Source organism: Antechinus flavipes, chromosome 2 (assembly GCF_016432865.1).
Source record: "Antechinus flavipes isolate AdamAnt ecotype Samford, QLD, Australia chromosome 2, AdamAnt_v2, whole genome shotgun sequence".
Classification (NCBI taxonomy): Eukaryota; Metazoa; Chordata; class Mammalia; order Dasyuromorphia; family Dasyuridae; genus Antechinus; species Antechinus flavipes.
In genome coordinates this window covers 614127589-614376333 of record NC_067399.1, presented here as the reverse complement: position 1 = coordinate 614376333, position 248745 = coordinate 614127589, and the positions used below count along the sequence as shown (strand labels likewise).

Here is a 248745-nt window from a genome sequence, read left to right as displayed (position 1 = left end):
TCCCGTCTATATCTGGGGTAAGGTCCTGGAGGCTGGCTCTTCTGAGGGCAATCTCTTGCCCTATGACCGGGCTGATTGCACCTGAAGCACAAGCTTTGGGGAACCTGGGAAATGGCGACAGCCAGAGACTGGGCGTGCTCTCTGTTCCTTGCTCTGACTTTCCGGTCCTCCTCCTGATCCCTGTTGTTAAATACCCCAAAGGCGATTTCCACTAATTGATTCATGGGAGTCTGGGGCCCTAGTTCCAATTTCTGCAGCTTCCGTCTGATATCTGAGGAAGACTGACTGATAAAATGCATGCCGAGGACAGCAGTCCCCTCTGGGGAAGTGGGATCTATGTTAGTATATTTCCTAATGGCTTCCACCAGGCGCCCCTGAAATAAAGCGGGATTCTCATCAGCTGCTTGGGTGACTTCTCTCAGCTTATCGTAATTAACCTGCTTTTTAATCCCCTTTTTCATACCCTCAACGAGGCAGGTTAGGAAATGGTCTCTTTTCTCTCTATCCCTGCTCCCCTCCTGATAGTTCCACCCGGGGTCTGCGACAGGCACTGCTGCAGCCCCTGCCTGATATCTACCGGGGGAGGTGAAGGCTAAGTCATCTCCATACTTCTGGGCCAGCTCCCAGATCCTCTTTTTCTCCTCTATGGTACAACAAGTAGAGAGAAGGATGTTAACATCTCCCCAGGACAGATCGTATTGGAGAGTAACAGCTCTAAACCCCTCAGTGAACTTAGTAGGATCCTCAGAATACCTGCCCAGTTTCTCCTTAATCTGGCAAAGATCCAACATGGAGAAGGGCACCTGCACTTTAAGCGTCCCCCCCGCCAGGGCTGGCCACTTCCCTTAAGGGGCAAAGCTTAGAAGAGGTCCCTGACCCAGAGTCTCGAGCCACAGCTGTGAGGTGATCAGGCTCTGGGGGAGGGGCAGGAGGGTGGAGGCTTGGGGCCAGAGCGGCCGGAGGAGAAGGAGGAGACCCAGACCCAGAATCCTGAGCCACAGCTGTAAGGCGATCAGGCTCTGGGGAAGGAGCAGGAGGATGGAGGCTTGGGGCCAGAGCGGCTGGAGGAGAAGGAGGAGGAGAAGGAGGAGATGGAGATGGAGGAGGTGGAGGAGGTGGGAGGGAGCTGGAAGAGAAGAGAGTGCCGCTTCTCGTCCGAGAAGGGCTGGGCAACGCAGGAGCCTTAGCCCCAGAGTCCGGCTCTGGGGAAGGGGAAGGAGGGAGAGGTTGGATAGCGTGGGATCTTGGGTCCTCCATCTGGTAAGGAGGTGGCTTTGGAGGCGAATTAGGGACGGCCTGCAGAGGGCCAGGAGGCGGGGCAGACGCTCCCTGTACCTCCAAAGGAGTAGAAAGGAGAGAGTCATTTAGAGGATCAGCTTCTTTCTCCATTTCCTCCACCATAGACTTAGCCAGCAACATCCTGCAAGTTATCCGTGATTTAGGGTTCTGGGAAAGGGCCATGAAGGCCTGGACATAAGGAATTTCCATCCATTTCTCTTGTTTCTTGCAAAATAAGTCCAATTCTCTAATGGTGGTGAAACTGATAGAGCCATTAACTGGCCATGCCTCGTGGTTGTCTAACTTATAGTGAGGCCAGACAGTATTACAAAGATGGACGAGCCTTTTCGATTTTAAGTCTTTTAAGCCAAATTTGTTCATATTTCTCAGGAGATAGCCCAATGGAGAATCTCTAGGGATGGAAGAGAAAAACTGACCCATTTTTGCCACAAGCCCGAACAACCTTACAGTTCTATAGCGTAACCTTTCTAGACGTCTCAAGAAAGGTGTCAACGAAAGGCCCTCTTGTAAGAAGACAATTCGTCCAAAAAAAAAACAGGATTTCGTCCCCACAGCGTCCTATGGGCGACTAATTTCCTCGACCAGACTCTGAGTCTGCCAGCAGCTTAGGTTATAACCCCGGGGAACCACAGCTGCCACCCCCGCTATAGAAGAAATTATAGTGGGCTTCTTACCTCAGTAACAAGATCTCCCCGTACCGGGCCACCAAATGATGAGGTATGGATCGTGGCAGGGAAATGGGTTGATCTCCTAGTTCTCCATAACACCAAGTTAGGGCGGGTTCGCAGCGAGAAACGCTACACAAAAGGCTGTGATAAGAAAAGGCTTTATTAAAGAGAGAGATACCAAGATGTTCTCTTGGTGGACAATGTCAAAGAATTGCCGAAAAACATTTTCTCAGGGCTTACTCTTATACAGAAACAAAACAATTCGGGTTTTACATTCGAAAGGAACATACTTGAGATTGGGTGTGGGAAAGGAGTCTTTCCCAGGGAATGTAGATTTTGCATCCAAAAGGTGCATAGTGTGGGAACAGAGTCTTTCCCAGGGAATGTAGGTTTTGCATCCAAAAGGTGCATAATGTGGGAACAGAGTCTTTCCCAGGGAATGCAAATGCTCTTCTGGGTGAGGCTGCATTATCCTCATCACTACTAGGATCAAATATAAAATGTTCTGTTTGGCTTAAAGCTCTTCGCAACCTGACTCCCTCCTACCTTTCCAGAGCTGATGCTGCTTTGAGATTATCTCTAAATTCTCATTCCTTGAGAGTAGGGTCCGTTTTTGCTTCTCTTTGTATCCTCAGTACTTAGCACCTGGCACATAGTAAGTGCTTAATTAATGCTTATACTGATTATTTGGTCCCCGTTTTTTAGAGATGAGTCTGTGCCGAGACTGAAACAGCCTTTTCATAAATGCTTGTTGAGTGATTGAACTCCTTAAGACATGAAGTTCCTCAAGGTCAAAAAGAAGAAAAAGGTAATACCCTCCTTTTCCTTTTTTAAAAGTCATCATAAATCGGTCACCTTACCTTTAATACAATGGAAAGAGCAATGGACCATGAGTCACAAATGCCAGGGTCCTCACTCTGGGTGATTATGAGTAATTTACTCGGCCTCATCAGCCTCAGCTTCAAGTCAGTTCAATAAATATGTATTAGTTACTATGGACACCCACAATGCTAACCAGTAGGAATACAAAAATAGATTTTCTGTTGACTCTCATCTTGAAACTCTAATTTCTACATTCTCGGGGGGTTTTAAGCTGCAAAATGGGAAGGCGGGATTGAGCGATCTCTAAGACCCAGCATAGCTCTATGACTTGGGACATGTATTTCTTAAGAACATTACCCTTCTTACCCCATCATCTCATGCTTCCTTTGTTCTTTATGACTTTGCTCTGCACCATACACTATTATCTTACCAAAACTTTTCCCAAGATGATTAAGTGAGTAAATGAGATAAAATAGAGGAGAAACAAATTTTATTTGAATTTAAGTATTTAACTGGAAAATTTTCAGAGAATATTATATTTTATGTAGATATTGTTGAGGTCTAGATTTGGGGTACTTAAATGAAATTAGGGTTAAGGTCTAGTGGCAGGTTTGGGGTACAGATTCGGCGCAAGGTAATCTAGTAGCGGTGCGAGTTCCCAATAAAAGCAGTTATTGGCCCGGAGAGCTAGATTGATAAAAGAGGTTTATTATTGGATAAGCAAAGTTAAAGTATAGGCGAAGGTAGAGATAAGGAGGGCACTGGACAGAGGATCCAGTGGACAGAGGGTCCTCACATGGCTACCATGTTTGGAATCTCTGCAAAGAGGGGTTCCCAGTGTGGCCTTTTTATAATAGGAGACTTAGCTCGAGGGGCTTTCGGGTGTAGCCCCAAAGTTGGCTCATATCCGGGTGGGGCTGGGAACAGGTCAGATCTTCTATTGGAATTCAAAGGGACCAGGATTTGTGAGTTAAAGGGCAATTTACATTATTAACTAGGAGAGGGTGGGAATCTAGAAAGGAATCTTTCCTGCATCAATATCACCAGGCAAATTCACTTGTGGCTTTACTAAGTGGACCTAAGTTTGAAAATCCTATTGAAAAACATAGGGGAAGAGAACAGGAAACACTTTAAAGATGTCTTCATTTTCTACTCCTCTTTGAGGGTGTGATTTTTGGTCACTTCATCTTGAAACTTTCTCCCCACCCCCCACCCAGTTGGTAGTGATCTTTCCTCTTAGGATAACAGAGAACTTTGTGTTTGGCCCTGGATGAAGTTGGAATTTATTGACTAGCGGGTGAAATGATCAGAAGTGAGCATTAGGAAAATCACTTTAGTGGCTGAATGGAGGATGAATTGTCATGGGGAGAGAGTCGAAACATTTATCCTCTAGCATTTATATAGAATTTAAAGTTTGCAAAATACTATATATAAATATATGTATGTATGTATGTATGCATATGCATAAATTTTATACATATTTCATTTGATCCTTTCAACAACCCTTTAAAGGTAGATTCTATTATTATCCATATTTTTTACAGATGAAAAAACTGAGATTGAGAAATGTTAAATGACTTGTCCAGCTCAAAAGTGTCTGAGGATGAGTTGAAAGCAGGCCTTCCTGATTCTCAGTCCAGTAAGCTCTCTCCTAAACCAACTCGTTGCCAGCCCCCTCACAGCTTTGTTTTGTACTGTCTTATTACACTTATCATCACCTATTTTGTTTTATGGCATGTGCCCAGGTGACAACCCCCCTGCTAGACAGAGAGCTCTGTGTAGACTGTCCCATTTATCTTTGTTTCACCCCCAGTGTGAGTAGCAGCACAGTGAATGCTTCAAACGTAAATGCCTCATAAATATTTGTCAGATTGAACATTTGCTGAATTTCATCTCTCCAACAGATGGCAATCTCATCCAGCTCTCTTATACTCTCTCTGAAATGTCAAGCCTTTCAGAGAAGTGAGGGATGTATTGTGTTCAGTCGTGTCCAACCCTTTATGATCCTACTTGGGGTTTTCTTGGCAAAGATATTGGAATGGTTTGTCAATTCCTTCTCCAGCTCATTTTACAGAGGTGGAAACTGAGGCAAGTGACTTGCTCAGAGGGTCACACAGCTAGTCAGTGTCTGAGGCTGAATTTGAATTCAGTTCTTTGTGACTCCAGTCCCACTGTGCCATCCAGCTACCTGTGGGATATATAGAAAGAACTAAAGATTTTCTGGGCCATGAATACATCATTTGGCTCCCAACATGAAGCACATCAATATAGTAAATATAATATTGTGCTATACTTTGAATTAAGAGACATAGGTGAGGAAGTTACTTAAACTCTCAGTCTCAGTTTCTTCCTCTGTAACATGGGATCATAATATTTCCATTACCTACCTTACAGAGATACTATAAGAAAAGTTTCATAAACCATTATTTTTTTTAATAACTTTTTATTGACAGAACCCATGCCAGGGTAATTGTTTACAGCATTATCCCTTGCATTCACTTCTGTTCCGATTTTTCTTCTCCCTCCCTCTACCCCCTCCCCAGATGGCAAGCAGTCCTTTACATGTTAAATAGGTTACAGTATATCCTAGATACAATATATGTGTGCAGAACCGAACAGTTTTCTTGTTGCACAGGGAGAATTGGATACAGAAGATATAAATAACCCGGGAAGAAAAACAAAAATGCAAGCAGTTTATATTCATTTCTCAGTGTTCTTTCTTTGGGTGTAGCTGCTTCTGTCCATCCTTGATCAATTAGAACTGAATTAGCTCTATTTAACAAAGAGATCCACTTCCATCAGAATACATCCTCAAACAGTATCATTGTTGAGGTATATAATGATCTCCTGGTTCTGCTCATTTCACTTAGCATCAGTTCATGTAAGTCTCGCCAGTCCTCTCTGTATTTATCGTGCTGGTCATTTCTTACGGAACAATAATATTCCATAACATTCATATACCACAATTTACCCAGCCATTCTCCAATTGATGGGCATCCATTCATTTTCCAGTTTCTAGCCACTACAAACAGGGCTGCCACAAACATTTTGGCACATACAGGTCCCTTTCCCTTCTTTAGTGTCTCTTTGGGGTATAAGCCCAGTAGAGACGCTGGATCGAAGGGTATGCACAGTGTGATAACTTTTTGAGCATAATTCCAGATTGCTCTCCAGAATGGCTGGATTAAACCATTATATCTTAAGAAAAGCACAAGGCTTAATTGTTGTCACCTAAAAATACTCATCCAAGATGTACATTTAGATCTTAGTTTTTGAATATTACTTGATTGTTTTTTCTTTTGTTCTGATTTTTTTTCACAACACGACTAATATGGAAATATGTTTAAATAACCTATATTAGATTGCTTGAAGTTTTGGGGGGGGGATGCAAGGGAAGGAAGGGGAAAAAATTTAGAACTCAAAAATCTTACAAAAATGGTAATTGTACAATACATATAATTGGAAAAATGAAATATTATTTGGGGAAAAAAAAGAATATTTGTTGATGACAATCAATGTGCTACATCTAAAGAATCACAGAATTCTATGATTCAAAGGGCCTGGGTTTGATTCCTGACTCTGACAAGACTCTTGTGTGACCTTTGTAGACATAGTTACCCTCTCTGGGGTTCAGTCTTCTCATCTTTAAAAGGGGAGGGAGCGTGAATTTTAAGTCAGAGGACCAGGTTTCAAGTCTTAGCTGCTATTCATTATCTGTAAGAATGAAGGCAAGTCACTCAACCGCTCTGGGCCTCAGTTTCCCCACCTATAAAAGAGAGTGGACTGAATAACCTCTAAGACCCTTTCCTTCTAGCTCTAAATCTATGATCCTAATAAATCACATTTACATTAGCACTTTACCTCCTATGATTTCTGCCACCCTATAAGGGTGTTCCATGCATGCTTTTGCCTTGGGGAAATAACTATACGTGCAAAAAGTGCCAGTTTAATGGATAGGCATCACAGATGTAAAGGCAGGAAATTAATATCCCCGGTTACATTTTTATGCCTCAGGTCTTGCTGCAGGGAAGCAACTATTCATCAATGTCATAGGAGTTAAATGGTTCTGAAAGCGAGGCAATGGAAATCCATGTAGTGAAAGGCATTTTCATCTCATCAACTAAGACCCAGATTTGTCTCTCAGGGAGGAGACTGAACAGCCAGTTTGTGGGGAGGGGGAGAATATCACACATGAACTAAGCATCTAAGAAGACTTCCTCAAAGCCTCTCCCTCCCCCAGCCCCAAGGCACATAACCAAAGGCTAGCCAATCTGGTCCTCAGAATGAAGTGTCTTTCTCCCAGAATGAAACTCTGAAGCAAGAATTCTTAGCCTTTTTCGTGTCAAAGGTCCTTTGGGGATCTATGGATGCCTTTTCAGAATAATTTTTCAAAATTCAAAATCAAAAGAAATGTTCATTTCAGCTACAGATTATTGAACATAAAGATGTAAAATTTTTTCTTGTCCAAGTTCATTAACCTCCAAAAATCCAACCAACGACCCCTTCTGAGGAGTCAGGTTGAGAACCCCTGCCTAGAATAACTCCTGCAGGAAATGACAGGTTGACATCTCTCTACAACTTGCTGTACAGAGAGCACAGATAGCTGTAAAGAAAAAGTGTATGCAAGATAGCATTTTCCCTCTTTTTGTTGTCGTTTACTTGAATTTAGTTTTCTTTCTCTTTTTTTTTCTTTTTGATATGATTTTTCTTGTGCAGCATGATAATTGTATAAATATGTATACAAATATAGGATTTAACATATATTTTTAACATGTTTAACATATATTGGACTACTTGCCATCTAGAGGAGGGGATGGTAGAGGGGGGGAAATTTGGAACACAAGATTTTGCAAGGGTCAATGTTGAAAAATTATCCATGCATATGTTTTAAAAGTAAAAAGCTTTAATGAAAAAAAAAAAAAGAAAAAGAAAGGATGTATATATCTGCTGGAGTGATCAGGTAGCAAGGATATGAGGAGGCTGATTATCAAGTCTTCCTTTTGCTCACCATTGTAAGAAAGGGAAACTGAAAGAGAAAAAAAAAAAAGAAAAAGTCCCTTTCTTCTCTTGCTCTCTCCTCTCTCTCTCTGAGGATGATGAGACCAAGAAGATTCCCTCCCAGGAATGTTTATTCAGGAAGCAGAAAAATAAAAGAAATGCAGAAGCCTGCCCTGGCCTGGATCTCTGTACAAAAATCTTAAACGTGTATATACACGTAAATGTGGATATGTAAGCTACCCAGACTCTATTTAAGCTTCCCTAATCGAGAAGGAATTCTCTCACATTTGTAAAAAGATAACAATGGAGGTATAATATGCTTCATGAGAAAAATTACACAAAAATTACTGAGTGATCAATAACAACAATTAGATTTACAAAATGATACAAACATTTCATTTGATCTCCGCAACAATCTTGGGAAATAAGTCCTGTTATTATCCCCATTTTACATATGAGGAAAAGGAGACCAACAGAGGTTAGATTACTTGCCTGGAATGACATGATTACTTAAGTGTCTGAGGCTAGAATTGAACTGTCTTCCTATCTCCAAGTCCATTGTTCTATCCACTGTACCACTTATCTGCCTCTAGATAGTTATCGGACATATTTTGATGAGGAAGGGGAGGCTGAAGATGACAGCAATAATAAACAACTGATCTTCCATGACTGAGTCATTTTCTACTAGGGAAACCGAATCCCATTAACTTTGACAGTCTCTCTATAAATGAAACCAGAAAATAAAAGGAAGTCACACCTAAATGGAAAGATAGTTCCCAAGTACCTTGAATAGGTAAATAACGCAAGTCAAAATAGTACCCTTGTGATGTCATAGTCCTAATTAAGAAAACAACAACATTCTTGGTAGGGTCAATTTTATCAAACAGACAAACATAACAAGAAATATTTCATGGGACATTTTGACATTGTGTTTTACATGAGTTATGATAAGCCTTTATAAAAAGACCACTCTGAAAATATTTGCAGGTCATACGCCAGCATCTCTTGCAAAGAATGAGAAGGCAGAAAATCTATGAAAACAAAAAATTCTCTGAATTAAATCAACACATACACAGAGAAATGGCATGGTGGATAGAGGGCTGACTTTGGCGTGAGGAAGATTTGCACTCAAGTTTTTTATCTCATATTTTGTTGTTGTAGAGACTAGATCTCTATCATATATTGGACTACTTGCCATCTAGGGAAGTGGGTGGGAGAAGAGGAGTGGGGAATTGGAATACAAGGTTTTGCAAGAGCTAATGTTGCAGAATTATCCATGCATGTGTTTTGAAAAATAAAAAGCTTTAGTAAATTTTTTTTTTAAAAGAGAGACTAGATCTCCCCATCTCACCCAGGCTAGAAATATAACAGCCATTGCCAAGCTTGATCACACTGAAAATCAACAGGGAAATTTTGATCCATTCAATTTCTGATCAGAACCAGTTTGCTTCTCTTCAGGCAGCTTGGTACCCCACCTCTCAAGGGCATACCATGTACTGGATTTAGTGTGGAAATCTAATTAACTTTAGCACTCCTACAATTTGAAACTCAAGAGCTCAAGAATCTATTGTCCCTCAGAACAGATCTATTCTCCCAAGGAACCAGGACTATAAACTACAGATAACATGCTAAATTCGCACACCTAGCATACCTGACATGTATTGACTATGTGAATCTAGGCAAGGCAGCTTTTTAGTGCCTCAGGCAATATTCTAAAGTTATATAAATTCCTGACCAGCCTCAGGGAAGGAAATTTCAGCCAGGAAAAAAGGCAAGGATGAAATCACAGGTATAAACCAAAATAATACTTTTATATTTAATTACTTTCGGGACACTTAGGTGGCTCAGTGAATGGAGTACCAGGCCTGGAATCAGTAAAACTCATCTTCCTAAATTCAAAATTGGTCTCAGATACTTACTAGATGTGTGATCCTGAGCAAATCATTTCACCCGTTTGTCATGGTTTCCTCACCAGTAAAATGAACTGGAGAAGGAAATGGCAAACCATTTCAATATCTTTGCCAAGAAAATCCCAAATGGAGTCATTGAGCACTGGACATGACTGAACAACAACAAAATTGCTTACTTTCATGCAAAGACAGACAGACAGACACACACAAATATATATGTTGGAAGATATGGTTTGATTTGGTGGAGTTGTGAAATGATCCAACCATTCTGGAGAACAGTTTGGAATTATACCCAAAGGGTATCAAACTGTGCATACTCTTTGACCCAACAATATTTCTACTGGGTCTGTTTCCCAAAGAAATTATTTTTTAAAAATGGGAAAGGGCCCACATATACAAAAATGTTTGTAGTGGCCTTTTTTGTAGTGGCAAAGAATTGGAAGTTGAGTGAATACCCATCAGTTGGGGAATGGCTGAATAAGTTATGGTATATGAGCATAATGGAATATTATTATTCTATAAGATTTGATGAGCAGACTGATTTTAGAAAAGCCTGAACTGATGCTAAGTGAAGTGAGCAGAACCAAGAGACCATTGTACATAGTATCAACAAGATTATGTGAGGATCAGCTGTGAAGAACTTGGCTCTTTCCAACAATGAGGAGTTTCAAGGCAGTTCTAATAAATTTGTGATGGAAAATGCTGTCCACATCCAGGGAGAGAGCTATGGAGAATGAATATGGATCAAAACATAGTATTTTCATCTTTTTTGGTTGTTTTTTTCCTCTTTCTCATGTTTTTCCCCTTTTGATTTGATTTTTCTTGCACAGCATGACAAATATGGAAATATGTTTAGAAGAATGGCATATATTTCATCTACATTGGATTGCTTTCTGTCTTGGAGAGGAAGGAGGGAGGGAGGGAGAAAGAGAGACAAAATTCAGACCCAAGGTTATACAAAGGTGACTGTTAAATACTATCTTTGCATGTATTTTGAAAAATAAAATACTATTAAAAAAGAAAAATATAGTTCAAGAGTAAGGAAAAAAGGCTATCAGCTATTCAGAAGCATTATACAGATAGACAAACATATACATCTACATATATATGTATATGTATACATATATATATGCTTTCTTTAATGAAATATTTATAAGGTTCTAGACATAATAAACAAGAAAAAAATTGATTATATTTTAATAGATTGGAAGCAACTCACCATAAATTTGAAAAATATTCCTGAATCAGTTTTCTGGGTACAGTCAGACCACCAATATGTTTCAGCAATCATAATAATAACTATAATAGCCAACATTTGTATAAATGATCCAAGGTTTGCAAAGTCCTTTATATATTATCTTATTTGATCCTCCCAACATCCTTGTGAAGTGTTATCATTCCTATGAATACCTATGAAGTTTGCAAAACCTTTAAATATATTATTTGATTCTCTAAGCCCAGCACTGTAACCATCAGAAATGAGAGAATGGTGAAAATGACGAAAATAAAATGAAAGAGAAATGGCATGCAATTAAACAACTCCAGCTTGATTTATTTAAACAAGCTACTGATGCCAAAAAAGAAAAGAAAAGAAAAGCAATAAAGAACAGATGGAGGAATGGGCATTAATACAGATTATAAACATTTCCTTCAAAAGTTTAAGCAAAGTAAATCAATTGCCATTATGGGGAATGCAAAAGAGCCTAGAAACTGTCATCTAAGAATCAATTGATCTCCCTGCCAAACAAGGTGATATTGCAGCCAAGGGCAACATCAGTTTAGAATATAAATTCATTTGTAAAATCTCATGGAGGAAGATGGTGGAAGATAACAAAACATATCACTTCATTTGAAGAAAAAAGAAAGTTTAAAAAAAACCTTGGCAAACTGGAAGGGCAACAAACAGATGAGAAACAGTAAGTTATTTATTTTTTTCTTTTTTTAAAGCTTTTTATTTTCTAAACATATGCATGGATATAAAAACTTTTATGATCAACTTTTCCTACACAAGAATAATGGAGCCACAACATAAAGACTTCAACATGCCTACCTACAATGTGCTGCTGAAGGAAATGAAAATGGCACTAAAGAAAGGAAAGATGGGAAAAATTAGCTGGACTAAACCAGAGGAGGGCCCCATCTGGAGATGACATAATGTTTGATTACCAAGAATACCAAAGGGGGTAGGGATTAAAATTTAATCATTACCAAAAAAAAAAAAAAAAAAAAGAAAAGAAAAATAAAGAAAAGAAAAAGAAAAGATGGCCAGGAGAATACCTGTATTGAAAATATCCTTGATGGAAACTTGAGAAGATAAGAGACAGACTATCATCAACAATATTTTATAGCACCTTTGCAATCACATAATTATCAGGAAAGTATAGAGAATGCAAGATACCACTGTACATATTGTTTTTATACTATTAAAAAACAATTTCACAAAGAAAAGTTCTCCTTCATCAAGGTATCTCCCGTATATATGTTATAATCCTTAAGAGAACAAATTTATCCAATGATTCTCTACTTATTTCTGTAAAGTGAGTCATGAAACAGGAAGACATAGGCTCACCTAAGTTGATAATCAATGTCATAAAAGACAATCAAGGTAGAATTCTAATGGAAGAAAGAGGAAATCCCTATGGATTGGTTCAGTTCTTCCTGTGTGTCTATTGGCATTGTGCTGATTGCATCAAACATGACAACATGGCAAAACATCAGAAATGGAGATCAATGATTAAACTAGAATTTGATATCTTTCAGTGACAGAACAGTAACAAGGAAAATCACAGGGAAGAGTGCTCCAATGGACTGAATCTTTAGTCTGTATTGGCTATGAGTAAAACAGTATTTGTCTACGAGTGCCCTATTGGAAGAACTGATGGGAGATCTGAATCTTAACCCCTGAATTGTGTTCCTTGAATTCATCAATTTTTAGGTATGAATATAAAATGATTTGAAGGCAGTTGGATGGCACAATGGCTAGAGTGATGATGGGCCTGGAGTCAGGAAAACATCTGTGAACCTGGGTGAGTCACTTAATTCTATTTCTCTCATTTTCCTCATCTATAAAATGAGCTGGAGAAGGAAATGGCAAACCATTACAATAACTTTGCCAACTCCAAAGGGAGTCATGAAAAATCAGATGTGACTGAACAACAGTGAAATAGAATAGTTTGGGACTACCTGGGTCTTTGAGGACTAAAGGCAAATTCAGAGAAGCTTTATTAACATTTTTTTCTGCTATGAGCTATGTTTGGGCGTGTTTTTTCATGCATGGGAAAACTATTTCCTTCAGACAAGCAAAACTCCATAGAAAAAAGCTTAAACAACAGCAATAACAAAATTATTGTCATATTCTCCTAGGAGATTAAGACAATTTAAGACTATCAAAACAGACAGCAATTTCTAAGGCAGTTTTTAATCCACATTTCACATTTCTTTTTTCTTATTTTCTTTAAATTATGAAGCAGAAAATCATCAAACAAACCAATATTTCCATATATAAATGACTCTCTGCCCATATAAAGATCAGAAATGGGGATTGTATGTGAAACCATAAATCCACTATATACTATATCATATTTTTTTGATTGACTCAAGCTGTGTGTGTCTGTAATTGGAATCTGGCAGCAAATAAAAGAGATCAGAGTGTCTTACTGGATGGAAATTCCAGAAGTCACAACAGACTATAAGTGCATAAAATCTACACACACACACACACACACACACACACACGCATGCATGCATGCATATACTCATACATACATATATACCATCCCTACACTAACTGGACAAGTAGTATAACTCACAGAAGTGACAGAGCTAGGAGATGGCAGTAGCCAGTTCTCAAAGATAACTTATATAATACTTTAAAGCTAATAAGGCGCTTTATGTAAATTGCCTAATTTGATAAAAAGAACTGGCATTTATATAGCATCACAGTGCCAACCACTGTAATAAACATTTTATTCCCTTTCTAATTCTTTTTATGTAATTTTAACATTTAAAAATTTTGAATTTTAAATTTTCTCTCTCTCCCATTGAAAAGGCAAGCAATATATCAATTATACAGATGAAGTGATGCAAAACATATTTCCATTAGCTTATTCCTTCTACAACATATTCTATTACCATGTTACCAAAAGAAGCATTAAAAATTATGAAAATTTGAAAAGTATGCTTCAATCTTGTTCTATGCATTTTACACATATTATCTCATTTGATCCTCACAAATAGGTACTATTATTATCCCCATTTTACAAATGAGAAAACTGGGATAAAATAACTTATCAGAGTCACATGGGTAATAAGCATCTCAGGCCAGATTTGAACTGAGTCTTCCTGATTAGGCATAGCTTTCTCCACTATATCATTTAGTTGTCATTTGATCTTTAAAACAAGCCTGTCAGATAGATAGTATAGTTACTATTATTCTGCTTTTAAAAGTGAGGAACCTGAAAATCAGGTGATTAAGTAATTTATCCAAGAAGAACCCGAAGGATGAGAAGTTTCTCTTGTTGTTTAGTCATTTCTGACTCTGAAGTTTTCTTGGCAAAAAAATGCTAGAGTGGCAAACCACTAGTGGTTTATAGCTTATCTGCTTTCATAAATACCTTGTCTACCTGCATAAATCTTATCCTCATCTCTTTTCTTTATATGGTCAACATGAGAGTTCAGTCCCTTATTAACTATTTCTTCATAGCTACAGCTTCCTAACTGGATTTCCAAGTATCTAACCTCTCTTTTCTTCAATCCATCTTAATCCAGAAACACTCAAACTCAAGAATTCAAAAAATTAAGAACAAGGTTAGGAATATTCATGTTTCAAAACTGTAATCCATATGTATTATGATTAAGTAAAGATAATTTCACTTTCCCTATACAATAAATAACAACACCCCCCTGATAATTCTACTTCTAGTCCCCCAGAACCTCCAAACACTTTCTAAAAAGGCAATGTATGAACCATCCCAGGAGAAAGATCTGCCAATGAGATGACTTGATTATGTAGAGCTTTTTGTGAAGACAGAAACTTTAAAAACAAGGTGACTCCACAAGAAAGGGCTGGAGAAGGTTGTCTGAGACTCTGTCCAAATGTAGTCTATCTTTACCAGATAAATCTTCCTGAAGGCCAAATATAAGAAATCACTAAACCAGAACATCCTCCTCCTTCTTAAGGTATTGATGATTTATTAGAGACAGTTTCCTGGAGGTAAAATGTCTAATATCTTAATCAAGGATATTATTTCAAAATCCATTCCAGTTTTCAATTATGTCAGCCACCTAAATATGGAAATGTTTTATGGCTATTTTTCTCTAAAATGATAATTATTTAAGCTTTTAACTAATTGTGATCTCTGGCTTACTATTAAAATCATTGATACAGGCTCATGAACTATGAGTTAATGAATGCAAAGAGCAAGATTACCTTAAAGGTAAAGTAACCTCATCTGGGAAACCTGTTCTTTGAGTTATTTAATGACCACAGGTATTACATTTGTATTTCAGTTTCAGTGTTTGTGAATACACTCTGTGACTTTGTCTGTATGATTTCGGCAAATCCCTTCATATCTGAAGGTCTTAGTTTCAGGGGTCCTCAAACTTTTTAAATAGGGGGCCAGTTCACTGTCCCTCAGACTGTTGGAGCGCCAGACTATAGTAAAAACAAAACCTTTGTTTTGTGGGCCTTTCAATAAAGAAACTTCATAGCCCTGGGTGAGGGGGATAATCGTCCTCAGCTGCCACATCTGGCCTTCGGGCCGTAGTTTGAGGACTCCTGCAGGCTATACAATGATGTAGGTGAACCAGATGTTTTCTAAGTTGACTTCCAACTCCAAGTCATCAGCTAATAAAGGAAAAGGTAAATTAGTGATTTTCAATCAAGTAAAACCAGAACAAGGAGGACCTCTTCAAATTTAAGGGATATTAAAGAGACATTCATTAAAGCAAAGAAAATACTAGGCAGGAGAAGGAGGAGACAAAGAGGGATAAGAAAAGGAAGAGTCAAATCATCAAAATAGGAATAAAGACAATCTTCTCAAGGCGAGTGATAAGACCATAAGCTAGCAACAAAATTGTAGGACAAAAGGAGGACATAGTTAGGGATGAAATAGCTGCTGCTAAACCAGGATGTTCAGTAGACTTTGGTTAAATGAAAGGTTGAACACTGAACACAAAAGAAAAAGGATCAACAAAAACCTGATGAGAATGTCAATTCCCAAGTAGGGAACCTCATCTAGGATTTAGAATAAGCCTTATGTTACAGCGTATGCTTCAGTTCATAGGGCACAAAAGGAGATAGTAAGAGTAAGGTTTCCTGTGTCCAGGAAGTAGCAAGCAGGCAGCTTTGATTCATTCAGCCGACATCTGTTAAGATCTGTCTGCAAGACTAGAGGAAAGGATTACACTGACTTCCAAACTGAAGGTCTACAGAGCCCTTGTGCTGATCTCATTGCTGTCTGCCCGGACAGCGTACCAGCGCCATGCCAGGAAACTGAATAGCTTCCATTTGAATTGTCTAAGTAGATTCTGAAGATCACCTGGCAGGATAAGAGACCAGACACTGAAGTCCTTCCTCAAACTAAACTGCCAAGCCTTCCAACTCTACTGCAGAGAGTGCAACAAACACCATTAGACTGGCCACGTTGTTCAAATGCCAAATGTATATTTATCAAAAAGATTATTTTATGAAGAACTCATACATGGCGAGTGCTCACAAGGTGGTCAGAAAAAGGGATACAAGGACACTCTCACAATATCGTTTAAGTTGTACGACATTGGCACAGGGCTGCCCAGCATGGCGTGCCCCCATCAGGAAGGGGGCTGTGCTCATAGAGCATAGCAGAACTGAATTACCCCAAAGGAAACGCGAGATGAGCGAAATTAGAGAGTCCCCCGCAAATGTTCATATGCACTATTTGTGTCCCACCTGTGACAGAGCATTTTGATCTCCTCGTGGTCTGATCAGACACAGTCGGATACACTGTAACTCAACTCTAACACAGTGATATCATTTTGTCCTCTTCAAGAACGAAGGGCAACAGCCAGCCAATTAAACAGCAGGTTGCCAGAATCACTGCCCTCATAGAGTTTTTAGTCTAAGTAAGTCTAGGTAAGAAAAGAACACAATTAGCTGCCATAGATACCACTATATGATGAATATTAAACAAAGGAGGTTACGGCAGAGTGAGCTGATTAAAGGAATAATTGTTTTGCTTCATGTAATCAGTTGGTAGATAAACTGCAATATTTTAGTTACTTAGAAACTTGTAATCTTTTCACATACTCTTACTTCTAGCAATAATAAATAAAGTTACAAAGTAAAAATTGCATCTGCCTCAATGTCTGGAAAAATTAAGGAAAACTAGTTGATCTTTGATCATTGAATGACCAATGAATGAACTTTGATGACTGATCACTGAATTGGTCCTTCATCCAAGGACTAATTCTTTCACAGCTGTGATCTGTCTAAAATATAAAGTCCTTGAGAGTAAATACAGGCATACCTCCTTTTATTCCATTTTGCTTTATTGTGCTTTAAAGATGTTAAACTTAAAAAAAAAACCAGAAGGTTTGTGACAAACTTGTATCAAGCAAATCTTTCTAACATCTTTCTAACAACATGTACTCACATCATGTCTTTATGTTACATTTTGGTAATTCTCACAGTATTCCAAACTTTTTCATTATCATTGTATCTTTATGGAAATCAGTAATCTTTGATTTTACTATTGTAATTGCTTAGGGCACCACAAACCACAACCATATAAGATTTCCAACTTAATAAATGTTTTGTGTATTCTGATTGTTCCACCAACCAGCCTTTGCCCCTTCTCTCTCCCTCTCCTTGAATTTTCCTATTTCCTAAGACACAACAGTATTGAAAACTATTAGATAAACTTGGTTAATAAAGCAATGGCAGGGTTTGGCAGGATTAACCACAATTTTTTTTATTATTAAGCTTTTTATTTACAAAACATATGCATGGGTAATTTTTCAACATTGACCTTTGCAAAACCTTCTGTTTCAACTTTTCCCCTCCTTCCTCTCACCCTCTCCCCTCGATGGTAGGTAGTCCAAAACATAATTAACCACAATTTTAAAAGAAGTTCTAGTACTGGTAAATGCTGTCAAACAACTTCAAATATTACAGAGAAATCTTTTGTGAAAAGAAGTCAATTGATGTGAAAAACTTCATTGTTGGTTTATTTTAAGAAATTGCCACAGCCACCCCATTCTTCTGCAACCACCACCCTATTCAGTCAGCAGCCATCAACATTAAAGTAAGACCTCCACCAGTAAAAGAATTATGGTTTACTGAAGATTCAGATGATGGTTAACAGTTTTTGTTAGTTTGGGTATTTTTAGTTTGTTTCTAGCAATGAAGTATTTTGAAATTATGGTACACACATTGGTTTAGTGTGCTGTGTTGGGTTTTTTTTAAAGACTTAATACTGTTGCACATTTAATAGACTACATCATAGGATAAACATAACTTTTGTATGTACTGGGAAATAAAAAAAATTGTAACTCAGTTTATTGCAATTTTCATTTTTATTGTGGTGGTCTGGAACCAAATTCTCAATATCTCTGAGATACATGCATACTCTTTCATTTTGTTCTTATATGCCTATTTTATAGCACAGTGTCTGGCATAAAGAATTTGCTTAATAAATACTTATTGGATTAGATCGGATGCCCAATTGTGATTTCAGAGAACTGAGGATGAAATGTGGTAGATGAGAGGTGTGTGATGAAGAATATATTTTCAGATCTGTGTTGGTTTATTACAAAAGGGGAATCCCTCTGGGGAACGGGGAAGAGAAGGAAGAAGAAGTCATTGGAAAATAACTGATAAAAAGAAAAAGAGAAAACACATCAATGAAACATTTAAAAAGAAAAAAAAAGGGTTTTATTGGATTGCCCTATAAGTGATTTACAAAAATAAAGGGAGGTCAGGGAACTAGGAAGGAAAAATTACTCATCACTTCTTCCTTTTATGAAAATTTCCACTGAAGCTGTTCTCAGTGAGTAATTTATCCAATTTAAGCAAATAAAAGTAAAAATTGAATGCCTGGTAGGCATAATCTTCCTCCTAATGCATTAAAAAAAAACCCATAAATAGATCTTCAGTTAGATTTTCAAGCAGGCAACCATCACCCACTCCTTGTGCTTCAGGTACCTTTTCCTCTCTCCCTTTATTTCTTTAAAAAAAAAAAAAAAACCTTTTCAGGGTATAAACTCAGACGTGCAAAATGACCCCCCCCTTCCCTGGGCTCAGTGAGGGATTTAATAGGCAAATCTACAGATGTAAAGAGTCTCTGGTAAACACATGTAGCGTGGGATAGAATGAGAGAGCCAGATAAAGATCTAGATCACTCATTACCCAGGGTCAGCATTGGGGAAAGTTTTGCTTGCCAATGAGTCTAAGAAATGACCCCTCCTTGTCTATTAGATAGAAATCAATTAAAACAGAGTTCTAGTGTCTTCCTATTGACCCCACCCATAGATCACAATTGTTTCCTCCATTTGAAGGCAAAATTTAGGATAATTTTGTTTGTTCTATCCCTTTCACCTGATCACACATCCCATGTGTATGAGTGTGAGTGCTGGAAAAAGTATCACCCCTTTCTGACTACTGACTACAAGTGAGAGCTTCCTCTTCTGTAAAATCTGAGAAAAGACTGAATAATGTGATTTCTAAAGATCTGACTTAAAAAAATAATAATAATCTAAATTGACTATGACCATTAAATTACCATCACCTCAAACAACCCCTAGGGATAGGGATAGGGAAATGGGCAGAGAGAGAAGCAGCATTGTTCATATTTTTGGATGAGGTCTCGAAGTCTTGCAGGGAACCAATGGTATGTATGTGTGTAGAGGGTGTCTCCTTCCAACCAGTCCCAGTTCTCCCTATCCTCAGGGACTTTGGAAAATCCAGATCATACATTCTACTTAGGATAATGTTTGCAAAAAGTTAGGAATATCATTGCCACTGTACTCACTAGTAAAATTCTTTATCCCTAGGCTATCATCTAGAGCATATGAAGTGAAGAGGGCCAGCTGGAAGAAATTTTTCTCTTCACTGAGAATTCTAGAGTGTTTGGATTGCTCAGTCCTCTCCCCAACACCTTGCTTTTCTCATTTACCTACTCTCAAGAAACTTACATTCTATTGGAGGAAACATGTCCAAATACTAATAGATACAAAACATAAATGTAGTACCCCTTGAGGACAGTTGCCATTCAATTTCTAAGGATGTATCTCTGTGAGGAAATCCTAATAGACACAATTAACTCTCTGCAAAGTTGTTTACTAAGATGACATAATGCAAATAGGAGCTGGTAATCACAATTTGGTATGTGGAGAAAAGACCCCGATAATCTAACCTGCCCAGCAGAAATGTTGCACATACCTAAATTAACTGTCAAACTGTCATCACGTCAAACAACCCCAGGGAATAGGGAAGTGAATCTGTAAAAGATCTGGAGAAAGGACGTCCAAGCCCTTAGGTAGCAGAAATTATATAAGTTACTTTTGCCATATTCTATAACTCTGCCTCACTATTATTTTACTCTAAGTTTGAGCCCACTCTTCCCATGGATTCTATGTATATTTTTAGAACAGTAAGCATCAGATTTATGAGAGGAATTAAAAATAATTGCTAACACTCATATAGAACTTTAAAGTTACAAGGCTCTTTATATAAATTATCTCATTTGATCCTTAAAACAACTTTGTGATGCAGATACTATTAACTATTATTATTTTTTAGATAAGAGAACTTATTTGGGAGAGATTAAATTACTTTCCCAGAATTATACAGCTAGGAAATATTAGAACTCAGGTCTTAACAGATTCCAAGTCTATACCTTATCTACTGTGACACCTAGCAAATTGCCTAGAAAATTAGCAACTGTGTAAATGACTGACTCGATGATTTTGTAACTACATATTTTAGTCCATAGAATCTAATCTATTTTTCCTCTGACTTTTTGAAATGTGCTCTCCCAAAATGTGGGAGATCATTAAAGGTTTTTGAGAAGGGGAACAATGAATAGAATAATGCTGTTTTGCAAAGATCACACTGACTGGGAGAAGTTAGGAGGCTATTCATTTCAACTCTGCAGCCCACTAGGCTCTGGGGGGTTGATTGCCCTGCTGGCTTACAAATAGAGAGCCAATTGAGAGCCCCAGGCAGGAGCTGGATCCTCCAAAATACCACAAAGTCCTTTCCTGACTGTATCAGACACATTTTCTTCTTTTTGGTTCCTGATCTCAGGAAACCCTGTCTCAGAGTGAGACTGTCCAACAGAATTATGAACTGAAGCAAGAGCCCCTGTCCCTCCCCATCCCATCCCCAAGGAATCAGGCTGCTGCCAGAGTCAGAGGAATATCGGGATCCTATACTGCCCCTTGGCAGCGGGAGATGCCTGTAGGCAACTGCAAAAGTAGGGGGATATTTCCCAGATCCTACATCTCACATTTATATCTTTCAAATTGCATCTTCACTGACATACACAAACATGCATGGCAGAGGCAGATAAAAACAAGGTTTCTTTTCTCCACAGCCTCAGGCTCTAAATTTCTCTGCTAGTTCTATTTCCTCTTCCCTAGGGGAATGCTCTAATATTTCTTCTTCTAGTGGAAGGCCAAGAAAAAAAAAAAAAAAAGCAACTAAGGTACAAAAGCAAAGCTCTACGAAATCAAAGACACCCTAGATGATAATTCACCCACCTCCCATATGAAATATGAACAAAATTTTATTCAGAAAAGCAGGTTAGTTTAAAAAAAAAATCCCTGCACAAAATGAATGTATTGAGAATGCACTGAGACAGATCTTCCCAAACTTCAAGACTGCCACAGTTGGCTGTTGTTTAGCTGCCTTCCTAAGTTGGTCCAGCTGGAGACTTAGTAGGTCATGTTCAGCAAGCAGCCATGGAAAGTCTGCACTAAGAGCCAATCATAGGGTCTTCAGGGAAATGGATAGTGAACTTGTCTTTGGCACAATTCCGACTGAGAAGATTTGAGTCCTGGCAACAAAGAGACTGATTCTAGCCTAGGAGGAGCCTCTAGGATTGGAATGTCTCTGAGACTAGATTCCCACTAACATTGAATGAGACTGGAGCTTGAAAATGTAGCTGAATGGGGAAGGAAAAGGGATTTTCATATCAATCCTAAAATCTTCTCCATTTTGGAAGGCAAGAAAGTTAGGTTGGCAAGGATTTTGGAGGGTTAAAGGCCAATGGTACATCTAGGAAATCAGATGGTCTTCTATTATTCACTGGAAAGCTAAGAAGCATAATTCATCTGTCGGACAAAGGCAAAAGGCTGATGATGACATTAAAAAGGCCACAAATGAGATCTAATGGTAAGTAATCTAAGTGATGTCAGCATCGGCAAGGCACCCATGAATAACAAAAGTGAGGGGAGATCCCGAGTGGCACTTGGAATAGGAACAATTAGGTCAAAGAGAAAGATGTAGCTTGGATGATAGTAAGAGGAGGAGGAGGAGAAAGTAGAAAAGGAGAAAAGGAAAAAGGAGAAAGTGGAGGAGGAAAAAATAGAGGAGGGGGAGGAAGATGAAAAGGAAGAGGAGGAGGAGGAAGAGGAAGAAGAGAAATTAGGGAATTAAATAAGTTCTGTTCATTGCTTGTCAGAAGTCTGGAATATGCAGCACTCAAACACTGGCAGAGAGAAATCAGATTTGTGTATATACATATATACATACACATGTGCACACCCACTTGGGAGGAGCCCAAACTTAGTTACACACTACCCTAAAGTCATGTGTTACAGGGTCTGGGAACCAGTTGCTGGCAGAGTTGCCTAGATAGTGCTGTTCCAGTATTGCTCAGGTAAACTTTGAAAATTTCTTGCTTCTTCTGTCCAGAGCTGTCTTCTCAGTCACCCCCCAATGACCATCCCAAACAAGATGAAGAGATGGCTAATGTGGCCAGTTGCTTGGATTCTTCTCTCAATTCTGCAAGCTAAAACATAAGAAAAAGTTATTCTCTCCTGTGTTCTCTGATAAATAGTTACTCTCTGTTATTCCCCTATATCATATCTACCCCCAGAAAGTCTGCTCCTACTAGTAAGCCTGAACAGAGGGACCAGCCTCCCACCCCGGGACAAGGCAACACTTTTCCCTAGGCTAACTGGTATCAGTACCCTCAGAGAACCCCCTAGAATCCTAGGTCTCCTTTCAGAAGAAAAGAGAACATGTTTTAGCCACCTCGGGGGGCACGGGAGAAGAAGGGCACTTACACAATCTAGACCAGACACTTTCTGTTTCCGTTGGAATAACAGTGAAAATACCACATGCCAAAGATTTGGGAGTTAGGGGTGAGGGTGAGGAAGATAAATTTAGAAGTGAATGAGAGTATATGCAAAATAATCACGTTTACTTAATAAGCAATAATTGCATAAAACATGCCTCTGAATCTCGAAGGAGGCTCTAAGGAGCCAAATCCTAAAGTTCCATCAGACAAGGTTGTCCCCACACAAAAAAAAGAGTTTCTGGTCAATAAATAAATTGTTTCCTATTTTATGGAGCAGGAAGTAGGGGTCTTATTCTATGAATGCCAAGCCCCACACCTTTAACATTATTTATCTCTAAGTCTGGTAAGAATTGAAACAGTGTATTTAAAAAAAAAAAAGATTCTAGTATTGTTTACCACATTACTATGTTTCTAATCAAAAGGTTGGACTTTAAAAAAAAAAGTTGGCACTACTAAATAAGGGCTTTGCTTCTCAAAGATTTAGCAACTTCAAAACTGTTTTTATCGAAGTTGGCATAAACCCTAGGCCACCAAAAATGAACGCATATGAAAATAAATGAGTTTTTCTGTTTTTACACCAGAAGTTTAGTGATTAACCACACCTAACTCCACCCCCAGGAGTGGGAGTGAGGAGGGGTGGGGAAAATAGGAAAATATTTGCCTACCTTTCAGGGACCTTCATAGCCAAACATCACTCCCAAAAGGTTCGTTGGTATAATCTCTGATTCTCCAACCTTCAGAAGACTTCTCTTTGCTGTTCAATAGATGAGTGCTAAATTGCAGAGACTCTAGATAAACCACAGGGATTCTCACCCGGTTTCAGAATCGTGAAGCTGCTTCTCACCACTGTAAAAGAGTCAGCTCTTTGGGGGGGGGGGGGGAAGGAGAAATATAGTCTAGATGGAGCTCAATTTATTTTCCAAAGAGATGTAAAGTAGATAAAATGACCAGTCCCAGAGAGAGCTAAAATTTTAACAAGTTCTCACTTATCAAAAACGAAAGAAGCCATAATTTCATAGAACTTTCCATAATATACCTTTCCCCACCAGTCCCACCCAAGTCTCCTAAAATAATTTCCCTGAGTGAAACTGCAAAGATCTCATTTCCCATATAGCTAACTCAAATTCAACTTTCATCTCCTAATCTGCAAACTAATCCTGCTCCGCTCTTGGGTACCACAAAGTTTATGAATGTTAGAATTTAGCCCTCAAACCTCTGGACAGACTGAGACAGCTAAATTGGATCTCATTCGTCAGGATTGGTAAAACTGATGGTAATCAAGTACTTCATATCTTGTTAGACACATTCTGACCCTCCACGGCTCTAGACTGAGAGGCAGCTTTAGTTTACTAGAAAAAGCACTAATCTGAATGTCAGGAGGCCAGAAAACTTTTAGTCCAGTCTTCAAAGTTTAAGGAAGGGATTCACTTTTAGGTGACCCGTTTCCGCATCTTTAAATCGATGAAATTGTACTAGAAGATGGTGGATAAGATTTTTTTCCTGCTCTAGTCTTTTATAAAGCTGTGGCCCCTAAGGCCCATAAGGCAACTAGGTCAAGTCACACATATGTGAACAGGTTTCTGTAAGTGGGTGAGGAGGGGCTGTGTGTCTTGGTGTGCAAGATGGCAGAGACTCTCTAGCACCTAAAAGTATTTTGGTATTTTGGCATATTCCCCGGTACGCAGTACTAAGTTGCTGGATGTACTGCCCAATCTGGAGCACCACGCCAGGTCACAATAACACAAAAAACTACTCAGCTGAGGATACTGGTCATCCGGGAGGATGCAAAAAGGCGTGGCCCTGCCGCGGGTTAAACTTGTTCTTGGAGCCTCAGCCCATAGCCTTCCTGGCTCCTCGTTTATTCTGCCTGGAAGCCAAGTAACTGGCTGGCTGGCTGACAGCCTGCCGCCTGGCCCGAAGGGAGTAGCGGCTGCAAGAGGGGCCAAAGGAAAGGGTGGTGAGCTCCTCCCGGAGAAGGAAAGGAGGGGTTAAGAAACCGCTACAGAACAGGCTTCATTTGAAGAGCTTTCCCCGGATCCACGCGGGCGTCTCTGTCCACGTTTAAATGTAGGGAGGGGAGAGGAGCCTAGCTGTGGGAGTGGCGAAGGGGCTTTCACGGACAAGCCAGCCCCGGGTGGATCCTCCAGTCTGTCTTTCTCTACCTCTTTCACAGTTTGCAGCCGGCCCGGGAAACTTGCAAAGTGTCACTGGCTTGCGTCCAAGCTTTCAATTCCCATCTATGCGTTTTGGAGACTGTCGGGGCATCCGCTCCCTGGTCCACTGTTTGAGTGTCTGTGCGTGCAACAGTTTGTCCAACTCTTTGTGCCTCGGTACAGGCTGGGTCTTGTGGGCAATGGGGGGGGGGCGGGAGGGAGGAAGTGGGGCGGCCGGGCAAAAGGAGCCCTCCGAAGGAGGCTGGAGGATCGGGAGGGCGGGTAGCTGGAGAATGGGGCTGTGCAGAAGGGAGAGGAAGGGACCTAGAGAGGGAGGCGGGGGGGGGGGGGGTGGTAAGAGGCTGGGCTGTTCCCCTTCCCCCCGGCGGCCCTGACCGGCCTCACGCAAAGTCCTGGTGGCCCCGGCAGCGGCGGCAGGAGGAGTAGAACGCCGAGAGCAGGTAGAGCGAGAGGCAGAAGCAGCCACAAACTGAGGCGGTCAGGAAAGCGTTGAAGGCGCAGGGCAGCAAGTAATGCTCAAGGTTGCAATAGGTGTGCTTCAGCGTCTGGTCGATCATGATGCCCGAGGCCGCCACGTACAGGCCGGCCGCCAGCAGGTCGTGGACCACGTTGGTGAGCAGCCAGCGGGAGCCCAGCAGCGGCACCAGCTCGTGCTTGCCCAGCAGGGTGGTGAAGTAGAGGCCGGCGGTCAGCAGCCAGAAGAACACGGAGACGAAGAGCGCGAAATGCACGGGGCCCTGGTACTTGCTCGACGCGATGGTGATCCAGAAGGCGGCTCCGGCCAGCAGCTGCAGCAGCCGCAGTATGCCCAGCGGACTCCGCAGGAAGGATCTCTGCAAGCTCACCGAGCTCCGCGCCCCGGCCGCCGGCGGCGGGGGCTGGCGCGGCGGAGGGGGGCGCATGGCCCTGGGGCGCGGCGGCGGCCGTGCGGACCTGGAATGCGCCTCGAGCCGAGCGCCCGGCTAGCGGCGAGCCAGGAGGCAAGGATTTCAGGGACTTCCTTCCTCCCCGCGGCCGCCGCGGCCCCCCACCCCGTTAGCTGCCAGCTAGTCCGCCCCTCCTTTCTCCGCAGATCCTCACTGCTTCCTACCCTAGTCTTCTCGCGGCCAGCTTCCTCCCTCCCAGCTCTCCTCTGTTTCTCCGCTCTCTCCACTCCTCCTACCCGCTCTTTTCTCTTTCCCTTCTGTCTCCTCCCCCGAACTTTGTACACTCCCTCTTCCTGCCATCTTCTTTACCACCCTCTCCCCCTAGTCTTCTCGCCTCTCCTCCACTTTCCCAATCTCTAAAGTCCTGGGCTGATCAGGGCGGAGCCTCAAACACCCTTCCGATCCTCGTTCCCTTCTGTTGTGGTCATTTCTGTTCCCCGTGGGACTGCGGAGGGCTACCCTGCCTTCTCTTTCCTGTACGTGCAGAAGGAAGGACTAAAAAGTCCCGTTACTTTCCTAACTTCAGTGTAGACTCTCTGCTGTTTCTGAAAGGTGGAGCAAAAGCCGTCTTTTTTGAGGTTGTTGTTCACACCCAAATGGCCATTTTTCTCGTCTAATTTAGCCCAGCCAAACTAAGCGTGCCCCACCTTTTCAGCCTGTTGCACACCGTGGTAAAGATTGGCCTTCTGCCACCCCTATCTAAAAGTAATCTTAGAATCGACCCTTCTAAATGAGAACAGCTGTGCTGGTAAGTGTTTAACAGCTCACTTTCCAGAAAGGGAAAACAACAACAGCAGCAGCAAAACTTGTGTTGATAACCCACTTTAAAAGTTTGATGTACATTATTTATATTTTAGCCATAACTTTCTTTTTCCCCCTAATAAACATATATTTACATTTAATCATGCTGCACAAGAGAAATTAGATCAGAAAGAAAAAATAAGCGAGCAAACAATAACGACAACAAAGTATTTTCATGCTACCTTTTGATTCACTCTGGATACAGATGGTGTTCTCCAACACAAGTCTATTGGAATTTAGCCATAAGGTTCTTAAATCTAGATAATCAACACAATTTGATGTGTTACCTTTGAAGATTTCTGTTATGTAAATGTTTACACAGAAAACTGTACTCAGGCTGACTCCAGCATATTTCGTACCTCGGAAGAGCTAACTATTATGAGAGAAAAAGTTGGTAGCATCCTGTGTTAGAGAAGCCAACCTTGGGCAAATAGCAGAACTGGAAGGAGGTAGGAGACCAAGTTTAGCTGCTCACTAATTAATCTTGGATTCAATTCTATTTCCCTCCTTGGTCTCACTAACAAATGTTTATTAATAACCTATACTGTGCAATGCACTGGGCTAGGCATTGAAGAAAATAATGATAAAATCAACTGCATAACAGAATCTATATGGGCCCTTATGAAGATTATGATCTGAAGGGAAAGAGATATAACACTGACAGGATTTACCTACTACCTCCATCATGCATTTGTTCAAAATCACACGGAATTCATGGAGTAATGTGCCTTAAAAGGCAGTGTGCTATAATGGTTAAAAGACCAGCCTTGGAGTCAGAAAGACTAGAGTATTAGTTGTATGATCATAGGCAAGACACTTAAGCTTTCAGTATCTTTTAAAATAACTTTTTAGTTACTTTCAGTACCTTTTAAAGTAAAATTTCAGTAACTTTTAAAGGAGTGCCCCTTTTAACTTTTGAAGATTATAAGTAGCAGATGAATTACCAGTCTGGATCAGTGGAGGGAATTTCCACAATGGAAATTATCTACACAAATTAAATCATAGACTCAGCCAGAAAAGGTAGAGGACCTTAAACCAATAATCAATTGACTTATCACATTCAGCTTGTCATTTGCCTTCCCCTACTACCCAACTTCTCCCAACTGACCAGCACTTCCAATACACAACAAGCTTGGATTAATGGAATCTGTCCTCACTGGGAGATATTAACCTTTCCTCATCTTTGAAGAGCCCATCCTAAGACATTGCTGCCTTTTTGGTGACCCAGATGAGACTTAATTCATTCATATACATACTCAATCCCTTTCCAACTCTTTTTTGCTGGACACCTCCCCTCTATATGTGTTGTCTTCTTGTATTAGAATGTAAGTTCTTTAGCAATTCGAAACTATGCCCAAAGGGCTATAAAACTGTGTATACCCTTTGATCCAGCAGTGCCTCTACTGGGTCTGTATCTCAAAGAAATCATAAAAAAAGGAAAAGGACCCACAGATATAAAAATGTTTCTAGCAGCCCTTTTTGTAGTGTTAAGGAATTGGAAAGTAAGTGGATGCTCATCAATTGAGGATTATAGTATATGAATGTGATGGAACATTATTCCAATGTTCTATATAATGAGCAGGCTGTTTTCAGAAAAGCCTGGAAAGATTTGTATGAACTGATGCTGAGTGAAGTGAGCAGAAGTGGGAGAACATTTTACAAAATAATAACAAGATTATGTGATGATCAACTATGATAGATTTTGTTCTTCTCAGCAATACAGTGACCTGACACAATTCCAATAATCTTGAAATAGAAAATGCCATTTGCATCTAGAGAGAACTGAATATGGATTGAAACATGATTTCCCCACCTTTTTTTGTTTTTTCTTTCTCGTGGTTTTTCCTTTTTGTTCTGATTTTTCTTTTACAACACCACTAATATGGAAATATGTTTAAAATGTGTTCATGTTTAATCTATATCAGATTGCTTGCTGTCTTGAGGAAAAAGGGAGATAAAAGGAGAAGGAAAAAATTGGCACTCTAAATCTTACAAAAATGAATATTGAAAACTATTTTTACATGTAAGTGGAAGAATAAAATACTCTTGGAGGGAGGGAGAAGAACATAAGCTCTTTCAGGGCAGGAATTATTTTCTCTTATTTGAAACCTCAATGCTTAGCTCAAAACACAAAATAAGTATTTAATCAAAATTTTTTTCATTTATTCATTCATTGGCCTGAAATACTCAAATGGTCAGAAAATAAGATGTCTTCTAAGGGAACTAAGGGAAAAAATTAGTCAGAAGATATGCATTTCTGAACTATGTAGGTCATCATAACTAAAAGAATTTGCCACCTAGTGGCCAATTTACTGGTGTGTCTCTCCATATGTAGCTAGACTGGTCCTTGGATAGCAGACTAAGACCAGGACAAACAATATGAAGACCTGGAGAGAGAAAGGGAAGTTAGAAGAAATTAAGAAAAGAAGGAGGGAATCTTTCTAGTTACCTAAAAAATATCTTAAGAACCCAAATTAACAGCAACTACTTATATACCTACATGTGCTAGTAAATGTTACAACCAATTTTCCAAAAAAATATGCACAATGTATAACCTATAACAGATTGCTTGCTATGTTAGGGGGGGAGGGAGAGAAGGAGAAAGTTTTGGAACTCAAAAATATTACAAATGGATGTTGAAAACTATTTTTACATATAATTGGGAAAAAATAAAATACCATTTAGAATATTTTTAAAAATATGTATAAATGTTTAACAATCAGCTTTCCCATAAATATATATGTATGCATTTCAAAGATATACTTTAAAATTTAATCTGCATTGTTAACATTTTCCCTATTACCTTCTTAAGTTCAATCTAACCTATCAACAAAACAGTAAATTAGGCCCTGACTTCAAATGTTTGCCAATTTCCAAGTCATAAAAATTCCACACCAAAAATTTAACAATCAGCTCAGTGAGTTCAAATTAGCTCCCTGTTGTTTCACCACCCAGTGAGCATAATTCTGAAAGGAATGAAGTTGATCTTATAAGGAAATATTCACGAGTTTGTTTTTCAGGGAAGCTATTTTTAGTTTGGTAGAACTTTGCAGTCATTCCAAGAGACTTTCAGCAAAACTCTCTAAGTAAGTGCAACTAAGCAAATACACATTCCTAGTTTCAACCCAAGGGTCATGCCTTTTTTTTTCAATTAAGTGTTTTATTGAAAATCTAATATTGAAACAATAATATAACCACTAAAATTTATTTAGCAAGATTTGACAGTTTAATAAATTTCAAAGGATAAAATATAATTTTTTTCTTATGAAAATCACTACCCATAACCCACCTTATCCTTCTTTCCCACATGATTTCCATTTTTCCCCAATAAATCTAATTTTTAAAATAGCCTCAAGAAAGTCCTTGATATAGACTATCTTACCTTCTGTTTCTTCTTACTACAACTAACACAAAACTACCTAATTCTAAACTTTATTTCTAAGTTCAGTTTCTCTTTTCTTTCTAAGCATAAGATATCACCAACTCAAATCGTGAAGCAGGTGAAATGAGAGCCAGTTGTCCTTCAGTTCTATATGCTGGTGTCTCATGTTCTAATAGGTATGGAGAATTAGTAATTGCTTGTTTTGTCTAGAAACCTCATCTCCATCTGGAATTTTTCCCAATCCCCTTAATCTGGAAATTGTTAAATGCATTGATTGTGTCCAATTCTTCATGATCTCATTTGGGGTTTTCTTGGCAAAGATATTGGAATAGTTTACAATTTCCTTCTCCAGCTCATATAGATGAAGAATTGAGGCAAATACTATTAAGCGACTTGTGCAAAATCACACAGCTAATAAGTATCTGGGGCTGGATTTGTACTCAGGTCCTCCTAACTCCAGGTCTGGCACTCTATCCACTTTGCCATCTATCTGCTTAACCTGGGGGAAGGGATCCCATATAATTTTATATTGTGTGAGGCATTTTCCTGGGTCCTCATTGCCATCCATTTAAAATATCTTCATACAAGATGTAAATATCCTGGTTAACAACATATTTCAGGAAGATTTATTGAATCATGGCTTAGCCACACCTTAGCCATGACCATGAACTTGCCTTTCAAAGGGAAGAGCAGATTCACAAAGAGAGAAAATAATCCGAGAGGAGATCTGAGTTCTCTGAAGGAAAACTCTGTAGCCTCATAGTTTCATAGGCAAGTAGGTAAGCAAGAAACACTTAGTAAGTGCTTACTATATGCTGGGCACCTTGCTAAGCTCTGAGAATAAAAAAAAAAAAAAAGCAAAAAAAATAAATGGTCCTTGCCCTCAAGGAGTTTACATTCTCCTAGACAAAGATGACAGATAAAAAGAATTGGAAAAGCAAGGGAGGAAGTAAGAGTATGGGTATGGTGGCAGAGAGCCAGAAGCACAGCCAGGAGAAGAATGCCTATTTTACTGTCCCTCCAAGAATCACATTCCTCCAGAAGAAGAAAAAATTAAATGGGCCCAGAAATGGATGGAAGCTAATGAAAAGAAGTTTTAGGGAGCTCCCATGCTGCATACTGTGCATGCAGCAGCAGCACAGTAACAGTGATTGAAGTAAGAAGCTCCTGGAAATGAGGAATGGTTCCTAGACAATGGGGAGTTCCTGGCAAGCCTCCTGGAGAGAAAAGGAAGAGCTCATGGGCAACACTGATTTCTTAGACCAAACAAGGCATAGAGCCTAGAACTAGCAAGGGACAGAACTACAACAAAGAGCAGCAAATCCAGGAGACCTCATCCTTCACTGATGCTGTTATTTATGTAAATTGTACAGGGGAAGGAGTCATTTATCAACCCCAAGGGATGTTTTCCTCTATTAGGAAAGAAGGCCTCCATTAGAAGAGAACTCAGTACCCTGGAAGTGTCAATAGGGGTTCACCTAAAAGGGGAGGAGAATTGATTATTTATGGATTCAGGTTTAAGTCCTTTTTGTTTTGTGTTTGTTTGGGATCGGGTTAAATAAAGCCTGCCTTATTTTTGTAGCACTGTTAGCCTCAATGCTTGCAGACGAGGGTCCCAGGGCCCTTTTTTTGTAAAGACACAAACATGAGCTATTGCAATTCATTCTATTTCCCTCAAAAAATCACAGATCTCAAAGCAATTCCAATAAATTTAAGATGAATTCACATTCAGAGAGACTGAATGTGAATCAAAGCATGGTTTTTTCACCTTTTTGTTGTTATTTTGCTTTTTTTTTCTTGTGTTTTTTTCCTTTTGATCTGATTTTTCTTACACAACATGCAGTAATGAACTTAAAAGAATTTCACATATTTAATCTGTGTATCAGATTGCTTACTGTCTGGGATAGGGGTAAAGTAAGGGAGGGAGGGAGAAAAATTTGGAAAAATACAAAAATGAATGTTGAAAACTATCTTTACATATATTTGGAAAAATAAAATACTATTAAAATAATTTTTAAAGTTACAAAATCTATGAGTAAGATTTTCATAGTCTCTTTGGAGACCACAGATTTGATCTACATCTAGACAGTGATTGTACATTTTTTCCTTGAAATTGAGCTATAATTTGACATTTTTGCTACCAGATAATCTTTGAAACAAAGCTGAAACAAGTAGGACTAAACACAATATCAAATATTTTTGTTTTGTTTTAATTTTACTAATTCAGTGTTGGGGGCAGAAAAAGAATCATTTTTAGTCCCTGTGGACAAAGACCCCTACAAGGTCACTGAAGAAAGAAGCTCATCTGGGATGCAACTTAAGAAGGGAAGAAGTCTGCCATCTGGTGGCTTCTTTTTCCTTTTTTTCAGGAATGCACAATCTGTCACTGATAATAAAACCCAGAGCAAAGCTGACTTGTGCTGAGGTAATCCATTTTACTTTTGAGTAGCTTTAATAATTGCTAGGAAATTTTTCTTAGATGATGTCTAAAATGGGGAAGAAGGAGAAGAGGATGGGAAAGAAAGATGGCAATTACAGAGACCCTAAGCCACTGAAGTCATTTTGGGGAAGTGAGGGGGTCACTATGCAGAGTAGGTGTGAGAGGAAGAGGATAAATCTTAACATTTTAACTAATTGTTTTTGCTAACAGCTAAAAAAAAAATCTGTTCTTGTCTTACTGATAAAGGATTTCAAGTGCTGTCATTGTCCTCTAAATTTGGGACCCTGTAGATTTGTCATCATTGAGTAAAGGCCTGGTCCCCCTACCCTAGTCATAGCTCTAGATCTGACTTACTCTGAAAGTCATATTCTTATATATTGAGGGGAAATGTCTGATGAGGGTTGGCAGTGGGAGAATAATTTATATTCTGATATTCTTGGGGAGAAACTGAGTGGAGACATAAGCCACAAATGGATGATTTGTGAGAAGTTCCTAAAATGGAACTTTATAAACACAGAGCCTTCTGTCCCAGATTACAGAAATGAATAAATGAAAAGGCATTTATTAAACACTTAACTATGTGCAAAACACTATGCTAAGTCTTGAGGACATAAATAGAAGAATAAGACAGTCCCTGGTCTCAAACTATGCACATTCTAATGCAGGAGATGACACAGAGGGAAGATTTCAGTTGCAAAGCCGAGAGAGGTCCCAAGATCCTTAGGGCACCGTGTCAAAGCAGATGGCCGCCTCTTCTTCAATGTTATTGCCATTGTTAAAATCATATCTTTTCCTGAATTGAAACATTTGACAATGCCAAGGACTTGGGGCCACAGCCTTCCTTTTCTGGGTCTTTAATAGCTGTAGCTGCAGCTCCTGAAAAAGCAGTTACTTGATTGAATCTTCAAAGAGTTAGCTATCCGAAACTGCAATCGCTAGGGCATCATCCATCACCAAAACACCTGAAGAAAACCAGAGCACCTGCAGTCCCATTGCCATTTGCCAAAGTAAATGCAGAAGAGGACCCAGAGAGAATGTAGCTGACCCCAGACTCAACAAGGTCACCACTGGCTAAAATTCCTATATCACTAATATTCCAAAATAAAAAGACAAAGAGAAAGCTTTATCATCCTTCTCTCTTCAATCTATATTTTTAATCATAAAATCATAGATTAAAATATAGAGAGAATTGACTCAAATTTATAAGAATACAAGCCATTCTCGAATGGATAAATGGTCAAAGGATATGAATAAATACATTTTCAGATGAAATTAAAATCATTTCTAATCATATAAAAATGTTTTAAATCATTATTGATCAGAGAAATGCAAATTAAGACAACTCTGAGGAACTATTACAATGTACAATTCCTCTCAAATTGACTAAGATGACAAGAAAAGATAATAATGAATGTTGGAGGGGATGTGGGAAAACGGGGCACTGATATATTGTTGGTGGAGTTGTGAACTGATCCAACCATTCTGGAGAGCAATTTGAAACTATGCTCAAAAAGTTACCAAACTGTGTATACTCTTTGATCCAGCATTTTCTCTACAGGCTTATATTCCAAAGAGATCGTAAAGAAGGTAAAGTGATCTGTATGTGCAAAACTGTGGCAGCCCTTTTTGTAGTGACAAGAAACTGGAAATTGAGTGGATGCCCATCAATTGGGGAATGGCAGAATAAGTCATGCTATATGAATGTTATAGAATATTATTGTTTTGTAAGAAACAACCAACAGGATGATTTCAGAAAGGCCTGGAAAGACTTACATGAACTGATGCTAAGTGAAGTGAGTAGAACCAAGAGATCATTGTACACAGCAACAAGATTAAGTGATGATCAACTCTGATGAATGTGGCTCTTTCCAACAATGAGATGATTCAGACCAGTTTCAATGGTCTTGTGATGAAGAGAGCCATCTGCACCCAGAGAGAGGACTCTGGGGACTGAATGTGGATCACAACATAGCATTTTCACCTTTTTTGTTGTTGTTTATTTGCTTTTTGTTTTCCTTTCTCATTTTTTTCCCTTTTTGATCTGCTTTTTCTTTTTTTTTTGTCCTTTTTTTTAAATTATAGCTTTTTATTGACAGAACATATGCATGGATAATTTTTCAACATTGTCTCTTGCAATCACTTCTGTTCCAACTTTTCCCTTCCCTCCTTCCACCCCCACCCCTAGATGGCAGGCAGTCTCATACATGTTAAACATGTTAAAGTATATCTTAAATACAATATATGTATATACATCTGTACAGTTCTCTTGTTGATCAAGAAAACTCGGATTCAGAAAGGTAAAAATAATCTGGGAAGAAAAACAAAAATTCAAGTAGTCCACAGTCATTTCCCAGCATTCTTTCTCTGAGTGGAGCTAGTTCTGTCCCTCATTGTTGATCTGATTTTTCTTGTGCAGCAAAATTGTGGAAATATGTATAGAAGAATTGCACATTTAACATATATTGGGTTACTTGCTGTCTAAGGGAAGGGGTGGGATGAAGGGAGGGAGAAAAATTTGGAACACAAGGTTTTGCAAGAGTAAATGTTGAAAACTATGAATATATTTTGAAAATAAAAAGCTAAAAAACTAAAATGAGACCATAGATTTAGAATCAGAAAGACCTCTTTTGACTTTGCGGGAAGCATTCTATCTACTCTGCTACAATACCTCTCACAATCAACAGGCATTAAGGTCTTACTTTGGTCCAGAGATTTTGCTGTTCCTACCTTCCTGCTCCCCTATCTCATGGCATTAATTTTCTGCTTAAAAGTTCTTTATCAGGCAACACAATGAGGTGAAGAGAACACTCAACTTAGAATGAGATGATCTGAGTTTGACCTGGATTCTCCCCTAAACCTCAATAGTAATCTAAAATAAATTCTCCAAGTTTCATTTTCTTCATCTATTAAAGAAAGGCAAGGAACCTGGCAGTCAAAGGTGAGAATCAAAAACATTCCAAGAATGGAGGATAACCAAAACAAATGTATGAGATGGAAGATGGAGAGCCACATGTAAAGAGTCAGATCAGATACATAGAGGGAAATCAAGCAAGAAAACTAAAATGATAGAAAGAACCTTCATTATGAAGGGCTTTAAATGCCAAAGAGATGATCTTATGATGTATCATGGAGGTGAAAGAGAGCCATTTACTTAATTGAGGGGGAGAGGAGTGATATGGTAAGATAAGAACTTTAGGAAATTCACTTTATTAGAGGAAGAGAGAATGGATTGGAACGGGGAGAGACTTGAGGCAGGGAAATCATTTAGAAGGCTATAGTCATGGTCTAGACAAGGGAACCTGTACAGTAGTGAGGACCATGTGAGTGGAAGGAAAAGGATGTACATGGGACATGTTGTAAAAACAAATAAACAAACAACCACAAGATTTGACAACAAAATGGATATGGGATGCGAGTAAAAAGTTACAAGGATAGCACTAAGGTTTGGATCCTAAGTGACTTAGAAGAGAAAAGGAACACATGTATTAAGTGTCTCTATGTGCCAGGCAGGGTAATTAAGTGGTTCAATGAATAAAGCATCAAATCTAGAGTCAGGGAGACTCATCTTCCTGAGTTCAAATCTGGCTTCAGATATTTTCTGGCTGTTTGATTATGGGGAAGTCACTTAATCCTCAGTTTCCTCATCTGTAAAATGAACCAGAGAGGGAAATGACAAACCACTTTGGTATTTTGGTCAAGAATATCCCAAATGGGGGTTACAGAGTCAGACATAATTGACAAAACAATAACAATGTGCCCAGCACTATGCTTTACAAAAATTATCTCATTTAATATTCTTACCAACCTTAGGGGGTAAGTAGTATCACTCAACTATTAAGTGTCTGCAATTGGAATTTGAACTCAGGTTTCTCTGACTCCAGGCTCAGTGCTCTATCATTTCACTACCTCATTGCCTCTATTTGAGAAGATGGTGGTACCCTCAGCAGTCATGGACAGAAGAATGTGTTTGAGGGGGAGGAAAAAGAATCCTCTTTGGCCATATTGAGTTTGAAACACTCTTGGAATGTACGGATTAAGACATCTAAAAAGTCAGTTGGTGATGGGGGCCTAAAGCTATGTGGTAATCAACTCTACATCTCTCATATTTATTCCCTCTTCTACCCAGAGTACTCCATCTGTCCCTGGCCTTCATTTCCATGCTTCCAATTAATTTTTTTTAGTTTATTTATGTAGGATTCAAGCCAGATGCAATAGGCAAACAGGAGTTAATGTAAAAATCACTTTTGACCAACTAGCAGGTGAAGATCATATGGAAAGAATTCAGAACAGGGAAATGAGAGGCAGGGCCCAGACCCAAGATATCATACAAAAGACAGGTGGGGCATGATGGCCCCTGAGTTTACATCCAGAGAGTCTGTAGAAAGTCAGGATTCTGATGTGATCAATGAGCCTAAAAGTAATCACATGGCAGAAAGGGATTACATGATCAACCAATAGAAAAGCAATCAGACAGCATCAAGGGATTACAGTTGGGGAGAATACAGGCCTTTTAAACCAACAAGGCAATGTCCAGTGCAAACAGCTCCAATGTAATTGCCAGATGATGAGGAAAGATTTAGAAAGTGGTAAATAGAAGGGAATTGGATAGGTTAATTGCCTGGAAGAGAGGGTTTGCTTGTATTTTTACAGACAGAGAAGGAAACAGATGAGTGGCAATGAGTACTCGGAGAGAGACAGAAAAGGAGAAAAACCTCAAAACAAAGGAAAAGATCTAAAAAAGCATCTGATACTGAAGGAACATGGCTGATAATGAGATTGTTAAAGAACTTTAAAACCAGCAGGAATCATTGGATTCCCTAACCCAAGATGAGACTGTTTCAGTTCTCGAAAACCAGCAGGAATCATTGGATTCCTTGAGATGAAAAATTGTTGATAGAGATTGTTTCAGGACTTGAAAACCAGCAGGAATTATTGGATTCCTGGCACACGAACAAATGGACAATAGATTTCTTTTGGACTATTTCTAAGACTTATGGACATGTATAAATTCTCGTGTTGATTTATGTTATTTGTTTCATCACTACTAGCCTATGTTATATTGCTATGTGCTTATGTAATTATGTGTAATACCTCCCATATTGATGGATTTATGTGTACTTGTTTCAAATGAGCTCCTTCAGAAACCTGCTAATCTGATTTGATTTCCCATTTCCTTTGGTGTTTTCATCTCCCTTCCTGAGATGTCAGGGAGGGCGTGACCACCTTCTTTTTACAGTGTTTTCACTCCTTTTTTGAGCAGTCAGGGAAGACGTGATCACCTTCTTTTTGGGAGTTTTCACCTTGAGAAGTCAGGGAGGTCATGACCACCTATGTTCTATAACAAAAGAAAGTGGGAGATGTTAGGATTCTTACAAGGTGCTAAGTCACTGGAATTGATAGGCACTTCGGGAGATTCACAAGTTCAGTGGAGGAGATTCACAAATCACAGCTCCCACAGTCCCACTCTCAGAGGAGGAGTCAACATTTGAGTTCACACCTTTAAGAGATCATATATAAGGAGCTCCCACAAGCCAACTAGAGACTTTGGGGAGATCAAGAAGCCAGGATTCATTTGGACAGAATGAAGGATTCAGAGAGAGCTGGAGGCTGAAGCTGGCAGAGGCAAAAGGACTAGCAATAGGAGCTCTTGGAACCAAGGAGAGAGATAGGCCTCTAAGAAAACTAACCGGGCTATTTTGGAAGAGACAATAAAGAACTGAACTTTTAGCCCCTGGCTGCATTTGAGGTGATTATTACACTGAACTGAAACTAAGGCTGCCTCCAGATGGCCCCCCAAGAAACCTTCTCACAGAGAACATTATACTTTAGAGAAGAGAACACTACATTTATCTACCCAGGTTTTAAAGCCCAAGCAAAGTTCTACTTCCTACATCAAAGCATCCTTGATTCAATCAGTGATAATATTCCTTCTTAAACCTCACTTAAACATTTTATTCTGTATTTCTCCAATGTATTTAACATGTCATATTGTGTATTAGTTACCTTGTTTACCTGTTATTATCCTTTAAGACTATAATTTTCATAAACAGAAGGTACAACATCTTATCTAATGTTCATTCATATTTTATCTAAACTTTGCATTTCTTCCAGCACTTAGCACAGTGTTCTGCTTATAATAGGCATTTAATAACTGTGAAATGAATAAAATCAGTGTTTTGTGACTGTAAAGGGATAATACACCATCTAAATATGAGCTATTCTTATCATCTCTGTATTTTTCCATGCTTCCTTTCCTTTCCCATTTGAGATCCAGTCATTCTACATTTACTCCCTCACAAATAATATCCTGATATGGAAGCTTTATTTCTCTCTCTTTGCTCTCTTTCCAGGGAAAAGACAAGTTTGGAGGCTGAGCAAGTGACAATGTCAACATGAACCTGAGGGAGTGTGGGAGCAATAAGGTCAAACAGGGCAGTAATTGATGATTAGAGCTAAGATCAGCCCTACCCAGTGTAATGTTCTTCTCTAAAATGTAATGTTCTTTGGGAGCAGCTTTCTTGGGGGGCTTCTGGAGGTAGCCTTAGTTTCAGTTCAATGTAATCACCCCAAATGCAATCAGGAGTTAAAGTCCCAGTCCTGTATTGTCTCCTTCCTTGGGCCCGGTTAGCTTTCTTAGAGTCCTATCTCTCTCCTTGGTTCCAAGAGCTCCTGCCCCTAGTCCTTTGCCTCTGCCAGATTCTGCCTCTAGCTCCCTCCGAATGTCTCTGAATCCAAAGGTTTGTACTTCAGTCTCCAGCCAGCACAAAGGTGGATGATGGAATGAATCTGTCTCTTCCTCCAATAGCTTCTAGTGGGTTTGTTCTTTCTGGCCCTGACAGCTCCTCCTTATATGTTCCACACTGAGTATATGCCAATTGTTATATCACTAGGAAACCATTATTTGCTGTAGGGTTAAATCAATGCTAAACTAGATTTAACCATTGTCTCCTCAGTTCCACTTACTTGGCACCTTCTAAGGATTCTAACATCTCCTGCTTTCTTTTGTTTTTAGAACATAGGTGGTCATGACCTTCCTGACTTCTCAAGGAGGTGAGAACCCCAAAAAGAAGGTGATCACACCTTCCCTGACTACTCAAAAAAGGGGTGAAAACACCATAAAAAAGAGGTGATCACACCCTCCCTGACATCTCAGGAAGGAGATAAAAACACCAAAGGAAATGGGGAATGAAACCAGATTTGCAGGTTTCTGAAGGGTCTCATTTGAAACAGGTATACATAAATCCATCAATATGGGAGGTATTACATATATTACATAAGTTACATAAGCACATAGTAACACAGGCTAGTAGTGATGTAACAAATAACATGAATCAACATGCAGAATTATACATGTCCATAAGTCCTAGAAATAGTCCAAAAGGAATCTATTGTCCATTAGTTCATGCGCCAGAAATCCAATAATTTCTATAAGTTTTGAAATTCTGCAATAGTCTCATCAACAATTTTTCATCTCAAGGAATCCAATGTTTCCTGCTGGTTTTCAATAGTCTTATCTTGTGTTAGGGAATCCAATGATTCCTACAGATTTTGTTCTTAGGTTTTCTCCTTTGTTTCCAGATTTTTCTCTTTTTCTGTCTCTCTCTGATGGACAAGGCGAATATGGCTCGTTGGCACCCATCTGATTCCTTCTCCATCTGATTGATTCCTTCCCCATCTGTAGAAATACAAGCAAACCCTCTCCCCCAGGCAGTTAACCTACCTGGTCCCTTCCATTCACCACTTTTGCGATTTCTCCTCATCACCTGGAGATTATATTGTTGCTGCTCGCACTGAACACTGCCCTTTTGTTGGGTTAAAAAGCCTGTATTCTCTCCAATTGTAATCCTTTTCTCCCATCTAATTGCTTTTCTGCTGACTGATCACATCAGAGTCCTGATCTTCTAAAGACTCTCTGGGTGTAAACTCAGCTGCCATCATGCCCCACCTGTCTTTTGTATAATATCTTGGGGCTGGGCCCTGCCTCTCATTTCCCTGGGTCAATCTACATTCTGAGGCCCAGTAGAAGCTCTTGTAGCATTTTGGACATAGGGTTTTAGGTCTTCTCTCAACCTGTCTTCTCAGTCTATCTCCATATCTACACTGAGTTCTCAGATGTCCAACTTTTCCACATTGAAAGCATCAATGAGTTTTTCTGGAAATCCCTTGCCAAGAGGGACTCTGTCTTTCCATGTTCATCATAGTCTGGGTATAATAAGAACTTGTGCCCACTGTGACACAGCACCTTATGGGCTCCTCTAAAGGAGTATCATTGTGTAGTCTCCATATAATTCTTCTGCAAACCTCATTGGCATTTTCCTTAGCCAGATGTCTGGTCATTATTTCTATAGCTGCATTTTCTCCAATGGTTCTTGTTACAGCTGTTTGCAAACGTCCCACAAAATCTGCAAAAGTTCATTGGGACCTTGCTCTATTTTTGTGAAGACTTCCCCTTGATCTTTTTGTCCGGGGAGGGAACCCCAAGTTTTTATTGAAGCCTTAGAAATTTGCTCATACACTGCTATGGGATAATTAATCTGTTCTGAATTCTCTCCATACTGACCTTCACCAGCTAGTTGGTCAAAAGTGATTTGTACATTAACTCCAGTTTGCTTATTGCATTGGGCTTGTATTTCAATGAAAGCCACAATAAGTTTTGTCCAGGTTCTAAACATGTGCTTGCTATGGATTTCCAATCACTGGAGGTTAGGATTTCATAAGCCAAATTATTTAGTAACATCTTGACATAACGCGATGTAGCTCCATAAAGAGTGCAACCCTTTTTCAAATCCTTAATTTTTTCCAGATCAAAAGGAGTGTATCTTCTCTTTTGTTGACCTGAAGAGTCAAGTTCTTCAATCACAGGGTATGCATTTATTTTTAAATCAGATATATCCTGCGCTTCATTTTTTGCCTTAACCAATGCCTTTTGTAATCTTGTCATAGGCTGCTTCATAGGTGGTGCTGAATGTGTTACTGCCTCTCCCCCTCCTCCTTCTCCCTCCACCTGTGAAGGGTTAATTGAGGGAGAGAGGTCAGGATATGGGGAATGACCTAATTTGTCTTGCTGTGAAGCACCACACTTAAAATTGTACTTAACTCCATTCTTATCTGATTCTTCATCCTTTTCATCTAGTTTATTTGAATTCTTCCCCTCCTGCTCTTGTTTCTTTTTCCTTATTCTATAACTTATATAATTTCCTAAAGCCAGTTGTATTAAATTGTATGTATTAAGTGTGTCTTTGAAAATTGAGTCAGTTCCATTTTCACTGTAGTATTGACATAGTTGCTCTACTAATTTCCACTCATTTGGATCCAATTCTTTTTCCTTAGAGAACCAGGGAGATGTACAGTTTTTAAAAGTTCAGTGATCTGTTCCCAAATTATAATCAAACCTTGGCTCTTCATAAGTCTGACAATGCTCTCTACACATTTTCCTTGAATTGGAAAAGAAGGCTGTTTTCTAAACATCTGTCTCATTTTAGCTGAAATTCTACTTTAGCTCTTTAACAAAGTGTCCTTGTTGTACTCACCCTAATTTCTGGGTCACAGATGAAGGTTCTTGGTCCCATTTTCAGGCACCAAAGTGTAACATTCTTCTCTAGAACATAATGTTCTCTGGGAGCAGGTTTCTTGGGGGGATTCTGGAGGCAGCCTTAGTTTCAGTTCAGTGTAATCATCCCAACTACAGCCAGGAGTTAAAGTCCCAATCCTTTATTTTCTCTTTCCAAGTCTTGTCTCTTTTCCTTGGGCCTGGTTAGCTTTCTTAGAGGCCTATCTCTCTCCTTGGTTCCGAGAGCTCTTGCTACTAGTCCTTTGCCTCTGCCAGCTTCTGCCTCTAGCTCCCTCTGAATGTCTCCAAATCCAAAGGTTTGTGCTTGAGCCTCCAGTCACAACAAAGGTGGACAATGAATGAATCTGTCTCAACCTCTGAGAGCTTCAAGTGTGCTTGTCCTTTTTGGCCCTGAGAGCTCCTCCTTCTGAGTATACTGACTATATACCAATCATTACATCACTAGGAAACCATTATTTGTTATAGGATTAAATCAATGCTAAACTAGATTTAACCATTGTCTCCTCAATTCCACTTACTTAGCACCTTGTAAGAACCCTAACAACCCAGCACTAACTGAGCTCCTGCAGCTCCCAGGGGTTATCCTGTTTGTCTGTAGCCTAGTGAGCCAGACAAACAAGAATGTGCCCCAATTTCCCATTTGATCTGGGACCCTAAAACAGGGGAAATGAATGTCTTTTTCCTGTCCCTTTTCCATAAGCAGTAAGTGTGTGCACTTGGGGTATCTCAGAGAGCCTGTGGGTAGAGAGAAAAGATAATAATAATTAAAATAATAATAACTAGCATTTATATAGTAGGTGCTATGTGTCAGACACTGTGCTAAATTTTATAAATATTATATCATTTGGGCCTGACAATAATTCTGTGATGCAGTTATTATTATTAACCCCATTTTTATAGATAAGGAAATTGAAGCTAAAGGTCACAAAGCTAATAAGCATCTGAAGCCTGATTTGACCTTGTCTTCCTGACTCCATATCCAACACCCTATATACCCTTCAACATTCATTCCTTCCCTCTGCCCTCTTCACTAGCCCTCCACTGAATATGTCCCAGATGCCTGCAGTCCTATTTATAACTTTGGTGGAACCTCTTAAGCAGATGAAGATAAACACAGGAATTGGTAGAATTCTTTTGGAGTCACTTGTTCCTTTGGCTATTCATTCATCACTCTGGCCAGCTTGAGGCACATCCAGCCTCCTTTCCCTGAAAGAGACCTGCTCTAACCACCCTCAGTATGTTTTTGTCTGACTTGCTTAGCACAGCAGTGCCGTATGTAGGTGGATGCTTAATAAATGCTTATGATTCATTGAACAGGAAGAGCACAGTTGACTCAGAAGTCAACACCCTGTTGCCTAGGGTTTCATGTGGAACTTCAAGAGAACAAGTACATGCTATGTGACCTGTTTACCAAGGACACTCAAAGAGGATTGTTCAGGTTCTCCAAACCCATTCACTTGGAACAAGTCCTAGCCCCCAGCTAGAACAATTACCCATCACCAGGAGTACCAGAGAATCTGAGACAAGAAAGGTCAAATTTCACCAACTGCCTGATGGACAAGAGGCCCATTCAGAGGCTCCTCTGAGCAGAAACAAAGATAGCACTGGGTTTGGGGTCAGAAGAGTTAGATTCTCTGATACGTGTCTGATGTCAGGAAAATCACCTACCCTTATATCTCAGTCCCAATGCTGTCTTCAGGTTATCTCAAAACTTGTTTGGACACAGGTACCTCTATATTCCTTCTGTATTCCGAGAGTTATATACTTAAAGGGTCAACAATACAAAAGGAATTTGCTTAAAATAGAAAGGCAAGATAAGGCACAAAAATATTTCAACAAATAGGAAAAAACATTCTCATCATTCATTTCCCAGTAAACCTGCTTCCAACCTTATGGTAAAAAAAAAAAAAAAAAAATTTGTGAGTAAGCTTCTCTCTAACCCAAGTTGCTAAATCACCAATCTAGGAGATCAGTAAGATGTAAATTGCCCATCAGATAGACACAAAAAGTATTGTGCCACGATACATGGGGTACAATTATCTTTCACAATGGTCCTTTGACCAGTGCTTCTGGATTCCGAACTAATTGCCAATGAGGAAGGTTCCATGACTATTTCTTCTCCTCCTGCTCTTGTGTCTCCTTTTTCTCCTTAGACCACTCCCAGCTAGCCTCCCATCAGAGTCCATGTTTCAATAGCATTATCACTAGCTATACTTAGCAGAGGCTCACAGAGAATGACACCTTATTCATGTATAAAATGGGGCTGTCCAAAGTACCTCACACATATGTTATGAGAATCAAATGCGATAATGAATGTGAAAGTATTTGCAATTCTAAAATATTTTATAAATATAAGTTCTCATTATAACACGGAATTGGCTTTGTCTGACTGTTTAGCAGCCACTATCTCGGGAGTTGGGCTTTGAAATTAGAAATTTCAAGGCTTTATTATCATCTTGCTAGGAGGATTGCCAGGAAAACTTTGTGTTTCCCATCTTATTATCAAAAACATTGACATTGCCACGTTAAATGCATTTTCACTGAATTTAAACACACTGTGAGTTTGGGGGGAAGAAGGTTTCCCCCCTCCCTCTCTGTCCTTAGAGCCAGCAGATTCTAAATCCCTGTTAAATTATGTCCCTGGTTTTGGAGAGTAAGAATTACAGAGGGTCTCAAAGCCATTTACAGACTAAGATCACAGACTTTAGGCTGGAGAGACCCATCCCTTTACAAAGGAGGAAACTGTGGCCCACAGACTTGCTCATAGGGATGAAGCTGCTTCTGAATCCCAGGTCCTATTTACTCTTCAATGAATCATGCCTTTTTCCTTCCCACAGTTTCCGAAGCTCTCTCTGGCTGGCCCACGACTCAGACATCCTCTTTTTTTAGACTTCCAACGGCGCAGACCCTCCTTATCAGAACATAGCTAGCTAAGAGGCTTAAGCATGAACACTTGCCTGACTGGAGTGAGAGCTTTGAGAACTATTTGGCCCCGACTTCAGCAGCTGATTTCCTTCTGATTTCTTTCTGAGAACACTCCAGGCAGATCAAAGGGAAGGCACATTTTTAGTGTTTGTCATTTTGGCAAAGATTTTTTTCTGTATGACCCTTGCCCTGAATGAGCTGATACCAAACGGTGGGGCAGGCTCAAACTAGTTAATGAGTCTGGGGAAAGGGCTCAACCGACCCAGGCCACAGGGAAGAGGCAGCCCAGGACTACTGGGGGTGGGCTAAATTACAGGCACCAAACCAGGACTCGTCCTTCACCCTTCATTCTAGAAGAGCACCAGTGACAGCAGGAGGGTGACCTGAAAGTGAATTGGACTTAAGTGAGACAGAGCTGCTCCAAGTCAGCAGCCTCCCTCCTCATCCAGTCCAGTGTCTACACACAGGTCAGGATCAGCGGTCCTGGAGGCAGTGGGAGACCTTGGCCTTTTTAAGCAAAGCTTTTCCCAGCTCTGCTTGCCCCAAGTCTGAGGGAGCACGTCGTGAGGGCGAGCGTCAGAGGCAACTTCAGGCTTTGACCTTGGAGATGGGACCTGCAGCACTTATGGACCGTGTGTACAGAAGGGGGGGGGGTGTATGTGACACCCTCAAAACCACGTGGGGCGCCCCCAACGTCGAAGTGGAGTTTAAGCAGTTGCCATTTTAATAGCTCAAAGCCACACTCGGCCTTCTGGGACACTTGTCTCTGGGCACAAGTGGGCTTCCGGTCACTGTGGACGGCTTCCGCGAATCTCGCGACCACCGAGGCTTGTCTCGCCCCCCCACCTCCCCGCCACGCAGGCAAACACACGCGCGCACACGCGCACGCGCAAGCGCCTCTGACTGGCCCGACTGCAGTCCCTAGGGACGGAGACCGGCTAATTACGGGACTGCCAGCCCCTTCCCAGACGGCCGGAGAGCAAGCCTGGGGGGTGGGGGCGGGGAGAGGGCGTGTGGGGGGGACCCTTCTCACGCAGGCCCGCTGGAGCTCCGGGGCTGCGCAGTCACGGCCTCAGAGAAGAGGAAGTCTTCGCCTGCGGTGGAGCCGGGTGGTGGCCGCCGCACCCCAGGGATAGGAATGCGGCTCCGCCCGGGTTCTCCGAGCCGGCCAAACCGAGCTCTGCTTAATGTATTGACGTCAATGGAGCCGGCGGCCCGGCTGGGGGATGGGGCTGGGGATGGGAAGGGGAGGAGGGACACGCCCCCTTCCCCATCGAGGCTCTGATTGGTCGCCGGGGTTCTTCGCGTTCGATTTTGGAACGTTTACCCTGGAGCTGAAGCCGAGGCTGGGGCTGGGGGCTGGCCTTATCCTCCGGCTCGGAGCCGTGTTTTTCAATGGAATCGTGCGAGTGAGCGGGGTCGCGGCGTTCCGACAGCCGAGCTTCCTGTCTGCCCCTTTCTGACCGCGTTCCCGCTGGCGGAGGTAAGAGACCCATGCACGGGGGTGGCTTGCGCCGTTGGGATCGGGGGGAAAGAGGAGCCGGCCTGGGCCAGACCCTCCGGAGACCCCCGAAAGGCAGGGCTCCCTCTGCGGCTTTCCGGCTCGGGCTCTCGCTCCAGAGTCCGCAGAGCTACTGGTCGGGCATAAGCGTCCTGGGCCGCCGGGCGTGCATTTAGACGTGGGCTGCGGAGGTTGTACTGTCATCGATGTCAGAAGAACCCCCCCCACACACCTTGTCCTTCCCTGAATCCTCGGCTCCGGAATCGGCGCGCAGGCGCTGCCCGGAACCCGCCAACTGCTGCGGGGTACAAACGGGGAGCAGACCCTGCTGAGGGAGAGCGTTTCGTCGGCCGCGCTTCTGAGGAAGCCGGCGGCGCGAGAGGGTGGAGGAGGGAGCCGCGGGGACTGTGCTGGGATGTCCGACCTTTACTCCGTGGTCCGATCTAAACAGACCGCTCCCGATTTCCTGAGAGAGTTCAAAGCTTTTCCTTGACTTGCTCCAGAGCCTTTTGAAGGGGAGGCTTATCTGGGCAGAAGCGAGAGGGCACTACCAGGAGATCTGAATCAGGTTCTCTGAAGAGTCTCATCTCCTCCACTTAAATCCCAAGCCCTGAGTGCTGGTGGAAACAATCTCGAGCCCCCCCGGGGACTTGTAGCCCAGGGCCCCGACCCCGAGCGCTCGAGGCTGTTCTCATGGCAGCAGTGAATGGCTGTCAAACCTCCTGGAGCCCATCAGGCGAGGCAAGATAGCCACCTTGCCCTCTCCCACACCTTCCTGTTCTTTGTCCTAGTTTCCCCAGTAACAAAGGAGTCTCCCCAAAGCCATTTATTTGAGTCCTGGTTTGCAGCCCGGCTGGCTAGGTTAACCTGAGGGGCCTAGCGGGCTCATCCCAGCATTTGGGAAACCAGGGACTTGGAGAACTAGCGAGGCTGCTGGGATCGTCTGCATTTTCCCACTGCATGCTGCTGCTCCTTAGTCTCAGAGGAGTGACAGCCTTCCCAGGAAATAAGAATTTTAACGAGTTCTAGATAAGAGAACCTAACAACCTGCTCCTCCCCCCATTCCCACCACAATCCACAATACCCCTAGAGACCCAGCAGTTATCCACACTTAGTACTGACCAAGATAAGATATCACACTAGATCAAAGCTGGACGGGATCTTAGGGGATTCTCCCCCTCCTCCTTTTTTAAAGGAGGTCACATACCTAAGGTCACACATGCACAACCTCCAAATTCAGGTACTCCAACTCCAAAACCAGCCTTCGCCTTGGGAGAAAGCTGAGGCATACTGTTTGATGTCTAAACATAATCTGCTTTTTCCTGGGGATGGGGAGTATATTGTTGGGAAGGGTGTGCCCCAAACCTGGGCAACGGAGCCTGTTCACACAGGCCGTTCCTAGGTAGCGACTCCCAAGCTGCCCATCCTTGATACTCAGGGTTTGGACCCAAGGAATATCACGCCTTCTGAGGCTCCCCCAAAGGAATCATCCATTCCCAATTTCATTTTAGCCAAACCTAGGGAAATTAAAGGACATGCCCAAGACCATGTAGCTAATTAAGGGTTGAACCTGGGCTCTCTCCCCAACATCACTCCGACCTTCCCAATTCAACTTATTGACATCAGTGTTTGTTCATGTTGTGAACACCCTAGGTTCAAAGTAAATGCGGCTTATTATGCAGTAAATGTCGCTGAATGAGCCCATCAAAGGCCTTCTGACTAATGGATGATCATCTGCCTTCTTTCCTACTGTTTTCCCATTTACATCTTGGGGAAAGCATATCTGTTTCATAACATGTTATATCCAAAAGCAAATTCTGAGGGTCAAAGAGATTGGGAAAAGAAAGGGAAAAAAAAAAAGATGTGAAAGATATTTTACTATTCAAACTATCTGCTATTTGCTCAGAGTAATATAGAGCGTGCACCTTGCAGACCCACAGAATGTAAACTTTTTTGTAAGTAAACTGAATGTTCATGATGCAAACTAAGACTACAGATGGTCAGTTAATGAGCATTTATTGGGTGCCTACTATGTGCCAAGCCCTGTGCTAAGTGCTAGGGATGCCAAAGAAAGGCATCTCCATGTTTCTCCATAAACACAATCAAATAGGAACAGGGATGGGGAGACAACATGTAAGTAACTATGTGCAAAGACAGATTAAATACCCACATTTTATAGCTAAACAAACTCAAACATCCTGATAGTATTCAATCTGGCCAAGGATTCTTGACAAAAAGAGGCTAATTTTGAAAGCCAGGCCTCCTACTTCTCATCCACTGTGCTAAAGAATCTGAAGTTAACTGCAGTAAGTTTTCATCTTGCACACAGGCACTCATTCAGAACAAATAACAATTTCTGGTCGGTGAGTATTCAGGAATGCTAGATCCCATTTAGTTTACTGCTTTTATCCTTCCTTGGAAGAAGGTGAGCTACTAAAAACCTTTGATGGGTCAATGATACTCCTGAATTTTTCCCCATCTCTGTTCCTTAGGATTTGAAAATTTCCTCAGTCTTCAACAGTCCCTAAAGCTTATCTGTAACTCCAACAACTAACACAGCACCCTGTACATAGCAGGTAATGAATGAATGCTTGTTGTTGATAATAATGGTATTTCTAAAAAGCAGAGATTCTAGACCTGATGCTTCTATTTTTTTTTTAATAGTAACAATTTTGCTTCTCAATCACCATGGGAGAGAAGCAAAGCTCTCAGAGACAGTACAGAGAAGTCACATGAGAGAAGTAAAGCTGGATGTGCATTTATTTTACCCCAGCAATGCTCAGATTTTACAAGAGGAACAAAGTGAATTTATGTGTACTTGTAATTGGACATTTGAAATGGGAGAGGAAAAATTGACATGTGAGAGGCAGTAGAGTGGAGAAGTAGGATTTAGGATAGGTTAAGAAAATTTACTTCACATTTAAATAGCATCCTTCACTAAAAATACAGCACCCTGTACATAGCAGGCAATGAACCAATGCTTCTTATTGATAATGGTATTTCTAAAGAGCAGAGATTCTATACCTGATGTGTTTTTTTTTTTAATAACAATTTTCTCAGCCACCATGGAAGAGAAGCAAAGCTCTCAGAGACAGCATAGAGAATAGTCATATGGGAGAAGTAAAACCGGATGTTCATTTATTTTACCCCCCACAATGCCCAGATTTTACAAGAGGAACAACAAAATGAATTATGTGTACTTGTAGTTAGACACTTGAAATAGGAGAGAAAGAACTGACATATAGAAGAAAGATGAGATGAAAAAGGGTTTAGGATAGGGTAAGAAAATGCATTTCACATTTAAATAGCATCTCTCATTAAAAGCAGAGCTTCCTAAACTTTTTCCACTCTTCACTCCTTTTCCCTTGAGAAATTATTACATGACGCCAGATATATAGTAGATAAAAGATATACAAATCAAACATTAATAAATCATAATTTTATGACTTCCATGTTGTTAGTCATGACCCACAGTTTAAGAATCTGGGATTAAAAGAATGAGGAAATTATGGCTCAAGGAAGTAATTTTTCACCCAAATATTAAATGTCTAAGGCAAGATCAGATCTTGGAACTTTTGAATCCAAGAATACATAATAACAACTCCGGGATTATAAAAATGGAGAAAATTCAGGATAGAATACAAAAAAAGACTGTGGCAATCAAATATCCTTCTTGTTAGGGTCATATCCTTATAGCCAGATATAGTATGTCTGACCCAAGAGAAAGAACCTAAAGGAGACTCTTACAATGTCCCTCCCCATCTCTCGGAACTCTAAAGACCCCAGACTCTATGATCACTTGTAAGCTTTCGTGAAGAACTAGGGCCTAGCCTGACAACTAGAAGATGAGAAAGTGACACAAGATTTTAGAAGAGTATTAAAACTCACCTCCATGGCAGAGATAGATATAGCTTCCATATTCCACCCCCTTACCACCCAGGCCAAGGTGATCTGTTGATGAAAAGTTTTATATGGCCCTCTAGTTCCAGACTGATAGAGCATTTCAAAATTTAGAAAGTTGAGATAGTGAGTAGGGGCAAAACTGGGACTTGAATCCAGCGGGGGCTCTTTCCACTCTGGATGTCCATTATCTCTATTTCATCTATGAGGAAACAAATTCAGAAACTAAATAACTAGCCATGGTCACAGGACTAGTATCCGAACTGAATTTTGACCGCAAGAGAGTGACCTCTCTCCTGCACATCCACCCCCCACTCTACATATTTGTAGGTCCCAAGGGGGCAGGGACTGTTTCATTTTTACTTTTGTCTGCCTCGTGCCTAGCCTAGTGCTTTCCAGCATCCTGCTATAATTAGGTATAGGATAGGTGTGTGCTAATTGATGGGTACAGAATTCTGATGGCCAAATCTTTCGATGCAAAACCCATGGCCAGCTTCTGGTGAAAACAGGCGGCTTTAGCCGTAGCTGGATCAGTCCAAATAGTCTCTCTGGAGAGCTTGCCCCTTACTGGGATAGCCCTTGAGAATTCAGAATTGCTTCCATGCCAGAATAAGACCTTTGTAAGAACAAAGTAAAACTGACCTGAAATCTATTTTAACAACTTTTCACTTTTGCTCCTTGAGATCCGAAATGCTGAATGCTCTGCAAGTTATTTCTGACCTCCAGTGATTATTATGGTTAATAATAATAGCTCGCATTTCTAAGGCACTTTTAAGGTTTGCAGCACACTTTTCCTCACAGTAAATGTGAGAAAAAAGAGGGCAGATTTATTCTACAGATAATTCTAAGTGATTCATCTATGTTAGGATTAAAAACAGAGAGTTAAGGTTAGAAATGGGAAACGAGAATTGGATTAGAGTGAGTTAAAGAGCCATAAAGATGGCCATATCTTGATCTTGTCTTCACTCACAAATGAACCACTTCCATAAACTCTTCAAGTGCCTTATCTTATCATAATCTACTTTCTGCCTCTGGTTTACAACTCCAGACCCTAGTCTTTGTCCCACATCTTCACCTCCTATATCACAGCTTCTTGGTTCTTTCCTAGGCCTTTCCCCATGCTCTCGTTACCCTCTCTATCTTTCCAAATCTTGATGAATCTTGGTGAATCAGTTCAATTCTATGCTGGCCTTTTCAGTCTCTTGTCTTATTGTGTAGATCTTGCCCTGGCTCGCCTAAGGCTTTGACCATACTCTGCCATCTCCTCATATATACTGGATAGAAAAAAATCACAAAACCATGTTTTCTTGGGTCCATTACAAATTTGTTAACATAACCTCACCTGGATTTTCACTGGGTAAAGGCAGTCCTTTTACATCTCCTTAACTCACTAGGGCACCTAGTGGATAGAATGCCAGCCCTCCCTACCCTATGCTGTTTCCTCTTCTTTTCATTTTATCTCCCCCTACATCCCAGCTTCCCAATTGTGGCTCAAGACTCCATGTGGAGCCTCCTAACTGAACGTGGGGGTTAGGAAATTGTGATTATCAGTAAATGTTCGATTTGTATGCCTATTGAATATACTTATATACCTGGGGTCACATAAAAACTTCTCAGGTGAAAAGGGATTCACATCTGGTGAAAAAGGCTTAAGCAACCCTGATCTGGATGACCTCTACCACTCTGTCCTCCTTTGTCCATCTCAAATGAGATGCCCCTCCTTGCCAAGGCAAATGGTCCACATGACTAGTGATACTACCCTGTATCCTCTCCAGCAGACTGGCCCCCTACTATATCGTCTCCCCCTTCTCCCAATCTCCCCTCACCACTGACTGCTTCCCTTCAGCCCAAGTCTCCCCAACCCCAAGAAATCATCAGGCCCATCTCTTCTGGCTAGTTCCTGCATTTGCCTGCAGTTGGTCTCATATTGCCCACCCCATCAGACTGTGAGCTCCCAATGCTCAGCATAGTGCTGGGCACACAGGTGGTGCTTAATGTTTGCTGACCGATCACACGGTTCTGGTCCAGCTCTGACACTTCCTAAGCGGGCAGGTGTCTTTGCCCCAAAGCTGACAGAGGCCTCGTGCATTTTCCTCTTAAAGAGCCAACGATGGGCACTCCGGCCTCTGTGGTGAGCGAGCCACCCCCTGGGCAGGCGCCCGCAGGAGTCCGAGGACGAAAGCAAGCCTCAGCCAACATCTTCCAGGATGCAGAACTACTGCAAATCCAGGGCCTGTTTCAGCGCAGCGGGGACAGGCAGGCCGAGGAACGGGCCCAGATCATCTGGGAGTGTGCCGGGGACCCCAAGGTGGCTGAAGCCTTGAGGCAGCTGCGCAGGAAGAGAAGGCGGCCACTGGGCCACTCGCCACAGCACTGCAGCCGACAGAGGTGGGTTTCTGAGGCTGGGCAGAGAGCGGTTGGGGGGCGGGGCTGGCGAGTAGAAACCTAGTCCTCCTAACAATGGGCAGCCTGGAGCCTCAGCCCGTGGTAGAGTGCCCTGGATCGCAGTGTGCTAATACGAATAAAAAAGGCTGCTTTCAGGGCTGGATAGCACATGTGCACAGAGTGTGTAGGTAAGTTCCCATGTAATGGATCACCACATATTCGTGTACATTTTTTCACGCTCTCCTTCTCACTGATGAAGAAGTGGAGACCAGGCTTTGAGAGGCGGTGCCCAAGTGCCTCTGCGAGGCACAATTTGAATCTGGCTCCTCCCGAAGCTCTCGGTGCTGCGCCACATCTGAGACACCAAGACTTGGGCCTAGACAACCACTGAGTGGGTCCATCATCAGACCCCAGCAGGGGGCATCCCTTGAGCCAGGAACAAGCCATCCCCTGCAGTCAGGTGCCAAAAGGCAGTAAGCCCAGGGGTGATGTGGGCAGCAAAGCCCTTCTGGGGCTCACATGGCCCTGGTGAGCTTTCCTACCATCCCTCTTCTCCACGAATGTAATGACTCAATCACTGTCTCTGCTTGTTCCTTACAGAGTACCAGAGGACGCTCCACCCGCTGACCCCTCAAGTGCTACCATGGAGTTGACCACCAATGGGCAGCACCTAAACCCAAGAACAAGCGCCAGGAACCGGCGGAGCTGGAGAAAGACAAGCCCCACGAGCTATCTCCATCAGATCAGACATTGACCTGTTGGGGGGGGCTGGGGTGACCCTCCCCAGGAATCCGGATGATTCCCCTGAATGGGTTCCTTTGAAGAGAGGGGAGGCAGGGAAAGAAGGGAGACCTGAGGCAGCCAGCCCCATCAGGGCAGACAAAGGTTCCAGCTGAGGGGACAGTTACTGCCTACCTACTCAGTTAGGAATGGGGGGGGGGGAGGGGCTGCTACTGATCTTTTCATTGTCTGGGAACTTGCTCTTCCCCAGAATGAGTGAGAGCATGAATCGCCCTTGGCATTAAACAAACCCCATCCTTCCAAACTAACACTAGAGACTAAACTACCCTCCTCAAGGTAGCTGATGGACCCAGGCTCAGGCCCAGGTTATTCCTAAGTCTTTAACCAGTAGTCTAACAGGCCCATCCCAAGGATATCGATAATAATTCATAGCACTTTAAGGTTTACAAAGCACTTTACTCACAACAACCCTTTGAGGTAGGTAGTGCAAGCATTATTATTCCCACTTTATAGATGAGGAAACAAAGTCAGCAAAGTTAAAAGACTTGCTCATGTTCATACAGCTAGTAATTGTCAGTACTGGAATTGAAACCCAGATCTCAGTTCTGGCTTCGGCACTCTTTCCACTACACCATGCTGCCTCTTTCTTTGCCTACCTGCCAAAAAGACAGAGGCAGAGAGTAAACTCTGGCTAGAGTTCCCTTGGATGGATAAGAATATTTAATAATAAAAATTTCTCAATGAAGAAGTATATTTGTCATGAAACTATTAAGGACTGATTGAGAGACTGGACTTTCAGGGATGTGGGACAAAGGGCCTGACAAACAAACTTCACATTTCAGGCAAGGTATCACTGCTAAGGATTCCAACTCAGTTATCTAGAAGACAGAAATGGAGGGCCCAAGTCACCTTTCTCACGTCACATAGATGAGGTCTTAAAAGAGAATTACAAAATCTTGGGGCCATAGTATGAGCTTTTAGAGTTAGACTTAGCATAATCAGTTAGATGAAATATCAAACTGGTGTAAACAATGAGAAGAGGGAGCTATTTCAGCCATGGACAAAGGGAGTCATCTTGCTGAAAGCAAATGTACACTAAAGAAATTGCAAAGAGCTTTAGGTGGCTGGGCACTGGAGGGCTAAGATCAGTAACTCCAAGTTCTGCACTCCCCTCAGATAAGATATGAGAGTTTTGTTATCATCTCTCTCTAACACAGATAACACATTTCCACTCAGGCCACCTCCATGGGAGGATACTTGGTTTACAAAGGATCTTCTCTCTAGTAATCTCCTTCACATCCACAGCCTATCAGGTACAGAGATACCCCGACCTGTGTAAGGTTACCCTCTAGTGGCCAGGAATGAAGCAAAAATAGGCTGCAGCACTTTGCTCTTTCAGCTTGGCTATTACTTTAAAAAATTAATCCTGACTACAAAACAGGTCTTGTTCAAGAACAATTTCCTCTTTGCTCTTTGCCCTAAAAAGCATCACTTTCCCCTCTACTAAGAAAGCCAGGCAAGGAAAGCTGGAACTGAATTCATGTTATTTGTACATCTGCATTGTTATAAATACATTACATACAGTTTCTACAGTGCATTAGAACAATACATGGGGGCAGCAGCAATCACAGTAACCAGGACTCCAATTCTTTTCTCTTCATTGCTGGGGGGAAGCCCCCTGCCAGCAAAAGAGAATCAGTTTGCACCATTCTATTCAGAAGACTCCTGCAGAATCTCTGGTTTCTTCCAGTCCATTCAGATTTAAATTTCTAGGAGCTGGGAAGAGATCCTACATTCTTATCACTTCCAGGGAATAGGAACTAATATCCTCCCCAGTCTCAATTTTCTTCTGATCCTCTTCTCATCTTAAACAGGAAAAACAATTTAAGGATTTAACCATCCCCATCTTAAATGTTCAAGGGTTCTCTCCATCCTCCTGGGGGAGTGAGTAAAGAGGGAACTTTACATATGCATGTGTATCTATAATAAAATATACACATCATAAGCAAAGATCATTTTCCTCCAAAAGGCCTTTTTAGCTTAGAGTTTGGAGCTCGATTCTAGTTTCCACAGAATTGGGCAAGTCAGCAATAGAAACCTCTAGTCTCTATGGGAATCACCCACCTTTGCAGTATAGGTCACTTATTTTCAAATGCATGTCACCCAGCCTGAGAATCAGGACAGGATTGCTGATTGGGATTGTCAGTGCTAGAGAGCTAGGTTGTCCCTGTCCTTGGGGCCATGCAGATGGACTTATGTACTCTTCCTAATAGAGAATAAAAATCCTATGGTTCTTCTTATCCTTGCCTCTGAGGAAGAAGAAAGTGGACAAGCTTTGAGGGCACTACCTTCTTTGGTTACTGGTCAAACCATCAAGATAATTTCTTTGCAAGGTTAATTCTGCTGTTTGTGATAGGGAGGACGCCAAAACCCACATAGTTGTAGTAGTATGATATGCCATCCTTAAAAAAAGAAGTCAATCACTGCAAGGAATATGCTGTATTCCACAGTACCATCAAAGAACCTTTGCATGGAAAGGAATCCAAGGTCTGGGCAAGGACAGCTGTTGGAGAAGTGGCCACTGAAGGCAGACCACTGGGGGAGGCAGTGAAGGACTCCTTCCTTTGGGGCTTGCTTTCTTTAAGAAAAAAAAAAAAAAAAAGACAAAAGTGTCTAACAGAAGGAAAGAGATGGAACAAAAAAATATTGCCATCACTTACTTCCTGCTGTTCTATTCTGAAAAGCATTGTTATACAATGAAAACAATGAAGGATTAAAATAAAATTCCTATTTTTTTTCTTGAACCTCCATACCTTCTTCCCCAGGAAAGGACAATAGGAACAGGATAGTGGAGTGGACGAGGCACTAATAGCCAGCAAAAGGAGGAACTTAAATCCTTACCCTAAGAGCCAAGGCCAGGCATGAAATGTAGGCAGGTTGAAGCAAATGGCAGAATAAGAAGCTTTCTCAAGGACGGGCTTACTCCTCTGAGAAAAGAGCTGGGAAAGAATTAAAAAGCCTAAGAACACATCAGGGGGCTGAGATTCAAGCTTGCTGAGGGAAAGGGAGTCTACTTTAGTTACTAGGGCCAAACACTCATGAAAGTTAGGGCTGATAGAAATATGGGGAAGGATGACAGATCAATTAAAGCAAGGTCCACTAAGTTTAAGCAGTTGTAAAGATAAGTCCACTAGGACTCCCAGTGAACACATCAGGCCATATGAGGAGCTAAATGCTGGGAAGGTGGCTCCATTTCATAATGACAAGTCTATCCACTCCTGCCTCTGCTTGAGATACAGCTGCCTAACAGGCCTGAGCTGGAGGGGTCAGGTCCACTGCAGGGCTAAGAGCCAGTAAGGTCCATGTGGCCTTAGACAAAGCTGCCTAAGGGCCTAAAGTTAAAATGGACTTCATAAAAATAAAAAGACAAACATGCCAGTAGATTCTGAAGCAGACTATCTGCCACTGGTAAGGTGAAAAAGGAAAAGAGGGAGCTTTCTAGTGGGCAGGAAAAGACAGCGTAAAAACTTTTCAGCTCACAGTCTCAGAAGTATTATCTAATTTGATGCACTGTGACACAATCTCTCACCTCCACAGTCTTTAGGACAAGAATACAAAGGGCACATAGGCTCTGAATCATCCAAAGTTATTTCTGAACTGATATAAAATGTTTTGTATGTTTTTGAGATAATGTTCTGTCAGGATATTGTGGCTAAAGTTTTGGAGTTATGTTTTTGTTTTTTTTTTTTCTGATGCAGAATATAATAAGTGATAGGGAACTGCAACAGAGAAGAGTATCTGGGATGATGCATTTCAAAACCCGCAGCTGGGTGAAGTTAGATGAGGTGCTCCTTCCCTAGTACCCCTACTGTTCCCCTGCAGAATTCTGACCTTACCCAGAATGTAAAAGGCAACACCTGGGACTAAGACTGCCCCAGTATGTCTGGTGGTGGTTCTCCCCATATTTTGCAAAGCTCTTTGGCTCTACTAGAGGGGGAGGGCTCTTAAGTATATGATTTCACCTGCTTCGCTGGCTTATCTCAAAAGCTGCTCCCCAGGCTCCCTCCCAGTCCCCAAGTCTGACACAGCATATCATTCGTCCGCAGGGCTACCACCAGGAGAAAAATGGCTTCCGGCTTTGAAAGCTCTGTGTGTAAGACTCGCTGGCGCTCCGTTGGTGGGACCGAGCTGTCTCCACAATCACAGGTGGCATCTGGACTAGATGAAGGGGGCTCTTATTGTCTTTCAGGGCCTGAGTTAGATTCAAGATCTGTAACAGAAGAAAAGAATTAGGTAAAAGGAAAGCCTGCGGGTTACTCTAGCCCTCATCTAAAGGGAGATATCTAAATCAACTAGTCCATCTAGTTTGTATAGAAGCCAACTGGAAAAGAGGGGAAAACCTTATTTTTCTATTGGGTTGCAACACCATCCCAACAATGATAAAGAAAGCATATTTCATTCTCCATGTATAATCTCACCTTTCATGAAGGAATGAATGAATGAAAATACATTTACTGAGCACTTAAAGTATACTAAGCACTGTGGCCACATAGAGATAAGCAAGGTTTGTGAATGCTCTAATCACAGACCTTTACCTTTTTACACTAGTACTCAATTTCTAGTTACAGAGGTGCAGATCTGAGCCAAGTATGTTGGCAAGCACACCTAGTAGGAGCAAGAGGGAGCGCAAAAAAGAATGTTCCCAAGCCTATTCAACCTACTGATAGTTTGGATTTAGTGTCACTCTTGTTCCACTTAGAACTACTACTGATTAGAAGGCAAAAAGGCTCCAGCCATTTCTTTAAACCAGCTAGAGGCTAAGATTTCCATAGGGAGGTATCTATCCTCTTAAGCCTAAGAACTGAGAAAGCCTAGGGATGAGATCTTTCAAATGCTTGTCTTGGAACATTTCTCCAATAGATGAACTTGAAGGACTAGGGAAAGGCCATATGCTATTTCCAAGACAGAGGCAGGTTCTACGCAGTGTTAACTTTTCTCCTGAAGCAATATTGAGTCTTAATAGGAACAAATTCATTTACCTAATTTGCTTGGTTCTTATGGTTTAAGAAATTATAAGGATTATATGTAATCTTAACCTCAATTGCAAAGTATTTCCTCTATCTTATTCCCAAAGAGAAACAGACACCAGTAAAACCAAGGCTTTATTTCTCCTGAGACACCTATGGCTTAGAAGTAAAGAAATATCTCAGTGCGGTTAGAAAATGCTTTTATGCCAGACAAAAGTTTGGGCATCTAATATTTCTAAACACGAAGGACCACTGCTTCTCAAAAACGTCAACACTGTTTTCTAGTCTCAAGTCTAACTGCTTTGCTGAGTTGAAAAACTCGTTGGTGTACAGTGATGTCCCTGTGTTTCTTCAGCTGCCTTTGCCCATTCTGACCAGGTGAAGGGGACTATAAGCAGAATAGAAAGGAAGGCAGGATGGCTGGTCCATGTGATACTGGGACTAATGAGGACAGATAGACAGATGGCCGGGCTCTGTGCTCATAAGGTGGTCTCCTATGTTGCTTGGTATATTAACAAATGGGTCATGAATCCAAAAAAGTGCTGGGAAATGCTAGCTAGTTGCACTATCATCATTGACACAGTGGCTAATCATCGCAGAGAGATCCTACGGAGAAGCCCTGAAGGGGCAGCCTGAGCCTACCTGTCCCCGCATGACAGCAATCTGCTTGTGAAACTGGCCCCTGTCAAAACCAGGATCTTTCTGTAAGAGAAACAAGAAGAAACATCCAAGTAGCCCAGCTCCTTCCACAGTTAGAAAGCTCTCACCAATTAAACACCCAAACTGGCCAAATGATAACCCACAATTTGTGCCCTGGTTCACAAATGGGAAGAAGGCAGATGGCCTATGCTGCCATTAACACAGACCCCGCGAGATCCCCGACACTCTCCCAGCAGAAGCACCGAGCGTACTCAGAGGTCCTTCCTTTCAGTGCCAGCCTGACTCCCCCTTTCTGGTTCTGCTCCTCTTGGGTTCTAATGCTGGAATCCAGGCAAGGAGATAGATTCAAGTAAGGTGTTAGTCGACTAAGAAATCCCATTTCGTAATGTCGGCTTCATCTTTTCACTTACACTGAAGCTGACTGGGACAGCCATATTTCTTTTCCACTAACAAATAAAGTTGAAATTCCTAAGGCTGACCTTGAAGAGCTCATACAGGTCCTCTTCCAGGTCCTTGATAAAGTTAGGATCAGATATCTTTGGAAGGATCAGTTCTTTGATTTCCTGGGAAAATGGAATTTTGGCTTGGGGTAGCCAAGCCCAATAAAAAGGATCTGAAAGAAGGGAAAAACAAAAGTAAAAATTCACCATTGGGAAAATTCTAGCTTGTCTGTATTTTCTTCCTACAAGAACACTCTAAGAAAGTACTGCATAAAAATATATATATTAAAAAAGAAAAAGAAAAAGAAAGTATTCCATTCAATAACACTTGGAGCATAAAAATAAAATTCACACTTCAAATGTAGAACTCCAAAGTAGAGAATTCCAACTAAAAGTATATTACTTGCCTATCAAACATGGATATGAATCTCCTGAAAAATCCAGGGTTTGTGCACCAACTTCATATTTCCCACTCCCTCTCAGAATATTGTCAATTATGGTTGGACAGTTATCACCTCTAGGAGGCTAAAGCAGGGGAAGAGAGCATAGCACTTCATCTATTCCAGAGAATCATAGGCCTTTCAGGGAATTAAAATTTTGGATTGAGAGATTACAATCAAAGAGGGTGTTTGGAGAGCTAGAGCAGGACAGTTTCTACAAAATGGGAAAGTCTTGCTGGTCTAGAAAAGGGAGAACATTTTAACTCTATGATTTCCAAGAAGAACCTGAACCACTATGGTCTTGGGACTTACACGCCCTCCAGGAGTCAGGATGCTTCAGAGGGAAAGCCAGCCCATTGTCTATGGCAGCCAGTTTGATAACAGGCTCCTTCACCACTACCCAGTCTGTGTCCTGGAGGGGAAGGGAAGGCTTATTACACAGGGATGCCCATTACCAATATCCGCCAGTCTCATCCCCTTTACATTGTAAAAATGGTTTTCTCACCTTATCAAGTCCATCCATCCTAGATATCACCCTTCCTCTTCAATTTATTTCTTCTTATTTATCATTTTATAATGGCTCCAAACTCTCACAACATTGTCTGACTATCTTAAAGTTCTAAGACTTTTTCCATCTTGTAAAAGCTTAGCAATCTAGGAACTACTTTTTCTCTAAGACAGGGCAATTAATGATCTAAACCCAATAGAATTCTAGCCTAAGAAGGAAAATTTAGAAATCATATAATTCAACCCACTCATTCTACAGATGAGAAAACTAGGGAACATAACAGGCAGGGGATCTGTCTGAGAGAGTCAGTCAGTAGTAGCACTGGGATAAGTGCTCAGGTCTCCAGTTCCCCAAACTAGTATTTTTTTCACAATATTATACCACGTCTCCAGAAAGAAATTAGGATTGATGCTTCTAAAAGGAAAAGGGCTCAAGTAAAGGAAATCAGAATCCTTAAAGTACATAGAGTAGAAACAAATTTTTAATTTACTTTCCAAGTTCCTGTTGTATAAGATTGACCCCAAATGTATTGCTGATTTCTATCATGGAAACACAATCATCGAGCAGAAACATCGAGCTCTTTCATGTGAAGTTCTACTTCATGAGCTCAATGGTACACAGAGCTAATTCACAGACAAAACTACACCTGCCTTCAGTGCCTAGCACTAATATTGACATCATAGTGTTCCAAACAGTTTGGTGGGAGTAGAATCTGGACACTTAAGTCCTGAGCCTCAATGGGGAGCCTTGCTGCTGACAGGAAAGAAGGATAGCAGGACAGTAAGTACAACAATCTCCTATATTTATTCAATGCAACTCAAGGCATGAGTTATTGGCTAATTGAGGTAAATAGGCAACCAGGATGGAGATCCAGAATGAGAGGAAGTGTGATTAGGAAAACAAGGCACTGATGATGAACTATGCCATTAAAGCTTTAAAGACTGCATTAGGCAACATATCTAACATATATAGCACTGCTTGCCATCTAGGGGAGGGGGTGAAGGGAGGGGAAAAATCGGAACAGAAGTGAGTGCAAGGGATAATGTTGTAAAAAAATTACCCTGGAATGGATTCTGTCAATATAAAGTTATTATAAAATAAAATAAAATTAAAAAAAAAAAAAAAGAATGCATTAGGACAGTTACCCTATCTGGCTCTCTTCCACCTAAACTGACCCAGATCCCTATCCATCTAATCTCCACTTGTAGATTTAAAGACCCCATGATTATCATGCTTTAAGAATTCTCTTCAAGGATCCTTTCTCTACCTGGGCTTCCTAGACTCTTACCCGGTAGCTGGAATTATCCATCGGACAATCATATTTGATCAGCCAATTGTCATTGCCTCTATCTGCAGAGAGAAAAATCAGGGGTCAGCAGGGAAAACTGCATGCCAGTTTAATAATGTGGTAGGAATAGGCAGGAGTTAAAGTCACTGCTTAGAATTCACCAGACTGACACCAATAATCTGGCGCCTAGGGAAAAGAGAAAAGTGTAATGTTCTGGTTTGCTTTCTGGAGGTCTCATAATCACCCTTGTTTTTAGCAGAATAATCACCACGAGAATAGTCAGGGATAAAGTCCAAAAGTCTTTATTGTCTCCTTCACGTGGGGCCTGGACTAGCTTTCTGGGGGACCTTCAGACAGGCCTTGGTCTTCATGGAGAAGTGAAGGAGGACAAGCCAGCCACTACGATAGTGGGAGATGGAATGTCTCTCTCCCAGTCCTTGTTGGCTCTTACATGCTCTATTATAATTACATCATCGGCGGTGTCAATCTTGTAGAATAGGTGTCAATCTCGTAAAACTATATTAAGTACTAAGTATATGTAAACTTGAGAATCATTATCTTAATTCCATAGTTAATACCTTGTTTCAAGTATGTTTCTCCAAAGTTCTAGCTCTCTACAGAAAAGAATCTTCTGTGTGGGGAGGGAAGTCGGCTGGGGGAAAGAGTTCTAGTACTTTTTATAGGCCTTTCCACCTCTATTAGCTGACACTGCATTCTGGTACAGTAATTTATGAGCTCCAGAAGAAGGCAGGGTACAAGTGTAATAAGTAAAGGCAGCTGCACTAACAGGCTACCTACCACCCATATTCAGAAGAGGCAGACATTCTCTTTCTTCTTCCATGTTATGATCTGTGCACCCAGATGCCTACTCATCTATCCCAACACCAGGGGTGAGAGCGTTCTGCTACAGGGTCTTTTATCAGTTTAGAAAATAACCTAAAAATGTCATATTGGAAAGATCCCTGGCTCATTTTAGTAAAGATTTTATTTCAAGACAGGGATCTCCCACTTAAGACACTCAGCAACCCCCAATCTTCTGAATAGATTAACCAGGTTATGGCATTTTCACCCCTTACAAATTTCTGTATCTGCATAATACAAAATGCTGGTATAGGGCACCCCACGGTAACTCACCAGTGTTTCGGATGATGTAATCTAGTACCACCAACCGCTCAAACTGAAGCAGCAGCTGCCGATTCGTGTTCTCAGGCAGTGAGTCTGCCTCAAATCGTCGCAGCCAATAGTCAGCATCCTTGTAGCCTTCAACAAAGAGCTGGAACGAACCAACCTGGCAGCAGAGAAGAAAGGCAGAGGTCAGAAGCTCTGAGAAGGCCAGGTGCCTATCACGGTCCTGAGAAATCGAGACACCAGAAGTTGCCAACCTTTCCAAAACAGTGTTGTCCTCTTCAGTATTTCATTTCCTTGAAAATGTGGAAGAAGGAAATTATAGGAGTGGCCACCTCAGAAACTATGCAAAGCCTACCCAGATGGCATGGCTGGGCTTGTTGGCAGAAGCACAGATATACCCCAAGGTGAACACTCCCCCCAACTTTCAAGCTTTCCAGCACTGAAATGAGGATAACAAATGGAATGAGCTCCCTATGTTCTTCCCAACTCCCCCTGCCCCACCCCCTACCCATAACACCTCCCCCCCCCTGCACTGCACTGAACACATCTCTCTGCAGAAAGAGAGCAGCTGGGCCAACAATCTGACACAAATGACAAAGGTCACTAAATCTGCTCTCTACCTTGGGTGGGAGCCCGATTCGGTTGAACCGCTGTCCAACTTTTGGCACTTTTTCTAGGGCGAGTCGCTTCCCCCTGGACTTCACTCGATCAATGGCACTGTAGTTGAAGGTCTCACTAGCCAGATATACTACCTAAAATAGAAAAACAAGAGATCAAATAAAAGGACAATCTGATCCCACAGATTCCTTGGATATTGGTAAGAGCTCAAATACACCTCTTGAGATTATGTATCGGAGAATAGCTCTTTCTATATAAGAATGTACAACAAATTCACATTTATAATAACATCATTGCAGGGCTTTCTAGCTCTTACAATATCAGTATGGTAGCTTTTCTAAGGAAAAAAAAACACAACAAATCATTTGATTCATATAAATTTCTGGGTGCAGATTAATGATTAAAAAAATTTCTCTAGGGGCAGCTAGATGGCACAGTGGATAGAGCACCAGCCCTGAAGTCAAGAGGACCTGAGTTCAAATATGATCTCAGACACTTAACACTTCCTAGCTGTGTGACCCTGGGCAAGTCACTTAACCCACCTGCCTCAGCAAAAAAAAAAAAAAAAAAAAAAAATTCTCTTAAAATCTCTTTAAAGTACATTAAAAATTTTCTGTTGCTTCTTCCTTGTAACAGTAGATATTTAAATATCAAAACAATTCTAATTCTCCTTGACTTGCAGATTGGAAAACTAAGGCAAATGACAAACAGCAGAAAGAATGATTTATCTAAGACAACAGCCAGTGACTTGGCAGTGATATGGTCTAATCTTCAAGACAAGATCCTGCCAATCCTCTTCCCCCAAATAGCTATATTTGTGGTCTCTCTTTGCAGTCCACTATTCTTTTTCCTTTGAGTAATTTAACTATCATAATTAAAAGTGAGGAGCAGCATGGTACAGGGCAACAACCACTGGATCTCAAATTGGGGGCCTCTGCCATGTGCACTGAGATCTTAGGTTTAATCTCTTGTTCTGTTTCCTCCCCTTGAAAATGAGGAGGTAAGACTAAATGAGTCAGTTTCTGTCCAACTCCAAATCCATGATCTTGTGAAGCCTAATTAGAATTCAGGAAGCTAAGGCCTAGATAATCCAAAGGTGGCCATTTCCATACTGACATGTTCACAAAGACTCCTATGCAAAGATTACTGTGACTGAGGGGTCTTCCAATCTTTGTTCTCAGCAGCTTTAGGAGATGGGGACTACTTTGTTTTAGCTAGAACATAAAAGTTTGAAAAAGAAAGTAATATGAAATAAGATTGGGAAAGTAGTTTGAGCCTGAGTAGGGAAGCTCTTGGATGCCTGAGTCAGGAAGACAATGAAAGTTTTTGAACAGAAGAGTAACATGATCAAAATGGTTCACTTGGAAGATTATCTAGAGAAAATTATGTGAAGGAAGATTGAAAAGGGAGATCAATTAGGGGCTAAAAGAGCAACCATTAGAATTTGTAGCTCAAAGGGAAAAAATGCAAGAATAAACCAAAGTTCTTAGAGTAGATACTAAAAGATGGAAACAGATGAGAGTAATACTATGGAGTAATCAAATATAATCAAATACGAAGATCAGGTTAGGAGTTTAAATAAGGACCTGGGAAATGATGATGATATAATTTAAAATGTTAAAAATGGTAACATGTTTAGGGGAAATAATAAATTCAATTTTAAGCATATTGAGTTTGAGATGTTAGTGGATCAAGTAAAGATATCTAACAGACAAATAGAAATGGAAAACAGAACATATCACATTTCCAAAAACCTACTGCCTTTCTTATTTATTGATTTTCTATTTCTGCTGAAAAATACTGGTATATTTCAAGTCATTCAGAATCATATTCATCTTCATTTCTATTCTTTTTCTTTGACCTCACATATCCTATCATTTGATAAGTCTATCTTTACAGTATTTCTCACATCCAATTCTTTCAATATCCATTGTAACCATGCTAATTCAGGCCTTTCCCTCTTCTGAGGAAAAGCTAAAGGACAGAGATAAAAATTTAGGAGTTATTTCCATAGAGGAAATAAAGAGTATGGCCTATAAAAATTAAGAGTAAAGAAAAGAAAACAAAGAAAGATCAGTTATAAAGGCAGACTTCCATGCCAGAAATACCAAGAGCCAGAAAAATATCTAGGGAGAAATGGTCAATAACTGTCAAGAGCTTCAGAGACAATAACTGAAAATAGGAACCTAGATTTAGTGAAAAGAAAGTCATTACTGAAAATGGAAAAAGCTGTTTCAAGTAAAAGGGATGGAATCTAGATTGAAAGGGACACAAGAATGGGTGGTGGAAGGTGAGCATATGGGAGGCAGTGAGAATGGACTATTCACTAGAATTTTGGTAAAGAATAGGGACAGATAGAAGAAGTAAGAAGGACTAGAAAGGTCATGAGAAGAAGTTTGTTTGATTTTTACAATTGAGAGGAAACCTGAGCATGTATGAAGATGGAGAAAAAGACTGAAGATGTATGAGAACAAGAGGATGATTATCAGACCAAAGGCACAAGAAGGCGTAGGAATAAAACTGAAGATATAAGTGGAAAAGCTAGCCTTGCTTGGCAAGGAGGATTAATTATTCTTATGAAACAAGAAGGAAGAAAAAGATAAGTACTGACATTGTAAATAACATGCTGGATACTAAAGGCTATCGATATACAAGTATTTGAAAATCAAATTTTAAAAATGTAAGCTCTCTGAGAGCAGATGTGTTGCTGTCTTTAAATTCTCAGTGCCTCACACACATCAGGGGCTTAATGGCTATTGAAATGAATATGAAAGCATTCTGTAAATCATAAAACATTAAACAAATGTAAGGCATAGAGATGGTGTTCAGACCTACATTAAACATATTCATCATGAAAACATTTTAGGATGTTTAATATTAATCTTTGTATCCCTGGTACCTAAAATGGGGCTTGGCACATTGTTATGACTTAGTATTTGTTTATAGAACGAAGTTTAGATGCCTATGAAACAAAGCTTGAAAACACTACAATGGATATCCTCATCTATGAAGAACTTTACACTATGGCAGGAGTTAATACTTTGTTGCTCTCTGCTTCATAATATTTCAAGGAAAATCTTAAAAATAAGTATCCCTGCCTTGAACTCCAAAGATAAATGAGGCAGTTTCTTGATTTGTATCGGTGAATCCCATAATTCATGAGAGTCTAGAGACAGTCATTGACTTATCTTAAGGCACTATAATAGTTTTTCCTTCCAAGAGCTATTGCACTTCCCTAGCAATCAGTGATCATAATCCAAATGAATTATAAATTGTTTTTGTCCTTCTCCACATAAAATGTCCTTATTAGGAGTCACACATTGGTCTTGAGATGCCATTCAGCCTTTAATCCTAGGAAGTTTAACAGGCTCAGGAAAACATTCTATAGTCTGAATTTGGATAAATATGAAAAACACAAAGAAATATGGAAAGATATTTACATATGTAGTAATTATAACTACACAGAACGAATTTCACAAGTAAAAAGACAGAGAAGTGACTACAAAGGGACATTCATAACAAATAAGATATTATTTTGCCAAATTTATAAAAACACACACATGTACATACAGATGCAATTACCTCTCTTTCTTTCTCTCTATATGTACATTTTCCTTTTAGGAAACAAAAGTTTGGAATTTTATGTTTTATTCTTTAATTCTTTTATGCATTTTTGCAGAATATTATATTAACATTTTATATTTATATTAAAAGTTTACATTAAAATTATGTCCAAAATTTTAAAAAACAGATGAGATTCAGAGAATTTGTTTTGAGCTACAACTGTCCTTGGAAATTCCTTGTATAGTACAGGCAATTTTACTCATCTCTTTAGCCAGTCTTCCAATCAATTCAGAAAGAACTTTAAGGGCTATATAAACTAAACCTTTCCTAAAGTTCCCTAAATCATAGTCTAACCTGAGCATAACACTAACAGCTCAATTAAATGGTACACTCTGGACTGTATCTGAATTTTTAAAATGGTTATAGGCATTCAACAAAACTTCTAGAATCTCCCAGGATCTAGGAGAATGTGCTACAGAAATTTCCAGAGTCACAGACAAATTAGGAAATGGGTAGTCCTCATAGTGACTACTCTCTGTAACACCATGAACCGATAAAGTTTGGATATTCCCAAGGAATCCCTAACTTACCTTAGTACGGGGTACAATATTGAGTTCCAGTTTTTGGTCCACCAAACTGGCCCCTGCTTCTGAGAGATAACCCTGATTGAGGACAAGACAATCACGGCCAAAGCAGCAGGGGCAGCACAGTTTCTGCAGCCATTTGGTCCACTTGGGGTTAAGGTGCCCATATGGCTCTTCATTCTTGGGTTTGAAGACACCAATGATTTTCTACATGAAAGAGAAAAACAAGTAATGAGGGAGAAGAAAGTAATAAAAATGGATGGGAAAACAAAGGAAAAGCTTCACACAGTCACCACATAGAAAATAACAACTTTGTCTCTACGGTAACTTTGGGAAAGAATTTTTTTTCCTTTCCATACGTTGGCCCTAACTCAATAACTTTTTATCCCAATCATTGCCTTTGCCTACAAGCTGTTCCAAATCACAGGACAAAGTTATATACCTCCACAGAAGACCTAGATAGTGTAGTAGCCAAGTATAGCTTCAGGCAACAGTCACTCTCTGTTAGCAATCTTTTATAGCTTCCTCACAGCAAAGGTAAGATAATCACATTAACATGATTCAACTTCTCAATCTTATAGCAGTTATTATCAATTGGATGTGCACTCAGTACATGTTAAACCAAAATAACAAAGGTATCTTTTAATAAAATAAATAAAATCTTTCTCCTACTTGCTAATTTCCCTTAACAATCTTACTACTCCCTCCAAAGGATATTAATTTCCCTTTAAAATGAAAAGCAAACAAAAAAATAAAACCTTTTGAAAGTAACAACAAAGGAAATACCCTAAGAAGGAATCACAATAGTGACTGAAATGACCTATTATTAGGCCCCAATGAAGACCAAATTCATTTCTTATAGACCCGTGGAACTATTTAGTGCACCACTGTGCTCCAGGGCTCCTGGCACCTAGTGTTTCTGCAACTAAATGGATACTTGCATTCCATGCCATCTTGAAGTTTCTCTCACTGCGGATGATCCAATAGGTCTATTAACATTTTGAAGCTCTTTTTTTCATTTACTTCAAAATCACTGTTCCCTAAGTTTCAGTTCAAAGGAGAGAAAAAGTAAATATGCTGACTTAGTTTTTTAACACAATGATTCACTGTCAAATCATATGATTCTTTTTCTTTCCCCTCACCCTCCCAACCAACTCAAGATAGTCTAAGTCATAGGATTTTTTTATGTCTATGTCATTTCCTGAGAAACAAAAACAAACAGACAATGCAATAACGACTCACATTAAGAGTTGGCAAGGTAACTAACTCCATCAATAGCTACCCAATCACAGAAGCAATTCTTGCAGAAAACCAAGCTGACTCCGAATTTAGGAAGGCAGGAAGGGCACAAACTTTTCCTATATCCTCCAAAAAACCCATCAGTTTAAAAAAAAATTACTGGAAGGAAATATATAACTTCTTATACAAATTCCTCTTTCATTTGTAGTCATTCCCAATCTGGCTGAGATCTATCTTTCCAAACTAATTTCACATTATTTCCTTTCATGCCAACTGGCCTACTTACTTTTCCCTACACATGACATTTTTACTGTTTCCATGACTTTGCACACTCTATTTCCCACGCCTGGAATGTTCTCCCTCCTCATCTCCACCTCCTAAATTCCCTAACTCCATTCAAGGCTCAGTTCAAGTTCAGCTTTTTAACTGAAGATCTTTTCTGATCTTCTTTAGTATTTCCTTTCTCTCTCTCTTCAAAATGTTATTTATTTTGCAAATAGTTTGCATTTATTCATCCATGAACTTATTGCTCCCCTTCAGGAGAATGTAAACCTACTTGAAGGCAAAGGATATTTTTATTTTTGTCTCTCAAACTCTAGCATGGTATAGTTAGTGGCACATAACAGGTGCCTGAATTAAACTAAATTTACAGTGAAACTCCTCCAAATTAATGGTGTATATAAAAAGGGTCACTAAGTTAAGGTACAAGAACAAAAGACTTATTAACATTCCATTGCTATACGTCTATCAAAGGAAAATGTCTTTCCTCACTTACCCTATTCTACCATCCCAACCACCTCCAAAGTTCTATGGGTCAGAAACCGGCCTAGATTTAACAGTGACACTCTGGTATGATTCCAAGAAGCCCTAGGAAAGCTGAAAGATCAAAACTTACTTGCTCAGGGAAGAAATAGCCTAATGACCTTTCTGCAATTTGTTTGAGATACAAGGAATCATTAAGCTAGTCCCCTAAGAAATGAGGACCAAGTAATTCATACCAATTGGGGCTAGAAGAAAACTGGTGCTACTAAGGATTAATTATTTCTACTTTTAAAAAGCAGATCATTGAAAGTCAACATCAACAAAGAAATAAGACCTCTCTACCATGCCAGGAATATTATTCTCCCACTGAAAAGAACAATCATCAACACACACACACACACACACACACACACACACACACACACACACACACAATTTCCAATATGGAAAAGTGAAAGCAAATCAAAAGATCAAAGAGTTAGTATTGAAAGGGACCTTGGAGACCATCTTGTCCAACTCTTTCATTTTATAGATAAGGGAAACTGAGGCCTACAGAGGCTAAGTGACTTGTAAAGGTCACAGAGACATCAGAGGTAGAATTCAAGCTCAGTTCCTCTGATTCCAAATGCAGGACTCTCTCCACTGCATTACAACGCTTCTTCAGATTTGTAGGCCATCAAGACTAACCAACAAGCAACTGAGATTTTGGCGAATGTTGTATTAATTTGTGAAGAAAGGCATGGTGTTATTAATTTGTTTACTAGACACACACACACACACACACACACACACACACACACATATATACATGTGCACAGAGAATATGCGTATATTTTGACATTCACTTCATTTGGACCTAGTTACTGCAGGTCATCATGACATCTTCCCAGGCAAAGCCTCTGGACCTTATAGCTCAGGTACAAAGGTAGCAGTCTATTTATCAATTAGGCCAAATAAACAGATCACATTACTGCTACCTCCTCTGTCAGAGCACCAGATCATTTTCTTAGCTGACCTGGTTCACTTCCATTAGAATAATAGTGTTTTAAAAAAAAATCTTTCTATTTCTTTCTCTACCATACAGAAGTATTTTCCAGTTCCCTCACACAAACAACAAAAAAAGAATAAAAAAAAAAAACTTAAAAAAAATTTTTAGTTCTTATCTACTTTCCAAATAACAAAAATAATAAAGGAAGATAGTATGGCATAGAGATCAGAGGACCAGCACTAGAAACAGGAATACATGGGTTGAATCCTATTTCTGATACATGCTACAAGCAAGTTATTTAACTTTCCGGGCCTCAGATTTCTCTTTAGAAAAACAAAAACTATGACCTACTTTAAATGACATGTGAGAGATCTTAATTCACTCTTGATTTATGATCCTAGGTCTCTAAGACTTTCCTGTGTAGGAGGTCCTACAAAGGAAGAGCTCACAGGTCTAGATAGAAATAAAAAATATAAAGATGATAGTAATTTACTGCCATCTAGGTTACTGGATATCTCCTTTAGAACTTAAGATCATTGAGAATAAGGACTGCTGCACTCTTTGTACGTATATTCTCAGCTATTATAGAAGCAGCTAGGTAGTGTAGTGGACAGAGCTCTGGGTCTAATATCAGAAGATCTGAGCTAAAAATGACTTCAAACCCTTACTAGCTATATGACTCTTGGCAAGTCACTTTTCTCAACTATAAAATAAGGATAAGAACTTCTACGTCTCAAGGTTGGGGTAATATGGATAAGGCATTTCCAACAGTGTCTGGAACATAATTGGCAATGTACAAATGCGTGTTTCCCTTTACCTTCATGACCAGCATAGAGCTGGCACAGAATTACGTTGTTGATTACTTCTCAAAGTAATAGACTACCCCTTTGGAGAGGTCAAACACTTTGACTAATTAATATCACTCAGAAATGGACACCATTCTTCACTATTCACCCAAGGGAGCAGGTATCAATGCTATCAATTCTGCTACCTCAAACTGATTCTAATATTCTTGTAATCACTCACACCCATAAATTACAAGGGAATACTTGGAATGCTTGGGCAGGGCCTCTATGAAATCTCCCTGGAAACAAGTGGGTCAGATAAATGACCAGAAGAATTAGGACAACCAAAGTAGGAATCATATATTTACATCACAGCCTAACCTAGTCATCCAAACCTCAGAACTCTTCTAAAGAACTAAATATCAATGGAGTACAGGAGTTTGAAATCTGCTACCCATGATTTTATTTAAAACAGAGAAGCTAGATTGTTTTTCAGTAAGTCATCTTGAATTAATTCTTAAGAGGCTGTTTTTACCAGTGACACCTCTGATAGGACTTAACTCGTGGCCTAAATTACTGTTTATTTTTTCATTAGTATAACAGCAAGAGTTGTGGGCAGATAGTCTTCTATACACATTCTGCAGACTTTACTTAAGTAAATCTGCATCTTGCCTAATGGGACAAAAAAAACCAGTTCCCCTCTGGCTCGGAGAGAGACACGGAGGAGGAAAGCACCTGACAGCCCCGTGTTCTCCAAGTCTCCATATTCTGAAATGAAGCAAGCTAAGAAAGCTTTGCATCACTTTCTCGGAGAATTGCGCAAAAAGCACTTCCAATGACGAGGCTACTGGCAAGGCCACGCACTCTGCCATCAGCACCTGCAAATGTCCTGGAGACAGACTCGGGAGACAGGCTTTTGGGAATCCCGAGAGGCACCCCGAGGGGACGCGGAATGCGCACCTGAGGGAGAGCCCGGCCGAGGTTCGGAGGCCCGGGGTCGGCGGGCTGAAACGGCAGGACGGCAGCATCTCCTGCCCCCGTCCTCGCCCCGCGGACCGGCTCCCCGCACCCTCCGTTTCCGCTTTCATTTCCTGGCCACCTCCAATCGGATTCCGATTTGCTTCTAAGTTCCCCGGCCCGCCCCAGGTTCGCGCACCTCCCTGCCCCCGCGCTCACCCCCTGGGGGTCCTTGACGAAGTAGCTGCCGCTGGATCCCTGGTAGATGCGCTCGGGGTAGATGCCTCGCTCGCTCGCCAGCTCCGCCAGCCGCACCACTTCGCCGAACTCGGGGTCGTCCGGGAACTCGTTCCGCTCCCGCTGGGCCTGCGCCGCCTGCGCCGCCGCGTGGGCCTGGGCCGCCAGGGCCTGCGCCTGGGCCGCCACAGCCTGGGCCTGCGCCTGGACCGCAGCGCCCCGCGCCCCGCCCGGGCCCCGCTCCAGCAGTGGCTGCCGCTCCCGGTCCCGGCACGGGGAACCCGGCGGCGACGGCCCCAGGCCGGACGCCGGCACTACCCGCACCACGGCCCCTGGCACCTGAGGGAAGTGAGCGCCCGGGCCCGGGCCCGATGGGAACGTGTAGTCCGGGGGGTGGGCCCGCTCCGGGGACACCAGGGGGCTAGTTTCGTCCATCCCTGAGGCGGCCGGCTCCCGGACGCGCTTGGCTCTGCGAAGCCCCGGCACCGGACCAATCCGCGTCACTCCCCGGCTAACCCTGCCCCGCCCCCCGGAAGCCCCGCCCCCTTAGAGCCCTGTTTACATGGTGACGAGAAGGGACGGCCTCTCACGCGAACGCTGACCAATCAAGATGCGCTCCGACGCAACTACCCTCCCCCCTCCCCGACCCCCACCCCCACCGCTCCTTTCGACCGTCATTCAGCCCCTCGTTGGGGCTGTACTTGTGCGCAGGTGCAGAGTCTCATTTTTATACTTTTTCCTAAGACCTGACAGAGACCCCGCTGCGGTTCTCGCGCCGAGTACTGCCTTCACGCTATTATTATTATTCACAATTGAGTGCGAGCTCTTTGAGGGCAGAGAGGTCTTTTTCATTTATTTTATATATTGTGTGTATATACATGCAAATATATATATGTATATACAAATATGTACACATACACACCCATATATATTTTATTCCCAAGTACATAACAGGCATTGCGTAAATGTTGACTGATCAATTATCCATTGATTACATACTTCTTGGTGACTGGTGCTTTTTGTCCCTCTTCAGTTTATCACCCATTTAGCCATCTGCTCTTTCTCAGAGCGCCCTTTCACTGTGTCATTCCCTTTCTCAATCAATAAGCTCACTAGGCACCCACAAACTCCTTTTTTATGCATTTAAATCTCTTCACCACCTGGTTCTAATTTACCTTTCTAGCTGTATCCTAAGTTTCCCCTTGAGACTCCTTGCTGTCCAGCCAAACTGGCTTGCCTGCTGTATCTTACATATTTCCGTTCCAGTTACTATACCTTTATACAAATCTCCTTTCCCCATGTCTGAAGTTCATTCCCTAATGGACTTCTGCCTCCTTCAAACTCAAATGCCACCTCCCCACACATCCACTTCCAAGCCTCCCTCCAAAATTATCTTGTGCCCACATTGATTATATTTTGTATTTATTTATATGTGTACATGTTGTTCCCCTATATAAAAAATAAATTTCCTGAAATCAAGAACTGTTTTTGTATCTTCAGTATTTAACACAGCATCAGGCATATGTGTCTCATTCTCCTGGTCTCATGGGGTTTTCTTGGAAAAGATACTAAAATGGTTTGCTATTTCCTTCTCCAGTGGATTAAGGCAAGAAGAAATTAAGTTTATTTGCCTAGGGTCATATAGCTAGTATCTGAGGCTGAATTTGCATCTTCCTGACTCTAGACCCAGTGCTCTATTCTGTGCCATCTAGCTGCTCCATCAGACATATAGTAGACATTAAATACTGTAAGTGCTTGTTGTTTGATTGATTAAATCCAACATCCAACTCTTCCCATAAATCCCTAGCTTGGAGGCCAAAGTAAATATTTATTGAATTGATTTGTTCTTTTGGACTTTTAAAATGCATTGTGGTGATCTCATTGATTCCTATGGATTCAATTATCATCTCTCAGCAAATGATTCTCAGATTTACTTATCCAAGCTTTCAATATTTGTTTCACATCTCCAGCTGCCCTTTGGACATCACAACTGAATATGCTATAGACACCCTAAATTCAACATTTCCTAAATTGGACATTGTCTTCACCTCCAAAGCTACTCTTCTTCCTTTCTTACGATTAAGGGTATCCTCCCAACAACTCAGGTTTACAACCTAGATCACTTCTTCAATTACTACTATCTCTCACTCATAATCCAATCAGTTGCCAAATCTGGTCTATTCTATCTTCATAATATCCCCTTCCTCTGCCACACCCAGTGCGTGCTTTTATTGACAAATACCTAAACTATTTCAACAGTGTTGGTTTGTCTCCTTTGCCTTAAATATACTTCCATACTCCAATCCATCTTCTTCTCAATTACTATAGTGATTTTTTTTTAACTCTAAAAAGCATTTATTTGTTGAATGTAAGGCTATATGTCTCTTCAAATATTTTTAAATAAATAAAATTTTTAAAAATAGACATTCAGTCCCATAGTCCTCTTTCTAGCCAATCCATCTTCCACTCAATTACTACAGTGATCTTTTTTTTAAACTCTAAAGAGCATTTATTTGTTGAATGTAAGGCTATGTGTCTCTTCAAATATTTTTAAATAAATAAAAATTTTAAAAATAGACATTCAGTCCCATAGTCCTCTTTCTAGATGCAGAGGCTTCTCTCCATCACAATCGATTGGAATTGGCCTGAATCATCTCATTATTGAAAAGAATCACATCACATCCATCAGAGTTGATCATCATATAATCTTGTTGTTGCTGTGCACAATGTTCTCTTGGTTCTACTCATAAAATGATCTTAAAGTACAGACCTAACCCCTTTTATTCAATAAATTCCAGTGGCTTCACGTTACCTCTATACTCAAATTATAAAATCATCTCTTTTTTTAAAACTTCTGTCTGAAGCTACATTTGAACTGAGATCTTCCTGATTCCAGGTCCGGCAGTCCTGTATCACTATGAGGCAGAAAGCTATCTTGTAACTCTTGGTACTGAGATTCCTTTTTTCATAGAATTTTGCCTTAGATGTAATTCTATGTTGCTCTCCAAGGTGTTTTTTTCAAGTCCAGAGGTGAGACAATTAGATGGAGCAATGGATAGAGCACTGGCCCTGGAATCGGGAGGACCTGAGTTCAAATGTGACCTCAGAAACTTTATCCATACTAGCCTTGTGACCTCTTAACCCCAGTTGCCTAGCTATAAAAAAAAAAAAAAAAGTTAAGAGTCCACAGACATTCTCCTCTTATCTGCCATGATGGGGTCATACTACCTGAAGCTTCAGGAGGATGTGCCTTCCACATCGATCTATAGCCTCTAGCATACCTGTGATGACCTATGTTGCCACCATTCACCTCTGGCTCTCCTGAACTAAAGTCATTGCCTAAATATATCCTTCTTACAATACTCACATTATAGCAAAAAAAGAAAAAAAATCAGAGACAGAGGCTGTATGCTAACAGACACACCATTGCATTTATATAACACTTAGATTTGCACAATTCTTTACATATATTAACTCATTTGATCCTGATTAACAACCTTATGAGGTAAGTGCTCTTTTACAGATAAGGGAATTAAAAATACTGGTAACTTAAGTGACTTGCACAGAGTCACAGAGTTAGTAAATATCTGAAGCAGGATTTGAATTCATTTTGTTAAGTCAAAGACCTGCATTCTCTCCACTGAACACTTAGGTTCTGTCCCCCTTTATTCAATATCAGTTCATACAAATCTTTTCAAGCTTTTCTGAAATCAGCCTGTTCATCATTTCTTATATAGTCTCTATATATTCCATTACATTCACATACTATAATTTATCCAGCCATTCCTCAACTGATGGACATCCACTCATTTTCCAATATCTTGCTACTAAAAAAAAGGAGGTGCTACAAATATTTTTTGCACCTGAGGGTTCTTTTCCATCTTTTATGATGTCTTTGGGATACAGAACTGAACAAGATGAGGTGAGATCTTTCAAAACAGTTGTGAAAATCGAGTAAGGCTTCATCTACTTCAGAGATTGAGTAGGCCTGGAGGACTTTAAGCATTGAGTCAAGGGCATACTTAAGTCCCCTTCCTGCTATCCTCCTATGACAACAGCGTCTCCCTATTTCAGGCAAATGTGGGCAACTATGTACTTATCGGTCAAGTTCAATATCTTGGATAGTTCCCACATTTAGAATGCAAGATCCTCAGCCAATAAGAATGAGGGTCAGTGGTGGGAGCGGGTATTTGGTTAGGCATTAAAAGTCTTGACCCTGCCCAGGAAGGTGCTTCCTCGCTTGGATTGTTTGCTTGATGGGTGGGCCGCCCTTCTCCAGAGATTATATAATAAACTTTGCTTTACTTCTAGAGATCTCTCCAGCTTTTTTTATTAAATGGTGACCCCTCACCATTTCTGAACCACACAGAACCATGAGTGATTGGATCAACAGTGGGCAACTTCCCAAGATTGTCAAGGTAGTCTTGCTTTCTCAAAGCTGCAAAGGAAAGAAAAAATGTGATCCTTGTGCTCATTCAGTCTCTGTACCTCTGGGCCAATAATGCCTTTTCACCATCATTCAAGCCTCTCAATCGTGTATGATAGACACGGTTTCCCCCAGGTTCCGCGTGGTTGCTTCGGCTGAAACTAAGGGGGAATATCTATGCATGCTCCAAAGATGGAAGCCCAGGTGCCAATCCACCCCTATTTCCGTATGAAACTACTGGACTGTGTACCTGTGGATTCTGATTTTTGTGACTGGATAACAGAACTCCGGTTCTAAAGTTTCATTTACCCCTTTTCTGCTGAAGGGGGGAGCGGGGGCAGAAATGATGGGGGAGAGCATTCTACACATCAGGATAGCCAGGGGCGGGGAAATGTCCTGAGTAGGGACATAGAAAGTCTCATCTGCGGATGCTAATAAAAGGAAGAGTCGCGACTCCCAATTCTTCCAATCCATTTGAGCAGCCAAGCTTTGCCTTGGGATGTTTGGCAGGAAGTAAAGGAACTGACAATATATGCAGTAAGTGAAGAAAGGAGGGAAGGCAAAGTATTTTAAATATGCCAGCCTATGGACTGTGCAAATTCACAGGTAGAAAAACTAAGGGCAGTGCTGCTTTACAATCGTGATACTGGAGAAGAGTGCAGAGAGGCTTATAAAAGTTGGAGTTGTAATGGCTATTGGAGTGGGAGTGCTTCTTGCTTAAGAGTCTCGCACGAGCTGTCCCTCGTGTGGTTGACACACGGGTTACTAATACCAGCAGAGGATGGGGGGATGGCGGACACAAAGCTGCCCGGAACTCCAGTACAAAGGATCTCGCCCACTAAGGACGCGTCCCTTCGTTACACTCTTCGCCCCGCACAAAGATGGCGAAAACGATCCCGGGAATGTCCAATGAGAAGAGGCGTTGCTGCCGGTTGCCCAGGTAACAACCAACGGGCTGCGGGGACTCTGCTCGGTGCCGCGCCGGGGTCCCGGAGGGGGCGGGGTTGCGAGAGGGTTCCAAGGGAGACTGTGGAGCGACCAGCGGCGGCGGCTGACCAGACGGAATCGGAGGCGTGGAAGCCGAGACTCGGGAGTCTTGAAGGGAACCCAGGTCAGCTGGCGTGAGGGGAGGGAACGAGATGCAGGTAGAGTGGGTGTGGCCGTGGGTGTGGTCAGGGATGGCGCCGACGCGAGGATGTTGAGCTTGTCCTTTGCCAGGGGAGCCCTCCGAGTCGGGCCTGGCCTCCCGGGCGTGGGTGGGAACCGATGGCCGGGATCACCGAGCTCTAACGAGCTGAGTGCCGGTAATAATAATAAAAGCCAATCCAGCATCGCTAGTCTGAGCGGCGCTCTAAGGTGTGCGGAGCGCCTCCCTGGCATTAGGTCATCGCAGCCTCTCGCCATCCCCGTGCAGGTAAATCTCCCCATTCTACAGATGAGGAGACGGAGTTTCAGAGAGGTGAGGGGACTGACTCCTCTTCTGGCTGCTTTGCCGCTAACCAACCTCTTCCTTTCCGATCCCTGGAGTTTCTTGCCCTCTTTAATGGAACCTGCCCCACAAACTTCCTAACTAGGACTCCTGGATGGTGATGAAAATTTTATTTCCATTTAATTTGTGGTTTTTGTATGTGAATATTTAAAATAAATTTCTTGGGTATGTTAAATTTAAAATATGGCACCAGAAAGGACCGTTGCTAAGAGTTAGAGGATTCCGTTTCAAATCTTATCTAGATCTGCCGTTAGGCTCCCATATGATTTGGGACAAACTTGAAGTCCCTCCAACTCTCTGAACTTCAATTTTCTCAAGCAAAATGAAGACCCTTCGAGCCCCTTCGGGATGATTGTTGTCAGATTGTATTAGTGTCAGAGTAGGTCCTTCTTGAATTCACATGTACCTGTTCCGTGGTTCAGTTGGAACTGGGAGGATGGTGATGATGGAGACTGGAAATATTGAGGATGTGTATGACCAAGTCCAAGTATTTGATCCTTGTTGGATCATCTTCTGTTCATGTAATAGAAGATGCAGTATCAAGAAAGAATTTATTAAAAACTTTTTTTTTACTCTCATTAACAGTGATAAAGCCTGCATATTTAGCCTTTGACATCTCAGTGCCTGCAAAAAGCTAAGATGTGAGGAGTGTCTGAAACAGAAGAAATATATACAGCGACCCTCTTGTGAAGGTGGCAGTCTTGAATTTATTCTCAAGGTATCTGAATGAGTCGAGGATACCAAAGACGTCATTTAAATCTTAGTCCTTAATATTAACACACACACATAATCCTTCACATTAAAAAATTGGGAGATTGTCAGTAAGTACTGGCATATAGGCCTATATTCCCCATATCTGCAATATTTTTATGGTAATAATTTATATGCAACAAGGGATTGCTAGCAAGAACTAGGGAGAAGTGATAGAGAGCCCACACAATCTTTGCGGTTTCCCCATACAATGTTAAGATCTAGAGATATCTGCTTCTCTGTTCCTTTCCCCCTCCCCCTCCCTGCCAGGTTGATTTGATTCTGCTATAGAGGATTTAGTTACAGGGGGATCCAGACAGGAGTTGTACAAAATACAATGGGAAGGGATGATTGGGCTTAGATATGCAATATTGGAGAAAAATGCCCATATCAATGGAATCAAATATCCATCAGAATATCCAAGTTGAATTTCAAGGCCTGTCTGATATTTATCAGTCTTTATTTCTTTCTCTTTAGGATTGTTAAAACCTAAGTACTAATATCTTTTTTAATCAAGGAGAAAGCTTTGTTGAAATCTGAATTATGACATTATCTGGGAGTGTAGTATTTTTGGAATATTATAGACTAGAACATAAGCAGGTAAAGTAGACAGTAAAATGTGCTTTAGCTTAGGAGATTCTGTCCCCATATAAAACAGCCTTCTTTATTTGGGGACAGGTTATTCCATGCTCATAAAATGATAATTCCATTGTAAGGACTGAGTAGCATGTTAGTTCATCCATTCTCTGAGACAGCAGAGTAATTTCCTTTTGAGCAAATGTTTGGCATTTGCTTTGTAGCTTTAGAACTCATTCATTTATCCAGAGTACAGAAAAAGATAGAAAAGGTAGGTGTCTGTTAAGAATCATGAATCATCTTGCCTTTGTGGCTGGATTCCATTTCTAAACCTGGATTCTAAGCCTAGAGTTTCTATATCCTCTTTAAAATGATGATTTTAATAACTTGCACAAATATTGATTTGAGTTCATTGTTAAAGTAATTTGTACTCTGGCAGCTTTTGTTACATGCTAATTAAGCTCCAGGCTTTGTTAGCAGGTGTTACCTTTTTTTTAAAAACTAGTAAATTTATCACTGACCAAGGTCAGTGATAAAATTCTATTTCTGAGCTATTGGCAGTACAGCTGTCCATTAATCAGTTTGAATCATTATGGAAGTGAAAGCAGTAAATTTCTCTATTGTCCCCAAACAGCTGAAATAAGATTTAGACAGTTGTTGCCGCTGCTTGGCTGTTGGCTGGGATTCTCAATTTTTTTTTTCAATAGCATTCCTACTTGTACTCTCTGGAGTATGTTAGTGGTACAAATTCTGTATCAAATAGACAGTTGCCAGGAGGATAGGCCACACTTCCCTGGGGACTTTGTAACTTATGCTTTAAAACCAAATGAAAAAGGGTGGCCAAGGCAGAGCCTCCTTAATTGAGTCCTGGTAACAAGAAAGTAATCCATAGCATTTCATCAGCTTTCTTATTTGGGGCTTATTCCCACAGGGCCAACAAACAACATATCAAAGGCATGCTTGGTTCCCTAGCTAAGGATCAATTCAGTGTCTTCTCGGTCGATAAAGCTAATGACTTATGTTTTCTCTTCCAATATCGAACAGGTTCCTCAGAAACAGAGATTTAGTTCCTCAGTGGGGTTGCTGATTTCATGCTAGTCCCTTCCACAAAACCTCTTGGAACAAACTGTGCAAACCTTTGAGGCATAGCAATGTTTATTTGTTTCAGCTGAACTTGTTAAGTAATTGCCCTAGCATAACCTTCTTAGGAAAATTGTCACTTGGAATTTGCTTTTGAAATTACTTTTTCAATGATAGAATATGTAGCACTGTATCTTGCCATCAATCCTGAATGATCTCAAATGAGTGGAATGGTGGTCATAGATTATACTGCCTCTGATAGTATGGAAGAACCATCCTTAGGCCTTATTTATCAAAACGACTGTCTGAACTGGAAAGAGTTATCCCCTGAGATGGAAAACCATTCCTCTTGCTCTCATTAATGTTGTATTTGCAATTGAGTCATGTTGACCTGCACCCAGACTTTGTCTGATGCTAACTTGTGAGATAAGGGCCTTGTGAGTCTGAAACTGGAGCTGAGGGCCTGGAATACTGATGGATGGGAAGGTGTGCTGGGAACTGAGCTCTGCATTTGTTTGGAGAAAATAGGTCATCAGGATATTAGGGGAAAGAAGGAATGCTTAGCCTAGAGGAAACTTCAAGGGAAGATGGTTATAGTGTTTCTATATTTCAAGTGCAGTCATGAGACAAAGGGATTAAAGTTGTTTTGTTTGCTCCAAAAGGCAGAACTGAAAGTCAGAGTGGAAGCTGCAGAGAAGCACATTTGGACTCCTTGTAAGGAGAACTTAATAATAATGAAAGCTCTCTAGGAGGGGAATAGGCTGCCTGCCGAGGAAGTCAGTGTCCCAGTGCTGGCGGTCGAGAGAAAGCTGAATGCCTGGCCAGGATATTCTAGAAGTGATTTCTACTCAGGTATGGATTGGATGAGATAACACCTGAGGTTCCTGCTGACTCTTTGATTCTGATGACTTGTCCTAGATCTAGCATTTATACACAAACACACATACACACACACACACATACATATTCTCTCTCTCACTCACTATCACACACTCACTTAAGATGGAAACACCAGCTTTATGAGGGTAAGAGCATCTGGTTCAGCATCTTCCCAGGCAGGTCCTCTTACGCTAGGCTCTCTCTCATCTTCATTGCCTAACATGAATTTTCCACATTGTGGGCAAAAATCATTGAATTTTGTTGAATTATCTCCTAATTTTAAGATGTCAGAATCTCAATAATGAACTGTCTTAGAAAATTTATGGCATTTAGTGCCTAAATATTTTATGATAGTAAATGTTCTTTCTTCTCCACCCTCACCCCCTTCTTTCATGAAGTTTTTCATACCCATTGTCATCTTAATTAGTTTCCCTCTCCTTTGCATATTGGCAGTACTTATGATTGGATTTAATTTTCAGTTTTAGATTTAATTGTATCTTAGACTGTTCATTTTTCTTCTTAAATCAACAAATAAATTGTAAAATCCTTGAACTCAGTTCTTTTGTACTTACTAAGCTCAAAGTAGGACTTCATTTTGATTATTCTTTCTTCACATGAAATCTTAGAAAATAAGACTTTGCTCACATTTCAAAAATTAGGTGAAGGAGTTGGCTAGAAGATGAGAATAATTAAAAGGGGGTAATGGTGGTTGGGAAAAGGATGTTTTTCATAGGATCTATTTGAACTCGTGAAAATTTGGGTGGGTTGAGAAGCTTTTACAAACATATTTGCAAAGCTGCTTTCCTTTTCTCTAGCTGTCCTATGACGATAGCAAGCTTCTGCCTGTTTCCTGCGGTTGTCACCCTGCTCTTCTGTAAACTGTCACCATGACTTTGACAAAAGGCTCCTTCACCTACTCCAGCGGGGAGGAATATCGTGGCGAGTGGAAGGAGGGTGAGAAGGGCATTGAAGGTCGCCAGAGATGAGAATTCTTCTCTGGTTAAAGGGAAAGTATAGTAGGGTATTTGAATCAATTTTGCTGGGTCATCTCTTCTCCCTAGCATCTTTCCTTTGTACTATGTATGAGTAAAAGAGTTAACATGCAATGTTAGTTTCCCTTCATCTCACACCCAGTGCTGTCCTCTGTAAAATTTGGAATGGTTCGACATCTTTCAGTGATGTTACTCAGGTATATGTTTATATAAGAAAAATATAACTAATCATTTTTAAAGTACAAGAATTAAGGATATCTTCAATTCAACCTTCATTATTCTGGTAGCAAACAACTAGAAGAATAAATAATACTTTTACCCTTGTTTGACCCCATTCCTTTTGTGGCAAATTTCATGTTCCTACAATGGAAGTATTCCATCATGGAAGCTTGACTGAGTATGTGACCTGGAGGAGTGATGTCACCTTCCAAACCTTTTTCCTTCTCTCCCAAGGTCCATCTTCATGCCCTCCAAGAACTGATGTGTAATTTCTGGGTAGTCCCAGGAAATGACAGTTTTTTCTTTCTAAAATAAACTCCATTCTCCATTGTCTCAAGAGATTATTGTTTACCCAGCATCTTGCTTTGTTTCCTGGCCAATTCACTGGGCAAGTAGAGCACTTAGCCATTGCCTTAAGAGTTAATTTTTTTTCCATCTTTCACGCTGCCGAGGGGCAGTGTTTTTGTTGAGATGTTCTCTGGTATTTTTCTTGTTGCTTTCACTTGTGAAGAGAAACTAAACCAGTTGGTTGTAAATTGAGGAGGGGAAGTCCCAGGAAGTCCCGTTGTCTTCAGTGGCAGCTTTGGTACTTTGTGTTCCTAGCTCTTTGAGCACCAGAATGCTAAGCACAGCTGATGCACTAACTTCTCCTCTTTTTTATCTTTTAGGGTAACTGTCCTCTTTGAGTCGGTGGTCTGTAAGGGAAGGGATGATAGGAAGGTACCCAGGAGCTGCCCCCTTCCAGTCTAACACTGTCTTTTTCTTTGCTTAGGCCGCAGGCATGGCATTGGTCAACTGATGTTTGCAGATGGTGGCACCTACCTGGGTCATTTTGAGAATGGACTCTTTAATGGCTTTGGGGTACTGACTTTCTCAGATGGTTCAAGGTGGGTACTTGGTCTTCTCTCCTTTCAGCCTTAGACCAGGGAGGCTCCAGTCAACAAATGGGATCATAATAAACAGTTTGCTCACTCTGAGCCAGCCCCAGTTCCTGCAGATCCTGCCAGCAAAGAGTCTGTGCGGCTCTCCTGATTGATCTTAAATATGTCAAGATTTTGAAGCTTTTCTGAAGTGGCCAGGAGGAAAGTGACCTTTTGACTCTTACTCTCCTTCACTTTCCATCCCACATTTTCCTCTTATGTTCCCTTCTTTCTTTCCTGGGCTATTTCAGTCACTAACTCTGATTGAGTGTGGTTAGAGATTGGAAATAGGTGAAATAATCTGTATGTTAGCTCAAACCCAGCTTGGAGTCTCTGCCCAAATGGCTGACATCTTGGTGTCTCTCTCTGCAGATATGAGGGGGAGTTTGCCCAAGGAAAGTTCAACGGTGTTGGAGTTTTTATTCGCCATGACAACATGACCTTTGAGGGAGAATTCAAGAGTGGCAGAGTAGATGGTTTTGGTCAGTAACAACCACATGGTGGATTCTTCTCTCAGTTCATCTAGTCAGGGCTGGGCCTTCCCTTTGTTCCAGGCAGTTGGATTGTTGAGCATGAATAAGTGGGATAGCCTCTGAGAGCAACTTCTCCCTTTTGACTCACTGATGCTTAAGAGCCCCATCTTTTCCCTCCATGATCCTCATCATGGGGGAGCTAGCAACTTCTCAGAGGCCTGTGAAGCATTTTATGACTCCTCTGAATTGGATTTGACTTGAGACATTTGAGTAGCTTCCTGTAATAATGTCTCTCTTTTTTTCCTTCTTTTATCTCATCTCACAGGCCTGCTGACTTTCCCTGATGGTTCTCATGGAGTTCCTCGAAATGAAGGTCTGTTTGAGAATAATAAGTTGCTACGGCGAGAAAAGTGTTCTGCAGTGATCCAGCGGGCCCAGAGGGCTTCCGAGTCGGCCCGGAACCTCCCAGTGTGACAGGGGATGCCATGGCCCTGCCAGCAGGAGGACTGAGCAGACGATCGCCTCTGTTCATTCACTGAGGGTGAAGCAATGAACCAGACCCAAGATTCTTTGAGTTACAAACACCAACCAGTTGCCTTCTAACACCTCCCTTTGTCTGCCAATCAAGAGTTAGGTTGTGAATTGGGGTCCCTGACAGGTCCTAGTGAACAGGGAGCAGCTGATTTCAGTTTTGCCTTGGCCCTCCCCCTTGTCTGCTGCTGCTCAGACCAGCTGCCTTTATCCACGCCCTGGAACTCTCCATCCCTAAATCCCTGCAGGGCCCCCAGCCCCGCTGCCTTCTCCATCCCGGGGCCATGGTTGCCGGCAGTGTCCTTAGTGCCCCACCTCCTTTGAGAGAGGTGAACCAACAGCCACCCCTCAGCAGTGGCTCATACCTGGGGCTTCCTTGGGGAGGGAAGATAATGGATCACCTAGGGGACTGGGGAGAAGGCATGCAACAGGTGTCTAAGAGTCCAGCCTGGAGATTTTTTCTTAGGTTACCTTCTTTCATTATTGTTTGGAATATCACGTGAACTGGGCAGTCCTCTTTCTCAGTCCTTGGATGATGTAATGGGTCTTCATGTGTCCTTGACTTAACAGTGTAACTACATTACACAAAAAGACTCCATTTTTACATCTCATTTTTATGTCCCTTCATTGCTGTTCTGATATGGATAAGAAAGTGAGTGAAAAAAACAACAACCCACTATCTTAAAAAGCAGAGAACAGGGATGTCCAGGCCCACTAACAGTGGGTGAAGACCAGAACCGACTTAGTCTTCCTTAAGACTGGAAAGGAACTGGGTCTGCTGGGCTCCTTCTTGTGGACCATCTGGCCAGACTACAGGCAGCTTTCTGCAATTGGACAAAGGTGGCCAGTCAGGAATACACTGAGCTAATTACTCTTTGATGGACTATATCCAGGTCACCATAACTTCTTTGTCACCAGCCCTGGACATTAGGCCTGGAGACGAAAACTACTCATTAGCATCATACCCAGCTCATTCAGAAACTTTGTTTCCCTCAGACTTGAACACACCATACTTCATGTTATTCTCACATTGAATGTTTCATCTGCAGCAGATTTTGGTGGAAATGTTAGCTGTGTGCCTCTTTCATCTCTGGATTATACCGTTGAAATAAAAGTGTTTATAAGGAATCGTGCCTCCCAAGCTGCCAATATTTCCTTATTGCTTTTGATCCTTACACTTTGTAGCTGTGACTAGATCAGTAGGCCACAGGTTGAGATTCCAGATGCCTCCCCTTTGTTCCCTCCACTTTATTTGTGCTTTGTATTGGTCCTCTCACCTGGCTTTGAAATATTATTTATGGCATTCTCCTTAGTGCTATCCATTAGGGTCTGCTTTAAGTGCTAAACCAGAGTGGACCTCAGAACAGGCCTTTGGGCTCTAGCTGGCAAAGGCCCTTTGGTGTCCAGGAAGGAAATTGCGTGGTGTGAGGAGAGGGCCAGATCAATTAGCATCTGTGTACTTTATTGCTCCTTATCACATGATTGAGGGACATTAATGAAGTTCCAGAACAATGGTTTTACCAATCGAAAGCAGCACTAGACTGGCTTCGTTAACACATGTCCACCAGGTGGCGCTGTGTGTTTGCGATTGACGAGGCTGATGGGCCCCAGGACTACAAACCTGAAATCACGCCATCATCCTATCCTCCAAGCATGGGGAGATGGCGCCACCATCTGCGGGGAGGTCACGCAGTCTTTCTATCCACCAATGTGGGGAAGGTCATGCCAAGTGGCCATCATCTTACCTTCTAAGTGCGGGGAGGGGGCGCCATCATCCACCCTCCAATTGCGGGGAGGTTGGGGAGGCTGCGCCATCACCCCAGGCACCATCATCCACCCTCCGATTGCGGGGAGGTTGGGGAGGCTGCGCCATCACACACCCTCCGAGCGCCAGGAGGGGGCGCCATCATCCACCCTCCGATTGCAGGGAGGTTGGGGAGGCTGCGCCATCACCCACCCTCCGAGCGCCAGGAGGGGGCGCCATCATCCACCCTCCGATTGCAGGGAGGTTGGGGAGGCTGCGCCATCACCCCAGGCACCATCATCCACCCTCCGAGCGCCAGGAGGTGGCGCCATCATCCACCCTCCGATTGCGGGGAGGTTGGGGAAGCTGCGCCATCACCCACCCTCCGAGCGCCAGGAGGGGGCGCCATCATCCACCCTCCGATTGCAGGGAGGTTGGGGAGGCTGCGCCATCACCCCAGGCGCCACCATCCACCCTCCGAGCGCCGGGAGGGGGCGCCATCATCCACCCTCCGATTGCGGGGAGGTTGGGGAAGCTGCGCCATCACCCACCCTCCGAGCGCCGGGAGGGGGCGCCATCATCCACCCTCCGATTGCAGGGAGGTTGGGGAGGCTGCGCCATCACCCCAGGCGCCATCATCCACCCTCCGAGCGCCGGGAGGGGGCGCCATCACCCACAGACCAAGCGTGGGGCTTTCGGGCCCCACCCTCCAATGCGGGGAATGGAGAGTCGATGGGCGGCCCGAGTTGTGGAGTACTGAGGGATTGGGAAGGGAAGAAGCGTTGTGAAGTGCCTACTGTGTGCCAGGCCCTCTCCGAAAGCTTGGGCGCTGTTGAGCGGGGCACGGGTGCAGCTCGGGGTTAAGGCCTTTGTCGGCTCTGAGACTGGGAGCTCTCGGTTTTGTTCCCGCGCGCTGCCACCAGCAGGCAGAAAGCCCGCTTACCAGCCTCACCATGCCTTTGTTCCGTACCAAACAGCCGCCTCAGGTTTGTCCTCCCAAGCCCGAGCAGCCCGCGTTTCATCCCCTCAGACATCCTCACTCCACTCAGCATGTAGCCCGCGCATCGCTCCCCACCCTCCCTTTTGGGTCCTGGGGTCAGAGGAAAAAGGCGGGGGCAGAGACCAAAGGAACCAAAAACATCTTCTCCTAACAGGGGACGCGGAAGAACATGAGTTGGTGAAACGGCTGAGAGGTTGGTGGTGCGGCGGCGTGAAGTAGCTCTGATGCTGCCACTTGCCCGGCCAGTAGTGTCTGGTGAGCGAGGAAGGGCCTGGAGACATCCTAACACCTCACATCTACACCGTGTTTCAAAATTTGTGAAGCTGCTTTTTGTAATATCTGACCCTCACAACACCCCTGTGAGGTAGGTGATTTCTGTCCCCATATTACAGCTGGGAAAACTGAGGTTGGATGGGAAAGAATGGGCACAGGGTAACAGTGCCGGATCTCCCCCTGACCTCCACCGGATCCTTAAAGCTATGGGTGTAGGAGGTAGAGGCCAGCTAGAGACCTGGCCATCACAGCCAGCCATTGGAGGTGAAATCCAAGCGCAGGTTCTCCTCCTCCTCAGGGCTCAGTTCCCGCAGTGGGGCACGACAAGGCCCTCCATAGTAGCCAAACCAGTCCATGGTTTTCTTCAGGCCCGGGATCCCAAAGCGTCGGGTGACCTGAGAGGAAATGTCAGAGGTAGTTTCTAACTTTATCCTGGGTCCCTCAAAGTTAGTGCTCCCTCCCACTTCTCCTGAGCCTAGAATAAAGAACTCCGAAGCTTGTACCACCAAGGGGGAAATCTGGAGCCAAAGTTCAGGTACTGAGGCACAAGGTAATTAGTGATGAGTGAGAATCGAGCATAGGACTACAGTTTTTGTCAAACAGGGAAAGATGGAGAGTTTTTTCACATATTTTTGGATCTGGAAGAAATACTTTAATCCAAACCCTTTTCATATTGACTCAAGGAAATGAAGGAAACAGACTGAAGGAAATGAAAGAGCAGACCATTAGTGATAAGTGGAAATGAGAACGAGGTTCCTCTCTTTCCTAACTTGTTTCCTTTCCTTTATCTGAATCTTATTTTCAATACCTTAGTTCTAGGATGAACAAAAACCTAGTTAGGAGAGAAGGGGGACAACCATCAGAGCATGGTCCCTAGGGGAAAGTGTCCAACTCTTGGACTGGTCCTATAGGTCCTTGTTTTGGGGTGTCCTATATCAGCTGGGGCCCAGAATACAGACAATATTTAAACCAGGAGGGCCAAAGCAAAGAAGGAGAGGGGCTTCTGAGATAGAGCCAGAAATATATCCTAGGAAGTGACTCACTGGCCTCAATAATCTCAAGCCACCCTTTAAGAACGGATTTCCCTTTTTCCTCCTCATGACCCTCAAACTTTCCTGCTTCTCCCCAATCCGCATCCTGCATTCTAAACTTTGGTGTTCTTCACTGCACAAAAGGGGCATTTTCTGTAAGAGGTTAAAAACAAAACCAAAACTGTCTTTGGTGTTATGAGTAACCATCCACCAGAGGACAGCATTTCTTAGCAATCATGGAGGGGCCATTCTAACCGATCTGAGGTCATCCTTTTACACTCTTTCTGGAATGGGATGACAGGGTTAGGGGGTGAGGAGGAGGGAACAAGGTCCAGTGGGTAGAAAACTTAATAGCCCTGTCCCTGAAGTGCATGAGTCATGGAGAACTCTTGAAGACCCCCCTACAGAGTTCTTAAGGCCCAAGGGAAGAGTGGAGGTTAGATGCTTGGGTAGTGAAGGCCATGGAAACTCCTAAATATAGCCATGGGGCAGAAGTCTGGCAGGGAGATGGGAAGGAGGGAGGACATTGTGTACAATGGGGCAGGGCAATCTGCTGACATCAAACTGCACTTAGGGGAGCTGAGACCACAGCCCAGGCTTCAGACAGGTGGCCCTGGAATTCCTGTGCCCAAGTTCAGGGCTGACGTAGGAGAGAAGGGAATCTCCTGGGGGGCAGGAGGTTGGCTGTTGGCAGTGCCAGCACAGCCAGACTTGGGGATGGCAGAGAGGCAGTTCTTTCCTTCATAATAATGACAGAGATCAAATCTGCTGCTTCTCCATCGTCATTCTCCCCCCTCTCCCTAGTATGTACCCTAGGAACTCTGAAAGAACAGTCTTGTTTTTAGCCTGGATACAGGCAGTTTCTGGGTGCAGTATTTCTATATTGTTTGCTTGCCTCTCCCTTCCTGTATTTATCTACCTCAGTGTCTGTCTCCCTGCCTGTCTCATATTCTGTCTACCTGTCTTTATCAATCATTCCCTCTGTGTCCTCTCTTTTTTCACAGAAGGGATGTTTGGCTGAGTGGGGGCTATAGGAACAAGTCGCCCAGTCTCACAGAACAATGTCTAATGTGCCAGGGCAGCGTGTACCCTGATGCAGCTTAGCTGGAGGGGCTTCATCTTACAAACTGTGACATCCTATTTATAGCCCCTAGGAAGTTCTGTATCCCAAGAGTCCCATACTTGTCTCCCCAGCTGTTCCTTCCTTGAATCTGGATTCATGTCCTTCTTTGTGTCCCATTGTAAGGGGCAAAAAAATAAGAGAAACTAGACCCATCCATCCCCTAGCAGTCCAAAGGAAGGAGGGTAAGCAGGGGGAAGGAATCCAAGGGAAAGAAGCCATCCCTTTGGCCCTCAGAGACTATCTTAATGCTGTTTCTAATCACACCTCAGCTCTGTATTTGAGACCTGGCTGGTTCCCCATAAACTTACCCAAAGACACCCCAATTTATTGTACATCTGAACTAAACATCTATGTCTTAGCTTATCACAAGATTATAATGAGGGGGTGCCTATTGGGAGGGGGAGGAGAATGAAAACGGAGAGGAATCAGATTGTTTCTTCGAGGGCCATTAATAGGAAGGGAACACTCCTGCCTCTCCACCATCCCAACTCTGGCTGTGCTGGCACTGCAAACTCCCAGCCTCCTGCCTTCCAGGAGATACCCTCGTCTTCCATGTCAGCCCTGAACACTGGCACAGGAACTTCAAGATCAGCCTGGGCCATGCTCTCAGCTACCCTCTACACTGTCTATCTCAGGGTCAGGATGTCATCCTTGTGGCAGTGTTCTCCACCACCTTTCTCCCCCCTCTCCCTAGTGGGTACCCCAAGAGCTTTGAAAGAATATCCTGCCTCTCAGAAAGCACCGGCTCTGAAAACAAAGAGATGAATCAGGGCGCTGTTCACATGCAGAGGCCCTGTAAATGGGCACGAAGGGAGGAGGACCCTTGGACCGGGAGCTCACCGCAGCGTTGGGTTCAATGAGGCGATGCTGCAAAATCTGGGCATCTTCCCATTGCCCAGTGAGGCAGAGCCGCTCCAGCTGACACACTTGCGCTCCCAAGACATTGGCCAAAGCACAAATACCCCCGACGGCTCCTGCCACCAGAGATAGAAATAAAACATAAAGCACAGCCACAGCCTGCATGCGCTCCCACCCCCAAACCTGCCCCAGGGAAGTCTCTGGGAGCCTCCTTTCTGCTAGGAGCCTTAGAATCTCTGCACTCAGATCTGGAAGGGACCCAGGGGCAATATTTAGTACAATCCCATTTTACAGAAGAGAATGCTGGGGTCTGGAGAGGCAGAGGGACCTTGCCAGAAGAGCACTGAGAAGAGCAGAGACTAGAACCCAGGTCTCTAAATTCCCACTGATCATCCCTAAACCACATTGTGTAGCCAAACAGTAAGTAGGACTCAAGGGACTCGGTTGTGGTCCTCAAGTCACCCCCAGGCCCAGTGCAGATAAGCATGGGGAGAAAGCAATTGTCATCTTGGCACTGACCAAAGTGACCACAGTATATAGACTACCACTGTCCTGCATGAGAGAAACGGATTCCCAAGAATCAAGAGCTATTTAGAGAGTTTGGTGGATGGCAAGAAATTGGAGCTGGGATGCTGACTGCACCCAGGGGAGCTGGGAGGGATGATTCAGAGCAATCGAGGTCCTATCTGCCCGCTAAGCTTCCTTGAGACCCAGATCATAAGCAAGGAAGAAGCCTTGCTCCTTGATCCCAAGAATAGCAACTATTTAGAGAAGAAACTGTAGAAACAGGTAGACAATGGTTCTCAACCTATGGAGAAAGAACAGTATAATAAACAGGAATGAGGGGTCTGGGAACGAGGCCCTTAGCTCCTTTCTAAGAACAAGGAGACTTATAGATTAAATAAATCCAATCTCCCACCACATTTCTCTTCTCTTTGAAGATAATTGCTAACTCACAATCCAGTAAAAGCCAGGGAGAAATAGGGTCCCTTAAGGCTAGTAACCAGATCATTCTTCTATAAGCTTTTGGAATCTAGAACCCCGTGCCATTGTGGTGAAAGGTTGATCCATTATCTTCCAGGTGCCTTTTAGGGGCACCTGATATACACCCTGAGGTATAGTTTATTAGAAATTTGTACTTAAAAGTAGGGAAATTAACTGTTTTCTCAATTAAAATGGGGAGAAGAGGGTCAAATGTGATGTCTTAAGTGCTTTGAAACTCTCAAGCCCATACAAAAGCAAGCTATTCCTATTATTTATCCCAAATGAATAATAGCCCTTTGTGTAGTATTTTTAAAGTCTGCACAGAATTTAAATACATAATCACATTTGAGCCTCGAGACAGCCCTAGGAGGTAACCAAGAGAAGGCTGATGGAAATAAGCATTTATACAGAGTCTATTATCTAGGCATTGTGCTAGTACTTAACAAATATTTCATTTAATGCTCACAACAATCCTTCCAGGAAGGTGGGGGTTTTTTATGTCTACTTTACAATTAAGGCAACTGAAGCAGACCAACATTAAGTAACTTGCCCAAGATCATCCAGCTAGCAAATAAAGACGGCTAGATCTGAATTTAGTTCTTCCTGACTCCAGACCCAGTGCTCTATCCATTGTACCCAAGGAAAGTAGGAAGGTATTATCATCTTCATTTAACAAATGAAGAAATGGCCTCTCAAAAAAGTCAGCTGATTTGCCCAAAGCCCTTAAGCTAAAGAGTGTTAAAAGAAGGAATCCAAGTATTTGAACTGAGATCTTCATTCCAAGTCCAATCAACAACATATTTGCCTATTTGAGGGACTCTGACCTCCAACAAGATAACATAGAGCAAGAAACCCCAAATCCCTTTCCATTCCATCAGAGGGCCAATCCAAAATCCTCTGCATTAAGTCATTCTACACTGAGAGATAGGAAGAAGATGGTGACCTGAAGGGGAGAGGCTCTGGGCCACTGTCCAATGTGAATGATTTACAAAGTGAGATTAGAGGAGCTAAATCTGTATCAAAACAGGGAGCCTGGGGCATTAGAACAGGCCCTAGGTGTTCCCACAACAAGCAAAGCATCTTTGCCCCAGAGTGCAAGGCAGCCAAACAAAATCAGGGGCCAAATATTCACAAGGGCCAACCTCCTGGCAGCAGGCCTGAGGCTTCAGAGTGACTAGGTTGGCTAGCCCAACTCCACCCTCTCTGCTCCATCCTGCTCACCCCCATTTAGTCACCTTCCACAGTCTCTTTTCTGAACTTCATTTCTATAGAAGTAGCTGGATACATAATGCATGCTGGGCCTGGAGTCAGGAAGACCGGAATTTAAATCCAGTCTCAGATGATAGCTGGGTGACCCTAGACAATTCACTCTGCCCCAGTTTCCTTAACTGTTAAGTTATGAGAATGAAATGAAAAAATAGGTATAAAGCATTTAGCACAGTGCCTTTCATATAGTAAGTGCTTAATAAATACTTGCCCCTTCTTGCCCACTTGTCTCTGTATGTAGATTCCAAATATACTCCAAAGTCTCAAAGTGAAAACATCTGAGTTTAAACTGGCTAACTCACCTATAGCATAACTGGCTAACAGGAAGCCAGCAGATCCTGCCAACACCTGAAAATCCTGCTTCTTGGTTTTGTGAATGATCAAGCCCATTCGCGTGACCTGCAAAATTAGATAAAGCATCAGAGGCTGAAAAAGCTCTGGACACAAACAGGGCTGGGGCTAGGAAAGCATTATTAACTAAAGACCAAAGAGAAAAAAAAAAAGCCTAAGAGCTTAGAAAAGGTAAGAGAGAAAAAACAGAGAAACCCAGGAGTTAGGATAAGGGGAATATGGGGCTAGGAGTTATAGGATCATAGACATGGAGAAAGGACCTTTGAAGTCATTTAATCCAGTTTTCTCTTTCCATTTTGCAAAATTTCAATGATTTGCCTAAGATTATGCAAACAACAGAACAAGTAACAGAAAAGATTAAAAAAAAATACAGTAACAGAAATATAGGATTTGAACATGGGTCCTCTGGCTAGAAAATTTAGTGGTTTTTCTATATTAAAATACAGCTTTATTAATTAGTAAAATTAGGATATGAATGGGTATGTCCCTGAGGACTCGATTCAACACATTAACTGAGTAGAAACCACAGTGCTAGGTGGGGAGGTAGAAAGATTAGCTCCTTCTAGAGTTTACAGGCTATGTGTACAGAAATAACTACTGTACAAAAGAATGTGTGATATGTTCAAGAAAAGTGTCAACCAAGTAGAATTTGAGATATTTGAGGAGAGAAAGGGCCTAAGTAACCTTGAGGGAATGAGGACAGTGGGGGAGCAGAGATGGCACATGGGTTGTACTTTAGAAAGATTCAACAGGTAAAGAGAAAAATATTTGAGCAAGGGACCCTGGGAACTGACATCTCCTCCGCTCTCCTTAATGCCCACGATGTTCGGGTGCTGAGATAAGGTGACCACAGCCTCCACAGGCAGATCTAGTCCTGTGTTGGCTGGGACATTATACAGCACTATCGGGATGGGGGACAGATCAGCCACCTGAAGGATACAAAGAGGAGACAGTGTAAGCACCTGCCCCGGTCCTGAGCAACATGGGGCCCTCCTGCTTCCAACCTTGGATTTCCCAAATCACCTGTACCTTAAACACATTTTACTCATTCCAATGGAGAGCACCCCTAGGACATACAGACTTTATCTTCCTCCAAAAAAACCCACCTAATGTTTAATTCTTTAAGCTTAATTCTTTTTCTCCTGCCCAAACCAGCCCTTGCCCCATTTTCTGAGCCCCTCATCTCTGACTGCCATACCCTGAGCCCTGAAATACCTTGGTGTAGTGGTGGATCAGGGCTGCACTGGTCATCCTGCCTCGGTAGTAGCACGGGGTTACCACCAGAGCAGCATCAGCTCCAACCTGGGCCATGCTGACAGTCATCTCTACGGTGGCTTGAGTGGCTATAGGATGAGAAAGCAATTTGGGGGTAGCAAAACATGGTGGGATCACAGATTTATACCTGAAGAGAAAAATCTGGTCAACTTCACATTTTACAGAAGAAGAAACTGAGATTCAGAGAAATTAAGGGATTTTTTCCAGATCATGCAACTGGTGAATAACTGATTTAAGATTAAAACTCGAATTTTTCCACTTTCCTGGCCCTGAAGGAGGAAGGACAGTTCTGAGACAAAGAAATCAGACACCTCAGAGTGAGCCAAGCAAAGTAATCCATATTCTAACCCCAAAGGACTGAGGAAGTGTGACTCACTGACCCACTACCCCACCCAAGGATCCCCTGTGGCTTCTTACACTCGCAGCCTGAGCCAGCTAGTAAGAGCTTGTCCTTGGGCATCACCTGTCGAATTCGGCTCACCACCTCCAGCCGCTCAATGCTTGTCAGGAAGGGGAACTCACCATTGGACCCCTGCACCACAAAGCCTGCAACAAAGAACCCATTACTGCCTGAGGGAGTCATCAAGGGGAAAGAGGAAGAACCATGGCCTTGGAGCTAGTGCACAGATTCTGGCCCCAACACTTACTAGTTACACAATTCTCAGCACATCACTTATCAATTTCTTCTATTAAAAAAAAAAAAAAAAAAAAAAAGGATCCTAGAATCAGCTGGAAGGGATCTCAGAGATCATTTAATCCAGCTCCTTCCTTTCAAAGACATGAAGACTGGCACTTGCCCATAGTCAAACAAGGATTAAATGGTTGATTTTTTTTTTCTGAGTTGTGAACTGATCCAATTATTCTTTTTTTATTAAAGTTTTTTATTTTCAAAAATATGCATGGATAATTCTTGAACATTAACCCTTGAAAAACCTTGTATTTCAATTTTCTCCCTCTTCCCCCATCCCCCTTCCCCTAGATGGCAAATATTACAATATATGTTAAACAAGGTAGAAATATATGTTAAATCCAATCTATGTATACACATTTATACAATTATCTTGCTGCACAAGAAAAATCAAATCAAATTGGAAAAGAAATAAAAAAATAAAATGCTAGCAAACAACAAAGAGTGAAGTTGCTGTGTTATGAACCACACTCAGTTCTCATAGTCCTCTCTCTGGGTGTGCATGGCTCAAACTGGCCTGGATCATGTTATTTTTGGAGAGAGCCACGTCCATCAGAATTGATCATCGAATAGTCTTGCTATGGTTATGTGCAATGATCTCCTGGTTTCACTCAGCATCAGTTCATGCCTCTTCAGGACTCTCTGAAATCATCCAGTTGGTCCTTTCTTGTAGAACAATAATATTCCATAACATTCATGTAAGTGGTTGAATTTGTATGTGAATTCAGGCTCCTGACTCAAAGTTGAGCACATTTTCCATTATATTTTGGCAACACATTCATTACTTATGTCACAGGGTGTGAGAAAAGTGTTCCTTAAAAGGCAAAATTAATGTTACTTAATTATTAAATCTGACCAGTATTTGAATAAGATAAAATTCTGGGAGTTTCTTCTCCTGAGTTTAATTCAATTCAGTTTAACAAATATTCATGAGGTACCTTATCTGTTAGGTACCTTCCAAGGCACAGATAAAAATGAAGTAAGTCCTGCCCTCAAGAAGCTGACTCTTTACATTTCATCCGAAAGAGAGAAAATCTAAACAGTTATTGTTACAACCATGGTCTTCTGATTCTGGTTACCTAATTCTAGGAACAGACATTGTTCTTATCATTGTTGGGTTGTTTCAGACATGAAACATTCATGACTCCATTTTAGGTTCTCTTGGGAGAGATACTGGAGTGGTTTGCCATTTCCTTCTCATTTTACAGATGAGGAAATGGGCAAAATCAAGTGACTTGCTCAGGATCACACAGTAAGTGTCTGAGGCCATATTTGAGCTCAGGAAGATGAGTCTTCCTGATTCCAAAGCTAATCACTACCCATCCTAGGGACTCAGACCCAGTTGGGCAACAACACGATATTTATTCTTATAGGGAGTGGAACCGTCAATCTTACAATGACAGTGGCTCATTTAAGCAACTAAAGGCACTGAAGGGAACCAGGCTAAGAAAGGCTGTGCATGTGTGGATGTGTTGGCAAGGAAAGGATGCATAACAAGTGTGAGGGTTTCCCATACACCAAGCGAGCAGAGGGGGCTGGAGAGGAACAGGGCAGGAACCTGGGATTCGGAATCTCTCCTGCACAAATAAAAGGTAGGAACATGGCCAATACAGGCCAAGCGGCCACAGGGCCAGAATTAATCTCAGGCAAAATTGTGAAATAGACATTATCTTGGTTGTTTTTCTTTCCTACCCTTTCTCTGGCTTGCCTACTCTCAGACAGTCCCCTGCTTGCCCAGGTTCCCCGTGATGTCGGTGTGTATCAGTGCATCCTCTTAAAACAGTCTCCTGTGTTAAATAACATCGAATATTGGAATGACGTATTAGCTCTTGGACAGAAACAATGAGAGTGTCTACCCAAAGTTATCAAGAATATATTTGCTGGAAATATGTATTGTATCTAGGATATACTGCAACATATTTAACATTTATAGGACTGCTTGCCATCTTGGGGGTGGGGGGGTAAGGGAGGGAGGGGAAAAAAATCGAAACATAAGCGAGTGCAAGGGATAATGTTGTAAAAAATTACCCTGGCATGGATTCTGTCAATACAAAGTTATTATTAAATAAAATAAAATTTAAATTAAAAAAAAAGAATATATTTGCTGGGATATTTGTGGAAATATGTATAGAAGAATCACACATGTTTAACATATATTGGATCACCTACTGTCTAGGGGAGAGGGTGGGGGAAAGAGAAAGAAAAAATGAGAGCACAAAGTTTTGTAGGGGTGAATGTTGAAAATTTTCCATGTATATGTATACATATATTGTATTTAACATATACTTTAACATGTTTAACATGTATGGGTCTGTCTGCCATTTCGGGGAGGGAGTGGGAAGAAGGAGGGGAAAAGTTGGAACAGAAGGTTTTGCAAGAATCAATGCTGAAAAATCACCCATGCATGTATCTTGTAAATAAAAAGCTATAATGATTAAAAAATAAATTAATAAATAAAGAAAAAAGAATTATCCATATAGTTTAACATATATTAGACTACTTGCCATCTAGGGGAAGGAGGAAGGAAAGAGGGGAAAACTGAAACACAAAGTTTTGCAAGGGTTAATGAATGAAAAATTATCCTTGCCAATGTTTTAAAAATAAATGTTAATTTAAAAAAAGAATATATTTGCAGTTCCCACAGATGGCTCTCTTCATCACTGAACAATTAGAACTGGCCTGAATCATCTCGTTGTTGAAGAGAGCCAAGTCCATCAGAATTGATTATCATATAGTTTTCTTGTTGCCATGTATAATGATCTCCTGGTTCTGCTCATTTCATTTAGCATCAGTTCATGTAAGTCTCTCCAAGCCTCTCTGTATTCATCCTGCTAATCATTTCTTATAGAACAATAATATTCCATAACATTCAAATACCATAACTTATCCAGCCATTTTCCAATTGATGGGCATCCCTTCAATTTCCAGTTTCTGGCCACTACAAACAGGGCTGCCATAAACATTCTTGCATATGTAGGCCCCTTTCCTTTCTTTAGCATTTCTTTGGGACATAAGCCCAGTACAAACACTGCTGGATCAAAGGGTATGCACAGTTTGATAACTTTTTGAGCATAGTTCCAAATTTTTCTCTAGAATGGTTGGATTCTTTTACAGTTCCACCAACAATACATCAGTGTCCCAGTTTTTCCACATCCCCTGAAACATTCCACATTATCTTTTCCTGTCATCTTAGCCAATCTGACAGGTATGTAGTAATATCTCAGAGTTGTCTTAATTTGCATTTCTCTGATCAAGAGTGATTTGGAACATCTTTTCATGTGACTAGAAAAAGCTTCAATTTCTTTGTCTGAAAATTGTCTGTTCATAGCCTTTGGCTATTCATCCATTGGGGAATGGCTTGAATTCTTATACTTTTGAGTTAATTCTCTATATATTTTAGAAATGAGGCCTTTATCAGAACCCTTAATCTCTTAAATGTAAAAATGTTTTCCCAGTTTATGCTAGCATTATTTGCAATGGAAAAATATCAGAAACTTTCCTAGTGAATGTAGTAGTAAAACAAAGGTATTACCTTTTCTCAGTGTTGCTAGCCAGAGTTTTAAAAACACTAGGGACAGAAATAAGATAAGAGCAAAAAAATTAAAGGTATAACTATGGGTATGGGACACAAAAATCATTCCCATTTGTTGAGAATATCATGATTTACTTTTAGAAAACTCCAGAAATTCATTAAAGAAACAAACCCAGATAAACAACTTCAGAAGAGGAGCAGGGTGCAACATACATTTACAAAAATAATAGTATTTCCAAATAGGAATGACAAAATCCACAAGAAAATAATAGTAAAGGAAATCTCATTCAAAATAAATACAAACAGCAAAAAAAAAAAAAAAAAAAAATCTGGAAGTCAATCTACCAAGGAACAAAGACATATAAAATCTTTTAAAGAATAAAGAATGACCAATAACTAAATGAATATTGGTTGCCTTTTTTGGGATGTGCCAACATAATAAACATTACAAGACTGCCTAAATTAACTTATAAATTTATCATGTTAATTTACTGCTAATAAACATTATTTTGTAGACCTAAATTAAATACTAATAAAAGTAATTTCAAGGAAAAAAAGGCCAAGAATCTTTGAGAAAATAACGAAGTAAAAATAAAGCAGAAATAACATTTCCATGGTCAAAGGACATGAACAGGTAGTTTTCAGATTAAGAGTTCAAAGCTGCTGTCATATTAAAAAATGCTTTAAATCACTATTAGTTAGAGAAATGCAAGTTAAAACAACTCTGAGATATCATCTCACTCCTATCAGATTGTCTAATATGACAGAAAAGGGAAAATGATAAATGTTAGAGAAAATGTGGAAAAATTGGAACACTAATACACTGTTAGTAGAGTTATAAACTGAACCAAAAATTCTGGAGACCATTTTGGACCCCTGCTCAAAGGGCAATTAAACTGTATATATGCTTTGATTCAGTAATAACACTACTGGGTCTGTATGCCAAAGAGATAATAAAAAAGGGAAAAGAACTACTTACATGAAAATAATTATAGCAGCTCTTTTTGTGGTAGCAAAGAATTAGAAATTGAAGGATTGCCCCTCAATTAGGGATTGCCTGAACATAAATTGGGGTACGTTAACATAATGGAATATTACTGTGCTATGAAAAATGAACTAGGTAAATTTAAGAAAAACCTGGAAAGACTTATATGAACTGATGTAAAGTGAACTGAGCAGAATTGAGCATTGTACCCAGTAACTACAACACTGTGATGTATAGCTCTTTTCAGCAATACAATGACCCAAGACAATTCTATAAGTCTCATGATGGAAAATATTATCCATATTCAGAGAAAGAACTGATGATGTCTGAATGCATATAGAAGCATACTATTTTTCACTTTATTTTTTCCATAGCTTTTTTTTTCCTTTTGCATGTTTCCTCTTTCACAATGTGACTAATATGAAAATATGTTTTACAATTGCACATATATCAAATTGCTTACCATCTTGGAGAGGAGAGAGGTAAAGAAAGAAGGAAGAAAAATTTGCAACTCAAAATTTTATTTAAAAAAAATGAATGTTGGGAAAGGGACCCACATGTGCAAAAATGTTTGTGGCAGTCCTTTTTGTAGTGGCAAGAAACTGGAAACTGAGTGGATGCCAGTTGGACTTGGAGTTGCCAAACACTTGGAGAATGGCTGAGTAAATTGTGTTTTATGAATGTTATGGAATATTATTGTTCTATAAGAAATGACCAGCAGGGTGATTTCAGAAAGGCCTGGAGAGACTTACATGAACTGATGCTGAGTGGAGTGAACAGAACCAGGAGATTACTGTACACAGCAACAAGATTATAAGATGATCAATTCTGATGACTGTAGAATTTTTGATTAGACAAAATTTCCTGAGAAAGAAAATTTAGCAATAAAATAGAATAAAATAAAATAAAAACATGCTCTTGGAAGTCTAGATACAAATGCAAAAAGAATATGTCCAAAAAGCAAAGTACACTAAAGATCTAAGGGCACATTTCATCTCAAACATGCCATTAAGATATGGTGAGAAAGGCCTATGATAGGAATATAGTTTTAATAAATCTCAAGAAAAAGGGATAAAGTGAAGTATAAAGTAAAAATGATAACATTATAAGGTATTCTCATATAAGGAAATCTTAGAACCAAAGTGAAGAAGCATGGTGAAGAGGAATAAACAGAAATAGAAGCAATATTGTCATTGGAGTATACATATATGATGTGGACAGGAGAAAATAGGGACATATGTAAGGAGGAAACATATAACAAAACCAACATATATATGTATATGTGTATATATAGTATATATGGACATATATTAAGGGAAAGTTGTAGCTATAGTTTGGTATACTACTGGTATAGTATATATGGGGATTTTTGTGGTGGAAAGTTGTGGCTATAGTCTGTCCAGCTTTCAGAACAGCATTTGAGGGGGCAGTGGATAGAGCACCAGCCCTGAAGTCGGGAGGACCTGAGTTCAAATCCACCATCAGACAATTAACATTTACTAGCTGCATGATCTTGGGCAAATAATTTAACCCTAATTGCCTAAGCAAAAAATAAAGAGCATTTGAAAACATATCTCATGCTATTTTTGTGGATATGGTTAAAAATGTGATACACAATCTAGTTAGGTAAATTGAAACCCAAAGAGTCAGTCATTAATAGATTTTTATTAATTTGGAAGGAGTATGATGTCTCAGGGATACAGGAATGGTACTTAATATGTCTATCAATGACTTAGATAAAAGCATAGCTGAACATGCATATCAAGTCTGTGGAAGATACAAAATTGAGAAGAATAACTAATATTAATGTAATTATATTATTAGATATGTTGTATTAATATGATATCAATATTATATATTATATTATATCAATTATAAATTATGATTTTATATAATATCAATATTATATATTGGATATAATAATATATTAACTAATGTTGTAGAGATATCCCAAAAGATTCTGGAAGGTAAAATGTTGGGCTAGATTGATTTTTAAAAATTAAATATAAGAATAATAAATGGCAAGTCACACACACACACACACACACACACACACACACAAAAGCAAATTCACAAAAACAAGATGAGAGAAGTGTAACTGGACAGAAAGTTATTTAAAAAGACCTGAGTGGCTTTGGTGAACTTAGTGACTTGGGGAGAGGTTTGAAATAGTGTGAGAAGTCAAACAGTGGGTCAGGATCAGGTCAATGCAATAACTATCTTTAATTATAGAGAATTGATAATTAACTTATGTTACTCACCTCCTGACAGAAAGGTAATGTACTCAGGATGCACAGTCATATTTTGGTATCATGGACAATGTGGGAATTCATTTTGTTTGACTAAGCATAATAGTGCTTTTTTAAAAAATTGTTTTTTTTTCTGGTTAAACATGTATACTAACTTTTTAAATACACATTTTTGTTATTTCAATTTTTATTGAAGTATGATCTTTAAAGGCATTTATTCTTTTTAAATTTATTGTTGAATTCTTTGTAATTTGGCTCATTGTCATGGCCATAATCATATTTATAAAGTCATGGTAAAATCAATAAAGATATATTTCTTAGGGATCTCATTCAATAATTCACAAGAGTCTACCATATCTTTTCCCCACAAAAATGTAAACATACATTTCTTTATGAATTATATTGGGAGAGAAAAATTAGAACAAAAGAGAAAAACCACAAGAGAAAAAAAATCAGAAAAAAGAAGTGAACATAGCATGTGTTGATTTTCTAAGCATATTAATTTTAAGCGATTTATTTTTCTTTGGGATAGGGTAAAGGGAAAGAAAATAAATATATTTTAATTTTAAAAAATCAAAGGGGGAAAAGAGGTCGAATAAAAGAACTGTTCAGGCACGTCTGACTCTTTGGACCTATTTTGGGCTTTTCTTGGCAGAAATATTTCAGTGGTTTGCCATTTTCTTTTCTAATTTGAGAAACAGAGGAAAAGGGAGTTAAGTGACTTGTCCAGGATCACACAGCTAGTAAATGTCTGGGGGCTTATTTGAATTCAGGGTTCTTCATGATTCAGATCTATTGACTGCATTGTCTAGCTGCCTCTAGAACTAGGTCTAGTTCTAAATATTACCATTTTAATCAAGGTCCTCTGGGAACTCATACTATTCCTGTTTCTTTTCCTTTTTGGACATTCCAGGCCCATCAGCATTTGAGGACAAAGTCAGAAAATATTACCCTCTGAAATTGTAGCTAAACCTTAAAGGAATATGGCTAATGAAATGGGGCTGGGCAAATAAGGGAATATATCATTTATCATGTGTTAGGGATCATGCTAAGTGCCTTTATAAATATCTCATTTAATCCTCATGACAATCTTGAGAGGTTTTACTGTTGAGAAAACTGAAGTAAAATTATTTTCCTGGAGTCACAAAGCTAGCAACACACATCTGAGGCTCAATTTGAATTCAAATCTCCTTGACTCCAACCCAGCTTCTGCCTTCTATACCACCTTAGCTGCCATCTTACCCTATAAGATGAGACTAAATATGTTATCTCCCCAACTACAAAAATCTAAAGAGAACCTGCTCAAAGAAAACTGCAGTTTTGGAAGTTAATTAGCAGAAAGATAAAGCAGACAGTTGTTGAACTATATGGAGCCCTATAGGGGCTAAAAAGGAGCTAAATTAAACTATCCAATACTAATCCAAAACTAAAAAATCCAATAATATATTGGATATATTTCAAACTGGATGTCTTAGAGATATCTCAAACTTAACATGTCCCAAACAGAACTCACTCTCTTTCCCCCTAAATGTGGCCCTTTACTAAACTTCTCTATTTCTGTCCCTGGTTCATAACCTCAGCATGATTTCCCATTCTTTTTTCCCCTTCATCTCACATATCCAATCAGTTAACCATCCTCTCGTTTCTACCTTTGTAACATCTCTTACATGTGGCCCCTTTTTGCCATTAACACAGCTGCTGCCTGAGATCAGAGGCGTCCCTCATTACCTCCTGGATGATTACAAAGGTGTCTCAACAAGCCCATCCTTCCTTCAGCGCTTCCAGTGATTGTCCTTAAGTGCAGATCCGACCCCCTTGCCTTGAGCTCCTCCACTTAAAGCCCTTCTCGACCTTGCCCCAACCCAGGGTTGGGCTGCAGCTAGCTCACACCTCGGAGCTGATTGTTACATTTTCAGTGTGAGCATTTACAGCTTGGGAATTGACAAACACCACAAATCAAGTCTTGATTGTCTTATTATCTAAGCTTAAAAAGTGATGGAGAAAAACTTTAATAGAATACACTTTAAAAGTATATCTTGTGAACCTTTTTTTCAGAGACTAGTTGGTAATATTTATCAACGTATCCCTACCCCAATTTGGCTTTTTTGCCTCATTGAACATTGTTTGTACATTCTCCAAACTGACCTCCTCTCTGTATCCATACACTTGATACTCCATCTTCTCATCTCTCTGCCTTTGCCTTCACTGTACCCATGCCTGGAAAATACTCCCTTTTCACTTCCCTCCTAAAATCCTTCGGTTTTTTCAAGAGTCGTCTCAGATCCTATCACCTATCAGAAACTTTTTTTGAATCTTTCCAACTGCTAAGAGTCCTTCCTTTCTTATGTGGATTTTGTATCCTTCAACTTTGCTAAAATTATTGTTTCTAGCAGTTTTTAAATTGATTCTCTAAGTATACCATCATATCTTTAAAAAGTGATAATTACCTATTAATTCATTTGATGTCTTTTTCTTCTCTTATTGCTAAAGCTAACACTTCTAATACAATATTGAATAGTAATAGTGATAGTGGGCAACCTTATTTCACCTTATTGGGAATGCTTCTAGTTTATCCCCATCACATATGATGCTTGCTGATGGTTTTAAATAGATCCTACTGATCATTTTAAGGAAAATTCCAATGATTTCTATGCTCTCTAGTGTTTTTAATAGGAATGGGTGTTGGATTTTGTCAAATGCTTTTTCTTCATCTATTGAGATATTTCTGTTGGTTTGGTTATTGATATAATCAATTATACTAATAGTTTTCCTAGTATTGAACCTAGCATAGAATGAGCCTGCATTCCTGCTATGAATCCTACTTGGTTATGGTATATTATTAGGGCCCTCCCCTTCTTAAACTTCTTCAATCACTCTATATTTATTCGTTTTATATTTATTCACCATATACTTATGTATGTAGCTGTTTCTCTGCATTTAAGAACTATTTAGGTCATTATATTTGTACGCCTGGCACCTAGCATAATCAGGGTCCTGACATAGAGTAAGTAATGAAGATGAAGACATAGTAGATAGAACACTGAGCCTGGGGTTAGGAAAACTAGAGTGAAAATCTGACCTCATACACTTACTGTGTGATTTTGGGAAAATCACTTAACTCTAGTTTTTCTCAGTTTCCTCATTTGTAAAATAATCTGGAGAAGGAAATGACAAACCATTCCAGTGTCTTTGCCAAGAAAACCCCAAATGGGGTTACAAAAGTTGTATGTGACTGAAAATAGTAATAAGAAAAGAAAAAAGAAGAAGAAAAAGAAGAAAAGAAAGAAAAAGAAAAGAAGAAAAGGAGGAGAAGAAAGAGGAGGAAGAGGAGAAAGAAAAGAGACAGAAGAAAAAAAGAAAAAACTATATAGTACCTTAAGATTTGCAAAGCACTTCACATGTTATTTTATTTGGTGGCTCAGGTGCTTAATATTTGTTGTTTGTTGATCTAATTTGATTCTCACAACAGCTCTAAGAGGGAGGGAGATATTATGCTCATTCTTATTTTATGAACAAGGAAACTGAGTTTTATAGGAATTAAATGACCTGCCATAGACACAGAGCTAGCAAAAGATAAAGATTCAAATCCAAATTTCTTCTGAATCCAAGTCCAGTGCTCTTTGTACTACACTATCTTATCTCAATGTTTATCTAGTATAGTTCAAGGGAGAGAGTGCCCTAATTCTAGGCAATAAATATTGGTTCTTTAACAGATCTCTAGGTCAATGAAACTATGAGCTATGCTGTGCAGAGTTAACCAAGACACATAGATCATAGTGGAAAGTACTAATAAGTATTGATCCACTGGAGAAGGAAATTATAAACCACTCATGTATCTTTGTCCAGAAAACTCTACAAACAATATTAAAATTATTAAAGATATGACATCAGAAGATGAGCCCCTGAAGTAGGAAAGTATCCAACATGCTACTGGGGATTAGCACAAGACAACCAAAAGTAGCCAGTAAAGCAGCTAGGCCAAAGCTGAAAGGAAACTTGACTATGGATATGTCTGATGATGAAAGGAAAAGTCTGATGCTTTAATGATCAATATTGCATAGGAACGTGGCATATAAGATTTATGAACCAAGGCAAGTTCTATGTGTCAAAACAGGAACTGGAAAGATTAAACATCAACAACTTGGGTATCAGTAAACGTAAATGGACTGCAACAGGTGAATTTAATTCAGATAATCACTACATCTACTGTGGGTATATATCTCTTAGAAGAAATGGAGTAACCCTCACAGTCAACAAAAGGATGAAAAAATATTGGGGGATAATCTCAAATATTGCTGAATAGCTGTTCCAATATAAGTAAAGGCAGAAGTCCAGAGAAGAGCAAGGAGAAGTTTTTTGTTGTTTTTTTGTTTGTTTTTTTAGTGAGCAATGCAAAAAAACAGAAGAAAACAATAAAATAGGAAAGATAAGAGATCTCTTCAAGAAAATCAGAGATAATCAGAGATATCAAAAAAACAGATATCAAAAAAACATGTCATGCAAAAATGGGAATGATAAAAGACAAACAGAACAGAAATTATTAAGAGAAGTGGCAAGAATATACAAAAGGACTATACAAGAAAGATTTTAATTTCACAGATAAAAACAATAGTGTGGTTACTTTTCTAGAGCTAGACATCTTAGAGAATGAACTCAAGTAGACTTTAGAAAGCATTGCTAACAATAAGCATAGTGATGGTAAAATATATATAATATATATATTTTTTTTTTAAAAACCTAAAAGATGATACTGATAAAGTGCTGTACTTGATGTGTCAGCAAATTTGGAAAATTTAATAGCAGCACTTGGATTGGAAAAGATCACTTTACATCCCAGTCCTAAAAAAGGACAATACCCAGGAATGTTCAAGTTGCTGAACAACTGTGCTTATTTCACACACCAACAAAGTTATGCTTAAGATCTTAAACACGAGATTTCAGCAACATGTGAACTGAGAATTACCAGAACATACTAGTTTTAGAAGAGGAATTGGGAACCAAAATGCCAACATTTGCTGGATTATGGAGCCAGAATTAAGGTTTTTAGGAGAAATATTGACAATCTCAGATATGCAAACAATACCAATATGATGGCAGAAAGTAAAGAAAAATTAAGAAGCCTTTTGATGAGGGGGAAAGAGTAGAGTGTAAAAGCTGGCTTGAGGCTTAACATGAAAAAACTTGGATCTTGGCAACTGGTCCCATGCATATGAGACATATTTTGGACACGGACAAGAATGGAACTTGTTTTGCTTGACTATAAAAATTGCTAGCAAACAAAGGGAGAAGAAATGGAAACAAGAGTCAAATTTCATATTCTTGGCTCAAAGATCATTTTAGATAGACAATGACTGTAGTCATAAAATTAAAAGACTCTTGGTCCTTTAGAAAGAAATCTGGGCAGCAGACTAAAATCAGAGACATTAGCTTGCTGACAAAAGTCCATACACTCAAAGCTTTTTTTTTTTTTCCAGTAGCAACATATGGATGTGAGATTTGGACCATAAGGAAATCTGAGAGCTGCAGAATTGCTGTCTTTGGGTTGTGGTTCTGAAGACTTTTGGCAGTCTTTTGATCAGTAATCTGGGCAAATGAGAGAGAAAGATCCGTTAGCTAGAGAATGCTAAGGGAAGATGAGGGATGGGTAGAGGGAGATTATGAGGACAGAAAAGAAAGAACCAGACAGAGGTAGACATTACTTCATGAAGAAAGGAATGGGGAACATAAGAACAATTCACCTGTGCAGAGAAAAGGTACTGAAGTGGGAGTAGGATTGATGAAACAGAAACAGAACAAGTGCTTTATACAGGGATGGAGGGCAGCCTGAAGCTCAAACCCAGCCTCAGACACTCATCAGCTGTGTGAGCCCTTTCTGCCTCAGTTTCCTCATCTGAAAATAATCTGGAGAAGGAAATGGCAAACTACTCCAGTATCTTTGCCAGGAAAATCCCAGATGGGGTCATGGAGAGTCGGACACAACTCAACAATAGCAATAAAGAAGGGCTTTGGGGGAGAAAAATAATCAAGTTAATGAGAGTATTTCTGGAAAACACTGTCAGTCTCGCCTCCAATCCCCACCCTGGGAACTCCCTGTCCCAACCCTCCCACCTGGTCCCGCAGCTCCCCGCCAGCTACACCGGACTAGACTATACAAAGTCTGTGGCCAGAAGCGCCTGGAAGGCGGGGGTTGTTTATCCTCCTTGTCTGCACGTGAACCTCTGGTGTTCAGCACAAGTACAGGGCCCTTACTTACTAGGCGTTTCTGAGAGAAAGGTTCCCACTCACTCAATGGGAAAAGGTGAAAAGGAATCAGGGAGGCCTGGCCGGGCTCTCCCAGAAGAAGTGAGGGGACGGGGACAGGGCCTTCTGGTCTGTCATTGCCCCTGCCCCTGCCCCTACACTAAAGCTAACCCCGGCAGCTTCCCTTTCCCAGGAGCCTCGGTGGGGGGCGGGGTCCCACAAAACAGCACTGCGGCCCCTGAAATCGAGGCACCAGGGCAGGAAAAGACCTCGTTCCGCAGCTAAGTCGCGGCTCCCACACAAGCCCTCAGACACCGCGCCAGTGTTGCAGGGTTTTATTGGCTCATTTGCAGGTGTTTTTCTTTAGTTTAATCCCATGCTCTGGGGAGTGCAGGTCTTCTCTCTGTCACAGCGATGGAAGGTCTTCCCTGGGGGACTGCGGGCTTCCCTCGGGCCCCCTGGCCCCACCTCGGGCCCAAGCCCAGGTTCCGCTGACCCAGCCGGGGAGGCCCCACCGGAAGGCCTCTGACCGGAGGTTCGGGCCGCCTCTCCTCGGACCGGACAGTAGGGACAGTCTTCGAGGGCAGACCGCGCCATCCCTGCAGGGGGGGGGGCACTGCCAGCCTGCTAGGTGAGGTTAAAGTAGGCGTGGGAGGCCTGGCGGCCGCGGGGGGGCTGACTGTGGGGGGGCTGGCTGTGGTAGCCATGGTTGTGGTAGGTGTTGCTCGAGCCGGCCATGTTGCTTTCCCAGCGGGTCAGGAAATTGCCCTTGACCTTCATCTCCACCTCCTCCAAGGCCTTCAGCTCCTCCTTGTTGATGTCCTTGGTCTCCAGGTGCCCGGAGTGCTGGTAGCGGGCGGCCCGCTGCAGCATGGAGTCGGCCAGCTGGCGGCCGGTGAGGTCAATCTCGTGCACGCAGGAGGCCACCGAGGCCCAGGCCGTCTCGTCCGCCGCGTTGGACTTGGAGGACTCCTTGTGGCACTCCTTGAAGACCTTGCTCCCGGAGGTCCTCTGCCGGGTGATGTAGGCCTCCTTGCGGATGTCGGCGTTCTTGCCCTCGCGGATCCTCGAGGTGCACGTCTCCACCTGCATGTTGGTGTGCGCGGAGCCCGCCTCCCCACTGCCGCCCTCCTGCAGCAGCGCGCACAGCTTCTCATCCGAGAGCCGGCTGAAGTGGGACTTGATCCAGGGATCGCTCTTATTCTCTATGGCAGCGGACACTGCGGATTCTTTCTTACATGCTGGAGACTTCTTAAGGGTCTTCTTCTTCCCCTGGAACCAGAGGTAGAGCCCCCCAGCCCCCAGCAGCAGGCTGACTGCCAGCACCACCTTGCATGATGGCTGCTGGATTAGCACTCCCAGGCTCTCCAGGACCCTGAGCCGATCAGCCTGAGAGGAGAGAGCATGGGGAAATGAGGCAGGAGAGGGAATGGGGTGCCCAGGTAAGCTGGCTCATGCTGGAAGGCACCCCAGAGGGTGTCTGCGGGCCAGAACCCTGCTCCTTCACCCCCTGGGGAAGGCCCCTCCCCTGCCTCAGCAATGAAGCCCATTATGAGGGAGACAGCTGGGAGGGGTGGGCAGGTGGGCCCCGGCGGGCTTGGGGGGTCTGGCAGGGCTGGAGCACCCAACCAGGGAGGGGGATCTGGGGTCCCAGCCAGACTGCTCTCCTCAGACCCCTGGAGGGTCTCCCAGCCCAGCCTGCCGCCAGCACGAGCTCGGCCTCCTCCTGGTTCTGCGCACGGTTCAGGCTATGGCGCAAGCAGAGGCCGTTTTATTTGTTGTGACTGGCGAGTCTCCTGGTCCTGTTGGATTCTCTGTGGCCCTGTGTGGGGGTTTCCTGGCAGAGGTAGGGGGTCGGTTTGCCGCTTCCCTCTTCAGCTCATTTTTACAGACGAGGAAACAGAGGCAACAGAATCGAGCGACTTGTCCAGGGTCACACAAACCACATTTGCTGGCTCCAAGCCCAGGGCTCTCTCTGTTTTGCCAGCTTGTCGCCCTCGCTTCTCCACTGGAGCTGACGTTCCCACCCTGCAGCCAGAGCCCAAGCCCCTCTCTCCCTTTATCCCCAAACTCCTTCTGCTACTACACGCCCACTAAGGACCGTCTCCCTCCTCTGCCTTCCCAACCACACAAGAGAATGTAGTCCCCAGAACAAGAAGGGAAGGAGGGCAACAACGAGACCCTTCTGGAATGGGGCTAGGTCACAATTGGGGGAAGTACAGAAAGTGTTAGCTCAGCCCAGCGGCTGCACTGGGAAGCTACAGGGACCCTTGCGGTTCTAGAGCCCCCACGATGAAATGTCTCACCTCTTGGCACAGAGGTGAGGGACTCATGATGAAAGAGTGGGGTATATGTCTTCAGACACTGATGGTGTGGGAATTTGTTTTTCCTGACTAAATACATTTGTTCTTTTTTTTCAACGGAAGGGTGAAGAGATTAGAAGGAAAAAGTGGAGTTAGTAATGAAATTCCCCTTCCATTCAAAGTTAGAAGAAGGCTAGAAGGAATCACCAATGAGCTAGGAAGCAGTAAAAGTTACAGGTTGAATTTATTAGTTACTTAAAAAGAAGAGAAAGTTCTATGTAATAGCCTTGCAGTTTCATCTAACTTTCTCTTTTTGTATTTTATTTGAAGTGGAGAATTTGCCAAAAAAAAAAAAAGAAAGAAAAGAAAGAAAAAGAAAAAAAAAAAAGAAAAGAAAAAGAAAAAGAAAAAGAAAAAGAAAAAAGCCTGGGGGGGGAAAGAAATCCACCTGACATTGAACAGAGAAAAAGAGAGAGAGAGAAACAGAAACAAGAGAGAGACAGAGATGGAGACACACAGACAGAAAGAGGGGGATACAAAGAAAGAGAGGGGGAAGAGAGAGAGAAACAGATAGAGAGGGGAGACAGAGGGATTCAGAGACAAAAACAAGAGAGAGAGAGATGGAAAGACAAAGACAGAGAGAGGAGTGAGGGGGGACACAGAGAGGGGAAGTACAAAGAGAGGGAGAGAGACAACCAGAGAAGGGAAACAGAGGGAGACAGACAAAAACAAGAGAGAGACAGAGATGGAGAGACAAAGAGGAAAAGGGAAGACACAGAGAGAGGGAAAAAGAAAGGAAGAAAGAAAGAGACAGAGAAAGACAGAAGGGAGATAAAGAAGAGGGAAAGGGAGGGAGACAGGGAGAGAGGAAGGAGAGAAGAAACAGGAAAGAGGAGAGAAGAAAAAAGATAAGGAGAAAGGAGAGAGGAAGAAGGAAAAGGAGAAAGAGAAGGAAATGGAGGAAGAGAGAGAGAGAGAGGAGAGAGAAGGAGGGAAAGGAGAAGGAAGGGAGAAAGAGGGAAAAAATGTTGAAAGTGTTAGGTTTGGGACAGCTAGGTGGCGCAGTGGATAAAGCTCCAGCTCTGAAGTCAAGAGGACCTCTGCTCAAATCTGGTCTCAGACACTTAACACTGCCTGGCTGTGTGACTCTAAGCAAGTCACTTATCCTCGATTGCCTTGGGGGTGGGGGTGGGGAAGTATTAGGCTTTATGTCCAGCTCTCACTGAACATATTAAAAACCACCCTGGGACTCTCCAGCTGCTGCCAGTTTTGCATTCTTGAGAATTTTTGCTTTCTAACCTCAAGAAAATCAGGCCGGCCATGTCCCCAGTTTCACAAAGACTAATGATGCTCTTTTCCTATTAGCAGAGATTGCTACCCGTCTTACTTCCAGGGCTCACTCCTCCTACCCTGAGATCATGGACTATAGAGAGTTTGCTGGATTGGGAGTCAGATGGATTCAACCTGGATTCAAATCCCCCATTCTGTCTTTATGACCTTAATCATCTCTCACTGCTGGGGGGCTGTCTCCTTATGTGTAAAAGGTGGGGAGTGGGGGTGGATCAGATGACTTTTTCCAGTTCCCTTCTATGATCCCATGAAAGCTTTGTCTCTGTAAAATGAGTACTTTTTATTCCTCAGTGTCATAGGGCCAGAAGGGAGCCCAGAAGTCGGGAGCCTTCTCTCCATACCCCACTTTTTATGGATAAAGGAATGGAGGCCCTGGAAAAATGTCTAAGGTCCCTACTATGGGCTTTTTCACTGCTGTGCTCCATGCTTGTAATGATTTTTCTTCCTCTTTTCTACTTCCTGGACTCCCTAGCTTTAATGTCACCTAAAATCTTATCTTTTTAAATAAATCTCTTCTAGGGGCAGCTGGGGGGATAGAGCATCGGCTCTCAGGTCAGGACAGGAGGACATGACTTCAAATGTGTCGCTGGACAATGACTAGCTACGTGGTCCTGGTTAACCCAATCCAGCAACAAAAAAAAAAAAAAAACAAAAACAAACCAAAAGTGCTAGTGCCTTACCTCTGATGAGGCAACCAAAAAAGTTTTAAAGAAGAGGAACAAAATAGCCTCCCTCAGACTAAAACAGGGCAACTGGTCAGACCCATTTGAGAAGCCCCGCTGCAGTCTGATGGACAAAGTCCTGACCAAGGGGAGCCTCAGCTCAAATGTGACATCTTCCTGAGGTCTCTGTGTCCTGCATCCTGGGGATGCAATTCCGGGGGGGGGAAGGGAGAGAGAGAGAGAGAGAGAGAGAGAGAGAGAGAGAGAGAGAGAGAGAGAGAGAGAGAGAGATTCAGACACTCTGAGACAGAGACAGAGACCAGCTGATTAGAAGGGAAACCTTTTTGCCTCCTCGACTGGAAGCTCAGAAAACTACTCAGAAAACACAACATAGGGGTACTGGGGTGTTCTGCTCCAAGGGTCCTTAGGAGGAGCTCTCTTACTAACCCCTGTGCCCTCATCCCAGGTCATCGGCAGTCACCCATGCTACCATCTCCCATTCATCTCTTTTATCATCCTTAGCTGCTTTCCTAGTTCCTGTGAGAGAGACAGCCTGTACCACACTAGGGGAAATCCCTCCCTCCTGATCCCCGCTTCCTCCATGAATGAGCCTCCCAGGCTAGAATTTATTGGAGTTGGGAAGACATGAAAGCCATAGCTCACAGATCCTGCATAACCCTGGAGTTGGCGTGTCTGACCCACATTAAGAGCTATGCAGTGGAGGGATGCTTTAGGGCAGGACACCAGATCTGGTGAATTCAACTTGCTTGGGATTGAGAAAGACCTTCAGCTGGCCTGGTCTTACCATTTAAGATGTAATCATCACGTTCCCGGGGCCTCTTCCCACATACTCCATAAAACCTGAAGTGAGAGGAAGAGGCAGGAAGGTGATCCCACTGTGTCTTGCCCTGATCTCAATGGATTTTTCCACACCTCTGAGTTAATCAGTGCCCTCATTCATCTTCATGTTTCTTAATGTAGGTGGGGAATAGAACTTCTGGACAAGGGGGTGCCTGCTGCCAGTTACGCATTCTCTCTGTCCAGTAACTCCTGGAAGCAAAGTCCACACTAAGAGCTTGTGTGCCCTAAACCAGCACTGGACTCGCGCTCTTAATGGACATTTCCTGCTTGTACAAAATTCACTTCCCAGAGGCCCTCCCTAAGTTGTCAAGCTTGATTTTTTTTAATGGAAGTGTTAATGATCTGCTGCCTCTAAAAGGGTGGTTAGGTCTCATGAGGGGAGCAAGCCGCCATGTTCTGTTAGAAACTGTTGGGCTTGGATCTACCACTTTGTGGAATAAGACAATAGGAGGGAAGTTTCCCATCCTGGCCATTTCCCAGCCTGCTCTTCTCTGTCCCCTTAAAGACTATTCCTCAGCTGGAGTAAGGATGGAGTCGACTTGGGCAACTACACCTCAACCACTGGCCCGGTGCTGCTACAAACACCAAGTACTCCCACCAATGGCGATGAAATAGGTGTCAGGTGCACTGCACCCCCAAGGCTGGTGCTACCCGGGGTTCCTCTCTGGCTTGGGAGGTCTTAAGGCCAGAGGCTTTACAAAAAGAGACATTTCTGATAACTAGATTTCAATATAATTGGCTTCCTTTGCAATCCTATATGTTTCACTTTGTGCCTTCTAAGAAGGGCCCATAGATCTCATGGCCAAATTTGGTCCATGATGCATCTTCCTCTTAGATGGACGTCCCTCTTCAGCAAGTGGCCACAGTAGCAGACAAGGACTCCATGGAAAGGAAAATTCTACAGGGTATTATCTACCCCCAGGGGGTCCAGAGAACTAAGGATCTCCAGAAGGGTGAGTGGGGGCTGTGAAAATCACCCAGTAAGACACTGCTGTGTTTGTACTAGTAGTAGTGATGATAAGATACTGTTGTCTTATCAGACTTCTCAAGAGGATCTTCTCTAAATATTGGTCAGGAAAGATGAGAAAAAAGCAAAGCCAGTCAAGAGTAAGTAAATGAGGGGGCCAAAGTAGTCAATTGCAGAGTCGGTCAATCGGCATTTATTAAGCACCTGCTGTGTGCCAGGTAACTTAAGTACTGGGGATAGAAAAGCAAGACAGTCCCTTTCCTGGAGGAGGGTCCTTAATAGGGAAGGAGAGGAAGAATTTGTTAGCCTGAAAATTCTTACTCAGATCCTGGGAGTGCTCGATCGGATGGAGGTAGAGACTGAGAGATAAGACAGACGGATCCCCCTTCAGAGGAGTTTCAGAAAGGGCCTGTCAGGAATTCAGAGGTCAGGCTTTGGGGGGATTGCGTCCCGTTGTTCACACAAAGTAACAAAGCCATTCTCCATCTCTGGAGAGGGCTGGCCGCCTCCCCTCGGGGAGGACTGCTCTGGGCTGCAAGGATGCCGACCGCTGTCATTCATCCTGAGGAGCACCCCCGCTCCCCACCAACCACTGACTCTCAGAACCGGAAGGAGCGCAGCCTGCCCGTTTCGTGGAGGAGGAAACTTGGGAAAGACAAGTGACTCGGTGCCGAGTAACGCAGCTGGAGTTAGATCCAAGGCCGAAGGTCTTCCAGGGCTCTGTGCGGCCCCCCTCGCCCCTTCCAGGAGCCACCTTACCTCTGAAGGGGATGGTGCCAAGTTTGTACAGGTTCTCCTCCAGCTTCCCATAGTCCACCTCCGCGGTGGCCGTGAAGGGGGTGGTCACCGGAGGGTAGATGCCCCCGATGTCCACCTTCCTGCCCTCTGCGGAGGCCCAGCCCGTCAGGCCCCGCGCCAGGCATCCGCCCAGCCCCCTTGCCCCCAGCCTCACAGAGGACCAGACTCGGGGTGCCAGCATAATCCCTCGGAAGCAGACTTGGCCGCTCTCTGCCCTTGCCCAGGAGGCAAGCCTGGGCTTTCTCCTCTTGTTAATAATCAATGGTTCTAGTTAAAAATTTGCTGCGGCCCCCCCTGACCCCAGGGTCCACAGAGGCAGGAGGGAAGCTTTGGCCGAGGGCGATCTACGGGAGAAAGCTGGGAGCGAACTTGGAGATCTCTTAGCCCGACTCGGTCATTTTATGGAGCAGCAAACAGCAAAACGGCTGCCAGGCTGGGCTTCAAACCCAGACCCCCGCCTCTCTGGGCGCAGACCTCTGCGAACATCTCGCTGCTTCCCCCTCCCCTCCGGGGCTGCGGTCTGGGAGCCAGACAAGTTCCGCTGCCCCGGGGCTGCCTGCAGGAGACCCTGAGATTCTGGGGCACGACCCCCACCCCCACCCCCACCCCCGGATAGGCCGAACTTCCCCTCCTGCCCCCCTCCTAGAGTGGAGGAATCGAAGCTCGAAGGGGGAGGGGTTTGCAGAGCGCGTTTTCCGGTCTCTGGCCCCGGGAGGGGGAGGGGACACGGCTGCTCCGGGGTCACTGATTGGCTGAGTGCTGCCTTCTCCCGTCCTCCTCCCACCAGCTCCCCGCGAGTTTCCAGGTTTTCCACGGCCACAAAGGCCCTACTCTGCAAAGGGGGAAAGCACGGGGGAATGGGCAGGGCGCTTGCAGGGACCTGAAACGGACAGCGAGCAAGGAAGGGGACCGAGAGGACGCCGCGGGTGGAGAAAGAGGGACTGAGAACTAAGGCTGGTGTTAAGGGGACGGGAGGAGGGGAATAAAGGAAGGGAGCCTAGGGGTGAATAAGAGGGGAAGGCATCCAGGATCAGTCTCCAAACTCAGGATTTAGATAGAGCTTCCGGCAGTTAGAGGTAAGACCCGGAGGGGAATCAACATTTATTGTTTCTTGTTAAACACTCATTAAATACCTATTGTACATCAGGCATCCTGCTGGGAATGGAGAGAGAAAGACCAAAGGAGAAGTCCCAGGCCTCAAGGAGCTTACATTCTTTTAAAGCATTCAAAAAAATTTTTTTAGCTTTTTTCAAAATACACGTAGTTTTCAACATACACCCTTACAAAAGCTTGTCCCAATTTTTTCCCCTTTCTCTCACCCCCTCCCTTAAAATCAAGTAATATAATATATGTTAAACAATGTGATTCTATTTCCACAATTATCGTGCTGCATAATATGAAAAATCAGATCAGAAAGGAGAAAAAATGAGAAAACAAAATCCAAAAAAGAAGATGAAAATACTATGTTGTGATCTATACTTAGTCCCCAGAGTGTCTCTCTGGGATGGCTCTCTACATCACAAGTCCAATGGTCTGAATCACCTGATTGTGGAAGAGTCATGTGCATCAGAATTGATCGTCACATAATCTTCTTGTTGCTGTGTACAATGATCTCCTGGTCTAGCTCATTTCACTCAGCATCAGATTATGTAAGTCTCTCCAGGCCTTTCTGAAATCTTCCTGCTGGTCATTTCTTACACAGCAATAATATTCCATAACATTCATATATTATAACTTACCCAGCCATTCTCCAGTTGATGGGCATCCACTCAATGTCCAGTTTCTGGCCACTACAAACAGGGCTGCCACAAACATTTTGGCACATACAGGTCCCTTTCCTTTCTTTAGTATCTCTTTGGGGTATAAGCCCAGTAGAAACACTGCTGGATCAAAGGGTATGCACAGTTTGATAACTTTTTGAGCATAGTTCCAAACTGCTCTCCAGAATGGCTGGATCTATTCACAACTCCACCAACGATGTATCAGTGTCCCTGTTTTCCTACATCCCCTCCAACATTCATCACTATCTTTTTGGATCTGAGGGGTGTGTAGGGGTACTTGAGTTGTCTTAATTTAAATTTCTCTGCATTTTTATATGACTAGAAATGGTTTTGATTTCTTCATCTGAAAGGGTTGCTTACATTTTAACATGGAAGACAACTTGTGTATATACATGTATATTTACGCGTGTATACATATGTTTATACACATATATATGTACAAACATAAAATAGAAATAAGAACCTGGGCTTATTTGGTGGGTAAGGGAATCAAGAAAGATCTTAGACAGCTAGATGTACAGTGGATAGAGTGCCAGGCTTGGAGTCAGGAAGACACGTTAAATCTGGCCTCAGACACTTACTGGCTGTGACCCTGGGCAAGTCACTTAACCCTGTCTGCCTCAGTTTCCTCATCTGCAAAATGAGCCAGAGAGGGAAATGGCAGACCACTCCAGTATCTTTGCCAAGAAAACTTCAAATGAAGTGACAGAATCAGACATGACCGAAAAATGACTGAATAAGGAAAATCTCACACTGAAGAAGGTCATAGTTGAAATGTGTCCTGAAGGAAACTAGGGATTCCAAAGCAGTGCAAAGGTACTGATCAGGGGTGGATGGTGGAATGTCCGGTATGAGAAATAGCACAAAGGTCTTCACTTGATTGGACCTTGGAATCCATGGAGGGGGAGCATAATGTGTAATAAAGAAACAGGATGGGGTCAGTTTATAAATAGCTTCTAATATTTGTGAATGATCAGAGTCAGGAGGGAACCGCTTGAATTTGAGTTGGAGGATGGGGACAACAGGTTTAGTCATTAGGAAAAATCACCCTGATGGCTGTTTGGAGGGTAGACCGGCTCTGAGGCTGGGAAGCCACCAAGAAGGCTACTGTAATGGTCCAGAGCAGGGGAGAGGAGAGTCTGAAAAAGGGGGTGGCTGTGTGAATGAGAAAGGGAAGATACTGTGGAAGTAGAAATCTGCCAAGGTTCAGAGCATGCAAAGATGACCTTGACACAGAAGGTCAAAAGTTGAACATGTTGATTTTGAGAGAGATACCAGAGAACATTCCCTGCAAAATGGCCAAGAGGCAGTTGGGAGACTGGAGCTTAGGAAGAGACTAGGACTGGATATACCGATTGAGGAAGCATCAAGATGGAGGGCAATTATATCCATGGGAATTTCGGAAATCATCAATTAATGATCAATTATAGAGGACAGAGAAGGGCCTAGACCAGTGCCTTGGGGAACACTAGTAGACAGAGGTAACCACAATGGACACTGATCCAACCAATGAGATATTGATGAAGTATGTAGTTGAGTCCATTTTACCACCACCACCATTACTCCTTTCTCCCCTTAGCAAAGAAGAAACTGAGAAGAACAATGAGTCAGAAGAAGAGGAAGTAGCAGAACCAGGGAACGTTGTACATAGTAACAGCAAAATTGTAAAGATGCTTAAATGTGATTTCACTACTCTCACCAAGAGTAATCCAAGGCAATTCCAAAAGACCCATGATGGGTTACCTCCCTATAGAGAACAGGTGAACTCCAAGTACAGATTAAAGTGTACTTTTTAAACTTCCTTTAGGTTTCATGTGGTTATGCCACAGTTCTCTTTAACTGTCCTGACTCAGTTTCCCTTGTCTCAGTTTCTTTAACTGTTCTGTCTCAATCCCCTAAATTGTTACCCCCCTCCCCCAGGGACATTAAGACTGAAGACCATTTGCTCTAAGGTTATAAATTAGCAAGACAAACAAGAGAGTAGACCTCTTGACTCTTTTCTGTCCTCAAGGATTTACAATATCCCTCTAAAATATTCCAAGATACCTCACTGATATCTTTATTTCTGTGTATTCAGACATCCTGTCTCTGGATTTTTAAGATTTATGGCCTCCCCTATCCGGACAGAAATTTTCCCGCGCTTCTCACCTCTTCCTTTGTTTAGAGAAAAGGTATTTAAGAAGTTGGGGTTCCTCCATTCATTGATGGAGGCTGTATGCTGGAGGCTGGCAGCTGGCTGTATGCTGGACGCTGGATTCTTTGGGATGACAGTCTCCTCTAGCCCTGGGACCAATATGAATTCTTTGGTCCCAGTATACTTATCTCTGTCTGACTGGATAATTTGAGATGAGAGTCCTGTCCAGTCAATTATACTCTCCCATTAATAAAATATTAAAAACTCTCTAATCTCTCTCCTGCCTCAGTTTCTCTGGCATTACAATGTGTATGTTTTCAATTGCAGCATGGCTAATGTGGAAACTTCTTTTGCATGACTTCATATGTATAATTGATATCACATTGCTTGCCTTCTCAAGGGATGGGGGAAGGGCGAGAGAGAGGGAGAGAATTTGGAACTCAAAATTTTTTAATGAATATTAAAACTTTTTACATGTAAAAGGGAGCTATTTAATGAAACAAGAAAGAAAAAATTAAAAAGAAGCATTCAAGAAAAGTCCTGAAAGGAAAGAGTATCCAAGAGAAAAGAGAGAAGGTTTGGTGGACAATCGCCTTTTTTTCTCCTCCCTGCAGTCTCTTTTCCCACTCCCTCATTCCCTTCCTTTCTGGCAAAGGAAAATAAAATTATCACTCCAGATAGCAAAACACTCCAGGTTGGAGGAAGGTGGAGAGTGAGGAAATGCAAATGCCCACTTGATAGCAGCCGGAACTTCCTCCTCTGCTCCATCACAGGGCTCTGTGTCGTCCTTCCGCAGAGGCTGGACAAGTTATCCAGATGGGAAAGATTACTGGGGGGCCGACTCGGTGCCACTCTCTGCAGACCCCTCCAGGCCGTTCTGGCTGTGGGCGGGCTCCGCTTCTGGGTGCTCCAGGGCCTGGCGGGTGTCGGCCTGCCAGAGCTGCACCAGGTCCGTGGGGGTCTTCCCTGCCTGAGAGGGACAGAGATTTCTCCAGGAGCCCCGCACCTCCCAGCCGGAGGTCGGACAGCCCCGGGAAAGAAGTAAGCCTGGCGGCTTCAGCTGGCAGGCCGGCTCCCCTGAGGCTTCTGGGAAGGCTGTTTCTCTCCCAGCTGAGCCCTTCTCCTTCCGGCTTCCCTCGGGGCTCCCCTATCCTGGGGGGGGACACACACCCCTCATGGAGACTCCGGCCCGAGGGCGCTTACCATGTTCTTGGCCATCATGTCAGCCCCGTGCAGAAGCAGCATCTTGATGATCCTATAGCGGTTAAGGCGCACGGCATCGTGGAGGGCACTGTCTCCTTCCTATGTATGGCAAGGCTGGGGCTCAGGGTCTGGCATTGGGGTGGGGGACGGGGGGACACCTCATGTGGCACAAGCCGCAGTGCCCAGACCCAAGGGAGGAGAGTGTAAACAGGGCACTGCCCCAGGAAATGCTGGGCTCGCAGACCCCCGAGACCACAGGGGAGTTAGGGGTACGCACCCTGTCCTTGGAATTGATATCCACTCCCATGGAGAGGAAGTATTCCACCAGGTCCACTCGCCCCGTGCGGGCGGCCACGTGGAGGGGAGTGCTCAGGAGCTGGGGGGGAAGGGATGGGGGTTACCGGCTGAAGGGGCCCTCCCCGGAGGGCCAGGAGGGCACCTGCCGCTTTCTAATCTATCACTGTGTTGTTTGGCCGGCCCCCGAAGGGTGCTGATGCTGCCCCCCAGGCTGCGTCTCCCTGGGACGTTGCTCCTGGGGGAGCCCGACAGCCACACCAGGACAGGGCCTAGGCCCAGAATCCTACCTGACTCACCAGAATGGCCTCCTCCCAAACCCCGGGGCAGGGAAACCCAACAGTGAGTCTGCACAGGTGACTAGATCATCATCTCCACCCCAGCCAGTTTTGCCCCAGTGGGAAAATCTCTTTTTCTGGGCTCCGGGCTGAGGAGTGGGCACCAGGGATGCTTTGGGGGCTCATCCCCTCCCTTTACACTTACACCCCCCACGCTGGGTCTTCCCACCTTGTCCCGCACGTTGATGTTTGCTCCGCGGCTCTGCAGAAGCTTCACCACCTCCAGGTGGCCCCCACGGCAAGCCCAGTGTACGGCCGTGCAGTCCAGCTGGTGGGCGCGGCGGTCCCAAGGGGAAGGAGAATTAAAGCGGCAGGTCCCAGGCTCCCCGTCCCTCCCTAAAGGAGGAGCCCCAAGTCCAAGCAAACAAGGGGGGGGGCGCGGGAGAAGCCTGGGGGAGAGTCGAGGGGGAGGAGCCCTGCCCTACCCTCCTCAGATCCGTGTCACATTCAGGCTTAGGCTCGGTGGTCCCTCCGTCCCAGGAAAGCCGGCCCAGGGAGGATGCGGGGGACCCTTGCCCAGGACAGCGGTGTTCTCCTCACCCGGTCCTGGAAGTCCACAGTGGCTCCACTGTCCAGCAGCTTCTGCAGGATCTCCGTGTGGCCCTCCAGGGAGGCCCGGTGAAGGGCCGTCCTGCGGAACTGCCCACCAGAGACCACCGTGAGCCCGAGTCTGGACACCAGCCTCGGCCCTGCCTGCGCTAGCTGCGAGCTCAGCTGGGAGGTAGCCCCTCTCCTACTGGTCCAACCCCCGCTCCCCGGAGGAGGCCTTTCATTGGCCTCTAGACCTTCTGGGGCCCGGTTTGCAGAGTTCAGGGTCTTGGACCCCACCTTCCCCCATCTTTTCACTCCCTCCCCAAGCCCTTCAGTTTCCACGGAGACTAGTCTGAAACGAGAGAGGCTCCTAAGTCTGAAAAGGGTGGTCTTTGACCAGACCACAGGACTCTGTGTATGGTAAAGGGGAACTTCAACTTGTTTGTGAAGTTCTGGTTTATGAGGCTTAAAAAAAGTAGATTTAAGATAAAAGTACTTTCAAAATAAACCAGAAGCAACCGTGACAGCCCTTACAGTGTTTGGTTAAAAAAAAGCGGCCTATTAATACTGTTATGATTAATGCCTTTCTTCCTCCTAATGAGCCTGCCAGCGAGGCTGGAGAAGTATCACCCCAGCCCCACAGATGAACAAACCAAGGAGGGGCCGGGCGCCGTGCTGGCTGAGGCAGGACCAATTAGCAGCAGGCTCAGGGTAGGTGGGGATGGGGACCCTCCTCTCCCAGCTCTGACAATCTCGGGGGAGATGCCCCGGTGTCCAGCCCGGACCTCTCCCCGTCTGTTAGCCATTCCCCCGCGGCATTTTCATCTGCCCGTCCGGCCTCGCGCGCTGAGAGGTCCCTGACCTCCCGCCATGTGGCCGAGGCAAAACTCCGACCCGGCCCTCGCTCGGCTGGATAAAAGCTGTCCCCCTAAAGCGGGTCATGGAACCGTCCCCCAGGAAGGGCGCAGAGGGCGGGGGCTACAGGCTCCGCCTGAGCTTTGCAGCGTCCCTTCCAGCCTGAGGCTGAGACTCGGTGACCCTGGCTTCCTTCGGAGAGCTTCTCCCACGGGACGCCCATCTCCCTTCCCTCCCCCCCCCAGAGGGCGGGGCTACGGGCGCGCGCCTGAGCTTTGCAGCGTCCCTTCCAGCCTGAGGCTGAGACTCGGTGACCCTGGCTTCCTTCGGAGAGCTTCTCCCACGGGACGCTCGCGCCCCTCCCCCCCAGAGGGCGGGGCTACGGGCGCGCGCCTGAGCTTTGCAGCGTCCCTTCCAGCCTGAGGCTGAGACTCGGTGACCCTGGCTTCCTTCGGAGAGCTTCTCCCACGGGACGCTCATCTCCCTTCCCCCTCCCCAGAGGGCGGGGGCTACGGGCGCGCGCCTGAGCTTTGCAGCGTCCCTTCCAGCCTGAGGCCCACCCCCCCCACCCCACCCCCACCCGGTGGCTACAGGCTCCGCCTGAGCTTTGCAGCGTCCCTTCCAGCCTGAGGCTGAGACTCGGTGACCCTGGCTTCCTTCGGAGAGCTTCTCCCACGGGACGCTCGCGCCCCTCCCCCCAGAGGGTGGGGCTACGGGCGCGCGCCTGAGCTTTGCGGCGTCCCTTCCAGCCTGAGGCTGAGACTCGGTGACCCTGGCTTCCTTTGGAGAGCTTCTCCCGCGGGACCCTCGCCCCCCCCCCAGAGAGCGGACCCGAGGAACAGGGCTGACGGTGCCCTGGGGCTGCGGGGGGGTTAGAGGAGCCCTTACCTCGTCACAGGTGTCGGGGGAGCCTCCGTCCGCCAGGAACTTCTCGATGACAGGCATCTTCCCTTCCACGGCGGCTTTCAGGAAGCTCTCCGCTTCTATGGGTCCAGTCTGAGGGAAAGACACCGGGGGGCCGAGTCGCCCGCACTCCGCGGCAGAAGCCGCGAGCAGGAGCGCGGCAGGGTAGCTGGGTTCCAGCCGGAAACCTCTGCCTGAGACCCCTCATTCAGAAAGATGACTCCGCGAAGGCCTGGAACGCAAGCTCCTTCTCTTCTTTGCTAAAGCAACTGGGGTCCCACGGCCAGGAAGTGTTAAGTGTCTGAGGCCACATGGGAACCCAGGTCCTCCTGCCTCCCGGGCCGGGGCTCTGCGCACTGCGCCGCCCTGCTGGCCCCTTCTCTAACAGCAGGAGTGGAGGCTTCTCTTGTCCCCTCCCAGAGTCAGGCTCTTTAGGGCCCCCTCTGCCAGGGAGGGAAGTCTCAGGGGTCCACATCTGACCCTAGCCCCGCAGCCGGCGCGCTCCTCTCCCTCCCGGGGCCCACGTGCAATCCCCCACCCTCCGGATTCTCTCTTACGATCTCCTGGGCTTCGGGGGGCGGCTCGGGAGCCGGGGTCAGCGCCTCTCTCTTCTTCTGCTTCCTTTTCTTCCGGAGCTCGATGAGGTTCTGGATGCCCCCCACGTCGATGATCTCCCGGCGAAGGTCCAGCGACGTCTTTCGCACTCTCTCCTGACCCTGTGGAGAGCAGGGACAAGCGGCCTGAGTGGGGCGGGTGGGCTTCCTCCTGCCTGACTGGGGTAGGCCGCTGGCCTCCTCCCGCTGGCGCTACTCCCGCCCAGCTTCGGGCCAGCACGTCCGGAGCCTAGCTCCGAGCGTCGGGAGGCCGGGGGCGGGCGGGGGCTGCCGGAGACCTCCTTCATTCTCTTCTCAGTCAGGACTCTGGGAGCTGGCAGGACCTTCGGGCCAACCCAACCCAGCCATTCCACAGAAAAAACCTAAGCCCGGAGTAAAAGGGAAGCGGGCTCCCCGAGGTCACAGAAGGAGCCGGCCCTTAAATGCTGGGGCCCCCTTTCCAGCACACAAACTCCCTCGGAAGGGAAGGAGTTCCCGCGGCCCCCCTCTCTCAGGGCCAGAGAAGCGCATGGGTCTGGGGGGGCCAGGGGCCAGGACTGGGGGACCGGAGTGCAGGGCTTCGTCCCCCCAGGCTCTTACCTTGACCTTCTGAAGCGCCGGGTTCTGGGCCCCGTGGCGCTTCTCATCCTCTAGGACCAGCATGTCCATCTGCAGCGGCCCAAGCTTCGTGCTGGCGGCATCGTGGAGCTTCTGAGAAAGGAAACCCAAGCTCAGAAGCCACCCTGGCCCCTCTCCTGGAGCTCGGGCTTCCGGCCCCGGCAGCCTTCCTGCTTCCAGCATTCCCCACGGGGGGCACAAGGATAAGCTAGACGTTACCCCGTGTCTGTCTGCTAGGTGCCGGCCCTGCGCCGAGTGCTTCATCTGCAACCACCCTGCAGGGAGGAGCCCTTATCCCCATTTCTCGAATGAGGAAACTGAGGAAAGAGCAGTTATTGACCTGGAGAGAAGTATCAGAGTTAGGGCTCCTCTGACTCCAAATCCCACCTGGGGTCAAAGGCCACAGAATTTTAGCTCCCAGGACCAGAGATGCAGAGCGGAAAAGCCCAGAACTGCCAAAGGTTTGGCCCAGGTACAGACACGCAGGAACTGAGAGAATTAGGCTCTAAAGGCCAGTGACATTTTTCCACACCAGGACCCAAGGTTCTAGAGACCAAATGCAGAGACCACCGGTCGGGCCCTCGGCCGTCAGCAGCTCAGTTAGTTCCCAGGCCACTCCAGCCTTTCGAGGGAAGCGGACTGCCCAGTGTCCCACAACTGGTGAGCGGTGGATGGCCGGACCTGGCTCTCCCACCTCTGAGGACCTGTCCAACCCTTTCCACTAGGCCAGGCTGGGGGAGTCTCATTTTAACGGCACCAAACAAAAAACCCAGCCTTTAACTGGTGCGCTCTCCAGACAAACCAGCATCCCCAACTTCCCTTCCCTTTGCTCTGTAGCCGGGCCCCTTCATCTTCAGCCGCTGAGGGGTCCAATTCTCTCCCCTTTCCTGTGCCTCCATGGGCAGCCAGGCAGGGCGAGTGCTGGACTTGGAGTGAGTGAGTTAGCCGGCCTTGAGTCTGGATCCTGCCTCGGTGGTCCTGGGAAACCCATTAGCGTGGGGTGGGAATGGGAGGGAGATACAGCTAATTTAAGGGGAAGGGGTAAAATACAGAGTTCCTAGGCTACAACTAGGCCGGGAGAATCACACCTGGCACTACTGCTAACAGCAAAGAAGCCAGAAACTGCAGGGAGACGTTTCTTGGACCCGCAACTTCCTGTTTTTCTTGTCTCTCCACAATGAACCCTTTTCTATTTCCTGTCCTAATTCAGGGTAATGATTAATGAATTATTAGGTAGTTATTAGGTAACTGCTTTTGACTCAGACCAATTTTGTGGGTGGAGGAATAAGATGTTTAGTAGTAATTAATATAGATGTTGCCTCCACTGAAGTCCTCCTCTGTAGGCCTGTAAATGGGGGACCCCGGATCCTCAGGGGGCAGTCTGAGATATCACTCAAGGCGCTCCTGAGACCAGAGAGGTCTGTTCCCCACAGGGTTTGGGGAGATTGCTGAGGAGGATGGCCACCTGTGATGGCAGAATACCCAATACCAACAAGGCCAGACTCTTGTATCTGCTTGGGAGGGGCCTCAGCCGGCCAGGCCCATCCGCACCCAACCCTTGCTTCTGTATCCTTCCTCTTAAGCAGTCACCCAACTCTTGCTGGAAGGCCTCCAGGAAGAGAGAACCAACCCCCAGCCTCCTGAGGCGGCCCATTCTATATTTAGAGAGGTCTAACAGGGATGTTTCCATTCTCACATTCTGATGGTACCTGAGTCAGGCTCTAACACACAGTAGGCACACAGTTATCAAGGTCATGGGACAGCCACGTTGCAATTAAGAGCTTAGACTTTATAATCGAATTAAAAAACAAGGGGAGGACAGAAGCTAGATTTAATTTTTTTAAAATTAGGCAGGTCGTACATACTTTGACCATTTTCATAAAAGTCTCATTTTGTGTTCTTTTACCACAGAATCATTTCTGATTTGATACATTGTTCTCTTGACATTTCCCTGGAAACGGAACAAGTTCCCATTCTGGCAGCTCTGAGGTCCAATGCCCTTGAACTTGTGGGAGCTGAACAGTATGTGCCGCTCCCACCTCCCTCCTGCTCCGCTAGTCAGTCAGCTTTGCTTCTTACTCCCCCCCGCCCCCAGGGCTCCAGCCCATGCCTCGATATAGAACTAGAGTGAGATGGGGGGAGCGCGCTTAACTGGAATCACCAGGATCCCCTAGACGAGAAATGACTTAATCCCGTCCCAAATGAAATCTTCCAAATGCCAGCTGGGAGGGACTGGGGCACAGGGTGCTGATCACTCATGCCCTAACTATTTTAGAGTTATTTTAACTTTCCCGGGTACTCATTAAACTTGAAGACCCCGGCCAGGCCAGGCTGGTTTCCCTCTCTCTGAAGGGAGTCCTGTCCCGTCCTAAATTCCCTGAGCTCTGAATGAATGGAGCCCTGAGGAGCCCTGGGACTGCCTGTGCCAGAAGGCGGTGGCAGGATGCCAGCATGGGGGAGAATGCGGATCCGCTTCCCTGCTTCTGGCCTGGGGAAAGTGGGCTTCCTAAGATAGTGTGGGTGCCTTTGCTTCCTCCTTCCTTTGACCTGGATTTTCCCACTCCTCGTCTCTGGTCCTTCTGCAGAGGCCAGGAAGGGTCACCTGCTGCTTGGGCTGCAGCTGGAGGATGTCCATAAGCAAAGAGCCCTGCTCTCCCAATTGCCCTGACTTGGTGCCAGGGCCAGTTCCCTCGCTTCTCTCTGTTCGGGGGTACGGCACTTCTAGCCCTCGCAGCCTGGAGGTCACCAGTCAGAGAGAGAAGGGCGCCCAAGGGAGGGATAGTTTCCCTCTGAACCTTCACCAGCCTTGCCTCTTCCCAGGGCAGCCCTCCTCAAGCTCACTAGCTACAGCTTCAAGTCCTCCTGTAGCCTCTCAGCCCAGCTCTGGATGAAGGGGGCTTCCCTCCTCCCACTCCCCTCTCCCCTCCCCCCCCCCCCCCCCCCCCCGTGCCCTGCAAGCCTCAGTACCTGGTTCTCCTCCTCCTCAGCCAGCCGCTGCTCAATCAGCTCCGTCGCCCTCTGCACCTCTTCTGAGCTCGCCATGGCCAGCGACCTGCGTGTACCCCCAGCCTCACAATGCTGGCTTGGCCCAGCAGGACCGCAGAGCCTTTATAGAGCCGGACCCCCCTCCCCCTGCAGGGACCGGGAGCTTTTGTCATGAGCTCACTGGCTGAATTCACTAACAGCCTCCCCTCTCCCTTGGGTCACCTTCAAAGGCAGGCAATTGCCTGGAGGGAACCCAACTGTGTGAGCAGCTATGGTAAGTGGGGAGTGTGATTCAGAAGCAGCAGACTGCTCCAGGTAGACTGAGGCTGGGGGGGGGGAGCAGCACAGAGGGACTGGCCCTGGGGTTCTGAGGACAGTGACAAGTCTCCCTTACACGCCTGCCCCTGGGCGCCAGCCAGGGCCAGCAGGAGTGCGCTCCTGCCCGGGAGCAGGGGCCAGCTGCAGGCTCGCAGCACCACCTCCTGGGCAGCCCCTAGGCCGTGTCCTGCCTGGTACCCTTCTGAGGGGAGTTACAGGTAGGGCCTGTAGAGGGATGGGGTCTCCCAGGAGACAGAGCCTGTAAAAAGGAGGCCGACCTTGCGTGGATCCTTGGCTTCTGAGGGCCTGGTGGGCAACGCCAGGGACAAGGGCCCACTGGGACCCCAGGATAAATCCGGACAACTCTGGTCCAGGGAAACGCCCGCGGCCCCGGCTCCCTATCTGGCCCAGTCGTCGGCCAGCCGCGTGAGCCTCCCACCGCATCCTTCTGAGGCGGCCCGGGCTTCTCGGTGCGTTAACAAGTTTTGTCGAACTCTGACCACTGAGGCTTGGAGGAGTCCGAGAGTCCTTAAGTTAGCATGCTAGAAACGGGCCGTGAGAGGGAGACGTCAAGGAGCAGACGGGACAGAAGGAGCAAAAGGTTTTATTGATAAATATGCAAATATTTCTGTACACAAGGACCCACCATGGGAAAGACAACCAGCCTGGAGACAGCCACGCCAGGGTTCCATCTGGGAAGATGAGTCTGTCCAGAAATATTCTGGAACAGCTCAGGCTACATCTCTGCCACACACCCTCACCCCTGCCAATTGTGCTGGGGCAGGGAGAGAGGGGAGGGCCCTCATCAGCTCTCACCGCTCCCTGGGACTCACTGTTGGTCCCCTTCACTAATGGGACCTGGCACCGTGCCCACAACAGAGCCGGGAGTGTGGGAGGCAGAAGCTGCTTCCGACCCTGAGGAAAAGCTGGTAGTAAGCACAGCCTACAGCACCAGACTAGATAGATCTGGGCCCGATGGGCCAGGGGCCGCTGGCCCTTTAGCCAGAAGTGATTTGCCCTACCCTGCCGTGGGAGAGGTGTAACCAGGAGGCTACCTTGTTAACCCAGGAGAAGTGAGCAATCCCCTGCTTTTCTTGCACCAGGATCAGCAAAAAACCCTATTCTGGGGGCTTGTATGTAGCAGCACTGCTTCTCGGAGGCCTTTATCAAGTAACCCCAGAGGCACCTGGCAGTGTTCCTCCACTGCCAACAAAAGCAGCAACCAAGGAAGGTATCACCTGAAGAAGACAAGAGTGATCAAGGGCAGCAGGAGGGCGAGCCTGGGGTTCCAGGTGGAAGGAGGAGCCCTTCCCTGCCCTCCCTCTGGGAGCGTCAGTCCTGGGGCGGCAGGGGCTGGTTGATGATTACTTGGATAACAAAATCCTTCTGGATCTTGGTCTCCTGTAGCCGCATGCGATCGGTGAGCAGCTTCCCAGAGAAGAACCAGCGCTGCCAGGAAGGCTCGATGCCCTCCTGGGCATGCAGCTGCCTCTTGAGCTGCCCGATCGTGTCGGACAGGCTGGCGTTGAGCCTCACGTCCTTGCCGGTGGACAGGCGCACCTTAAGAGGGAACTCGCGCCGGGTACTGGGGGCTGGTTCTGGAGGTTCCACCCCATCGTCCTCGCTGCGCTCTAGAAGCAAGTTGACTGGAGGTGCCAAGCAGTAGACGGGGAGCTGATAGCGATTGCCTAGTTCATCGTAACACTCGCTCAGAGAACCTATGTAGGAAGAGCAAAACATGAGGAGAACCAGGGAGACCCTCCCCCTTTTCTCCCGATGCCTGCCCCCCCCCCCCCCCCAGCCCGGCCTGCCTCCAGCTGCCGGCTCCGCTCACCGTGGGGCAGGGTGATGCTAGCTCCATCCAAGATGGCTTGTGCCAGCTCGTGGTCATTTGCCTCCACTGCAAAGGTGGCTGCCTTAAGGGCATCCCAGATCTCCTTCCGGCCTTCGAAGGCTGGGGCAGTGTCCCAGAACTCATCTCGCTTGCTCCGCAGCTGCCCATCTGTCATGGGGTAGTCACTCTTCCACTTGGGCCTCTCCTTCTTCAAGGGCTCGTTACGTCCTACCAGAGAGAAAAGGGATGAGAGGGCTCCTTGCTGCCCCAGATGATTCCACTCTGGTTCTGGGGAAGGTCCATCTCAGAGAGTCCAGGCCCATCTGTTGCCCTCCAGCAGCAGCTATGAGTCATGTAAGTCTGGGGAACCTTTTCACAGAATGAGAATTTGCTCCAAAAAAGTCACGTTCCTACACCCCTAAAATATATTTTTAGGCAATAACAGACATTTTAAAAGACCGGCATTTCCTCCACCAATTGGAAATGTTTTAAAGGAAGTTTTCTTAAATCTTCACTCCAAAAATATGATTAAAAAACTGTATCCAAAGGAAAAAACAACTTATGGCTCATTTTTATTATTACACAGCTCTCAAAATTTTGAAATTGTAATTATGTCTATAAACAGCTTCAGAATATTGGTCCATCTTGCAGCTAAAACTCATCACACTTACTCTGTGATGTAAGTCTTCTAAACTACAAAATGCTTTTTGTTGTCAACAGGACCAAAAAAAAAAAAAAAAAAGAGCCAGTAGGGGCTGCCTCTCTGATAAATAAATGCAGACACATGTTTTTTGAGTTCTTGTGGTCAAATTTATTTTTTTTAGTATCTCCTCCATTCCCTCAGTCCCTCTTTCCAATTTCCTCTACATCTCACTTGATGTTTGTTTCTAATCTGATGAGGTTGGGAAATGAGATAAGGCCTTCTCAGCAGTGTCTGGTGCAACAGGAAGCATGGGTGAGGAGACTCTCCCAGGAATAAACTTCATCGATTTCTAGAGCATAGATTTAGAGTTGATTAAATCCAAACCCCTCACTTTACAGATGGGGAAATGGAAAAGAGGACAGGTTAAGGGAGTTTACCAGAGTCACACAGCTGCCAGTTTCTTCTCTGATGCTGAAAACCTCACCCAACTCCTCATCTCCCCAAAGCCTTTGCTGGACCTCACCTCCACCAGGTTACCTCCCTCCTCCATCATTTCCCGGCTGGGAATCTGGTTTCCCCCTCTATCTTTGCTTCTTGGCCCCTTTGTGGGACACTGCTGACCACCTCCTCTTCCCGTCTCATTTGTGTGTTGCTGAATCTTGCTCCCCTCTTCCCAGATCTGCGCACATGACCACCTGCCAGGGGATGTCCCGTACACTTGTTGAACTCAACTTTTCGGAAGCAGAACTCATGACCCCTCCCCCCCAGCACTCCCCACTCCCTCCCTTCTCTATTTCTGGGGAAGGCACCACCTCACTGCCTGTTACCTAGAGTGCCACCTTCAGGCCCTCCCCCCTCCTCCTCAGCCCACCGCGTCCGACTGGCCACCAGACGGCGACTTGGTCCTTCGGCACCTCCTGCATCAGCCTCCTCCCTGGACATGTGGCAGCAGGAGCTTCTCTCCTGCGCTGTCACTAGCCCAACACCCGCCAAGCCCCCGGGATTATGTCATTCTCTATCCAGTAAAGTTCCAGAAGCTCCCAATTCCTCAGCTTAAAGCACATCATTCTTTTAAAAAAAAAATTACAGTTTTTTTTTAAACTAAATCATGTCATACTGTAGGAAAATGAAAAAGGAAAAGCTTAAACATTAACACACACACACACACGTTCCCAGCAACATACTGCTGTCTCCACGAAAGGGCACCAAGGGCTAATGCCAATGTGCCACTTGGGGGCTGGCCTCCTCCATGCCCATCGTCCTTCTGCCTGCATTCCGGGCCCCACCACGGCTGGAGAGCACACGGTCACTTCAGAAGCTTCAGCTCAGGGCGCCTCCCACAAGAAACCTCCCTCCAAGGAAACCGCTTTGCATTTACCAGCAGAAGGTGGCCTTCTGCAGGGAGGGGACATGTGTTTGTGCTCCAGCACCAGCCCAGAGTCTGCCTGTCTGGCACACACAAGGCATCCAGTAAAAGCTAATGCGACCTTGGGCAAGTTAACTAAATTTTCTGAATCAAGGTTTTTTTTGGTTTTATTTCGTTTTTTAAATCCTATTCTATAGATTTGTTGTGAAGACCAAATTAGATCAGTAACTGTAAAAGCACCTGGGAGCCATGATTATTTCTTGTTTGCTTTCTCGTTTCCAGCTGTGGGCTCGAGAGCTGAGAGATGTGAGCCTGAGAAGCGTGTTCTCTCACAGAGGAGAGTGGATGGGGAGCACGTGCATGGACCCGTCCCCCATCTCAGCAGCATCACTTCCCTAGTCACACTGCTTTATGTGCACAGGTTATCCAGGACTGATTTTTAAACAAACCACAACTTTTACACACAGATGAGTGTTGTCACTTAAAATAGCCACCTCCTGAAGCTGAATGCTCGTTTCTCAAATCCAAACTCCTCACTATACAGATGGGGAAACTGAGAGCAGGGCAGGTGAAGGGAGCTGACCTGAGCCACACAGCTGTCTAAGTTTCTGAGGAGTGATTTCTATCCCTCCTGCCACCAACGAGGCTGCCAGAGGACAGAGCCTTTTTTTTTTTAACTCTCCTGCAGGAACAGTCTTCCGAGCCAGTTTTGTAGGACACCACGTTGCTTTGTAGCTATCCATTTCTTGCTTACAATATGAGTGAGAATAATAAATGTTCTGTGGTGCTTTACAATTTGAAAAGCCCTTGTATAGAAATATATTACCTGAACATTTCCAAAGGATGAAGGTTAAGACTGACAGTGGACCAGGATGCTTCAAAGTGTTTCAAAAATTTCCTTTCTTGCCCTCTCCACTTTTAGAATGAGAATATTTGTGGGAGAAAGGGGGCTCAGAATAACTGGAGTAAACAGCCCCATTTTTTTTCTCCGCAGGAGCCAGGCCTGGGTGCCAGCAGAGGGCGCCCCTTGCCTCCTTGGGCCGGCATAAGCCTTCCTAGTTCATCTTTAAGCACACCAACTGACAGTCCATGGTATGAAGTGCTTCTCCACTTGTGCAAGATTAAATGTTGGTTTTTGCAAGAGCTGCTTGTCTAGATTTTCAGATAGACACAAATAAAAACCGAACTTTATCCAACCACAAATGACTAAAACAAAGCAAACCTTTCATTTGGTTGATTTGTGTGTAGTTTATAATTGCTAATTTGAATTAACTTTTTTTGTGAGCAAAGAAAGGATATATGCATGAAAGGCAAAAAGAGACTGGAGAATAGGAAGAGAACATGAAGATTGTCTATTAAAAATCTCAAATTGGATGGCCCTCAGACAACTTACTGCACTCATCTTTTCTCCTAAACCCTTCCTTCTTCCTAACTTCTCTTCACTTTCAAGGGCACCACTCTCCTCCCTGTCACTAAAGCTTTCTTTTTTTCCTCCTCCTCAGTCTCCTTCCTGGCTACCTTTCCAAGATCTCTTCTACCAAGGAGCAGGCCCTCCTCACCTCCTGCCTGACCACTCACAATACTTTGCTGGTGGGTCTCCTTGTTAACAGGTTCTCTCCTCTTCAACCCATCCTCCCTTCAGTTGCCAATGGGATTTTCCTAAAGTGGAGATTTGACCATGTCACTCTGCCTTCTCAATAAACTCCCTTGGCTCTCCATCACTTCCAGAATCTAATATCAAACAGAAGATCCCTGGCATTCCAAGTCTTACATAATTACTCCCCGTCCCCATTTCCAGTCTTCCCCCACCTCTTTGTCATTCCTCTTCAAGAGATATTCCATTTCCTGATTTCTGGCACTTTTCAGGGCTGTTCTCCCCATTTAGAATCCTCCCCCTCTTTCTGATCCCCACTCCCAACTAAAAGCCCACCGTGGTGCAATTACTTCTAGTACTTGCCCTCTTTTGATGATCTCTAGAGAGTTGTTCACAAGTGAGCTCCTTGAGAGCAGGGGCTGCCTTTTGCTTTTCTAGTCTGGCACACAGTAGGAGTTTAATAAACTATTTGCAGTTTAAGGAGCCAGGGCAAATGAGGACACAAAGAATAGCTGAGCAGACAACTACATGCATGGGCTGGAGGAGACAGCCACTCTGCAGCTCCATTCTCTCCTCCCTCACCAGGGTTTCACGATCATGTAGACATAGCAAATATGGATGTGTGCTGCACAGACACAGACAGACCCAGGGAATTCCTTCCTTAAGTATGCCATATGAACCCTCAGAAGGACGGAACAAACAATGAAAGGATAGGGATGGATGCATGGGGAGACAGTCCAAAGACATACTGTAAGTATGAACAGTAGAGGTGAATGCATCGTTTGAATAGGATAGGGAGTGAAGGAGTGAAGTGTGTGAATTACAGAGTAAGAGGGAGAAAACCTCTGAATTACAGAGCAGTTGGGCGTGCACTGGAGGCCAGAAAACAAGCCTTACAAAGTTGCCTGCTGGCACAATTTAATGGGCCAAGATTTCTCTCACTGATGCTTGGAATGCTTCCATTTAGAGCATCTTCATTTTTTTGGGTTAAGAAATTATCCCCTACATGAATGAAATTTAAGAAATTATTCCCTACATGAACAAAACCCAAAAAGACTTCCCCACCTTGACATGTGTGATTCAGCTGACCATCTCCATTTTGATGGGCTGGCTAGCTGAGAGCAGGTTTGCAGAGTCAGTGTGCCAAGTGTGGGTGGGGGGTGGTGGAGCCTAGGAGGGCACTGGGAGCCTGTGGTTCAGGAAGATAATGAGGGGAAGAGCAGTGGTGAGACATCACTAATGAATGGTGTCTGGTGGAGCTGGAGGAGGGCCTTAGAGTGACTTCCCAATTCTGCCTGGGGTCGGCCCCCTGAGAGAATGATGCCGGGGAGGCAGCTGGATAAACTGGAATGGTAACGCACACCTGAGTGCGGATATGGTGAGAACGAGGAGGGAGTTGGGAGCAACAGCCCAGCAGGCCTGGTGAAGTCTAGGGCCGGCCAGGCACCCGAAGGGAGCGAATGGGGTCAGGCAGAAAGGCTCTCTGATGCTTAGGCAGACGGTTCTCATTCTAATCCCCAAAAACTCACAATAGACTTTTCAAAAATAATATGATCAAAACACTTTGGGCCAGAGTCTAGCCTAGCTATGAAGGACAATTTCCAGAAAAGCAGAAACCCCACTCAACCAGCATTGCTCTCCATCAGGACAAAGTCACAGCTCACCAATGCCAGGAAATCATTCCTATTTATATCTGTACTGCTCCCTAGCCGCACCCCCTACCGCCATCTACACTGTTACCAAGCAGCATCCCCAGGATACTCCATGCTCTTGGGGTATGGCTGTGACCGCACTTCCTCATCATAAAAGCAACTGACAGTAACTTTCCTTAAGAGCAGTCAATATTAAGGCAAAACTGAGCCTAATTCTAGACACATTCTATATAACCTCACTGCCCTCACACCATTCTGTATTCATAAACCCCAAATCCAATGGAGAACCACCGATTCACCAACAGAGCTTCAAATCTCCCCAGACACACGTTGTGATAAAATCTGCCATCCTGCTTAATTAAAGTCCATGGTACAGGGTGTGGGAGCCTTTCCCAGGCAGAGACAGACCTGAAGAAAGAGAATTCATCCAGAGCTGCAGAAGGCCATTTTAACATCATAAATGAAGCCCTTCCCAATACCTTCAATAGCTCATGCCCTTCTTTAAGCTTCCTTGAATTTACTTTATACTTTATAAAGTCCCTTTATACTTATACATGTACTTGCTGTCTTCCTCATCAGAATGTAAGTTCCTTCCCTGAGAGCAGAGATTTTTTGATTCACTACATTTGTATCCTCGGTGTCTGGCACATGATCCTTATTCGACAGGCCTGAAGGTACTTAGGGTCCTCAAGGAAACAGTATTTATAGCTTAGAGAATTAGTCCTGGATGATGCAGTAAATATCAGCAAAAAAAACCCGCTGTCCCAGCTCTTCTTGGGCTTCTTTGCCTCTCAATAAATAGGAGGATTGATTACTCATAGGTCTGGGCAGAGAAGGACACGGACATTTCTTTCCCTCCTCCAGTATTTATTTCATGCTCCTAGAGGTAAGAGGACAAATGTCCTAAATTGCAGAAAGAAGGGGTACACAAAAGGGAGCTCTGAGCACTTGGTTGGGAGAGCCAGGGATTGCTCCTTTTAACAATGAGCTGTGTCAGGTTAGGGGAGAAGGAAAGCTTAGGAAGACTGGGGAGAACTGGAGGACAAACAGTGATCACAGAATCTCCAAGATGGAAGATTCTCAGGTTATCGTATTCAACCTAACCAGGACTGTTTTCTACTTCATCCCGTAGTAAGGCGGCTCCTTCCATTCAGAGAGGTTCTTCAAGAGCTGGAATCAACTCTTAACAAGGTCCATGCCCTGCTCAGACTTCTGCCCCAGAGGGCCAAGCAGAACTAGCTTCATCTTTCCACATGACAACCCTTCAAACACTTCATTGAAGACAGCTAGCATGAACACTCCAAACTCCCCATTTCTGTCAACAGATCTCACATGGAAGAATGATCCTTTTCATCACCCATCATCCTGCTCTGGATAATCTCCAGGTTAACAACACACTCCTTCCTAAAATGCAATGCCTAAACGGGATACAGTATTTCAAAGGTGGTCTTACCAGAAATCTTGGATTTGGGAACTCTTCCTCTGGAGCTAATCTTTAATTACTTTAGCTTTCCTGGCAACCACACTGAACTGATTGCCTATTAAAAGCTAGAGGCCTTTTGCAAACAAACTTACAGCACCACCTCTTTCTTCTAACATGTACCTCTAAAGCTAATTTTAAAAAATCTAAGTGTGGAATAGTTTCATTCATCTAATCTCTCAGTCCATTAATCTGTCAAAATCTGGGATCCAGATTCACCCAATATTTTAGTTGATATCTTCTAAAGGTGTCATCTGCAAATCTGATACGCGTGCCATTTATTCATTTATCAAAAGCCCCTGATAATTAGCAACACAGTAAAGAAGATCCCAGGGACATAGACATTCAGCTGCTAAAGGCTATTTTTTGGGTCCAGATATTTATTAATTTCAAAATCTATCTAATTATATGCTAATATCTAACCTACATCTCTCTACTGTGTCCATAAGGACTGAATGAGAACCTTTGTCAATATTCTGCTGAACTCTAGGTAAATTCTATTCACAATATCCTCCTCAATTACTACCAAGACAAAGAAAGACTTCATATTCTGCATTAATAGTGACATGAACACTGACCTAAACAAATGCAAGTACACACAGATGTGTGTAGTAAAACATCCTTTCACTCATCTGCATGGATTTATTTCTTTTTCCTATCCACTATCCAGAATTTATTCATGGTTCCCAGTACATGCCTTTTAGGAAAGATGCTCACCAAATATAGTTGCACCTCCTGGTATTAACTGAGACCCCTCAAACAGCTGCAAGTGTTTTGTAGGGGTCTCTTCATTTATTCTCTTACCTTTGCTATAAAAAGGATTACTCTCATTATTGTTGAAGGCAGAGTAAGTCACTGCCTTGACTATTAAATTGTGACAAGACTAACATTTATATGGTTGTCTAAAATTGGTAAAGCACATCCCATATAGTCTCATTTAAACATCACAACAATTCTAAGAAGCAGAGACTTACTGGTATTATATTCATCCCCCATTTTATAGATGAGGAAACAAATCCAATGAGTGATTTGCCTATGGATACAGAGCTTAATGTCAGGAATGGCACATAAAGCAAGTTTCCTGGTCCAAGTCCAATACTGAATCCACACCATACTGCTTCTAATTTAAAAAAAAAAAAGCACATAATTGAGCAAAATGTTAAAATTTCAATTACAGACTAGTGAAAATAAGAATAATTTTTTTTCTCTCATTCAAGTTCAAGGACCTCCTGAAATCTATCTAGAGAAAGTCTGGTGTTTCCAGAGTTAAAAGCTCCTGCTGGAGAGCAAACTTTTAAATAATATTCTCTAAAACTAAAAGAGTTCCATGGGTAAGAGTAGACTCTAAGGGTTTGTGGAATTGCTTATTTTCCTCCATAATATATGTTTGAACAGTTTTATTTCCTTGCCATGGAATCAGTGGTGTATTGTAGGGTACAGCATATGGGGTGCTATGTAGCTGTGTGACTATGGGACAGATATGTGAGTTCTTCCAGCCTTAGTTTCTTCATCTGTTAAATATAGCTAATGATACTGGATAGTTCCTATATTCCAGGGCTGTTTATATGAGACTCCCATGAGATGAGGCCTACAGGGCAGGTCCTTGATGGCAATATCTTCAGCACAGCCTATATTCCAAGCACACCACACACACATATAACTACATTTCCCCCCCACCTGTGTGCTTCATCCTGCATTTGCTCCCAAGGATAATCAGAGAGCTGACCAAAAAACAAAGATTGCCACCTCTAAGTGGAAAGGTGTGATATTTGTTTTTTACCACAAGCAAGATGAGAAGAAGATAAAACGCAAAGGAAATGTTAGTACAGCCACTCACTACAACCTTCCCATCCCCAGGTCTCCTCATTACTTTAGGCTCTCCCCCTCATTATAGCTCTGAACCACTCTCACATCTTGTTTTATTTAGATTGATAAAAGAGATTTTTTTTATAGGGATTGGGATGTAAGGTTAGAAATTCTGACAGAGAGGCATAAAGTCTCATTAGGGAAGTAGGTGAGGGTAAAGAGAGGGTAGCACTGGAAAAGAATATTATCCAGGGGCAGAGGCCTCCTTGGCAAGCATGGCATGTCTGGCAGGTGGAGAACCTCTGCCTCACATCTTGTTTGTGCTGGTTAATTTTGTAAAATGTTCTGTGTTCAAATCTAAAGGTTCTAAGATCTCAAAAAGGCATTCAGTCACCTAGGAAGCAGAGGTCTTGGAAAGGTGCAGGAGGCAAGAACACATCCAAACTCTCCCAACACACTCCCTAAGCATCAAAATAATACCTGGAATCCCAAAAGGTGGGGGGGAGGGAGGGGCACACAATTTCCCAGCCCTAGACAACATAAGTCATCAGGAAGGGTCTGTCTCATCGGGGCAGTACCGGTCAGACCTGGAGTGCAGCCCTGGACTTCAGAGAAGAAGAGAAAGCTCAAGCTCCGGAAGGTGAAGGGGCTGTGCGTCTGGCCCCCCGGTCTTCTGACCACTGTGTTCTTTCTGCTGGGGCTGCCCAGAGATGTGAGTGGGGGAGAAGCCCAGGGCATGTGCAGAAGGGGTCCTAGGTGTGCCGGAGGCTGCCCAAAGGCTCCAGCAGATCATTACACAGACTTCCCACCCAAGCTCCCCTCTGTCCTGGGCAAGCTCAGGGCTCCCAAAAGCAATCCAAAGTGACAAGGCGAGGAGGGCTGGCACTGCTGGCGGGGAGCTGACGGCCTGGCTGGCAGCCCTGCCCAGACACACTCGGGTCCCTCCAGATCATCATCTCGCCAGCTAGTCCTTCTCTCCGGCTCCTTCTAGATTGAGGAGAGAAGGACCGGACCCGGGCTCAGGGGTGCTGAGCACTACCCGGACTAAGAGAGAGGCCTCCACGGAGGCCCACTGGCTGCCATTTTCAATCTCCGTACCTCACTCTCAGTGCCGAGACAACTTCACCTTGGTGTCTCAAGCAGAGGTCTCCTCTGGGGTTTTCCCTTCTCTGCAGGGCCCGAGTCTTTCCACATGTCCTCTCTCTTATACCTTGCTCACCTCCTAGGGCGGCTCCCTCCTCTCCTGGGGAACAGTGCAGTCACTACCTTGTTGACTTGTCCACAGCCTCGGTCATCGGAGCAGGGAGAAGTTGCTCCTGGGCACGGGGCAGTGCCTGCTGGGACCTCCTATTCAAGCAGGACAGCACTGGGGGGGGGAGGGGGGCAGCTAGAGAGAAGAGGCTCTTCTGGGCATCCACAGTCTGCAAATGGACACTTTCTCCCTCACTCCCTGGCAATCTGGTCAAGGCTAAAACATCCTCAGACACCCTCCCCCCCGCCCCCCAGGTTCTCCCTTCCACCCTCTCAGCCACCGAAAACAGCCAGCGTGCTTGGTGTCTGCCGAGTGCACTTCAGGAAGATGGCAGGTAGTGGGCCACAGTGCCTTGGAGCCTGATGTAATAGTCAACATTATCACCTGGTAAGACCTGCCTTACCTGGCCACTGCTCCACTGGGGACTTAATGTTTAATCTGAGGGAAATAACTCCATTTATGTAGCCTCAGTTTCCCCATCTGTAACATGGGGGAAAAGGACATATGAAGATGAAAAAATTATATGGGGAGAAAAGGGGAGAGAGAGGTGTTTTTTCTAAGCTTTCTAGCTTTCAGGTGATTTCTAAGCTGAAGCAGTGAGGCTCACAATGATTTCAGCTTTCAAAGGGGAAGATGAAAAATGAGGGAAAGGATAGAAGTGCTGCTTGTGAGCAGGATAGAAGGGACAGGGCTAAGTGACCCCAGAAAGAATGGAGCTGAGGGGACTCTTCTGCCTCTCCTGTTTGTTTTTTTTTCAAAGATGGCTGAGGCTCTGAAAATTGTTAGGTAGGGGTGAAGTGCTGCATCAGCAGATACAATATAAAGACCTGTAAGAATAAAAGCAGTAATGGATGTCATCAAGGGAAACAGGAGAACACTGACTGGTGTCTTTTCTTGAGGCATCATGCTGTGATTCCAAGATTAAAATGGCACTGGGAAATGTCTAACAAAATACACAAAAATACAACATAGATTATGTCCATTTGAGATTTTCTATGTCACTATGCGATCTGCAGGGATCCATTTGTACCGAAGTTTTGGCACCACTGATGTAACGGGACAGAGCGGGGACATGGGAGCCAAGAAGACCAGGATCCAAGTCCCGCCTCAGAGATCCTTGTCGCGTGGCCCCAGGAAAATCACCCTTTCTGGGCCTCCGTTTCCTCATCTGTAAAAGAGGATTGGAGTCAATGGTCTCTAAGGTCCATTCCAGATCTAAATCTATGACCCTGTGATTCTCTTTATACTATGAGAAGGCCAGACTCCAAACCACTAGCAGACCAGTGGGGTGGACAGGAGAGAAACAAAACAAGCAGGCATGGAGAGTTTGCAAACTGGATCACTGGAGCAAGACCCCAAGCTGATGAGATCACAGAGCTATGAGCATGTGAAAGTATTTGTCTGCCAAGAGTACTGGCTTCCATTGCACTTACTGGAAAGGAAGGAACCAAAATAGCCAGCAGGATGCTGACCCAAGGTAAGGAAGGAGGTGGTAAGAAGATGAATTCCAGCCATCAAGCACATCCTTGGGTACTGAAAAAACCAGCAGAGGAGACAAAGTCAGTGATTCTGTTGCCTAGGCCTGGGAAAGGGCAGGAATTAATCAGCTTCAGGTTCAAGAAAGAGAAAAGAAGTTTTCAAACTCCACACCAGTGAGCTTGACTCCAGTTCCTAGGAAAGTTATGGAATAGTTCATGAAAGAACATCTAGACAATGAAATGCTGATAAGACCCACACAGACTTTACCAGTAACAAGGTAAGCCAAGTTAAGTCCGTTTTCTTTTTTGGAAGGGTTACTAAACTAGATCAGACCACCACTATAAAAACAGCATTTCATTACATACTTCTTACATACTATTTCTATGGAAAAGATGGCAATATTAATATAGGGATTCAGAACTGTCTGAATGACTGGATCAGTTAAACAAGCCAACATCAATTTAGCATCACATCTCTAAGGTAAAGCAGAAGAATTTGTGTTTGACTACATGCTGGTTAATAATATTATCAATGACTTAATTCTTTTTATCAATACCTTGGATAAAGGCATAGATAACAAGTTTATCAAATCTGCTGATTTGACAAAACTGGAAGGGGTAGTTAACATAATGAAAGATAGAGGATCCAAGGCTACCCTGATGGGTTGGAGAGTCAGACTAAACAAATGAGATTAAATAGAATAACAATAATTGAAAATTACAACACTTGAGTTTAAAAATGTTAAGTAATGGATAACAGAGGCATGGTTATGTGCACTTATCTAAAAAAGCTCTAAGGGTTTCATGTTATGTAACAGGTTTTTATAGCAAGTTATTGTTGGTATAAATTCCAAGGATAAGGAAATGTTAGTCCTGCTGAATGCTCCCTTGGTACTCTGCTGTATACCATTCTGGGCACCAGTTTACAGAGAACCTGGGACACTACACTAAAGACTCTCCCTTAAGCTGGACAAATGCCCAGAGGAAGGCCACCAGGATGGGTAGCATGAGGGCCCCCAGAAGGAAATGGGGATATTTATTTAGCCTTAAGGGAAGACTTGGGGGAACATAAGAGGTATGGAGAAGGGGTTTGTTCTATTCAGCTCAAAGGTAGAAGTTGCCAAGAGGCAAACCAAGATTTGAAAGAAAAACTTCACAGAATCACAGAATTTGAGAGTTGGAAGGGACCTCAATAGCTTTCTAAGTCTGACCTAGCTGACAAGGGGTCACACAGCTTGCAAAGCTCCAAGAAGGGGAACTAACTCTTTCAAGGCAGTTCAATTCTACTTTTGCAGATTTAATTCTTCCTCTTTTCGACCTCCACCACTGCTCCTGGTGTGGCTCTCTGGGGCTGCCAGAAAAAACCTAATCTTCCTTTAAATACCAGCTTAAAGCCCTGAGAGTCTTCTTTTCTCAGGGCAGCAGTTTCAGGTGGAGCTCGCCTTCCTCTGGACACCTCCCAGCGTCCTTACCCCTCCGTGCTCCGGGCTGAATGCAACACTCCAGATGAGATTTGATGAGTACAGGGTGACTACCACTTCCTTTTTCCTGAAGGCTACGCTCCAGCTCCTCCACGCAGCTAAGACCAGGTTTGTTTTTCTGGCTGCTGCAGCTCACTGTGGACTCATTAACCCTTTGGTAAGAATTGTCCAGAGGAGAATGTCCTGCCTCAGGAAATCCCTTACAGTTCATCAGTCAACAAGCACTTACCCAGTACTCATTTTATGACAGCTCTGGGATAGGCCACAAAGAAGGGCAAAAACAGTTCAGAGAACTCATGCGAATGAAGGGAAGCCCGTGTCAACCACAGAGGCATATAGACACCAGGCTGCTCCTCCACCAAGCAGGAACATCCATCCAGGCCCGGCCATCTTGGGCCCCCACTGGCCACCTTTTCTTCAAGGCATCTGCCTGTGGGGCTCCTGATCCGGCCAGCACACACCTACGTGTGGCAGCTGCTATCCACCAGTGCCTCTGTCTCAAAGCACCACCAGCTCCTCCTCTTCGGGTTCCATATTGGGATGAAGGCGTCTTTTACGCTGTTTTTTCTTTGCAACTTCTTGACTCCCATAATCACTGACATTATTTCTTTCTCCTTTCCCTTTGTCCCATTTCCCACTACATCTTAGAGTGACTATTACATCTATAATGAAAAAGTGAGTCCCTGTATAAGGAATGCCGTGGTAGAATGACATGATAGATGACCCGTGGAGGGCATAAAGTCGGAGTGCATGAAGTGGGCCTGAACAGTTCTTCTCATTCTCTAGGATCTCCATGTTCACAGACCCTCAGGACTTCTAGTCTCTGATTCTTCATGTCTGCAGGTGAGCATTCTGAGGCCCAGAAAGTGGAGGAGGCTGAGTGACCTCACACAGTTATCCAGCTGCACTGCCCAGGTCACTTGACTTCCAGCCCACAGTTGGGTTACATTACTCAGAAGGAGAATATACTCCAGAAAATCTCCCATAAAACAATTGTTTCTTATCTCACAGACCAGTTTAGATGGACTGTCTGGCCCCTTATCCCCAAGATAGCTTCGCTGTTGTCAGCAGCCCACATCTTACTCTTTGTACACATTCAATCAAATTTAATCAAACTTAGTATCTGCAGTAGTGAGCTTCAGAATGCCTTGTGATGGAAATTTTAGAACTCAGCCCAGGATACTGTCCCTGGGCTTGTACAGGATACAGTGTTCTTAGTTAGCAAGTTGGGAATAAGGAGCTTTGAACACCACTTGGCCGAACTAAGCCATCAAAAAATAGTAAGAAATGGTTCCTGCTCTAAAAGAGCTGGTAGTCCAGTTGGGAAGATGACTTGTAAAGGCAAAACTGTTTTAGTGGTAATAAAAATAGCTCCTATTTATATAATACTTTAAGGTTTACAAAATACTTTCTTCACAACAAACTTATGAGGTTTGTTGAGACAGTGTAGGCATTATTATTCCCATTGTGTGGCACTAAGTCAGTCAATAAGCACTTAATAAATACCTATTATGTGATAGGAGCTGTACTAAATACTGAGGATATATAAGGAAATTCAAAAGACAATCCACATCCTTGAGCTCATAAACTAATGAGGAAGACAACATTCAAACAACTACATACACACATGAGATAAACAGGGAATAATCAACAGGAGGAAAGCACTAGAATTATTAGAAACTAATATGTTTCTTTTGTCTAGAGATGAAAAATGGAACGTCTTATGGAAATATTTAAGCAAGGAGGCCAGATCACAACCTCTCTGGGGAGTTATTGTAGCCAAGTACCAGTAAGTTTTTATGAAGATCATACATTTAAAGCTAAAAGAAACTTTAAATACCATCCAGTCCAACCCATTTTGTTTTATACATGATGTCACTGGGAGCCACCAATAAACATGGAAGAAAAACCTTAGGCAGAGGGACCAGAATAAATCTAAGATTTTGCAGTCAAAAGTGTTAACCTGAATAAGACCCAAATTCCACACATCTATTCTAACAAAATCCTTAACTTCTCACCATAAATTTAATGAGAAACGACATAAAATTGACTCTTTCTGCCCCAGAACTGTAAAAATGAATGTCAATTGGAAGTCAGGGATCAATAGGAAAATGCAAAGTCATCATCAATTCAGCTGAGCATAACCTCCCAGTACAAGAAGAAATAAACCAGGAAGCCTGCAAGCTTAGGTGTTTCTGGCCAGCAAGAAAACAGGCAGCCATCAGCATACATGGTGGCATTCAGACTGGGACAGCCAGGACTCAAAAGTTCAGGATACTAGAGAAGGCCCTAGAGATTCAATGTCCTGAATCTCAAAGATCCAGAAGGAGTCTAATCCTAGAAGGAGGCCTAAGGACATAGGTGACCCAGAGCAAGACCAAGTATGGCCAAGGGACCTGTGCATAAAGCCTCAATAACTCAATAACTAAAGCCAGAGAGATAAGCAAAACACAGAAAACATTGACCACTGTCAAAAATTATTTTAGATCTAGAGATCTCCCCCAAAAGAGAGACCTGTAAGCAGAACCACAAAGGAAGAAATAGATTTTCCACATTGTCAAGAAAAATGTTAAGCTTCCAGAGGAAGACTGAACAAACTGTGGTATAAGAAAGTGCTATTGTGCCTGAAGAAATGACAAAAGAAGATTCCAGAAAATCCTGGGTAACATGGACTGACTCTGAAGCCAGTAGGCAGGAAACACATGTAGTAAATTTGGATGATGAAACAGTGTGATATTAGGAAGGGTACTGAGGTCCAAAAATGGACACAGACTTCACACACTCAGCAATGGGGAACCTTTGTGGGCTTGAACATGTTGGGGGTATGACGAGAGCAGTTTTCAAATCTGGAAATAATGTGTGTATAAGAGAGAGAGAAAAGACTCAAACCACAAGACCTACAGGAGACACAGGACACTGGATACTGAGTTAGATACTGGGGATAATAATTCACAAGATGAGGGAGATTTGGATAAGGACTGGGGCAGCAGCAAGGCACAAATCTGGACACATAATCAAAAATGTGTTCACTAGAGAAATTTAATAGTCTGGAAAAAACAAGACATACATGAAACAGCTAAAAAATAAGGGGAAAGGAGCCAAGACAGCAGAGAAAATGCAGGAATTCAAATGAGCTTTCCCAAAATTCCTCTCCTAACAATATTAAAATAAAATTTCAAAGCGAATTCTAGAGTACCAGAACCAACAAAAGTACAAGGCGCACAACTTTCTAGTCCAAGACAACTTGGAAAAATTTGCAGGGAAGGTCTGTTCTAATGGGGTCAAGACAAATGGGGTTATGAAATCAGGCATGACTGAAACAAATGAATAACAATAATAAATAATAATAAATACAAATAGTAATAAATACAAGAAGATTATTTATAGAAACAAAGGCTTAAATATATGGACAGATACTCACATGGGGGAAAGGGAGAGAGAGGGACGGATGAAGGGGGAGAAAAAGGGGGGGGGGAGAAGGAGAAGAGGGAAGAGGGAGAGGGAAAGGAGAAGAGAGTGCTAGAAGTTAAGAGTTTTTAGAAGACAGCAAGATCAGGAGAGAGCACTCTAGGATGACCTTATAGTCCGTGAAAAGGCAGAGAGATTAAGAGATGAAGCATTCTGGTCAAGGATCAGCAAGCAGAGAATGTATGGAGATGGAGCAAAGAAAGGAAAGGAAATGTAGGAAGAGCCAGGCTGGGAAGGACTCTGTATTTGGAGGACCCCGTTCCAAGGAGTCATTGGAGGTGTGTTGTTCTTATTGGGGATGTGCAGAGGTGCATGGTGAGACCTCCACTTGGTCAGATAAGTGAAACACGGATTGGAATGGGGAGAAAAGGAGGCTGGTGAAATGGTCCAGCCAAGCTGATAAGAACTGAGCTAGAGTGCTAACTGTAAGAGTGGAAAGAGCCATATTCAAGAGATGTTCTAGGAAAGAAATGATAAGATTTGGCAGATGAAGGTGTCAGTCATGAGACTGAGTGGCTGAGTACAGTGGGAAGTTCTCAGAAGGCTTGGGAAGGCGGGGGAAAGTAAGGAAAAGATAATGAACTATGTTGTAGACTAAGTAACAGTAAGTATTCTGTCTGTGTGATATCCAGTGTCCGACATCCAAGAGGAAATTAGTGATTTGGGATTGTAGATTAGAAGTGAAAGCAGGGCTGGACAAAGATCTGGAAATCACCTACACAGAGATGGTAAATGAGCCCTCTATGAGAGCAATGGGGTCAGAGTCATGGCCGACTCCAGTGAGTGAGCATCAAGTGGATGAAGAGGAAGCAAGAGCCAGAGAAGTCAGATGGAGAACCAAGAGACAGCACTGGGGTGAAAACAATGAGGAAGAAGCAGAGGCTAACACTGTTAAATGCTACAGAGAGATCATGGAGGATGATGTTTGAAAAGGGACAGCAATGTGGAACCCTTCTTATTAAGGTCTTGTCCATAAAACTCACAATGAATAAGGAAGTGGCAAATCAGTCTCAATTCCTTGTTCTGTGACCTATCCCTTGGTCCCAATGGTCTCCAACTGGGACTCCAAATGAAGGCTTTAGCTGGGTCCTGGCTCATGTGTCCCTCTCCATGATCATGCTATTTGCTAAAGTAATATCCTTTAGTTGAAAAAGAACAGGAGCCTTTGATAGAACTTTAAAAGGCATTTATTAGATGTGGATAGTTTGCCTTTCTGAATATTTGTGCATGCCTTTGCCTAAGGCCACAGGGTAAACATAAATCATTTTTTAAAGTTGGAACTTCAAAATTAGGATGATAATGAAGATAAGCCACACATCCCAGGACTGTTGTGAGAATCAAATGAGGTAATATTTGTAAAGCATTTAACACAGTGCCTGGTACATAGTAGATGCCATATAAATGCTTACTGCCCTTTCCCATTCCTTCCTCTATTTTCCTTGCTCCCAAGGATGCAATCATAAAGCATTAAAATTGAAAGGGCTCAAATGGCAGAATGTCTCATCTAATTGGGAAATGGACACAAAGGTAAAGGTCACCCAGTACCTAATGGCAAAGTCAGGGCTAAAACCCAAGGCTCCTGATTCCCAGCCCAGTGTCTTTCCTATCTACCCAGCAATCTCCCTGTCCCCATTATTTTTTCCTTTTGTGCTTCTTCCCTTCCCTAGGATGATAATAGCATAGCAAACAAATGGCCAGAGGAAGGATGGAATAGGGCCCAGAGACACACACCTCTGAGCATGCCCACAACAGCTGCTCACTCCTCTGTACAACACTCTGGTTTTCTGAAGGTCAAGGAGGTCACCAAAAACCTGCCCAAGCACAAGAGGACTGTGCTAGGGAAGGAAATGCTTCTGAGTCTGACTCGGGAGGAAAAGGTGGGGTTTGACACAGTTTCCTTTATGGCCCAACACCCAGCATCCCAGGTGCTGTCACATAGCCTGAACTCGTTCCAACAGCACAGTGGGGATCCATGAAGCAGACAGGGCCCCCCGAGGTCCTGAAGCTGCTGAGAATGAATCCCAAACAAGAACCCACCTTAGCCTTATGGCCCAAGTCAGCTCTACGGCAGTTTGGTTCCTGGATGATTTGGGGCAAACCAGGGGATCACCGAGTCTTACTTCGTGTGGCCCTGTGGAAGGGCAGAGCTGAATCCAAGCCAATCCTTACTTCCCTTGTGCGGCCAGGCTGGGGAACGGGGGCAGGGAAGGAGCTCTGTGGCGGGGGCAGGCTGCGCGCCTCGGCCTCGGGATCAGCCAGACAGCAGAACTGGCCGGCCAAAAATGGCTCTGGAGGGGACCACGAGTCTCCCAAGCAGTCTATCCCCTGGGACAGAGGAAGAGCTGGCTGAGGCAATGAATGAATGAGCCACCTCACCTTTCCCAGGACCAGTCTGACAAGGGTTCCAGCTCTGTAGGGCAAAACTGTGAGTCAGGCAGCTGTGTGCTTCATGGAGAGCAGGGCATCAGGTTAGTTCCCATTCTGCCAAGTGTGCAGGGGGCCCCCTCCTCACCCCCACCCCACGCAGCGCTGAAGATAAGGACAAGATTGCACAGTGAAACACAAGTCAATGTCCTGGATGGGGCTGCTGAAGGCAGGTCCCGGCTGGTGTCTGCTTGGAGATACCCCTCCTTCCTCTCCTTGTCATGGGGGTGCAGACTGCCAGTGGATTGGGAAAGGAGGCAGGAAGCTAAAAGACAATAGGCATCTGCTTTCAGCGTAACCTCTCTGGGGAGAGGAGAGAGAAAGGAGAGGAAGAGGGACAGGAAGGAAGAGAAGCAAGGAGAGGCAGAAGGAATGGATAAACATGAGGGGGAGGGGGAGACACAGGTGTGCATACTTAACCCTGATGGCTGTGCTCTGTACAGACTAGAAAGACAACTGCAATTTCAGGGTTCACTCTAGAGGGATCATAAACTTCTGAGTATGAAGAAAGGGGACACCAATCTGGGGACTTTGCTGCTTACTACTTCAACAGTCAAAGGAGATCCCTTTAAAAAAAAAAAAAAGTGATGATGACCCTCCACAACAGTTCAAACAGTTTATCTTAACTAAGACTAAAGTGTTGAAAGGAAAGAAACAAGCAATTATTAAGACCTACTGTGAGCCAGGTAGTGTGCTGAGTACTTACTGACACAACAACAATGGAAGGAAGGTTCTGTTATTTCTCATTTACATTTAAGGAAACAGAGTCAAATGTCAAGTGACCTGCCCAGGTCACACAGCTAATAAGGGTCTGATACAAGAATTAAAATTTAATTTTTCTGAGCCAAGATTCTATCCACTGCACAACCTAGAGATTTCTGACTGGAAACCTAGCTTTGGTAGGACAAATGCTCATGTACAACAGTAGCTTTTCCACCATTACTGTTATTTCTTAAATGAATACCGCTCCCCCCACCCCAATTAGAAGTGACCTGTCCTTCCCCTTACCTCACAGCTGCTTTTCCCCTACTTTACCAGAATTTGTCCACATCACTTATTACCCCAAAATGACAAGCTCCTTATGGGCCTTAGGGGTAGATAACTTCATCTACCAGCACAGATTGTAACCTTTATGATGACAGTCCCCAAATCTACACATCCAGTCTCCCATCTTATTATCTCTGACTCTTCCTCATTCCTCTACATCCAATAAACTGCGTCTGAACTATCTCTTAAATCTTCCAGTAAAGTAGAAGCTTCTTGAGATCAGAAGCCATTTTTAGTTTTGCCTTTGTGTTCCTGGCTCCTAGCATAAAGAGTACCTTGTACAGAGCAGGAGCTTAATAAATGTTTGCAGGAGGAAGAGCGAGGTGGTGCAGTGGATAGAGCACCCGCCCTGAAATCAGGAGGACCTGGGTTCAAATTTGACCTCAGACACTTAACACTTCCTAGTTGTGTGATCCTGGGCAAGTCACTTAACCCCATCTGTCTCCGCAAACAACAACAAACATAAGCTTGCAGGACTGGGCTGTGCTTCCTTTCCATACCCATGAATCACCACTGGTCTCTTTTGCTCTCCCATTCATCCTTTATAAGGCTGCAAAAACAACTAAAGCACAGGACTGCCCTGTTCTGGGGCTCCTAAAGGTCCCTAGCCAGTGGAGGACACAGCTCTCCAACCCACCATTCCAGTCGTACTGTCCCTGGCTCCCCTTTATATACAGCCCATTCTGGTCAAACGAGACTAACCCTTCACTAATCTCCATTTGTCTTCTCCCACCTTCGTGTCTTGTATATGGGCTGTGCCTCTCATGTGGAATGTTCTCTCCACAACTCCACCTATTGCAAACCTCTCTTCCTTCAAGATCCAGCTCCTCTCTATCCTTTCCTCCAGCGGGAAAGTGATCTCTCCTTCCTTTTACTGTGCTTGTGGACACATGGCATACACCATCCCTAGAGCATAAGCTCCTTGAAAAAAGGGCCTGTTCTTCATCCCAGCATTTCCAGAGTCATGTTCAGTGTCTTGCATATAGAGTTTCTCTAGTTGAATTTGCATCTTTCCAGCACCCAGAGTGCTGCTCAGAGCAGGTAATAAATGTTTAATGAATGAATCATTATTTCTCTACTTTACCTACTGTAACCCTCACCATCCCATCTTTCACTAAGCAATAGATGCAACAACTTGGAGGTTCACTAACTATACCTTCTAACTTTTCTCCTTAATATTCCATGAATATATCAGCCATCACTGAAAAGGAAGAGGAAAGATTAAATATGGGCACTACTGTGTGTATATATATAGACACACTTGAATTTAATGTATTCCCTAAACTAAGCCTCTTATACTTACCTCTCTCCCCCTCTTAAGAGCCTCATACCAAAGCTTAAGTGAAGGAAAAAGCAAGGAAGAAAATCTTTTCTTCTCAGAATTTCCTTCTTTTTAAAATTTAAATGGTATTTTTTTCAAATACATGCAAAGATAGTTTTCAACATTCATCTTTGCAAAACCTTGTGCTCCAAATTGTCTCCTCTTCTGTCCCCAGGCTCCCCCTTCCTGCTCCCCAAGAGAGCAAGCAATGCAACATAGGTCGAACATGTGCAGTTCTTCTAAACATATTTCCATTTTCATCATGCTATGCAAAAAAGAAAAAAAGGGGGGGGAGGAAAGGATGAAAACAAAACAACAAACAGCAACAACAAAAATATTATCCTTCACATTCAGTCTCCATTGTTCTTTCTCTGGACATGGATAGCACTTTCCATTACAAGCTACAACTACCTTGAATCACCTCATTGTTGAAAAGAGTCAAGTCCATCACAATTGATCATCACATTATCCTATTACTGGGTTCAATGGAGAACTTTATTATTTTTTTAAAAAATTAATTTAATATTTTCTCCCAATTATGTTCCAAACAATTTTCTTTTTACATTTGTTTAAGATTTTTGAGTTCTATGTTCTCTGCTTATCACCACCCACAATTAAGAAACTGCATGAAGTTATGCAAAACATTTCCATTATAGTCAAATTGTGAAAACAGATCTCCCACCCTAATGAAAATAAAAACTCTCAAGAAAAATTAAGTTAAAAATAAAGAGAAAGATAGAATAATAGAGAATGTTTCGATCTCTATACAGACTCGATAACTTCCTTCTCTGGCTATGGATAGAATTTGTCACCATATGTCCTTTCGTACAGTTATACATGATTATACTGAGAATAGCAAAGTCATTTACAGCTGGTCATCCCAGAACATTGTTATTACTTTGTATACAGTATATTTTCACTTGATTCATGGAAGACTTTCCGGGTTATTTAGTTTTCTTCCTAAGAGTATCCTGCTCATCATTTCGCAGAGAATATTATTTCATTAGAGTAACTTGCTTCAAAATTTTTTTAATAAATACTATTACTAGTTCTATTCTCCCCCTCCCCCCATATATTTTCTCTCTCTTTGTGCCCTGTCTCTCCTCAAAAATGTTTTGCTACTAATATGCTGTCTCTTTTTATCATACTCTTCCATTCCCAAATCCCATTCCCCTTTCCTATTTTCCTGCAGGATAAGATAGAACTTCTATACTTGTATTGAGTATGTATGTTATTTCCTATTTGAGCCAATTCTGATGAGAGAAAGGTTCACTCACATTCCACTCTCTCTTCCTTCTCTTTCTTTACAATAAGAGCTTTTTCTTGCCTCTTTTTTTTTTTAATGGCAGATAATTTGTACCATTCCACTTTTCTCTTTCTCTTTCTCCCACTCCATTCCTCTTTCATCCCTTAATTTCATAATTTTTTTAGAAAAGATTTTATCCCTTCACATTCAACTCATACTCGTGTCCTCCATCTATATACCTGCTAACTTTCATAATGAAAACATTCTAATGCATCATCCTTCCATGTAGGAATGTAAACAAACCTTATTAATTCCCTTATACTACATCACTTCCCTATGCTTCTTGAGTTTTGTATTTGAAAATCAAATTTTCCATCCAACTCTTCTTGTCATCACAAATGCTTGTAAATCCTGTTTCATTGAATGAGCATTTTTTCCTCTGAAGGATTATACTCAATTTTGCTGGACAAGTGATTCTTTGTTGCAACTCTACCTCCATTGTTCTCCAGAATATCATATTCCAAGTCCTCTGGTCCTTTAATATAGAAGGTCCTAAATCTTGTGTTACCCTGACTGTGGTTCCACAATACTTGGAACTGCTTCTTTCTAAATGTTTGCAATATTTTCTTCTTGACCTGGGAGTTCTGAATTTTGGTTATAATATTTTGGGGAATTTTTATTTGGGGAGCTCTTTCTGGAAGTGATTGGTGGATTGTTTTAATTTATATTTTATTCTCTGGTTCTAGAATATCAGGACAATTTTCATTGATAATTTCTTGAAAGAGATAACTGTATAAATATGTATACATATATTGGCTTTAACATGTATTGCAATAGATTTAATATGTATTGGATTACCTTCTAGCGAGGGAAGGGGTTGGAGGGAAGGAGAGGAAAATTTGGAACAAAAGGTTTTGCAAGGGTCAATGTTGGAAAAAATTACTCATGCATATGCTTTGTAAATAAAAAGCTTTAATAAATAAAAAAGAGAAAGAAAAAAAAAGAGAGGGAAAAAAAGATCCTTTCTTGAAAGATAATGTTGTGCTCTTCTTTTCATCATGACTTTTGGGTAGATCAATACATTTTAAACTATCTCTTCTGGATTCATTTTCCAGGTCAGTTGTTTTTCCAACGAGATATTTAACTTTTTTTTCTATTTTTTTTGTTTTGCTTTATTCTATCTTGATTTCTCATAAAATCATTAGCTTTCATTTGCTCAATTCTATTTTTTAAGGAATTATTTTCCCCAGTGAGCTTTTGTACTTCCTTTCCCAATTGGTTAATTTTGGTTTTTAAGGCATTTTTCTCATTAGCTTTTTGTATTTCCTTTTGTACCTCTCTCTCAATTCTTTCCCTATTTTTTTTTCTCTTTCTCTTATTTGATTTTCAAAATCTCTTTTTTTTTTCTACAACGACCTGAGCCCAGTTCTTATTTTTCTTGGAGGCCTTGGATGTAGGAGCTTTGACTTTATCATCATCTTCTGAGTGTGGGTTTTGATCTTCCTTGGTAAAAACTTTCAATGGTCAGAAACTTTTTTTGCTTTCTATGCATTTTAATAGCTTATTATCCTGCTTTTAACTCTTTGTTAAATAGGGATCTGTTTCCAGGGCTCTGTCCTAAGCTTCAGGGGTTTTGTGCAGCTGTTTTCAGAACTCCTTTTAGGAATGTGATCACAAGCACTCTTTTCAGCCCTGGAGCTGTTTAGGTGTTTCCCTGCCCCATTATGTAGCTATAAGATCTAGTCTGCTGGCCTGGACTGGGGCTCTGCTGAACACCAGCTTTCACCTGTTGTGACAGACCCTCTCCACTGACCTTTCCAGTCCTCCCTGGTGTCCGTAGGTTGAGAGGTCCAGAGGCTGCCAGCAGTGCTGCTGATGCAGAAGTTCAGCCTAGCTGATGCTAAAAGTCCGAGCTTTTGCTGCGATTGACTGGTAGGGCTCCCGCTCTGGTTGCACAGACCTTCTCTGCTGACCTTCCAGGTCCTCTTTGGTATCTCTGGGCTGAGAGGTCCAGAAGCCTCCAGCACTGCTACCGATTCAGAGATGGGGCCCGGGCTGGGACTGTAGGCTGGACTCCCACCTGGTGTCAGAACTTTTCTGGCTGAGCTTCTAAATTGCCCTCAGCTGGAGAAAGTTCCACTTCATCTTTTTAGGTGTTCTGTTTGAAGCAGTTTCGGGGAGAGACTGGGCAAGTTCCTGCTTTTACTCTGCTGTCTTAGCTCCCCAGGACTTTATTGTTAATACTAATTTGGTAAAAAATGCCATTATCAAAGATTTTTAAGTGCTCACAATGGTGAGCAGATAGAAGGGGTGGGGCAAAGAACAGAACATAATGTCAGAACTAGCTTCTGCAAGTCATCTGGTCCAATTCTATTATTTTACAGATGAGAAAACTGAGGCTCCGGTACATGATTAGTCTCAGTCACACATTAATTTACTGGCAGTCAACTTAAACCAATACTCCCGATCATTCAATCCAGTACAACTACTAGTATGCAAAACCTGGATTACCAAAAGGTCCTTACTTTTTAAAACTTACATTCATTAAAAACTGGCCCTTCTTATTCCTTATATTCCTAAAGGATTCCTTTTTGTTGGTCCTACATATAGTCACATGGCTACTATTGTTAGAGATAAGATGAGAACTGAGGTCTTCTGAGCCTTTCTACAATGAACATGTTTTAAAATCTGGTTTGGCTCAGGAGGCCCTGTTCCTCAGTGGAGTCAGAAAAAGAATAAAGATGAAAAAAGAACTCTTTGGAAAGTCATAATGTATGGGATGGGAGACACCCAAAGGACTGGAAAACATTCCAATGTTACAGAAAATTAGAATTTGAGACCTCTCACTCCCCCTCCACCCCTCCACCCCCGCCCTCAAAAGGATGAAAAGACTTTAGCCTCCACAGAATTGAGTAACAATCAGAATATAGCCAAGAAAGGGATTCTGAACCATTCAATATCTAAACTTTTATTAAGTACCTCAGGTGATACAAAACACTATACCAGGCCCTAGGGGGAAAAGATTTAGATAACAAATCAGTCACCCAAGTCTAGCAATCTAGTACTCCCAGAGCACAATCATTCTTGCCACTATTGAGGCTGTGGGACTTGGGGAAATCATTTGACCTAACTGGGCCTGTTTTTTCCTCATATAAAAAAATAAAGATATGGCCTCCATGATTTCTAAGCTTCTTTTCATATTGATTTAGATGGTCTTCCTAGAATAAGCACTTTATGTAATGTCGCAAATCCCACAAAAATTAACTTTTCATATAGACTTATGCCTTCCTTATCACATTTAGTGATAAATACAAAATAATATCCAAGCTCTTTAAAAGTGAAAAACAGAAGAAAGGGATTTTTAGCACTTTTGTACCATGGACACTATTAGTCTTTAGAGCTACAGACCCATTTTCAAGATAATAAACAAAAAAACAGGATTGTGAAAGAAACAAATTTACACTGAAATACAGTTATCAAACTTTTAAAAAATAAGTTCATGGATGTCAAGTTTAAAGAGTCTGAGGAATATGCATCAATGTATACAAATACATGTGCATATGTATATGTATCTATCTACGAATGTCTGTCTAACACTGAACCAGAAGAGAGATGAAGGCAGATGGTATAAAGATTTTGTAGAAACTGGAACATATGAGTTGGGTTTTAGGGAATGGGTAGAAAGTCAAAAGCCAAAGAGGGCAGAGGAGGTCACACAGATGGGGAGCAGGAGGCGAGAAAGTGCAGGTATGGTTCCGGGTTGTGAGGTTGGGGGAAGGACTGTTCAGTTTGTCTGCAGCAAGAATGCACAATAAGAAGTAACATGAGATTAAGGTTTACAAGTCCTGATAGTGCCAGAGCATGCTGGATGGAAGACAAAGAAATGTGACCTTTATACTACAGGAAATAGGAAACCTCTTGTAGGGTTTTGAGCAGAGGATTGACATAAAGGTTAGACTGAATATGAGAAGACCAATAAGGAGGCCTTATAATCAGGTGGGTAGAAATGAGGCACTTAAGTGAGGTACCTCCTTTCTGGAGCAAGGTAAAGCCTTTCATTCCTCTCTGATTCTCGATTCCACTGTTCCAAACCTCTCCAAAAAGCTTTCCGCACAAGCCCCCTGCCCACCCTACTCCTGGCCTCATTTTTTGTTGAGAAAATAAAGAGTATTTCCATTGAGTTCCCTCTTTTCCCCTTCTTTACACCTTAAAAGCCAATAGTTAACCATTTAAATTCTGTCCTATCCTGTGCTCTCAACTCCCTTGCTGCTCTTTTCTTGCCAAATCTTAGCCCAGATTTATCTCAAGCCACCAGTTGCAACTGGAAAAAAAATCTTGCAACTGTGCCTTACAGCCTAAATTCATTCCATCCAATCTCCACTGGATGCTCCCAACAGTAAGGAATTCCTTTTATTCTTCTCTATTTGGTTCCCTGTTGCACTCCTCCAGAAGCTTCGAACTTTTTCTTCCCCTACTCTCAGCTGCCGATCTTGCCTCTCTCACGAGACTACCATCTCAAGTTAACTTCCTTCTTTCTTTCCTTCCTTTCTTAGTCAAATGGGACATCTCTCTGTTCCTCATATACAATACTCTTTTGTCTCTGTAATTTTATTACTGCTTTTCTGACTAGCTAGCTATAAATGCAGCACAAGAACCATCTTCTGTTAGCAGTTCCAGATTTCAAACTGTATTACAAATCAGTAATCATCAAAACAATCTGGTACTGGCTAAGAGAGTAATGGATCAGTAGAAAAGACTGGGTACACAATACACAGTAATAGATTATCATATTAATCTAGTGTTTGGCAAACACAACGATCTAAGCTTTGAGGGCAATAACTCAATGGCTGAACAAAAATTTCTGGGGAAATGTAGACCAAAATAAGGTCAAAATGGATTAATGATTTAGACACAAAAGATGATTTAAGATAAGTAAACTGAGAGGGAGAAGGAACATGGAAAAATTTACCTGTCAGATCTATGAATGAGAGAAGAATTTATAACTAAAGAAAAAAAAGTATCACTAGAAATAAAATTGATAATTTGAAATGCATAAAATTTAAAAAAGATTTTGTAAAAACAAAATGCTTCTCAAATATATAGGAATTGATTCAAATTTATATAAATAAGAGCTATTCCCCAACTGATAAATGGTCAAAGAATATGAACATGAAGTTTTCAGAACTCAAAGCTATCAATACAAGTCAACATGAAATAATGCTCTAAATCACTATTGACTAGAGAAATGCAAATTAAAACAACTTTGAGATATCATCTTACACCTTTCAAATTGGCTAACAAGACAAAAAAGGAAAATGATAAATGCTGAAATGGATGTAAAAAATAGGGACACTATGCATTGTTGGTGGAATTGTGAACTGGTTCAACTATTCTGGAGAACAATTTGAAACTATCTATGCCTAAAAGACTACAAAACCATGCACACCCTTTGACCCAGCAACAGCACTAATTCTGTATCCTAAAGAGATTAAAGAAAAGGATAAAAGAGCTATTTGTACAAAAATATTTATAAGCAGCTATTTCTGGTGTCAAAGAATTGGCAATTGAGGAGATGCGTATCAATTGGAGAATGGTTGAACAAATTATCGTTTATGCTTATGATGGTATATTACTGTGCTATAGGAAATGGTGAACAAGATGACTTCAGAAAAACACGAGAAATCTTATACAAACTGTTGCAAACTGAAATGAGCTGAACCAGAACAATATACATAGTATGATGATTAGTTATTTTAGCTATTCTCAGCAATACGACGATCCAAAAACAATTTTATAGATCCCACAATGAAAAATGCTGTCTACCTCCAGAGAGAACTGATGAACTTTGGGTACAGACAGAAGATAAATTTTTCATTTTCTTTATGCTTCTTACTTTTAATTGTTTTTGCAACATGGCTAATATGGGAATGTTCTACCTGACTTCACATGTATAACTGATACACTGTTTGCCTTCTCCATGGATGAGAGAAAAATAGAACAGAAAAACAGAATTTGGAACTCAAATTTAAAAAAAAAATCATTGTTATTGAAATGATTCAAACCAATTCCACTTGTGCAGTGATGAAGAAAACCATCTACACCCAGAAAGAAAACCATAGGAACAGAGGGTGGAACACAACAACATTCTCATTCTGTCATTTGCTTGCCATTTTGTTTTTTCTCAATTTTTCTTTTTCTTTCTTCTTGATCTGATTTTTGTTGTGCAACCAGTAACTATATAAATATGTATACAAATATTGGATCTATCGTGTTTCAACATATTTAACATGTTTTGGACTACCTGCCAGATGAGGGAGGAGGTAGGGGGAAAATTTGTAACAAAAGGTTATGCAAGGGTCAATGTTGGAAAAATTACTCATGCATATGCTTTGTAAATAAAAAACTTTAAAAAAATTACAGACATCATTTTCCCATCTTAAAAAAAATCAATGTTAAAAATAATTAAAACTATCTTTTTGTAGAAGCCTTTTCTAAGCCTCTCCTCCAACTGCTGCTGCCCTCCCCCCCAAACTAACTTGTACTATAGTCTTGTTTTTGTTTGTATTTATTTATCTTATCTTCATGCTGGGTGTGTATTAGCTATCTTTTAATTCTTTAATTCTTAATTCATTCTTCTTGATTCCACAGGGCCTGGTGGAGAGTACATACTTATTAGTTGATTGAGATCATCCTCCAATCTCTTTTTACTTCAACTTGCACCCCCCATCTCCTTTCCTCTGGTCTTCTCCAGCACGGCACTTTTTCAATTGTCCCACTCTCCTGGATATGACCCTTCTCTCTTCTCTGCATTTTCTTGCCCAGGGTTCAGTGATGAATTTCCCCTTCAACCTATCTGACCACTCCTCATTTTCTTTCTTTGGCTCCTAACTATGGGCATTCCCTAGGCACCTATCCAGGGGCCCTTTTCTCTTGTATTAGTGATCTTTTTGCCCCCTCTGGATTTAGCTATTATTATGCAAAGTACTTCTAGATTTATATATCTAGAAATAGTTTTTCTCTTGGGCCCCAATAGTACATCACTGACATTTTAAATTAGATGTCTTATGGGCACCTCAAAATCAACATGTCAAACGAAAATTCATTTTCTTTTCTCCCAAGACCACCCATCTTCAGAATTTTCTATTACTTTGAAAGGCAACACCATCGTCCTAGCCGTCTATCTCAGGTTTGCAAGTTCAACATTACTCTTGATTGTTGGCCTTCCTCACACCATCTATAATCAGTTACCAAATCCTGTCATTTCCTCCTCTCTCTCATTCATTTACTCCCTTGCTGTGCCCCTCGTCACTTCCCTCCCTCCCTTCTCTCATCCATCCTCCATACAGCTTATGTGTACAGGGATCTGACCATTTTAGTTCCTATCTCTAACTAACAACTTCAACAGCTCCCCTGGTTTCAAATACAAACTGCTCCATGGTCCGTGGACCTTCCCACTTGCTGGGCTCCCTTTCTCACTCTCTGCCTCCAGGTACCCGCACTTCCTCCTCACCAGCTCTGAATCCCTTCTTTCTTTCAAAACTCATCCCAAACACCATTTTCTACATGAAACCTTTCCGGTTCCCCAGGGCTACGCCTCTGACTCTTATCCATCTGTCACTTCCCTCAAAAGAAGGGAAGCTTCTTAAAGGTGATAACTCTGGGGTCCCGGAGCTCCCCTATGCCTCAGCAAAGGAGACAGACTTGAGAGCTGTTATAGATAGAACCTCTCTATAGGGTAGAGGGTCTAACGTGGGAGACAATCCATGGCAATACCGTTGATAAAATTGGTTAGGCCAAGAGGAGCTAGTTTGGGAAGGGAAAATCACAAGTTGTATTTGAGAGGGCAACAAGATACTCAGAAAGAACTATCCTAAAGCAGTTGGAGGTGCAACTCCCAGACACTGGATCACAGACTTTAGAGCAGGTAAAGAAGTGAGACCCAGGGAAGCTAAGTAACAGGCCTACAGTCACACACATAAGTGGCAGGACTGGGATGTGCATATAGGCTCACTTTTTCCAAGCTTTGGTTAGGGGTGACTAGTTAGCTTTCTCAGAGATCTTGAAAAGATTAAAATGGAATGAATAAATGCTATCTCTTTTCACTCTAATACATATGGGGATCCCTCCACTAATCACCATGTCATGCTGATCTATTCCCAAGTTCACAAGGTGGAGAGGGGAGGTGGTTATCAGAGAAACAGTGACTGATATTCTGAGTCATTTTTGGAAGCTAATTTAGATCAGAACTCTTAAGAGTATGAATCTCAATTCTACCACTTCGCTATTCTGCTAAAAATCATGATATAATATCTTAATTGTGATACTTGCTTTTTAACAATTGCTTTTTCATTCATTTAAAAAAGTAGAAATGAAGGGCACCTAGGATGACCAGATTTCAGATTATATTTAAAAACAATTAACATAGAAACTACCTAGTACTGGCTAAAAAATAAAAGTAAAAAAAGCAGATCAACAGAATGAAGAGATGAGGAAAATCTGAAAGCACAAAATGAATTCAATGACCCAGTGGTCAATAAATTCTATGCTGGCATTTTACATCACACACCAAAACAAATTCCAAATGCATAAGTAATCTAATGTAAAATGTCACACCACACAAAAATAAGAACTTTTAGATCTGTAGCTAGGAGAATTCTTAAGCAAACAAGATACAGAGGAAATTATATGAGACAAAATCGACAAGTTTTTATTATATAAAATGTTAAAACTTTCACACAAACAAAATTAATGTAATTAGAACAAGAACCTGTCAAGTGGGGAAACATTTGTATCAAGTATCTCAAAAACAGGAACCTAAGATCTAAGATCCATAGAAAAGTGACAAATATATTATGGGTAAGTTATTTTCTAGTAGTTAAATAGTCAAAGGATGTGAAAAGTTTGAAAAGGAAATGTAAACTCAATTTTTCATCTATAAAACAGGGGAATGAATTAGATGGTTTCTGATGTCCGTTCAAAGCCAAGGACTGTAAGATCAGCCACTGTAAGAAAGAATGCTCCAAATGAATCCCTAGTTAAAGTGCAAATTTTTTTTTTTTTACTATTTTTTTTAATTTAATAATTACTTTATGTTGACAGAATCCATGCCAGGGTAATTTTTTTTTTTTTTACAACATTATCCTTTGCACTCGTTTCTGTTCCAATTTTTTTCCCCTCCCTCCCTCCACCCCCTCCCCTAGATGGCAAGCAGTCCTTTATATGTTGGATATGTTGCAGTATATCCTAGATACAATATATGTTTGCAGAACCGAACAGTTCTCTTGTTGCATAGGGAGAATTGGATTCAGAAGGTATAAATAACCCGGGGAGAAAAACAAAAATGCAGATAGTTCACATTCGTTTCCCAGTGTTCTTTCTTTAGGTGTAGCTGCTTTTGTCCGTCATTTATCAATTGAAACTCAGGTTCTCTTTGTCAAAGAAATCCACTTCCATCAAAATATGTCCTCATACAATATCGTTGTCGAAGTGTATAATGATCTCCTGGTTCTGCTCATTTCACTTAGCATCAATTCATGTAAGTCTCGCCAGTCCTCTCTGTATTCATCCTGCTGGTCATTTCTTACAGAACAATAATATTCCATAACATTCATATACCATAATTTACCCAGCCATTCTCCAATTGATGGGCATCCATTCATTTTCCAGTTTCTAGCCACTACAAACAGGGCTGCTACAAACATTTTGGCACATACAGGTCCCTTTCCCTTCTTTAGTATCTCTTTGGGATATAAGCCCAATAGAAACACTGCTGGATCAAAGGGTATGTACAATTTGATAATTTTTTGGGCATAATTCCAGATTGCTCTCCAGAATGGTTGGATTGTTCACCAACAATGCATTAGTGTCCCAGTTTTCCCGCATCCCCTCCAACATTCATCATTATTTTTTCCTGTCATCTTAGCCAATCTGACAGGTGTGTAGTGGTATCTCAGAGTTGTCTTAATTTGCATTTCTCTGATCAATAATGATTTGGAACACTCTTTCATATGAGTGGTAATAGTTTCAATTTCATCCTCTGAAAATTGTCCGTTCGTATCCTTTGACCATTTATCAATTGAAGAATGGCTTGATTTCTTATAAATTTGAGTCAGTTCTCTATATATTTTGGAAATGAGGCCTTTATCAGAACCTTTAACTGTGAAGATGTTTTCCCAGTGTGTTGCTTCCCTTCTAATCTTGTTTGCATTAGTTTTGTTTGTACAAAGGCTTTTTAATTTGATGTAATCAAAATTTTCTATTTTGTGATCAGTAATGGTCTCTAGTTCATCTTTGGTCACAAATTTCTTTCTCCTCCACAAGTCTGAGAGATAAACTATTCTATGTTCCTCTAATTTATTTATAATCTCGTTCTTTATGCCTAGGTCATGGACCCATTTTGATCTTATCTTGGTATATGGTGTTAAGTGTGGGTCCATGCTAAAGTGCAAATTTAAACAATTATTAAGTCACATCCCACATCCATAAAAATGGCAATGACAGAAGATGGAAACAGTCAATTTTGTGTGATCTATGGGAAGCTAGTCACACTGTGTTTATGCTGTTAATGGAGTTGATAAGTGACCCATTCATGAGGGAGGGGAGAAAGAGAGGAGAGAAGATGGATTGCAACAATTATCAAAAATTAAGTCACTGAATTTTTCACAGCCTTGGACTCAGCTGTTACTCCTCTCCAGAAAAGAATAAGAAAAATAGTGGGGCAAAGTGAACTGAGGGTACTAGGGAGACCTGGTATGAGTCCTTCCCATTATACAAAATAACTGTCTTGAGCAAGTTACTTAAATTCTCAGTTCCCCAAGGAGCTCTCTGATTGGTGTAACCAGTGAAATTATAGGCCTGGATCTCGCCTCCCAAATGAAAAATATGAAGAACCCGGAGAGCTACAGAAAACCTTGTCTGCACTGACCCAGATCCATGAACAAGAACCAAAAAAAACATACATAATTCCAACAGTCAAGGAATCAAAACCAACACAAAAACAAAGCTGAACTCAAGGTTAGATGAAATAGAGCAACATTACTCCCAGGGAGTAGAGGATGAAATATCCCCATGCTCTTCTCCAGAAAGGAGCTCTGGTAGACTCTAGATACATGACATGCTGTCCTCTCTGCTTACTGCACAGGTCAGTGAGCCATAACACATTTTCTTTGTTAAAAGGGAAGTTCTTTAAAAGGTTTCAAGGTTTGTATAGGGAAATTAAGAATCCAGAAGACCAATTTAAAAAAGAAAAAAACCAATGTAATAGAAGCATATAGGACATGTTTTGGAAATATAGATTATATTGTGCAACCCTTGAATGACATGCTATAAGAAATACTGATAAATTCAGGATGCTTTAATCAGTGACACTTGCTTTCAAGGTGTTCCAGGTACAAGATAGACTGGGCAAGATAACCCAGTCTCTTGGCTCTGGGCATTTTCTCTGGCTGTCCTCCATTCCTGGAAAGTTCTCTCTCTCCAACTTTTCCTTATTAACTTACACAGCTTCCTTTAAGTTCCAATTAAAATCACATCTTTTAGGCCTCATTTCCAAAATATATAGAGAATTGACTCTAATCTATAAGAAATCAAACCATTCTCCAATTGATAAATGGTCAAAGGATATGAACAGACAATTCTCAGACAAAGAAATTGAAACTATTTATAGACATATGAAAATATGCTCCAAATCATTATTAATCAGAGAAATGCAAATTAAGACAACTCTGAGATACTACTACATATCTGTCAGATTGGCTAGAATGACAGGGAAAGATAATGGGGAATGTTGGAGGGGATGTGGGAAAACAGGGACGCTGATACATTGTTGGTGGAATTGTGAACACATCCAGCCATTCTGGAGAGCAATTTGGAACTATGCTCAAAAAGTTATCAAACTGTGCATACCCTTTGATCCAGCAGTGTTTCTACTGGGCTTATATCCCAAAGAGATACTAAAGAAGGAAAGGGACCTGTATGTGCCAAAATGTTTGTGGCAGCCCTGTTTGTAGTGGCTAGAAACTGGAAAATGAAAGGATGCCCATCAACTGGAGAATGGTTGAGTAAATTGTGGTATATGAATGTTATGGAATATTATTGTTCTGTAAGAAATGTTCAGCAGGATGAATACAGAGAGGACTGGCGAGACTTACATGAACTGATGCTAAGTGAAATGAGCAGAACCAGGAGATCATTATATACCACAACAACGATACTGTTTGAGGATGTATTCTGATGGAAGTGGATCTCTTCGATAAAGAGAGCCTTAATTGATCAAAGATGGACAGAAGCAGCTACACCCAGAGAAAGGACACTGGGAAATGAATATAAACTGCTTGCATTTATGTTTTTCCTCCCGGGTTATTTATGCCTTCTGAATCCAATTCTCCCTGTGCAACAAGAGAACTGTTCGGTTCTGCACATATATACTGTATCTAGTATATACTGTAACCCATTCAACATGTAAAGGACTGCTTGCCATCTGGGGGAGGGGTGGAGGGAGGGAGGGGAAAAATCGGAACAGAAGTGAATGCAAGGATAATGCTGTAAAAAATTACCCTGGCATGCGTTCTATCAATAAAAAGTTATTTAAAAAAAAAAAAATCACATCTTTTACAGGAAGCCTTCTCCTCTTAATCCTAGGGCCTTCTTTTTTGTCAACCTGAATATAACTTGTCTATTTGTTTGCATGTTATCTCCTTCATGAAAAAGCTCTTTGGGGGAAGGTTTTGTCTTTTGCCTTTTCATGTCCCTGGCACTTAAGTACTGTGCCTGGCACACAGTGGGTGCTTAATAGATGCTTATTGATTGATGCTCCAGTATAAGATCTGAAACTACTATAGAGAAACATTTAGATATTGATTTCTACAGTAACTGAGAGACCTCAAGATAAACAGCAACAACCAATGAATATGAAAGAGAATGTGGCAGGACAGTCAAAGGTCAGAAAAAGGTGAAGGGGAAAGAGGACAGTAGAAGGAGTGCAGGGGAGGGCAGAGACCTCTAGGTGAGCCGGAGACAAGTCAGAGACAGAGACCAGGATGAGGGGGGGGAGGGAAAAATCTCTCTCAGCCTCAGTTTCCTCCTCTGTAGAATCTGAACATCAATTGTAATAATGCTACTTCAGAGTTGGTCAAAAGAGATAATACATATAAAGCAAACTGCAATCCTCAAAATGCTACGTAAACGTTAGCTGTTGTTGCAATCCCAGCTATGTGGTGCCTTCATAAAGCTTGCTTCTCTCCCCTGCTCTTCCCCTCATGCACCTGAGCCTGCTCCTCTATCTCCCCATGCTGGCAGGCCCTGTTTAAATCCCACCTCCCCCAAGGAACCTGCGATTGCCCGCCCTGCCGCAGTAATTCTGCAGCACTTTACAGTCTGGCATGTTTCGGAGGCTGCTTGTGCTTCTGGAGGGCAGAAGCAGCTTGGGTTCCTTTGTATTTCTCATGGAGCCTAGTAGTGCAGAGTAGGTGCACCAGGAGTATTACTGAACTTCTGGTATTGAGGAAGATTCAAAACACATGAGCCATAGGTTAAGATTACGCATACACCTTTGTTCAATTCCACAACTATTTATTAAGCACCATTTGTGTGCCAAGTATAGTTTGATGCTGGATATTCCCTCTTCCCCAGAGGAGGCAGCCAGGTGCTCAGTGGATAGAGGCCAGGGCCTAGAATCAGGGAGACCTGAATTCAAATTTGACCCCAGACACCAGCTACATAAGTAACTCTTGGCAATCACTTACCCTCTGCCTCAGTTTCCTCAATTGTACAAAGGATAATAACCCCTAACTCCCATGTTGTTGGGAAGATCACGAGATGGTCGTGGTAAAGCATTCAGGCCGGTGCCCGGCACATGCACGTTAGGTGAGATGACTGCTGTACGACAGCTACTGTTGTTAACCTCCTTTTTAACACTTTAACAGCTAACCCACTATTAAGAGGGGGTGAAGAGTGATCTTTCATCCAGTAAGAGCATACCCAGGAGGTCACAGGCTAGGCCTTGGAACAACTAAGGGAGGATTCAGGTGAGTTGACATCTCCCCAGTCATCTCTCGGAGCATACCTTCTCCCTAGGTTATTACAACCACTTCTTCACTAGCTTTCTTGCTTCCACTTTTTTCCTTGGGAATGGATTTATAGTGGTTACTCATATTAGGGATGCCCAGTGAAAAACCTCTGTCCTGCAATGTAGATCAGCAGCTGCTCTGCAAACTGGTCTTGGAGAGTTGCTGGGAAGCCTGAGAGATCTCCGAGCCAGCAGTTCCCATCAGTGGTGGGAGGAGAACTTCAATCTAGGTCTTCCTGACAGGTGAGCTCTCCAATTCGTTCTCTCTACACCCCCTCATGATGATCTTCATAACGTGCAACTGACTACCCATTCCCCTTGACATTAACTTTGGATAGGTTAGAAAGGAGATAGTAGAAGCCCCTCAATGCCCAAAGTAATCTTTACCATCTCCAATTTCTCAAAAGACTGTCTGAACCTCTCTAGCGCATTTACTATGTTCTCCTGATTATTGGCTGGATATTTAGAAACATGTCTTTTTTTCTGTAAGAGCCTTCATTGCTCTTTGGACTTGTGATGGAGAGTCTCATCTGTACCCAGAGTGAGGACTGTGGGGACTGAGTATGGATCACAACATAATATTCTCACCTTTTTTGTTTCTTTCTTTCTCAATTTTTTCCCCTTTTTGATCCTATTTTTCTTGTGCAGTATAACTGTAGAAATATGAGTAGAAAAATTGCATATATCTAACATATATTGGAAAGTTTGCCATCCAGAGGAGGGAGTGGGGAAAAGAGAAAAAAAAAATTGAAACACAAGGTTTTGCAAGGGTGAATATTGAAAATGTTCTATGCATACTTTTTAATTAAAGCTTTATATTTTCAAAACATATGCATGGATAATTCTTCAACATTTACCTTGCAAAACCTTGTGTTCCAATTTTTCCCTACCTCCCTCCAACCCATTCCCTAGATGGTAAGTAGTCCAATATATATTGAGCATGGCAGAAATATGTTAAATTCAATATATGCATACATATCTATAATTATCTTGCTGGGCAAGAAAAATCAAATCAAATCAGAAAAAAAAATGAGAAAGAAAAGAAAATGCAAGCAAACAACAACAAAAAGAATGAAAATGCTATGTTATAAACCACACTCAACAATCCTCTCTCTGAGTGTAGATGGCTCTTTTCAACACAAGATCATTGGAATTGGCCTGAATCACTTGTGGTTGAAGAGAGCCATGTCCATCAGAATTGATCATTGTATAATCTTGTTGTTTATGCATATGTTTTGAAAATAAAAAGCTTGCCCATCAACTGGAGAATGGCTGAGTGAATTATGGTATATGAATGTTATGGAATATTATTGTTCTATAAACAATCAGCAGGATGATTTCAGAAAGGCCTGGAGAGACTTACATGAACTGATGCTGAGTGAAATGAGCAGGACCAGAAGATCATTATATACTTCAACAACAAGACTATATGATGATCAATTCTGATGGAAGTGGTTGTCTTTGGCAATGAGAAGATCTAATTCAGATCCAACTGATCAGTGATGAGCCACACCCAGCAAAAGAACACTGGGAAACGAGTGTGGCCTGCTTGCATTTTTGTTTTTCTTCCCAGGTTATTTTTGCCTTTCTAAATATGATTTTTCTTGTGCAACAAGAAAACTATATAAATATGTACACATATATTGTATTTTAGGAATACTTTAACATGTTTAACATGTATGAGACTGCCTGCCATCTAGGGAAGGGGGTGGAGGAAAGGAAGGGAAAAGTTGGAAAAAGAAAAAAAGAAAATAAAAAGCTTTAAGGAAAAAAAAAAAAGAAACTTGTCTTTTAGTCCTTATTAGACTATTAACCTGCTTAAGAACACAGTCTGTCTCTGGATCCCTCCCAGTCCCTAACAGGCAGTTGCACAGTGTTTAACAAATTAACTGGTGAGCACATACAGTAGGAACAAGTCAAAGATTTCCCAGCATGCAACTAAGGAGCAGGTTTGATGACCACTGGTCTAGTGGCACAGAGTGTTCCTGTTTGAGCTTCTACTAAATCTTGCCTATCTTTCTAGGGACTTGAGTGTCACCTATAAAGTAAGAGATCTCTCTCCTTTCTCTGGCCCAGGACTGTGTGCAGACCAGTTAGAGAATAAATGTGGAGATGAGGGATGGTAAGCAAGAACAACAGAAAGCATGAGCAGTCTCCAGGGGAGGACAGCTCCAGAAAAAGAATGGAGACTTAAGTCAAATTATTTGGGCAGCATGGCACAGTGAATAAAACCATTAACTTATTAAGAGACAGGAAAGCCAGGTTTGTATCCTGGCTTGGCCAATTCCTACTATATGATCATGGGCAATTTTTTAAACCTCTCCTAACTTCAACTTCCTTCTCTGTAAATTGGGGACGATTCTTGCATCTCTCAGGTTTATTTAAAGGACAGGTCTTAAAGCCTACAGGTCACTCCCCAATCTTGCAGCATTTTCTAAGTCAAATTAGAAAAGAGATTCCTGGCTAGGACTGGTTCGATTACTTCAGAAGGTATGAGTCACAGGGCTAGCCATATCTAGCCAAAACTTGTGTTCCTTTCCCCTGAAGTCAGAAGCTGGAGACGGGATCATCTAACTGACACCCAGGAAAGGTCATCTAGTCCAACATGTATTTTATAGATGAGGAAATGGAGAGGAGTGAAGAAGTGATCAGCCCAGTACACTAACTAGCCTAAGGGATACGTAGCAATAGAAGTTTTGAATGCTGTAAGTTCACTTACCTTGGCAGTATACTTTCCAGGGATGTTCATATTGATCGTGAAGTTGACACATACAATGCCAGAGACAGCCCAGAGTTTGAGAGGTTTCAAGGGAAAGTGTGGGAGGAGAGCTATTAGACTGACTACCTACAGAGCCTCGTGCTGAGACCTCCTTGTTGTCTGCCTGCGAAACCTGGATAGTACCAGTACCGTGCCAGGAAACTGAATCGCTTCCGATTGAATTGTCTCAGGAAGACTCTGAAGACCACCTGGCAGGATAAGGTAGCAGACACTGAGGTCCTTTTCTTGAACCAAACTGCCAAGCGTTCCAACTGCTGCAGAGAGTACACTCCATCGGACTGGCCATTGTTCAAATGACAAAGAGACTATTTCTTGGAGAACTCACATGGGACAAGAACTCACAAGGTCAGAAAAAGTGACACAAGGACATCCTTGGAGTCTTAAGAACTTTTAAATCACTTATATGACATGGGAGACAATGGCACGGGACCACCCAGCATAGTATGCCCTCAGCAGAGAAGGGGTTGGGCTCCATGGGCAAAAGCCCAGAAGAAGCATGAGGTGCAAAGCTAGAGAAGCCACCCTCAGTGTTCACAGGGACTGTTTGCTTCCGACCAGTGAAGAGCACTCCGAGCTCCTATTGGTCTGATCAGCCAGTCGGACACACTGTAATTTAGTGATGTCACTCTAACACAGTGATGTCATTTTGGTCCTCTTCAAGAACAACGAACCACCAGCTCCAGAAAAGCAGCAGAACTTGGATGTTAACCCTGGTGCTTAATCTGGGACTTACTCCACTACAGCATAGTGCTTCTCACGTCACAACCTTCAATGGACTCATTATTTGCCTTTAGTTTTACAACTAAGAGATGCTGTCAGGCTATGGGCAGTGCATGAGTTCTATATTCTCCTGAAGCAAAACAAGGGTATATGTCAAGGAAGAAGGAAGTAAAAGTCCTCGATGTGCACAGTTTGCAAAGTACTTGCGGAACCTTCCTCATAAAAACACTTAGAAAACCAGAAGGAAGAGTGTGTTCCAGTAACTGCATTAAATCAGTCCCAGAATCCCAGGATTGTATTCTTGACTCATCACTAATTGATTTCATCAGATTGAGTCCCTTTCTCTTAGGTATATTTCACTACCTTCATCTACAAGATGGCAGACCTCAAGTATAATAGAAGCTGGACTACACTGCACTTCCTTTCAGAGCGGATCCTATCACCACCACAGATCATCAAAACAGTGAAAATCAAAGAATAATAAACTTAAATCAAGTATTTAGGGCGCCTATGAGTTTAAAACACAGAACTGAAGTTTTATACATACTGTGTTTCCCCGATAATAAGACCTATCCCGAAAATAAGCCCTCCCTTACTGTGTAAGATTCCTCTAAAATAAGCCCTCTAGTGTTTTTCTGGCCAAAAAAATTAATAAGACAGTGTCTTATTATCGGGGAAAACACGGTATGTTATAGAGAACGGCACTAACACTGATTTCTACAGCCTAATCAAAAAAGCCCATGCTAGTCGGCACTCAGTCTTTAAATAAAAGTGCTTATCTGATACAGGCACATTCCCCAAAAGAAGGCGGGAGGCTCACGGCTCTATCAAACTTTCAGAGGCCAGGTTACCATATACCACATAGTGGAGTGTTACAGAAAACAGAGACACCCCTCCCTTCAAAAAAAGGAGCTCAAGCTGGAACAGAAATAAGTGGCCAAGCAATCTTTGGCCACAGGTTGTGCCTGCTGATTCAGAAAAGCATCTCTTCTAGGCTAGGCTGGAATATCTCTCCCTTGATGCAGAAACCTTCCCTGACATAAAAGCAGAATCCTCGAGAGAACTAGGGAGGCATCTCCATCCCCACTCCTATAAAAAAAGGCCTTTCCCTTTCTCTGGCAGCATTCACTCTGTTCCTTCTGTCTTTTCCAAGGGAAGATGTATAGCAAGCACTCCCCAAATTCTGCTTCTCCAAAGTGATCAGATGAATGAAGCTGCTCAATGCTCCAAGAACAGATCTTGTCGATGGCAGCAGGGCAGAGTACATGGTACACTGTTTGGTTCTAGACACTATGTTCTTTTCTCTAGGAGAGAAAACCTCTGTGGGGCAAAAAACCAAGGGTGCTGCTTGCTTCACAAACTATGTAGGCTCTCTACTTAAAGAGTTTGCTGAATGTTTTCAGGAGCTAGCTTCTGGGTAAATGAGGTACATTTGCAGGTTGTTTTGCAAATCTTAAAAAGTATTCTAAAAATGTTGGCTATTATAAATACATTTGAAAATAGAGTAGAAAGAAAGTGATTAGGACAATAAGGTGTGAAAAAGCAGAGGAGACTAAATCAGATTAGACCATGAAAGAAGAGCACGGAATAAGTTATTAAAGTAAATGTTGTCATGTCCCAATTATAGTTTGCCAACCAGTATTTGGTAGGACTGTGCTAAAAACCTGAAAATCTCAACTTCTTTTCTACCAAAATAATGGTCAACATAAAAGTCTTTAAAAGTCATGCTACTTCAAGCAATACAAATAATTTGGGACACAAGTTCTTTCTGTTTAAGCAAAGATCAGCAGAAAAACAATGATTCTGGAGTTAACTCAAATGATGTTAGGGATCAAAAATAAAAATGTATTTTCTACCAGGAGAAAATAGCACTTTGCCGGCACTATACAAACAGGAAGGCACTGAGATCTACATAGGTAATGATTAATATTGGCTAGAAAATCAGAAGAGAGTTTTTGAAGCAAATTTCTCTGATAAAGGTTTCAATTCCAAGATTTAGATATATATGAAATACTCATTCAAATTTATAAGAATAGGAGCCATTTCCCAATTGACAAAGAATATGACATTATTCTTTCCCTCCCATCTCCTCAGCTGGCTACAAAGCTCTTATAACCAACATACAGATTTGAGGGAAACAAATTTCTGCATTGTTTAGGTCCTAAAAATGTCTTATTCACCCTATGTCTTCAGTCCATCACATTGGTCAGGAGGTCTATGCTTTGTGACCATGGGTATCTGGAATCCTGGTTGGCACTGCATTGATCCTACTTTTTCAAAAGCTGTCTGTTTCTGCAATGTTGCTGGTAGTATCCCATTACATTCCATAATTTGTTCAGCTATTCCCCTACCAAGGGGAGCCCCTAATTTTCAATTCTTTGCTACTATTAAAAGTGCGGTTGTAAAACACTTTTATACATCTATTTAAAAATACCAAAGAGCCCCACAACCAATCACAATGCAATCAACATACTGGGCACATAAAGATATAAAGAAAAGTTCCTATCCTCAAGGAGCTTACTCTCATGGTCATATCAAAAAAACCAAGATTTGAATTCCAAGTGGTGTTCTTTACACATACACCCTTCTCTTACCCGCCATGACACTCTCCAACTCATCTGGTAATTCAAACTGTTCTTAAATTTCCAACTCAATATCAGTAAATACAGGAAATATTTCTAAGAAAAGGTAAACAGGATAAATCAAGGTAGTATTACAAAGTTCAATATAGGGTGAGAGAGAAAACACAGCACAAGCAGAGAGATAAAATAACTGCTAGTTAAGAGAGTGGGGAAAAAAATGAGAGAATATGCCACAGTAATGGGCCAGAAAAAGCTGGGGGCATGCCCTGGCCTAGGGCTGGGCCCTGATTTAAGAGGCCTGACCAAGCCCAAATCCTCACTCATAAGAAGATTAGAGTAAACCACATGGTTCTAGTTAAACAGCAGCTTGAGGGGACAAAAAAATAACAAAAGTGAGCATTTGGAAGAAAAGTATCCAAAGCAAGAAAGCTGTCTCTTAACTGCTATGGCATAAGAAAGCACAGACACCACTGAGGATGGGAAAAGGAAGGAAGAATGAGCAGTGCAGAGCCTGGCTAGCCTTCTCTGGGAGAGCTAGAGGGAGCAGCATGGAGTCCCCCATGCTAGACACCTCAAGAACATCAGGAAGGGATTCAGATTTCTGTTTGTTGGGGACAGGAAACAAAGTTACTACCCAAAAAGACTTCTAACTAGGGGCAACTGTAAGCAGCTATGTCCACTTCAGGGTATCTGAAGAAGGATCTGAGTCAGGAGAGAGAGGAAACAAGTTTTTAGATTCGAGACATAAAATACTCCTTTCCTTTCAAAGGCCTAGAATAACCCGAGGCTCTAGGTCATCTTGAGCCATAATAATAATAATAATAACAATGATGATGATAATAATAGCTATATAATCTATAGAATGCTTATTATGTGTTGGGCACTATGCTAAGCATTTTAAAAATCCCACTAGACAATCGGGGAAGGTCTGAGTATACCAGTTATCTTTCTAACCCTTTCTTTTAGTCTCTGAGAACAAAGTTATTTTCTCCTCTCAAAAACTAAATCTTTTGCTTATATTCTAAATTCCTCTGGAATTTAGGGTCCTATTTTCAAACCAATCCTCCTTTCTCTTAACAGCTATAGTCTTCCTCCCTTCCCCCTCCTTTTACAAAGTACTTTTAACCATGGATAATTAGATTTTTCCAAACCCTAAAAACCCCAGCTATTTGCTCTTGACTGTTCCTTCTGGCTACATTCCCATCTTCCCTAAACCAAATCCCTCTAAAAAAATTCTTGTTTATGAAAACTGTACCACTATTCTTCCATCCATAACGCCTTTTCTCATCATCAGGTACAATAAATGTGTCACACAATTCTTTGAATTCTTTCTTTAAAATGTCTTTGGATTCATCTCTTTTCTTACAATTCTAAATTGAGGTCCTTATTACCCTGTGCAAAGACTGGTATCTTTACCTTTCCTTCTGTCTCCCTCCTTCAACCTATCCTGAATGACGACCAGATCAATTTTAAAACATCTTCAGTCACATTTCTCTACTAGTTGAGAACCTTCCAATTTTGGAATATGGCTCTCAAATTGACTAAAGCATCAATCTAAACTGTTAAGCTTGGTATTCTGAGGGACCCTCTTTCGTCAGACCCACCCTTTTTATTCAAGTTTATCTCTATTGCTCTCTACTTCATTCACGCTAGAATTCTAGTTGAAGCAGTCTCATAATTTCCCCCAAGCACACCTGTATTCTTGGACACTGAAGAGCCACACTGCCAATACCTAAAGAGGGTCCTGATGCATAGTGGTCTGTTTAAGTTATTTTATATCTCACTCTGTGTGTATTGAGAAAGGGCATGACAAGTAACAGTAAAAGAGAGATACATTTAAGTTTATTTAATAGCTAAAAGAGAATGGATGGTGGAAAAGGAATGGTCACTTTCCTAAAAGGTCAGTCTGAGCGGAACATGTGGGTTATTCTGGGATGCAAACACCAGAAAGCGAGATACTGAGAGAATTGCTAATTTATCTAAACTCAGAACTTCTTTGCTGTATTTATTTTGTTTTATGAACATGCCTGAACTGGAGCAGTCAAAAGTTCTTTTAACTGTCTCCTGTTTCAAAGGACCGATCAGAGGGTCAGGTAGAAAGTGGGTGACATCTTTCTGTTCCCTTACATCTGACAACAGAGTATCATTAACCCCCATCAATGATTAACCATGTAAATGGCCAAGACCAAGACACCAGAGCTTCCTAAAGGGCTCCTGGCTGCAGTCTGAGGTGCTATCTTTTACAAGTGCCCACACACATCTTAAGGGCAAGGCTAGATGACAGAGTACAATGCTAATAAAATATGGAAGACCTCAGATGCACTCAAAATGTTTTTTCTAAATTTAATAAATACAAAATAATATGGGCATTTCCATACACTTGGTAAAGCAGAAAAAGAAGAATTTTCCATGACAAAGCAGATCTCCAGTATGTGCAGCTTGCTTTTCTGATTATATAGTAAGTTTAACCTGTGGCTTTCAGAGTTGTCCAGCCTGTCTGTGCTAGTCATTTAAACTCTCAGTTTCAGTTCCTTGATCTGTAAATTTGGGATAATAACAGCATTCCTATCTCACAGACTTGTGAGGATCAAATGCAATAACTTGGGTAAAATAGCTATATAAAAGATATTATTTTGTTCCTAGTATAGTGTTCTGCACAAAATAAGCAAGAAATTAATGACACCGAATGTAACTCAATCTTAGTGCCTTATGCCTTTGTGTGTCCCCTCCCTCCTTCCAGGAATGTCTTTTCCACAATCTAGAAGAATTTTATTCTTCTGTCTGGGTTAACTATGAAGGTTTCAAATCCCTTTGTCCTTCCCACTCCCACATCCCCCAATTTTCTTTCTAATGATGCTGCTCCCTTTACTATCTTTCCTTAACACACAAAAATCCAATCTCCCTTCCCCCTTCCCCACCCCTAAAAACTCAATACAGTTCACCAAGATCAATTCTTTTACATGTAACCTTGATACCATTCTTCCAGATCATCTTCTTTAGCAGATTACTGATTTCCATTTCCTCTTCTCTAATCTTCAATACTTCCCCCTAACTCCTCTGCTGCCAGCAAACACACCCACATATATCTCCATTCCTAAGAAATCTTAGCAGCCATCTAGCAATTCTTATTTTCCTTTTGCCCTTCTCAGCTAAACTTTTTGAAAAACATTCTACAGACTTTTAGTCATGTTTGTAGCCTGGGCAAGTGGCCCAAACTTCTCTACAACTACCTACTTCAGCAAAACCTAGAAAGGCAGACTGAATAATGATCAAGAAATCCAATCAGAAGCTACAAAAAATGACATCTTCTACCCCAAAATTACACAAAAAATGAGGCTTCCCCCTCAATCCTTCAGAGAACTCCAGATTGGCACTAGGTAGCCTTCCAGTAGGACCAAAGATGTCTCAATCATTCTGTTTTGTATTTGTTTACAATTTCCCTAAAAAACTCCAAAATAGGGAACCAGGAAGCCCCAAAGACCACTAAGGAAACAAAACACTTAAACTAAGATGGTACACAGCCCAAGGGCTCTGAGGTCCCTAACTCTCTATATGGAGGGAGCCAAATTACTCGGGGCAGAAATCAGTCCAGGGGTCCAGAGCAGAACTTGGCCCTGACACAGAGCCCTGGCTCAATCATGAAAGCGGGAGAGATGAGGGAAACACTAACAAGCATTGAACACTATTCTATGTAGTTCTAGAGATACAAGGTAGGAATAACTGCAAGCAAAGAATGAAAAGAAAATAAATTTTCCACAGACTACATAAATACCAGAAGAAAAAGTAACTTAGAAAAAGAGAATCAACCTAACCCAAGAAATGACCCAAGAAATCCTGAAAACTATAATAGACCAAACAGATATCAAACGAGCCCAAAAAAGCAAAAAAATAAAAAAGAAATTGAGAATGAAAAAGAAAAGTAACACATTTAACCGGAGAACAGATCAAGGAGAGAGCTGATTTAAGAATCATTTGACTCTCTGAAATCCATGCTTTTTGCCAAAATAAAGTTTTTAAAGCCTAGACAGGATATGTCAAGAAGTCATAAATGAAACCTGCCCAGATCATTAAAACCAGAAGGAAAATCAAAGGTAAAACTCCTAAAGGAATCCCTAAAGTCCCAGTTATGTCACAGAAAAAATTCAAAGCTTTCATGTCAAAGAAAAAAACTGTGTAAGCATCCAGAAAGAAGCAGGAGGCCCATCCAGATCACATAAGACCTGGAAACCAAAGGAGATGCTAGAATATAACATGCCCAAAAGAACACAAGAGATAGATTTGCTACCAAGCAATTATCCCTGCAAAGCTAAGAATAATCCTAATGGGAGAAAAAAATGGATCTTTAATGAAACAGAAGACTTTCAATTATTTCTGATGAGAAGACCAGAGAAATCCAGAAAGGCAAGTTTGCTTCATTAATTGGAAGGCATTGTATGCCGATTTACTTCTAATCAATCCATGGGAGAGAAGAAACAAAGGTTCCTTTCAAAACCTTAATGTCTACAAAGGATTCTGAGACAATGAAATAAGAAAATATGGGGAGGGAATTGTGGGAGGCAGTGCCCGGTGAGAGGCTTTGAAGGGAGTGTAAAAGAAGGCACAGGAAAAGGTGGGACATTTTTCCACCTTTGATTTGATCTAAGTGGAGTTCATGATTAATAATTATATCGAAAAAGGGGTTGAGCAATAGGCATCGCATGAACATCACTCTTACCTGAAATGTGCAAAAGGGAGAATTCTGAAGACACACACAGAGATACAGACACATGGGGAGAGAGAGAGAGGTGTTGAGGTTAGATTAAGAAAAGGATAATACAAGGGAGGCAATCATCAGTCAATAGCAAAACTTCCAGAAGAGGTGACTGAAAGGGAGGAGAATTCCCTCTTACACAACTGAAGAATGTATAGGACTGCAATGGGATGAGGTTATGCTGTAAGAAAGGGTTGCTTGGGGCAGTGGTTAGATAGAGCACCAGCTCTGAAATCAGGACGACCCGCGTTCAATTTTGATCTTGGACACTTACCCCTTCCTAGCTGTGTGACTCTGGGCAAGTCACTTAACCCCAAAAGAGGATCCTTCTACAGCATGAATTCAGAAAGAATGAAGTAAGTAGACCTTTATACATCATGAAGAAAACGCTGAAAGATTTAAGAACTCCAACCACTACATCTACAGAGGATATAATGAAGCATGCTATTCACATCCTAACTGAGAGGTGTTGGGCATAAGTTATAGACTCACAAATCTTTAGACATGGCCAATATGAGGATGGGTTTTTGTGACTATTTATTACATGGCTTTTCTTTTTTCTTCTGCTTCAATTTGTTAGAGGGAGGGAATGGTCCAGGATTGAAGGGGGCGCTAACAATCCACCCCCTCAAAAAAAGGCCACTGGCAAGTGGTATGAAATGCAAATTCATGATTTCATCTAGAATTTTCTCTTGGGTTTCAGTTGCTGTGTATGGAAATAATCTTTTTTGATGTTTAAGTTCAGAATTTAAATTTTTTTTTAAAGAATAAAAATCAAAATTGGATTCTTCTCCCTTCACTCAATTCTCTCCCCTCTGCAATATTTCTATTGTGTTTTTGTGACACTGCTCTCTTGGTTCTCCTAGCTGTCCAATAATCATTCTCCAGGCATGAGGTGCTGTCATTAAAACCTGGCAGATTCATCACTGCCCTCACTGTGCTATTCTCAAGAAAGGAGGTTGGGTGGACCAGGGAGGAAAATTTGACTTGAATTACTGCTGGTTCTATGACTTGTGAAAAAATCTATGATCCTGGACTAGTCCTCTAACCTCTCAAAGCCTATTTTCCCCAAGTATAAACTACCAAGTTCATAGGACTAAGGCAATTAAGTAACATAAGAAAATGCTTTGTACCCAAAATGCACCAAAAAACACAAGCTATCATCATTAAGATAGTCCTGGGCTCAAGAAAAGGATCAGCAAGTCCCACTTCCTTTACTCTGACTTCTACTGTCTACTTAGGTACTTGTTGGGATCTACAGTATCCAGGGGCAAAGTTTTGTTTTGTTTTTTTTTAACATTAGAGTCTTAATTTGGTGGGTTAAACAAAAAGCCCTTTGGAGTCTTCAACAGAAAGAGAGGGAAGGAGATGGGAAGGGAGGGAGAGGGCGATGTGCAAGAACAAACTCTTCAATAGTCATAGAAATAAGCAAAGCACCATGGCCCTCATGGCCCCAGATCCCCTTCCTCAGCACAAGAAAGTGATACCAAATAGGCACAAAAGTGAACCTGATACCAGGGCTCTAATGGGAAAAGGCCACAGAGCAAACAAGAGGAGCCCCACTAGGACATAAACACCCCTGCAGAGAGCAGGGGTTACCCTGGGTCTGGAGCCTTGCCAGGAGCAGCTACGACACCAATGCTTTATAAATGAATTAAAAACTATTAAGAAGGAAGCTGCTAAGGCAGGGGCACAAGACAAATCTTGACAGTTTTTACTTCCAAGGCTCTCACACTCTGATTGAAGGAGAGAATTTAAGAAAGGCAAATGGGCAAGCCTCTGGAGTCCTAAGGGTGCAATGACAGGACACAGGAAGGGTCAAATACTGGGTACACAAAAGCAAAAAGAAGCCGTCCCTGCTTTCAAGGAGCTCAAATTCTAACAAACAAAACCATTTGCATTTTTCAAAGTGTGGCTGGGGAGGTATTTTGGTGAGGAAAAGTTACCAGGGTTTTTGAGAGGAGACAGAAGAACAGATTGACAAAACCTTTCTAGGAGTAATAACTGAATGGACCCGATTATGGTTCCAGAATTAGAAAGCAGATTTGAATGGGCAAAGATACTGAGAGGAGGCAAGCTGGCTGATGAGAAGATAGGGAGAATAAAGCATGGCTGAAAGAATAAGCCCTGGGAGGTTCTTACCCATTGGGATGGGGAAAAAGAGAATGAGTTTTTGGACACACCAACAAAGCATCCACAAAAAGAATGACAGTGGAATAAAGTAGATCTGATGTAAATGTCTGATTTGGTGTGTCTCCTTGTTTAATCCTTTTTATATATGTGCTTGCAGAAATCTAGAAGCAATCTAAATATACAAGAATGGGGAAATTGTGACACGTTCTGGTAAAGGAATAGTGATGCAATTAAAATCAAAGAACACAAATCAAGAAAGGCTTTTATGAAAAAATGTGTAGGGGAAAAAAACCCAAGTAAAAGCAAGGAGCGCACAAGAAACACAGTACAGGAGAGGAAAAGTGAAAGAGAAGAAACAGACAAATAAACCTTCACAAGAACTTAGAAGGAATAGCTAAAAAACTTGTGATGCTTTTACTTTTTGTCTTGATAGCTATAGGAAACTTTCAAGGTAGAAACTACACCTTCACTACTGCAGAGCTGCAGCTGACTTGGAGAGAAGCCTGGGGCCTGGCAGGTTACTGCCTTCCTGGTCCATGGCCCACAGAGCCTTCGGTATGTAGGAGAAGACCCCCCCAGGCCAGACTGTCTCTCCTTTATACTACATGGTCACTCTCAGCTACACAAGGTATGGAAATAAACTTCAGTGTAAAAGTTCATAAACAAGATTAGAAAGTCAATACAATGTAAGTTTTTAATAAGTTTAAAACAGCCACTCTCCTAATTAGATAGATGGAGCTCAGACAAAAATGTGCAAAAATTGTTTTTAAATGTGAAAAATGTTTCTGGCTGTAGAAATTCATAGGCACCCCACCTGGAAGCTTCAGAAAATGTTTTCAGGAAACAAAACCTATAAAAAAATGGTGAGCAAAGTATCCAAAGACCGGGCACTGGTGACAGACACCATAAATACATAGAGACAGACTAGAGAATGGGCCCTTCAATTGGAATTCCAGAATCTCAGACGGTGCTGGAAGGGACCACTCTAAAAGCAAAGGCTAGAACCCACCAGGGGATTCTGAAACAATAGCTTCTTGACATGTTCAACGTGAGCACCATGAGGCCTCTCAAAACTGGTTTCTAAAAATCACATTATAAATAGGGAGAAGAAAAGAGAAGAGAGAGCCTTGGTTCCATGTACTCCTATATTCAGCTGTTCTCTTCCTAATAACCCTAAAGAATTGTTATTTGTCATGCAAAGACAGGTAGCATCCTCAGGGACCAGAGGGTAAGGAAGGCAACACTGGAGGGGATTATAGAGCAGGAGGCCCAGGAAACCCTCAGGGAATCTCAAACTATTGGGTTTGGCGCGTGCGTGCGTGCGTGCGTGCGTGCGTGCGTGCGTGTGTGTGTGTGTGTGTTAAATTAGGTCCTTACTGTAGACAGGTACACTCTCCTACCTAAAGGTTGTGTTGGCTGTGTCAAAACATATATAAAATGGGAGCAGCTGAGTGGTTCAGTGGATAGAGCACCAGCCCTAAAGTCAGAAGGACCTGAGTTCAACTCTAGCCTCAGATACTTAACACCTGTTTGACACTGGGCAAGTCACTTAACCCCAATTGCCTCAGCAATAAACAAACAAAAACAAAAAACATATAAAATGAAAAGGAACAATTACCTAACTATGGAAGGGATGGAACCCCAAATACAGATATTTTCCTTTCAATCAACTGAGTATTTGGGATTTTTTAAAAGGCCTTAATTATGTAGATAACTGTCCCCCATTCTCCATTTATACTGTGGCTATACAAAAGTAATCACAAAGAGAAAAAAATGGATCCAGCACAAGTGCTTTCCTAACACAAATCTGTATTTCATCAATTCTCTTGAGAAACCAGGAGCAAATCCAGATTCTCTCTAGTGGCCAATGGCAAGTCCCTGAGTTTCTGGAGTTTGGAAGCTTCCAGTCTGGCCCATTAACTTGAGGAGATGGAGATGTTTGTTTACCTTCTATTTGCGTGGCTCCTAGGAACCCAAACTTAATGGGCTCACAGAGCACCTCCCTGGGAGGGAGAAAAGGCAGGGGGGATGGGAGCCTGGGGTTCCCTCCCTGATTGGCTGGTCTGTTTTGTTTAGGTGGTGGTGGTAAAAATGGGTTAGGCTGGAAAGGGAGGAGGAGGCGGCATGAGGACAGCCAGGCACCTGGGCTTCTCATGACATCTCGACTGACCAAACACCTTCTCACATAGGGCATCACTGTGGATAGAATGCCGGGCCTTGCAGTCAGCTCAAATCCTGCTTCTGATATTTCGTTCTCTGCCCTTGGGTAAGTCACATAGCTTTTCTCGGCCCCAGTTTCTTCATCCATAAAATGGGGATGATAATAGCATTTACTGGCCTCAAATCAAATGAAATAACAAAGGAAAGCCCTTAGCTACCTGAAAGCTGGAGGTAAATGCTAATCTTATCAAAGAGGGTCAGTGATAACTGGGCCAACACTGATAAATCCCTCTACAATCCTGTTCTTAACACGGGAAAGTTAAAAGCAACAAAATATTTTCTAAGGGCCATCCCAGCATTGAAAAACAATTTTTAAAAATTTAATTCTGGAGATACTCTCCTTTATCCCAAATCCTGCATCTGCAACCATACCTCCTTCAGTAGCAACTAAGCCAGGAAATCTGGACAGATGCTTCTATCAGAAAAGTAATTCCTTCAATAAGAAAAGGAAAGATGTTCTCTTTAATACAAGGTGTAAGGAGGCTATACCTTGGCTCAAAGCAGAGATCTGTCCCCAGATTTCAGTGTCTGTGTATTAGCCAAGTTTCCTCTGTCTAGGTTTTAGTTACTGCCGGAGAATATTACTTAGCTTTGCTCTGGAGATCATTTTAAAAGGCTGGCGTCAGGCCTAAAGTCAAAGTGGTATACCTCTGCCTCCTCAGCTCTGAAGGAGAACTGGAGAATCCCAGGCTGGGCAAGCATACCAGAGACCAATGGTATTTTCCCATAATGGTACATTGTTCCTAAGATGCCCACTATAGGGAATTCAGATGAGGTCAGGATTACAGCAAAACGCTAAGTTCCCCCTGATGAAATTGAAACTATTTCTACTTATATGAAAGGGTGTTCCAAATCACTCTTGATCAAAGAAATGCAAATTAAGACAATTCTGAAATACCCCTACATACCTGTCAGATCGGCTAAGATGACAGGAAAAGATAGTGAGGAATATTGGAGGGGATGTAGGAAAACTGGGACACTGATACATTGTTGGTGGAATTGTGAATACATCCAGCCATTCTGGAGAGCAATTTGGAACTAATAAAAAGTTATCAAACTGTGTATACCCTTTGATTCAGCAGTGTTACTACTGGGCTTGTGTCCCAAAGAGATTTTAAAGGAGGGAAAGGGACCCAAATGTGCAAAAATGTTTGTAGCAGCCCTGTTTGTAGTAGCCAGAAACTGGAAATTGAGTGGATGCCCCTCAATTGGAGAATGGCTGAATAATTATTAGCATATGAATATTATGGAATATTATTGTTCTGTAAGAAATGACCAGCAGGATGAATACAGAGAGGCTTGGAGAGATTTACATGAACTGATGCTAAGTGAAATGAGCAGAACCAGGAGATCATTATACACTTCAACAACGATATTGTATGAGGATGTATTCTGATGGAAGTGGATTTCTTCGACAAAGAGAAAATCTAACTCAGTTCCAAGTGATCAATGATGGACAGAAGCAGCTATACCCAGAGAAGGAACACTGGGAAATGAGTGTGAACTGTTTGCATTTTTTCTTCCCGGGTTATTTATACCTTCTGAATCCAATTCTCCCTGTGCAACAAGAGAACTGTTCGGTTCTGCACACATACATTGTATCTAAGATATACTTTAACATGTTTAACATGTATGAGACTGCCTGCCATCTAGGGGAGGGGGTGGAAGGAGAGAAGGAAAAAGTTGAAATAGAATTGAGTACAAGGGACAATGTTGTAAAAATTACCCATACATATGTTCTGTCAATAAAAAGCTATAATAGAAAAAAAAAATAAAGCTTTAACAAAATTTCGAAATTAAAAAAAAAAAGCTAAGTTTCCCTGAAAATGTTCGGATCATTCCATTCCAGGCACTGCTTAACTCCAGAAAAGGGGGAAGCAATTTGCCACACAAGGCTCCGGGATATGTGCATACCCACCCAGTACCAGGGAAGTTCTAACATGTCACTGTCAAAGCTGGGTAATACACTTATTTGTTGGCTATTTTCTGGTTCCCTATCTCTATGCCAGGTCATATTATTCCAACATCTCTCAGAAGGAAAATGGGATTAAAAAAACCCAACACCTTATGAAATGAAATAAGACAGCATCAGTTGCTTTTTAGCATTCACTCAGGTGGCAGGACTCAATCCCACTTCACTGCACACCAAGCCAGGGATACAAAAACAATCTTAACTTTCCAAAACGTGACCTCTTAACCCCAGAGTTTTTGACTCACCAAAGTTCTAATACTTGATCTTATGAACTTGATTTCAGTGTAGATTCTGGTTCACAAGCACAATCTCTTAGAGATAATTCTAACAAGCTTACTTATCTAGTTTCCTAGTCCAAAAGAACCCAAACCATAGCTGATAATCTAGGAGATTTAATATAAGGGCAAATATACTCAAGACTATTACATAACCATGACCCTGTTTCAGTGAGAAAAGATTAAACAACACTTACTATGGGAGAGGGGCTTAAAGACAGGGAAAAGAAAGAAAAATTTGGTAATACTGTAATTATAATTTTTTAAAAATGTTAGGAACCTCCATAACAACCTGCTTTTTCTTTCCCTACAAATGCCAAATAAATGACACTACTCTTCCACCTCATATCTGTATACAGATTGTAATTTTTCCCAAAGCATTTACATCACAAAGATTAATTTACTTTTTATGCCCACGACATTCTGTTGAAGTTTGAAGGAGGAGGGTGGGTTAAGGGTTGTGTCTTTTCTAAGGCAGATCTGGAATTACTACCAAAATCTCAACTCATGAACCCTTGTCTTTTTCCATGAATATGTTTTGTATATAAGGCACTCCCAGTTTCTAACCTACTTCTGGAAACTAGGCAGGGTGCAAGCACAATATTATCCCCAATGTAAAGTTTTACAAAAGGAAAATCTGGAGCCAAAGGATTTGGGTGTGAAAAGGCCTGGGATCACCTAGTGCCAAATCCTCCATTATACAGAACAAAGATCCAATGACTTGGCCAGACCCCAGCCAATAAGTGTAAGAGCTAGAATTTGAATCCAGGCCCGGATGCAGCTAGCTCTTTTTCCAATGGGATTTCTAAATCTTGCCTGCCAAGTGGAGGTCCAGCGCTGCCCCTTCTCCACCACCCCACCCCCAGCCTACTCCTAGATCCTCCCTCAATTCACAGCTGGCAGTTTAGCAGAGATAAGGCTCAGCAATCACCACTTAGAATAGGGGAAATGTGAGATACTGACAAGAGGCCTCCCAGCCCCTGCATTCTAACTAGGATTTCCTATTTTAAGAACTCCCCCAAGCAAAGGGGTCAACAAGAGCTTCTCGATGCTCCAAGTGCAACCCTAAGTGACTACTGAAGGCCAGTCTCATAAACAAATCCACAGGAGGGTTAGCAAATGAGGACACAAGAGGTGTCAGTCCACACAGGTGGGTGTAGCAATTTCTTTTATAACAAACATGCTGGAGCCTACTGATACTCATACATTGGGACAAGTGAAATAAAAAGATTATAGGATGGGAATCCTCAAAGCAAAGGAGTATCTCCAGCTCTGTCAGTCCGTCTAAGGTTCAGCTTGCCACATTTAGGAGGGAACCAGGCAAATTACTTACTTTCCCATTCAATTATCTAAGTTTCTAACAAGTTTAACAAACTCATTGACACGGATATAAATTTGTCCAACGAAAGTAAAGCTAGAGCTCTTAAGTTTAGTCAAAAGTAATTTTTGACATATCTAACATATATAGGACTGTTTGCCATCTTGGGGAGGGAGGGAGGGGAAAAATCGAAACATAAGCGAGTGCAAGGGATAATATTGTAAAAAAATTACCCTGGCATGGATTCTGTCAATATAAAGTTATTATTAAATAAAATAAAATTTAAAAAAAAGTAATTTTTGGTATGTGGAAGGACATCATACTGTAGAAGAAAAGAAAGGGAAGTTAGGGAATTGTTCTCAAGACAAACTATCCATTTCAAGGATAATAGTGGTAAAGAAAAATCTTGGGGGAAAGGAAGGGTTGGGAGAACAGGCCAAATTTAAACTGTATCACAGGATGAGGCTTCAGATTTGTTACTGGAATGCCAAGTATTTACCATGATTTTAGACTTCTGCCCGAAAAACTATCTCCCACACACATACCCCTTCTACCATGTTGCAATGATTGTCCCTTCTGTGACCCTCCCACTAAGAACCCAGTGTGCCAGTTCTGTCCAGCTAGATAAATTATATTACACTTGTGTATACCCTGTGTCTCACCCTCAGTACCCTGACTGCACTTCCTCCCCCACCCCCAAGGAAGCTCCTTGATGGCAGGAACCTTTGCATTAGTGTCTGTCTTCCAGAATCTTCGGAACAGCAGTATCTGCTAAAGTAAAATTACGTGTCAAGTACAGAAGCCTGTTGGATGGAAGAACTATTCAAATGAACAACTCCGTGTGCCTTTCATATCCTGAACTTCATTTTCTCCTCACACAAAATAAGGGAGTCAAAGTCCCTTTAAGCACTGAATATCAGCTTTCCTAAAGCCAATTCCCAACCTGAAACAGACTGTCAATTGGAGGAAACTTAATATACACAAAATAAAGGCTAACAACAAGAAACTAAAACTAAGTACTAGACCAAAAGTTCAGGGAATAACTGCTTAAGAGGCTCAGAGAATAAGGGGAAAGATCACTTCTAATTTGGAGAGAGGGAAAATCCAGGAAGGAGAGTGAAGAATGAATAGGAAAGCAAGCAGGTGGAGGTGGGCAAAAGGCATCAGACTTGGGGATGGAAGGGAGTGTTACAAGGCAGATCACTGTGGGCCAGATCAGAACTAGATGAGCCAAGCCAGCAAAGCGGGCCTTACACCTGGGTACCACTTTAAGAGTATAGACTTGGTCCTGGAGTCAATTAAGCTGCATAAGAGCTGCGAGCAACGACGGGACAAGATCCAGTTGAACCAGAGCATATGCTGAATGGTTTGGAAAATCCAAGGGGTTTGAGCTGAATCCCTCAAGTAGGAGGTTATTTAGGTAGTTAAGGTAACAAATGCAGAGACTGTGGGTTTGCCCATGTTTAGGGACAAAGTGGGGCCAAGCCAGCCGGCATGAACAGAACTTGGCTGGAGGGGAATGTGCTTGGTGGCCCACAAGTGTGGAGAGAAAAACTACCCTTTTAGCCTCAAAGCTTAAGTCTTTATCACGCCTTTCCAGTTAGGCTTCCCCCTTGGGTAACCTCACGACACACCTTTGAAGTCAGAAAAGTCCCTTATAAAGCCTGCTAGGAGCCCCGGGTATAAAGGGAAAAAATGTGGCGATGGGCCTCAGTTTCCCCATCAGGGCAACCTCGCATTATTGATCCGGTAATTTCTCGGAGGGCCCCGCAGGACTCTGTGAATGCTGCGACCACAACTCCGATCTCTCCCCTGGGCATCCACGAGATCCGGGAGTTCACGATTCCCTCACCCCGGCATGGTATGGACCCTGCTCCGGGCTTGGCTTTTCTCGGGACGAGCGGCTTCCAAAGCAGCTCCATCCTGGCCAACCCCGCGCTCTCCCGCAGAGCCCCGGCAGCCGCTCCGGTCCACCCCAGCCGCCGAGCCGCCGCCCTCGGAGCTCCGGCCCCGCAGCGGTAGCCAATATTTCCGCCCCCCTCCTACCCCTCCCTCGCCCCCGGTCACTTCCCAGTCGGACAGAGCTGGGCTAAGCGCTCGCTCAGAGAAGCCCAGACCGGCCGCCGCCTCCTCCTCCCCTCCCCCCGGCCCCCCGGGCGGCCCGGCGGCTCCGGGCGCGACTCGCCGCCCAACGCCCCCCTCCCCCCATGCCCAGCCAGACCAGGACTGGGAGCCAGGGCGGGAGCAGAACTAGAGGAGCTGCGGCCGGGGTCCTCACCTGCTCGCTTACGGGGGTGTCCCGGCGCAGCCGGCCTCTCTCGGCGCTGTCTCCCCACGCAGTTGCCCATGGCCGCGGCTCAGCCCGGCCCCATGCACCGGCGGCGGCGGGCTGACTGCTCCTCCGATGCCCCGAGGGGGTCCCGGGCCACTCCGGACTCAACTGCTCCGGCCGTTCGGCATCGGTTGTTGCCCCCTCGCTCCCCAGGGCGCGCTCAGCCCCCGACGCCGGCTCCGCCACAAACTTTGCGGGAGAGCGGGCGAGAGGGCGGCTCCCACAGCGCTCAAGAGTCCGCCCCAGGTGGTCGGGCCAGGGGGGCTGGGGCCGGAACCAGCAGGGAGAAGAGGCCACGGAGCGAGCAGAAAAGGGGGGGGGGGGAACACTGCGGCCGAGGCGACTCCGACCTAGCTCCTAGCTCCCATCGGAGTCCGGCCCCGGAGACTGTCACTCACCTGCCAAGCCCCGCCCCGGCCTGGCCCGGCCCGGCTTTTGCTCCGCCCCCCCGACCCAGGTGAGCATGTGACTGTCGGTACCGCCCCCCGGCCCGGGCCCGGCTCTCTCATTGGGTTCCCCTGAGGGGGCGTCCCATCCGGGCCCCACCCAGCCAGGTACCCGCTCCTGCGCCCGGTCTATCCCCGAAAGCCGGCTTTGTTAGTGGTCTAGAGCGGCTTGCCCTCCTGCCTACTCTACGAAACAGCTGAATCCCCGGGTGTTGACCCTTCCCCTTCGATACAGGGCCGTCCTCTCCCTCCCTGGGACAGTCCGGCCAGGAAGGGGGCAAACACGTGACCTGGGCAACCCTCTCTCTCCCGATTCCTCAACACGTGATTGGTCGGGAGCGCATGCGCGAGGCTGCCCCAGCTTTGCCGTGGGGCTTCCTCCTCCGTCTCTTACCCCTTTTCCCCCTCCCAATTTCCGATCATGGCCGCGGCCGCGGACGAGGCGCTGGCCCCGGCGGGCGCCCTGGGAGGTCTCGTCCAGGACTTTGTGGCTGGGCACCAGGATGGCCCGGCGGCAGAGGTGGCGGCAGGTACATCTGCGCTGCAAGCTGCGGAAAGGGAGCGGCCGCCGCCGCTTCTGGCGGCAGCGGGGAGGGGATGGAGGCGACAGTTGGGGTGGGCCTGGGGACGGAAGCCGACGAGGGTCGAGCGGTCCGGAGAGGAAAAGGGGCCGCGACGGAGCAGGTCAGGGGAGGAGGGGAAGAATGAGGACTAGGCCCAGGAGAGCGGCGTACGACGCGGCGTGGGCGAGCCTCAGCAAGAAGCCACGTGGGCTCCGAAAGCAGGCTTCGGCCTGGGGAGGGATGGAGAGGAAAGGTCGTAGGAGGCGAGGCTGGTGGGGGGTCGTTTCAGAGCTCCTTCCAGTGCCCTACTCAACGCTTTCCGCACGCAGCCCTCCGGTACCCTTTCTTTCTTGGGGCTGGTTCCGCCCCTGCGGAACTTTGTCTTATCTCGTCCACGCACGTTTTCGTTCTGGTACTTGAATTCGAGCCTGGAACTGGGCTCCCTTACTGGAGAGTTAGACAGACTTGCTTATAAGGCCCCCGATCCTCTGCTGAGTAGGGGATCCCTGTCCCTTTGCCTTTGGAGTTTGACGTTATCACCAGTCTGTGGTGAATCACTCAATGTCTTAAAAATCCAATCGCCCAATTTTCCGATATCATTCCAATACAAGGTAGGTTCCTTGGTTGAAGGGACTCTCACTTTGGGACCTGCTGGCTTGTTGTAGATATTTAAAGAATGCTCGTTATTGATTTGGAAAGTTAGCTGAGACCCTGCGAGTCACTCCTTAGCTGTGATCCAGATCTTAACCTTTCGTTTGGAAAGGGGAGACCCCAAAAGAGCATTGCTATTGCCTTATTTCTGACCCCTCTGGTTTGTGAGTGTTAAAATTAGGTGTTGGAGTGTGTCATAGACATGAAGATAAATTTTTGAAAAGCAGTTCGAATAGGGACTAGATAATAAAATTAATGAAATGCAAATTTGGTTTGCTGAAAATATCACTTGAATAGCAGTGCCTAGTTTTCACATTTGGGTAAAACCCTTTTAATTACTAAACTCTATCAAACTAACCCCATTATTACTGTCAATAGCCCTAGATCCCATCACATTTACACTGTTTTGGGTGCCTCAGTCAAACTGAAACCTGTTGAAGACTGTAGGGCTTCAAGCTGAGGTCTCCCACTGCATCCAGGGCTTTTTCCAGTCCTGATCTCTAAACCCAGCTGGCTCTGGAGGGGAAAGTGAGGCAGGTGACTTTGCACAGCCCTCCCTCACTTAAATCCAGTCCCTTGCACGTCATGGCATCCTCTTCTAGAATGAAGGATAAACAACAGCTTTGTTCTCTGCAAAGTTCCTTTCATAAAATTAACCCTGGGTGACCCTTGTCTTTGATAGTGCCTTAGGAACTACCTCTTAGGCAGGTTTGATTTGTGGAAAGTGATTTGCACTTATTGACTGGTTCTGGGTTTAGGTATACAATACTTGTCACTTTTCTGTGACCTCATGATACTTATCTAACCCCTCTGAGTTTCAGTTCCCATTTATGTAAAATGGGAATAATGCTTCCCAGTGCTCTAATGAGGTTAGGCTCAGAAATTTGGGAGTGCTATATACATGTAAGCTTTTATCATAATCTGTAGATATCTGCCCAGATTATACAAATTATGAGATGGGGTCAAGTGCATGAGCTTAATCATTTTGGGGACATTATAAATAAACCAGTTAGATAGCAATACAAGAGTATAAGAATTATCAGGGCTACTAGGTTTCATAGTGAATATACTTCTTCACAAAGTCAGGAAGACTCATCTCTTGGAGTTTAAATCTGTCTTTGGACACTTAGGATCTCTGTGCCAGGTAAGTCACTTAACCCTATTTACCTCAGTTTCCTCATTTGTAAAATGAACTCAAGAAGAAAACCCCAAATGGCATCATGTAGAGTCAGATGCAGAAACCATCAAAATGACTGAACGTAATGATTGTTGTGAGGTTCTGACAATAAGATAGATGCTGCAAAACTAGAAGAGGAAAATCAATTTAGCGAAATGACTTACAGCTTAGCTCCTACACTCTGCCTGACACGTGGTAGGTGCTTGATAAATGTTTATTGGTTGTCTTGAGCCCCACCTGGTAATGTGAGAGGGATTTAAGTAGTCCAAGATGAATGAATTAAAAAGCTTTTGATAAAAGCTTACTAGCACTATGCTAAGTCTAAATGTTGGGAGATACAAATACCAAAGTTTTCACTGTTCCAGTGCCCTGGGAGCTTATCTCCTTGTTTCAGAAACTAAATCTTGGGGGGAGGTTTGAGCAGAGGATTTCTTCAAATTAATGAATGAACAACAAAAGCTTAAAGGCCAGAGAGTGAGGACATTAGTTTGACCCAAATCTAGTGTTGGTTTTGGAGGGGGTGAGTAATTTAAGATAAAATTCTGTTAAGTCATGGATTGTGACCGAGGAGGCCTTAACTGCATTTAACTGAAAAGCTACCAATAAGCAAATTTATTGACTTTGTGGCCTAGTGATAAACTCTGCTTCTAGTGCCATTTTCACTGAAATTACCTTTCATTTACTCTGAATATGTCTTTTAAGTACCTGGTTATTTACATGTTGTCTGTGCCCCATTGGAAAGTAAACTTTTTGAGGGCAAAAACTTATAGGATGGATGTGAGGGGGATCCCTAGCACTAAGCACATTACTTGGCACAAAGAAAAAAATTTAATAAAATGCTTATTTACTGACTGACTGGAGGAGAGATAGGTTTTACCTTTGTACAGTGAATTATAAGATGTGAACAAATTGGAAAGTGGAACTATAGTGAAGCTTGGAGATAAAAGCTTAATTTGGGAGCTCTTTGATGTATGCTTTTTTTTCCCCTGATAACTTTTGGTTTGCTATCATTTTAGTCTTCATTAAGAAAACTATTAGCATGGTATTCATCCTCTTCTCTGAAGGAACATAGTATTCCTGAAATGGGGAGGAAGGAGGAGGAATTGAATTAGCCAGTAATAAAAAAATAGTTTTGCCTTAAGTCTCAGAGATGTTTGTAGTTCCCTAATCGGGAAAAGCAGTCTGGGAGCATGGGTGGGACCAAATCAGAGTGGCCTGCTTTTGAGCTCTAGAGAGATTGCAGTTCAGTTCAGACTGGAATCTGGTTATGCATTCTATATTTGTGCTCATATAAACACTTTGATCCACCATCTCGGTGCCCCACTCAGGATTGTTGTGCCCAGCTCGAAAAGTATGGTTAATTTAGGAGATACTAGTAGGCAGGAATGCCCTATATTTAAAGAGACAATTGTACATGGCTCGTGCATCCCAGGAGGTAACAATTCATAGCTTCCTTCCTAACTCCAGGTGCCAGCTGTGTGCTAGCCAAATTCCACTAAGCTTGGAAGGCCAGTAGGCCTCTGTCCACTCATAGCAGACTTTGTCTTTCAGCAGTATCTTTTCAGTCTAAGAGCCCAAATGTTTCATTAACAAAAACTTATAGGTATTTATAGAGGAGGATATTTATATATAGATAGGGAAAGCTAAAGCCTTGAGAGTGATAGTGACAGTTCCAGTCACAAGTTGAATGTCAAGGTTGGCTCTAAACCCGGGATTCTTGGCTTTCCTGACTTCTGTTTCTTTTCGAATCTATAGAATTGGACTGTTATTGGAAGTTTAATCATTTTCCCTTGGAATATTAGGATTTTTAAATATTTAGTATATTTTAAAATATTTTCCAACTTGATTTATACACGGCTTTTATTCTTACATATGCTACTTTTTTCCTGTTTTCTTTTCTCCTGAGTTTATACAACTTATTTCTTATTTGTAATATTGCTTTAATTGTATTTGAGAGTATCATAGCTGGTCAAACAATCAATTTACAAGCATTTATTATACACCTTGTGTTGTACTGAGGCCTTGGATACAAATATAAACGAAATGAACAAGCTCTGCACTCATTGAGCTTATGTTCCTTTAAGGGTGTGTATATGAATCAGGTAAATCTTAGTAATAGGAAGTATACACTGGGATTCAGGAAGATCTTGCAAATATCATATTCTGAATACAAATAGGCCATATTCAGTGGTGATAGCACATTAAGAAATGCCACAGAATAGTTTTTATTCATAGAATCACAGATGCACTTGAATCCCATTGAGCAGGATTTTTGGGAATTAGATGAGGATTTTCCAAAAGATAATAAAAATAGTATGCAGTGCTTTAAGGTTTGTAAAATATTTTATATCCATTATATCATTTGATTTTTATAGTACCCTTTTGAGGCAGGTGCTATCAGTATTTGCTCTTTTTTAATATATATATATATATATTTCCAATTGCATGCAAAAATTTTTTAGGTTTTTTTTTGGGGGGGGGAGGGGGGATTCCAAATTTTCTCTCCAGCTTCCCAGAGACAGAAAGCAATCTGATATGTATTATATATGTGCAATCATGCCAAACATTTCCATATTAGTCATGTTATGAAAATCAACATAGAGCCTCAAAAAACCCCACCAAAAATTGAAAAATAATGTCCTTTGATCTGTATTTAGACTCCATCCAGTCTCTGAATGTGGATAGCATTTTTCATCGAGTATTCTTTGGAATTATCTGGTATCATTGCATTGCTGAGAAGAGTTAAGTCATTCACAATTAATCATTGTGTTTTATTGTATATAATCTCCTGGTTCTGCTCATTTCACTTCAGTTCACATAAATCTTTCCTGGTTTTTCTGAAGTCATCATTCTCATCACTTATGGCACAATAGAATTTCATCAAAATCATATGCTACAACTTGTTCAGTCTTTTTCCAGTCGATGGGTTTCTCCTCAATTTCCTATTTGTTGCCACCACAAAAAGAGCTGCTATAAATACTTTGGACAAGTAGGACCTTTTCCCACACCCCCTCTTTTTTTTCCATCTCTTTGGGTTACATATCTAGTAGTGGTATTGCTGGATCAAAGGGTATTTGTGGTTTTATATTCATTCATTGATTGATTTAGCAGGAAACTGAGGCAGAGGGATTTTAGGTGACTCACCAGCAGTCACAGAGTTGTCTAATCAGAGAAGCAGCCATCAGAAGCTAGGCCTTGTGACCTTAGGTCTACAGGAGCAGGGCAGAGCTTTGGATGAATCAGAATCAGATCAGTGATGGCCATCTCTACCAATAAGTATTTGTCCCTTTCCTGTGAATGGCTGTTAAAAGGAAGGGCCTTAATGGTTTCCTGGGCTCTTCTATTGAATGAGATCTGGAACAAACTAGCTCCGGTTACCTTGTAGCTCCAATTTCTTTTAGGAAGTAAATTCCAGAAATAAACAATTCTCCCCACTTGTAGCTAAGGAGAGGAGTGTATGCTTTGCTTATGACTTCATTAGTTTGTCAACCCGTTAGCTATGCCAGTGCTCCCTTGTGTTAACTTACCCTTCCCCCACTTTGCATCCTGCTCACTTTTTCTTTTTGGTTAGCAGGGGCAGCAGCTGGCTCCTCTATATCCTGGCATAAGAAGGAATGTGAGTTCCTGATGGCTGAATTGGTGCCAATCACAAGTTGTGAATCCCAACTAGGGAATCTCTTTCTACTGCCTCATTGAACCGCCCCATTCTTCAGCCAGAACAAGTCACATCTTAGCTCAGAAACTGAATTCTAATGGAGGCCAGACAGAGTCCTGTTTACAAGGCTCTATCCAAGGAAAACTGCTCCTTATTCTTTGGAAACTTTCTGTCTACCATCTGTCTCTATAAACTTTTCTCACCTTGCTTGATTATGCTGCTTAAACATTGACTTGAATGCCTATAGAAAAGATGGATTTGGAATCCAGAAAGATCTCTGGAACTGGGATAAGCTCAATTTTGGTCCTTTTCTTTATCCATCCTCATTCTCTCTCTTTATATGCAATATACATACCTTTGTGAAAATGATCTTTTATACTTCTCACTGTAGTTGTTTTCCCCTTTACAATGTGAGAGCCTTGTATTATGCTGAGTTCCTAAATGAAGCTGCCTTCTTGAGAAGTGCTGCAGTAATGTCTCTTGGGGGAAGGAATATCAATAAAGTTAGTTATCTTAGTAGAATGGCTTGTGATCTATTTTGTAAGAAATGCACTTTTACTAAGCATTATTCATTTGAACATGGCTAGGAGTTGAAAATGTTATTTTAAATAATTTACTTAGTATGCATGATTTTAAAATTGACTACTCAAGTCCTATCCCATAACCTTTTGTTGCAATTGAAGTTAATCTGGCAGCTTTTAAATGAATTCATTTCTGTATGAAAATCTTCTTATGAAAAGTGTTGTGTTATTAACTCTTTAGTAGAATCTCATACTCCTAATGGGGGAATAAATAATACCAAGTATAAAATTTGCATTCTGATTTTCTCTTTGTACCTAAGTTTCACATATATATATATAAACATAAACACTGGCCAACCTAAAATTGTAAATTCCCTGGTATAAAAGGTTTCATATTTGATTTTCTAGTGATAGACATAAAGTTTAAGCTGATTTTCATTATCTGACCTGGTTTATTGACAAAGTAAATTTAAAATTGTGTTAAAATGAATTTTGTAGGAAATTTTTTGGCAGAGAATTTCTACAGGTGATCTGAGCTGGAGAACAACTGTTAGATCACACCCAAACCAAAAGTCTTTATTAAATGTTTGTAGACAGACCAAGGATTTGCTAATTACTTTTTCCCCCTCTGTCTTTTATCTGTAAGATCTACTTAACCAAGAGGATTGCTACTTTGATTTTGTCAGTCTTTTACTTTTTCTTCTCACATTGTCTCCCTTTATAAGTTTCATAGTTAGAAACCTTTGATAAAGTATTTGTCTTATCAATGATTCATTGAGGAGGTCATACCTCTCAAGAATCAAATGAGGAAACATGAGAAATGATTATTAGTAACCAATATCTTGGGGAGATTCTCACCCTTTTTTAAAGTTGCTTGTTTTTAAAAAGTTCCTTTTTCTTGAAGGACATTATTAATAATGAGATTGCATTGATTCTTCTTCTTCTTGGTCTGACCTGATCCAACCTCTGCTAGGAATTTAATCTAGAGTAGAGAAGCCTATTGTGTTCTACTTAAAGCTTGGGTAGTAACAAATGCTTTTGTCTAGATAGCCCTAGGTGGGGGTAGTCTGAATGGAGATAATTTCTCTGAGCCAGGGTCACTCTCAACCCCATTAACCACCTGAGGTTTTGAAAGATATATGTAAACTCTGAGCCTATTGCCTTGACTGACTTTGGTCTATGTGAAATGGCCATTGGTCATTCTGGCCTTATTAATAAAATGGTTAAATTACCCAGAGGAAAAAAAAGTTTCTTGCAGAGATGAAACCAGACAATTAGAGGATTCACTTTATTCCAATTTAGGTGTTAGGGGAAATGGTAGGCATATTTTGAAGGAGGAATGTTAGCTATCTCATGTATAATGGTCGTAAGGTCAGAATAATCCAATATTATACTTCTCCTTCCTCATTGTCTCTGTAATTTTCTTTAGCACAAAGCATGATCTACCATCCCAGTGTTTTGCTGGTTCATCACTTCCTCTAAGTGGGTGGGCCCTCTTCCCTCCTCCCCCCTCCTTTTTCTCCCTCTCCTCCTCCCCTTTCTCTTCCCCTCTCTCTATTTCTCTTTCCCCTCTCTCTTTTTCTCTCCTTCCCTCCCTCCCTCACTGGCAATCTCTTCGGCTTCCGTAGACTTAACTGTCCTTCATCCCCGTGCAGATGACTCCTACATGTACATGTATTAGCTCTAGTCCTTTTCCAGTTATGGATCACTGCTTATCAGATGTTCAAACTGGATGTCCTATAAACATCTCTGGTTCAATACTCAAAACCAAACTCATCCTGTTTTCTCCAGAATCTCTCCCACTTTGGAATTTCCTCATGTCTTTTGAGGGCAGCCTCATCCTTCCAGTCTCCAGTTTCAGCACCATCTTAGCTCCTCAAGCTTGCTTGTTCCATCTATCCTAGAAAATGCTAGCTCTTTCTCTTTCTTTGTTTGCAGTATCTTTCACATTTGCCCCCATCTCTTGGCTCACAGAGCCCACTCCACCCTTTGGTTCTAGCCTGGTTGGTGTCCTCCTGCCTCTAGTCTCTACCTTCCCATGTTTACCTCTAGGATAAAAGGAAAGTTTCCTTGACTTTCAGAGCTCTAATATACTGTTATTAAGTCTGTGAGTCTTGCTGCTCTTATCCTCCTGTGCTCTAGCTCCTATTTCCTAGCTTAGCACTGGCCAGGACTCATGCTTAGAAGGCATTCCTCCCTACCTTCCTCCTTCAGATTCTCTACCTATTAAAGGAACAAGCTACAGCCAAAAATACATATATTTCATTGATTCAGTCCTCTATATATCTGAGAAATGGGGCCTTTACCACAGATACTTGCTGTAAAGATTATTTCCCAGCTTTCTGCTTTCCTTCTAATTTTGATTGTATTGATTTTGTTTTTACAAAAGCTTTTAATTTTAATAATATAATCAAAATGATTTTATATTGTATAAAGTTCTCTATCTCTTGTTTGGGTATGAATTCTTCTCTTCCTCAAAGAACTGACAAGTAGACTTACCTTGCTCTTCTAATTTGCTTATGATGTCAACCTTTATGTCTAAATTGTGCACCCACTTTGACCTTTATCTTAATATGTGATGTTGGTCCTATTTGTGTCCTATTTTTCAGTTTTCCTAGCAGTTTTTGTCATATAGTGAGTTCTTATCCCAAGAGCTGGAATAATCAAAAAACAAAAAAGGCATAATTTTTTTCTTTATTAAAGCTTTTTATTTTTCAAAACATGCATAGACAATTCTTCAACATTAGCCCTTGCAAAACCTTGTGTTCCAATTTCCCTCTCCCTTCCTCCACGCTCTCCCCTAGATAGCAAGTATTCCAATACATGTTAAACATGGTAGAATTATATGTTAAATCTAATATATGTATACATATTTATACAGTTATCATGCCTCACAAGAAAAATCAAATCAAACCAGTAAAAAAAAAGAGAGAGAGAGGTAGAGAGAGGGAAGCAAAATAAAATGCAAGCAAGCAACAACAAAAAGAGTGAGAATGCTATGTTGTGATCTATACTCAGTTCCCACAGACCTCTCTTTCTGGATGTAAGTGGCTCTCTTCATCACTGAACAATTGGAACTGGTTTGAATCATTTCATTGTTGAAGAGAGCCACGTCCATCAGAATTGATCATCGTAAAATCTTGTTGCTGTGTATAATGATCTCCTGGTTCTGCTCATTTCACATTTTCAAGTGCTCCTTAATGTATGCTGTGGAGAGTGAATGTTCTGCTTCATATGCTGACCTCTTTTTCCATTCTTTGTATATAGAAATGCTCATATTTGCTGGTCTATGAACAATTAAACAAAAATTAACACTACAGAAAAAATCAACTCCGACATCATCTACATGAAGTCTTTTCTCATACCTCCAACTTTTAATATCCTCCCTCCCCAAACTTTCTATTTATTTTGTATTGATTTTCTGTATGACAAGATATGTACATAATATCTCCTATGAACTCCTTCAGAATTGTCAAGTTTCATTTTTTTGTATTTGTACCCACAATGCCTAGCACAGTGCCTGGTGCTTAATAAATGGTTATTGATTGATTCATTATACTTTTGAGTAGAACCATTGAGCAGAGTGGCAGATTTTTTTTCCCCCACATTTCTTTTTTTTTCCCTCCCTCTAGATGTGAAATCTGGTCGTTGTACTGTATTACAAGTGGTGGAAGCCCTTGGGTAAGTAAGACCTGTTCCGAGATGCTTATCTTCTCATCAACTTATTTTCCCAGATTTCTTGTTTTAAAATTGTTCTTTCTTGCTTTAAGATTGAATGTTGTTTTTTCCCCATCTGTCCTGGAATACTTGTTCTAATTCAGCTCTCTCTGCATACCTCTCCTTCATACCAACCCCACATATAGGACAGCCTCTCTTTAACAGGCCTATGTCATCAAGAAGAAATAAAGGCTGTGTTTTGTCAGACCCTGTAAGCTATGGACCACTGGAGGGTGCAGGTAGCAGGAACACGGCAATTTATTATCAAGTACAGACTTTATTTCTAGGTGGCTTCCACCCCCTGGGTCCTAGTAGTACTGGTCATAGGTGTGGGGCTCTTGTCTATAGGCCTCAATGGCCATCTTTTATCCCATTCCTGGGCCTGAAACTAAAGATAAAGTTGGAGGAAGTAAACGAAGCAAACAGACAAATCCATATATACAGCTTTTTTTTCTGGAGAAAGAGTCTCTAAGTAATGTTTAGTAATAAGTCCTCTATGCATCAGACTTCATGGACCATATTTACTGACAGTTTGATTCAGATGTTTATTATTACAACTGAAATGGATGCAAGGGAGAGAGGAAAGATACATAAGCCTTCGGCTTCTCCAGGTGTGCCTGCTGTTGCTTTTGCATAAATACCTTCCAATTTGCTGTCTTCTTCCAGACAGTTTCCATGGAATTATGTCAGGGGATCATTTTATTATCCTCTAATTCTAGTGCTAGCTTAAATCTTTATTCTGACCATTTCATCATGCAACCAAGCCCTGAAGATAATTACTTTTCACTGGGACCTTAGCTTTTATTGGTTTTACTTTTATTGCCTTTCTCACATGACTCAATTTTTGTTCTATAAGTCAGTTGCCATTCATTCCTCAAACTCTGTGGGTTGTTTCTGTGTCCTGGCAGAAGCTACTAAGAGAAAAGGAGTCTCCAAGAAATATTTAAGAATTTGGCAGCTGGTCAGGTTTCCATCAGTTCCCCAGAATGGGAAATTAATATTATGTTGTACATCTCTGATAACCCATGAAAAGGGCTAAGTAGGTGGAGAATAATAGTAATGAATTATATTTTGTATATATAAATTATTACAGCATTTTAACATTTATTTAGAAACTTAAAATTTGCAAAATCCTTCTGGGTACATTAGTGCCAAGCCAAGTGTGTCTAGGAAAATTCATTGTATCAGCATCCCATTTGCCCCTACAAAGGTGCCAGATCCCTCTAGAAATCTTGTTTTGTCTTGGTGCCGGGAGCCCCTCTTCACCCTGGAAAGCCCTCCTCTGATCCCATCTTCCCCTGTGTGTGGCTAGGTTCTAGCTCCTTGCCCTCCACAAAATGCCTTCAAGGGCTCAGGCAGACTAGTGTTCTGGGGAATGGCCAGACTCTCTTCTCCCTTCTTCTCTCCAGGTCTTGCCTGGAGAATCCAGAACCCCGGACTCGAGGTCGAGGGATCCAGCTTCTGTCCCAGGTGCTCCTTCAGTGTCATCCCTTGCTCCTAGAAAAGGAAGGTATTGCTCTCATGAATGTGGGCTTCTTCCTGGAGTGTTCAGGCAGGGCCATCCTCAGAGGAGCTGGGGGAGCCAGGTTATCCCAGGAGGGCATAATTGTGACCTTCAGTCTCCATTCATCTGTCTGGAGTACACTTGGCCGCGTATCTGACTTGAGATGCTGACATACAGAGTCCAGTTGTGGCTGCTTTTTGTGACTGCAACCTTGGGGTAGGAGGGTTCCCTGATGAATCGCAGTCCCAGGACTCCAGGGCTCCCTCTGTACAGTGAGAGGAGTGGAAAATGATTTCTAAGTCTCTTTCCAGATATTACCATTATCACATTACCAGTCACTTCCATGTTTCAAGTGCTTTTTCTGTGAAACAGGAAGAATACTGTTTTGCCTTTATTATCTCTGGGATAGGAAGAAAGAAGTGTCTGAGTGCTTTGAGATCCATAGAAGGAAAAATAATCTCCACTTTTTTGCTCTCCAAGAAAGAACCTTTTGAGTTTCAACTCCAAATAGGGGATAAGGAAATTGACTCTGGCTGTCCTCCTGAGGAAGTCACAATAATGGGGCAGTAGGAGGGAAAATGTTTCTTGGTGCAGAATAATACATTAGTGACTGTCCTGCAGAAAGGGGGGTAAGGGAGCCTGTGCCCCGAGAGCAGGTGCCCATTGATGCTGGCTCTGCTTTGTACAGTGGTACACCTGACCCTCTTCTATGAGAATCAGCTCAAGGACCATCACCTGGTGATCCCATCTGTGCTGCAAGGTCTGCGAGCACTGGTGAGTGCCCCTCAGGAGAGCAGGAAGACTCCTCAGGATACAACCCTAGAAAGAGAGACCTGGGGAGTTTGGACCAGAGAGGCTGTCTGAGGGCAAGGCCCATGGGAGGCTGATTCCCCTTTCCTTTGCTAATGAGACTTAGTCCAGGGCTTGAGGGGATCTGAGGAGAACAAGTATGTGCTCCCTTCTCCCTCTAGAGTATGAGTGATGTGCTCCCTCCAGGCCTGGCTGTATCTGTGCTCAAAGCCATCTTTCAGGAAGTGCATGTACAGGTGAGTGCCAAGCACTGGCTGCTCTTCTCTCCCCTGTCACCTACAAGGGGCCTACAAGGAGCTAAGATAAGCCAAGAGATCCAATGGCCAAAAGCTCCTAGCAGCTTCTTGTGGCCCAGCCTGCTGGCACAGTGACAGAGAGTACCTGGCCTTGGAAAACCCAAGTCAGATCCAGCCTCTGGGCAAGTTATTGGCCAGTCTCAGTTTCTTCATCTGTAAAAATGAGGGTGATGATGATGATAGTACACTGTAAAATGCTTTGCAAACTGTTAAATACTGTAAATGGTGGCTATTTTTAAACTTAGTTTTTAGTTCTAGAGTCAGTGGACGTGGGTGTTCCATGCTTATGTGCAAGCATATGTGTGCCCAGGTGTTCTGTCTAGTGGACTATTCTTAGCCTGTTGATGCTGTGCCTAAAGAGCAGGCTGGGGCAGAGTGGAGGGGGGTACGGCTGTTCTGTTGCTGGAGCTCTTAGCGAGCTCCCTTCACTGAGAATGATGAGGGACTGGTCTGGCCACTGCCTGGAAGCCCTGGGGGTGGAGGAGGGCTGTGCTGACTGACCACTAACTCACTTTCCTGTTCGCCATTCACTTGCCCACCTCCCCACCCCCAGTCTCTGACACAGATGGATCGACACACAGTCTACAGCATCATTACCAATTTCATGCGCACCCGAGAAGAAGGTGAGAGGCTGCACTGCCTGGAAAGGCAGGGAGGCAGCCACCGTGTCTCACATTCTCCTTTGCTCACTGCCACAGTTTCCCTAACCCTGCCCACTCTCATCAGGCTAAACCAGAGGATGGAATATGCGCAAATAGGCAGTATGGAAGTCAGAGTCAAGGCAGGGAAGATTGGGCTCTCTTGGGGGACTGAGAGGGTCTCTGGGAGCCACTTTGCAACAAGTAGAAAGGAGGGTTTATTTGTTTTTACATCTTCAAAAGTCCACTTGTTTAGCACTGGGTATTTTACTTTGAGATAGAAAAATAAAAGACGCACTCTGGGAGATAAAGATAACAAAAATGGATATACAACAGGAGAAAGCCGGCCGTCCTGTTTCATAGGCAACAATGTTGGCTTTGTTCATTTCTTCCACAGAACTGAAGGGCCTGGGAGCTGATTTTACCTTTGGCTTCATCCAGGTAATGGATGGGGAGAAAGATCCTCGAAATCTTCTGGTAGCCTTCCGAATTGTCTATGACCTCATTTCAAAGGATTATAGCTTAGGTAAGGTCTTCAATTGTTACGGCAGTTTAAGACCAAAGAATGAAGAAGATTGTAAACCAGATTAATTTTTTGCATTCGTCTTCTTAGGACCTTTTGTAGAAGAACTATTTGAGGTGACATCCTGTTACTTTCCTGTTGATTTTACTCCAGTGAGTATGTGGGAACATTTCATAGTGAAAGAAATTTTGATTCAATAAGTGTTTATTAAAAATTTCCTGTGCTTAACATTGTGCTTAGTACCATAGAGGGAGAACTAGTGGGAGGTAAAGTGAGTGTGGAATGGTTGGGATGCAAGTAGGTATTGAGGGGTGCTTTGGTCTCCTGGACCCTACGTGTTGGAGGGGAAGTGTTTTTTGCTACCAATAACAGCATTTAGAACTCTTATTTTGAAAGTTCATTCTCTCCATCCCCCTTTTTAAAAATCCTATTTCATTAAATAAGGGGGGGAAACAACAAAGAAAAAAAAGGGAAGTTTAAAAACAAACAAACATGGTCATGTGCCCAGAAGAACATCAGGGAGGATTCAAAATATATAACAATATACTTCTTTTCAAGAAAGGATATTTAATAGTAGAAGAAATTATGTTCATGAATTCATGAGTTCTTTTTTTTTTCTTTGTTCTTTTTTTTCCTCTTTTACCCTCTCCTCTACATTCCCCAAGCAGGTTATAGTTAAGCACAAACATATATAGAGCTACATACATACATATTTACATACATATACTCATATGCCTATACACACACACACTTTACCCATATGTAAACATATATCTAAAACAATATTAGTATGGCTGATATATAATGTAGATGTTATGGTTTTGTTTTTTGTTTGTTTTTTTTTTTTTTTTTTTTTTTTTTTTTTTTTTTTTTTTTTTTTTTTTTTTGCTGAGGCAGTTGGGGTTAAATAACTTGCCCTGGGTCACACAGCTAGGAAGTGTTAAGTGTCTGAGACCAGATTTGAACTTCAGGGCTAGTGCTTTATCTACTATGCCATTGAGTTGCCCCTGAAAATTTATTCTTTAAAAAAATAATAATAAGTCCCAATAGTCTAGATAAGGTGGGAGCTAAAAGTCCTGGAGATACCATGGTAGGCAATTGAGAGTTTGGCTGAGAGGAGGAGTCATACAAACTTAACACCTTTCTAATTTCTCTAGCCACCTAATGACCCCCATGGTATCCAAAGAGAAGATCTCATCCTGAGTCTCCGGGCAGTTCTGGCTTCCACACCTCGATTTGCTGAGGTGAGTTGAGCCCAAGATAGGACCTTATGGGAGCTAGCTAAGTCACCTCATATTTGGCTCTGATTGGCTCATTAAATGATTACAAATTATTTGGAAGAGTAAGACCTGACTTGTAGAGCACAGGGGAAGGGGAGGTCCTCATCCTTTCTAAGGAGGCTACCGACATTCCACAAGTGCCTGAGACCTGTCAAAAGGACATCTCTTCTGGAATTTTCAAAAAACAAACTCTCTGTGGGAATTTCCCTGGGCATCCTGTGGCCCATTGTTGTCCCAGGTGATAGAAATCAGACTGTTATCTGGGAATAGTGCTATGACACGGTAGGATGGTAAACGAGGACCTTGTACAACCCTGTACGAATGGAGCCTCTGGGCATCATAGGACATGTGTCTGTAGTACTGTGTGTCACCTGGGACTCCTGATCCTTCTCCCACAGTTCCTGCTGCCGCTGCTGCTCGAAAAGGTAGACTCTGAGATGCTCAGTGCCAAACTGGACTCCTTGCAGACGCTGGTGAGGGAATACAACTACGGGCATCTTTCTGCCTTTTGGAGGTCAGGAGGGAGGGTATGAAAGGATGGGGGACAGCACTCTGTCTTCAGTGAAGATATGGGGACCTGAGAAGGTAGGGCAGCATTTCAGGGGGCTTTAGGAGGGATTGTCTTTTTTTTGTGCCTTACTTATTGGGGTGCTAAGGCACAGATCTAAGCTGATACCAGGCATGGTAAGGGATGAAGGGAAAGGTGATGGGTCCTGGGCTGCTTCTCCATGTTTTAGGCCCTCTAGTAGGTGGGATCTTAATTTAAAGGGTAAAAGATTCTAAATTTTCTTGTTAAGGGCTCAGAACTGAGTGTTACACATGGCTTATCTCACGTGCCTGTTCCCTGCAGAATGCCTGCTGTGCTGTGTATGGGCAGAAGGAGCTGAAAGACTACTTGCCCAGTCTGTGGACCTCCATCCGTAGAGAGGTGACTGTTCTTCAGAGAAGGGGAGGGGAGGTCTCTGCTAGGCACAGAGTCACAGCAACCAATGATGGGTGTGTGATGAGGGCTAGGGGCCGTGGGCCAGGCCTTGGATCAGAGGGAGATCCACAGGAAAATTCTGGGTCTGAAGGGAACTGTGGCTCCAGACTAATACTTCCCAGACACTTTCAGGGCCAGGCTGAGTAAGCAGAGCTGGGCTTTCCAAGCAACCACAGCTCCAGATCTTTTCCAGACTTTTGCACCCATTAGACCATTGGATTGGACAGCAAAAGTATTATTGAATTTGGAGTTAGGGACCCGAGTTCCAGCCTGGCTCTCCCACAAACTGTGTGACCATGGGCACATTCCTTCACCTTTCTTATCTGGAAGATGAGGGAGATGACCTCATTAGGCCCAGGACCTAGGGAGCATTTGCACATACTTCAGTACCAGGACACGTATGCTAAATTGACTTGAAAGAGGTATTTGGTGGAGATTCCTCAGTGGAGTTCATTTGGAGTGAGTTTCCCTTTGTGTTGCTCAAAGGTTCCCAAGTCCTTCCAGAAGAAAACAGGTTGGATGGTTGTAGGGGGTTCAGAGTGCTCTTAGCATCTGGGAGATCCCTTCCCTTACAGGTCTTCCAAACATCCAGTGAGCGGGTGGAGGCTGAAGGCCTGGCAGCCCTGCACTCCCTGTCTGCGTGTTTGTCTAGATCTGTGCTGGAGGCTGATGCAGAGGACCTCCTAGACTCCTTTCTCGGCAGCATCCTGGAGGGTAACTGGGCTTGGGTTTGTAGGGGACCTTAAACGTGAGATCTGCTACAACAGGGGCAGTGAGCCCGAGGCCTTTCCATACTGGTGGCTGGAAACTGCCATGGGAAAAACTGTCAGCTCATGCCCATTGAAGCCGATGTCATTCTGCAGTGCTAAGGGCTGGAGGGGGGGGGGGGAGCAGGGACAGCCCCTCTAGCCCCCTGGGATGTGCTGTCTCTGCAGATTGCAGGCACCACCTTTGTGAACCTGACATGAAGCTGGTGTGGCCTAGTGCCAAGCTGTTACAGGCGGCCGCAGGGGCATCCGCTCGGGCCTGTGACCGCGTCACCAGCACTGTGATACCCTTGCTTCTGGAACAGTTCAATCGGCACAGCCAGGTAAGGGAAAGAGATGGGAACCCTCGTGGGGAGATGGAGGCTAGGGACCCTTGGTTCTCCCAATCTCTGCACAGCAGCTAGTTTTAAAGACCATTTGGGTCCTTTTGACTTCAGTTTCCTTTCTTATTTTGTAGAGCAGCCAGAGACGGACAATACTAGAGATGCTTCTGGGTTTCTTAAAACTACAGCAAAAGTGGGGAAATGAGGACAAAGGTGAGCTCACTCCTTGCCCTGTGTATTAGGCAGGGGGCTAACTGTGGGGGGAAATTCCATTGAGTTTCCTGGATTCCCAGTCATTTGTCCCCACAGTCATTAGTAATGATGTGTTATAACTAAAATTGTGCCATCCAAGCCCAGTAACTTTGTCTCAGTTGGTTTTTTCTGCCAAACTCTAACTTAGTCTTTGGTTTTCTCTCCACAGATGAAATACTCCTGAGTACCTTCAAGACCCCGCTGTGTTCACTGGTCTCCTTGGCCCTGGCAGACCCCAGTACACAACTCCAGCTAGTTGCCATCCGTGCCCTCACAGTCTTGGGTGCCCAGCCAGGTACATCTCAAGAGAGTGAGGAAAGACTGTAGGGGGTTATGTCTTCTTCCCCCAGAGGCTCCCGCAAAGAGCAGGCTTCCATCAGTCCCAGATGTAGCTCTAGTTAACTCCAGATTTTTGTTAAGTTTCTTTTGAAGGAGTAAAAGAGGGGTGTCCCCTTCTGATTGCAGGGCTGCTGTCTACCCAGGACCTGGAACTGGCAATTGATCATCTTTACAGGCTGAGCTTCCTGGAGGAGGAGTCCCAGAGTTGGTAAGAGGTGGGCCCCAGGGCCAGGCTTGGTAGGAAGTGCTCCCACTGCTGTGCCTCAGAGAGTTCTCACCCAGCACTTTTCGTGCTTCTCGCTGGCTCTTTATCCTTGAAGTCAAAAGTCAAAGGTTGGCCTCTGGCTACAGAAATCTTCCCCAACTTGTAGGTACTGGATTTCTGAGCTTTAAGTCAGAGACTATCTAGTCCAGTCCCAGCAGACAGTTTATACTGTCCACATATGGGTTCCCTCCATTGAAGTTGACAGCCTGTAAAGGAGGCAGAGCAGACCCTTGGGTTTGCAGGTGAACAGACTCTGGTTTGGAGGTTGTGATTTGTGCCAGGAAGGGATTGAGCATGGCATGGGTCTTTGCCAGCCCCTTATATCATTATCTGGCTCCTAGTTCCTACCCAGTGATCATTCCCAGAGGGGACAAGGTGCCCTCTTGCTGGCCTGGCAGGAGAGGGGTTGCCCCTTATTGCCAAGTCTCAGCTGATATTCCTCCTTCTGTGCCCCTGGCAGTTTGGCAGCTATGGAAGCATCAGGGACGCTGGCCACCCTCTATCCCACAGTCTTCATTAGCCACCTGGTGCCCCGGCTAGCAGAGGAGCTCCATACAGGTGTGTGGTCCCCACGCCCCGTGCCAGGGCAGGAAGACATGAGGAGAGTGGGGGAGTCTTGGGGATCAATAGGAGAGAGTCCTATCTTTCTCCTCCTGTCCCTGCCCTGCACCATGTCCCAGGTGTCCATTCAGGCAATGAAACTTTGTCTCATGTGTTGCTGTTTCCAGGGGACACAGAGTTGGCCAGCGGGGAGGGACCTTCATACCAAGCCAGACGCTTGCGCTGCCTACAGGCCCTGTCGGCTGTGTCTACACATGCCAGCATTGTCAGGGAGACCCTTCCCCTGTTGTTGCAGTACCTCCGTCACGTGCACAGAGGTAACAGAAGGAGCCGTGGAGGCAGTTGCGGGGGGGAGGGATGGTAAACGCCATGTCAGCTTCACCATCACCATCTCTTGTGAGCCTTGGCCTGGTGCTCAGTTTCTGTCTGCTATACATACTCTAGGGAATATCCAGGTCAGTAATGATGGCTGGATGAGAAAAAAAAGAAACCCTTTAAACCAAAGCTGGTTAACCTATGAGTTGCAACTCCATATGGGGTCGTGTAACTGAATGTGTTGTGAAACTAACACAATGTGTGGTTTGTATGCCCGTTTTATATATCTGTATACCTGGGTCACATACAAATTGCTCAGGTGAAAAGCAGTTGCAAGTAGGAAAAGTTTAAGAAGCCCTGTTTTAAGTTATTTTTAGAGGAGTAAGAACATATAAATGATTCATAAATTGAAAATGTTTGTGGTCTTCCCTATTACAGGAGGTGACTTTCAAAAAAATCTTAGCAAAGAATTTGCTTTCTCCTTTTTTCACAGGGAAAAATGCCGACTCCAGTGAGGTTATTGCAGTATGCCGAAGTCTCCACCTGGTGGCGGGGCAGTGCCAGCAGGAGCCTGAGAGTTGCTGGTACTTCCATCAGACAGCTGTCCCTTGCCTACTTGCCTTGGCTGTTCAGGCATCCATGCCAGGTAAATCCTTTTTGCTTCTCTGTGGGACTTTTTCTCCTTCATTGGCCTGTAATTTGGCCTGGCATTGTCTCCCTCTCCCCCTCCCAGGGACATCCAGTCATGTAGCCTAGGGCTCTGCATCCTATTTCCATAGCAGCATCCAGATGTCAAGCTAGAAGGGACCTGCAAGGTCATCTAGCCCAACTTCCCCCAGCCAAAGGGCTCAGGTGCTTTGTCCTGAAGCACCCAGAGCTGGACCAAGTTAGCTAGCATCTTGGGATCCTAGACTTAGCAGTTTTCTTTTGGTTCACTCTAAACTCCAGACGTGACTAATGCCATCAGCATGCAAAAGGCTGCACTGAGTTTTCCTTTCAAACTTAGCAGTTGTTTTTCTTCATGTTTCTGTTTGTTTAGAGGAATAAGGTACTGCTGGAAACACTCCCAGGGAGGACACAAGACAGATTAATGTAATTGGGAAATATTAAATGATAAAATGAATGCTTCTACAATAGGCCATAGAGATAACACTGCTCTATGGTCTGCTGAGGACCTGGCCCCATTTCTAGTTTGCCCCAGTGAGTTCAATAACTTGTGGCTTGTGACCATTAACCCCCTTTACTAAGCTAGTAATTTGTAAACTGAGATGAGACCAGATCATCCTAGAGGCTCCTTCCTAAGCCTGGAGACATGTTCGTAATCATGGCCATTTTTTCTTTGTCTACTTCAAAGGCTGCATAGAAACTAGACAGAAACTGGTTTAATAATTGAGCTTAATTTAGTCTTTTCCTTCCGGCTGCTAGGATCTTAGTCCTGGGTGAGAGTGGAAGAGGGAGGAAGTTGGTCAGTGTGTAGCTGGTGTCTTAGCTGACAGCCACTTCTGCAGGTGTTGCTTCTTGAGGCCTGTGGTGATTTCTAACACAGTGTTGCTCTTGCAGAGAAAGACCTCCCCAGTCCTGGGAAGCTGCTATTGGAGGAGGAGGTCTTGGCTGCCATGGTCTCTGTCATCAGCACAGCCAGCACCCACCTAAGTCCTGAGTGAGTTTGAGAAGTAGTTTTCCCTACGGAATGGGCTTCAGCTATTACATGTCACCAGGGGAGAAAACATTGCCTTTTTGCCTTGCCTTCCGTCCAGACCTGAATCTACAGGCCAATCACCTGGGGAGGTGTTTCAGGGGAAATCTCCAGGATTTCCTGACAGGATAAAGGCAATGCCAGTGAGCCATCCCTTCTGTCCCCAGGCTAGCTGCTCAAAGTGTGGCCCTTGTTGTGCCTTTGTTCTTGGATGGTGACGTATCCTTTCTCTCTGAAAACAGCTTCCCCAGCAAGTTCCTCCCGTTCCAGGTAATAAGACTACTAGGATGGGGAACAGGACTTGGGCTGAGCTGATCTAGGAAGGGTGAAGGGAATTCAACATTGGGAACACATGGTGCTTTGCAGTGTGAGGATGATGCCTTTCTCTTCCTCTTCCAGAATAGCTCCTCAGAACAGAAGCGGCTGGTTGCACTTCTTATGGCCTTTGTTTGCTCTCTGCCCAAGAATGTAAGTGTTTGGGATCTTGGGGGCCTTAGCCCTCACCCGGGGAAGTGGAGCTCAGAGTGACCCTAGGGTTGAAATGTTGCTATAGTTAAAGCTGCTCCAGACTCCTCCTGTTCCCTGACCTTCAAAAGCACTGCCAGCCCACGCTGCTGTTCCTTGCTAAGTCTTGCCTCCTGGGCCTATGCCATGATCTGGATTCTCTGCAGGTGGAGATACCTCAACTGGACAGGCTTATGCAAGAGCTGCTAACTCTGAGCTGCCACCATGACAGGCTCTTCTCCTGCACTGCTGCTGCCAAGTGTTTTGCGGGGCTACTCAATAAACACCCAGCAGGTACTGGGGGCCAGGCTGGGGTCACAGGGGCAAGGAGAAGGAACCTCCCTGAAGTGGTCATTGGTTCTGTCTCTTTAAAAGTCTATTCCAGTTGTCTCTGTAAGAGGATTCTTTAGCTTTTCTTTTTTAAAACCATGGACAGAGTGGTAGAACATTTGCACTCTGCCTCAGAATATTTTTAAATGCAAAAAAAAAAAAAAAATCACCAAAAAAACCCCAAGTAAATTGAAATAAGGTGTAATTTTCCTCTATCCAAGGTCACATAGTCTGAGTACACATACTGCTCACCCCAACCTTGTAAAAAACCTGTCCACAGACCCTTTGTGGACTCCAGATTAAGAAGTAATCCAGTTTCTTCGACAAAGAGATCTAACTCAGTTTCAATTGATCAAGGATGGACAGAAGCTACACCCAAAGAAAGAACACTGGGAAATGAATATAAACCGTTTGCATTTTTGTTTTTCTTCCTGGGTTACTTTTACCTTCTGAATCCAATTCTCCCTGTGCAACAAGAGAACTGTTCGGTTCTGCACACATATATTGTGTCTAGGATATAATGTAACCTATTTAACAAGTATAGGACTGCTTGCCATCTTGGGGAGGGCGTGGAGGGAGGGAGGGGAAAAATCGGAACAGAAGAGAGTGCAAGGGATAATGTAAAAAATTACCCTGGCATGGGGTTCTGTCAATAAAAAGTTATTTTAAAATTGAAATGAATATCTCTATTGAGAAAATCACAGAAAGAGGAAAATAAAGCGTTCCCATACTAAGTTGTAACTTAACCAGCCTAGAGCTGCTAATAACTGAGAACATTACTGACCATTCAATTAAGTTTTTGACTTTTTGTTTAAGGATCAACACCTAACAGAAAGACTAAATAGCCACATTGTCTGAAATAGTTCAGATTTCATAAATTTTGCTGAATTTTGTATTTGTCCTCAATTTTATTTCTTTTTCAACAAAGGTGATTTGCCAAGTTTATAATTAAAGGTGATTTCATGTTAAAAAAAAAAAATAATAATAATAATCCAGACCAAACTAGTTCCAATTGTTCTGTGATGAAGAGAGCCATCTACACCCAGAGAGAGAACTGTAGGAACTGAGTGCGGACTACAACATAGCATTCGCACTCTTTCTGTTGTTTGCCTGCATTTTGTTTTCTTTCCCAGTTTTTTTTTTTCCTTCTTGATCCGATTTTTCTTTTTCTTTTTATTCTTTTTGATCCAATTTTTCTTGTGCAACAAGAAACGTATAAATATATATACATAAATTGGATTTAACATGAACATATTTAACATATATTGGACTACTTGCCATCTAGAGAAGAGGATGGGCAGGAGGGGAAAATTTGGAACAGAAGGTTTTGCAAGGGTCAGTGTTGAAGAATATCCCATACGTATGTTTGGTAAATAAAAAGCTTTTTTAAAAAAAAAGTGATCCAGTCAGGACTCCCCTGGGCCTTCCTGGGGTCTCAGTGCTCCAGTCCTGGGCAGCAGGATTGGAGGGGGTTTACATAAAAAAATCCTCCTGCTTGTTTGGGTTGGGGGAAGGAGATAAGAAACTAAATGGCCACACACTTCAGCATTTTCCCCTCCTTTCTAGGGCAGCAGCTAGATGAATTCCTACAGAAAGCTATGGAAAAAGTAGAGGCTGGCCTGAGCCCGGGGCCCTGTCGGAGTCAGGCTTTCACACTGCTCCTCTGGGTAAGGGAAGAGGGTGACTTGGGGTGGAGAGCAAGGCCATTTACTTGGGACTGACACATACTCTGAAGTAGGGCTCTCTGCAAGGCCGCAGCTGGGTCCATGGGTTGTCATTAATCACCCTGAGTCTCTCTGATTGACAGGTGACAAAGGCTTTAGTACTCAGATACCACCCTCTCAGCTCCCGCCTCACAGAGAGGGTAAGTTTCAAGGGGATAAAGCCCCAAATTCTATTACCATCTTTCTTTGTGAGTCTTTGACTCAGATGCTTTGGTTTCTCTAGCTAATGGGCCTTTTGAGTGACGCAGAATTGGGCCCCGCTGCAGCTGATGGCTTCTCCCTTCTGATGGCCGATTGCCCAGATGTGCTGCACCGAGCTGGCCACGCTGAAATACGCATCATGTTCCGCCAGCGCTTCTTCACGGACAGTGTGCCCGCCCTGGTCCAGGGTTTCCACGCTGCTCCTCAGAGTGAGTCTTTCCTCTTGCTAGCCAGGTACTGTTGCATCTGGACCCTTGCCCTGCCTTGCTGTTTTGGTTCTGGGTGATTCCCTGGTCATCTTGAAGTTTGTGCCTAATTAGGGATTAGGGTCAGGCCTCCCCTTAGTTCCCAACAACTCCCATGTTCTCTTCCTTTTCTTGTAGACGTGAAGCCAAACTACTTGAAGGGTTTGTCTCATGTACTCAATAGCCTGCCGAAACCCGTGCTCCTGCCAGAGTTACCGACGGTGAGTTCTCTAGCCTTAATAAAGTAGAGGGCAAAAAAAGGGTACCGAGGTAGTTCTATAACAGCTGGCTGGGTCCCTTCTGATCTGTTATCTCTTAGTTACTTTCCCTGTTGCTTGAGGCTTTATCCTGCACAGACTGTGTGGTACAGCTCTCCACCCTCAGCTGCCTTCAGCCTCTTCTACTAGATGCCCCACAAGTCATGAGTCTTCACATCGACACCCTTGTCACCAAGTTCTTAAACCTCAGTTGTAGCCCTTCTATGGTGAGTATGTTCCTGATAGTTTTTCTAGCTGAGAACTCTCTTCCTGCTTTATCATTCCACATATCTCTTTGTGTTTGTTCCAGGCTGTTCGGATTGCTGCATTACAGTGCATACATGCACTCACCAGGCTGCCAACTCCTGTGGTAAGGACCTATGATACCCATTTCAAAGGGGATGACCAGCAGTCAACATAAAAGTCACTGACAATTTTGGAAAAAGGAACTCACCCCATATTCAGCAAGATAGTTAAAAAAAGATAAAAATCTCTCTGGGCAGTTCAGGGACCCCTTAAAAAATAGGATTTACCTCACCTTCCTAGAAAATCCATTCTGCAACCCCACCAAGTGAAAAAATAGAAAATTCCTTCTTTATCCAAATCTGTTCCTAAGAGGCTAAGCCTCAGGTGACAGGCATCTGTCCTTCCATAGCTCCTGCCCTACAAAATGCAAGTGATCCGGGCCTTGGCCAAGCCACTGGATGACAAGAAAAGGCTGGTCCGCAGAGAAGCAGTGACTGCCAGGGGGGCATGGTGAGTGTCTAGGGAGTGGGATTCTGGGCAGGAGTTACTTTTCCATGCTAATATATCAACCCCATCCCCTGTTCTCATACCCCACAGGTTCCTCCTGGGGAGCCCAGGCAGCTGAGGTTTCAGCCTCATGCCTGATGATCTCTCCCGAGTCACTGACCTCTCCAGGCGTCTTCCTGCCGAATGGGCCCTGTCCAGGGAGGGGGAGACCATTGTCCTCCTCCCCACTGTGGGCTCAGTTCTGTGCTGCATGGCTGGGCAATGAATGCAATATTCCTCATTGCTCGTGGATATTGTGAAGTGACACTGGGGCCTGGGGCCATGGGAGTGTGCTGGCTACAGAGTGAAGAGGGCCAAGTTGTATGAGGGTAAAGGAGCTAGCCTGGGTACCCTCCTGAGGAATGATTGTGAATGATTGGCCCTAAGGGCTACAGAGAATTTGTATGTATGTTGTGTGTATGGCTAGAAAATAAAAACATCTTTTGATTATATGGCCAGTGCAGAAAACCTACCTGTTTCCAGCCCAGGAGCTACAAGTCTGGCTAGTTGTCTTTTCTCAGGGACTGATTGAGGCAAGCGGAAGGAAATGATCCAGGAAAGGCTAAATTAAGAAACTTTCCAAGAGCATTGGGGACAGGTAATGCCTCAGGCACTGGCTCACAGTGGCAGAAGTATCACCACTCTCTGGGCCCCCATACCTCCCCTCTTCCCAAGCACACATAAGGAACACTGGAGCTAGTGTGGGAAAGGAGAACTGGATTGAGTTCAGTCTTTACAAAATGAAATACCTTTATTTCTGCAGTAAGCAGAGTGTGAAAAGTGGCAGTGACCTCAGTAAGAGCCCAGGGGTCTACCCTGTCAGCTCTTTTCCCATCCATCAGAGGGGAGATGGTACACAATACCCATGCTGGAACCCAGACTGGGTCTCTAACAATTGTACCTTAGGCTCATCCCCATCTAGAATCCTGGCAACACGTATACTGAACTTGTTAGCCTGAGTGAAAGGGACATTAGCCTTGGAGTTCTCCATGTCACACTGCTCCCAGTGCCCAAGGGTGACCTCACAGCATTGTGTGTGGTACAGGTACAGGAAGCCAGTACAAATGACTTCTTTTGCTTCATGGTTCCAAAGAAGATCTCCCTATCCAGACCTTGTTCTAGATTGAAAGAGATCTCCGACTTCTTGAGACCACATAGGTAGGACCAGCCTTGGAGGTTCACACAGCCAGCACAGAGTCTGGGACTGTTGTCACATAGGGAGGAGGGCCCCAGGTCATCCCATTCCCATAGGGCAGATGACTGGAAGGCAGCAGGACACGCGTAAGCCAGTGCCTGCAAGAGAAGACAAAAGACAGTTCCTTGGAAGGGCTGCTGGCAATGCTGCCTTCAAGTCTTGGAGATGAGTTGTACAATCCCAAAAAATAAGGATTAATAACCTCAAAGCTATGGGAGGAGCCAATGATAAGTCAAAGACAAGAATAAAAGTGAAAGGATTCCTAGAGAGGGTAAGAGTGGGGAAGGTAGAGAACTGGTCTCTGTGTTCATAGTGGTTATCCTTGGTGTATGGGGCAATTGGACATAAAAGATGCTTTTGTCAGGAAATGGTGTTTATCTATCTCCAGTGGGGGTACTGCTTGGATTCTGAGGCTTAAAGTAGGGCCCAGTTTATCCTCCTTATCACTATAGTGATCAATAACCATGAGGGTAACAGCCCTTATCTAATAATAGGCAATGCCTTGGTAAACAGAAACCCCCTCCCCCAGATGGAGATTTGCAATGTTTCCCTCCTACCTTCTTGTGTTCACACCCAGGAATACCTTCCAGTTGTCTAAGCAGCCATAATTATAGGGATTCCTAAATACCTGTAGCCAAGGAAGGACAGGTATGCTCAGAAAGTCCCTTTTCTCAATCTCCCCCCACCCCAATCCCTTTCAGACTCATAGCCTCAGCCAAGACTCTAACCTTAGGAAGATGGTCTCCCATACTGGAGAACCCTCTGCCCCTGTACTCACTTTGCCCTTCAGGGAGAGCCGATGCCTCTCCTTCTTGTTGATGTGCCGCTCGATACTGGTCTCCCCACGGCTAATGAGGACAGCGTGCCATACTGTCAGAGCCCCTAAGGCCAGTGCCACAGAGCTAAGAGGAGATGGAGAAGGCCCTGGGGTCTGTTTCTTGTAATGTTTTACAAAAAATACTCAACAGTAAAACCTAGACCCACTGTAGGACAGGGATCTACCCCTATAAAATTCAGCCCACACCCAATACCTCAAGTCTTTCATGAACTTAAAAAGAGATTTCAAAGGAAGGACCAATCAATGAACTGCCTCCTACTCCAGAAGAAAAAGGCAACATTTATCCCTTTATCAAGGAAGCAGATGGGGAGAGATCTTGAATTATAAGTGTGTGTGCCAAATTCTCTTGTGAGAATAGCCTCAGGTCGGACTGGACAGTTAGTGCTAATGGGCAGCTGGATTTGAACTCCATCTCAGACCCAGACCCCAGGGATTTACTATACAAAGTACCAACAAGAGCTTTCTATCCTAGGTGGTTTTTTCCTACCATATCCAACTCATATTTCATTAAAATGAAATCCTTGTGTCTTAGGCCTGTATTCTTGTACAGTAACACTGTTTCTGCTTTTGAACAAGAGAAGTCTTAGTGGATACGCATATGCCCAAGTAAAGGGTTACCAGTGGAAGAGGTAGGAAACTTGGTCGTCTTGGCTTCAGGTGCCAGAACTAGCAGCAATGGAAAGAAGCTGGAGAAAGGCTGGAGGTTTCAGCTTGATAGAAATAAGAAGATCCCTAAAAGTAAGAGCAGCTATACATAAGGTGAAGTGAGCTGGGCTCTGAAAATAGCCAAGCTCTCTACGGCCATAAATCTTCAAACACGGGCAGATTTTAGAGATGTTTGTTCAGTGGGTTCTAAGACCCTTCTCCCTCTGAGAATGTCTGCTTTTAGATAGAATTCTGGCCAGCCAGGACTGCCTACACCATAGCTAACACTGCTTCAGGAACAAGGATGGTTTACTCAGCATGGTTTCTTAGATGTAAGGTGTGAAGTAGGCCCCTAGACCTGTTTGTCCTGGACCTCAGAATGCACCTGTACAGATTGGGGGGTGGAGCTTGGCTTGCTTCTGGTTTTCATCTAGCTCAGAAAACTGCTTCTAATGCAACCAATGCCAGCCTGTTTCCAAGGATGGTGGACGTCAATGACACATCTTTGGCTCTAGGGAGTGTGCTGGGCATAACTTGGCTGCAATGAATGTGATGGGAGGATTTGCTGCTCTGAGCCCTGGAAAGACGGGAGGGGGGTGGGGGGGAAGTGGGTGAGTGTCAGCCAGCTTTTTTCTCTTTACAGAACTGAGTTCAGGGGCCAGAGAAGAGCCAGATTCTCCCGGGTCTCTAGGAGAAGCAGGGCTGAGTTTATTCCTGTTTATAGTCCCCTATCAGGGAACAGTGGAGTGAGTTACCTGCACAGGAACCATAGGTAAACCAGGCTTTTGTGAGTCATCCTTTCCCGGAAGGAGAAAGTGGGTGGTGGGGTCTGGTGATACGTCTGAAATAAAGGGCAACAGACCCTGAGAGTTTGTCCCTTCACCCAGTGCTGCTGCCATCAGAGGCCCTGATTCCCACAGGCCCAGCCCTGGGCCAGGAAGAGACAAAGGTCAAGCTACAGATGAGTGGAGAAAGCAGCCAGAGGGGTGGATGGAGCCCGGCAACATCACCACAGGGACAACACACTGGCCAGAGCAGGGCTGAGCGAGGGCGAAGCGCAGGGAAGAGCCGGGCTTAGCCAGGGAGGTTCAGACGACAGGGATGGGGCTCCAGGGAAGCTGTCTTGCCACCCTTCTCTCTTTCTGCCACCTCCACTGCTGATCAGGACCCATCCCCACCAAGCTGCCTAGGGTGGGGGAAGGGAAGACCAGGGCTACTAAGGTGCGAAACCCAGTGGGAAGGATTCTTGCTGTGCTGTGGTCTGAGCTTGGGGAGCAGGGGGAGGGGAGGAAGGGCGAGATCTGCTCAGGATAAAGACCAAGGGGAGCAGAAGAAGGGGAAGTTTCCCTATGGGGCAGAGATTACCCGAGCTAAAGACCAGATTAACCTAGTCTGTTCTGGACCCTGGAACCCCATTACACAGACCAACAAAGACTCCATGCTGCTCAGGCCAGCATCAAAGCAGAGCCCTTTTTAGTATGAGGACCAAATAGTTAGGTAAGTGAATGGAAAATGATCAAATGTTAGACCAATATTATTATCTCTCTAGGAACGGCACTGCTTCCAGGGGCTAGAGCCCCAGTGTCCTGTGGCCAGTGCAGAGACCTCCAGAGGCCCTAGAGCTAGCCAGGCCAAGGCCACCTCTCTAGACCTATAACCCCAGGCCTGAGCAGCACGAGGCAGTGAGTGGGACGGCCCACCTGATTGGCAGCCACCTGTAGTTTGTTCCTGTCGAGCTGTTTCATTTTCTATGGGGATGGAAAACAGTACCAGTTATATTTTCTGGCCTCGACAGGAGAGCTTTGCCAACCCCACTCCAGAGGGAGAGACTTCTCCTGTACCACTGTCACCCTTACCCTAAAGTTCCTCCATCCCCTCAGACTCCACTGCTCACCTCAAGGGCAGCATAAGCTTCCCGGAACATATCCCAGCTGCCAAAGCTGCAGTAGACACAGCCCAGAGTCATGAAGAAACAGAAGGAGAAGAAATACCGGTGGTTGTAGTGGCCCACACAATTGTTCAACCAAGCTGGGAGTAAGGACTTAAGGATCAGCCTGGCCAGCAACCTCCAGAGGGTACCAGGGTACAGAGAGCAGGCCGGGCATAGCTGAGGGTGTGCCACACTCACACAAGCAGCAGCTGAATTCTGGGGGCCAATGCTTGCTGAAGCCGTTTGCCACCTGCTGAGGCAAGCTTCCGAGTCTCCCAGAACTCACATAAGCCCATTATGCCATGCTGGGGATGGCAGGGCCAACTGTGCTGCCACTCAACTGGCTCCAGGACACCAATGATGGGAAGTATTATTGAGCACCTGTGCTAAGAAGGGAAGGGAGCTGCAGTTGTAGCACACCACAGCAGCAGCATCCTTAATCCCTTCTCTAGCTACATCCCTATTTCTACAGCTGAACTGCCTACAAGGCCTGGCCAATCCCATGTTCATGTCTGTTCTCAAGGAAATAATTGGCTTCCAAGCCTTTTTTCCTCCCATAAGATCAAGTTTTGCAGAAATAACAGTTGAGGCTACATTTCTCCAAAGCCTCCAGGCCCGTTTTTCCCTAGTAAAGGGCCATGTTCTCCAAAAAGTATCCTTCAGTCTTCCTAAATGTTTTAAAATACTTTAGTAGTGGTTGGGGAGGGAGTTGGGAAAGAAGATACAGGAGGGGACTGGCTGGTCAGAATCGACAGATTGAGGGAGTCTCGGTAAAAGGATACGGCAGTGGTGATCCATTTTCAGCACACACCTAGGAGGAATGAGGCATGGAGACGTTAGTACAACTTGTGCTCAACAAGGGTGGACATTTTGGGGGATTAGGTAAGCTTGTCCCTAACTTGCCTGACCCTAGGAAAAGGGCAAATGAACAAGGCCAATAACAATGCCAAGGAAATAGGAGGGAAGATGAGCAAAGCTGACCTGTTGCAGATGCTGCAGTGGTGTGTTCGTGCTGGTTTGGGGTAAATGCACTTCTTGCAGATGGATACAGTAGCAAGGTCAGTCTTGGCCTGTATCAGAAGAGAATCAGGCAGGGCCTCAAAACATTTTAGTTGCTGATGGGGACCTTTTTTGGAAATCAATGGCAACAGAATTCTTAAGAGTTCTGCTGCCCCTTTGTTAGGACTCCAGCTTCCTTGTCCCATCAGTTTCCCCTGGGTATCTGGTTGCGCCCTACCTGGGGAGGGTATCCAGGAGGTGTGGTGATGGCCTGATAGTAGTGGAAGACAATGAGGATGAGGTTCCAGTGGCTGTAGACGAAATGCCAGCAGATTCGGGGCACTGAATAAGTATGGAGGATCAGGGGCAAGACACACAGATAGGCAATGGCCACGATTGAGCTCGTCAGCACAATCACCAGGGCCACGAAGACCTGCCAACGACATGAGGTCAATACTCAGCTACAGATGGAATACGGGCACAAGAGGAAGAAAAGGAAAGGCTAGACTGGTAAAGCTTGTTGGGAAATTTTCCAAGAAAGCCATCTTTCTCTATCCTTCCACCCAAGAGCTCCCACAATCTGCCACGCTAACCCAAGCCATGAGACCAGGCGACACTCACCACCCCAAACCAGCGGATCACATTGTCCACAAGCCAGTACACAGGCTCAAAAGCAGAGTCAATGGCAGTGTCACTGCCCCCAAAGGAGTTGTAGAGTAGAGAACGCAGACAGACTTTTCCATAGCGCCAACGAAGCACCAGGTTCCTTAGTACTGGTGGGCATCGGCGTCTGTAGCCCAGGAGGAGAAGCAAACGAAAGCATAGACGTGCTGGCCCCAGCAATAAGGACCGGCGGCTTCGCATGGCCTCCTACAACAAAATAAATACCTGGTGAACACTCAAACTCCGTGAAAATTAAGGACCTTCTCACACTCAGCCTGCCCCTAATGACTCACCTATCCCAATTACCACAGGCTAGAAATCCTAGGTGAAGGTTTGAAGAATCAAACAGCCTATTTTTTAACGGATAGCACTAAAATTGGAAACTTCACAAATGTGAATTTCTATAAGTATTTTCATGCCTTCTTTGCAACGAAAGAAACAGGCTTAAAGGAAGTAGTTTGACTAGAATCACATCTAAGTTAGGATTTGAATCCAGACCTAAGTCTATCTTTTTTTATCATTACACAATAAGGGCAAGCAAGTCTGGCTGTTTAATGAAATCTCTTGCAAAAAGAGGAATAGAAAAGAACTGCCCAGCCCCAAGCAAAATCTTACTGTGTTTCTCTGTAGAATAAGAACCAAGACATTAAAGGAAGCTTTAAACAAAAAGGAACAGCAATGCCGACACCAACAAACCTACTCAGGCACACTACCACTGCAAGGAGAGAGTATGACAAAACCTGCTGGCTTCAGCAATGCAGAGCTGCTGAGAAAGCTGCTTATGATCTCTCCCCTTCCTGCTCACCACTTATTTCTAATGCTTCTCACTCCTGGGCTACCAACCCTTTTTGGCTAAAACTAGCCACATCAGGATGGGAAACCTTTCTGGAGTGGATCTTGTTCCTAGATCTTTGATGCCATCTGTATCCCTGGAGAGAGCTATCAGTTCTCCTCTTCAGACTGCTATTACAGGCTCAGAGACCTCAGGCTGGCAGCACTGAATTCCCAAGCTTTGTACCTTCCAATGTCCTCAGTCAGTCCCAGTTATCATGTAATACTGTAACAACTCATATAGGGCTTTGTGATTGTAATGATACATTCTTTGATCCTTAAAACATCCCTATAAGGTAGATTAAATAATTGTCCCCATTTTACAGATGAGAATATCATCTACTTAAAGGTGATTTAGGTTCCATTACTCAGGTACAGATCCTTCTTGAAAACATCTGGCCTGTGTCTAGTCCTTTCCAGTTGTAAATTAACCCAAGAATCCTCTTATTCCCAAGTAAAAATCACTAAGTTAGGATTTGAATCCAGATCTAAGTGCAGCATTTTTCCCATTACACAATACTTACTCTTAATACAAGAATAATGTTAAGTTTAGCTGTTAAATATCTCTTGCATTAAGAGGAACAGAAAAGAACTGACCAGCCCAAGCAAAATCTTAATTTTGTGTTTTTTTGTAGAATATGTTTTCTCTACTGTAATTGCCCCTCACAGGCTGCTGTTTAGCTTATCTCCCCAGCACTCCAAATTCTTTAATACCTTTAAATGTCTTCTTTCTCTCTAGCTGTGGCACAATAAATAGCAATGGAAGGGGGAAGGAAGCCTAACCAATATTTTAAGCTGGAGACCTATGTGAATATGTAGATCAACTTTGTAAATAAGTTTGTCTATTATCAAAGAGAAGATTATCTGATTTGTCACATGGGAGGCAGAATGGTATTGCTTTGTTCCCAACTCCTGTTGATTTATTTATTTAGTATGAAGTCTGAAACCCATAAGAAACTGGAGGAGGTCAATGCACATCTAGGCACAGTTTCAATTCAGTAACTGGATCAGCATCCCTTACTTCTACCCAAGAAAAGCCTTTCAAATGTTCCATCTTGTCTTTCTGTACCTGCCCAAAGAAAAGTTTAAGACAATTAAGGTGGAAAGAAGGAAGAGAGAGAGGGAAAGGCAGAGAGAAATGGGAGGAGAGAGAAAGAGAATGATTAGAAACTCCTTGACACCAGGACAATCAGAAATAAAATACGGTTATATAAAAAATGCTGGAATTTTGAAGCTCCAAGACAGTTTAAATCCCATCCTCCTAGTCCCTTTACTATTATTACAGAGAATTATTATAATTACTATTCTCTGCTTCCTTTTATCGACTCTGTTTAAATCTCAAAAGTGCCTTGATATTTAGATGGATCTTGTATTAGAACCTGAGTTCGTAGAGAACAGGAGTATTGCTTTTGTCCTGTATCCCCATCACAGCACAGTGCCTAAAATATAAGTGCTTAATAGATACTTATAGACTAATTGCCGCTATTTTCATTTGGTTTAAAGTATGAATTTCCAGAACAGGCAGGCATATTCAAATACAAAAAAAAAAAAAAAAAATTCCTACATTTTGAAACTAAGTCAAAATTTAAAAACTCATATTTTATGTATATATAATATATATTTCATTGATATAGATAATAACAATTGGTCTATATTGTTTAAAATAACTTTTCTAAAGCACCGGTGACCTTCCTAACGGGAATACATTTTAAATTAAATAGCATCACCCTAAAACTCTCCATTGCTCCGACATCAAGGTGAGCAGAAGCTCTCCTCCACAGATTGTAAACTCAAGGAAGTCATCTCTTGAATCATTCTCTGACCCCTACTCACCGAACAATCTTGTTTCAGACCTAAACTTATTGTCCCCCATTTAATACCTCCGCCCCCGAAATAACAGGCTAGGAAAGAGGGAAAGGCAGGGAGGAGGGAGGCGCCCCCCACCCCGGAGAGACAACCTGAACAGGCCACGGAACTTTACTAGGTGACCCCGGACGCAGGTCCAAAGATGCTCCATCGGACAATGCGTCTGCGCTCTCCCTCCGGGGAGTGGGGCCAAACTTTGTCGGATGCCCGCGGGAAGGCAAACCGGGAGCCCACGCCGCGCCAAGTAAGACCGTTTAGGCGAGCTCAGTCGCAGGGGATTCCATGCCCCAACCCGGCAGTAGCCGAGCCCATCCGCCAGGTGGGGGGGGGGGGGGGGGGGAGAAGCAGGTGCAACCAAGCCAGTCCCGGGCACAGCCAGGAAGGAGGAGGAGGGGAGCGAAAAGAAAGAAGCCCCTCCATCTCACAGTATCCCCCGCCCCCGGATACGGAGAGAATCCTGGTAAGGCGAAGTCCCCAACGTTGCGCGGGGATGGAGGCGCGCCCTGACCCCTCTCGCGCCCCGTATTTCCACGCCCCCCACGGCTGGGGGCCCGAAATCCCGAAAGGAAGGAAAGAGGTGGAGAAGGAGATTGCGACCCCGGAGGGCCCCCTACCTTCTGTCTGCCGGGCAACGACCCAGTCGAGCCCCGAAGCCTCCACGGCTCACAGCAGCCTCTGCCGAAGCCGACCCCGGCCCCACTCAGTCAGACCAATCATCCCAGCCCCAACCGGCAGCGGCGCCAAGACCGCTAGCACCCCGGCGTCCCCTACGGCGCAAGCGTGGAAAGCCCGGCCCCGCCCCTCTCTTTTCCTTCTCCCGAAGCATCCTGGGAGCTGAAGTTCCAGGAGAAAAGGGAAGTCTCTGGGTAGCCCTGTATGAGCCGCGTGGTCCGCCCGCCTATTGGCCATTCTGTCCCTGAGGCCTTCAGCCCTCGTTGTGCTAATGGATCGGCGCCCGGCCTCCCAGAATGGCTGTTGGGAAGTGGTGGATGCGGCGCCGCCGTCGAGGTACTGCATCCCGGGTGAGTGAGGTTCAGGGAAGGGAGGCCGCCCCGGGCAGGGGGTCCAGGGATTGGCGGGGGAGAGGCCGTTCGAGAGGGAGGGACACCGCGTTTGTCCGCCGCAGGCGAGCGACTGTGTCACTTGGACGAGGCCAGCCCCGGCAGCGGCACCTACACCCGGCATGGCTACATCTTCTCCTCGCTCTCGGGCTGCGTAGTGAAGACGAGCGACAATGGCGAGGTGAGGCCGGAGCTGTCGGGGGAGCCTGCCCAGGGGTCGGTCCCCAGGTGGAGTCGGTGGCCCGGAACACCCCCTCTCCCCCACCCCGAGTCCTCCCCGTGGCCCGCGGGCCGCAGACCCCAGGAGTTGAGCGGGGCTCGTGAACCTCCTCTTCGTCCCTTCCGCAGCTGCCTGTGGTGTCCGTGACGAGAGAGACCGAATCCCAGATGCTGCCAGATGTGGGGACGATCGTCACCTGCAAAGTGAGGCCCTGCCCTCCCCTCCCGAGGTCGGGGCGGCCTGCCCCGGGACTGCCGACCTTTGTTATCCAGAACCTAATCCAGAAAAGCTTCCGAATTTGTCATTTTCCTTCGGATTCCCTGTTCTGAACTCCAAAAGCTTCCGGTTTACTTGAGGGACAAAAAAATGAAAACCCTTACTCTGTGGAGGCGCTAGCAGAATTCCATCCCTGTTGAGGCATTCTTAAGAAAAAGAGATCAAAATGAATCTACTCCAGGAATGTTAAGGAAACAGCTGCAGTAGCAGAGTGGCTTTAGTCATTTGCACAGGAGGTTCCCAAAGGTGGGCAGCCCCTCTAGCTCTCAGAGGTTCCTGTCTCTAACCCTCAATAACTTAAAGGCTTCCCTAAGACTCTTAATTAAAATGTCTTAATTTTATAAATGAGAAGCTGGAAAACAACATTTCAAAGTTTTAAGTCTATATTTTTCATTCTTTGGTGTCCCAGAAGGCCCCACAGTGTGCTGGGATGCGTTATTTCTTTTGGTATTTTGAAATAGGGTAGATATTACTTTCCCCAAATTATTAATGAGAAAACTGAAGCAGATTAAGGGACTTGCCCAAGTAGCCCATCTAGTTAGGTAGGAGATAGCTAAGAGTAGAACCTATTTCTCTTAATTCCTAGTTTAGGACTATCTATCCTGTTACCAGGATTTCTTTATCTGACAGTTACTAATATTTTGAATACATCCTTTATCTTCTCTATGGTACAGGTCTCCAGCATTAATTCTAGATTTGCCAAAGTACATATCTTATACGTGGGATCCACACCACTGAAGAACTCCTTTAGAGGAACTATCAGGTAGGAAGCTTTTCAATATCCTTTATTTTGCTTTAAAATGGTCTGAAATTTTTTTTAAAATGTATTACAGATCTATATCTCCCATGTTTCTTTTCCATATTTCTGCCTTCCTTTCTCTGTGAACTCTCTTTTGTTTCATAGAGAAAGTTTGAATTAGGATAGCAAATTTGACTGAAGTATGTGTTTGGCAAGCATCAGGATATGTGCCCAATCAGAGGTGATTTTGAGTGTCAGTAGATACTTTTCCCTTAAAGATTACATGCACTACAGCTGTATAGGTCAATCCTGATGATTATTTGAAATGGAACAAGTTATTGGGTGGGGTTTTTCCTGAAAAGAGAACAGAAATCATTTTTCAGGAGGCAAAGTAATTAATTCTTTGATCTCTGGAAGTCTTTTCCATCCTGGGATTCCGGTTAGCTTGGCAGTCATTTTCTGCCACCTCTTTCCTGAAGATGATGTTTCCTTATACCTTCCCATGTCTTAGCTCACCTGAAACTTCCTTTTCCCCAGACCCAGACCTGGAAACAATCAATAGCTATTCTATGTGGGCCTTTGGAGACAGGGTAAAGGTCTTATCCCAAGCTATAACTGGGATGGGTTTCTACCTTGTGCCTCTGGTGTAAGCTAAATAATAACTGTGACTTGTCCCAACGCCTGCTCTTCCCCAGACAGGGAGGGCTCCAGCAAGCAAGCAGTTGTTTTCTCTGGAAGAATTAACTTTTTATTATTATTATTACTATTATTTCCTTGTAGGAAAGAAGATGTTCGAGCTACTGAAAAAGATAAGGTAACAATTAAGAAACTTATGGGGAAATCTCAAAGTTCCTATGTTCCTAATTAATTTCAAAGGCCATATTTGAAGAGTGAGTTAAATAAAAGACCCCCACATTGAGATTAAAGTAGTCATCTTTCTGCTATTATAATTTCCCCTTTTCCCATATTGATCCTTCAAGTTCTTTTCTCCCTGAAGTTTTTTTTATTGACCAAAAAGAAACAATTTTCTCTATCTTCTAGTTTAGATACATCTTCCTTTCCCAGGTAAAAGCTACATGTGGGAGCTTTTAGCTAGGTCAGAATCCTAAACCAGCAGGCTAAAGCTGCAAATTTCTAAATGTATACTTTGTTTCTTTAATAGTAAAAGGGATTAACATGAGCAAATATGATCTCTACTCTCTGGAAGGGAATAAGTTGAATTCAAGTGAAATGTTAATTCCAAAGCAAAACAAATAAATTCTCTTCCTACCTCCATATAGTACTTGCAATCTCTTGGAATTAAGAAAATCTGTACAAAGATGAGATTGATTCATTTCAGTGAAGGGGAACACAACTGATCTGTGCTGTGCTAGAACTCAGTTAACAAGTCAGACAGCTATACAGCCTTTGAAAACCTTACTTGCCTTTACCCTAGATAACCCTACAGCAACTCTCACTTTGTCCTGTTTTCTACTTGCAGGATCCTTACTCCTTGCCTCAACACCCACATCTCACTCTCTGGTTCAGATGAGTTTCCATAAAGGTCTAGTCTGATCATGTCATTCCCCTATTTATAGTCAACTTCACTGGCTCCCTATTGTCCTTAGGATGAAGTCTGTTTGGCTTCTAAAACCTTTTTCCAACATTGTTCTACATTTTTGTCTTTCCTCACACACTGCAGTCCAAGAAAACTGGCTTTGTTGTTATCACAATACTCTCACCCTTCTCCATCCCTTTGCACAGACTGACCAGTGTCACCTTGCTTTCAGAATTTCAGCTAAAATGCCATCTGTATGAAACTTTTTCTGGATAAACAGTGGAAAGCCAGTGCAAAGCTAGCGCTTTCCCACAAAATATTATCTTGTAGTTTTTTTTTTTTTTAATATACATGCCATTTCCTCCACTGCTGGAATTTAAGCTTCTTGAGAATAAGAGCCATGTCATCTTTATTTTTGTAGAACTTTGTCCAACATACAATAGGCACTTGATAAGCTGTTGATAATTTCTCTTCTTGCAGGTTGAAATATATAAGAGTTTCCGCCCAGGTGACATCGTGCTGGCTAAAGTGGTATCCTTTATCCCTATACACGTCAGGTGTTTTGTAAAAGTTAGAGGAGAGTTGTAGTCTCTGGAAAAGGATTCATCTGTTCCAACTGAATAGAAAAGCCTTTTTGGCTTGACATTTTCCTTAACCAAACACATATGACTAGATTTCCCTAGGTGATGCACAGTCCAACTACCTGTTGACAACTGCAGAAAATGAGCTGGGGGTAGTGGTGGCTCACAGTGAATCAGGTAAATCAGCACTGCTTCTTCTCACTAAAAACAATGCCCCTTTTTATCCTTTTTGGAGCAGAGGTTTGAAACAAAAATGAATCTCTTGCTCTCATCATCTGCCTTTTGAATTATTCAGCATATGATACTGAGTAGCTGTTTTTGCTGTTGTGGTAAATCCTGCTATTAATGCAAAGGTACAAAAGCCTTTCACCAGAATAAGTCGTATAGAGATGTATTTGCAGTTAAATGCCCTGGCTGACTTCAGAACTTTTCTCTAGCAGGTGTCCAGATGGTACCCATCAGCTGGTGTGAGATGCAGTGCCCTAGGACACACACCAAAGAATTCCGAAAAGTAGCACGTGTACAGCCTGAGTTCCTGCAGACATAGGTAGCTACATCCTTTCCCCATATTGGGGGCATCTGTTTCCTACTGTCCATGTGATCAAAAAAGACTTACCAGAAACCACATTTGGAAATAACTGCCTGAAGCTTTCACTGTATATGGGGAATTATTCCTATGATCTCACAAATGAACTTTCCCCTTTGAAATGTCAGCAAAAAAAAAAAAAAAAATCATCTGATGTTAGAAGTGATCAACAAGGTGGTTTCTTTTACTACTCCTTTGATAGTGCTGTATATGTGGCTTATTTGTTTTCCTTAGGACAAATAAAGCATTTTTACTAAAAAAAATTCTTCTGATTTTTTTATGAGGCAGCGGATAACAAATTAACTTAGCCACAATGGAAAGAATTCATTAGACAAGGGAGGAAGTAGTCAAAGGGAAGCATTAGGTTATTGCAATAGTCTTAGTGACAAGTAGTTCTTTCCTGAATAGATTATGACAGTGGGAATGGATACTATTATATAAACACAAGTTTTTTACTTTCTAATCCTTTTTCTATATTCCATGAAAATGGCAGCTCCATTTGAATGCAACAATATGGTGGGGGGGGGAGAAGAATCACAATATACTTTTTTCACCTTTTTTATTGTTGTTTGCTTACATTTTGCTTTCTCATTTTTTTCCTTTTTTGACCTGACTCTTCTTGTGTACTATAATTGGAAATAGGTATGGAAGAATTGCACATGTTTTAACATACTAGATACTATTATCCTTCAAGTTGTTTCATGGCATATTAACCTTCAAGTTCTTGAGGGTATGGCTTGTTTCATCAATTAGATCTTAGATTGGTAGCATTGAAATACCTTCTGGAATCACCATGTCATTGGTAAACTCAAGCAATCTTCCTAAAGCAGATAGGTCTGACCATGCCAACTCTATACAATAAACTGTGGCTCCCTTTCAATTACCTGCAGATTTAATCTAAAATCCTGTTGGGCATTCAATGCCCTTCATAACCTTTTCCTATCTCTCTTCCACCCCAACCTTCAACCTCTTTATAGTTTTCTTACAATTGATACTCCTCCAAATTCAGTGCAATGACATTGGCTTTTCTGTTCCTCTAAAAAAACAAAAATATTAATTCCCTGCTCTTCCTCCCAATTGCATGCGTTTCCCCTGGTTATCACCCACACTTGGAATACTCTCCCTCCCTCCATCTACTTTTCCATAAGTTCCATAAGAAGAGCTAAAATTCGCTTCTTACAAGAAATCTCTTCCAACTCTAATTCCAGTGTTCCAACTGTTACTGTTTCAACCTTATCCTGTAGCTTGTTTGTACAAGATAGTTGTTTGCATGTTGTCTCCCCATTTGAGCTCTTCAAGAACAGAACCATCTTCTACTTTCCTCCATTGCCTACACAATGACTGACATATATGGTTAGTAGGCACTTAATAAATGTTCATTGACTCTCTTAGGCCCGTGCTTTTCTACTGTGCCATGTATTCTAGGGGTAAAACACCTAGAAATAAAAACTATGTGGTACATTAGGATGTGTGTCAAGTTGGACATTGATTAATCTGTCAGTTCTCTACTTATAGTCTAGAATTGAGGAACAATTACTTTTTTTACTTAGTCTCAGAGGGCAAAATAATGAGCAAGGGGTGGAAGTCAACACAGAATTTAGTTTCAAACTATGTTTATACTTGCCATCAAAGCTTTCCCAAACTAGAATGGGCTGCCTTCCCATCTCTAGGGTTTTCCAGCAAGACTTGGATAACATCATTTATCAAGATTAAAGGAGGATTTCTGTTCAAATGAAGAGCTTCTGAGATCCCAACTCCAAAATTCACTTTAAGAAAGGCTTACAGTCCAATGGTCTTGTGATAGAGCCATCTACATCCAGAAAGAGGACTGGGGTAAGGGGGTGGGGGTGCAAATCACAATATGGTGGTGGTGGGGGAAATCACAATATACTATTTTCACCTTTTTTATTACTGTTTGCTTACATTTTGCTTTCTCATTTTTTTCCTTTTTTTGACCTGACTCTTCTTGTGTACTATAATTGGAAATAGGTATGGAAGAATTGCACATGTTTTAACATACTAGATTATCTGGCATCTAGGGGAAGGGGTGAGGGGAAAGGAAGGAAAAAAAATTTGGAACAAGATTTTGCAAAGGTGAATGTTGAAAACTGATCTATGCATGTTTTGAAAATAAATTAACTTTAATCAAATTAATTTAAAAAAAGAGGTTTAGTAACATTTATATTATTTCTCACTTGGGGTTTAAATTTCTTGTTTAATGAACAAGGGATCAAAAGGAAAAATCTCTGCATTTTATCTCAAACAGGTCAAAGCCCTGCTAAGGGCAAGCTATGAGACTTGCAGGTCCAGAGACTGTCAAAGCCATAATCTGCTATATAAAATAAATGAAGCCTGGAATGATGAAAAGAGGGTTAATTCATGCTAAGGCTTTTCTGGGAGACAAGAGACACCACATGGCACACAGAAGTATTGCACATCACTCCTTTATTATAGTGAACAACAAAAAAGGGGGGGAGGGGCAGGGTTAGTACAGTTATGCTAAAATTGATTGAGTACCCAGGTGATTGGACATGAGGTGAAAGGCAATGGAATACTTAGAAACACATTTCAACATGATTTAGGGACATCTCACTGCCCAGAAGAGCAGGGCTATAAAATACAGTAGGATATATTTGGCCACCCCTTAAAAGTCAAGGAACTCTTGTGATGTGGCTTGAGATGACTGATGACTACCAAGTGGGACAGTTTAATTTAAAAAGCCACTAATAACCACTCTGGAAGGGTCCTTTATCAATGTAAATGCAACAAGAAAACATGACATAATCTACCTCCCAGATCCAATTTTTTGGGGATATGGAGGAAACATTCAAACAAGACTTCATGATTTGTTAAATGACCACCTGGGTTATAGGCAGCTTCCTACAACAGCCCCTGAGAGGGCTGCCCTACTGGCAGAACTGGCTCATAGGATTAACTGAAACAATTGCTTCTTTCAAACTCCCCACCTTGGTCACTTTTTACTAAGTCCCTATAACCCCTAACAGGTTCTTACTGAGCCAAATCACCCAGGAGGCATTTTGACTAATGTGCTTGAGGGGAGGGGCAGGGGAGAGAAAGAAATTGGTCTGAAATAGGAAGAAATGAGAAAAGGAACCATCAGTCCCCCACCTGCAGCTATGCGTTGTGTTCCCTACGGCGATGGTCAGTGTGTGGAGCAGGCAGGGGAGAGAAGTGGAGACAGTGAGAAGGGAAGGACCTGGCTATTGCTGGCTGGGCCCGTTAGCCTGTTTTCACTTCTTGGCTTTGCCTTGCGCTGCCACAGCTTCCATGGCTTTGCGAACAGTCTCTTCATCCCCAAGGAACTGCATGGGCTTGATGGGTTTCAGATTCTTGTCCAACTCATACACGATGGGAATGCCAGTGGGCAGATTCAGCTCCATGATAGCTTCTTCAGACAGACCTAAAAATACCCCCATACAGAATTAGAGGCTGAAAGGAATCTTAAAAGCATCCAGTCCAGCTCCTTTCATTTTGCAAAGGAAACAGATCTAGTGGATGCAGTAATTTCCTCAAAGACCTAAGTGGCTCTTCCATTAACAAGACTTCACCTCTTGGCACCAGGCATTTTCTCTGGCTGGAATGCTCTCCATCACTACTTAGTGATTACCTGGTTTCCTTCAAATACTAATAGTCCTATCTTCTACAGGAAGCTTTTCCCAAATGTCTTCATTCTAGCACCTTCCCTTTATAGCTCATTTGTATATTGGTTCCCCCTTAGACTATATGCTTTTGGAGGACAGGGACTGTCTTTTGCCTTTTTTTTTTTTTTTTGCATCTCCAACCCTAAGAATCCTTGTTTTCATCCAAGGCCAAAATTAAGTGCCAGTGCCTCAATGAAGGAAAATAATGATTCTTCTCCTTCCCCTCCATTCCCCATAATATTAGCCCTCCACTTTCTTCAATATCCCTTAGAATATTCTTGTATATATTTTTGTCTTGTCTCTCCCCTCCAGGTTTCCTTCAGTAGAATTCTAGAGTTGAGAACAGGTTTGTTTTTGTTTTTTTTTAATTCTCACAGGGCCTAACATACCAATGACTCAATTGACAACCACTCATTTATTTAGGGAAACGCAAAAAAATGAATTAAATCTTACTCTTGAAGAGCTTACATTTTATGGAGAAAATTGTATGTGTTTTTTTTTTTTTTTGGTCACCTGTGAACTTTGGCTGCAGCCAAACATTGGTATGTATATATAAACTAATACAAAAGTCAGGTTAAGAGAGGGAGGGAGAGAACTAACATTTGAGGCAGGGATCGGAAAATGTTTTGTGTAAAAAAAGGTGAATCTTGAAAGAAGATGAGGTAATTCTAGGAGGTTCAAGAGAAAGGGAAGCTGAAGGAGTCAATCAGTATTTATCAAATGTTGACTGTGAGTCAGGTACTGCACTAACTAAATACAGCAGATTAAAAAAGGACAGTTCCTACCTTCAGGGAGCAACCTTTATAAAGAAAACACCACCAAGCAATCAACTGTTACATAGTCAAGGTAAATGGAAGGCAAACCCAAAGGGCCTTGGGAAGGAAACCAGAGGTGGTGATGGATAAGGGAAGAGGGAAACCGAGTGCCAAGGCTGGAGAAGAGAAAGATGACCAGTGTGGCTGGGTGCAAAATACAGGAAGGGCCACAAGGTAAAATCGGGCTGGAAACTAGACTTTGCAGGTCTCTAAAAGGCAGAAACAAAGGAGCTCAGAGTTGATCCTAGAGGCAACAGGAAGCCAGTGAAGTTTGAAGGAAGTAATATGGTCAGACCCTGGCTTAAGAAAAACCACTGGCAAGTATGTAGAGGATAGATTAAGGAGGGGGGGAGATTTTGTAGGGGGGAGATATTTAAGTCATTGCAACAGGGAACCTGGACCAAGATGGTGACTGTATGTGGGTGTCTAAAACTGGGATCGGATATATGAGATGTTGCAAAAGTAGAAAGGACAAAGCATGAAAACTAGCTTCCCGTAGGGTGAAAAAGAGTCCCAAACAATGAATGAACAAAAATTTGAAATGAATCCTCTCATTTTACAAATGAAGAGCCCAAGACTCAGAACTGAAAAGGCTAGCCCATCTCATGGCGCCATAGTAAATTTAGTTCTTCCTTCTGAAAGTTCTGGCTTTTTTTTTTTTTTTTTAAGCTTATTAAGACTATTATGTACCTTTGAAGGCACTGCCCTACATCACTCTTCCTTTAAAGGTTTCACTTAACATAGGTCTTCATGTACTGGTCCCTCACAAAATTCTATCTCACCCCTTCAATCCACATCCAGAGCTCTAGTCTCCTACTGCAAATCTACCTACCCTCAAGATGTTTGACAATCCCTCGAAGACTGTTGCCATGGGCTGCAATCAGAACACGTTTTCCTTCCTTGATCTGGGGAACGATTTCCTCATTCCAGAAGGGAAGAGCCCGAGCAATGGTGTCTTTCAAGCTCTCACAAGAGGGCAACTGATCCTCAGTAAGATCTGCATAGCGCCGGTCCTAGAGATATACATTAATTTCTCATCAAAAAGGTCAAAGAACTCTATCATTCCATATGAATTTGATCGACTCCAAGACTCTTCTTTAACCCCAAAGAGCTAATTGTCATTTGTGACATTCTGATTGTTGTTGTTTATCCTCTGTTCTCAAGAGGACCATGGCATGCAAGCGAATGGGGTTGAAGTGAGGGAGGGTCGTGCAAACTCACCTGCCTCACTTTCCCCTCCAGAGCCATCTGAGTCCAATGGCAAGATAAAGATCTGGATGACTGGAGATGGCCCTGAGGTCTCAGTTTGAGCCAAGGACCAATCAGTGATTAAGGTTAGGTAAGAAATGAGACTGAGAATGGCCTCTTTTATGTAGTTAAAAAATGTCAATCTGGGAGTTGCTGGAAAAAATAAAAACAATTGCTATTCACTAAGTTGGTCTTTGGCCTGGGACCTATTATTGGTCAATCAATGAGACTCTGCTTGACCTGACTTCCTAATGTCAACTAAGTGTTTGAGAACAGATCAGAGACTCAGAGGAGAGGGAGTGAAGAAAGCCAAAAAGGATCCAATTTTTTGCACTTATTTGTTCTAAGGTATAACTCTTGTCTTAATCCCAGATTCCAAAATAGCCACATTTAAAACTTCTTGGCAGGCAAAGGGAATTTCTGAGATTCCTAAAAGAACCCCAATCAATCAATCCATTCCTTGTAAGGTCCTCACCCGGCCCTACATAAATAAGGCCAATGATTCTTTTCTAGCCCTGTTAAAATGTTTCTTGGGTGCCAATTTGCATAAATTTGCATCTCCAGCCCTAAGAATCCTTGTTTTCTGTAGAATATTTCTGAAAGTACTACACTAAATTACACTAAGTATTAACTCTTCAGAAACTATAATACTGATATAAACTCAACCTTTGAGAACTTTTTTTAAAAATCAGTTAAAAATATAGTAGGCAACTACTTCATCTGATAGTTTAAGTACAGTGAAAACACACATCTATATTATTTGCAGGGTGCATCCATTTGACAGAGGAAATCCCCATAAAACACAGTAAACTAGAATATAGTCCTCTTAAGATTGATGCCTGGATTTAAAGTAACAAAAGAGTTGTTTGAAACTGGAAGAAATAAGAGGATAGAAACCAGGAATTAATTGTCACTTCTCTTAATAGTTTTCAAAAAACTGTAAATAGTCACAGCTAAGCAAAAAAAAGGGGGGGAAGGGAAGGTGGTGGAGCATGTGCCAAGTCCAGTTAAAGAATAATCCAAGCTGGTCAGAGTTTTGACTGATCTGGTCACTTCTAAGTGCAAGAAGAAGAGCATAAATAGTAATATGCCACCGCAATAGGAAATTCCCCAAAGAATCCTCTTTCATTTGTCCAGACCCATATGAAAAAGAATGTCTGGATTTTTCAAGTCATTTGTTCTGGTGAACACAGCTCAGCTAAGCCTCTAATTCTAGAGGTTCTGGTCACCTGAACTGTACCAATCCAGTCTGCTGCGAGACAAACCGTTCCTACCTTGCTGATGTTGCTGTAGAAGGGGTGGTCAGGCTCCATCGGAGGGGGTGGGACATCGTAGGATCGCCGCCAGATCTTCACCTGCGCCTCGCCATGCTTAGCAGCTGTCTCTGCTTTATTGAGGCCCGTCAGACCTCCATAGTGCCGCTCATTGAGGCGCCAAGTCCTCACTACAGGCAACCACATCTGGTCAATGGCATCTAGTACTGTCCAAAGGGTACGGATTGCTCTCTTCTGGACAGAGGTGAAGCAGATATCAAACTCATAGCCAGCATCTGGAAGAGACCCAAGTGAAAAGCAGGTCAGAAAGAGTGCCCTTAAGGCCCACATGCTTTTGTCCCAGAGAACACTGTTCCTGAACTACTCATAAATGTTAGTTTTCCCTGCTCCCAATATTCACTTTAAGGATAGAGGTTTCTGTACACAGTAAATATTTAATCTGTTGATATTACCAGTGACAATTCTTCCTCCCATCAATATTTCACTGGTTGTCACATGCAAAGGGTATAAAGGGCTTAGGAGTCTAAATCCCATCTTTAACATTTACTAGCTATGTGAATAAGCAAATTCCTTTATCTTTCCGTTTCCATCTGTAAAATAACAATACTTGATTTACCTATACAATGAGATTCTGAAGAAAGTACTTTTTGAAGTGGGAAATGCCAGATTGAGCAAATTATCTATCACTCCTCTCCAACACAACTTTTTTTACTAGCAAAAAGGTTTGATCTTTTCCTTCCTTCCCTTCCCAAACAAAACAAATGCCCTCACTGGAAGGTTGCTAAGCAGTCTTGCTAATTCAGTCTTGCAGTAGACAAAAGGAGAACAATTATTTCCTCCTGTAGAGTTGCAAGAGTCTTTTAAGAAATATATAAAAGTCTCCTGGATGTTGCCTCACACTGAGGTTGGTAATAAATATGTATGAAATTTCCTGCCATTGATTTAAGTGAGGGTAGAACCAATGAAAACTAGAGATATAGAGGAATGAATGAGTCACAACTGAACCCTTCCAGTGAAATGATGACATGTAAATGTAGCTTGGGTTAAATTCTTTTTCAATTCCACACCTTCAGCCTTCTCTTTAACAAAAAACCCAGTACTGGTTAGTAACTTAATTCAAATTCTTACCAGAAAGACTAAATATTTCATTATCAAAAAGTACTAGTTTGCTTTACCACAATTATTTTCATTAGGAACAGAAAATCTCAAGGTAGAAGCCTGGGTACTAAGAGCCCCCAAGAAGCAAAGAACCCACACAAAGTCATTCTCCCCCCCCCACCCCCCAACAAATCCCTCATTATACAAAAACTGAAGCAAAATGAGGTACAGGGGAATAGCCTTAAAGAACAAAAAGCTAGACTTTCATTCATCCCATCCTCTCCCTGCCTAGGATAACTTGGCTGCTTGGCTGAAATAAGACTTTGCATTCTGGAAGGGAGTTTCAGCTCTCACTGGCCCCACCCTCAGTATTAAAATGAGGGAAGCTGCAATCCATTCCATTCTGTGTAAGACAAGCAAGGCAATGGCTAATGAATCATAGCAGTACTTCTCTCTGCCAGATCTGAGGGATATGGATGGTGCCAGCCTCCAATTTCTCACAGCCAGAGCAAACTCTCAGGCCTCTCCCATCTGGAAAATACTGGTCAGGTCACTTCAGACCCATCCTAATGCACGTACACATCCCACTTTGAAAGCAGGATTATTCCTCAGATTTTTCAGAACTCTCTTCAAAGTACCTGCTATGGAGACAAGAAGTAATGGAGAGAACAAGGAACCAAATGACTGCTCCAAATACTACATCTCCATGTATCAATAATCCTTTTGAATAATACTCTCCTTTGATGAAGCGTGAAAAGAAACCATGATACAAGGACAAAGATCAATGGGTGCACACAGGCCTATACCAGCAGTCTTTCTTGTCCAGGAATTAAACACATCAGTCTGTGAACTCTTTTGGGATCAGGTACTATTTTAGCCCTAATACAGGACCCGGCACATAGGAAATACTTAATAAATGCTTCTTAACTTAAATTATTCCTTGAATTTCTAAGCCATAAGAATATGCTAGTAATCCAAAGTTACATAGAAATGAGTCTTCTGGAAGGAGAAAAACCCCATGTGAGCAGAGGATTCTGCCACATCCGCCTCTGCCGACTGTCCTTGACAAAAGCTTCTTCCTAACAGCCAGCCTTCCTCCCCCAGATAACGGGAGTCAGGCTGCAACTGCTGCCTGGATCACCTTCCCTGACCTAGTACCACCACTTTTCAACAAAGAACCTGTACTGAGGAGTGGTGATTGCACTAGACTGGACCTGGATTCTAGTTCCATTTCTACCATAAAATGGCTGGATGACCTTGGGCACTTGGACCTTTCTCTGGGCCCGTTTCCTCACCAGTGAAATAGATCACAGCATTGTCACATGGCCCTGTGACTAACTAGAACCTCCCTGGATCAAAGGTCTGGTACCTCTACCCTCTTTCCAAAGGCTCCAGGGTTCCCTCAAAGTTCATGCACCACATGGAGTGATGGATCCCAGGATTGCTGCCTCTGGGGTCTGGGAAGGGGTGTACTTAAAACCAGATCCCAAAATGAAGGGGCTTAGCTCTGGGGGTGAAAAACCTGCCCCTCTTCTATCTCTGGTTGGTCGATTCAGTTTCTCCATCCATAAAGATGACCTGGTGGGAGCACTTAGAAATGGGAAGGAGAGATATGAGCTTCAGTTTTCCTCATCTCTACCTATAAAATGAAACAGCTCTTAATACATGGCAGGGAAGAAGGAGATATGGAAATTAGGGAGAGGGCTCCTATTTCCTCAATTACTCAATCAGTAAAATCAAACAGTTTATAATCCCTGGGAGGTCCCAGAGTAGAGGCAGAAATAGAAGTGAAAAGGAAGATTCAGTTCTCAGTGTCTCCAGATCCATAAAATAAAACTGTCCGTCACCTAAGGGAAGAGGGCAGAGATGAGAGTGGGAGAGGGATGATTCCAGTTTCCCGTTTCCCCATCTGAAAATGAATAACTCCTAATAACCCAAGAGGGGCATATGATAGAAGCAGAGAATGGAGGGAAAGGGGCAACTTTCCCATCCATACAATCAAATAGTTCATAATAGAGGCCTTGGAATCTAGAAGGTGGTTTGGAGGTGGGAGGAGGGAAAGAAGGAGGAGATACAGTGGGAGATGGGAATAATAGGAAATGGAGGTTCCTTCCATTTATAAAATGAAATTTAGGGGTTATTAGGATGGAGTCGGGCTAGAGATAGTAGGGGAGGGGGAGAATAGAGAATGGAATAATGATGGAGGAGGGGGGCTTTCAATTTCCTCCATTTTCCCATCAGTAAAATGCATCTCCCAGGACTCAGTGAAGGCCTGGCATGGGGATGGTTGGGAAAAGGGAATAATAGAGAATAGGGGAATCGTGATTGGGGGCTTCAGTTTCCTCCATTTCCCATCTGTAAGGTACACGGGTCTTAAAACATTCAGGGAAGGCCTCAGATGGGGATAATGGGGAAGAGGGGCATAATGGAGAATGGGGGAATCACGATGGGGGGCTTTCAGTTTCCTCCATTTCTTTATCTGTAAAGTGCACAGGCCTTATGCACTAGGGGGAAGCCTGGGATGCAGACAGTGGGGGAGGAGGGAGGGAGAGGAAGATGGAGTATGGGTTTGGCGGGGCTCGTAAAATGAGGAGCCTCAGAGGCCGGGGGAGGTCCCAGGAATAGGGTGCGATGGGGTTAGCGGGGGACGAAAGCGTGGAGGAGGGGAGCGCTTGGGTGACGAGCAGCCCCTGAAGCTGAGGAAAAGCATGGGATGGGGATGGAGGAGATGGGGGGTCTCGATCTCCTGTTTCCCCTTCTTTTCCCTCCCCCACTCCCTCCCTCCCCCCCTCCTCCCCCCGGTCGCCTCTCGGGCCCTGCCCGGTACCTCGCAGCGCTTGGCCACCGCGCTTGGCTTCCTCGTGCCCGGCGGGGCTCAGGTCCGCGTCGTACCAACCGCTGAAGCGGTTCTCCAGGTTCCAGGCACTCTCTCCATGACGGATCAGCACCAGCTTGTAGGCGGCCATGGCGGGGCAGAGGCTCGGGGCAGCGAGGAGCGAGGACACCGGCAGATCGGCGAGCGCGCACTGAGATTCCGCGGAGCAGCCGGCTTCTCAATCCCGACTGCGCCCCGCCCTCACCCCGCCTCCGCGCCTGCGCGCTGAGGCCTTTTTCGCCCGGGCCCCCGGTTCGTGCGCGCGCCCTTCCCTAAATCTTTCCACTCTCTCTCCTCAAGCCTGTACCGCCCGACGGTCTGCGCATGCGCTCCCCTCCCTACCCATCGGGTGACAATCTCAGTGCCTCCGAGGGAAATCCTCCGACGGCGTCAGTGCGCATGTGCGAAGAGATGGGTCACGGAGCGCACGTAAGCTCGGAAAGGACAAGAGGACCTTCAGTTCCCAGAATGCCGAGGAGCAGCCATCCCCTAGCGGAAGCCTCTTCTTTCTGACCCCTCCTCCCGCTGCTTCCCTTCCCCACCCACCTGCCTAGTGTCCGACTTTTTAACTCCTTTTAACTTTTAAACTGTGTTGTGATTATGACCTTGAGCATATCCGTTCCTTCCGAGACTCAGTTTCCTCATTTGTAAAAGGAGAGAATTGGATCGGGATCCCAGATTGGCGGAGGGTTCGATCTAGGACGGAATGCCCCGTCCCCTCCCCCCCAATACATGCTGCATAGTGGCTCACTCTCTCTGGAGTCTCTTCCCTCTATAATAAAAGGAGGATAATCATCCCTCTAAGTACTCAGTGATACCTGCATATCGGCTGGTGTTGGATCTGGCGACCTGAGTTCAAACCCTGCCTCAGACGCTGACTGGGTGATCCTGGGCAAGCACTACCCTGTTTGCCTCAGTTTCCTCTGTCAAACGATCTGGAGAAAGAAATAACAAACCATTCCAGTGTTTTTGCCAAGAAAACCCCAAATGGGAGCAGGAAGAGTCAGACAAGACTGAACAGCAATAAAGAATTTAAGGTCCAGATGAAATTCTACATATAAGTATCAGTTATTAATAGAATTTGTGTCTACAGGGAAGACCCCAATCATTCGTGCTCTCTAATCATCTATGAGCAACCACATTCCACATCCATGCCACTTTATTCTGACACAGAAATTTGGATCAACTCACCATCTTTCTTCCGGGACCTTCTTCTTTTTTTTAATAGCGTTTTATTTACAAGTTATATGCATGGGTAATTTTACAGCATTTGCAATTGCCAAACCTTTTGTTCCAATTTTCCCCCTCCTTCCCCCCACCCCTCCCCCAGAGGGCAGGATGACCAAAGTATAAATTAGATACACAATAAGTATACATGACCAAACCGTTATTTTGCTGTACAAAAAGAATCAGACTCTGAAATATTGTATAATTAGCCTGTGAAGGAAATCCAAAATGCAGGCAGGCAAAAATATAGGGATTGGGAATCCAGTGTAATGATTCTTAGTCATCTCCCAGAGTTCTTTCGCTGGGTGTAGCTGGTTCAGTCCATTACTGCTCTATTGGAACTGATTTGCTGAGGACAGCCAGGTCCATCAGAATTGATCATCATATAGTATTGTTGTGGAAGTATATAATGATCTCCTGGCCCTGCTTGTTTCACTCAGCATCAGTTCTTGTAAGTCTCTCTTGGACCTTATTCTTAACAAGTACCTGGCATTCCAAGAGGTCTGGTTCCAGGCTGGTTTCAAACTCTTTCATTTAAATAATATAATTGTTCCCTAATTATTATTATTATTTTTTAAGAGTGAGACTTACAGGAATTTCTCCTGGAAGAGATTAGAATGTCTTTCAGTAGATAGCTGAGATATCTTGCTCCCAATAGGAAAGTTCATTCACTATTTTCTGAAATATTCTAACCTATGTAACTTCTCTGATTTCTGCTTGAATAAATGTTTACTCCACATCCACAGTGTGTGTGTGTGTGTGTGTGTGTGTGTGTGTGTGTGTGTGTAATAGCATTTTACAGAAGGATTCAAGCTTATAGATGTAAGTTTGGAGTATTTTTCCCCCTTTAAAGAATATCAACCAGGGATGGCTTAAATCAAAAAATATTGTATTATAACTACAGTAATACATGGAGGAGAGGAGGGAAGTTAGGATGAGGAGATATAATTCAAGCCTTGTAACTCTTTCTCAGAATAACATGACTAGCCTCTAAACTCCTTCTGTTCCTCTCTAGGCAGGAATCAAAGTATCTCTTGGAGAGGAGTTTGCATATCGGGAAGAGAGACCTAGGCGCTTCAAGGACGTTTGGAGGAATACTAGGGGTGCCAAGTCTATCTGTGGAACTGGACTTTCAATGGAGCAATTAGAATAACAAAATAATCTAAAAGAGATACCCTGTAGCTACCCTACAGTAATTAGTAACAATTGGAAGCCAGCAAAAGAGTGGGAGAGAGTGATAGAAGATTGGTTCAGCAACTGTTTCAAAATTAGTCAAGGAGGTGCCTTTAAACAGTTACTAAACAGATAACCACTCTCCCTGTTATAATCCTAGATGGCTGACAGCTGAAAATATCCTCCTCCAATTACTAGAAATCGACAGGAATACAGAGGTACCTAAGTGATTATTTACATGTAGCTCATTATAGCAAGAAAAGGAGACGAGCAAAGAACAGGTTCCATTTTGAATGGGCTAAGCCAGAGGAGCTCCCACAACAGCTAATTTGAACTGTTTTACCTCAAGGCTTTCGGGATAGTCCACATTTGTTTGGGCAAGCGTTAGCTAAAGATTTGAGAGACCTTGAATTGTCCGGCAGCAGTCTTATCCAATATGTGGATGATATTTTGCTCCGCAGCCCGACTTCTGTCTCTGACGGTGGCCGTAAAGACCTTAAATTTCCCAGCCTTGAGAGGTTACAGGTTCTCCCTACCAAAGACCCACATTGTCTGCCAGTCTGTCAAATATTTGGGATACAATCTTACCCCCACCTCTTGCTCTCTAACTGAGGAGAGGAAGCAGGCTGTTTTAAGCCTCCCAGACCCTGCTTCTAAGAAACAGCTGAGAACCTTTCTAGAAATGGCCAGCTTCTGCAGGATCTGGATTCCCAATTTGGGGATTATTGCCAAACCCCTCTATGATTCTATTCAAGGTCCCGACAATCTTCCTCTTGAATTGGGCCCTGAGCAGTCCTGAAACCCTGAAAGTCAAACTAACCTTTGCCCCTGCTCTTGCCCTCCCTGACTCACAGAAACCTTTCACTCTATGATGAGAGGTGTGGGCAGGCATTGGGAGTCCTTACCCAGCCTCTAGGACCTGATCCCAGGCCAATGGCTTATTTCTCTTTTTTTTTCCCCCCAATGTCTTATTTCTCAAAGAAGCTGGACTCAGTTTCCTTAGGATGGCCTTCTTGTCTCAGAGCAGTGGCTGCCACAGCCCTTTTAATTGAGGAAGCCTCCAAACTGACCTTGGGTCTTCCATTAGAGGTTTTTACCCCCCACAGAGTCTAAAGTATTCTAGAAGCCAAAGGGCATCAGTAGCTCTCAAGTGAGAGGCTTGCTAGGTACCAGGCTTTCCTGCTAGATATCCCTGACCTAACTCTTCGAGTCTGTCACACCTTAAATCCTGCCACCCTTCTCCCTGACATCTCTCAGCCAGGAGAGATTGTCCATAATTGCGAGGAAGTTATAGATTCTGTCCTCCAGCAGATCTGACTTAAGGGAGATCCCCCTTGACAACGCAGATGGGGAATAATTCACAGATGGATCTAGCTTTCTTGAAAATGGAGAGAGAAAAGTAGGCTGTGCTGTGGTATCTCTTCATAGCACTCTGGAGGCTAAGCCATTGCCTCCTGGGACTTTTGCTCAGAAATTGGAACTCATTGCACTAACCAGGGCATTAAAACTGGGGAAGGGAATGAGAGTCTACATCTACACTGACTCCAAATATGCTTTTGACATTTTACATGATCATGGACCTATTTGGAAAGAAAGGGGCCTGTTGACAGCAAAAAACTCTCCTATTAAACATGTGGGGAAAATTCTGTGCCTATTGCAAGCTGTCCATGATGAGATTTAGATTTGAGGTATCCAAATGAAATTAAGGTTTCTAGTGGTCAGGGAGTTAAATGAATTCTAGTGTCAGGTTCGGGGATCAGGGAGTCAAAATGGAGCTCCCCTGAAACCCCCACAGGATTTGGTGCAAGAGTAGGGAATTAAATGAGGTCTAGTGGTCTTTCAAGAGTCCCCTGTCAAATATGGCATAGCTGATATGTTTGGAACCTCTGCAAAGAGAGAGTTTTAGTTTGGCTCCTTTTACAATGAGAGATTTAGTTAAAGGGGGCCCGTGGGTGGAGTCCCAAGTTGGCTCAGATCCTGTCGGGGGCTGGGACAAACCTGGATCTCCTATTGGAATCAAACAGATGTTTTTGACCAGGATTTGTGAATCAAAGGTGCAGGGTTCCTGAACTGATAATGCATCAGACTGGAGGAGCTGAGAGTAATCTGAATCACAAATTAGTTTCTTAAAGGGATCACAATCCATGAACCCAGAGAGGTCTCGGTTATATTCTGTAAAGGACATCAGAAGAGATTCACTTAAGGCTAAGGAAAATGGGCTTGCAGATTCAGCTGCTAAAGCTGCTGCCCTTTCGCCACTGATGGCATCTTTAATTCCTCAGCTCCCTGATTCTTTTACTCCTTCCTATAGTTCACAGAAAAAAAGCTCTTGCAGAGGAAAGGGGGTTCACCCTTTCTCCCTCTGGTTGGTTTCAAATGCCCTCAGAGCATCTCTTAATGCCAGAGGCAAGTCAGTGGAAACTGATCTCTGGTCTGCACCAGGCAACACACCCGGGGAGAAATGCTCTCCAGTCCTTGATAAAATGCATTTTCACTGGCCACAAGCTGGGAGACACAATCAGGGAGGTCTGCCAGGCCTGCCCAGTCTGTGCCCAGGGGAATCCTGAGGAAGCTGTTAAGCCCCTAGCTCTCCTGAAGCCAGTTCAGAGGCACTTACCCCGATGAGGATTGGCAACTAGACTTCGTGCATATGCCCCCTTGTAGAGGTTTCAAGTTGCTTCTGGTGTTTGTTGACACATTCACTAACTGGGTAGAAGCTTTTCCTTCCAGAACTGAAAAGGCCCATGAGGTATCTAAGTGTTTGTGGAAGGAGATCATGCCAGGGTTTGGCTTGCCCAGCTGTTTACCTAGTAATAACGGGCTGGCCTTTATTTCTCAGGTAACTCAAGTTGTAGCCAAGGCACTTAAAATCACTTACCACCTCCACTCTGCCAGGTGTCCTCAGGCCTTGGGGAAGGTGGAGAAAATGAACCACACCCTCAAGCGAGTCCTCACTAAATTGTGCTTAGAGACTTGTAAGGACTGGATAAAAAATCGATATCCTATCCATATCCAGAGAAGGAACTGATAGAATTTGTATATAAATTGAAGCATCCTCAATTAGTCTATCTATTTTTAACTGAATTTTTTTGAGGATTTTTATTTTCATTAGGGTGGGAGATCTGTTTTCTTTTACAACTTGACTTTTATGGAAATCTTTATATAATGTTTTATATAACTTTACATGTAATTGTAGGTGGGGACAAGGGAGAAAACTTAGAACTCAAACATCTTAAAAACAAATGTAAAAAAATTGTTTTGAACATAACTAGGGAAACTATTAAATAAAGTGTTGTACCACAGTTCCCTTTTATGTAATGTCCTGACCCAGTTTCCTTAATTGTCCTATTCAGTTACTCTGCCTCAGGTTATAACCATTCCCTCTTAAAGTTAGGATAAAGGTTTTATATCTTAGACCTCAGGCTATAATCATTCCCTCTTAATGTTTGATGGGATAAAGGTCTTTATCCATTTTAGACATCATTAGAATAACAGGAGCCTCTCCAGTACCTCCCTCCATTATGTCATTCTAGGTGCCTCCCCACATTAGGTCATCTCCGTCCAGGTACCTTCCCAATTATGACATTGCTCTTGTAACCCTATAAAATTATTTTGTATCTGACATTCACTGCTGGATTCTTTGAGACAACAGTCTCATTCAGCCCTGGGACCAAACCATGGATCCATTTGATCCTCGTATATCTCTCCATTTAATAAATCATTAAATACTCTCATCTTTATCTTGCTCAGTTTCTCCGGCATTACAAAAGAAAAAAAAGAATGCCCTTCGGGTGTTTCTCTTTCTGGTCTAGAGTTAGATGCCTCCTGAAAATGTCTTCATGGACATTTCTGTTCATATCTCATAATCCCATCCTCCATAAAATGGCATCCCTCAGGCAGCTGATAAATACCTCTATTCTATTTATCCTGTCTTCCTATCTCTAATTTTTACTCTGATCAGAGTTAGAGTCAGTTCTTTTAAGTTCTTTGTCTCTCTCCTATCTCTTGAACAGATGCTTTCTATTCAGTATTTACCATTTTAAGTCTTTTTTTGATTCATGTGTAAATTGGAATTGTATGAAGTCGTTAGCTCATTCTTCCAGAGTCATCATTGTTCAGTAACAGGACAAAGTCAAGATGACTGGTGCTGGCTCAAAATGTTGGCTGGATATTAGTCCAATTAGATGAATTCATAACTGGTTGAATAACCATTCTCATTTATATAAACCTGGAAGAATGAAAGCCTATTTTTCATCAAAATTTTTACACAACGGTTCTGCTAAACATAGTTATATGTGTTTTTTTATTTACTGGTTACATAAAGATACATACACTGTATCTTCAATGTCTAATCAAGTTCTAAGCTCCACAACACCTGTTTTACCTCCCTTCATGTCTGTTGCAACAAATTGTTCTCATCTGCCTATTCCAGAGAAAGTCTTCACGTCCTTGGGGTAGACATCCCCCAACTCACAATAGTGATTGAGACCTCTTGATTACCTTCAACCTGATTTAGTCCATCTGCCAAAATGGTTTACCCAAGTGTGACTGCTGTGCATGCCACAGCTTCTTAGAGCATTCAGGGAAGACTAGTCTGCTGGGGTAAGGGCTACCAGGCTTTTTATAGGGCTGCTTTCCATCTTTGGTATCTACCTGATCTATCTAACCCAACATTAACTAGACAGGTCAAGTGTCTAAGACCTGGTTTGAACTCTGGTCATCCTGACTCCAGAGCCAGTGTTCTATTTTCTCAGCCACCTAGTTGTCCCTATCATTGAGTCTTACAGTTTGAAAGGACTCTCTCTTCACTCACTCTTAGCCTTTGGATTTCCACTTCATGGGGGAATCCTAGAGCTTCTATTTAATATTTGTGTGACCTCAGTCAAATCATGGAGCCTCAGTCTCCTCCTCTAGAAGAGTAGGGGTTTGGACTAATACTGTGTATGACACTTAATAAATGCTTATTGAATGATGGACAGTTTGAAAAGGAAAATGATGATCATTAGGAAGCTGTGTTGATTCACTAAGAACACAATCATTCCAAACTAGCCTCATAGGCCTGCTAGATCCAATCAGAAATATCCATCACTTTCCTCTCTTCCCCATAATCTTGTCTTACCTTAGTTCCTTCAACTATTCTTCATGTAACATTGGCTTTTTTTCCTGTGTAAATAGTATTTCCCCCGCAATTATATGTAGAGATTGTTTTCAATATTTATTTTTTATAAGATTTTGAATCCCAAGTTTTTCTTTTTCTTTCTCTTCCCTTTTACCCAAGATGGTGAGGAAATTGATATGTTATACATGTAGACAAATTTCCACATTAGTCATGTTATAAAAGAGGAAACAGAATGAAAGGAAAAATACCCCAAAAAATGAAAATAGTATGTGTCCATCTATATTCAGACTCCATAGTTATTGTTTTTGTTTTTTCTGGATGTGAATGACATTTTCCACCATGAGTCTATTGAATGGTCTTGGATCATTGTATTGCTAAGAAGAGCAACATAATGTTGCTGTTTCTGTGTACAATTTCTCCTAGTTCTGCTCCATGTAACATTTCAAGTCCTCCAGCCTTCCTAATTGCTTTCCTTCAGAAGCATGCCAGTCTTTTAATATCCCTCTTAAAATATGGCACCTAGAACTGAACAGAGAGATGAGAGGAATGCTATAGACACAAGATAATCTAATTTTAGCAAGGCATTTAACAAAGCCTCTCATGATATTCTTATAGACAAGATAGAGAAATGTTGGCTGGATGTTAGTCCAATTAGATGGATTCATAACTGGTTGAATAACTATGCCCATTTATATAAACCTAAAAGAATGAGAGCCTATTTTTCATCAAAATTTTTACCAATGGTTCTGCTAAAGATAGAGTTGTATGTGTTTTTTTTAATTTACTGGTTACATAAAGATATCAGGACTAACTAATATAATAAAATGAAGATCCAAAAACTTCTCAAGAGATTGATAAAAATGATTCAAATCCAACAAATTACAATTTAACAAGGATTGATAGAAAGCCTTATATCTATCTTTTTTTAATATGAAAAATATCTTAAGAATATTTTTCATTCTTTTTTAAAAAATCAAATGCCTAGGTATATGATGAAAAAGATCTATCTTAACAGAAAAACATAGGGAAAAGATTTATGGGGTTAAATTTAATTTTTACTGAATTCAAGTTCAATATGGATCAATCAATAAATTTTGTCTCCTCAAAAAGTTAATATACTCCTCAGCTGAATTAATGGAAATACAGCATTAGGAAAAAGGACATAACAGTCCTATTGCATACTGCATCAGTCAAACCACATTTATAGTACTGTCTTCAGTACTGGGTGTCATATTTTAAAAGGGATATTTACAAATTTGAGTTCATCTAGAAAAAGACAACAAGAAGGACAGGAAGACGTCAAACAATGTCACATGAGTAATAGTTGAAAGTACTGGGAATGTTTAAACTATTTAAGACTTATGGAGAATAATAAGTATTTTAAAGTGCTTGTATGACTCTGCTATAGAAGTAGGACAATATTAATGCTGCATAGCTCCAGATGGCAAAATTGGAACGAATGGGTAGAAGTTAGGAGGCAAGTTTCAGTTCAGTGTAAGGAAATTCTTTTCTTCTTCTTTTTTCCAATTAACAAGCATATATGTTCTTCCCCTCCTTCCTCATCTCCTTTGGGGGAGGGGAGAGAAGAAAATAAAAACAAAGACCTTGTGACAAATATACTAGTAAAGCAAAACAAATTCCCATGTGAGATATGTCCCAAAAGTTATGTCTCATTCTATATTTTTTGTCTATTATCTCTCTGTCAAGAGGTAGAAAGCAATGCTTCTTCAGTGGTTCCATGGAATTGTAATTTGTTTTTGCATTGATCAGAATTCTTAATTAGTTCAAAATTGTTTCTATTTTCAATGTTGATGTCCTTGTATAAATTGTTCTCCTGGTTTTGCTCACATGAGTGCATCAATTCATACAAATGTAAGGAAGCATTTTCTAGCAGTTAGTGCAATTCAAAAATGAAATCAATTGTTTGATGCCTGAGGTAGTATTCTCCATTCCTGGAAATGTTCAGGAAAAGTCAGGATGACCACAGGTGAGGGATTCCTGCTTTGTGTGGATGATTGTTTCCAATCCTTACATTCCTGGTAGACTGATCAGATACAGAAGTGAAACAGGGAATTAGGTAAAAATGCCTCTGAGAGTTTGCATTTATGTGACAAAGAGAAAAGTAGTTTGACATTCCAATGAAGTTGGAAGGAGAGTGAATTTAGTTCTGCACATGTTGAGTATGGGGTGAGAATGGGATCGGTAAATGAAAATGTTTAATATATAATTAATAACAAAACTGGAGTTCAAGGGAAAGATGAACTATCTTTTAGAAAAACTCTAACCCAGGGGGAAAAACACAAGATGATATCCCTTTCACCATCCAAGAGGAACAGATTTTAGGAAAAGATTTTTTTTATTGTATTTTATTTTTCTAAATACGTGAAAAATTAGTTTTCAACATTCACCTTCGCAAAACCTTGTGTTTCAATGAAAACTCTTCTTTCCCCTTTCCCCTCCCCAATCTGATATCGTTTAAATGTGTGCAATTCTTCTAAACATATTTCTATATTCACCATGCTGAGCCAAAAATAAAAAATCAGATCAAAAGGGGAAAATATGAGAAATAAAAAACAAACAAAAAAACAACAAAAAGGTAAAAATGCTATGTTTTGATCCACATTCAGTCTTCATAGTTCTCTCTCTGGATGTGGATGGCATTTTCCATGACAAATCTATTGGAATTGCTTTGAATTTCCTTATTGTTTAAAAGATCATAGTTGATCATCACATAATCTTGTTGTTATTGTGTACAGTGTTCTCTTGGTTCTGCTCACTTCACTTAATGTCAGTTCATATAATAGTTTTTCTAGGTTTTTCTGAAATCAGCCTGTTCATCATTTCTTACAGAACAATTCTGTAATACTCCATAACATTCATATACCATAACTTATTCAGCCATTCCCCAACTAAGGGGAATCCACTCAATTTCTAATTCCTTGCCACTACAAAAAAGGCCTCTACAAATATTTCTATACATGTTTTTCCCTCTTTTATGATCTCTTTGGAAAACAGACCCAGTAGAGACACTGCTGGATCAAAGGGTATGCACAGTTTGATAGCCCTGTGGCCATAATTCCAAATTGCTTTCTAAAATGGTTGGATCTTTTCACAATTCCACCAACAATACATTAGGGTAGAACAAGGTTCTTAACCAATTTTTTGTGTCATGGCCCTGTTTGGTGGTCTGAGGGAGTCTATGAATCCCTTTTCAGAATTATGTTCTTAAGTGCATTAAATAAAATAAATAGGGACAGCTAAATGGTGCAGTGGATAGAGCATCAGCCCAAGTCAAATCTGATCTCAGACACTTAACACTTCCTAGCTGTGTGACCC

General features: G+C 43.0%; 13 protein-coding genes and 1 long non-coding RNA gene across 34 annotated transcripts; 6 read left to right on the top strand and 8 right to left on the bottom strand.

Annotated features, from left to right (window-relative positions):
* Positions 1 to 18585: 18585 nt before the first annotated feature.
* On the bottom strand, positions 18586 to 27270 carry MARVELD1 (MARVEL domain containing 1). The gene is made up of 2 exons (XM_051981814.1): positions 23646 to 27270; positions 18586 to 22689 (listed from the first exon to the last, which is right to left on the bottom strand). The coding sequence occupies exon 1, from the start codon at positions 26054 to 26056 to the stop codon at positions 25535 to 25537; it is 522 nt and encodes a 173-aa protein (XP_051837774.1). The 5' UTR covers positions 26057 to 27270; the 3' UTR covers positions 18586 to 22689; positions 23646 to 25534.
* A 19172-nt stretch (positions 27271 to 46442) lies between these two features.
* AVPI1 (arginine vasopressin induced 1) lies at positions 46443 to 54474 on the top strand. Of its 2 annotated transcripts, XM_051981813.1 has the most exons (4): positions 46443 to 46682; positions 49193 to 49276; positions 52703 to 52988; positions 53586 to 54474. In XM_051981813.1, the coding sequence occupies exons 3-4, from the start codon at positions 52711 to 52713 to the stop codon at positions 53737 to 53739; spliced, it is 432 nt and encodes a 143-aa protein (XP_051837773.1). In that variant the 5' UTR covers positions 46443 to 46682; positions 49193 to 49276; positions 52703 to 52710; the 3' UTR covers positions 53740 to 54474. The 2 variants fall into 2 exon arrangements, with proteins under 2 accessions (XP_051837773.1, XP_051837772.1); XM_051981812.1 differs by lacking the exon at positions 49193 to 49276 and having other exon boundaries at positions 46447 to 46682.
* Positions 54162 to 74415, bottom strand: PI4K2A (phosphatidylinositol 4-kinase type 2 alpha). Of its 2 annotated transcripts, XR_007951163.1 has the most exons (10): positions 72934 to 74415; positions 67990 to 68190; positions 63838 to 63969; positions 63224 to 63377; positions 62090 to 62151; positions 60606 to 60705; positions 59893 to 60026; positions 59396 to 59455; positions 56628 to 57996; positions 54162 to 56364 (listed from the first exon to the last, which is right to left on the bottom strand). XR_007951163.1 is itself a non-coding variant. In XM_051981811.1 (9 exons), exons 1-9 carry the CDS (start codon positions 73384 to 73386, stop codon positions 57835 to 57837), a joined length of 1458 nt encoding a protein of 485 aa, XP_051837771.1. In that variant the 5' UTR covers positions 73387 to 74415; the 3' UTR covers positions 54162 to 57834. The 2 variants fall into 2 exon arrangements, 1 of the variants encoding a protein (XP_051837771.1); XM_051981811.1 differs by having other exon boundaries at positions 54162 to 57996.
* A 3973-nt stretch (positions 74416 to 78388) lies between these two features.
* MORN4 (MORN repeat containing 4) lies at positions 78389 to 86414 on the top strand. 2 transcript variants are annotated; one of them, XM_051981808.1, is made up of 7 exons: positions 78389 to 78488; positions 79452 to 79584; positions 81935 to 82124; positions 82967 to 83105; positions 84135 to 84249; positions 84655 to 84764; positions 85081 to 86414. In XM_051981808.1, exons 4-7 carry the CDS (start codon positions 83039 to 83041, stop codon positions 85227 to 85229), a joined length of 441 nt encoding a protein of 146 aa, XP_051837768.1. In that variant the 5' UTR covers positions 78389 to 78488; positions 79452 to 79584; positions 81935 to 82124; positions 82967 to 83038; the 3' UTR covers positions 85230 to 86414. The 2 variants fall into 2 exon arrangements, with proteins under 2 accessions (XP_051837768.1, XP_051837769.1); XM_051981809.1 differs by lacking the exon at positions 79452 to 79584.
* Positions 86415 to 86503: 89 nt separating this feature from the next.
* LOC127551748 (protein mono-ADP-ribosyltransferase PARP4-like) lies at positions 86504 to 88241 on the top strand. Of its 14 annotated transcripts, none has more exons than XM_051981801.1 (4): positions 86504 to 87082; positions 87141 to 87217; positions 87295 to 87463; positions 87556 to 88241. In XM_051981801.1, exons 1-4 carry the CDS (start codon positions 86948 to 86950, stop codon positions 87892 to 87894), a joined length of 720 nt encoding a protein of 239 aa, XP_051837761.1. In that variant the 5' UTR covers positions 86504 to 86947; the 3' UTR covers positions 87895 to 88241. The 14 variants fall into 14 exon arrangements, with proteins under 14 accessions (XP_051837761.1, XP_051837762.1, XP_051837756.1 ...); XM_051981802.1 differs by having other exon boundaries at positions 87141 to 87294; positions 87387 to 87463; XM_051981796.1 differs by lacking the exon at positions 87141 to 87217 and adding an exon at positions 87218 to 87294 and having other exon boundaries at positions 86504 to 87140; positions 87387 to 87463.
* A 95-nt stretch (positions 88242 to 88336) lies between these two features.
* HOGA1 (4-hydroxy-2-oxoglutarate aldolase 1) lies at positions 88337 to 116420 on the bottom strand. 2 transcript variants are annotated; one of them, XM_051981786.1, is made up of 7 exons: positions 115788 to 116420; positions 95609 to 95737; positions 95132 to 95259; positions 94711 to 94845; positions 93868 to 93964; positions 91298 to 91431; positions 88337 to 88698 (listed from the first exon to the last, which is right to left on the bottom strand). In XM_051981786.1, exons 1-7 carry the CDS (start codon positions 116005 to 116007, stop codon positions 88549 to 88551), a joined length of 993 nt encoding a protein of 330 aa, XP_051837746.1. In that variant the 5' UTR covers positions 116008 to 116420; the 3' UTR covers positions 88337 to 88548. The 2 variants fall into 2 exon arrangements, with proteins under 2 accessions (XP_051837746.1, XP_051837747.1); XM_051981787.1 differs by lacking the exon at positions 95609 to 95737 and having other exon boundaries at positions 115788 to 116419.
* Positions 109206 to 110337, bottom strand: C2H10orf62 (chromosome 2 C10orf62 homolog; the record flags this gene model as incomplete). Its single annotated transcript, XM_051981810.1, has 1 exon — positions 109206 to 110337. A coding segment is annotated over one exon (825 nt), but the record flags the coding sequence as incomplete, so codon positions are not given.
* Positions 116421 to 120173: 3753 nt separating the features above from the next.
* Positions 120174 to 128233, bottom strand: ANKRD2 (ankyrin repeat domain 2). The gene is made up of 9 exons (XM_051981785.1): positions 128044 to 128233; positions 125059 to 125169; positions 124423 to 124581; positions 123851 to 123958; positions 122117 to 122215; positions 121746 to 121844; positions 121222 to 121320; positions 120945 to 121043; positions 120174 to 120711 (listed from the first exon to the last, which is right to left on the bottom strand). The coding sequence occupies exons 1-9, from the start codon at positions 128116 to 128118 to the stop codon at positions 120568 to 120570; spliced, it is 993 nt and encodes a 330-aa protein (XP_051837745.1). The 5' UTR covers positions 128119 to 128233; the 3' UTR covers positions 120174 to 120567.
* Positions 128234 to 128967: 734 nt separating this feature from the next.
* Positions 128968 to 188392, bottom strand: UBTD1 (ubiquitin domain containing 1). The gene is made up of 3 exons (XM_051981804.1): positions 187564 to 188392; positions 130214 to 130441; positions 128968 to 130097 (listed from the first exon to the last, which is right to left on the bottom strand). Exons 1-3 carry the CDS (start codon positions 187631 to 187633, stop codon positions 129712 to 129714), a joined length of 684 nt encoding a protein of 227 aa, XP_051837764.1. The 5' UTR covers positions 187634 to 188392; the 3' UTR covers positions 128968 to 129711.
* On the top strand, positions 149590 to 162984 carry LOC127551755 (uncharacterized). Its single transcript, XR_007951162.1, has 2 exons — positions 149590 to 153382; positions 158817 to 162984. It is a non-coding gene; the product is annotated as an uncharacterized LOC127551755 (long non-coding RNA).
* Positions 188393 to 188475: 83 nt separating the features above from the next.
* On the top strand, positions 188476 to 213403 carry MMS19 (MMS19 homolog, cytosolic iron-sulfur assembly component). 2 transcript variants are annotated; one of them, XM_051981780.1, is made up of 31 exons: positions 188476 to 188593; positions 198263 to 198311; positions 199757 to 199857; positions 200540 to 200625; positions 200823 to 200897; positions 201511 to 201580; positions 201993 to 202121; positions 202209 to 202270; positions 203276 to 203362; positions 203797 to 203871; positions 204249 to 204326; positions 204956 to 205094; positions 205316 to 205470; positions 205605 to 205683; positions 205892 to 206017; positions 206188 to 206269; positions 206787 to 206884; positions 207055 to 207204; positions 207696 to 207848; positions 208763 to 208862; positions 209066 to 209168; positions 209298 to 209366; positions 209570 to 209696; positions 211299 to 211399; positions 211540 to 211596; positions 211680 to 211866; positions 212041 to 212123; positions 212222 to 212386; positions 212470 to 212529; positions 212815 to 212915; positions 213003 to 213403. In XM_051981780.1, exons 1-31 carry the CDS (start codon positions 188485 to 188487, stop codon positions 213028 to 213030), a joined length of 3084 nt encoding a protein of 1027 aa, XP_051837740.1. In that variant the 5' UTR covers positions 188476 to 188484; the 3' UTR covers positions 213031 to 213403. The 2 variants fall into 2 exon arrangements, with proteins under 2 accessions (XP_051837740.1, XP_051837741.1); XM_051981781.1 differs by lacking the exons at positions 188476 to 188593; positions 198263 to 198311; positions 199757 to 199857; positions 200540 to 200625; positions 201511 to 201580 and having other exon boundaries at positions 200857 to 200897.
* Positions 213404 to 213683: 280 nt separating this feature from the next.
* Positions 213684 to 222638, bottom strand: ZDHHC16 (zinc finger DHHC-type palmitoyltransferase 16). Of its 2 annotated transcripts, XM_051981782.1 has the most exons (11): positions 222533 to 222637; positions 219180 to 219428; positions 218797 to 218991; positions 218541 to 218629; positions 218342 to 218370; positions 217524 to 217657; positions 217330 to 217377; positions 216385 to 216470; positions 214925 to 215048; positions 214704 to 214774; positions 213684 to 214244 (listed from the first exon to the last, which is right to left on the bottom strand). In XM_051981782.1, exons 2-11 carry the CDS (start codon positions 219420 to 219422, stop codon positions 214130 to 214132), a joined length of 1134 nt encoding a protein of 377 aa, XP_051837742.1. In that variant the 5' UTR covers positions 219423 to 219428; positions 222533 to 222637; the 3' UTR covers positions 213684 to 214129. The 2 variants fall into 2 exon arrangements, with proteins under 2 accessions (XP_051837742.1, XP_051837743.1); XM_051981783.1 differs by lacking the exon at positions 217330 to 217377 and having other exon boundaries at positions 222533 to 222638.
* A 132-nt stretch (positions 222639 to 222770) lies between these two features.
* EXOSC1 (exosome component 1) lies at positions 222771 to 227181 on the top strand. Of its 2 annotated transcripts, none has more exons than XM_051981806.1 (8): positions 222771 to 222940; positions 223045 to 223160; positions 223328 to 223402; positions 224150 to 224238; positions 224995 to 225028; positions 226232 to 226282; positions 226425 to 226509; positions 226773 to 227181. In XM_051981806.1, exons 1-8 carry the CDS (start codon positions 222862 to 222864, stop codon positions 226877 to 226879), a joined length of 636 nt encoding a protein of 211 aa, XP_051837766.1. In that variant the 5' UTR covers positions 222771 to 222861; the 3' UTR covers positions 226880 to 227181. The 2 variants fall into 2 exon arrangements, with proteins under 2 accessions (XP_051837766.1, XP_051837765.1); XM_051981805.1 differs by having other exon boundaries at positions 226770 to 227181.
* Positions 227182 to 229346: 2165 nt separating this feature from the next.
* PGAM1 (phosphoglycerate mutase 1) lies at positions 229347 to 238097 on the bottom strand. The gene is made up of 4 exons (XM_051981803.1): positions 237843 to 238097; positions 233918 to 234192; positions 232228 to 232408; positions 229347 to 230339 (listed from the first exon to the last, which is right to left on the bottom strand). The coding sequence occupies exons 1-4, from the start codon at positions 237979 to 237981 to the stop codon at positions 230170 to 230172; spliced, it is 765 nt and encodes a 254-aa protein (XP_051837763.1). The 5' UTR covers positions 237982 to 238097; the 3' UTR covers positions 229347 to 230169.
* Between the last annotated feature and the right edge of the window lie 10648 nt (positions 238098 to 248745).

Excerpts from the sequence above, each read along its gene's own strand:
- MARVELD1 (XM_051981814.1), bottom strand. The coding sequence starts at position 26,056 with ATGCGCCCCCCTCCGCCGCGCCAGCCCCCGCCGCCGGCGGCCGGGGCG.
- AVPI1 (XM_051981813.1), top strand. The coding sequence starts at position 52,711 with ATGGGCACTCCGGCCTCTGTGGTGAGCGAGCCACCCCCTGGGCAGGCG. Across the intron at positions 52,989-53,585 it reads CAGCACTGCAGCCGACAGAG|AGTACCAGAGGACGCTCCAC; the intron begins GTGGGTTTCTGA and ends TGTTCCTTACAG.
- PI4K2A (XM_051981811.1), bottom strand. The coding sequence starts at position 73,386 with ATGGACGAAACTAGCCCCCTGGTGTCCCCGGAGCGGGCCCACCCCCCG. Across the intron at positions 68,191-72,933 it reads TCGTCAAGGACCCCCAGGGG|AAAATCATTGGTGTCTTCAA; the intron begins GTGAGCGCGGGG and ends TCTTTCATGTAG. Across the intron at positions 63,378-63,837 it reads GAATCGGGCTCCCACCCAAG|GTTGGTTCGTTCCAGCTCTT; the intron begins GTAGAGAGCAGA and ends CTCTGCTGCCAG.
- MORN4 (XM_051981809.1), top strand. The coding sequence starts at position 83,039 with ATGACTTTGACAAAAGGCTCCTTCACCTACTCCAGCGGGGAGGAATAT. Across the intron at positions 84,250-84,654 it reads ACTTTCTCAGATGGTTCAAG|ATATGAGGGGGAGTTTGCCC; the intron begins GTGGGTACTTGG and ends CTCTCTCTGCAG. Across the intron at positions 84,765-85,080 it reads TGGCAGAGTAGATGGTTTTG|GCCTGCTGACTTTCCCTGAT; the intron begins GTCAGTAACAAC and ends CTCATCTCACAG.
- LOC127551748 (XM_051981788.1), top strand. The coding sequence starts at position 86,887 with ATGGGCCCCAGGACTACAAACCTGAAATCACGCCATCATCCTATCCTC. Across the intron at positions 87,083-87,140 it reads CACCCTCCAATTGCGGGGAG|GTTGGGGAGGCTGCGCCATC; the intron begins GTTGGGGAGGCT and ends GATTGCGGGGAG. Across the intron at positions 87,464-87,555 it reads CACCCTCCGATTGCAGGGAG|GTTGGGGAAGCTGCGCCATC; the intron begins GTTGGGGAGGCT and ends GATTGCGGGGAG.
- HOGA1 (XM_051981786.1), bottom strand. The coding sequence starts at position 116,007 with ATGCTGGCACCCCGAGTCTGGTCCTCTGTGAGGCTGGGGGCAAGGGGG. Across the intron at positions 95,260-95,608 it reads AGCTGGCTCAGGCTGCGAGT|CCACTCAAGCCACCGTAGAG; the intron begins GTAAGAAGCCAC and ends CTCATCCTATAG. Across the intron at positions 93,965-94,710 it reads TTAAGGAGAGCGGAGGAGAT|GTCACGCGAATGGGCTTGAT; the intron begins GTCAGTTCCCAG and ends CTAATTTTGCAG.
- ANKRD2 (XM_051981785.1), bottom strand. The coding sequence starts at position 128,118 with ATGGCGAGCTCAGAAGAGGTGCAGAGGGCGACGGAGCTGATTGAGCAG. Across the intron at positions 121,044-121,221 it reads ATATCAATTCCAAGGACAGG|GAAGGAGACAGTGCCCTCCA; the intron begins GTGCGTACCCCT and ends TGCCATACATAG. Across the intron at positions 120,712-120,944 it reads ACATGATGGCCAAGAACATG|GCAGGGAAGACCCCCACGGA; the intron begins GTAAGCGCCCTC and ends TGTCCCTCTCAG.
- UBTD1 (XM_051981804.1), bottom strand. The coding sequence starts at position 187,633 with ATGGGCAACTGCGTGGGGAGACAGCGCCGAGAGAGGCCGGCTGCGCCG. Across the intron at positions 130,442-187,563 it reads ACACCCCCGTAAGCGAGCAG|GACGTAACGAGCCCTTGAAG; the intron begins GTGAGGACCCCG and ends TCTCTCTGGTAG. Across the intron at positions 130,098-130,213 it reads TAGCATCACCCTGCCCCACG|GTTCTCTGAGCGAGTGTTAC; the intron begins GTGAGCGGAGCC and ends CTTCCTACATAG.
- MMS19 (XM_051981780.1), top strand. The coding sequence starts at position 188,485 with ATGGCCGCGGCCGCGGACGAGGCGCTGGCCCCGGCGGGCGCCCTGGGA. Across the intron at positions 198,312-199,756 it reads CAAGTGGTGGAAGCCCTTGG|GTCTTGCCTGGAGAATCCAG; the intron begins GTAAGTAAGACC and ends TCTTCTCTCCAG. Across the intron at positions 208,863-209,065 it reads AGCACCCACCTAAGTCCTGA|GCTAGCTGCTCAAAGTGTGG; the intron begins GTGAGTTTGAGA and ends TTCTGTCCCCAG.
- ZDHHC16 (XM_051981782.1), bottom strand. The coding sequence starts at position 219,422 with ATGCGAAGCCGCCGGTCCTTATTGCTGGGGCCAGCACGTCTATGCTTT. Across the intron at positions 217,658-218,341 it reads GAAAATGGATCACCACTGCC|CTTGGTTGAACAATTGTGTG; the intron begins GTATCCTTTTAC and ends CCTTACTCCCAG. Across the intron at positions 216,471-217,329 it reads TACAGGTGGCTGCCAATCAG|ACGTATCACCAGACCCCACC; the intron begins GTGGGCCGTCCC and ends CCTTTATTTCAG.
- EXOSC1 (XM_051981805.1), top strand. The coding sequence starts at position 222,862 with ATGGATCGGCGCCCGGCCTCCCAGAATGGCTGTTGGGAAGTGGTGGAT. Across the intron at positions 222,941-223,044 it reads GTCGAGGTACTGCATCCCGG|GCGAGCGACTGTGTCACTTG; the intron begins GTGAGTGAGGTT and ends TGTCCGCCGCAG. Across the intron at positions 223,403-224,149 it reads GGACGATCGTCACCTGCAAA|GTCTCCAGCATTAATTCTAG; the intron begins GTGAGGCCCTGC and ends TCTATGGTACAG.
- PGAM1 (XM_051981803.1), bottom strand. The coding sequence starts at position 237,981 with ATGGCCGCCTACAAGCTGGTGCTGATCCGTCATGGAGAGAGTGCCTGG. Across the intron at positions 234,193-237,842 it reads CGGTGGCCAAGCGCTGCGAG|ATGCTGGCTATGAGTTTGAT; the intron begins GTACCGGGCAGG and ends GGTCTCTTCCAG. Across the intron at positions 230,340-232,227 it reads GATTGTCAAACATCTTGAGG|GTCTGTCTGAAGAAGCTATC; the intron begins GTAGGTAGATTT and ends GGGTATTTTTAG.